At 40.0% G+C, this 288,358-nt stretch overlaps 11 protein-coding genes across 26 annotated transcripts; 8 read left to right on the top strand and 3 right to left on the bottom strand.

Annotated features, from left to right (window-relative positions):
- The first annotated feature begins 4,978 nt into the window (after window positions 1–4,978).
- Window positions 4,979–8,370, top strand: LOC147305677 (trypsin-3). The gene is made up of 6 exons (XM_086277527.1): window positions 4,979–5,033; window positions 5,346–5,417; window positions 5,836–5,992; window positions 6,137–6,275; window positions 6,352–6,603; window positions 6,889–8,370. Exons 2-6 carry the CDS (start codon window positions 5,360–5,362, stop codon window positions 7,039–7,041), a joined length of 759 nt encoding a protein of 252 aa, XP_086133653.1. The 5' UTR covers window positions 4,979–5,033; window positions 5,346–5,359; the 3' UTR covers window positions 7,042–8,370.
- Window positions 8,371–9,833: 1,463 nt separating this feature from the next.
- Window positions 9,834–14,279, top strand: pink1 (PTEN induced kinase 1). Its single transcript, XM_086278751.1, has 8 exons — window positions 9,834–10,300; window positions 10,822–11,097; window positions 11,223–11,326; window positions 11,426–11,608; window positions 11,798–11,961; window positions 12,072–12,199; window positions 12,467–12,697; window positions 12,912–14,279. The coding sequence occupies exons 1-8, from the start codon at window positions 9,950–9,952 to the stop codon at window positions 13,194–13,196; spliced, it is 1,722 nt and encodes a 573-aa protein (XP_086134877.1). The 5' UTR covers window positions 9,834–9,949; the 3' UTR covers window positions 13,197–14,279.
- Window positions 14,280–14,576: 297 nt separating this feature from the next.
- LOC147305675 (tubulin alpha-1B chain) lies at window positions 14,577–17,386 on the bottom strand. The gene is made up of 4 exons (XM_086278752.1): window positions 17,217–17,386; window positions 16,031–16,253; window positions 15,796–15,944; window positions 14,577–15,702 (listed from the first exon to the last, which is right to left on the bottom strand). Exons 1-4 carry the CDS (start codon window positions 17,217–17,219, stop codon window positions 14,722–14,724), a joined length of 1,356 nt encoding a protein of 451 aa, XP_086134878.1. The 5' UTR covers window positions 17,220–17,386; the 3' UTR covers window positions 14,577–14,721.
- A 943-nt stretch (window positions 17,387–18,329) lies between these two features.
- Window positions 18,330–22,226, top strand: agmat (agmatinase (putative)). The gene is made up of 7 exons (XM_086278753.1): window positions 18,330–18,675; window positions 19,088–19,290; window positions 19,512–19,560; window positions 19,968–20,163; window positions 20,531–20,710; window positions 20,860–20,944; window positions 21,055–22,226. The coding sequence occupies exons 1-7, from the start codon at window positions 18,371–18,373 to the stop codon at window positions 21,126–21,128; spliced, it is 1,092 nt and encodes a 363-aa protein (XP_086134879.1). The 5' UTR covers window positions 18,330–18,370; the 3' UTR covers window positions 21,129–22,226.
- Window positions 22,227–27,026: 4,800 nt separating this feature from the next.
- Window positions 27,027–123,574, top strand: hspg2 (heparan sulfate proteoglycan 2). Of its 6 annotated transcripts, XM_086278690.1 has the most exons (89): window positions 27,027–27,440; window positions 56,392–56,521; window positions 56,811–56,861; window positions 65,023–65,082; window positions 68,498–68,604; window positions 68,758–68,816; window positions 69,111–69,283; window positions 70,467–70,592; window positions 70,738–70,929; window positions 71,009–71,128; window positions 72,168–72,299; window positions 72,661–72,805; window positions 73,374–73,531; window positions 73,655–73,795; window positions 73,932–74,095; window positions 74,170–74,349; window positions 74,543–74,739; window positions 75,048–75,195; window positions 75,688–75,815; window positions 76,043–76,129; window positions 76,357–76,415; window positions 76,667–76,734; window positions 76,898–77,038; window positions 77,212–77,385; window positions 78,283–78,462; window positions 78,552–78,670; window positions 78,774–78,885; window positions 79,535–79,648; window positions 79,829–79,956; window positions 80,071–80,157; window positions 84,600–84,667; window positions 84,797–84,858; window positions 84,967–85,107; window positions 85,904–86,095; window positions 86,442–86,480; window positions 86,973–87,077; window positions 87,585–87,863; window positions 87,965–88,018; window positions 88,662–88,745; window positions 89,480–89,572; window positions 89,659–89,748; window positions 90,038–90,268; window positions 90,359–90,472; window positions 90,566–90,693; window positions 91,106–91,192; window positions 91,362–91,420; window positions 91,590–91,754; window positions 91,861–91,971; window positions 92,201–92,301; window positions 92,403–92,583; window positions 94,914–94,973; window positions 97,493–97,615; window positions 97,820–97,972; window positions 98,169–98,329; window positions 98,571–98,648; window positions 100,653–100,788; window positions 100,934–101,085; window positions 102,159–102,303; window positions 103,256–103,399; window positions 104,306–104,440; window positions 104,557–104,738; window positions 104,881–105,076; window positions 105,276–105,455; window positions 105,589–105,849; window positions 105,975–106,137; window positions 106,779–106,876; window positions 106,972–107,238; window positions 107,359–107,471; window positions 107,607–107,754; window positions 107,858–107,974; window positions 108,149–108,166; window positions 109,473–109,557; window positions 109,669–109,813; window positions 109,911–110,013; window positions 110,117–110,226; window positions 110,312–110,420; window positions 110,537–110,635; window positions 110,810–111,031; window positions 111,446–111,690; window positions 111,780–111,951; window positions 113,035–113,166; window positions 113,472–113,528; window positions 118,807–118,882; window positions 118,980–119,058; window positions 119,412–119,459; window positions 119,727–119,797; window positions 119,893–119,976; window positions 120,267–120,370; window positions 120,934–123,574. In XM_086278690.1, exons 1-89 carry the CDS (start codon window positions 27,372–27,374, stop codon window positions 121,104–121,106), a joined length of 11,277 nt encoding a protein of 3,758 aa, XP_086134816.1. In that variant the 5' UTR covers window positions 27,027–27,371; the 3' UTR covers window positions 121,107–123,574. The 6 variants fall into 6 exon arrangements, with proteins under 6 accessions (XP_086134816.1, XP_086134817.1, XP_086134818.1 ...); XM_086278691.1 differs by lacking the exon at window positions 119,412–119,459 and having other exon boundaries at window positions 27,028–27,440; XM_086278692.1 differs by lacking the exons at window positions 108,149–108,166; window positions 119,412–119,459 and having other exon boundaries at window positions 27,028–27,440.
- Window positions 123,575–129,761: 6,187 nt separating this feature from the next.
- tmem269 (transmembrane protein 269) lies at window positions 129,762–138,536 on the top strand. Of its 6 annotated transcripts, none has more exons than XM_086277000.1 (8): window positions 129,796–129,841; window positions 131,263–131,314; window positions 132,305–132,354; window positions 134,211–134,358; window positions 134,903–135,000; window positions 136,027–136,170; window positions 136,283–136,483; window positions 136,938–138,536. In XM_086277000.1, the coding sequence occupies exons 4-8, from the start codon at window positions 134,318–134,320 to the stop codon at window positions 137,045–137,047; spliced, it is 594 nt and encodes a 197-aa protein (XP_086133126.1). In that variant the 5' UTR covers window positions 129,796–129,841; window positions 131,263–131,314; window positions 132,305–132,354; window positions 134,211–134,317; the 3' UTR covers window positions 137,048–138,536. The 6 variants fall into 6 exon arrangements, with proteins under 6 accessions (XP_086133122.1, XP_086133126.1, XP_086133121.1 ...); XM_086276999.1 differs by having other exon boundaries at window positions 129,811–130,040; XM_086276998.1 differs by having other exon boundaries at window positions 129,811–130,040; window positions 132,305–132,396.
- On the bottom strand, window positions 137,196–145,400 carry LOC147305671 (tyrosine-protein kinase STYK1). Of its 2 annotated transcripts, none has more exons than XM_086276993.1 (10): window positions 145,225–145,400; window positions 144,981–145,064; window positions 144,535–144,678; window positions 144,214–144,387; window positions 143,946–144,127; window positions 143,769–143,852; window positions 143,349–143,566; window positions 143,148–143,188; window positions 142,913–143,009; window positions 137,196–142,409 (listed from the first exon to the last, which is right to left on the bottom strand). In XM_086276993.1, the coding sequence occupies exons 2-10, from the start codon at window positions 145,027–145,029 to the stop codon at window positions 142,238–142,240; spliced, it is 1,161 nt and encodes a 386-aa protein (XP_086133119.1). In that variant the 5' UTR covers window positions 145,030–145,064; window positions 145,225–145,400; the 3' UTR covers window positions 137,196–142,237. The 2 variants fall into 2 exon arrangements, with proteins under 2 accessions (XP_086133119.1, XP_086133117.1); XM_086276991.1 differs by having other exon boundaries at window positions 144,214–144,414; window positions 145,225–145,398.
- magi3a (membrane associated guanylate kinase, WW and PDZ domain containing 3a) lies at window positions 144,724–252,752 on the top strand. 2 transcript variants are annotated; one of them, XM_086276985.1, is made up of 22 exons: window positions 144,724–147,514; window positions 212,783–212,899; window positions 216,942–217,061; window positions 226,740–226,946; window positions 229,246–229,408; window positions 230,272–230,351; window positions 231,050–231,107; window positions 232,887–232,993; window positions 237,000–237,209; window positions 238,701–239,321; window positions 241,130–241,161; window positions 241,861–242,125; window positions 242,845–242,939; window positions 243,168–243,360; window positions 244,485–244,700; window positions 245,229–245,414; window positions 245,541–245,634; window positions 247,495–247,573; window positions 247,786–247,923; window positions 248,085–248,223; window positions 248,516–248,608; window positions 249,525–249,660. In XM_086276985.1, the coding sequence occupies exons 1-21, from the start codon at window positions 147,208–147,210 to the stop codon at window positions 248,566–248,568; spliced, it is 3,480 nt and encodes a 1,159-aa protein (XP_086133111.1). In that variant the 5' UTR covers window positions 144,724–147,207; the 3' UTR covers window positions 248,569–248,608; window positions 249,525–249,660. The 2 variants fall into 2 exon arrangements, with proteins under 2 accessions (XP_086133111.1, XP_086133110.1); XM_086276984.1 differs by lacking the exon at window positions 248,516–248,608 and having other exon boundaries at window positions 145,015–147,514; window positions 249,525–252,752.
- A 56-nt stretch (window positions 252,753–252,808) lies between these two features.
- On the top strand, window positions 252,809–262,249 carry rsbn1 (round spermatid basic protein 1). 2 transcript variants are annotated; one of them, XM_086276989.1, is made up of 7 exons: window positions 252,809–253,558; window positions 253,928–254,580; window positions 256,973–257,110; window positions 258,060–258,202; window positions 258,293–258,460; window positions 258,575–258,683; window positions 258,797–262,249. In XM_086276989.1, the coding sequence occupies exons 1-7, from the start codon at window positions 253,015–253,017 to the stop codon at window positions 259,331–259,333; spliced, it is 2,292 nt and encodes a 763-aa protein (XP_086133115.1). In that variant the 5' UTR covers window positions 252,809–253,014; the 3' UTR covers window positions 259,334–262,249. The 2 variants fall into 2 exon arrangements, with proteins under 2 accessions (XP_086133115.1, XP_086133116.1); XM_086276990.1 differs by having other exon boundaries at window positions 252,813–253,558; window positions 253,946–254,580; window positions 258,797–262,248.
- ptpn22 (protein tyrosine phosphatase non-receptor type 22) lies at window positions 262,232–276,804 on the bottom strand. 3 transcript variants are annotated; one of them, XM_086276986.1, is made up of 28 exons: window positions 276,462–276,804; window positions 276,029–276,115; window positions 275,078–275,192; window positions 273,723–273,831; window positions 273,291–273,367; window positions 272,812–272,907; window positions 272,562–272,600; window positions 272,319–272,390; window positions 271,295–271,354; window positions 271,009–271,151; window positions 269,237–269,303; window positions 269,059–269,136; window positions 268,793–268,879; window positions 267,868–268,375; window positions 267,706–267,792; window positions 267,535–267,609; window positions 267,260–267,331; window positions 266,983–267,131; window positions 265,039–265,066; window positions 264,790–264,873; window positions 264,587–264,655; window positions 264,336–264,469; window positions 264,174–264,201; window positions 263,651–263,737; window positions 263,339–263,442; window positions 263,215–263,245; window positions 263,050–263,130; window positions 262,232–262,968 (listed from the first exon to the last, which is right to left on the bottom strand). In XM_086276986.1, the coding sequence occupies exons 3-28, from the start codon at window positions 275,177–275,179 to the stop codon at window positions 262,907–262,909; spliced, it is 2,529 nt and encodes an 842-aa protein (XP_086133112.1). In that variant the 5' UTR covers window positions 275,180–275,192; window positions 276,029–276,115; window positions 276,462–276,804; the 3' UTR covers window positions 262,232–262,906. The 3 variants fall into 3 exon arrangements, with proteins under 3 accessions (XP_086133112.1, XP_086133114.1, XP_086133113.1); XM_086276988.1 differs by having other exon boundaries at window positions 263,651–263,713; XM_086276987.1 differs by lacking the exons at window positions 276,029–276,115; window positions 276,462–276,804 and having other exon boundaries at window positions 275,078–275,474.
- On the top strand, window positions 276,506–280,872 carry LOC147305667 (uncharacterized). The gene is made up of 5 exons (XM_086276994.1): window positions 276,506–276,713; window positions 277,530–277,850; window positions 277,978–278,295; window positions 279,231–279,384; window positions 279,513–280,872. The coding sequence occupies exons 1-5, from the start codon at window positions 276,680–276,682 to the stop codon at window positions 279,679–279,681; spliced, it is 996 nt and encodes a 331-aa protein (XP_086133120.1). The 5' UTR covers window positions 276,506–276,679; the 3' UTR covers window positions 279,682–280,872.
- The last annotated feature ends 7,486 nt before the right edge of the window (window positions 280,873–288,358 follow it).

Raw genomic sequence — 288,358 nt, 5'->3', positions numbered from 1 at the left:
TCAGTATGCGTCTTTACCATTCATGAGAGTCTCCCTGCACTGATATCTCCTGAAAGGATTAATGAGGCTTTTGACCGAAGTTGAGCAGCATAAGCTTTCGTGTCAGACCAGGTCAAATAAGCACTGCTGCTCAACATCTATCCTCAGGCTGGGTGTCATTAAAAATGGAGCACAGCTAAGCCTTGTCTCATCACAGTCACCATCCCTCTGTGGAGTTCCTGACCTTAGCTGGCTAATAGCCCTCTCTGTTGCCCTCATTGCTGCTGATAGCTAAAGCCGTGCTCTTGGTACATCTGTCCTCCCTTGAGTGCTGACAAAGGTGCTTTTTTTCTGCATGACCCACTCCTCAGTTCACATGCTGCTGCCATGTTCATGGTTGCCACTTCCAGCTCTTACAATCATCTGACTGACATTGAACTAAAATGTTACTTACCACAAGACTCTAATAAACAAATTTCCTCCTATTTTAAATCTATTCACTTACTATAAAATATGTCAGCTGACTTGAATTAAAGACTTTCCTTATTTACATTAGACTGGAGCTGTTATACTTTTCCTTATTTTCTGTTACAGTGGTGGATGCTCATGTTAAACATGGCCAACATTTCAAATAATGAGAAGCGATGAAATGCAAGTAATCCTCATGAATTAAAACCTCAACTTTCAGACAGCTCTAAAGAGCCATTTTCAATCAATTATTTTATTTTTCTGTCTCTTTATGATGTCATGAGAGAGAGGATATCCTTATTATGGTCATGTCAGACATACAGCTCTGGCAGATTTAAGTCTGCTGTTTTGTTTGCAAGGGGCAGCAAATCAGAAGAAGGTTGACTTAAAGGGTAGGAAGTGAATGAAGGTTCTTCATCAAGGCCAAATATAAAATAAATAGGAGTTATCTTCACCTGTTAGTTATGCAAATCAATCTCAAGTCCAAGGACAAAAAATAAATTAACAATAAATGTAACTATATCTATGAGACATTTAAAAGTTATTTAAATGTTTCATGCTCGCTAATGCTTTGTTAGCATGTGCTATTTGTTTTTAGTTAACTGTCATGTAACACTTTACAAAGGTTTATTGATGTAATTATGATTAGAGCTGTGTCATTGTGTTACCACTGTTCATAAATAACTTATAAACCCTTTATAGAGAATAGCAGACCACTACATGTTTTAATACACTGCTCATAGATGTTATAATCTGATGTAAATCCTTTTTATATCAACAGTGTTTATTATATTACATCTATTTTATTGTATTATTTAAACTTGATATATGTTTTTGTTTCCATATGTCAGCAGTTATGAACAAATAAAGGGTTTGAACGTGACTTTCTTATAATTGCTGACATGTTTCACTGATAACTGAGGTGTATAATTTCACTGACATATATTGTTTTCAGTAGTCAGACAGGTTGGCACTGAAGCCTTATCAGTGTCAGTATCAGCATCATCATTTCTTGGTACCAGTAACTCAGTACTGGGTAGGGATGGGTATCGTTTAGGTTTTATCCGATACCGGTGCCAAACCGGTACTTTTGAAACGGTGCCGGTGCTTAAACGGTGCTCAAACCGGTGCTTAAAGAATGGAGAACACAAAATTGGTCCAAAAACCTCTCATGTTCAGCTGTTTTTTTGTAAAAAGATAACAATGTTAACCTTTTCTGCAGCTATGGGGCATATATGGTATCACTCTTGGCTGGAAGCAGTGCTTAAACAATGGAAAAAACACAAACTTTGTCCAAAAACCTCTCATGTTTAACTGTTTTCCACTTTTTCTTTGGTCATTTTAGCCTTTTTGGCCAGGGTGAAGGGAGCATCTGCCATCAAACAAGAAGACAGCTGCATGTAACTACGACGGTGTTTGCTAGTTCACCTTACATGCATTAATGTAGTAACATGGTTAGCCTACTCAACGTAAATTACACACGGACAACATTAAGCTACTCACGCAGAGAAGAACGGCTGCTGCTGCATCATCATCCGTCATCTTTTCTGCTACACTGGCAGGGCAAGGGGCCAGGACTCTACTCTTCGGGTTTTTGGGGGATGTTGCTAACTCCGGGTCCGATAACAGGCAACCCACCTGCAGTAGATGTGCTCGGTGTGAGGTCTCGCAGCAAGCTATCAAATACAGTGTTTTTTTCGGCTTTTAAAAAAAACGCTATGCGTCGCCAGGTGTTTCATCGGATTTGAGGTGTTACCTCCTTTGCACAGTATCACCTTAAAGCACTTGTTGCAGGCTGCTGAGTTTGCATCTTTTGCTGTGAAGTACAGCCAGACTTTTGACCGCTTCGCCTTGGGCATTTTTAATCTGTAGCTCTGCTCTAAAAGAACGTACGTACCTGGACCCGCCTACTATCCTCAGAAACGTAAAATGATTGGCTAGAATTCAAAGTGTATGACATCTCAGGAAAAAAAAGCACCGAAATAAAGCACCGAAATGTGCGCTGCTTTTCGGTCTGGTTACTACCGTTTATGTCAGAACCGGTGCCATCATGGCACCGGATACCGGTACCCATCCCTAGTACTGGCATCTTGATTCAACCTTATGTAATCTATCTTTACTTAGAAATGTGTTTAGCTCAATAGCTGTAAATTCTACTAGTAAACATCTACTTTAAACCACACACATATATTAACATATTTAACCTGCAATGAATAAAAAATACAAATACAAACACAATATTAACTTTTTAATTGCTCTACATAGACTTTAGACTTTAGAGCTTTTATTGTCATTGTGCAATTTCTTGCACAGCGAAATTGGGTAGCTGGACCACAAAGGTGCAAAAGTAAAGAAAAACAATATATGTATACATATATGTGAGTAAACTATATACTGTACACTGTATGTGTAGAAACATTGAAACATTGTGGGGCTGTATACAAGGGCAGTTATATAATATAAATAAATAAATCAGGGTGGAGGGGCTATGGTCATTTAGGGTGGGGATGGTAATTCAATTGAGACCAAAATATTGTGCAAAGACCAAAGACCAAAAATATTGCACAGAACAAGGAAAGAAATCATATTTTACTGCAATTTACAGATCCAAAGAGACATCCAAAAATCAGCTACATTGGCATTTATTATAGATCTTAAAAGGCAAGAAGCCAGGACTAGGTGGCCTCAGCTATTCATCAATACATTTTGAATTTTGCACAAAGGTTAAGCTCCTAGAAACTAGTTTCGAAATCTAGATTGCACTGAACTTGAGTCTTAAGTAAAGTGGTGCAGTGAGGTGAACTACAGTGTTTGGACAGTTACACATTTTGTGTTCTTTAGGCATGGCTTTGTTTATTTTATTAGTATTAATCCAAGAAAATGAAATAATGAATAAGACTTTCACACGAAATATAGTCCTTTTAATCAGATCCTTGACTACTAAACTATTTGCTGTGTTTATGCACAAAAAAGTTCAAGGACTTAGGTTTCTTTTGGGGTACCAGTAGCTATTTAGCTGTTTAGGTGGCGTCTATAGGAGTAAAGAGGTAACAATGCATGTATTGAAGATAATAAACAGTCTCACAAAGTGAGAGTGCTATGAAAGGTTGTTGTTCAACCACATTATTATTATAACATGCAGTACTCCAGTTAAAGACATAAATCACTGACATATTAAAGTTGTGTGTAACAGAACCTGAAGGTGAGGTACAACAGAGAGCCTGAGTATAGTCTAAGCCCCATTGCAATGAAAAGAACACAATGTACACTCTATGTTTTGAGGGTCAAAAGTTTCATCCAACGCTATAACTGGGCTGAAATATTGTTAGTGACGTTGAGTGCAGAGGGTTTTTTGCAGCATGCTTACACACACATGATGATGGTTTGAATATTCTCTGGGTCAAGAAGTCTGAAGAAGATGTCCTTAACTGGGCCTTAGAATCGGTTGAAGAATAATGGATAATATAGATAATCAAGACTACGCAGGGAGTGTGTTGTGTGTCTGTCTAGCCATGATCATCTTGGTGTGAGGCAGATTATCACATTGCATTCCAGCGAAGTAAACTTGTAATTTCAACTGCTGAAGTAAATTAAATCTTTCTAAAGGACAGATATTTCTCCTGAATTCCTTCTGAAAAATTTGAACACGACAAAGTCTCCATGTGGTTATAATTAATATTCTGTTCATCCATTCTTTTTTCGCTTATCCTTAGGCTTGGGGAGGGAGTTTGATAGGAGTTTGGAGCCTATCCCAGCTACCGTAAGGCAAGAGGCAGGGTACATCCTGGACATCACCAGCCATTCAGAGGGCTAATACAGAGAGACAGACAGCCATTCCCATTCACATTCACACCTATGGATATCTTAGTCTAAGTGTCTTTGGACTATGGGAGGAAGTCGAAGACTTCATGGAAAATAATACCAACCATTGTTTGTATTTTATCTCTATTAGTCTGCAATAATACAAACACCATAAAGCCAGAGTTTAGCAATGTACTCTTAGCCAGTAAACTGTTTATCATTGTCTGTGATGGCCAGTTATTTCATTTAAATCTCAACTAATACATTTGAAATTTTTAGATGTTTAAATAAGATTCTGATTTTTTTTAGATTTTCATAAAATGAATCATAGAAACCGGAAGTGCTTCTGTCTTTTGTGTTTTTTTAGTTTTGAAATGAAGTTAATCTTGCCAGTGTGACTTTTCTAACTTTATTATTTTATATCCTACATAATCGTGGAAACTATTGCAATCTAATTTCATCTCATTAAAAACATTATCAACATTTAATAGAGAAATAACTGTTGAAGATATTGTTGATCCTGTAGAGGCGTTGCCAACCTAAAAACTGCAAGTATAAAACTTGAGCTTAGAAATGGGCATAATACAAGAGAACACCCTAGCTTTGTCAGGTTGTAGGTCAGTTTCATTGTAGGAGCGTGAGATGGTTACAGAACACAACAAGATGAAAAGATAATTTAAACAAAAGATCTTGACAAGGATATAGTTACACTATAAAAAGAAAGAGGAGAGCATTGGTCTCATCATTTGGAGATACTCTGAAGCTTCCTGTGTCTAGACTTTCAGGTAAGCAAATTTTTATTTTAACCCTTTTTAGTGAAATTGTAATTAATGTTCAACTGTCTAAAAATAATTCACAGTCTCACTATATTTTAAAAATAAAAGCTCATTGTTCAAAAGAATTGAATTAAATGGTCATTTAGTGCTTTTGAAGATATTGTTGATCCTGTAATTGTTGCGATACAGTTTTTAAACAAAGCAAAATAACCAAATTAAGCAAAACTAAGCAAATAATTTATAGTTCATTAGCACGAGCAATTAAAATGACAGTAATTTATGTATATAGAAGCTGCTAGCTGTCGTTGTTCTGTGTTACAGGTATCAATTACAATATGGCTGCTGTGGCAATCACTACTGTGCTGCTTCTTTTGTCTTTTTCAGTAAATTCACGTGAGTTATATCTTTGAATTTTTCATTCCAAGACACTTAGCAAAGGATATGAAATTCTAGTCTCAATGTTTAGATCTAAAGACTAATACACAAAGACTTTAAAACAGCTGACAAAAACAGACATGTTAGTCGATCAGGAGAAATTTTCTGTGACGTGGCTGTAATACTGCTGTCTGACTCAGTTTATGAAGCCAGACAATACTGTAGAAATGAATACAGAACTGGAATATTATAAGGAGCTTGGAACGAAAACAACTAGACTTCTTTAAGTTAAGAAACTTACTAGAATATTCTGCTTTTTGCTTTTTTTTTTTTTTGTTAAGGCACATTACCCTGACAATCTATCTTTTTTGTTGTAAACCAAAAGAACGTAAAATATAGAGACAAATTGTCTGATTCGCTCTGTCTTTCGTCACAGAGAAAGAGAATACAGGAAGGATCATCGGGGGTCAAGAGGTCGAACCATACTCTATCAAATACCAGGCATCCCTTCAGACTGAGGTCGGGGATCACTATTGTGGAGCCACGCTAGTTCACCCAGAGTGGGTGGTATCTGCTGCCCACTGCTGGAGACCGTAAGTACTGACACCATACAGCAAGATTGCAGCTTTACTAATAAACATTAATGAAAATGTTTAATAATTATTGATGGAAAAAGGTCTGTTTTGAAAGAACATATGTGAAATTCTCATTTCGTTTTGTCTCTTTCTGTTTAACAGGAGTAATTTTATGAGGGTTGTGCTATGTGAGCACAGCCTGATCAAAACAGAGGGATTTGAACAGATCTTCAATGTCTCAAAGATATATGTACACAATTATAATTTCAGGACATATGAGAATGACATCATGCTTATTAAGGTAAGTAGGACTTGTACTTAGCTACAAAAAATGTGATCTCACAATGGTACCACCCTAACTTTGGTTTGTGTTACAGCTTAGCAGACCAGCACAGCTGAATGCTTATGTTCAGCCAGTTCTGATACCTGATGAAGGTACCCCTCCCTTTAGTGGCACCTGCATAGTGAGTGGCTGGGGAGTGACACAGGTTTACAGTTACACCCTCTCCCCTGTGCTACGTGCTGTGGATGTAAGAGAAATACCTTACTGCACTTGGTATTACTGGGGCAGGATCAAACCAGGTATGCTTTGTGCTGGATCTCCATACGGGGGAAAGGACTCTTGCCAGGTATACATTCATGGAAAACATGATTTATTTTGTGTTTGTGGTATGCTTAATTACTACTTAGCAACTGCATTTTGTAGAGTAATACTATTTTTAAATGAATATTTCCTCTTAAATTTATAGGCAAAATGACACCTGTTATATATGCTATAAAATATATTTTAACCAGTGATGATTTACATATAATTTCAGTGTCATTTTAATAATATTTAACATTTTCCATTTAAGGGTGAATGTGAAATGCTCTATTATCAAAAAACAATCCTGATTTGTTGTGGTACTCCACAGGGCGACTCCGGGGGCCCCCTTGTCTGCAATGGCTACTTTGAGGGCATTGTCTCCTGGGGTATTGGCTGTGCAAATCAGTACTACCCTGGTGTCTACACCAGAGTCAGGAGCTATATTCAGTGGATTAACTGGGTTATTGACAACACAGCATGAGCGATTTTTTTCAAAAACAGTTAAATGAACATAATTTTCAGATGGGCCTGAAATGAATAAATATTAACGTTAGGAATTTCTAAAATGTTCCTGGAAATATGTCAATATTGCACCTATAATTAATTGATTGTCACTCTTTTTTCTGATAGGGAATAATAAAAGAAAGACTTGTTGTTATGATATCCTTTTTATTTTTTGTTGGTACTATAGCAGTATAATTAGTAACTGTGTTAATCATTCAAAGTGAATAGTACTATTGAAAAATCACCAATGTTGTTGTTTTCACATGAATCAATTTTCCTATTATGCCTGTTACTACAAGCAAAACCGCTTATATTTTATTTAAGCTTCATTGTAAATATGACAGTTTCAATTAGTGCAGCTTTAAGAACAATTTTACCAGTGCACTGGGTCTATAAACTGACAAGTGATACTTGCTACTACTACTAGTATGGAATAAAAGGTTAACCCATCCACAGTGACAGTGAAGATGCTGATTGTCTGTATCATGCTTCTATCAGTCTCTTGTGTTCAAAGTCCAAAACGTCCAAAAGTTGCTTAGAATATAAAAATCAACAAAGTGCTCAATTTTTCTTCACAAAGAAGAGCTGACCTTTATATGTTCATAAAACACATAGCAAATGGTTACATAATGCAGCTAGACAAACAAACAAATATTTTAGTAATCTGTCAAAAACCTGTTTAAAACTCAAAATTATCGACTTCACTGAACTCGGGTCTTGTTTTAAACATAAAGAACTCCTTAGGAAAGTGTTTACTCGTGTTATAGAGCAACTTAGGGCAGCTGTGGCATTAACCTCACACTGGGTGCCTAATCAAGTTGTTGGGTACTGTATCTAAACAACTAAATATAGAAGCTATCCTGCTGCACACTGAATAATTACAGCTTCTCTCTGGTGCTGGTTTCTGTTGTTAAGCTAAACCTAAACATTCATGCTCACATTCATACCTACGCCAGTTAACCTAACAAAGTTATAACATATCCTAAAAAGCTCTGATTAAAAATAATGGCATGCTGGGAAGTATATTACTGGGAAATTCATGTGAACCTGTTGAGGTTAACTATAATTTAACAGTGAAACATTATGACTACGAATAAGTTGAAAATAGTGCAGTAAGTGTGTATGATACATCCTGGTCCAGTGGAAATGATTGTTAAATGAAGACTTTTATAAATCAGTGTCCTTGTTTGGCACAGTGACCCCATCTAGTTAGTTGGTTATGCATGTGCTAAACTAACAACAAACAACGAACGAACAAACAATGATCTACACAAAATGAAAATAAGGTTTAAAAAAGTGCCTTTAACCTTGGTGGGTTTTCAAACTTTTTAAGAGTATACACACAGTATCTGACCTCTACTGTGTGTGTCTGTGTGTGTGTGTGTGTGTGTGTGTGTGTGTGTGTGTGTGTGTGTGTGTGTGTGATAATTACATTTACCAAAAAGGATTAGGTGGTCATTTGAACTTGTAATATTATATGGTTAATTTTTTATTCATACTTTGGAAGAAAACAAAACGTATTGCTGAAGAAAAGAAAGCACACCCCTGTCAGGGGCATTCTCTCTGCTTTTTTTTGTTGTTGTTTACAGTAAGGTGACTGGATCCTACCCAATGGAACTTCAGAGATAAACTATACATGCTACAGGTTTGGCATTGATCATGTGATCAAGCAAATGCTACCATTTGTCCAATTTTTTATAAGCATTAATGGAAGCTAAATTTGTTTTTATAGTCTTATGCTACAGATTTTGTACACTTGTGTGGTTCCTCTGTAGTTGCATAACTGTTAAGTTTAAATTAATAATTTTAGTAGTGATGAATTAATGATTAAAATATCTCTTATTTGAGCCACACATTTCTTGTGAGATCATACATTTCATCTCCAAAAGTTGATTCTGTTCATCTGGACGTAGCGTGGGAGAAACATTTCGTGACTCATCCAAGTGATGAACAGAATCAACTTTTGGAGATTTACTTACCTGGATGATTGAGCATGCATCAAGACAACATACATTTTAAATAAAAGATGGATATAGTCACCTTGATGTTTAGAGAAGTCAGGTTGTGAAGCTTCAGGCTGAGCATTTTCACCAGTTTATATCAGGACTGTGAAACTGAGGGACACTGCACACCCACTGGCCAACATGTCAGTGACATGGTAAAGCTTCACCCGCCTTTTGACCAGAATTCACTAAATTAACATGTTGTATCCAACATACAACAAAACTATGAACTGACAACACTTACAACAGCAAACCTAATTAGCAGGCTTCATTTATAAACTGTACAGGTGTAATGCACAGATACAGATATTCACTAATTAGTGCAAAGTAACAGATTCTTGGGTGGTCTGTACCACATAGGCAAGCCATAATTTTTGTCAGTTTTCTAATAAAATAAGTATCCACATGGGTAGTTGGATGACTTTTTAAAAGAAAAAAAAGAAAAGAAACAAACAGAAAAGAAAAGAAAAAAAATCTACATCACCTTGAGTAGTTAAGGAGGGAGAAACTACTCAAACATTTTTGTGTCAGGCCTTAAACAACCTTTTAAATGCCATTGGGGACTGGGTTGTTATACATTTTTTTAAAAATATATAGTGTGCTCGGCAGCCCAGCATAAATTGAACCTCTAGTGATCCTGTATTTGTGACATGATTAAATGTATTTGTGTTTATACCCTGATATGTCCCCTGATCGTTAAACGCCACCCTCCGGTAAACGAAAAGAAGACAGTCTAAAGGTTTGCGCATGCTCAGCAGCAGCAGTTATTGTTTTGTTTACATAACGCTGTCCTCTTGTGGGGCCTTTCGAGAGCTAGGCGTAGAGAGCTAGGCAGAAGTAAAACTTCGTTGTAGCAGCTTAAGTTACCTGTCCGGGTAAATTATGTCTGTGAAACACGCTATTAGCCGGGGACTCGAGTTGGGCCGGTCGGTCTTTCAGCTCGGTCTCCTGAAATCCGGTGGCCGACTCGCAGCAAAGCTCCGAGCTGACCGTTTCCGTGCAGGCCCGTCGGTCCGCACCGCTCAGCCTCAGGCTTTCCTGCCGTCTCGGTACCGCTATTACCGCACTTCTCTGAAAGGCCTGGCAGCTCAGCTTCAGTCCGCCGGCTTCAGGAGGTTTGCTGGCGGGTCCCCGCGTAACAGAGCTGTATTTTTGGCTTTCGGTCTCGGTGTGGGGCTTATCGAACAGTTGGAGGATGATAGAAAGAGTGCTTCAACATGCCAGGAGATCCAGGTATGGTATCTAAAAGTAGGTCACAGTAGGGTACCTAAGCGACATTTAAGTCGTTAAGTGTAGTAGCTTCTGACAAAGTGGTTTGTTAGTAGTCGTTTTTCTTTTAGTCTTTATTTTCATGGTTATTTGCCGTATTGGGTTTTTTTTTCACTGAAAGTTTGTTTATTTGTATCTTCACCAATTCTGCATATTGTTTTTACATTTATGAATGTTTTGTTGATACGGTAATGCATAGACCCAAGATTTGTGTACGTTCTTTAATTTTCATGCTGTTTGCACTGAGGCCTGAATGGATAACCTGGTTGCAATCTTGCATTAATTTACTTTTTATTATTTTAATATGTCTCTAGCTGCGTCTATAACAAGTGTAGGTACATTTGGGGGCTTTAAAAAGTTGTTGTATACAGTCTGATTGTTTTTCCTTTTTTTTCTTGACTAAATTTGTTTATAGCACGTGATTGATATGAACATATCTTTGTGTAGCTTATTATTATTATTATTGTTATTGCTTTCCCCTGCAGGCTGTTTTTAGAAAGAAGAAATTCCAGAGTCCATTTAAGCCATTCACCTCTGGATATAAACTGGAGGATTACATTCTAGGGAACCAGATTGGGAAAGGCTCCAACGCAGCTGTGTATGAGGCTGCAGCTCAGTTTGCTCCTCCAAAGCAAAGTGCCAGAAAATGCTCCCTGGTGCAGATAAAAGAAGGTGAAGTGGAAGCTGAGGCACCTCGATCTCTGACATGCTGCTCACTAAGGAACTTCCCTTTTGCTATTAAGATGATGTGGAACTTTGGGGTGGGTAGTATACTAATGGTTTGATAATGATTTCACATCTGTTTTAGGTTTTAATCCTCTGTATGAAAACAAACGAAAAAGAGCCACACATCAGTACCGACGGGTATTTTGCTATTTGTTTGCAGGCTGGGTCATCAAGTGAGGCCATCTTAAAGTCTATGTCTCAGGAGCTGGTCCCTGCAGGTCCTCATGCCTTAAAGCAGGAAAAAGAAGAAATTACTCTGGATGGGTAAGTATTATAACCTCAGTTCTTTTTATTCCTGCCTCAGAGTGGTGACCTAAGGATAGGAAACGTACTAATGAATGGCTGTGATTTCTCTACATGCAGACATTTCGGAGTCCTGCCCAAAAGAGTGTCAGCACACCCTAATGTAATCCGAGTGTACCGGGCTTTTACTGCAGATGTTCCATTGCTACCAGGTGCTCAGGAGGAATATCCAGATGTTTTGCCACCCAGGCTTAACCCTACAGGCCTGGGCAACAATCGCACTCTTTTCCTGGTCATGAAGAAGTAAGACCTACCTTCCTACCTACCTCAGTCCAACCCAGTATGTGTGCTAGAAACATTGTGTATAAAAAAATAAAAAAAAGTCACTGTCTTTGTTTTCAGAGATTTTTATTATTTTGTTGGGGTTTTTTTTTATAGTGTACGTGTCAGGTCATTTTTATTCAGTAACTTCACAGATTTTTTGTGTCATAGCTATCCATGCACACTGAGGCAGTACCTGGAAATGTCCACACCAAGCCGCAGGCAGGGCACTCTGATGGTGCTGCAGCTCCTTGAGGGGATTGACCATTTGTGCAGAGAGGGTGTCGCTCACAGGGATCTAAAATCAGACAACGTGCTGTTGGAATTCGACTCAGGTCCGAACAAAATTCTGTCAATAACAGAACAGTTTAAAGCCAAATGTAAACTATGCCAGCTTGAGGTCTGTTTGGGTCACCGGTGTTATATTGATTTGTCCTTTATGCAGATGGTTGCCCCCGTTTAGTGATTTCTGACTTTGGATGCTGTCTGGCCCAGAGCGATTCTAGTCTGCAGCTGCCCTTCAACAGCATTTGGGTCAGCAAAGGAGGGAATGCTTCACTTATGGCTCCAGAGGTAAGATTAAAAATGTCTTTATTGTAACTGAGTAGCCACAGTTGCTGCGCCGTCTCTTATTGGTGACTATTAAGACTGAATTTTGTGACTTTTGCCTCCACTCTGGTTATAACCGGAGGTGACACTTGGATACCATTCAAGTAACCTAATTGTATCTTTGTGTTTTGAAATGAATCATTAAGATAAATAAGAATTCATATAAATAGATAATTTGCAGTTAACCAGATATTTAATCACTTTAATTTCTCATAATTTTTCTGCCATCAGGTGGCCACTGCAGTTCCAGGATGTGGTGTGGTGCTTGACTACAGCAAGGCAGATGCCTGGGCCGTGGGCGCCATTTCCTACGAGATATTTGGACAGCAAAATCCATTCTATCGAGCAGTGGGACTGGAGAGCAGGAATTACCAGGAGAAGCAGCTTCCTCCTCTACCCTCCAGTGTTCCAGCTGATGTGCAGTTCGTGATACGCTTACTTCTCAGGAGGAACCCAAACAAGGTAAAGAAGGGGCTGTGTTTAGTTTAATATTTAAGTTTTCAGTAAAAGAGAGCTAAAGCAATATAGTTTCATTTATTAAACCGAAACATTGAACTAAAAAAAATCACAATTCTCTCAACACTAAGGGGAATTGTGAAGTTAACATTTTCTGTAGATTTACCTGAGAGGCATCTCTACCATTCCACTACTGAAACATGTTCTTCATACCCTGCAGCGCCCCACTGCCCGTGTGGCAGCTAACATGCTACATCTGAGCCTCTGGGGTCGGAAGGCTCTGGCTAACCAGGACAGTGTGGGCATGAGGAAGCTGGCTGATTGGTTGCTCTGCCAGTCTGCTGTGGTTCTCCTTAAGGGCTGTCAGGGGCCCAGTGGGAACAAAGTGGAGGCGGAGCTTCAGAGGAGTTTCCTGGCTAACTTAGAGCTGGAGGACCTGCGCACTGCTGTAGGCTTCCTCCTCTATGGGCGAGAGCAGAGCCAGGCCTGCGTGCTGTCTGTCTAGATTAACTCAAACACGTAGCTGAGAATCACTGATATGGATAAACTGGGGCTTAAAATTGCTTTCAATACTCAGACTTCTGTATGTGTGGTATTTATTGTTTTAGCTGTAACATCTAATGGCTGTGGGTATTGTTTGATTATTTATCATGAATTGCCAAGTGGTGTAATTCTCCCTTTTCAAGAACCCGACCCTCAAACCTGTGTCCTCTAATGCTGCTAATGTTACTTATCTGCATTTCTCACATACTTGTGAATATGTTTCACTTGCCATCATCACTGTATCAGCAGGAATTCAAGCACTTCAAACATTCAAGTGTTATTGGTACCCATCATACAAAAATGCAGTTTGTCTTACACGTGCAATGCATTGTGGATTACTGAGACGGCTGCTGGGGAGTGATTGTGTTTAATTTTTCCCAACATTTGAGTTGCTTCGCAGCAAGAAATTCTATTATGTGAGTGGATATTTTGTTTTCCAAATTATGATACACTTTTTCAAATCAGCCTGTGGGGGAAAAAACAAAGAAAAACTCACATTCATGCAGTTATTTTTGCAACTATGAAAATTTTTTGTACCAGTAAATGTGGAGGTCAATACAGATCAAGTTAGACTCTACTGTGTAGGGTAAGACCAAGTGAAAGGTTCACAAGTAGGACATAAAGTTGCCCCTTGAAGATCTGGTTGTCAGTGGATATGTGTGTTGCAGTCAGTTGTACACTGATATTTCACAGCTAAGGAACATAGACCTGTCCTAAATGCTAGAACATATGAATCACATTGATCCTGATGTGTCATGCATGAGTAATTAATTAATCTTAAGGATCTGACTTTGTTCCACATTGCTGCTGTTTGCACTTTATGCTCATGTTATGCACCTGTTCAGAGCTGAGGTTTTCAGCTAATATAATATACAGATTTCATAATAATTGAAATATTGGGACTTAATCCTTCATATTAGGATAATCTACTGTCAAAAAGAATGAAAGGGATGCATGTATATGGCTTCCTACAAAAGATTATAAGACGGATTTTAGATGTATGTCGTTTTTTTTGCAGTGTTTCAGAATAAAAGTGTTAAAGAGCCCTGAAGTGGTTGTTCAAGTTCTTTCCTTTGTCTTTAGATATTTTCAAAATAAATAACTCGTATTGGTGATATAGTAATATCCATACATTTTTTTTTAAAATTTTGATGATGAATATTATTAGCACTGTTTGTGAAATAACAAGTTGCGGCCTGATCTTAAATGTCTTTTTCTTGGAGTTCCAAAGCAGATTTCACCTGGATTTTTCCATGTGATCTTGGACAAACTAAAATTGTTTCTCTAAAAATCCCTCACAACTTAAAGGTGTTGTTATGCAAAAAAAGGTTTGATACAAGACTTCATTTTTCAGAAACTTTATTTAAGACAGAGCCATATTAGCATTTTAATAATTTATACTCTGAACAAAGTCAAACGGGTAATAAATAGACTGGAATGTATTTAGGAACACACTGAAGTTTCCTGTATAATCCCTCATGACCCTTTCAGTACTCCTCTCCTTCCTCTTCTCCTTCACCCTCAATAGAATCAACTCCCACCTCCTCATAATCCTTCTCCAGAGCTGCCATGTCCTCTCTGGCCTCGGAGAACTCTCCCTCCTCCATACCCTCACCCACGTACCAGTGAACAAAGGCACGCTTAGCGTACATCAGATCGAACTTGTGGTCGAGCCGAGCCCAGGCCTCTGCAATAGCAGTTGTGTTGCTCAGCATGCACACAGCCCTCTGGACCTTGGCCAGATCTCCACCAGGAACCACAGTGGGGGGCTGGTAGTTGATGCCAACCTTGAAACCAGTGGGGCACCAGTCCACAAACTGGATGGAGCGCTTAGTTTTGATGGTGGCAATGGCAGCATTGACATCTTTGGGTACCACATCACCACGGTACAAAAGGCAACAGGCCATGTACTTGCCGTGACGAGGGTCACATTTCACCATCTGATTGGCTGGCTCAAAGCAGGCGTTTGTGATCTCAGCCACTGAGAGCTGCTCGTGGTAAGCCTTCTCGGCAGAGATGACTGGAGCATAGGTGGCCAGGGGGAAGTGGATACGGGGGTATGGCACCAAGTTGGTCTGGAACTCTGTCAGATCAACATTGAGGGCACCATCAAAGCGGAGGGAAGCAGTGATGGAGGACACAATCTGACTGATCAGCCTGTTCAGGTTGGTGTAAGTAGGACGCTCGATATCGAGGTTCCTACGACAGATATCGTAGATGGCCTCGTTATCTACCATGAAGGCACAGTCAGAGTGCTCTAGGGTGGTGTGGGTGGTCAGGATGGAGTTGTAGGGCTCCACCACAGCGGTGGACACCTGGGGAGCTGGGTAAATGGAGAACTCTAGCTTGGACTTCTTGCCGTAGTCGACAGACAGACGCTCCATCAGCAGGGAGGTGAAACCAGAGCCGGTGCCACCGCCGAAGCTGTGGAACACCAGGAAGCCCTGAAGACCAGTGCACTGATCAGCCTGAGGAGAGAGAGGGAGAGACAGCAACCAGATAAGAGATATACCCATCAGTTAGGTCATTTATGCAGGATTCTTCTGCTCTGATTTACCCACCAGTTTACGAATCCTGTCCAGAACCAAGTCAATGATTTCTTTGCCAATGGTGTAGTGTCCACGGGCGTAGTTGTTAGCAGCATCCTCCTTGCCAGTGATCAGCTGCTCAGGGTGGAACAACTGGCGGTAGGTCCCAGTGCGCACCTCATCTACAAAAAACCACCATTAAGAAATTATGTAAGGGTTTTAACAAATTAAAGAGGCAACAGCGATAAGTTTATTTCTAGAAGTTTACCGATGACAGTGGGCTCTAAGTCGACAAAAACAGCTCTGGGAACGTGCTTTCCAGCTCCAGTCTCACTGAAGAAGGTGTTGAAAGAATCGTCTCCACCACCAATGGCTTTGTCACTGGGCATCTGACCGTCTGGCTGGATCCCATGTTCCAGGCAGTAAAGCTCCCAGCAGGCATTGCCAATTTGGACACCAGCTTGACCAACGTGGATGGAAATACACTCACGCTAGTGTAAGGGGAAAAAAGATTTGGATTAAAAACAAAGACGAGTCTTCCACTTGCTGAAGATAACCAGTTTTCAGAACAGTTTTTGCTAATTAAAAAAAGGAGGGATAAAACACATTAATCGGGCTCACAAATGAAACAATCACTGTATTTTAAATTGCCTTTAACACAACTGCTTAAATTACATTTTCCCTACCTTGCACAAGAAACCGTTAATAATACATTTTCTATATTCTATTATAACATTTGGATTGAGTCTCAGTCTGCCATTTATTTTACAGAAGCCCATGCATTTTGTGCTGCGACATAAAACTGCCTACTGCAGGATTACTGTAGACAGAGAGGATTATCTAGGTCAGACATGTTGCAGTGTGCTGGCTCTTTAAAAAGACACATTCAGATCATCCACTGGGGTTATATGTAACACAATTTGTGCTGTATTTGATTTTATGGTATATTTTTAAGCATATATGATATTAGGGATGGCTTAGTTTTATATAACACACAAACACAATATGGTGTATTATGTCACTGACATAATTATTTTTTAGAAAAGAGGACACTGCATTTATGTAACATACATTTACATACACGTTGTGTTAAATGGCTGGAGATCATGTTCAGAAATTGATAAGGGAGCCAATGGAAGGCAAGTGGACAAGGCTAGTGGTGAAGACTAAGATGATTTACAGGAGTTGTGTAGGATAAGGATCAGGCTCTTCCATATGAATGTAATTTATCATTTAAGTACGAACTTAACGAACTGACGACATCTCACACTATTTCTATTCGCAATTATGTATGATCACAGTAAGCTGCGGAATACTGCATGGCAACAAGCACGGTTGCAGTAATTTGGAAAGAAACAGATCTGAAAAAACGACCTAGTTTAATTTCCACATATGTTAGACTTAAACAGTAACAAATAAGCAAGTCAAATGTTAGAAATTAAGGTCTCGCTTACCATGATTGCTTGTCGGTATTATGCAATGTAATGAAACAAGCCAAAGGAGTGTCTGCGACTGAGGTGCTCGGTGTCTGAGGCTGCTGTGATGACGATCTTCGCTCTGCCTCTTCAGGAGGACAGGTGAAGTGCACAAACTGAAAATCCTTCTCCGTCTGGCGCAGTAATTGTTTCCCATTCAGAACCTCCAATGTGCGATAAGAGGCTTTCGGGAGCTAATTCCTCCTCCGCTAAGGCGTGAGTCGGTAGGATTATGCAGGACAATATAATACAGGACTGTGCAAAAAAGAGAGCAGAATTTCATAAAATCTGGTAGGAGGCAAGACCCTCGGATGTCCTTTTTCTAATAAATAAATAAATAAAAAGGGGTATTCGCTTTGCTTGTGTAAATCAATGCAATTAGCCAGAAACCTGTTATCTTGAGTAAAGCCACGGCATCACAATGGAAGCTATATTGTTTGGAGATCCGAGAGAATAAAATAAAAAAAGGCTTAATTCAGGAAAATGACAAATACTTCAGCCGTTGAACTCCACTTATGTGGTCGTGTACATTGACCAAATGGCTTGGCTGACGTGTCCAGGAGCAAAAGTAACTTTGAAATTACAAATTTGGCTTCCTTTTAAATTTCAATCTTATCACAGCTGTAATATTGCATTTTTCCCTATATATTTTCTTCTACATTCTACTTTAATGAAGTCATTAGCAAAAATCATAGAACTCGCATTCTGTCGATCGAGAGTATTATAACTACTTTATATGTATTCTTCATAGTTTTGTTTATCAATCATTCATAACGCTGGTCCTCTTCCTGATAGACGGTCACAGCTGGTTTCTCCCTCGATTACTCATTTGCAGACTCGTGCTGCCTTCAGGGCTCCGAATCATGCTGTGACTTATAAGACCTATAAGAAAAGTAATGAATTAATCAGTCGCCTAACAAAGATGTGCATTACTTAACCTGCATAATAAGAATCAATTTGTGCATCCAATATGTGCAAATTAATAAGTTAAATAAATACTGTTCAACTATACTTTTTCATTACGCTGCTCGACGCAAAACAAAATATTACGAGCATACAATAAAGCACTAAAGTAGCAGAAGTCCTTTAAAGGCCTGCTGACACAACTTAACTTTACGCTCAAGTTAGCAGGCATGTCGTCGCTTCGGAGAAACTTGCATTTGAGTCGTACCATTACCGCTGCAGCAGCGGACTTTTTCGCCTTGCAGCCACGACAGACTTTGGCTCTTTGCAGCGACAGACGAGGCCTTTGCATAAATCCGAACAGACAATGCTCAGGGAAACGCTACAATGTACCACCGAGCGCCGAGTTTGTTGCCAGGGTGGCCGGGATCCCCACCATGGCCAAATTACCTTACCAGGACACCGCAGAAGGGCTTGATGCAGCGTTTGTTGGCGTCCCAATTGATACCGGGACCTCGAACCGACCTGGCGCAAGGTAGTGTTTTTCTCTGCAGCTAATATTTAAACGTATGGGCCTGCTGCTCCGTAGACTGTCATTGGATGCATGCATAACAAAGCTGATGTTTTCAGGCGTTTAAAGATAGATTTAAGTTTCACTTTTGTAATTAAAGTGACTAAATTAATCTTATCCTCATGTTGTGCAAAACTTCACAGACCATCTTGTACACAATTGACACATATATAGGCAACAGAAATCCTCAGCTGCAGGGAATGTACAAAAGCTGAAACGTCCAAATTCATTTTGACCACCAAATACCTTACTGTGTACAGTAAACACTATTTTCATGCCATCAAGGTTAAAAATTGTCACAATAAAAAAAAAAAAAGCAAAATCCAAGCAGCAGCCATTGTGCTTGAACAATCATAGCTGTCATCCTGGTTCACAGGTTTGGCCCACGACAGATCAGAGTTGAGTCGGCCATGCTGAGGGCTTACAACAGTGGCACCAGGGCAGCACCTTATGAGTCCCTCGTGGTTGCTGATATTGGGGATGTGAACGTTAATGTGTATGACCTGAAAGACACTTGCAAACGCATCAGGGAGGCCTACAGAAAGATCCTGGCCACTGGCTGCATCCCGCTAACTATGGGTGAGAAGAAAACTGATCTCTAGAGGTGAAGAAAACGCTCTAAAAGTGCCCTTGCTCACATTTTATTCAGACAGTTGCACAGATAGTCAAGGATAGCTCAGTAAATATTTAACAAAGCACAGTGTTGTAATACATGTTCAATTATTAGCCATTTAGATAGCTCTATAAACCAAAGAGAAGATTTGATCAAAGGTTGGATTTTAAGGAAGTTTTGTCTGCAGGTGGCGATCACACTATTGCTTACCCAATCCTGCAAGCCGTTGCTGAGAAGTAAGTGTGCTTTATTCCTAGGAACTACATGTGATGCAAATTATTTGAAGTTGAGACTGCTGATACAGTGCTACTTTTTTACACACTTTAGGATACAATAAACATTGTTTTGATCTGTGTTGAACTGTCTTAACACGGCTATTAAGCATTTTTCCCTCAAACTTCCAAAACTGTACAGCCTACAAATCCAAAAATGCATGATTCAGGTGTCGCTTGAGTTATGCATTCTTGTATTCACTGACTTTACAATCTGAGAATGCAATAAAATGAAAGAATACTGTTTTGTGTGAATTGGGTTTACTGAGAATGCAGGAAGAGTCCTCAGTTAATATATATAGCTGCCACTGATAAACTTCCTCTTTAACCATTTTATACCCCATGCCCTTGTTCCTGTGATAATTTGTTAGGCATGGCCCAGTGGGTTTGATCCATGTGGATGCTCATGCTGACACCAGTGATGTGGTATTGGGGGAGAAAATAGGCCACGGGACTCCATTCAGACGATGTGTGGAGGAAGGATTACTGGACTGCAAGAGAGTGGTCCAGATTGGCCTTCGGGGTTCAGGCTATTCTGCCGACTCATATGAATGGAGTCGGGCACAGGTACTCTGCTAGGTTACTGTTTCATGTGTGTAAAGCATGCTTATGTAGCATATATTTTTTGGCGTTGGATAAATAAACCTTTACTTGCTTGTTCCCCATAGGGAAATGCCTCAGATAAATTCAACATAATGGTTTTGGCATTTTGTCTGGAGAGTAAATGCTGTATAACTGGATTAATATAAAGTTGCAAGAATCTATGCTAATAATTGGTATATTTTATATCTTTATTGTGCTTGTTTTTTGACAACAAGATGCAAATGCTTTCATCTAGAACAAGGGCATTTTATGGCGCTGACTCGGAGATGCCATATGTCTCAAAATAATTTTCTCATAACAAGGCTACTATGTGTTTTTTCTACTCCTCTAGGGCTTCCGTGTTGTGCAAGTGGAAGAGTGTTGGTTCAAATCTCTTGCACCTTTAATGGATGAGGTCAGGAATCAGATGGGCAAAGGTCCAGTATACCTCAGTTTTGACATTGATGCTCTTGACCCTGGCTTTGCTCCTGGAACAGGCACACCTGAGATAGCAGGGCTCACTCCCATACAGGTAATCAAAGTGCTAAAGACACCTCAAAGTTTACTATACTAGTTACTAGCTATATATAAACAAAACTACATACACCAAGCAAGGAAATGTTGTATTTTCTGCTGCATTATTAATTCATTTTTTCAATCAATCGTCACGATTGGATTTAGGGAGTTGAGATTATTCGGGGATGCCATGGTCTGAACCTTGTTGGATGTGATCTAGTGGAGGTGTCACCACCCTACGACACCACAGGTGCTTTTTTTAACATTTAAATTCTTTTGAAATTCCAATTTTCTTTCTAATGTATTTTTTCCCTCTTGTCCTCTTATTCATTTCATTTTTTTCTTTCATTCTGTCAACAGGAAACACTGCATTGACTGGGGCCAACCTCCTCTTTGAAATGTTATGTGTTCTCCCAAAAATTAAGTACTATTGATAAATACTGAGCGCATAGAAGAGAATAAAATGTGTAGTTTTGGAAAAACTCGGACAATCAAATTTTGGTACAGTCATGCTTTGCACTCTTGAATGACACTAAAATATCTGAGGGTAATTACTGTCTTATAAATTACGAACAAAATGATGAGTATGCCGCAGTGGACACAAGTTTTGATTCTGTAAGTATTGGCTTCATTAGGAAATCCTGCACTCATTCAACAGTGCAGTGCTGCAGATGAGTTTTAAGACCATGACAACTTAAGTGTAGTGCTGTTTGGGTGTACAGAAATGTGAAATTCAGTATTCACCAATGTGCATTTAAGGCAAGAAAGACAAACCGGTCAGTGATTTAAACTAACTGCTGCTTTTAGTAAATACGTAAGGAAATATTATTTTTGAAGTGTCTTTATTTACCTTGACTGCTGAAAACAAGTTTCTTCCTTCTGATATCACAATCCAGTCATAGTGCCTGGCACTCTTGCATTGTTTATGCTGTTGTACAAACTCAGTATATACTGCGCAGGAGCATTTCATTTCTTAAAAGGCTTTTATTTCAACCTTTCAGAAAAATGTTACATGTCTATGGTTTCAAAATTCACGATATGAAAACTGGTTACTAATTCATGTTTTTTCTAATGCTTGAAATGTGTGTTCTCCAGGTGTTAACACAAATATCATCCTGGCACACTTTGGGCCCTGTAGTGCCAACTGAGCATTGTTTAAATGGCCCAGCATACCTGACTATTGTTGCTGTCCATCATTTTATCACCAGTGTGCACATCTTCTGATGACTGCTGCAAGAAGGATGGCTCAAAATGCCACAAAACTCAAATCATTCTAATCTAGTTCCTTGAACAGAACGCGACCTTCACGAAGTCTATTGTAACTATTGAAAATGACCACTTTAAAAATGTCAAAGTCTGGCTTAGATGCAAAATATGAAAGAAGGAGGGATGACTCAAGGCTTGCACAGTACTGTATTTTATTAGCATTATATAACAGCAGCTATTATAAGAGAGAATTGTACTTTTTCTGAAATGTAGGCCTTGGACACCTTTATATAACTCAAAAAAATACAATATTTTTTTTCAACCAACCTTCTTTTTCCTCTTCTTTTACCCGTCTTCATTTCCTATCTTTTCCCTTTCTTGAAGGGCAGCATAGTGTCACAGGGATTAATACTGCTGTCTCATCAGTCTCCCGGGTGTTTCTGTGTGTAGTTGTCTCCCCCATGCTTGCATGGGTTTATACTTTTCTCCAACCTCTCTGGATGGGTTGTGATTATGGGTTATTCTTCAAGCACTGCTAACTTTAATCTCAGTCTGGCAACACATTATTGGCCATATTTTCTTGACAAAAATGATAGAACAGACACAGTGCCTATAAAATCAGCCAAACTGTATAATTTCATTTAAAAAAATGGTAACATATTCCAGTGGTTGTTGACCTGAAGAGTGTGTGTGTGTGTGTGTGTGTGTGTGTGTGTGTGTATATATATATATATATAGATATATATATATATACAGTGGGGCAAAAAAGTATTTAGTCAGCCACCGATTGTGCAAGTTCCCCCACTTAAAATGATGACAGAGGTCAGTAATTTGCACCAGAGGTACACTTCAACTGTGAGAGACAGAATGTGAAAAAAAAATCCATGAATCCACATGGTAGGATTTGTAAAGAATTTATTCGTAAATTAGGGTGGAAAATAAGTATTTGGTCACCTCAAACATGGAAAATCTCTGGCTCTCACAGACCTGTAACGTCTTCTGTAAGAAGCTTTTCTGTCCCCCACTCGTTACCTGTATGAATGGCACCTGTTTGAACTCATCATCTGTATAAAAGACACCTGTCCACAGCCTCAAACAGTCAGACTCCAAACTCCGCCATGGCCAAGACCAAAGAGCTTTCGAAGGACACCAGGAAAAGTATTGTAGACCTGCACCAGACTGGGAAGAGTGAATCTACAATAGGCAAGCAGCTTGGTGTGAAAAAATCAACTATGGGAGCAATCATCAGAAAATGGAAGACATACAAGACCACTGATAATCTCCCTCGATCTGGGGCTCCACGCAAGATCTCATCCCGTGGGGTCAAAATGATCATGAGAACTGTGAGCAAAGATCCCAGAACCACACGGGGGGACCTGGTGAATGACCTGCAGAGAGCTGGGACCAAAGTAACAAAGGTCACCATCAGTAACACACTACAACGGCAGGGAATCAAATCCCGCAGTGCCAGACGTGTTCCGCTGCTGAAGCTTTGCCAGAGTTTGCCAGAGAGCACATGGATGATACAGCAGAGGATTGGGAGAATGTCATGTGGTCAAATGAAACCAAAGTAGAACTTTTTGGTGTAAACTCAACTCGTCGTGTTTGGAGGACGAAGAATACTGAGTTGCATCCCAAGAACACCCTACCTACTGTGAAGCATGGGGGTGGAAACATCATGCTATGGGGCTGTTTTTCTGCCAAGGGGACAGGACGACTGATCCGTGTTAAGGACAGAATGAATGGGGCCATGTATCGTGAGATTTTGAGCCAAAACCTCCTTCCATCAGTGAGAACTGTGAAGATGAAACGAGGCTGGGTCTTCCAACATGACAATGATCCAAAACACACCGCCCGGGCAACAAAGGAGTGGCTCCGTAAGAAGCATTTGAAAGTCCTGGAGTGGCCTAGCCAGTCTCCAGACCTCAACCCCATAGAAAATCTGTGGCGGGAGTTGAAAGTCCGTGTTGCTCGGCGACAGCCCCAAAACATCACTGCTCTCAAGAAGATCTGCATGGAGGAATGGGCCAAAATACCAGCTACTGTGTGTGCAAACCTGGTAAAGACCTATAGTAAACGTTTGACCTCTGTTATTGCCAACAAAGGTTATGTTACAAAGTATTGCGTTGTATTTTTGTTATTGACCAAATACTTATTTTCCACCCTGATTTATGAATAAATTCTTTACAAATCCTACCATGTGGATTCATGGATTTTTTTTTTTCACATTCTGCCTCTCACAGTTGAAGTGTACCTCTGGTGCAAATTACTGACCTCTGTCATCATTTTAAGTGGGGGAACTTGCACAATCGGTGGCTGACTAAATACTTTTTTGCCCCACTGTGTATATATATATATATATATATATATGCGCAATTTTATTTGTATAGCACCTTTCTAGACAGAATCACAAAGTGCTGCACATAAGATAACAAATAATAAAAGGGTAAAACAGACAATATAAAAATATCTATCTATCTACAGACTGTAATTTTGTAGGATTATCAGAGTTGCAATATATGTTTTTACTTATTGCTTGTTTACGTCTTTTAATATTTTGTCATTTTTAAAATGAACTTGAGTTCTCTTAGCAAAATATTTACTATATAAAGTCTTGATGTCTTTGTGACATGTAGCTTTATACATGCGGATAATCAACTTGTAATCTGCAAAGTGACTCTGGAGTTACTCTCATTTCCCATCTTTCTAATTTACCAACAGCACTTTTTTAACAAAACGCTGCTTGGGACTTATCTGGTGCAATCGAAGCAGAGGGCAGGGAAAGATATGACATACATATTATGATGAAATGAAAAAGATTGGGACGAGCATCCTATGTGTGCTCCAACTTCTTTCAGCATAACTTCATTTGCATCAGGCTCCAAGGGGCGTTGACCCTTGCTGAGAGAGGAATCATTTCATTTTTTCTGGCTGGTCTGTTGGTTTTTGGCAGCTGTAATCTGCAGCTGAACAGTCCAGCTTCACTGTATCACAGTTACAGTAATATCACAATACATAGTAACAAACAACACTGCTAAGCTACAGGTTTTAAAGGGTCGGACACAAAAAAAAAAAGAGAGACTTGATCTTAACTTCTGAATAGTTTTCAATCCATTGTTTATTTACTTCTCCAACTACAAAATAAAACTCTCAAAGGCATGAAATTACATACAATGTATATATACTCCTGGCATTATGCTTCATAAACATGCTGCTGAAACAGTACTTTATTGAACACCAACACACGTTCGGAATTCACAGAGGACTCGTTTGGCGTTTCCAACACGGCCACAAAACAGACAACTAAACAGTTTGTTGAAAGTTAAGTTGACTTTGAGGCCTATAATAATGGGTTAAGACATTTTTTACTTAACTTTTTCACATGATTTTTCCAGAACTTTTCTGCTGACTGCAAGCAAGGGAGTAGTCCCTAAATCACACCACTGTGGTCAGTGAGATGCCTCTTATAAACATTCATAGTCAGACCAGTCAGACCCAGAAATAAGCTCCCTCTTGTATCCAAGAGGCTAGAGGGGTCTATAGAGCACTGGTACAAATTCCTGCTCTTGGAATAACTGCAGCAGTTTAGGTGTTATTTATCCTCTATGCTGTAGCATTTAGTTTATGTAATGGTGGTGTTTATGGTATTACAGTATAATAAAAGAGTTCACTGAGTAAAAGTTTGGAAGTTTATCATAACTTTCAGCAGTGTTTCCAACACTTTTGGTATGCGACCTCTGACAACATAAAACAACTTAAATCCCTTGTCCCTCCTTGCATGTGTCTCAAACGTGTGATTAGGCGCGGCTGGCTCTACTGTGAGGTCTCTGGTGTATTTACCCTTCCACACCTTGTTTTGTTTTCTTTTGACATCTTTTTGATATTCCAAGATGAGACACAGAATTGATTTTTTAGAAGACTGCTTTTGTACAGTAAATGATTCGACTGGATAGGAGCTCAGAGGTGTCAAATTCGCTAGATGCCAACCAAACATGATGAGCCCATTTTGTTCATCTACTTTTAGTCTATTTTCATGAGCAAACTGGAGCAGCCCATAACTGTCTCTATTCAGGGTTTAGCTTTTAATTGGCAACAGCTGCCCTCTCAAACCTCAGAGTGATAAAGTATCACTCTTTTAAATGGTTGGATGCAGACATCCAGTCCTTCAAACAGCTACTGACTTCAGTCCTGACAAACAAGCTTATATTTGGGACGTGTCTCCAGCGACACAGCACACAGCAACGCAAGGCAGTTAAATGGTTGTGGGGGTATCTCTGCACTGGGAAGTCGGTGTGCTGCACTTTAGAACTCCAGTAGAGGGCAACAAAAGCCCAAATATATTGCCAAGAACTGAAGCGACATATTTTCATAAACTCTGCAGCAACACTTTTATTTTCAAACCAATTGAACCAGTCCTGACTGCAAACAGATGGGCACTCTTCATTGCTTTTACTGTTGTCAGTAAATATTGAGTGAGTGGAATTTGTTACAGGAATGCGTCTCCTAAATATATATATATATATATATTTATGAAGCACTAGCATGTCCCCCAGTAGGTAAAGACAAATAACAGATCCCTTTAGGTTAGGTGTTGTTCCTGAAACTTGTTACTTATTTCTGGATAATTCAGATGTGTAGCTAGTTTAAAAATAAACAAAAAGTAACTCATATGTGTTATAATAAAATAATAATTAACTACGCTGTTACACTTGTCCTCATTTAAACACGAATCAGATGGTCAGTAAACAGTTTTAATGTACTTTAGAATTTCATTTTTTAAATTACATTTTAACTGAATTTTCCAACAATTGATCAAATCAGTCCTACAATTACCCATTCAAAATTCCACTTCAGTATCAAAGCCTGTCACTGAGCCACTGTGCCGAATTCGTTCTTTTGGAAATCAAGTAATTTCTGCACTCTTACAGATTACCCGGAATACTTTTGGATTTTTACTTGCAGGATACTAAAGTATTGGAACAGTGGTGCTTTGCTACTTTTGTTCGAGTAAAGACTTAAAAACGTCCTTCACCACCACCACACACTTTATTCTCGGCGACGTCTCCCCACAGTGGTATTAGTTGTACTCTCTTTGAGCACTCCATGAATTCCATTCCGCCTTTTACTTTTCGGCAGCGCACTCTCCGCACAGGACTTCCCATTGACTTTGCAAGGCTGCATTCAACCCACCACAAGTCCCAAGTTTCGGAGTGCAAGGGAGAAGAAGCCCCATAGTGTCGATCTTTTTTATTTGCGTAATCTTTTTGAAAAGAAAAAGAGAGAAAAACACGAGAAGGGATCCGTTTTACCTGTTGATGAAGTCCCACCGGGCGTGGGACGAAGCGGAGCAGTCGGGTTTCTAGAAGAAAAGTCTGAAATAGGTGCACCGTTCCAGTGGCCAGGAGGCGTGAAGGACCCTCGTATTCCCCCCTTTCCCCCAGCATTTACAGCCTGTGCTGGGTCGGTGGAAAATGGGCACTCTGACCACTTCGATCTGTGGACTTATCCTCTCTTTCATACTCACATCGCAGCTTTTTACTGTAAGTGAGCTCAAACTTTCTCTTTACGCTTTCATTTTACTTTTAAACTCCCCACTGGCGACTTTATTTATCAGTTGCTTACATAACTCAAATATACAAACAATTTATTCCACTCCCCAAAATCAAGTTAAGGTTAAGAAGCAGTGTCTTTGTATCCTATTAAAAGGTCATATGTTGATAGTAGTGTTGATTGTGGGTAAATGTGTGGCGACGGGTTGCTCACATGCAGGTGGGCTGTATAACTGAATCCAGTCAGCATGAACTGTAAAGATGCTTTTAGAAGTAATATGACAAACTAGAGGCTCCGAGCCGGGCTAAGTTTGTCCATAGAAACAAGCTATTCATAGTCTCCCTGGAGTACTCAACTCCTAAACCTTCTTAAACTTTGTGAGGCTCCATTTTGCGTGGCCTAGGCTTTCTGTTATAACTAAGATATGCAATGTTTGACAATGATTAAAAAAACCGGAAATAACAGAATTCTGTGGTAGTTGGTAGTTTGTGTCTTCTCACATTTAGGCTGAGTGTTTTATTCTGTCCTGGAGAGCCTGGAATTCTTGAGAATAAAAGATGCAGGTCGCTTGAGGGTGATGGCTTGAGTTTTCAGTAATGTTATTCAAAAGGAAAAAGAAATGCATTCACCTCAACATTACCATTGACGTGTATTCAAGAGCGACTGCAGGTACAAAAATGTGCTGTACTGAGAATTTCTTACCTATGTCTGTTTTCACTTAAGGCAGCAGCCAGCAGTTATCTTTATTGAATATTTGTTCATTTATTTACTCGATCCAGTTTTTAGGATGTAAAACTGGCTTGGTATTGCTCATTATGTCCAATTGAGAGCAAACAACAAATGAATGGAACAAATATGAAGTTGAAATATTTTTGCTTGGTAACTAACTAACAAATGAGTGTACAGTCCACACAGTGTTGAATATATTTGTTTGATTAATTACTGATATTGCAGCCTAAGATATTGTTTGTCTTCTTGCCTCTGTGTCTGCGCTGTGAATCATATAGAGGATGACCGTTACCGGGCGGCTGAGAATAGACTGCCCCCACCCTTTGCAAATCCCGTCTGGTGTCTCACCTTTATGCCCTCCAATAAACAGAGCTGTCACGATTGAAATATCTGTGACATCTCTGTGTTGATTTGATCTAAACCAAATCCTTTTTGAATGATGGGACATAGTTGCACAGGTCAGCAGACATAAATCTTTCACATGCTGGACTTGGTGTGTGAGCAGTGGTACGCTTGACGTTTGAAAAGCTGTAGTGTTGAAGTTTTCATGACTTTAAGATATATTTTACATCCGGTGATGCCATGCTATTGAGCACTGAGCTTTTCGTTTGGAGTGGCAGAACATGTATCGCGTGTGTCTTCGGTGTCACCATAAGTTATGTATGTTCAATATCATCGATCTATAGAAGTCAGCTCCAGAGGGCTATTATCACCTGTTGTGTTCTGTCACTGAAAGGTAACATGAGATGGCCTCTACACTTTTACCACAGCCTTGGCTGACTGTTAGGCCAACAACACCAGTATAATTGAATTATCTGTAACTGCAAACAGCATCTGTTTCTGGTATTATGCTTTTGAACTCCAGCAGGCGAACTGTCTCTTGATTCAATTAAGCACACGCGCGTACTGATGTTACTACGAGATCCTCTTTCCTTCGTGCTGGAATGTCAGCTTCATGCGCAACAGCTCAAGACAATCAAAGTCAATAAAAACTCAGTGGGTGAGAGTTATCCATTAAATAAATAAAAAAGAGTACCCATATCCCACTGTGAACAAGCAGCAGTAAAAGTGTGAAGAATTGTGCGAACCAAACATCGACACAGCTTCATATTTAATAAGAAACAAATGATGACTGTTTTTTTTCATTATGTCTTTCTTAAGCATATGTAAGCTTGGGAGGTCACTTGGCTTTCTGGGGGTATGACATCAGACTAACCGTGACATTACCACTGACAATTTTGGTACAGAAATTTCTCCCAGTATAGACTGTCATAAGTGTTCCTTGACTTCATTCGGGGCGGCGGGGGAAGGGCAGCTTGGATCGCTATGACTACATAGTCTGAAGTGTGTGTGTGTCATTGGTCTGAATTGTTGTCTTTTTCTGCTGAGTGTAACTCGACCCCTTCATCCCCCTACTAAATATTATGCAGTGACAGTTTGATTCGATGGTGTAGTCAGTTTGTGCCATGCAGACTTGGTGAAGTGGTCGGCCGTCTGTGTGGTGCTTTGTCATTTCAGATCCAGCTACCTGGTGTTTAATTCCCATTCAGAATCAATGAGGACTCTGGGGAGTTGAAAAGCACAGCAGTGCAAACACCAACTCCACTCCATAGTTTGAACAGTAGGGAAAGCCTGCCCCCTGGACACATTCACATAATTGCTTGAAGACTAGGTTTGGTAAACACTGCATTGTTGAATTATAGTCCCAGGAGAGAGGCCATCTTGGTTGATGGGACAATACTGCACTAAATTGGCCCACCCCACCCTCAAGCACATTGGCACATATGGAGAGCAGGCCAGGAAGCTGGCATTTGTTGACTCTGCAGCGAAGTGTGACTTGGAACGGTATAGAGATCAAGAGGCGAGGACTCCGAACCTGGCTCTGTTTCACAGTTCAGCAGAGTTCCTCATTATTTATTCATAGCCTACATTAGCCACTGCTACCTGAACTTTTCACGTGTTTGTCATCACAATCAGTCATGCTGCTTTGCTATAACCTTTTCATTGGCCTGACACGTCCTTTGCTGCTTTTCCACCTCACAGAGAAGATTTGCTTCTCTGTAAGGGTTTTCATCGAGTCTATAGATAATTACAGGTTGAACAGACATGCATCACAGCCTTTACATTTACAATTACTCTGAAATATTTCATGAACTATGATTTTGCTATCAGGACCCTTTGGCTTTGTAACTTGTTTAATGAGCTCAGTCTTGCAGAATCAGTGAATTCCTTAAAATCCCTTCCTAACACTCATTCCTGTAGACCTGCTTTTATGTAATGAAATTACATCTGATGTGTCTGTAGTCCCAGCCTGCTTCAAAATGGCCACCATCGTCCCTGTACCCAAATCCTCCACCATCTCCTCATTGAACGACTGGCGACCTGTAGCCCTGACCCCCATCGTAAGCAAATGCTTCGAGAAGCTGGTCAGGGACTTCATCTGCTCTGCACTACCTGACTCACTGGACCCTCTACAGTTTGCATACCGCCACAACAGGTCCACTGATGATGCCATAGCCCTGACACTACACACTGCCCTGTCACACCTGGAGAAGAGAGACACGTATGTGAGGATGCTGTTTGTAGATTACAGCTCAGCATTCAATACCATCGTTCCCTCGAAGCTGGACAGGAAACTGCAGGATCTAGGACTGAGCAGCTCCCTCTGCAGCTGGATCCTTAGCTTCCTGTCTGACAGACGCCAGGTGGTCAGACTGGGCAGCATCACCTCATCCCCCATCACACTGAACACTGGTGCTCCACAGGGGTGTGTACTGAGCCCTCTCCTGTACTCACTCTACACCTACGACTGCACGGCCACTAACAGCTCCAACATCATTGTGAAGTTTGCGGACGACACTACAGTGGTGGGTCTTATCACCAACGGTGATGAGACGGCTTACAGGGAGGAGGTCAGCGCCCTGACCCACTGGTGTCAAGACAACCATCTCACCCTCAACGTCGCAAAGACAAAGGAGTTGATAGTGGACTTCCGGAGGTGCAGAGAAGTACACACCCCCATCACCATCAACGGCGCTGCTGTGGAGAGAGTGAGCAGCTTCCGGTTCCTTGGAGTACATCTGGCTGAGGATCTTACGTGGTCAGTACACACAAACAAAACAGTGAAGAAGGTGCAGCAGCGCCTCTTCTTTCTCAGGAGACTGAAAAGATTCGGCATGAGCCCCCGCATCCTCAGGACCTTCTATCACTGTGCCATTGAGAGCATCCTCACTGGATGCATCACCACCTGGTATGGCAACAGCACCGCCTACAACTGCAAAGCTCTCCAGCGAGTAGTGCGGTGCTCTGAACGGATAATTGGAGGTGAGCTTCCCTCCCTCCAAGACATCTACAGGAAGCGCTGCCTGAGGAAAGCGGGGAGGATCATCAAGGACTCCAGTCACCCCAGCCATAAACTGTTCAGACTGCTTCCATCAGGAAGGAGGTTCTGCAGCATCCGGTCCCGTACCAGCAGACTGAGAGACAGCTTTTTCCATCAGGCCATCAGACTGCTGAACACGTCATAGACACCTCAGCTTCACTACTGGAACTTCAACATTATGCACTCCACACTGTATATAAATGCCACTTGTTTTGCACATATTCAACTCTGTATATTTTATATATTTTATTATTATTATTATTTTTTTAATTTTTTAATTTTTTTTATTTATTTTTTTATTTTTTAATTTATTTATTTATTTATTTATTTTTTACTATTTAATTTGTAAAAATGTGTATACACACACACACACACACACACACACACACACACACACACACACACACACACACACACGTAGGAAAATATTTAGTATACACATCCAGAAATGCATACACTATTATATATTGTACATATATTTATTAGTTTCAGGTTGGCCATTCTTGTATTTTGCTCGTTTGTGTTGTTGTGTTTGCACATCTCTGTTGCTTGTGGGGCTCGCACACAAGAATTTCACTCGCATGTGCTGTGCCAGTGTGCCTGCACATGTGATGTGACAATAAAAGTGATTTGATTTGATTTGACTATCTGGTCTAAAGCTTGCAGCATTTTAGTTTTTCATTGACTTTTTACCAATTTAAAATCACCCTGTTTGCAATGCTTTTTAAAGTTTCTCCCATGGCTTTAATGTTCACCTCTCTGTTTAGCATTTCCCTTTGAGGGAGCTTTTTCCTATTGGCATCTACAGATGACAACAACCTAAAATATGCTGAAAATTTTGGCATACTCTTTTATCAATCTACAGGTTAATCTCACCGCACATCTGAAGTTAGCCACTTTGTTTGGGATTTTTTTTAAACCTTTGGTTTGCAGTAAATGTAGGTTATTATTATCGTGTTATTCCTAGAATCTGGTTTGTGTATTTTATTAAAAATGTTAGTATCAAGTATATTTTGTGTTCTGAAATACAAATTTATGCTGCAAAAGTTGCTTCAAACCCTTAGGTTGATAAAATTTACAAGGGTGTTTTATTCCACCCTATCCTCTGGGCACAACTTCACACAGACACTTACTAATGTCTTTTCATGATACTCTGTGGTTCTTGGCTGTAGAGTGCTGTGCTTTCATGCCCAATGTCGCTTCATGTCGGACAGAAGAGCCAAATCCAAACACAGCTGCACCTCAGCTGGTACAGCAGCAACGTTGTGCATGTGCTGACATGAGACTCTGGTACTTTGACTACTGCTTGTTGTAGCTAGAGTCATCTCTTTACATTCAGACTTGTTCTGCGTTTCCTCCTCTGAAGAAGTCATGCGGATGGCTTTGGTTCAAATCTCCAAATCACACGTATATATCATAGTCAGACTGATGCAAAGCTTCTATCTGGGAAAGTGCAAATCTACATTTAAATCTGATTTTAATTTAAAAAACAAAACAAAAACTTTCCACACGTGAGTGTTAAAAGGTGTCATAAGTTATCATTCCTTTCTCTTATTATCACATTTGGTTTTTTTGTGTTCTTTTTTGCTCAACACACCATTGAACACTTATAAATAGGCCCAAGTTTAGATAGACTAATTACTCCCTAAAGTATATTTGAGCAACCAAGATTCCTGACACTATTGCTTCACACTCACACTGAAGTCTGTGATTTGACCCGATTTTCACTGTAACAAGTACTTAAAGGATTCCTTGACCAGAATCTTTAAAAGGCGTGATCACTCTACATTTGATATTGTACATATCTCTCTTCACTCCTGAGTTATAGAGCCACAGGTGCAATAAAACCGGCAGAGTTCATGGTGAGGTCAGCACTGTGACCACAAGCAATAAAGATTAGTAATGGCCAAAAAGTAATTCAGGGCAGCGAATTACATGTCTGATTTTCCCCCCTGCTATCCTAACACCATTCATAGTCTGTACAAAAAGAAGTGCATCAAAATATGATAGATATTGCCATTTCAACTTTTAAGAAAGAGATCGATTGGTTCGGTTCGGGGAATACTTAATACCAGGGGATATTGTGCTCCAGTTTTTGTGGAATTAATTCATTTTTGCGACACAAGCAAGTTTTTAAAATTGCCGTTCTTTACTGCCAGTGATTACTCCTGTGGAAATACTGAGCCTTAAATCTAACATGCAAAACAAAAGGTTTGGAATAGACTGGTAACAAGTCTGTGCAATTCCCCCATCTCAAACAGTCGTCTTCAGTCTTTTCACTGGCTTTTCTGTGGGCTGGACCTAAGCTTGCACTTATTACAGATTCATTGAAATGCTAACTTTACTGCATTGCACTCTCCCTTTGAAGGTGGTCCATAGCCTGTGCCCTATTGAATCTGCCATTGTCTTTTCAGAGGGAGTGATGGGAAATCACTTCCACTTTTTGGTTAAAGGGGCTCCATTGTCTTGTTTGTTCCCTCCCAACATATAGAAGTACTCTGATGGGACCCCGTGCCCTTTTTATCAATTGCATGTTGGTGTGTAGGAAACAGAGCATTTTTTCTTTGGTAATTAACAAAGGTAAGAGATCGTTATCAACCTTTTACCCCTTTTTCTTTAAAAGCCCGGTTTGTAGCTGACATCCAGTTAAATGGTTATAAAAGTCCAACCCTGTGGTGTCTTATCAACTCTGAGTTCTCATTCTCTGAGAGCTAACCTGCAGAACCTTGGCTTCACTTCCTCTTACTCAGCAGCAAGTCTCTACATGTGAAACAAAAAGGCTTCCCCATTTGCAAGACTTTATTGTAAGAAGATGCAAATTCACCACCTAAGCTGCTGTTAAACCCTTAATATTCGCAGAGGGAGGTCGGCAAGTGGAATTCGGCTTTGGGGGTTTGAATGACTCACTGAAAGGTAAATAATGGGCAAACATTGGCTTCCCCTTTCTGCCAAGTTTCATTTAATTCAAGTGTGTTTTTGATGGCAGTAACTCAACCCTGCTGTCTTTTACCAGGCTAATTAGGATACAGGCGGTGAAAATAAGCTTCCGCCAAAGGGTTGCTGGACTCTCCCCTAGAGCTAGCCAGATAGTCACTTGAGGTGGTTTGGTATCTGATTAGGATGCTTCCTGGGTGTCTACCGGGAGGAGGCCCCTTGACAAATGCACGACACAGTGGAGAGATTACATCTCTCAACAGGTTTGTGAACCCCTCAGTGGTCCTCCGGAAGGCCTGGAGGAAGTGGTTACAGAGAAGGCCTCTCTGGGCATGGTGGGATGGGTGGATGGATCCACAACAAATATTTTTAGAAGGAAATAATTATCTTATTAAAACACATCACATGCAAAGCAAGAACATTGCTGGTCCTGTGTTGCTTTTATTTTATGAGCAATAACTGATGAAGATAAACTTTTGAGTCATAATTAAAGGTCTAGCCTCAGTCTTTCAGTATGACATCAGGTGTTCCAATTTATCTAAGACATTTATATCTGTCATTATTGCATGAAATATTAAAAGTCAGCTGTTTTTGACATCAGTTATACAGAGATTAGTGATTGAATAAACACAGGGGATTATTTCAACCACAAACTTGCGACTAAATCATATGCCTGCAAAAACAAGCCGATTCAGATATCTCTGGGTAAAACTGATACCTTTTGCATGCAGCACTTCTCTTCAAGCCACTGCTGCTAAAGTTTGATTATAACTGATAATGGATTTTTTGGACAGATACCAGGTTTCAAGGAACAAAAAATCAGTTGCTGGATTTTTTAAATAGATGTACATATGCAAACTATTTATTGTAATTATATTTATGTTTCTTTAACTTTCTAGCAATATTTTATTGTCTTGACAATGCATGGTTCAGCACCTCCAACTATGATCGGCAGTGATCCTCTGCTGTGTGTGCTGCAGAAAATGCTGAAAATTGTAAGCAATGGAAAATCTATGTGACAATACGATGTCTAAATGATATTTTTTCTGCAATATTTTCTATATTTTCTAACACTATGACAACATTACATCTGGTTTTACAGAAGAATTGAGTTCTGGTGTACTAGGCCTCAGCTGTGCCCCACAATAAATCTACAGAGACAGGAGAGGACCAGTTTGGTGTGTGTTATCACGTCAGCTGTTATCCCACAAGACATAACAACTCTTTTGCCTGATACAAACACATGCTCACACAAGGAGAAACTCTTGTTCTCAGGGGAGCTTTCTTACTTTTTTTTTTTTTTACTGCATGTCCTTTATTCTTTCTGCTCACTCACTTATAGCATGCATTGTTCAAATCTCCAAATCCTTTCACCTTGCAGTGGCGAATGAACATTTACAGTAAATCAGATTTGCTATAAAGAAGTAATTTCTATCCTCCTATTGCACACCTTTTACTGCAAGAACAAGGAAGGCAATTTGGACAGGACAATTTGGTCCATAATGAGATATTTTCAGAGCTTTCTGAAAACAAATGGGTCTGTAGTTAAGTGGTTTCCAGCACTCCATTGTTTTAGTGCAATGGCTTGTGATGGTCTGAAAGTTTTGTCCCTTGCTGAGTCATCATCCTGTTTCGGAAATAAAACCATGAATTGTCTACAGAACAAGAGGACCCCGCTTCCTCTGAAGCAAAGTTTACCCAGGCTGTCGTGTGCACAGATGTACCTCTGTGTGTGTGTGTGTGTGTGTGTTAGTTACCATATAAATCCGCTTTTTTAATTTATAGCTAAAAATCCCCACAATTTGAAGTCTTTGACATTGTCCTGGATTTCTGCATCTCCAGCGTCTCTCCTCTTTGAACCTTTTTATCATGCATTGAAGACACAGAGGCACATTTCACAAGTTTTTATTTCTTGCACAATGAAACTGACTTCACTTGTAGTGTCTCTTGGCTGGTCACAGCTTCTAGTTGCAAAGCTGTACTGAAGGTCTTATTAGTTTTTATAACTTGGCACATAACAGGCGGGAACTAAGGATTAATGAATTCCCCTGGATCTAATTACAACCAGCACAAGCACTTGTTGTTTTTATTCCTTCTCTCTCAGCTTGTATATGATTTTTGAATTTCCATCACAGCATGTTTTAACTGAGTAGCACTGCTTGGGTGAAAATATTTTCCTTTCAGGTTTGCAGCTTTTGAAGATGTGTTATCCCCACTGTAAGCCAAACTCTGCTGTAATGGAAAAAGACATTGATAGACATGCTTACATATGCACATACACTATTCTTAATGAAACGTGAAAATCGCTCACAGAGACTATGACCTGATCTCAGGTTAAATAAATGTAAAAGCTATATATATTTCTACAAATTTCTACAGACCAGAGTTGAGAAAATAATACATCCTAACCGCATATTTATTGTTTATTATAACCACATTTATTATACAGTGGTCCCTCATTTATCACAGGAAATAACCCGCGATGGGTGAACTCCAGGAAGTGGCAAACTTTATTTTTCACAACTATTATAACTGTTTTAAGGCTCACACGTTTCTCTCTTGTTTAAACACCCTCAACGTTCAAACCTTTGTGGAAAAATATGTCCAGTATTATAGAATGAAACCAAAGCTCAAACCCTGTTTTCAGGTCCAGAACATGGGAATAGAGCAGCTGTGAGAGAATTCAACATTAATGAATCAATGGTATGGAAGTAGAGGAAGCAAGAAGAATGAGTTGAGTAAAGGCTGACTGTTTTGTTTCGCTTAATGTGCCTTATAATCCAAAAAATATGGTAACTTCCACCTTCTTTTAGCATGTCCAGAAATCCAACTTTTTGTGCGATGGTTAACATCTTCCTCTGCCTTTTGGGTGCTACCGCAGGTGCCTTTGACGGTGCAAAACATTTCATCGACATTGTTGTGTTTGTTGGGGAGAAAACTTACAAGCATACAGTACAGAACTTCAGAGTCACACTGCTAGCAATCGAAGATTTATGTAAATTTAAGAAGCTGAACACGTTCTGTGCTGTACAGGGGACACGGCACGGAGGAGATTGACTATGGTCTACAGCCAATCATGATGCAGAACACAATGCGCTGTAAAGAAGAAAAAAAAAGGCATGCAAAATTGCACACAGAAAAATCCGTGAAACAGCGAGGCCGTGAAAGGTGAACTGCATTATAGTGAGGGACCACTGTAATTGCAAATATAATAATAATAATGAATATCAAAAGTACTGTAAGAATGAAAACTTTAATGCATTTAATAGAATCAGTTAAGGTTTTTGAAGACCTGTTTTAATCCCCGAGATGTGCATTTTCATTGTCACCATCTTGGTTTGTAAATCCAGATGTGATGAGAGATCTGACTGTGAAACCACTGCCAATGAGCATATCCCCAAGTGGCTAAAAGCTATATAAAGGAATTTAACACTTGGTAGCTATTGTAGGTAACAGGACAATTAACCAGACATGTGGCTGAACTGATAATAAATAACCAAATGGTCCCCGTTCCAACAAGCGATGTTAACATAATGAGACATGATCGTTAGTGTAATAGCCTTACATTATACACTCATCTGTATGTAAATACATGTAGCAGTGAAAATCATAGTATTGATAGCAAATAATGTCAGACCTTTAGGTGGCGGAGAGTTTCACTAGATTAAAATCACAGCTTCTTGCTGGAAGCTATCACCACTGAGCCCTCTAATTATTTTGAAGTACATTTCTCTTGAAGTTGTTCCAGATCACCCTCTAAAAGAAGCTGAGAAAAACCTTTTAGATTTTATCTTTTTTCTTGTGGTGTATTGCCAACTAACATCCCCCCCTCCCCGACACACACACGCCCAAATATGAGAAAGTCTGCTTAACAACCATGCTGACTAAAGTAGCTAAGCATCTATCATGTGCCCTGAGGCTCGACAGTGTGTACCTGGCAGGCTTATTCAAACTGGAGGTTGGCCTTGTAACACAGTTGGTAGGGCAAGGAAATGTTTGTGGTTTTAAGCCAAAGTGGTTGTATATAATCTTCTCTCCACCAAACCATCTGTTGAGTCCGTGGGAGGAGAGCACATCTAAATAAATAGTCAGCTTAAAAAGTTTGTTTATTTACTTCGGACTGTTACAGCCCCTCAGTCAGAGATGGCATAGTCAGAGGATATGCAGAAAAAAACACATTAAAAAACCCAGCCCACTGTTAATTTCTGACATAGTGGATGAATGAGTCAGCCCATGTTCAGTTAAGACCAGCAAGTAGCTGGTGACCACCGACTGTGCCTTTGCAATACCGCACCAATAAAGACTGAGTTGCAGGAAGGGCAGCTGTTGAGTGTCACTTAAAGAAAAAAATCTGTGCACATAATTTGATTTTACACTTATAGGTCAATTTTAGATATTTTTCTTGATCTCTTTTCATGAACCCAAGAGGTAAACGTATTGGATTTTTTAATCTAAATTAAAAATCTCGGTTGCCCTTGATGTTCTTTCTATAAACATCAGATATGGTAAAGGCCTCACTTTTTTGTTCTTCGTCATGCAGGCAGCATCTCAAGCCAAGTCAGGCAATTATTCCTTTAAGGGGGGTAATTAAATGGTTCTTCCCCTGAACTAAGGGCTTGAGTGATTTATGTGGACTATGAACACACTGAGGATGTTCTTTAAACTGTGTCATGATGAAGAGCCTCCGTCTTTCCCACCAGGCTCCACCTGCTGAGGCTCTGTCAGTCTTGCCTGCGGGCACATGGCTAACCTCAGTCTGTTGATTCAACTGTGCTTTCCCAGTGCAGGGATAATGGAAAACAAAATTTGAGAGTGATAACAGTAGAACGAGAGTGGAGTTGTTATTTTGTTCCTATTTGTTTACTGGAATGAACTGACCAGGCAGGCGAGGATTAGGTGCCCAATGTCCTCTGGATGCAGTGGCTCAGCATTGTTGTTGCACCCGTTGTAATATTCTTGTAATATCTCATACCCAAGTGATCTATAGATTAAATCTACATAACAATTGTCATTTAACCATTAAAAAAGTCCTGATGTAGAACTCTGCTGTCTGACTGTCAGGTCAATGATCCAGTAACGTTACAAAAAAGTTGTATATTTCATTGCACACTACTTTTGTTAGCACAAAGCGTTGGTACTAATGTTTAAACCTGCTCGGCACTTTAAATGCGCTGCATGAATCATAGGTTTTACCACTCAAAAATGTAATGTCAGGCATTAGCCATGCTCAGTCTCTAGGACATTTTAAAAAGGACCAGAAAAAAATCGTCATTTACATCCAAAGTCTTTTTAGACGCAAGTGACATCCATCTGGGTTGGTATTTTGATCTTTGTGAATACTTTTAATTGCAGTAGCAGGAATCAGGAATCATCAGTTACCATCCATCCATCTTCTTCCACTTATCCGGGGCAGGGTCGTGGGGACAGCAGCCCACGGGGGACACCAAGGTGTTCCCAGGCCAACCGAGCGATATAATCTATCCAGCGTGTCCTGGGTCTGCCCTGGGGCCCTACTCCCAGTGGGACATGCCCGGAACACCTCACCCAGGAGGTGCCACGAGGCATCCTTGTCAGATGCTCGAACCACCTCTGGCTCTACTCTGAGCCCCTCTCAGATGGCCGAATTTCTCACCCTATCTCTAAGGGAGTTCTTTCGGTCACTACCCACAGCTCGTGACCATAGGTGAGGGTAGGGACATCGATCGACTGCTAAATTGAGAGTTTCGCTTTTACACTTAGCTCTCTCTTCACCAATCCAGACATCACTGCAGCCGCAGCACCAATCCGTCTGTCGATCTCCCGCTGCCTTCTCCCGTCACTCGTGAACAAGATTTAAACTCTTCCACTTGGGGCAAGAACTCGTCCCTGACCCGGATTGGGCACTCCACCCTTTTCCTTTTCATCAGTTACATTTATAAAAAAGCCTCAAAAGTTGACTTTTCTCCAAAAGAAGAATTAAGAAGTTAAACTTAGTGATTAATACGTTTTTCTCATCCCACCAGAACACTGACAACATGCCACTTAGGTTAATAATTCATGAATCCTGTAATAATCTAATAAAGGCGCACAGGTACTTATAGATGAAAGAGTTGTGAACTCGTGCATTTGTGCAAAAAAAAAAAAAGACTTCATGTCTCAACTATGAGGAGCAACAAATTTATTATAAATTTGATTATATACTTTTTGTTATTTTTTCAAGGATAGCAGGCATTGTCGGTTATTGCCCATCTTGCTGTTGTTCTGCCTCCTGGGTAGGAATTAAGCAGATGATAGAGTGATGTGACTAAAAATGCAAGCAAAAGAAATATTTGTATTATTAGATTCTTATTCATGCAAAGATTGTGTTGTTGCTCGTTTTATGAAGAAGTATAGCTTTATTGTAAACTGTCACAAAGGTCACAGGGAGTGATGTAATCACCCCGGTGAAAGCTGGGTCTTAAATGATCCTTATTCTGCTCTTTTTTTCCCCTTGAAAGGTCAGCCGGCTTGTGCTGACCTGTCCATTATGACAGTGATGAGTCACACACAGAACAGGCTGCAGTTCACTGGCTTCTCTCAAATACCTGACGGGTTCACTTTGCTGATTAACCACCACTGCTCCCTGTGTTTTCATAAGAACACACAGGGCCCCTTGCCTATAATTACCTTTTATTATAGTAGGAAATAGATCCCTCACATCTGCTTCCAATGAATGGGCAGGTTAGACCTTCTGCTTTCTTGTATTATTGCTTCAAGTCCTGGCAAACAGATGTCTTTGTAGGTGTGAGCATGCAGTCAAATAAGGGCCTGTTGTTGAATTATGAGGACTGGTGAAATTCATCCATCAACCATTAAAAAGTACTCCCAGACTTTGTTTACAGTTGTCACATGTTGGCCTTCAGGTTTGTTGTCTGGTTGGAAGATGGCCAAAAACACCTTTAAGTCTTTGATATATATGTAAACTTTCTGCAGCACTGATTTAAAACATCACGCTCTGAGATGGAGAAAAATCACAAACAGGTACAGGTGTTGTGAAAGGTAGATGGATCGACATGGCCATCATTAGGATTGTAGCCCATTTGATATATTCCTCCATGCACAGTGAACAATGAGTTGTTGTGGGAAAGCGGGGTGATGTTATATTTTAGTCCTAGTTAATAATACATGAAGAGCACAAAAGTATTACTTAATATTTTGTCACTAATGTAGAAACATACGTTTGCTGCTTGTTTGTTGCTCCACTTAGTGCACATTTGTCGAACTCCAGGCCTCGAGGGCCGGTGTCGCGCAGGTTTTAGACGTGTCCAGCTGATTTAATGGCTAAATTATCTCCGCAACATCTCCTCTTGAAGTTCTCCAGAGGCCTGGTAAAATAATTAATCATTTGCTTAATTACCAGGGTGAGATCTAAAACCTGCAGGACACCGGCCCTCGAGACCTGGAGTTCGACACCCCTGACTTAGTGAATCAAAAATGGAATTATTACTCATTATTACTCAACATTCCATGTTGCACATTAGCAATATGCAATGAATAGTCTGTCTTCATAGCTGACTAAGTTTTTTGCTGTTTTGCTGACTAATGTAATTTGTTCTGAGTGAAAGAGTAAAAAAGATACAAATATAACTTAGAGCTAACATCAGCGTAAAATTTGCACTGATTTGTGATATCACCGTAAGTGAACGACTGGTCAGTGCAGTGGTATTAAAACCGATATTGCCTAATGTTACATTTTTTAGCAACCACCATTGGTGATATTGGTGATCTGTGGGTTTTACCTTAACATCACTGTTTAAACTGAACACACAGACTGTTTATGTTTCTATACTATGGGGATATTTGCTGTTCCCGGTGAAAGTGACGTGCTAAATTTTCCAGCACACAGTACGAACTTGCTGTTGCTGTTTTTGTCTGTTTACACTGTAGTTACTGCTGTATTTAGATATTGTCCTGCTGCGAACACGCAGGCACTTTATTTTTGGATCTATTTTGTGGAGGAAGGGTAGGTGAAGTAAAGGAAGTGTTTAATTTAGCTCAGGGATTTTATCTGGATCTCTAAGCGTAAGATCCGGCAGGCGTGGTTCTTTCTGGGGGAATTCCTTCCTCTAAGTTCATCAGGGAAAATGGGATAGCAGTAAGACTTTATCACACTCAGTATCTTTACAATTATATGTTTTTACTTGTTTACTTTTTTCTGATCTCTGTGCATTTGGTTTGGCAGATGTGTTTGAGATTCTGACATTTAGTGACTAATTTTATTAATTTGTTTGTGTTTCAGAGTGACTCATTTACTTGTATTTATCAGTTTGTGTATCATGACAGCTCAACCCACATCAGTACCTGCTTTTTCGTTTTTGCGTCTAGACAGAGTCTAGACAGGAACATTCCCAGTCTAGGTGCATTAATATACTAAATCTTTCATTGCTGATACAGTCAGTAACAAAATACAGAGTGTCATAGCTTTTAAGCATGACTCATGCTGAAAGGTTTTACCTGAGGTTAAATAGGATAGGTAGTCTGAGAAAAAACATTAAAGGCAATAACAGAATACAGTAATAATTACTTTATATTGCCATCGCCACCAATGTAAAACCATAAAAGCAATGGATAAAATGAAGAATATGTATAACTTTTGTTTTTGTGAATGCAAATGTTGCAAGAAAACTCAACAAGATCTCAAGAGGCTCTAGTTGAGGCCCTTGTTGACCTTGGACAAAAGTAATGAATGGACTACTGTTTATCTCCTGTCCAACAGCTTTTCCCCAGCCTTCATTCATAACCATATCTTCATCCTGCACTCTCTGTTTGCTTAGCCAAAGTCTGCACTGAGACTTACTAAGGTTTGAGCTGGCATGGATTTCCATACTTGTTGCTAAAGCATTGAAACACTAAGGAACTTCTTTTGCAAGTGCTCAACTTTTAGTTAGTTTGAGCCAGTATCTTTTTACTTAGTTAATTCACACCATTAACATGGGAACTCTCAAATCAGAATAGAATTAGAAAACATGTTTATGGGCTTTTAAAGATCTAGAAGACTTCAAAAAGATAATAAAATACTACAAAAAGGAGACATAAGACCATCACAAGTGTTTAACCCGAGCAAGCCAAGTAAACTAATCCTATGTATATGGTTGGATCTTTCTTTCTGGCCAAAACAGAAGCTCTTTACACCTGGACAAATCTAAGGAGTCTCTGGGATTCCCCTGATTCTTCTTCTTGAACCATCCTTCAGGAGATAAGCTGGTTTTTTTGGCAAGTGCCCTGCCCCTTGATCCTTTGTCAAGGAGTGACAGAGAGAATTTGAATCCAGAGAATAAAACTGTGATTGAAAATAGTGAAGGCCAGTCGGGCTGAAGGCATTTTATGCTGTGTGTAGTGGGTAGCTGATTCCCTTTCTCAGGCCATTTGGAATAACTGGCTTTAGGAATGTTCACATTTCTCTGCTTTAGGCTGTGGTTAAAGAAGTGAAGATTAAGATTTGCCTCTGTCCTTGGGTTGTGGGAAATAAATGACTTCCTTCATCAGACAAAGAAGACAACCTGTGGGAAAGTCCCTTGTTAGACTGAAGCTTAAGGGCCACATCTCTGCTAGGCAAGCTGTGGGTGGATTTGCCTTAAAGCATTCATGCCTATTTTTGGTCATTTTGCACACTGTCAAAACAAAAAAAAAAAAAACTAAATCACTTTGTTCTATGCAGAGAAAAAAAGGAAAGTGGACCAGAGCTGCTGTCTCTTGCCTTCTAACTGAATCACTGTCAGAAGCTTACCAATTTAAAGACATCTTCAGTTAATTTTCATGCAGATGTGGGTGTGCACTATGCTGAGCAATAGTTGGCTGTGCCTTCTACCTCTCACAGGATTCTCTCAAATTTATTGGTTGCTTTCCAGGTTTAACCTCAGATGGGAGCGTAAGGGGCTTGCCAACTGCTGCAGCAGACTGCCTACTGTAGTACCCAACCTCTCTGATGATTGATCTGGAAACTGCATGTGTAGAGTTTTACATAAGCAAGAGTCTTACACAAAAGCTTCTTTAAAGTTGCTGGCCAAAAAAAAAGTCAGGAAAGTAAGCACAACTTAAATATCCTGAACACTTCTGTAATAGCTAGCTCTGCATAATATGCAGTGACTAGCAATTTTTTCCACTTCTAATCATTATTTTTTTATGCAATTAACATCTAAAACATTAATGAAAGTGATGGAAACAACAAGAAACAGCTCAGCGATCTGAAGATGCCCCTTAGACCCTGTTCTTTAGAGGCCCTGCAGGGCCTTTGGAGGGGGGTGTAATAACACCTGCAGCTACGCAGCTCCTGAGGTATTTTTATCCCCCCCGGAATTCCACTTCTGTTCTCCGCCTAGACCTCCCGTCTAAGCTCATGGGAATTCACTCAGTGATGATCCTTGACATAGATTTAAACACCTACCTCATCGTTTTTCATTCACTCTTGCTGACATAGCTCATTGATATATGAAGCCACACACTTCCAGCTTTGAGAATTACTAGCTGCATTAACAAACTGATGTTTTTTTTGTCAGGTTGATGTTAGTCATGAGCAGCTGCTCTTTCAAAAACTAGTGAAACTGAATTTTTAACCTTTACCACATCTCCCAATGGATGAGAGCTGTGTGCTCTTCACACTGGTGTTTTGAACCAGATCCAAACAAACAAGAGCAGATGACTTGGAAAATATGCTGACATTTGGAACAGAAATGACAGCAACATAAATGACTTTGGTGCTGTGGTACTGGTTGATAGCACTGTTCTATCAAAACATACTTTATGCAAATGGCTGAGAGGATTCATAGTAGAGGTATTTGTGATGACTGTCTACCTGAGTTAATGTTCAGTCACAGGTTTTTTTTCATGTGAATAAAGTTAATTAATTAATCTGCTACAGAGTTTAGCCTTAACCTAGGCACAGTTGGGCCACCTTTACTTAAATATCCCTCTAATTTTACAGCAGGTCTTTACATTTAGTAAAGTCTTCTTTTTCACTGTTTTCACACAAGTGCATGTTGATATAGACATTAAACCTTTCATCTCACCCATCATGCACACCAAATGAAGTAGGGATTTCATGCATAATCAGACAGCAGGAGTACTCCCCAAGCAATATTAGAAAAAATGTAACTACGGTAACAGTGAATAATGTTTATGCCTGAAGACAAAGATGAGTTCATCTGTCGCCGAAGTGTCAGATGATCTCGATTGCAAATTGCCCATTACTAATGGTTCATAGTGTTAATATGTTTCAAATTTCTTCTTAATTGCTGGCTGCAGGTACCAAGACCATGATACTCCCATCAATATTTATTTTATAATAATTTTAACAACTAGAGAACCCCTTTCGTGCTTGTTGTGTGGGCTGTGATGAAAGCTAACCTTTTCTTATTGCTCATGGATATTTTGCGCTGTTCGGCAAGTAAGGCCAGATCAGATTTTTCCTACCATGCTCCTTGTCTACTCCCACTTTTGGTCTTTCCGTGGAGCGAAGGTTTGCCAAAACAGCTGCCAGGTAATTTCCAAGTTAGAATGGAGGGGCGGGCTCTTGAAAGGCAAGGTTAACCTCTGAATTTCTCCTCTCTTTGCACCCTTTGATGATTTTTGTCAACATCAGACAGCAGTGTCTTGTTTGCTCTGCAGCACAGAACATCTGGAGGGGAGCACAGCTCTCTTTCATGCTTCAGCCCTATTATGTTTATATTAATGGCATAAACAGCTGTGGAAGAATATTTTGTTCTCACAGCCCATCACTTCAGTAGACCTAATATAGGCCTTGGCAAAGCTAACAGAACTGTACTGTTAGTACTGTTGTGGGGAGAAAAAAAGAATAGGAACGGGACTTTGATGTGCAGATGGTGTCCAACAAAGACAGGTTTTATTGTGATGTTCTGAGCTCAAAGTGTATCTTGGGTCTCTGAACAAGGACTGTTCAAAACTCACAGTATGAGATGCTTAACATGTTGCAACTGTCTTTCATTCCAGAAACTTCACAATGGTTCCCTGCAAAGCCCAGTTAATTATGAGATTGCCAAAGAGCATGACCTTGGGAACTGGTGGAAAGTGGCTTTACTGACATGAAACTATTCCCTAAGGCCCGGACACCTGGAGGTCATTCCCTTCCTGGCAAAAGCCTATTCTGCTCACAAATTCAAGACTCTGTTATTGTCAAGATGCAGATGTTTACTTTCTGCACCTCACTGAGAAGCTGTGGATGTGTTGCAGCTCTAAAGATTAAATTTCAGTTGTAGAAATGGTTGCATGAAGTGCCTTTCCTACACGGTACAATGTAGTGTACCACAGTGTTGTGGAGAAAAGTGTACTGGGCAAGCTGACAGACTGATCTAGCTTTGGCCTGTGATTATGTGGGACATTGTAAGTGTGGCCAAGTCAACAGGTGGTGTCAGATTAGTTGGTCCTGAGGTGAGAATGAGCAAGAGAGGAAGCGAGGAGGGCAACTCTACTGCATTCAGCGTAGGGAAGCCAGTGCTTAATTTCAGAGCCATCAAACAGGTGTAGGCACTTCCTTTCTAAAGCTTAGCTAGAAAGCAAACCTTTAAATCAACTAATTATAATCTATGTTTAAAAAAGACATCTTATAAGTCATGTTAGCACCTTGGTTCTTGGCTTAGTAATGCCAATGCTTTCCTCTAAATTAAAATATCTTAAAAACCTTTCACTGGATTTCTGGGGGATTTTGTACAGGCATTTGTACAGGCATTCACCCACACACAAATTAGAAAACACACAGATACATAAATCAACAATCTTTTTCTAGTGTGAGTAAGAGAGAGAAACAGAGAGTGTTAAAATGCCTGTGTCTTTGTCACAAATCGATGAGGCTGGGAAGCCACAATAATGCCCCTCATCTTGACGACAACCAAACGCCCATCCCAGCAAGAGAAGGAGGGCCAAAGAGTGAGAGTCCCAGAGGACCAGAGGCAACAGTCAGTCGACCCCACTAGAGGCCAGCCACCCTGATATTTGTCTAGAACAGTGTCCCAGGCACCCAAAAACCACCCAAACCCCAGCATTGCCATGCAGGGCCAGCACCTGCCACCACAAGCACCCCAGGCCCCACATCCCAAGACCGTTAGACAACACCTGCTTCAGTCCTCCACTGCCACTAACCGAGGTAGACACACATACACTCCAAAACCACAACCTCAGCTCTCCAGTCCCTAGAAGGCCACCAGACACCTGTAGTCCCAGAGACCACCCTTATCCATCTGCAAGGCAAACAGGGAAAAGAGACTACAGTCATCCACTAAGTAATGGAATTGATAAGTGGGGACCAGTGAGGGACAAATTCATCCAGTTGGTATTTTGAAGAGGCAGACATTCTCTAAAAACTAATGTGATCAAGAAGTACATTTCTATATTGACTGATACATAAGCTGTTTTTTGATTTCCAGTTCATGAGAATAGTTTTCTTGGCGATGGATAAGGAAGTAAGGAGTATATGTGATGCATTTGCTTCCATATGTCACCTAAGATGCACAGCTTGGGTGAGGTTGGGATACTGCAACTAAACCGTGCGGATAGCTCTTCGCATATCCTCTGCCAGAATCTCTGGACAGACCTGCAGGACCATAGAGTACATATAGTTCTCAGCAGAGTTGTCTTTGCAATAGGTGCATATTAGTATGTAAGGCCCATTTGGAACAGCCTTTGTCCTGTATGGTGTGTTCTGTAGAGAATTTTGTATTGTATAAGTTCTAAGTTGGGGCTTTTAGTCATTTTGAAGGTGTTTAAGCCTATTTGTGTCCAGAAGTTTTGATGTAGACCAATGGAAAGATCTCGTTCCCACTTCACAGTTAGGATGGAAAGTAATTCATCAGTTTTAAACAATATCTTACACATTTTTGATAACCATTTGGGGTACAGATATTTAAAATTTTGTTACTCAAGTTGGCGTTTGTAGATTCAGTTGACTGGGATTGAATAGTTCCTGTATGATGGACTTCAGTTTCAGACATCCAAGGAATTCGCCATTGCTAATTCTGGACCATAGCGATACACAGATCCTGTCACAAACAAGGATGCAGTGGACTCAAGAGCAGACTCAATTGCTCGAACTATGTACAATTTATTGAAAGGAAAAGGAACAAGACTGGGTCTAACAGAAATCATTCGCAGGAACTGAGGGAGGCCCGAGGGCGGAGAAACGGACGTAGAACACAGGGAGAACACGGGCGGGAACTTCTGCAAACACAGGAGAAGGGTTTTACTGAATGGGAAACAATTAAAGGGCAGAGGTGAGTGGTACTAGTGGAGAGTCTTGGGCTTACTTGAAAACACCGGCTATTAGGCGGGGAAGGGGTTGCCGTGGGGGGCGTTCCAGGGATGGTTGAGAGTGTGGGGAGGCTGGTCCAGGTTCCAAGGTGTCCAGGGAGGTTGAAGTACGGGCTGGAGGGCAGGCTGAGGAGAAGATGAGTGTGTGGTCCTCGGGTTCTGGGCAGATGGGAGAACAGGACGGAAACAGAACCAGCACTGCTGGTGAGTACGACGGGTGATGAATCTGGAGAATACAGGAGACGGAGGACACATTAACCCACGATCCAGGCACACAGAGTCTGAGCATAGAGGAGGCCAGGTTTACCACGGGTGGTAGCAGGACGAACTGGCGAGGAGTAGCAGGCAGTGCTGGCTTAAAAACCCTCTAGATGGAGCCCCGGAAATTGGAAGCAGGTGATGAGCTGGCCAACTCCACCCTAGGGGACGGACAACAGGAACCTGGACCATACCCGACCAGACACTCCCACAGCATATGACAGATCCATATTTTGAATACATTAATTAAGTTTTATAAACTTTGCCTTCTAGATCTGTAATAGTGTTGCTAACAGTGAAGTTTATTTTTCTGCTAATTAATTTGGCTACGCCTCTTTGTTTTGAGTTGTAACAGGCTGAGAACGTGTGAGGGAACTGTGGAGAAGTGAGTGTGTGTACAAGATGTTTTGAACATGTGAGTCTCCTGTAGAAAGACAATGTCTGCCTGTAAGCCATTTAATCGGTTAGTAATTTTAAGCCTCTTTTCCCTGGAACCGATTCCACATACATTCCATGAGACAAACCTCGGGGTGGTCATGTTTAAACTAACTAGTGGAGTGTTGAATGTTTGCTAAACACTCATCAATAAAATACTGCAAACTGTCCAAGTCTTCTTCGCTGTCCTCCAGAGTGTTGCAGTCGATTGAAATATGCCTGTAATTCTTATTTTTATTACCTTTAAAGCTGTCAAAGAGTAAATTGGCAGAGAAAGTTAGTGACAGAAATGTTTGCAGTTAGTGGCACATTATGTCCAGTGCTGCTGAGATTTTTGTTTCATCCTGCGATATCACAGCATAGATTTCTTCACTTACCTTCCCTTAGATTAGCTCCTTTACTTCATTAAAGTTACCATATCCACTGCTCACCTTTGAGTTAATAATAGTGGAATGGCTGTTTTGAAAACTATCGGCTACATTGTAAGGTAAATACTGTGCAAGGATATCAATAGTTTTTATATTGCATATGTACTGAGGCTCAATCTGATATTTGTCCTGAGCTTTTGCTGTGTTTTAGAGTCATCTAGATGTTCAGGCAACTCAGATCTCTGATCTCTCCTAGTTCCCCAGTGGGAAGAAAAGCAGACTTCTTAAGTGACACAGCAGTGCTTTCAAAGGGGCTCTTTCTGTTATAAATAAACAGGCCAGGGCTGGCCAAGCTAGAGCTGCTCTTCCCCTCTGAGCTGCTACAGGTCTCAACACCTCGCCTGTCAGCTGTCGTCTGGGGGAACTGGCCCCTTTTTCCCCTCCTCCCTGTAGGACACTCTCAGAAATGTTACCGGAAACACATGCACTATTTTCAGACCATGCACTGCTGCAGTGTTTATGTTGTGACATGCAGCTCAGGTGGGCAAGGACTTGATGGTGTTTTTGTATTTGCCTTTTTAAGTATTCTACTACTGCTTGTGTTCTGCCCATGAGCATATAAACATTCATTGGCACATTTTTCTCACAATAAGCACACCAGGAGCTAAACCTCCAATCCAGTAAAGTCAGCTTTCTCGCTTACCGCACTGGCCTATTAAAACAGATTAGTTTAATTCCTGGCATAACTAATGGGCTGATAACTGTTAGGCAGTGTATGCATGCATTCCTTTATACCTGCACCATACCAATGCGGGGGGGGGGGGGGGGGTTGCTGAGCTTTTGTTCATTAATTTTGGAGTTACTCAGGACTGACCATTGAAAAAAGGAGTGGCTGTCATTCTAGGTGGTCTGTTAATGTAGCATCCTGCTGGGGTGATCATTGAAATTACTGTGTTTCTTTAGGTGTCAGTTAGGTTTTCACGCCTAGGATTATTTGGGGGGAATGTGGTCATGCTATATTATCCCAGCCACATTGGGAATGCAATATAGGTTTTGAAATCACTTACATCTACCTAAGAAAATTTGAGAAAATCAGTGTTTATGCAGTTTTTTGATGATTTGATATAAAGTCTTATGAGTATGTTTCTTCTAAACTCTCAACAATACAACATAAATAAAGAGTAAAAGTAGCAAGGCTCCAAGTCTTGTCGTTTTGCTGTCACTGAGGCTGACAAAAAGACCATTAGAGATAGGATTTCATTTAGCATTAGGCTGGGGTATCTTGTTTCACGGCTGGTTTGCAATCTCTGCTCCATGTCTGGTCATGGTGTCGCCAGGCTGACCTTTTAGCCCGAAATACAGTATGTTATCCAATTTGCGAGTGATATTGTTTTGAACCAATTCAGATTCACACAAAAAGAAAAACATTTTAACCCATGTTGAACATCTAACGATGTAGTGGAATCAGTTAGCATCAGTCACATTTAAAGCACTTGAGCAGACCAAAATAACAGGTATGAAAGGTGTAAAAGTAAGGAATATTTGTAAGCATGTATTCAGTGATGACTCCTCCATTTTAATTCCATGGGAACAACAAAGGAAAAGCTCATCACCTTTTCCAGTTGCCTACAGTGCAGATATCCTTTCTCATCCTGTTTAGCTGCACCATGTACACAAGTCTATACAGGCTGGATGCTTATTCTGACATGCCTCCCTAAACAGTGAGGGTTGGTTTAAAGGGAAAGGCGTGTGTGTGAGGCTGTGTGGCAAATGCTAGCCCGAGGCCATAGTTGCTTGCCACATGGAATGTTTGGCCCTCCTATAAAGGGATGGACATTAGATAAAAGCAACAGACTGCTGCAGAAGCAACTGATTAATAATTTTTCTTACATATTATGCTGCTTGTGCTAACATCACTGTTAAAATTTACTCACTCGGACCCTAGTGGATGTAAAAAGCATAACTAGTGTCCAAGCGTTTGTCGTCCCCCCCCCCCCCCCCCCCCCCCCCCCCCCCCCCCACTTTGGGAAGCTCTGCCTTAACTGGTCTTGAGCAATAGTTATCTAGGTTTTCTGAAGGTTTTTCCTTTTTTTTCATTTTCATTTTTAGTCCAGTCTTTGTACCAATCCATTTTCAGATGATTTTTATTTAGCCACTTAATGCTAATCTATGACTCATTCAAGCTACCAGAATATAACTGAAGCAGAAGATGGTCAAGCAGACACTCCGAAAAAGTGTTCAGAAATGTGGACATATGCTATTCTGGGCCCCTTCCTTCTCACTGCTATTCATCTCTTCTGAAGAAATCTGGTGTGTTTGTTCCACCCACAGCATTAGTCACTGAACACTTTAAAAAGCCAATCTGTGAATAATGTCAAAGGGCTCCTTAAACTTCCTTCCTGTCCAGTCACATTAGATTAAACCATGTAGAAATACCAATGTATTGCTGAGTGCAGAAGGGCCACATTGTGCAAGTGCTTTATCCAGTAGGGGCTCAAGCAGAGGTTTACTGTCGGAACTGGTAGTTTGTCAAATCACAGACCACTCCTACGCAGGTTAAATGTAGAAATTTGTATCATACAAACATAAAAATCCTGCACTAGTAACACAGATTTGTAGTCAAAGGTGTGCAAAGGAACAGTGCTCTTGGGCTTATCTCTTTTCCTCTTTTCCTTTCATCACTCTTTCACAACACTCAGCCAAGCATGTTGTAAAACCTCCCTCATATCTATGTTTTGAGATGAGTAGATTTAGCATCTTAATATTTTTTAACTGTAGCATGAGAATCATGTATTTTCTTTTATTTTCTCAGTAGCTTTTTTCATGTTGTTTTCTTTGTATGCACATACAACATATTTTTACCTGCTGTAGTAGACCTGATCTAGCGTAGGCCTGCTTGTTCACAACACCTATTCCTCAGATAACAATGGGTCAACTAAAGGGAGTTCAACGACTCAGCCTGCATTGGTGCCCGGTTGTGCTTGGTTGGCCCTTTTTCAACCTACCCTATCTAAAAGAAGTCAGTATGTGTCAAGCTTTCATCTACTTGAAGCTTTCTACGGTTTACATTCCAATCCTGCTTAGTACATGCTGCTACTTCAAGCCCAAGCAGATATTAGAGAGGGTAAAAGGAAGAGAAGGTGTGGTGGGTAAAGGGAGATGGAGGGTCAAGTAGGCTGAGAATTCATCTTGTGAAGGTTTTCTGCTTGCATAAAAGGTCACAACTTGGCGTTTGGATCAAATTGATTGGAATGAGCAATGCTGCCTTTTTTCCAGCTTTCATTTCTCTGTTTTTGCATATCCCAAGCTCTCATGGGAACAAAGGCTGATAGGTTGTGTGAGCTCAAGAGGTGATTTAAATGCTAAACCTGTGCTGCTGCTATCAACAAACAGTGTCAGCTGCTATCAATAAACATTTTAATGAGAGAGCATCACTTGCGGGAGACTCGTGTCTGTCATGAGCAAATCCAATTTCTTTCTCTTTTTTTTACTGTAAAACACTGGCTGTGCCTTTAAGACATTTCCTACAGATTGTCCTGCAGCTGCATCAGTGGGTTTATTAACAGAGTGGGCGAACTGAATCCCTGAAGAAATCTTCTCACGCTTCCTCTGACAGGCTTTGGATATCACTGAGATGTAACCAGGACGGGAATGCTGACGTGTGGGTGTATGATAGTGTGTGTCTGTTCATGCAAGGCCGTATTTGACCGTGTTTGTTTGCACGTGGTACCAAATGCCAGTGTTTGTGAGTTTTTTACTTATCTGCATTAGAATCAGTTTGCAGTGCTGTTTTGCCTTCCACAGTTTCACGCTTGTTATAATTTGGCATGCAGGCAGCACAATACCACTAAGTGCCAATCAGTTTTCATCAAAGGGCAGACGAGGAGGTTAATATGGGAACGTTAATGTGAAACTCATCAGCACAGAATGATGAAAATGCAAAAAAAAAATGCAAAAAACCAAAAATTGTGATGAAATGCTTGAATGATGAATAAAAGGGCTTGTAGTGCAAATATTAGCATTGGGGAGGCATTACTTGTTGAGAACCAGAGGTGATAGCAGGCCTCCAGCTGCAAGACTCAACGACAGCTGACAGTATTTCAGTCTTGAAAGGTTCTTGGCTCACTTTTTGTGTAGTGCGATCAATCGTTTTTCAAAAGGTTTTGCTTCTCACTCATTGCCGTCATCATCAGTTGTTCATGCTAAACAGCTGAAGGTCTTTATTGTCCCATGTCACCTGCCACTCATTATTCATGGCTTCCATCATTTCCCTTTGCTACTACCATTTGGTTTTGTAAGGTCAATGCTGCATATTTTTAAGTAATTTATAAGTAAATATTATATGTGAAAGGTGTCCATGTGTGTTTTTGTGTGTATCTAGGCCACTTCCTGTGCGTTTATGTCGACGCCTACTTTTTTTTTTTTTTAAAGCCTAACCTGATTACCATGTCTTATTGGAAATTGAAACAAATTAATAGAGCAATGTGTTTACACAGCAAGGTACTAGAGTCAGGAGAGCTTCTGAGGTGTTTGTCCTCTGGGTGGGGTGGGGTTTCAAGAATTACAGTCCGTCAAGAGCTTTATCTCCAGGGAGAGATAACTCTAACACCACAGACATGTCTCAACCTCAAGACTCAGACTAAAGGTCAGATTAGCTTTTGAACTAGAATGGAGTGAGAGGGCGCATTCACATGGAGTTCTCAGCTCTGCCTAAGATGAGGTCGGCTGACATTCTCAAACAAGTGTGGCTCAGCATGTTAGCTTTAGATCAGGTGTGAATATGCAGCCATCTGTAAGTTTGTTCAGGGTTTTTTTTTTTTTTTTTTCACCCAAAATGGCATCCAGCATGTCCAGATCATACACCATCCCAAGGGAGTGGGAAGCGGGAGATGATCACACCAATGGTTGGCTGGTCGGCATCACTGAAAAGAATTTGGTTAGTCAGCAGTTTGCTTTTGAAAATGGCCCGGGATTGTTGTTGTAAGGGTGTTCAGTCAGGGGAGAGAGGATTTAGGGGGGTTAGATCTAGTTATTTATTAGCTGGATCCATTCAAATGGGAAAACTACCATGACAGAGTTGGGTGGAAATAGGAACTGGCGTGCCATGCCTACTGGAAATGCCAGAGGTGGCATCCTGCCAGAGTCGTATCTAAACTTATAGCCAGCGTCTGGGCAGTCTGCATGCTGAGATGCTGAGAGCAGAGATAATAAACCCACACTGTGCTCCAGTCAGGCCGCCATAGTAAACTTTATCAAGATGATCAGGATATGGGAATGGCTGGAAAAGCTTTGCGTCTTCTCAGTGAGGTGTCTGATGTGTCTGTCACGTGTCCTGCAGGAGGACGTTATTCTGGCTACATGCTTATTTGATTTTCTATGTGTTGTCATGCAATAAAGAGAATATTGCAAAAGAATTTGCACTTCCTGAGGCTGGTAGTCTGTAGTTTAATAATTGAGGAAAAGGTCACGTGGAATTATTCTGATGTGGACTGGGTATTCAAATCTCCCTTGAGGTGAATGTACTAACACTTTATCAAGTTCCATATTTAATAAATCTTTAGATTATGAGCAATACAGCAGGAGAACAGGCACAGTGTGAAGCAATACATTTATCCTAACATACCTCACTAACATGGCAAATTGTGGTAAACAGGATAAAAAGCCACTTTTCCTTTTTGAGCTGACATTTTATGACTTTTTGATGTTTCAATTCAATTCCATTTTATTTATATAGCCAAATCACAACAATAGTTGCCTCAAGGCACCTTACATTGTAAGGTAAAGAGCCTACAATAAAAGCAAGCACTTTGGCAACAGTTGAAAGGAAAAACTCCCATTTAACAGGAACAAACCTCCGGCGTAATCAAGCTCAGGGAGATGTGGCCATCTGCTGCGACCGGGAGATGGCAAAGAAAAAGTACTCATGTGCATCATGGGAAGCCCTCAGCAGCTTAGACCTATCGCAGAATAACTAAGGAAGGATTCAGGGTCACCTGATCCAGCCCTTACCAAACACTTTATCAAAAAGAAAGGTTTTGGTTAGAGGTGCTGGAGGGCATATTTCCTGATTCCAGGGTACAGAGTCAGTTTTGAAGGACTAGTTGTGGTATGTGGCATATATTTTTAGCCTGGAGAACAGAGTGTAAAGGATACTTTAACAGATTAGTGTCATTCTGATCTGAACTTCAGCTGTTTTTTCTGGCTTTCGGAAATACGTTTTATTTGTGTGTGTGCCTGTGTACTTACGCAGGTATTCCTGTGCTTGTCATTGGATTTGGAGTCAGCTGTGAATTTCGTCGCATTAACATTTACATGAGGAAAAAACATAAACGCCATGTTTTGAATTTAAGCGAGTGGACTGAAAAAAATAGAACTTAGATGTCGTGAACTTTTATTTGCATGCTGAGATAATAAAAGATTAAAGTAAACAGATCACAATGCCCCATTTCCCATTCCAGCTTTTGTTTTCGCTGCACAATTCCAGAGCTCATGTATAGCACTGGGTGTAACCCTTTTCCCAAGAGACTTTAACCCTTATTAATCACTCTGTGTTTACTGCAGGTGACACAGGCCTCCAAGGTATGGGGAGAGGTTCCTCTGCCAGAAGATTTGGAGGCAGAAAAAACTGTCCAGGGATCTCAGAGTTTACTGGATGATGATGAGGACTTTGCAGCTGATGAAGCGTCAGGAGGTGGGTTTGGTAAAAGCTGAATAACCACAAAACAACAGCTGCTCTTAATTCACACCACTTATGCTTTCAATATAAATTCTTAAGATTGTTAACCCACGCCAAAACAGAAAATCGGTAAATATTTGTTCAGAGATTTGTCTTATAGTGACTTGCGAGATTCCGACTGTTTAAGGGGAATATAGATCTCCAGGAGATTTGGTGCACTACTTTAAATATAATTGAATAAAGCATGTTTTCTTCACCTCAAATTGGCACATTGACCTATACTTCTGTTTCTCTCATTCCAAAGACCAGCCCAGTGGAGAGGAATATGGAAGCACACCGTGGCCTGATAGCACAAGTAAGTGAAGAGACAATCTTGTGGCTCTAACAATCCACTCTGACAGATTTTGTTTACATGCAGTGGATCACTCAGCCCTCTAAAGCTCCCCCATCTGCAACTCTGACGTGCACCAGTAGCACCGTGTGCACGCGCGTGTGTCATTGCGTGCATTTGTGCATGCACACTTGTGCATAATGTCTGTCGGTGCCTGAGTGATGATACCTCCACATCCTGCTACATCCTCTCCTCCCTCTTCGCCAGCTTGCCAGACTCTGGTCATAACACAGGGCCTTGGCTTTATCTGTGAGACATAAACATCTCCTCTTTCATCCTTTTAACCATTGGCGAAGGTGACAGCACAATAAGATAAATAAACGCCCAATGAACAATAAAAACTGCGGGAAAGCACCTCTACCCCATTATTTTTATTCAGACTTGTATTCTGTTCAAGGAACACACTATATCACCGAACATAGTTTCAGAAAATAATAATGCAGGAACCATAATAAACTTTGCATGATGGTCTGACTCTTTAATCATACCTAAAGTTTACGTGTGCCGCTGTTCTTGGTCCGTGTTTTATAGTTTTTACAATCCATGGGTTGCTTTTCATTGCAGACAGCAAAATAAGTAAGAATTACTGTTACCTGACCTTTTCACTGAACATGTGTGCATGCTACTCAGGGTTAGCCACAAAGGATGCCTTAAGAGTATTACCTAGTAGCATACTATATTTAACTGCTGAGCTGTGATGTTGTAGCTAAATTAATGCTCGACGTCAAAGGATAACTGGAATCGCATCGTAGATATCCATTGCTCAGGTTTTGATTTATAGTTCACCATGAAACTTCACTGATCGATGGCATCCTATATGTGCTTTAATTTTATTTCCCATAATTATAGTGTTAACACTCTATTTTGTGACAGCAATGAGTTAGGTCCAAGCATTGCCCAAAGTTGCCATTTCTCACTTTAGATTAGTAAGTACTCTCGTTTAGTAATGACTGCTGACTGCTTGTCTGCATGTGCAAACATGACACTCCCTGAATCCACTAGGAAATTGCATGCAATCGGAAATCACAGGTACAAGGGAGCTAATAGGTTAAAGTTCTTTTAATTTTAGTTCTCACATGACACTCAATTAGCTGAAGTCTTTAGATCTACATACACTATATGTAAAAGATAGAAATTTGCTGCCATAACTTCAGCCATTTTGATCTGGGTTAGTAGTATGGCTGTGGCCCTAAAGCATACCATAACTTATCATCCTGTTTGACTGTAATGAGGACCAGAATTTATGAAAAGAACATTAAATTGTATTCAGTAATACCATAGATTCAAAAGTAGATTCCATATGAAGAGCCAGTGAACTAAAAGGTCATGTCCAAAAGACTCTGACACATAATAGATTATGTTTTGCAACAATTCGTGGAGCTAATTACATCAGGGCACAATAATTGTTTTGGTAGCAAGCTAGCATAAGAGCATCATATGGTTCACTCACAGAAATAGCAATTCTGCCTGGCCTCACAGAATCTAGGCCAGTTAAAGGTGCCAGAGGATATTTTGACACGGCTAGCATTAATGTGTGTGGTGTTGACATCATGTGATAGCAGCAGATTAGTCTAGCAACGCTTAACTGACTGTTGAATCACTTTTTGACTCAACCTTCAGTATTTGTTTAGTGTTGACTGATTGAGACATAGTTAAAGGGAATGCATTTTTACCCCATAAACACAGTTTGCCGCTTGTTTCAGCCTAAGTTGTACTCCAGCCTTCTGCAGCACACTGAGCTGCTCTTATAATGAGAATGGCAGAAAGATTTGTGTGAGAAAAAATATCTAAAAGTCATAAAAGACAAAGCAAATCAGTGTTCTGTTCACAGTACAGGATGAGAAAATATATTTCCATTTGTGTGTGTTAACATTTTGAGCGTGAATGAGTCAAGAACAGTCCCAAGTACTCTGGTTCCATAAACTTCCTTGCTTTTGTTTTCACATAGAGGTCAATTTTTTTTTAATGTAGCTGTTGAAAAGAAAGTTGAGATTATTTGGTGCTTTCTTAATTATATTGCCTTATCTCAAAGGTGCCTGGACACATTTGCATTCTCCCCAGTATGACCATGGTGGTAAGATTAGTGTAGTCAGACTAGCGCCATATATAGATCTGAGTAAATCTGCCTTGGGAAGGAAATTCTGTTTCCTGTGCTGAATCCTGAATACTTTGCTGAGTGTCTCTGTCCTGTTGGCTGTCCAGACAATTCACCCAAGCCTGTGCCTTCCTTCCCCCTCCACTTCTGTAAATGGCGAGACGCTGGTGGTACAGATGCCCCCATTATGCTTTGTATCCTGTTGTGTGACTGTTTGCTGATGGTGGTTAAGGAATTTCCAATTCCCTTTGTCTCAGACATGTAAAATGAATCCCTGCAAAACATCTGGAATTGAAACTGCTCTTAAATAAGAGCTATTGTGAACCGTCTTCTGTGTATTGTTGCTCTTTGTCTCCCTCTTAATCATAGTCTGCAATCTTTTCCAGAGATATGGAAACTGTGTCCCATGTCCTCCTAACCTTTCATCGTGACCTCTAAACTCAGAGTCCCAAAGAGATTTCTTTGGGACTCTGAGGAGGTAAATCCAGCTTATCTGCTCTGTGAGAGCCTTTCCTTGTTTCACTGGCTCCATTACAGACATTCCCAGTGTTCTAAGGATATTGGCCACTTTGTTTAGGACATAAGGAAACAAAGGTTACCAGGCCACTCGCTTGTAATAGTGTAGTAATTGGCGAAAGGCCGCTGGGGTTACGCTCTGCACAGTGTTTATTTTGGGTAAAAAGCTTGAGAATTATTATTTTTAAATATACTTAGACCAGGGTGAAAAAACATGGCAGACCACTTCTTTTTCTATATAAATAAATAAAGGTAATTAACCATTACTAAAAATAAGGTTTATGCCCCAGCTTAACAGTACTAGTAATCAGCAAAATATATTTTCATTATTTTCTAGTGGTTAATTCACTATGTTGTTGTAAATATGTATGTAAGTTGTTGTTATCCAAGAAAAAATAGTAAAGCACATTGTTTGGAGCACCTCGGAGGTTATCACTGTTGCCTGAGTTCCACTCCACCTGTGTGGAGTTTGCATGTTCTCTTATGTCTCTGTGGGCCAGGTACTCTGACTTCCTCCCACGGTCCAAAGACATGCAGTTAGTGGGGTTGAGTTTATTGGTAATTCTACTAAATTTCCCATATGTGTGAATATGAGCACAAATGGTCGGCCTCTCTTTGTTAGCCCTGTAACACACTGGCAACCTGTCCAGGGTGCACCCTGCCTCTCGCCCTATAAAAGCTGGGATAGGCTCCATCCCTCCCCCACGACCCTGATAAGGATAAGTGGAAGAGAATGCAAGGATGGACTATTAGTTTTTGATTAAAATGCAGAATAACAAATAATATTTGTTTTTAGTAGTTGAATATTATGCTTGATTAATTTCTGACTTCTCAGAGAAGTCCAGCTACAACCCCCCTCCACCTCAGCTCCTTTTTTAAAAAACTTTATCAGTGTCTGTTGTCTCTTGTTCCTGTTTTGTACTATGCTGCAGTCTTATTCTCCACACCTCCACAACTTTCCATGTATGCGCATGAAAAGGAAGGGAGGTGCGCTCTTTCCACCTTGTGCTTTCCACAGATGCAAGTGGAAGGCATTTGGTGTAGATCCCAGTGCAGTCCCATAGTAGACCAACTTCAACCGTAATATGTCCCATTAAGTACATTTCTCATTGCAATGGTTCAGGAACATGTCAGTATTATAGTGTATTGTATTTGTCCAAGTAGCCTCCTTTTAAAGAAGTCTTGAGATGTACTCAGAAATTATATAATATTTTTTTTTATCTTTTGCTGTGCAAAAAAAAGAAAAAAAAAAAGGAAAAGACAACAACATATTAAAAATAGAAGAGATAAGCAATACATGTCAAAGTCACTCTGTCAACAATCCTACTAGCTGTCATTCTTTTTCTTTGTGTTTTGTTAGTGCAAGTGGTGAAAAGATATGTCAGTGTAAACATGATAAACAGCATCTCAGCCCTGAGAAACTCAGATGGCTTCTAGCTATTGTCGTGCTGAGATTGCTATACATCAATATCTAATGCTGCTGTCTAAACTAGCTCTCTCATCCATTGTTTAAATAAGCTAGACAAGGACTCACCTGTCATTGGTGTTCGATCTACATGCTGTGATTTGTGTGTGTGTGCATGTGTGTGTGTGTATACTGTTGACACTGATGTGAGTAGAGGGAGACTCACAGACAGGGTACTGCATTCCTGTGTAGCCTCACCTGGCTTTGCTTCTAATCATTTACTAGTGAGCGCTTACTGAAAAAAACACGACATAGGTTTGGATTCCTCCGTTATCTGTCAAATTGAGCAGATGTTGCACCATTAGTGGACAATACATCAGGGTAATGTAGCTTGTCTTGTCAGTTTGGCCTGAGCAGTGCCAGGCCACCCACTCAGTTTCATGCTTTTTCATGGTCAGCTGGTATGTGTGTCTCAGTGGCACTGCCTGTGTGTGTGTTTGCAAGAGTGTGTCAGATACACGGAGCCTCTTGGGCACTTACACAGAGGGACAAACGCTGGCAGCTGCAGTTATTTTGCTGAGATCTTTGTTGTTGTACTGCTGGAGCCCTACAAGGAGGTCACGCACTTGAAACAGAATGTTGTGGACAGGACAGTTGTAGGAGCAAACGAACGTTGGTGCTGCAGTTTTAAACGACACGTTTGGACTAACCTTTGTCTTACCTACTCGTCTCAATCAGTGACAAAAGCTTCTATCCATTCATAAGCAGCAGATTGTCACTCTGACTGTGTGCAATTCATTTTGGGTGGGCATAGTTCTGAAAGACTCCTGCTGAATGATCTTAGTCACTAACTTGAGCTCTATTACTGCACCTAGCCCTGTGATCCTACACTCTGTTGTACCAATAACAAATGAGTTGCCTTGGAGAGCTGGCTTGTGCCACTCCTCTTTAGGAAAGAGATTTTTAGGGTTTCGTTCAAAGAGAGCTTATCTGCCTGCTGGAGTGATTTTCTTTTTCCTCTCTCCAGGAAGGACTTGTACTTTATATCTCTGTGCATTTTGATGAGCTTAAAAATAAGCTACGATACGTCATAAGTGAGTAACTTACACTTGTGCTAGCAAAATGTTTAATTGTGCTGCAGACCAAATACTGAATTAAAGTGGTTATTGGCTGGGTATTCAATTGTCCTGTGGTTTTCCCAGATATGAGTTCATTTGGATAAAGCTCCACAGTTGATTAGTGGCTTCCTGGTTGCACCCTAGAGAGTATCTATATTAAATAATACCACTCCCGGGACTAATTAAGTTCTTAACTAGTTCTTCTTCTGTTGCTGACAATTCATATACATCCACTGGCCCCCCAAAACAGAGGGAAATCACATAAACTGGTGTAACAAAAGTCAGTGGAGGCCAAAATAATGTATTCTGGCTGGATTCAATCAAAGTTAAAATTTTAAACCACAAGATAATGCAGCTTGACATGAGACACACTCTACTGAGTGTATTACCCCATGTGCCTGCCTGGGGCATCAGTGAGCTGCTGGACAGTCTGTGGCACTATTTACACAATGCCCCAGAGGTTCTCATTTGGATTCAAAAATATTTGCTTGATCCAGGCATTGCCTGCACACTCTGGTCACATGACGCTGTGCCAGGAGGAACATGGGGCCCAGAAATTCTGACAATGATTCTGAGGATTTCATTCTTGTACCTAGCAGAAGTTTGACCCTCCAAGGATATTCCTTGCCAGACCATTACTGACCCACTGCCAAACCAGTCATGCAAGATGATGTTGCTGATATCCCCAGACTCTTTTTTTACCTGTCACATGTGCTCAGTGTGAACCTGTTCTCATCTTTGAAATGAACAGAGTTACAGTGGAAGACCTACCATTCTTCTGTTAGGGTTAGGGTCCCGATCGTCAGTCAAGCTTTGTGGTGCTGGTTCTGATTCTCTCCATGAGCAGTTTGGTCAGAAACATGCAGATCAGTAGCTTGCTTAAGGTCATTTTCTAGGGTCCTGACGGTGCTCCTGCTGCCCCTGACCCAAAGAAGCCGATACTGTCCATCTGCTGCATTGATGCCATTCTATGCCCCTGTCCATTGCACTTTGTGTATCCATCTTCAAGCATCTCCTCCACACTCTTAAGACTGTGTCTCAGTGGTGTTAAGGACACTAACAAAAGGATAAAGTATACAAAAATCAGTCTAGACGGATAAGGAGAGAGCAATGGTCTGTGGCCACCACGTACAAAACCATTCCCTTTTTAGGGATTGCCTTGCCCATGACCCTGAATTGGATAAGCGGAAGAAAATGGATGTAGTTGTCTTGTTGTTTCCTCTCCATTGCACCTGTTGTCACATTCATTTGCCTCAGAGCGAGTGAAATGGATTCACAATTGTTTATGCTTCGTAACTGGACACATTGATGTCCCTGAAGTGTAACCGACTTCAAGTTATACTATGAAGATTGAGTGTTGTCTTAATTACTGTATTTTGAGCAATATACTTACTTTATGTTTCTCCTGTTGGGTAAAAGATCCATTTAGTTTGTTGTATTTTCAAATATCTCTCTATCCAGCCTCTTACACAGTGAGCACTGTCTCAGTAAGTGACCTCAGCCCGATCAACCCACAACAGAGCAGAGAGTATTAACAAATCTGTTACCTCCTCCTCTCTGGCTTCCACTCTTTTTCTGTTTCTGACAGTGATCACAGCAGATCAGCAGACTTTGAAGTAGCAAATGCTTCATTAGCCTTAATTAGTTTGGGTCACTATTCTTGTGGGAAACCTCATGTCATTTGGGTAGGGCATGTTTTCTCTCAATTGTTTCCTGGCTGGGCATTTTAGACTTGAAGAAATGCTCTTAACTCTTAACACAGTTTTTTTCTTTTTGTAAACTCTGCCTTCTTCTAAAATATATGCCACAACTGCAGTAACGTGTGTCAGAACCCTCATGGTTTTTGCATGTGCAGCTGTACAACAGTTGGATCCAGTATACTCACTCAATTATGAAGGAGATCTTGTTTACTACTGTTTGTTGAAGTTTATGGAGTGGACTCATATTTATCTGGAGAGGAGCATAAAAAATCTCTCTTGTTAGTATAAAGTGCTTGTGTGGAGCATTTTAATACATTTTAAGGGTGCTTTTGTTTACAAGATAGTGAATAGATCCTGTAAATGGTTTGTAAATCAACCTTTGTACTTGGATCTCTTTCTTGAAACAACCAAAAGGCCTCCTCACTTGACATTTCATAGCACGCCCCAAGCAGAATGAATGAGTCACCACGAAAAAGAACGTGGTCATTGTTGCCCATGCCAGTGGAGAGAACTTAGGGTAAAACCAGTTAAAACTCTTTTAATGGTGCTCAGTTCTTCCATTTAAAAAGGAAAACAGGAAACAGCTCCTCCCTGCATTACTGCAGTGCCAGGGTGGATGTATGTGTCAGACAGCTGAGATGTGAAGAGCAGGATGTGGAAGTGTGCGCTTTGTTTGTAAAGTATTCTCTTTGTGTTGAAAGACTGAGGAAGAGGTTTGTCTAAAGTTATGGCCCCTCACCTTTTCTCCTCGTCACTGTCATGTAAAGAGATTTCCTTATGTGTTTCCTGGCAGACACTGGTTAATAAAACCACACGCCTCCTGCAGCCTCTGTCCCATGAAGCAGTATCCACAACATTTAGATGGTAATGATTAGTGGGACTGTTGATCACAGCAAATCGATGGTGACATTTCCAGCTTCTCATGAAACTATGTTGGGATTTTTTTGATTTTTTGTTCTGCTACCACTGTAATATGTCTGTTTCACATAATCGTAGTGGCTCTTCTTGATTTCCTGTTTCTGTTACTACAACTTTTTCTCTTTTCAATTCTCCTACTTATTATCTCTCTCTGTTTTCTCTCTCCCTGCATTTGTTTCCCTGTCTAACTTTCCTGAAACTTTAACCTCTCTGCACCTGCCTGGCTAACTTCATTTGTTTCCCTTGTTCTTGTGTTGCTTTCCTTGGTTGACCTTTGACCTCTGGCTCATGTTTGTGCCGTGTTGACCTCCCCGTCACGTCTTTTCCCACTATTGCTTGCTCTCTGCTGCTTGCACTTCATTTCTTGCTATAGCACATTGGTTGGATTCTTCATATCTGAGGAACATACAGAACCCAAGTGAGCACGACCAAAGTAAGTCCTGACGCACCTCTTTCTTAACACTTTGTTTTTCTCTTGTTTCTTGTCTTTGGCACACTCTGCTTTCACCTGTTCCATTCAGTTATGCACGGTCTTTTCCAAACACACTCTCAGATAACATTCCAAGGAAGACTCAGCTGGGGCATGTAGTGTCTGAGTCCAGCTGGTTTGTTTTTCCAAATGTCTTACAGGCGTTTCCCAATGATTTCCGATTCTATGGAAAATTATGTGCTTTTTCCATCATGTAACAGAGTGACAACATTTCCATTTCTTGCTAAAAATGTCTTTGAAATGACGTTACCATGACACTTGCAAAATGTACTCCATGCTTTCATTTTAAAATTGCTCTTTGAAATATCAGCCTCATGTTGGTGGTTCAACTCCAATGCAACAAACCAGGTCTTATACTAAGTAGCTATAACACAAGTATGAAAATGAGCCTTTTTTATATATAGTGGTGGTTTTGATCTCTACATTGCAAGCTGTGGATGAGCAGGATGGGGAGAGCTTAATAATGAAGCCAGAATTAAGTCCCTAGATTTCCCCACAGGGCAATAAATGGACTTGGAAACAGAGGTTTTGGCTTGTTACCAGCGAAGGGGTTAAGTAGGAGCGGTCGTGTCTACGGGAGTTAAGATGAGAAAGAGACAGCTGGCAAATGGAAATATAGGCAGAAAAACTAGGGAGGAGATTGAGATGAGAGAGAGCAAAATCCCATGTAGGGGAGTTACTAAAGATCTTTGTTGGCGTTATTAGAGCATTGTGGTTTGGGCCTTGTTCTTATAGAATCTGGCTCTCCCCCACATGTTTTGGAAATGGCTTGACTGGTGCTGGGCGCAGCCTCGGGGGTTGAAGGTCAAACCCAGCGTGGCTGGGGTTTAAAGGCCAGGCTGGGCTCATTGCTCAATCAACTCTTTGTCTTCTGCGTAGCCCTCTGAGTGTTAGAGGGGCCCATTGCACAAAGCTGCCACAGTTCTACTGAACAGCTTTAATCGCCAAATAAGTTTATGAATTAAAAGTATGGAATGTTACTTTTCCACACTTTTTTTCTCTCTCCCACTCGTCACATCTGTTCTCACAGTTTCATCACCTTTGATGGTGGTGGCGCTTGGCAAAGGGGATTTCCCCCTTGCTGAAAGCAGCAAGTTGCCCACAGGAGCTCTTGGAGTGAAAGAGGCCCTCGTTAGCAGTATGGCACAACTCGGTGCTCTAATCAAAGGATCTCAGGCAGTCCCATTATTCTGTTTTTTGCGGCAAGCTCAGAGAGAAATGGGGCTTCAAGCCACTGTTGACCTGGCAGCAAGTACCCACTCAAGTGATTAGATTATATATGGGTCAAAAGAGGCGCTTTGATGAGCAACTTTGATGTTGCTTGTTTTCTGAGACCATATTCAGGCCTAACAATTGGTCCTATAAATCTAATAGTAGCAGTCTGAAAAGCGAGCACACCAGGTTGTGCTAAAGCCTGCAGTGCTGTTCTTACTTGTTCCCCTTACTGTTTTCTTAGGCAATGCTCAGTTTACTTTGACATAAAAGGTGCTTTTCTCGCCAGGAGTTGGACGTCTTGTTGTAACACCGATGTGTAGAAGGAAAATGGGACTTAGCGGCATAAAGTGAGGAAAGCTCTTAAACACAGTGACCGCACAGCCTTTATGTGAGACACGAAATCTATAACTTTTAATTAGGTAGCTGCTGTTAAGCATGATGTACATCTGCTGCCAGTGTGAATGTCTAGTGATGTGCAATTATCCAAAGAACAAGGAAAGGGTGAAGAAAATTATATACACCAAGACTGGGTATAGCGGCTGCACACAGTAGGTGTGTATGTGAGCAGATTTATTGTTTTATGCATATTTGGGCATGTATGTTTCTAACTAGAGGCTGAGCAGATGCCTACTTAGAACATGACTCTTTGCTTTTGGCACGGCAAATAGCATCTCACTGCAAGAAACAGTACAAATATTGACTTCCTCCCTAAATCCACACTACTAGCCTAAAATCAGAGGTTGGCAAGCCCATCCTAACAAAGTGTTGGCAGGAGTGTGAGAATGGGGCACCCCGCAGGCGCAGGCTATTTTAAGTTTCATGGCTAAGCCTGTGACATTGTAATCATAATATTATAGCGAATATTTCCCTCAAAACGAGTCGCACATTATAGTTGTTTTGTACAAGAGGGTATATCAACAATTTGAGAATGTTTCAAAAGCCTTTAATGCAGCTAATTTCCCCGTTAAATTACAGTGAAGTACTGGCAGAAGCTATTATTTTACAGTGTGGCTCCTATAATCTACCACAAGTGAAGAACAATTGCTTTGCTGGATGCTTCTACAGAATTTTGTTGTTATCTATCCGGATGCCATTATTGTTTTTGTTTCTCCTGTAATCATCACAAGCTATTGTTGTAAAATATATGAATATACTGTGAATCATTTTCTGAAAACATTGCACATGGTTTGCAGGATCTCAGTCTGCATGCTCTCACCTTTTAACATGAAGCTTTCTTAAGCTATGTGAAAACCCCTAAAGTCCTTGCACGGTATCACCATCTGTTATGTTCTCAACCCTGTAAAACCTCATTTAAATAAATGTCTACTTGCTTGCGTTGCATAAAAACTCGATTTAACTGCAGCTTCTGTTTGCCACACATTTGAATGCAAAGTGTTCTGTTTTTAGCTGCTGAACTACATGAACAAGGAGTCTAAGTAGGCCATTGATGTAATCCTCTGACCCCTTACACTGCTCTCCAGCCTTCCTGCCTCATGCATGTATGACTTGAGGAGGGAATGTTGAGGCCTTCTTCTAGAGTCATTCACAGAGGATCCTCTTCTTCTTCCTCCACAGCTGCTGGCACAGTATTGATGGTGACTTTACTCCTACTGACCTTCCAAGTCTGTGATATCATCAGCATTCAGTCAGGAGATCTGAAGCAAACTTTTGGCCCTGTTATATTGAATGTCACGAGTATTATGTGTATTTGTAACTCATTTCTATCATGTGTCTCTATTTAAATATGCTTAAAAATGTTAGATTATTTATGTTCCATGTCTGTGACCCACAGAATAGTTGATAGTACAATTTAATGGTTATTTTTCAGTATGTGGAGGAGTGTGACTGTGTCAGTGTGTGTCGGTTGTTGGCCACAGACACAGTCACAGTTGAGATATAAAAATAGATGCTGTAATTTGTATGTGGCTTTCACTTAAGCCGCAGTCGTGCTTTTCAGTTTTTACCTCCTGAAACATTTAACCAGAGGTTTTCCTGAGGAAAGGAAGTTCCAAACAGTATCCCACATCACAGTGACCGTGACTACAGTGACTTGAATGCAGCTTATAACATGCACACCTGACAATAGTTGGATATTAATGTGCAGTTTAACTAACAGATAATTCTCCCCACTTTGTGTTTCTAGTTTATTACAGAGCTTCTGTCAACTTCACCTCCCTGGTCTACGGTCCCGAATACGAAGAAATCTTCTCTCGTGAATTTATCGAGCTTTCTGAAGCAGTGGTGGACACGGTATGTCCTGTTCTCATAAACTGTGCTAAATAGCGCTCTTGTACAGTATCATAAGACTGTTACTACCTTATATGGTGAAAGACATTTTATTTATGACTTTGCTAATTTAAGAATGTGTGACTGTGTGTCTAAAAATTTATTTTTCCTCCACAGCTCGAGTCAGAGTACAACAAGATTCCAGGTGTCCAGACAGTCAGTGTGATCCTTGTTAAGTAAGAACATACACAATATTATTTAAATATTTATTTGTGACACTTAAAGTAGCTTTATTTTGTTGTTTGGATATTTTTTTACCTTGCCAGGTGATATTTCTTCTTGTTTTTCCGTATTACCCAAGGCCAGTAGGCCAGCAGCATTGTAGACATTCAGTCAGTAATACAGGAGCAATAAGTAAGTCCTTTCTAGGACAGCCAAAGAGGACGCTTTTAACAAGCTTTATTGTTTAACATATGCGGTGCATGCCACACAGTCTGTAGGCTCAGCTGGCCTTCTTTTGGTCTTTGCAGAAAGGAGATAAGAGAGGATGGCGTTGATGTATTTGTGGAAATAGATGTGGGATCTGAATACAACGCCAATGAGGAACAGATCCGCAGCGTGCTGTACAACGTGGTGAAGGATGGAGCAATTGCTTCCTACAGCACTTCGGTCCAGGGCTTTCAGTTCAGACGGCTTGGAGTAGGTAAGACCTCAAGAAGTACTGAAACAGGTGCCATTGTTACCCAAGAGTTTGCTGTATACTTACAGCAGATGAAGATTTACCAGCGGGGTAGGCAGTTACCTTAACATTTCCCTCTGGTTTATAGCTGAACCTTTGCCTTCAGCGGAGCATGTAGCAGACCCAGGTTTGTATTTTGCCATGCCTGTTGCATGGTGAGTTAGAAACTGTAGTGCATTTAGAAAGAACAGTTGAGCATTTGTGTCTTTAATTTGATGTGTACAAGTCCCGTTGTCTGAGGAATGTTTTGCATGGAAGCACAGAAGTGTGAAGCAGACTTTGAGTCTACTTCTGAGTTTAGTCTTTGAAGTCCAGTAGTGCCCAATGAGTATAAAGTATATTTGCATGGCATGAGTGTGATTAGGAATGCAGCTTTTTAAATTTTTTTGCCATCAATTCCACAAAACTCTCTATACAGACATGGCAACTAATAGAGTTAAATGGTGACTTTATCTTTTATTTGTTTATTCAGGTGACAGCATTGTCATTCATCTGTCTGTCTCGTTTTGCTGTCTTTGTGTGTCTGTGTGTCGAATCTATTCTTACAAAGTATTTGTAGCCTGTGTTCACTGTAGTGTAGTGTTTGTTCAATCCAGTCTTTATTTGTGCGTTATTAAGCCTTTCTTGTCCAGTCTTGTATTTATTTCTTATTGTGTATCAAATATGTCTGTTCTATTTTTTTGTATCCATCTAGCCATGTCTAATCTACTCTTTGTCATTTAGTTTGTGTCAATCTCTTTTTTTTGTGTTCTTCAGTCTAGTCTGTCCAGTGTTGTCTTGCCCGCCTAATGTAATCTGTCTAATGTGTTATTGTATAGCTGCCATGTTGGTTTGAACCTATGGTATATTTTATGGTTACCAGAACACAAACACTAATGAAAATCTTGTAATGTTCTTGAAAAGCTCCCTAATTATCACAAGCTTTCAGATTTTGGTAATATTTTCAACACTTCTGAGTTGTTCTTTCTGCAGTAGAGTTCCAGGAGAAGTTTTTAAAAAAAAAATAAATGAAATATTTAAAAAAAAATTGTTAATTGTGTTTTAATATGACGTTAGGTAGTTTTTTGGCTGTACCATAGTCAACGCTTGCATGTCTGTGATCCTTCAACATCCCCCTCCCCCTGCTTCCCCTCTGCATCTCTAACAGTAACCCCCAGTGTGAGACCCTGCATGCCAGATGAGCACAGGTGTGGTGATGGGACATGTATCCTAATGGAATACCTGTGTGACAACCGACAAGACTGCAGAGACATGAGTGATGAGCTCAATTGTGGTGAGTGGCCTCATTGTGACTGGTTGGCAGTTTAACATGATCAGTTATATGCTGGAGTAATGGCTGTTTGATGTGTGGGACAGTAATTAGCACCTGTGTACATCTTTGCATAGGCCTAATGAAAGAGTTGTGTCATACTCAATAGGGCCGATTATTCCGATCATCACAACCCCTGCCACCACAGTCGATACAACCCAGAAGGTAGTGCGTCCCCCCGGCCAACCTGGACCCTGCAGAGTGGATCAGGCTACATGTCAGACTGGAGAGTGTATACCTCGTGACTATATCTGTGACGGTCAGCGGGACTGCCCAGATGGAAGCGACGAGTTTAGATGTGGTGAGTAACGCAGCCCTGTACATGCGAACAGTCCCAGAGAGCAACATGATCCCTAATCAGCCTCTTGCCTTTTTTGCAGGTACTCCATCTCCCTGTGAACCCAACGAGTTCAAGTGTAAAAATGGTCGCTGTGCACTCAAACTTTGGCGCTGCGACGGAGACAATGACTGTGAGGATAACTCAGATGAAACCGACTGCCGTAAGTCTCCGTTTCTTTTGTGAGACAGTAAAAATCTGTCTTAAAGGAATAAGTAAAGCTCCCTTACCTCTCTGATGTCCGTCTCTTAAATTTAAACAACAATATTAAATCTAATTTTGGATTTGTTAAGTCATCTTATTATTTCAAATAATTGTGTGGGTGGCATGATAGTGCAGTGGTTAGCGCTGTCTCCTCAGTGCGAAGGTTCTGGGTGCAAATTCCACCTGGGGTGTTTTGTGTGACATTTGTATTTTCATGAGCTATTTCCAGACACTCAGTCTTCTTCGCACAGTCCAAAGACATGCATGGGGTTAGGTTAATTGGTTATTTTAAACTAGCTGTAGGTGTGAACGATTTTCTGTCTCTATGGTTTAGCCCTCGGACAGATTGGTGGCCTCTCCAGTGTGTACCCTGCTGTTTGCCCTATGACAGCTGGGATAGGCTCCACCCCCCACCGCCATATCCCAGAACTGGTTAAGCAAAGGAAAATACTTGCGTGTGAATATGAGCACACTTATTTAAAAAGAAGGAACAAATCATAGGCCTCCGAAACTTTCCACAAATGTATGTATTGCCACTGAGAATAAGTCGCTTTACTGTGAATGTGACCTTGATGAAGAAAAAGAGTCCATCAGCGTTTTTTTGTGTGTACATATTAATTAAGGATAGGAGGATAGATCCATGATAGGTGTCCTTCTTTATCATTCTTTATGTTGAGTGAGGCCAATTAACACCTTCAGGTTCATATATTAAATCCAGAAATAGTGGTATTCATCTTCTTATTTGACTCTGCAAAAAAGCACCTTTCCCATCCATCCATCCAGCCATCTCAGGGTAAGGAGCCTATCCCTGCTACCATAGGGCAAGAGGTGGGGTAGCACCTTTCCCATAATGCTAAAAATGATTGGTTTCAGTTTAGGTTATTGGTTGCTGGTGCTAAGCAATTGCTATGAGCCTTTCTGACCTTGATTCAAAGCTGCTGTTTATGTTGTGAAGGGATATAAATTTGCTATTACTTTTCATCTTGTCATCACTGCAGCCTCCAAGGGCCCCGATGACAGGTGTGCTCCTGAGCAGTTTGAATGCCTGAGTGATAACAAATGTATCCCAGCTAGTTACCAGTGTGATGAAGAGCCAGACTGTGAAGACCGCTCCGATGAGTATGGCTGCAGTAAGTCTCACTCCAGTGCCTGTCCACATCTGCCTGTTAATAGACTCATTCTCATACACATTCAACTGCTTTCTTTCATATTTTCATGCAAATCACTTCTCTGACACTACTCTGTATATTGCCTCCTTTGTACACTTTGCCTAATTTTCTGTGAAACAGGCTTTTTTCACATGTATTCAGTGAAACACAGGGCTTTTGTGAGCCCTCCATCCCTGAACTAAAAGAAAATTGTCTGTCCATAGCAGAGAATTTGACTTCCTCGGCCTTTATGAGCTTCACTCGCCAAATTCCAGTGACATGCCAGCTGTTTTGTAAATGTGCATTTATTTTTTGGTTTTTTGTCCTTTTTGACTCCTCACAGCCCCTCCTGCTGTAACAAGCCCCCCAGAAGAGTCAGTTCAGGTTGCACGGGGAGCCACAGTAACATTCACCTGTCAAGCTGTTGGAGTGCCAACACCCATTATCACCTGGAGACTCAACTGGGGACACATTCCTACCAGCAACAGGTGGGTTTGATAGGAAATTCACCACCTCTGTGCTTTTTGTTCATCAGGTCTATAATCAAACCTAATTTAGTGTACACATTCAGAAACTCTTAACCTCTGATAATTCAAAGTTTGGAGAAAACACAGTCAAAATGGCCTAAAATATCTATGAATTGGAGTTTGTTAATGTTATTTTTTAGTCAATCTGTTTCCAATCTGATATCTGATAAAAGCTAGAAGTCATCTGCAGTAGTCGCTGAAGATTTGAAAATCTCTGTGAAGGTATTTTCCTCTGTGATACAGTTTCAGGTGAGGAGGCTGTTGACAGTGTAGCTGATCGTCTCAGCTTTGACTCTTCATCTTTAGGCCCATGATTGTAATTACCCGAATATTTGTGGTGTACTCCAGCTCCAGATGTTGCCGTTTCGAAATGTTCACTCTAGGCGTAGACGACTGCATGTGTGGTTTGGGCAATTACATTTAAAATTGATGGGTTTTTGTGTAACAATGTTTTCTAAGACTGTAACAGTGAGATGTAAAGGAAAGCTTTTTATCTTATTCCAATGGTGTTTTATTTCTCTATTCTCAGGATTACCGTGACCAGTGATAATGGCCGTGGGACCCTCATTATTCGTGATGTGAAGGAGTCAGATCAGGGGGCGTACACATGCGAGGCCATTAATGCTAAAGGCTTGGTGTTTGGCATCCCAGATGGAGTGTTAACTCTTATTTCAAATCCAAACCAAGGTACGGACACATCCCTTGGGCCCAGCGTCAACGTGACTACAGTTTTAACAACAAACATTAAGTTATGTACCTTGGAAACTGTAGGATAACTGTAGATAAGTTATATCCACTTGTTCTTTCCAGGCAACTGTCCTGATGGTCACTTTAGCGTGAATGGCCGCTGTTTGTCCTGCTTCTGCGGTGGAATCTCTAAAAATTGCAAGAGCACTGGACGTTATCGCAACCATATCAGTCTGCGGTTCACAGAGGAGGAAAACTTCAAAGGCAAAAAAAGCTTTTAATCCATATGCGTATGGTTTAAGCTGACAGAACAGATAAACTGTCAGCTGAAATACCTTTCAAACTTTTATTCCTAACATTAAGAGCTAACATAAAATAAATCTGAACTTGTCAATTCCAGGAGTGAACGTTACCTACCCATCGAGGCCTGGTACTCCTCCTCTTTCCTCCACTCAGCTCCTTATTAACCCGGAGATGGAAGAGTTCCAGCTTGTCGACCTCTCACGTCGTTTCCTTAACCTCGACTCCTTCTGGACCTTGCCTCGCCAGTTCCTGGGCAATAAAGTAAGGAGAAAATAATTCACAAGTCTCATTTTAATTGACACGCTTATTCGTGTTAATCATTCCATTTGTTTTAGATCGATTCCTATGGAGGATCATTGAAGTTTAAGGTGCGGTACACACTAGCACGCGGATTGTCCGAGTCTGTGGAGAAGCCAGATGTGACGCTGGTTGGAAATGGGCGCAGGCTTGTGTACCGCAGAGGCAATGGCACCCCTCCCAATGTGGTCAACCAAAAGGAGATCAGATTCACTGAAGTAAGGGCTCTGGTTCATATTCTGCACAATCCTGTGGTAACTTTGTAATGATGTAATGATTATATGTGTTTTTGAAAATGTAGAAAGATTTTATAGGTCATGACGGAGTAATAATCTAATAATGATCAAAAGTAAGATGAATTAAGCACTTCCACATGCATTATGTTAGTTAACCTAATTGTTACATTTTTAGGACAACTGGCAGCACTCCAGTGGTCGTTCTGTGACCCGAGATGAGCTGATGATGACCTTGGCCAACCTGGAAAGCATCAGCATCCGCACCAACTATGATAACCACATGGTCAGTGTGGCACTCAGTGACATTGTCATGGATACCACGACTGTGGAGTTCAGCATTTTGGGTCATGCTAAGGACGTTGAAGAATGCAGGTGCGTTAAGTGAGAAGGAGGAAACGCCCAGTCTGTTGGGTTTCTCCAGTGTGTACACATGTAGTGTAAAGAGCACAATACAGTAATAAATGGATTATTTCATCGCAAGGGCTAATTTTATATTTATACTTTGGTGATTATTTATAATAGTTTCATCTCAGTCTCCTTTGTGTCTAATGCAACAAGAACAACAAAAAGTCTGTTTTTCAGTCAGCTGTTTTCTATTTACCGCAAAGTGTTGTAATTTGCCTCATCATAGTTTCATTATGAAAGCAATGCTTGATCATTTGTATTTTAATCTTTCCCAGATGTCCTCCTGGATACACAGGCCTGTCTTGTGAGATGTGCTCTGCTGGTTTCGAGCGTGTTCCTGGTGGCTTGTATCTGGGAACCTGTGCTGGTTGTAATTGTAATGGACATGCTACTGCCTGTGATCCAATCAGCGGACAATGTCTGGTAAAAAACCCCAAAACAAAAAAAAAATGAGTCAGACAATTGTGTCTGCATTAGAGGATGATTTGTTTAGCCCAGGTTAAAAAACAAAAGCAGGACAAAATAGGTTGTTTAGTCCTTTTTAAAGGCTTATAGAGCCTCACTACCAGCACATATGCAAGTAACACCTTTTGATTCAAACAGGAAAATAGTCAGAAGTTGGTTTCATGGTGGATGCATAATGGAGCAAAAAGGCTAAGAAACAGTTCCAGCATATTATTCACTGCAAAACCCAAACTTGCTAGTTATGATATAAAAAACACCCCACATTTCCCCATGATTCCAGTCTTGCATGCATGCTTGGGTCCAGGTTTATTGGTAGAGTCATTAACAATGGTATCACTCTTCTCATTGAATTCTCAACAATAGAAAAACCCAAAATATTCTCGAAAATGTTAAATATACTTTGAGTGACATCTGTGTGAGTGAATTGACTGTGTGTTCTCCTAACCACAGAGCTGCCAGCACAACACAGAGGGCCCTCAGTGTGACAAGTGTCGTTCTGGCTACTTTGGCGACCCAAGCCGAGGCCGCCCTGATGACTGCAAGCCCTGCCCTTGCCCGTACACTGAGACATCACGACGGTAAGGTCACAGACAAATGCTCAAACACATCTACAGTACAATATGGAAGACTAATGCATGCGGAAACAGTCTTCAAACAAGGTTTCATTGGTAAATAAACTGAGCTTTCTCACTACTCAAACTGAGCTCATTCAGATACGAGAATACTGTTTTATGCATTTCACATGCTACTCATTAAACTGCAGCTCCTAGATTTTGATTCATTATTCTTTCTGCGGACCTTGTAGGTTCTCTGACACCTGCTTCCTGAACATTGACCAACAGCCAACATGTGACGCATGCAGGCCCGGCTATACAGGAAGACGCTGTGAAAAGTGAGGAAACGTATATCATTACCTGTACCTTATCGCTGAGCGTAATTAAGAACCTGTACGGATATGAATTAAGCTGTATGACTCACTTGGGGCTGTTTGCGACAATGACTGTTGTATTGTATGGTGCAATATTATACAGGTGGTTTCTCAAATATGCCAAATGTATTTAAAATTAAAATTAACTACACTTTGATATCTACTATATCTCTGTCTGGTTTTTTTTCCAGGTGTGCTCCTGGTTATCAGGGTAACCCTCTTCTGCCTAATGGAAAATGTGTCCCTGTCTGTGAGTACACTTACATTAAAGAAATCCAAATACCTTTACATTATTGTTTGGCTTGTTGAACTAGTCAGTTATCCAGCCATATGATCACAAGAAGATCTAAATCTTGTGCAATGATTCCCATCAGTTTTTCCCTCCTGGGGTTACAGTAGATTGTAGTGTGTGGTCATGGCTTAGGTGTGCAGGGTGGCTGGAACCCTCCCAGGTGGACTTTCTTCTCCATATGTGATCTTTCCACTGCTCTGTCCCTGCAGCAAACCCATCTACCAAGTGTGATATGAGAGGAATTGTCAGCTCCAGCAGCGGGCCATGCAGCTGTAAGGTATGGCTGCAGTATGGTAAACATTTAAATCGTCAGTTGTTATAAATCTGCAAGGCTGAGTTTTTCTGCTGCCATTTTTTATCAAAGGATTGAAGGGCTTGACAGGCACATGGGCCACATATGTGACTGTGTTTGTTTATTTGCTTCTTTGCCTACGTTGCAGAACAATGTGGCAGGCGCTCTGTGTGACGAGTGCAAGCCTGGGTTCTTCCACCTATCAGGGTCCAACGCTGAAGGCTGTCTACAGTGTTTCTGTATGGGCGTCACCAAACAGTGTTCCAGCTCCACTTGGAATAGAGAACAGGTGGGCTGCCAAGCTCTGAATGGAAAAAGAAGGAGCACATATATTTGGCACCATGATGTCACTCAGTGTTTGCTCACTAATGCTGTATCAGCAAATCTTTTCAGGTTCTAGATTGTTTCTAGTTATAAGCAATGTGCAAACGCTTCAGTCAGACTTGTTTCTGCATCTCTCAGGTGCGGGGCGGCGTAAACGGGCAACTCTTCTCCCTCTCCAATAGCGCCAACACTAATACCATCACTGAAGGCATCTCACAAAGGGGCTCCTCTGAAGTTGTCTACCGTTTCTTCTCGAGTCTCCCTAATGACATCTACTACTGGGTCCTGCCTGAGAACTTCAGGGGAGATAAGGTGAGGAAAACTAACAAAACAACAACCAAGTGAGTAGCAGGCAGGGAACAAGGAAAAAATCATGCATGTTTAAGGTGATTTCTGTTTTCTGATTTCTATGTTGTCAAGTAAGAAGGCTGCCTTTATCCATGCATTGAGGCTCTTTTGGACCTTCGAGTCAAAGCCAGTCAAGGATGTCTTGTGACTCCCCTCACAGTATCGGAGGGGTTAAATACCTTTCCACTATTCAGTTTGTTGAAATGCTCACCTTTTCAAAGCAGATGGCCATACTTCATTAATCTGTTTCTGCTGGGAGTTTCTTTCTGTTTAAAACTGATGATGTCTCTCAGCTGTCTCCAAACACTTGCTCAAAGGAAATTTGTGCTTCTCTCTGTATTGTCCATCCATCCATTCGCTTCCGCTTATCCTTTTCAGGGTCGCGGGGGGCGCTGGAGCCTATCCCAGCTGTCATAGGGCGAGAGGCGGGGTACACCCTGGACAGGTCGCCAGTCTGTCACAGGGCTAACACACAGGGATAGACAACCATTTGCACTCACATTCATTCACACATTCACACCTAGTGACAATTTGGATTATCCAATTAACCTATCCCCACAAGCTGCATGTCTTTGGACGGTGGGAGGAAGCCGGAGTACCCGGAGAGAACCCACGCGAACACGGGGAGAACATGCAAACTCCACACAGAAAGACCCCGGCCTGATGTTGGAATTTGAACTCAGGACCTTCTTGCTGTGCGGCAACGGTGCTAACCACCGTGCCACCGTGCTGCCTCTGTATTGTAATGTCTTGATATTACTATGTAAAGTGCTCTTAGATGACCTATGTTATGATTTGGCACTACACGAATAAAACTAATTTGATTCGAATGAGCATTTGTTTTCAACATGTTGCTACCAGGTGACAGCTTATGGCGGAGAGCTTCGCTACACAGTGAGCTTTGAACCATTTCAGCGCTCTCTTGTGATTGATGGTCAGCCAGATGTGGTTCTCCAAGGCAATGGAATCTTCCTGGAACACTACGCTCAAACCAGACCGCTCCCACGTCTCCCACAAATTGTCACTGTGACCTTCCGAGAGGTGTGTTTCAGTGTTTTTTGGGAGTTTAGCTAAACCTAAATCCTCATCAACATTTCACTTTCGCTTAATTGTTTTTCTCTGGCTGACAGTCTGAATGGCGTCGTGCTGACGGACAGCCGTGTACTCGTGAGCACCTACTGATGGCGCTGGCAGACGTTGCTGTCTTCATGATCAGAGCCAGCTATGCCGACAATTTGGCTGAGAGCAGGTATGCTGGGAGGTTCCTCAAAGAGTGTGGAAAAGTTTCACAAATCACATATTAATCCGAGCGGATCACACTGCTTCACATGTCTTTTTTATGCGTGATTTAGTGTCTCAGATATCCAGATGGACATTGCTGTTCCTCACTCAACTGGGTATGAACGTGCTCTGGAGGTGGAAGAGTGCGCCTGCCCTCAAGGATACAGAGGACCATCTTGCCAGGTACACATGAGGAGAGTAGTCTAGATTATTCTAGATGAGATGACAAAAACTTAATAGCTGCAACTAATGATTATTGATTTATGATTCTATTCATTGTTATTAGTTGTACAGAAAGAGGCATTTTTGCTTTGGAGTTTTTAAAGTAATGGAAAATGAAAAAAATCTGCACTAATGTCTCTTTATAAATAAATCAATAATTATTTATACATGTAGTTTTGCACAGGAAATATTTTCCCTCAAGTGAACTACAGCTGCCAGTTAAATCAGTTTAATGTATCAAAGCAAGAATAACAGGATGTTAAACATTGATGGTTGTTCATCTGAGGCTAGCTTAGCTTCAAGCTTCTGTAGTCCGTTCTATGTGAAACTGCAAACTCCATCTTCTGATAATTCAAACTGCTGTTTTGAATTGGTACGAGCAACTTTGCAACCTTCGATTTTACTGAAGTTATTCTGACAAAGGAAAGAAAGCAAAGGCACCACAGATGTGTCTAAGCTTGCTAGAAATAAAGTCTCTTAATTTTTTCCATAATACTGCTTGGCGATAATTGCAGTCTGTCTCGCTCCGGCAGTGGAACAAAGACATTTTCCTGTTTGTCATCACTTGTCTCTCACCTGAGGTGCTTTTCCATTTTTTTCCATTCTGCAGGAATGTGACGAAGGGTATACGCGGACTACCTCTGGGCTTTACCTGGGCACATGTGGGAGGTGTGATTGTAACGGTCACGCCAGCAGCTGTGACCCGGAGACCGGCAGGTGTCTGGTAGGTTCTGTGCTACTCTTCCCCTCTCTGTAGCCTTTGTCAGTGCTGAGCCGTCTTTGATCTCTGACACGGAATGTGCAAATTATTTCTTGGCAAATCCCAACATGTGGCTACCTAAGTGCCATATCTTCAACTGTTCCATGGATCACACCCCTTTTTTATGTGTTTCCTGACCTAAAGCAATGTCTCCATAACACTGCTGGCTCAAGATGTGAGCGCTGTCAAAATGGTTTCTATGGAGACCCTGTCACGGGTGGTGCTCAGGCCTGTAAGCCCTGCTCCTGCCCTGGAATCTCTTCTAATAACCAGTAAGTTTATGTCAGAAATCATTTTCAGTTTACTTTTTTGTTCTTTTTCATGCTAAAGTAAACTGTGTGCAGGGCAGGATCATTCTCAATCGTCATCTCTGTTTTTTCAAACAGATTCTCCACGACCTGCTATCTGGATTCTGACGGCCAGCCGACCTGTGACAACTGTCCTCTTGGATTCACTGGCCGACGCTGTGAAAGGTACGTTGCTCCTCTTCTATTTCTCATCTCTCTATTTTTCTCTTTGTCTTCCTCTCAGGGTTGTCTAAGCACTGCTCAGTGTTTGGGGTTACCTGGCTGGCCGGCAGAAAGGTTTCCAGGGGCTGGCAGTAGCACAGACTGATTTCATTCACAGGAGAGGGATATAAGCATGTCTGTGGTTCAAATTTCCCTTTTTTTCATGGTTTTTGTAGCTGAAGTATATCAAAGGAGGGATGGGATCTCTAATATATCTTTAAGGTTTTGTACTGTGTCCTCACAGAGCTGCTGGTGGTTCTCAGTGTTGTATTGTGGGTGTTTTGATTTGCAGATTGTGAAGTTATTTCTGCTGCTACTAGTAGTTTTCTTCGTCCCACATGCGACACAGACCACTAAGGTTATTTCTCCTGTGGCACAATGCTGTGTCTTTGTTGTTGGCTAAGTTCCCTTCGTTAGTAACGAGGATGCCATCAGTCAGATTAGATTTTTTTTTTTTTTATAGAAAAGAAATATGCTGAAGGAGAACTAACAGTTTGGAAATAGACTTTTTTCCCTCTGTATATCTTACTTTTGCTTTCTTCTCCTTTTACATTATCTCCAGAAGCCTTTTTCAAAGGTTGCCTTCTGCTTCACCTTTTTGCTTGGCTGATAGAAACACATTGTAGGTGCTGGCTAATGTGATTTCTGCACAGATCAGTTGTTTTGGTCATAAATGTAGATGTGGCATTTATGTGGACTGTCTGGCTAATGAATCTTTGCCACCCCAATGGCAAAGATGAAAAGGTGACTTGGGTACACAGCGCATCTTGTCATTTACTATGATATGAAGTCCCTGCCTGTATCCCTGCCTGATTTTGCTATTTTGATATTAAGAGAAGAGATGCCATCTGCAGACAGTTGTGGGGACCCATTCCTGGAGAAGCACACAGAGGGCTCCCTGCCTATGGGATGTGGATCTGAAACAATATTCAATTTCAACTGGGATAAAGAATTAGAACTAAACGGCAGTGGAGATGATGACAGTGAAAATCCTAGGCCTGTTACTACTATTATCCCTACTAGGGCTTTATTGTCTACTGCATCACAGCATCACAGAACTCAATCAACAAAAATAATTGGGGTGGGCGTTGTTTCAGTCACCCCCAAAAAGTTAGTGTCCAGACTCCCACCACGCTTCACTCCAAGCCCAGAGCGCAGACAGTCAAGCTTCCAGCAACTTCTCCGGCTTCACCTGAACTCCTTTAACCGACGACTGACCATGCTGGAAAGCAACACGCTTGATATGAAGGACAGCATTCATAGTATGGAGAAACAGCAGAGTCTTCTCAGCTCCCAGCTGAAAGACATTATCAGTCTGCAGACAGCCTCAGAGAAGAACAAGAAAGTTAGCGAGCTGGAAAAGAGCTACACAGAAATGGAGGCTCGTCTGAGCAGACTAGAGGGGCGGTTAGAGATCCTAATAGATGGTTTCACAGCCCTGGCTCAGGAGATGAACAAGATGAAACGTACAAGACACATTTCCCGTTCACTCCAAGAAAAAAGGGTTCTGCCTTCACTCACAACTGTCATTGCGGTCCCATTGCACTCAACACCTCAGCCTCAGGTCAGAGTTATACCTACTAAAATGTCTCTCACTAGTAAAGCCACTGTTCCCAAAAGCATACCGACTCCAGGTCTCCTCTCAAACAAACACAAATCTGCTCCTAAGACAGATAGAAAAGTCCAATCAGTGAAAAACACAACAAACCTCCAATCAGTCAATAGGTCATTCAAAAATCAGTCTTCAGCAAGATCAACAGTCAGGTTGAAGACCAGCCAAAGTAAACCTAACACTAACTCAGAGTCTACACCTCAAACTGTAGTGAAGCCTCAAACAAAAAAGCCGGAGGGCAGGAGGGCTGCTGTGACACCAAAACATAATTCACAGCCAAGGCAAACAAAACTAAAGGAAGTTAAAGAAGAGGCAACAATCACAAAATTTCAAGTGGACCCACCACCTCACAACTCAAAGCCTGCTAAAATCCCTCAGCTGCAAAAACAGTCTGATCGGGCCAATAAAAAGGATCCAGCTCTACTTAACATAAACAATGGCCGTAAAAAGACAGTGATAGCAGATGCAACAAAGAAGGCTCCGGAGAGTGTGAAAACTTCAGAAGATGATTCAAAGAAATTGCCAAAGCCTCACAAAGGTAGCTCTAACCCAGATAAGAAAAAGACTGAGCACAAGTTTGCTCATAAGTTGCCCTCTCACAAAACGAAAAATTCAACCAAGGTCACAGTGACAGCCACAAAGACTGTTAAGGCTACTACAGCCAAGAAACCTAAAACAACAGTAAGAAGGACAACTCTTGCTCAAATCAACGCTACCTCTCCAAAGAAGAAGTCGAACATAACGATAAAAAGGACATCAAGTCCCACTAAATCCAAGGCTGTTGCTAGGAAGAAAAACACTAAAAAACACCAACATAAAAAGAAAAAATATTTTGAATCTGGAGTTTTGGACCTGCTGAGGCTTCTAAATGGAGATTCTAAATCTGCTAAGCAGAGCAGGAATCAAGAAGGTTCTCTACATATTGTCTTGGGAAAGCTGGCCATTCCCATCAAAATTATCCCTGATGACTAGAAAATATGTTGTTGTTGTATAATTTTTTTTCAGTTATTTTTTTTTTATTTCTCTGATCTTGGTCCTATTTATATATACTACAATCATATCAATGGAATATAATGAAGGCACAAATATTACAGTACTTACAGTATTTTACAGTGACTTTTAATTTATTAAAGGTATACTATGCGTTTACAGTATAGACTAATACAAAAGTGTTTGGGGGGGATGTTTTCCTCTGCAGAAACCCAACCATTTTTTGTCATTTCTTCTCTCCCCTCTTATTCTGCTGTGTTTGCTACATTTCTAAGCTGCAACTTTTATCCCAAACCAAAAACAAATTGCAGGTTAGTCACAGTGGATATCTTTAAAAATGTTCTGTCCTCTGCTCTCTGTGTGTGTTTGACGGCTGAGCTGTGCTGCTCACACAGAGCAGAGACCACAGGGGACAGCTTGAAGCAAAATTCCTCTCCCTCTTACTTGTCGAGTCATAAAGAGGGGCCGATTTTAAAGGGACAATGCTTTGTTTTTGCTTTGTTCTTTTTGGTTTTTTTGCAAACAGTAACCAACAAGTCCTGCATTTGATACCTTTAGTGTATTATTCCTTTAGTCTTTAATGCAGATGCTTACATATTTTTAAGTGTATTATGTGGCAAAGTACTGTCAGAACTATTGCACACAATTCCGCTATGAAGAGATTGCTTAGCATGTGAACCTTTCATATGTGTACTTTGTTCACTTCATTATGGGCATGCTACCTCAAATTTGACCCCTAAATGTTCCTCTGCAGTCCAAGGCTTTGGACATAAAAAAAAAGAATCCAAGGGCAAAATTTTAATATTGTCATGTAAAAAAATGAGTGTTGCTTTCTGCTTTTGGAGATTGTGCTTTGCATTTTATATTTTTATAATTTCCATATGATGTTCTTTCAGTATGACAATTTCGATGTACTGTATGTTGATTTTTGTTATTATGATGTCTGTAAAACAAGATTAAGTTAACTCCTTTTGGAAAGTTCTTGAAGTCCCAGTAGACAGTTTGAATAGTGTTTCTGAAAACAAGTTTATAGCATGGAAGTCTGCTTTCTTGGCTGTTGACCTATGGACCTGCCAGAGGATAGGTGAGGTAAGACTGACAGCAGTCGTCCCTGCACAAATCGGGTTTGGATGAGCTGGGTGACAGTGCCAATGTATGCTTGAGCTGATGGTGCTTTGCTTTTCTTTGTCGCACTATCAAAAATGATCACTTTCTTCTGCCTTAGCATCTTCTCTTTTATCTATTCCTAGTAGCTACTATTCCTACCTCTGCTTTCTTTGTTGTCACATGAGTTTAGATTAATAATTGTTTTCATCTTGATCATTTTTTTCTGGTTTTCTATCAATTGTAGTGTTTCTGTTCATTTGAAAAAGAGATTTCTCATTTTCAGCTGTACAACACTCCTGTGAGAGATGGGATCAACATCTGAGACATGTTGAAAGTTTTATCAGAGGCTGTGCTTCATCCATCTCCAGTGCAGGCAGTGTTTAAAACCTGTTAGTATACAGCGGAAAAGCTGGGTGATTTGGTTCATGTTGATGTAATGCTAGCTGTCTGTGTAGATGCGTATACTTGCTGAATGGAGTAACAGAATGGTACATGTGTTTCTTGTCTGAGTCACTCAGTCCTTTGTTTCTTGCTGAGGTCAGTTTTGGGTCAAGAAGATGCCTTAAAGGACATTATTCATCAAATTTATCTCTTCTAGCAGGCTTCCCAGCTTCCTGCCCCATTGTTCTTCAGGTTAATACTTTTTGCATCCTTCTTGACTGGAAATATTTACTTTAACTATCTATTTTTATTTCAGATGTGCTCCAGGATACACTGGTAATCCAATGCTTGGACAGAGCTGTAAAGTTGGCAATGGACGTGATGGTAAATTCAGTATTTTGATCTAGAAAAATAACAAATCTGTGCCTTATTTTTATAAGGAAAATACAAGTTGCAAAGATACTATTCAATACAGAACTTACTGTAATCTTCTACCTTTCTGCCGTGTGACAGAGTGCTATAACTGTGACCAAAGAGGGCATGAAAGCTGCAATAGTGGTGTGTGCAACTGCAAGGTGATCAGACACCGTCACTTCATGTTTGCATTAATTCCTTAGGTATTTTCACCTTCTGAATATTATAGCATGGGCTGCTTGTATCTTTTTCCTCTGATGCTGGTGTAGATGAACGTTGAAGGCCAGTATTGCTCCACCTGTAAGACTGGGGCCTTCCATCTGAGCCAAGAAAACAAAGATGGCTGCCTGTCCTGCTTCTGTATGGGTGTCACTCAGCAGTGCTCCAGCTCAACCTACTACAGAGATCTGGTAAGACTTTAAATAATAGTAAAAATACAAAAACAGATAGGGTCAAGGCCCAGCAAAGACTCCAATATGGCCTACTGGGCAGCGTTAGAAAATGTGATGGAGGGCATAAATCTTGGACTTTTAACTGTATTATCATAAGTTTTACAGTGTTTCCTGCTGATAAAGACCTCCGTTGTAGTCATTCATACTACACCAAAGTAATTAAGTAACAAATAAACAATTGAGTGACAGAAAGGTTCCTGTTTTTTTTTCATTATTGCAACTTCCCCCATTTTGCTTTCTTCATTGGTACCTTTTTTAATGTATCTTTTGTAGTGGGTCTCTATTAAACCCTGCACTTTCATTATTCATGTGCAAGAAGACCTTCAAGTCTCATGCAGTCTGTATCAAGCCTGTTAGTCTGCTTCTCCCTTCCTTTTAGCAAAGTTTTTTTTTCTGATTTTCTGCCTCTTGGAAATGAAAGATTTCAGCACATGGTGGAAGGGTGTTCTGTGCTCACAGCCAGAATATGAGAATATGACATCACCATATTAGGGGTATCAACTTTCGCTGATCTGAAAGTGTAAAAATGTGTTTGAAGTGGAGCGTTTAAAACCGTCTGAACTCTGAGCATTTGGATCAAAGAGATTACTTATCTGTGGGAATGTTTAATAGGAGCGTCTTTTATCACTTTAAAACTTTGCGATTAAAAAATGAGGAAATGCAAAATATTTTTCTTTTAAGCACCTTATTTATTAATGTTTTTTAAGTGGTACTGCATTATTTAGTGGCTTGTATACTTAAATTTGCTTTGTAGGTGTCCTCAGTCTTTTCTCCAGGGAACTTCCAGGGATTCGCTCTGGTCAACCGTCAGCGCACCAGTCGCATTTCCACTGGTTTCACTGTAGAGATTTCCAATGAAGGCACTCAGCTGTCCTACAGTAACTTTGACTACCTGGGACAGGAGCCTCACTACTGGCAGCTTCCAGGAGTTTACCAGGGTGATAAGGTCAGTATTAAAAAGAATATACCACAGATACAACAGTTAAAACACCCCCATGCTGCATATAAACATGCTCAGCAGCACACATCAGAAACAACTAGACCATCCTACTCAACTATTTTCTCCCTTTTGCTGCTTTTTCTTACTTCAAGCTTCAGCCAGTCCTTTTAGAGTGAACTTGTTTATCAATCTTTGCGTGATTTCTTTTCCTTCATTCCTGCAGTGGTTTCATCTTTTAAATCTGAACAGCATTTATATTGGCAAAATAATTTGTATAGATTTGATGGCCCCAGTGACGACTCACATACTGTAGCTTGTTCTTTGTGTTTGTCTCCCTCTCCACGCTCTATAGAAAAATTCTCATTTTGCTCGTGTGAAACGAAAAGATCAGGTATAAAGTTGTTGTATGTTGTGATTGCTATTAGATCATATAAAATCTGGTGATTTTTTTCTGAAGTGCAGTGTTATCTGGCATGTTTCAAGTAACTGTACTGCATTTGAAATACGCTGGTTGATGTACAATAATAATAATTATCATGTTATGCATATATCGTGAATATGCACTGAAAAGTTCTGTGATCATTTATCTATACTGGCACAGTTATTTATTAGATGCATGCCATTTTTACAGCTGTGCATGCATTTTGCAGCTGAAGGTGGCAAACAAAGGCCCCTTAGAGTTACCCACTTTTATCAAAGTCCATATTCCACATCGCTTTCTGCTTCACATGATATAAGCCTTGTGGATTGATCATTAATGGTCCATTAAAGAGCTTCATAAACTTTAACTTTTACTGGAATAACACTGCCATAACACTTGCAAATACCATCAGCTCAGTGGTGAGCAAAGTGATCAAAGAGCTTACTTTATCCACATCAATAGAGTGATTCATATTTGCCAGAGGAGCAGCTAAGGAAGGATGCTTCCATCTGGAACCTAATGGCCACTCAACGTAAAGACACCCACAGAACCAAAAGAGCTAGTCAGGTATTTGGTGTGACCTGCACTGTAGATCGGAGAATGTAAAACTCGTTTGTCTAACAAGAATAAGTGATGCACAGTGTTTTTGTGGACATCTATAGAAGTAACAACATCATCTTGGTTATTAGATGTAGCAGCATGAACACTTGGGTTTGGTGAAGTGGGACTGAGCAGAAGCACATCGTCAGATATGAGCGTGTGTGCATGTGAGTGAGTTATAGAGAACTCTGGCATGAATAGCAAAATCTTAGTTTCTTACGTGAAAGAACTTTTTAAGTGTTTTGTTGGTGTGACTACATTGTTTGAATGGAAATAATAGAATGAGCCTATCATGGGCAGCATCTACAGTAACTATATAAAAACTGATTGCATGTATAACCTGGTGTTTCTAAATAAACTTTGTCACTTTTATTGATGGTCAAGCAAGGTTTCCATGGTAGGTCCCCCTTCTCTTGGAGTGGGTATATATCAGGTTACCTATTACCTGTCTCTGGTACACCACTTTCCCCTCAGGGTGCTGTCAGAGAGCTGGATGATGAAGTCTGGGCACTTCTCTCTAATTTCTCCAATGGGCAAGCTGGTTCTCCTCCATTTTTTCCCTCCTATAAATCCTCCTCCTTTCCTCCGTACTCTTCTCCCTATACTTCCCGAGTCTCGACTTCCTCTTCGTCTTCCTCTCATTCTCGCTGGTCTTTGCGTAACCCGAGTCCCCCACCCTCCCCATCTGGTATCGCTTCAGTTAGACCAACTCGACCCCAACCTTACTCCCCAGGACATGCTCCTCATCTCCAGGTACACTCTGTCAGAGATTGCAAGAGGTTTCGTTTATTTTTCGCAACCCTTATGTTGATGTCTTGCATTTCTTTTTGGGGCCTGGTTCTCCCGTGAATCAGCAGAGCAAGAACACAGTGAGCAAGACTTATAGTACGACTGGTGGGACCAGCAAGGTAGATAGTGGAATGACTGAGTGACTAACTTCATGTACATTATAATCTTAAACCTTTAAAGTTAATTAACAACTTTCTTTTTTTATTTGTTGAGGGTTGTTTTTTTCCAGATATTTAAAATAAAACTTAATTATAATTTGCGACATTAATGCTGAATATAATGCATGTAGTTCATAAACACTAGAGAATGGGTAGTTGACTTAATTCTAGTGATTAATTGGAATGGAGGTATTTTTTGTTGTTAAGCAAATCACTCCCACTCATTGCTGTCACAGTGTGCACTGTAATTCTCCACTTAACACTGGTTTTTATAATGGCCTGTCATTATGCTGTTGTCTGGTTTAGATCCCCATCTAATTGAGGCACTTGTTAAGCTGTCATTGCCGTATTACTGACTGTGCAAGTTGCTGTTTTAGTTGTCAGGCAAGGCAGAGTGCAAGTGCTCTGCTGTTATCGATTGGCAGCAATGAAACTCCTACGTGAAAACATCTACTTCAAAGTGTTTAGTTACATGTTATGTTTGTCCCCGATACTTCCCAGGCATACTTTCTGGAATTCTTGCTTGCTTGCTTGTGATTTCATCTTGCTGCTTAACTCTCGCTCGCTTCCTGTGGCTTATTCTCCTTCCTCCTTTGCCTCTCAGTACTTTCTGGTCTACAAAGGTTTCAACTTGCACCAGGATGATCTGCTCTACTGGCAGCTTCCAGGGCAGTTCACAGGGGATAAGGTAATTGTGAAAACGTGGCTCGCTCCTGGTCATCCCCTTAGAGGTCACATAAAATATTGCACTCCTATTATCCTCAAGCATTCCTACATACCTGTCCACAAAACCTATGCCCATAGTTTTCCAGTTGTCCCCCACCCTTTCCCTTCAGTGTAGCTTCTTGATTTCCTGTCCTACATTCCTCCTATGTATTAAAATGTGAGGGCTTTTTGCCATGTTATGATTGGAGTTTTAACTGCTTGGCTTTTTGTAAAGTGAGATGTAATGCAAAGGTCAGAGATCATGTTATTAGATTTTCTCTTAATTAAGTGATGAAGTGATGAAAACATGCGTGGCAGTATACGTCTCACATGAGACAAAAGCAGCAGATGCAGCAATGTCATGACTTTCATTCTTTGCTATGGCCTCCGGCTTCAAAAGCATACATAAAGCAAGTTGATGGTATCTTTCTTTGTTAATGGCCTTGGAAAAAATAACCTTCACAATCACAGAAGCCATTAGACATCCTTCCCATGGATAAAATTCAGGGAATGCACTTTTACATGTATTTACAACTCTGCAAAATGTAAAGATGCTCACATGTTGGAAAAAAATCAGTTTACACCTTTATATCCTCCTATCAAAGGACTTGTTGTCAGTAAAAACTCACTTTCAGAAGCCACCAATGTGTTTCACATTTCTCTTTTATCTTGAGAACTGCAACACTCATTAACCTGACATTAAATTTCACGCTTTAGGTGGGGTCCTATGGTGGAAAACTTAAATATACCATTTCCTATGTGGCTGGTCCGAGAGGAACGCTCCTTGATGATGCTGACGTTCAGATTATTGTGAGTATCTCTGGGAAGTTTGCTGTTTTCTACCATTGTTATATGCATTAGGAGGATTTGCTCACCTGCTTGTGTTTTTCCTTCAGGGTAATGACATCACCTTGGTAGCCCGTCAGCCTTGGCAGCGGAGGCAACAGGGCAGAGAGATGAATACATTTGAGATCGTCTTCAGAGAGGTGAGTGGTTCATAGCGTTAAGTTATTTTATAAGCCAATTTAATTACAAGTTAGATTTTTCCAATTTAAATATATTTTTAATTTTTACTATAGGCCTGTGTTATATATATATAGATAGAGATAAAAACTACAGAAAATTTTAGGCTTGTTGAAGTGAAACCATCCACGACTGAGCCTGTCCTTTGTTTTCTTATCTTCCTGAAGCTGAACATGCTAAAACTCACTTTTCTTCAAATCTATTCATAATGCACACCAATTGCTTTAGCCTATTTTTTTTCCTCCCTACTAGGAAAATTGGCGTCGACCTGATGGCATGATTGCCACTAGAGAGCACCTGATGATGGTTCTGGCTGATCTCGATGACATCCTGATTCGAGCATCCTACTCCACAGAGATGCGCTCCTCCAGCATCTCTGACATCAGCATGGAAGTTGCTGTGCCCAACTACAGCGGCTTGGCACAGGCCCTCGAGGTGGAGCAGTGCCGATGCCCACCTGGATACCAGGGACTCTCCTGCCAGGTCAATATTTTTTTCAATAAATTTCTCAGATTTTTCTTTCTTTTTCCTTTTTACCTGATTGTGCCTAAATCAAGTATGTGTCATTTTTAGGACTGTGCTCCTGGCTATACCCGCACCGGTGGTGGCTTGTACCTGGGTCACTGTGAGCTCTGTGAATGCAATGGTCACTCTGACTCCTGTCACCCGGAGACCGGCATCTGTACAGTACGAAGCACCAGATCAGCTAATGATTGGTATTTTTCTTTGAATTAAAGCTTCCTGACAAGATCTCTAAACAGAGTATTTGCCTTCTTCCAGAGCTGCCTACATAACACGCAGGGTGAGCTCTGTGAGCAGTGTGCTCCTGGTTTCTTTGGTGACCCCACTGTTGGCACTCCAGAAGACTGCCAGCCATGTGCCTGCCCTCACACTGACCCAGACAACCAGTAAGTTCTGGCACGTATATTAAGACGTTACATTCCAGCTCTATTTATAGCTCAGGACAACTGTCCAGTGCAATTAACCCTGTCTTGTAGATTTTGGAGTATTGGTGAAACATTACCCTGTTTACTACAGCCTTATATCAAATCCTGCGTATTTCATTATCCTGATGAAAGTGTCTGATTTTGCACTTACATTTCACTTTACCATAACATAATTTTGCTGTTTCATGGCAATGAAATACCAAATCTGTTGAAAATAATAATTTTGAAAAACAATTGTAAAAAGGCAAAGTCTTAAAGACTACTATAACTTCCATAAAGGACCCTAAGTCTAGTCAAAATTACAAGTAAACACCAATTACTTGTTAACTGAGTTTCTAGACCAACACTTTTACTTTGTGTGTAACTTATGCAGGTTCTCCCCTACCTGTGAGAGCCTTGGAAATGGAGGTTACCAGTGTACTGCCTGTCAGCCTGGCTACACTGGCCAGTACTGTGAACGGTAAGATAACTGCTACTCTCAGAGAGAATACCTCATGTGTTTATTTCAGAAAAACCTTAATAAGATGAAATGCATCATTTATGAAAATACACCTACTGGAATTTCTGTAAAAGTGCTTTTGCTTTCCATGGACTGTTGTGAGACGGGGTTTTTTTTCTGTGCCTGTTAGTTGTGCTCCTGGATATGTTGGAAACCCACAGGCAAGAGAGAAGTGTCGTCCAAATGATGGTAACGTTTCCATGCTTCCAATAAAATAAATGAAAGCCTTGTGCTGTAACTGTGCATGAAATCTATAGGAAACATAATAATTCAGAAATTTATGAAATTTTTGACTGTTCTTACAAAATTCTTCTCAGAGTGAATTCCTGAGTGTTTATATTGACCGTTGCACCTCCAGTTGCAGCCCCACTCGTAGTCAGAATTTATCCAGAGAGAGTCCTAGTGCCACAGGGAAACCCTGTCACTCTGCGGTGTCAGGTGTCTGGATCACCTCCGCACTATTTCTTCTGGTCGAGAGAAGATGGACAGCCAATCTCCGGCAGTGCTGAGAGACATAGACAAGGTACAAGATTCAACCCTTTCACCCTAAATGTAAATTAAACTGACATGATCGTATCTTGTATAGTAGAATGATGATATATATGCAAATGCGAAATTTGTGTGTGCAGGAGCCGAGCTGTACTTCACCAGCGTCCAGCCAAAGGATGCCGGTGTTTACATCTGCACCTGCCAAGACCAGCGCAGCACTAACAGGAGCCACGCTGAAATTGTTGTCACAAGTGTGTATGGGTATCACTGTCACATTAAGAGAAAGATGTTTTTCCTGATGCTGCCTGTTAAAGAACACCAAATATATGTCAGCTGTGGTTCAATAAACACTGATTTTTATGATGAAAAAAAAGGATTTGGGCTTTGTGGTAAATTTAAATTGGTGTCTTGTGTTGCATTCTGAAATCCACTTGAAGTATTTTTAAACAGTCAATGTAATCTAACTCTCCCTGTCACCAGGTGTCCCTTCCAAACCTATCCAGGTAATCGTTGAAGAGCCCAAATCCCAGACTATAAGGGTCGGGTCTACTGTCCAATTCATCTGTACTGCACAGAGCAAGGTAACGCTGGCTCATCCTTTATTTATGAGACACTGAGACAGTGTTTTGGAGACGCATACCCTGTGAGATTCATATATGTTTATCTGCTAACTTACGTACAGTCACCAGCCTACACTCTGGTCTGGACTCGAAGCGGCAATGGGAAACTTCCCAACCGTGCCATGGACTTTAACGGCATCCTAACAATTCAGAATGTCCAGCCTGAGGATGCAGGTGTCTACATTTGCACAGGTTCCAACATGTTTGGCATGGACGAGGGCAGAGCCATCCTCTACGTGCCAGGTTCGTGATCCTTGGCACCGCATTCCATTACCCATCACGCCTTGCTGCCATACCAGCTGTGACTACCATACTTTCTCATCCTCACACATTACCCCAGTCCGTCGTCTTACAGTAGTGCATGCTTTTCGTTTCACGCCGTGTGATGTAAACATTCAGCTCAGGGTTAACAGCTTCCTAAGCGCTTGCAGTTCTAACTCCCAGTGCTTTCGCCCTCTGCTCTCAGTTACCACATATATGACATGTCTGACCTCATGCTGCCAATCAATCAGCTCTCTTCTCTGCTTTTTTTTAACTTACAGTCTTTTGTGTCTCTTAATGTGGTTTCCTGGAATATATATGAAGAAATACAGCTTGTGGGTTTGGTAATAACTGAAACTGTAGAACATAAGATATAACACACAATATACATGGGCAAGCATACAGATTAACTAATGGGCACTCAAAGGTCATATCTCTTTTGGAGATGTGATTTGTGGACAATGCTTTCTGCCAACACTCTGATGAAGCTACTGCTGATTTTTATCTTCTTGTTTGTTTGTTTTTTGGTTTATTTTTTCATAATTAATCGGTGGTGGTCTGGTTGCTTCCTGATTACTCATAGATTTTCTTGTTGGTGCCGCCAAACATTTTGCTAGCAGGGTGCTGGATTCTGGTGTGCTCCTATGCTCCTCCCTGGCTTAAGTGTAGTGTGTGTAGCGTAGTGCATAAGACGAGGGGAAATGCGGATGCCACGATGTGTGCTTAGTGACTCTGTGACTGACATTCAACTAGGACTTCACTGTAAAGGATGAATAGGAAGAAGTCCTACTACTCTTGAGTATTTGTGTTACCCAACTTTTAAAGTGTCCCTTCATGAAACTACTGGCTGCTTTGTTACTCCACTTACCATCCTGATGATGAACGTTGTTGAACAAAATGGTGCTACTAGTCACACAGTTGGTTAAATCTATGTTTAAATTTACTGTTGAACTGTGCTGTACTGTTGTAATAGTAATGTTTCATTCCTTTAGTGTTAGTCCACCTTTGTATTGATTGCTACTTCTAATTTTTTGTTGGTTAAAAACTTCAATATCTGACTTTTTCATCTGACCTGCAGAAGAAAAAGAAAAAAGCATGTATTAAATCAACTACAATTGTATATTGTGTTTTTTATTTACACTTTGTCAATGTTGTTGGTGCTTTTGATTCTGTGATTGACTGAAATTTGTTAGCCTAGAATGTTTTCATGAAATCAAATATATAAGAAATGTAGATTTTGGGTGGCTTTTTAAAGGAACCTTTAAAAAAGGCAACGTGGACACAGTTACATGGCAAGATGTTTGTTTACATTCACACAATTTTAAGTATTTTTACTAAAAAAAAATACTTTTAAATTTCACAGGTTAAACTTTAAATGTTGTCTTTTGGCTTTATTTCAGTCGACTGAGTAGATTTCTTTATTTTTCATTCTTATTAATTCAAAGGCTACATGTCAGCATGTATACACAAATGTGCTTTTAAATATATTTTTTAATTTACTCTCCTTTTTTTTACTTTCTTTTTAAAACACACCAAAATTATGTAATGTACACTACAATGTATTTATATTAACTGTGAAATATGTTTAAAAGAAAAATAGTTATTAAAAGTATCACATATAGAACAAAGAGATTTTTTTTTACAGCCTCACTCATTTACATCTATAATATATTTTAGATTCAGGGTGACCACAAGCTGTATGTTGGCTTTTAGCACCTGAAATTTCTGTATTTAAAACAGCTTCTTGCTACTAACCTGCATGTGGCTACTTTGTATATCTTAATTTTGTGTTGCTGAACAGTTCTCATAGTGATGCTCTTTGAGTCTGTGTATCTGTGTGTTTGTATGTTTCATGATTCTTTTGTCTGTTACACATGTGGTGGTCAGACTTTAAAGTCTAAGTGGGTTTTCCTCATTGTTAGATAAGCATAAAACTGATAAATTTCAAAGCATCATTTCGGAAACTATCTTGACTCACACAATATGTATTAGGTAAGTATTAATTTGAATGCATGAAGCTATTTAATGGCACCACGAGTGACAAATTCTTAAACAATTTAAAAAAACCACAAGCTGAAATGGAAAAACAAATGTCAAAGTGGTGCCATTTGAATTCAATCCCATGATTTTTTAACATGTTTACATCGTGTGTGATGATGTTTGCAATCGAGTGGGAAAAACTACGGCGACTCACATGCAAGGACGGATGTAAGTGTCTCTGAGGAGATGCGAGGTAAACCACCGTTACTTCAGAAAGCTGACCTGTCAGTTTACCTGTTCCCTTCATCCCTTCCTCCCTCCCTCATATCCAGAGGCCTCACAGACTCAGATGTTTTACACATCCTATGAAATGTTTGAAGGACGCAGACATAGTAAGTCCGCATGAGCATGATTTCTTCTACAGGGTTCCCTAGAAGGACCCTCCTCTCTCTGTCTCCTTTACATGCATGCTCTAATCTTCCACAGCATGGATGCGCTAGTGATTTGGTAACATCCATGTACAACCACCCAAGCAACAGCTGCAGACGCTGCATAAATAATAGCCTGGAGCATACATGCTCTCTTATGTGGTGTTCAAAAAGTATCAAAAAAGTCGAATTTAGAGCTAAAAATGTGTTTTTTGTGTCCTTCTTAGAATTAAGGCTTATAAGATTGTACATGAGTGTTACTGGTTCCTACTTGACTTTTTTGGTTCATTTGGATCCATCACTGCTGGGAAAAGTGCATGTTCATTCCAATGGGCATCTCTTTGTGAATGTAGAGTCTACTTTCCATCATTTAGAAAAAGACTTTTAAAAATCTATTTTTTTCAGTCACTGGAGTCCTTTCAGTTACTTTATCGTCCTAGTTACAGATGACCAAAAAAGATGAAATATAACGTGGACAAAGTAATTAAGTATGTTTTGTTAAAATAATAATTGTCCAGCTAATTTTCTGGTTGTGTACTTGCATGTTTTATATGACAGAATGTCATATAGGAAATGTCACTTCATCCTTACCTTCTTTTCCTCTTCACTTTCCTCTATCGTTTCAGGAATCATGCTAAACTTTTTTTATACTGTCATCTGGGCTTCAAACATCATACTGTGCTTAATACATCTCATCACAACCCCATTGCATCATAGCTAAATGTGCATAGCAGACTGGAGTCCACACTTCCATTTGTGTGAAGAGATACTCAGATGGAAGTGTACTTCAAGTAACACCGTGAGTGTTTAGGCTAAACTATACTGCAGTGGCTTCATACAATCAAACACTGTATGAAGAAAATATTTGTTTCTTAAAGCAGTATCTTAATTCTAGTGTGATTATAGATAGTTGTTTTCTGCAGTGGCCACAGGTGAATTAGCTCAACGAGTAACAGAATGGATTTCCATATAATATCTGTGGTGCCCAGAGAATAACTCTTATTCCCATGACTATTTTCCAGACTCACTCAGTGCTCAGTTTATGTTTTTTTGAATAAAATTCCTCAACAACTTCTTTATGGATTGCCATGAAATATGCAGCACTACACATATTCACATCCTTTCACAACTGTTTGTAAACACCAGTAAACCTTTCACATAGCACCATCATCAGGCCGAGAGTGTCAGGTATTTTTTATAGCCCTAAAACTTGTTAAATAAAAACATCCAATCTTTTTGAGCTCTTCTTAAAATGTGATAATTAGCAAATTATTCAATATATTTCCTAAACACATGCAGGTTAACATGTTTCTTGGCATTTAGTTAAAAAATAGTACAAACTAATGGAACTACTGATATTGCTAGTCTTTTTGAATAGCAAATGAAATACCTTTACTGTAATACAGTATAACCAGAGTAAAAAAAGATGAGAAGAATTATATCTCAAAAACTGGGCAGATAAAACCAAAGCTAACTGCTAAGACAGATCCCATGTTAATAATGTGAGAAGTAGTTTTTTGGTGGGTTTTCTTCCTTTTTTGGTATTTTAAGTGTTATTGCATGTTGCACTGATTCTACCATAGACATTTACATCCATCCATCCGTTTTGTTCCACTTATCCAATCCAGGTATGTGTGGGTGGGGGGCAACCATGTCTGCCCTGTGACAGACACGTCACCAGTCTGTCAGTGGGCCAACACACAGAGACAGACAACCATTCACATTCACGCCTTCAGACAATTTAGAATCACCAGTTAGCCAAACCTCATGTCTTTGGACTGTGGGAGGAATCCAGAGAGAACCCAGGCAAGCATGAGGAGAATATGCAAACTTCACATAGAAAGGTCACACGGAGGATTCATACCCACGGCCTTCTTGCTGTGACGTGACATTTACAAAACATAACAAATACAAATAATAAAATACATCTATAGTCATAATCAAATCAGTTCATAGATGCTAAGCCAGTGTTCAGACTGTCATGCCTGCCTCATGTCCCACAGTGAACGCCCTGGAGTGTTCGTGTCACTGGGGTCAGAGAGTCAAAGATTAGCCAAGGCTTCAAAAATCCCAGTTTTCAGCCTACAGTACATAGCCTCCTCCCATCCGACTGAAAGAGCCCTTTCTTTTGGTCTGCTACCCTGGGATCGAATACACAGTCCAGAAGCTAGCCAAACTGGCGTAGACAGCAATATACCCAGAGGCCCTGCCAAGGACTGCATGCCACATCTCATCTGTTTTGTCTGCACTGGGGATTTAGGCTGCCAAGTGGGTTGAGGCACAGGCCATCACTTTCTCTCTAAGTCTGATCACTCCCTTACATGTAAAAACATTTCCACAGTTTGTAATAAAATAACCTGATGGTCAAGCAGAGGCTGTAGTCTCCTGACAAAAATTCATGATTCATTTAGAAGGTCTGTTTCTCCATGTTAGGTCTGGCGAGATTTTAGAGCTGTGCTTGACTGAATTGTGTCCTTCTGTAGCTGCAGAGGGGGCCCGGCCTCTGGCCACTGTAACTCCCTCAGTGCTGAACGTCTATCAAGGCCAGAGGGCAGAGTTCCACTGCACAGTAACTGGAAACCCAACCCCTGCCATCGAATGGATTGGTATGATAAGTTGGATTTCATTCTTAATCTATTTAATGCAGGGTTTATTGAGCTATTTCTAGTTATTTAAGTAGAAAGACCAGATTCCGCTATGTTGTGTTTGTCTCTAGGAAATCTAGTCCAGCAAAAGAAATCTACAAAACTTACCCCCACTGCTTTGATTTTGTCATTAGTGACATTAGTGTAATTGTGTGATCCCTACAGGAGGTCCAGGTAACCGAATGAGTCAGAGAGCAGTGATACGAGGTGGCATACTGACCTTCACCTCAGTGGACGCGGCTGATGAGGGAGACTACACCTGCAAGGCCCTAAACACGCATGGCGAGCACACAGCGCGGGTTTCTCTCCTTGTCCAAAGTATGCACTGTGTTTAAGTGTGTATGCCTTTTTATTTCATGTTTCCACAGAAACATTTTGAGGACTCACAACTATCTGGGGACAAAATACAATGTTCGGGTTTAGGAATAGAGTGGTTTTCTAAGTTAACAGATGATTCCAGTTTCCTGTGATCACAATATGTGTCTTTGAATGTCATGTTGCATTCTTTGGTTAGACTCTAACCCTAGCGGTCTAGGCAACCTACCTCAAGTCCAAGTCAGTCCTCAAAATACAGAAGTCCAAGAAGGTGACACATTGAGGTTGTACTGCAGAGCATCGGGATCACCCACCCCGAAGCTCACCTGGCTGAAAAATGGAGGACAAATCCCCCCTCAGGTGAGCTATATCCATCTTTCCAATGCCTGAAAGAACAGCATTTAATTAAAAACGGTAATCGCATTTATATTCCTTTCTGTATTATCTCTATCTAAAACCTCAAGGTAAGTCCAGTGCCGATGGTAATCAGAGTGTTTATGGCTGTTTCAGCATTTTGACCTCTTAACTTTATTTTTCCCTCCCTTCTGTTTGTCTCCTCCTCTTCTTTTTTTTGTCCTACCCTGTTCTGACATTTGCTCAGGCTATTCCCTCTCACGGTTTCCATCAGTTTAAAAGCAACAGTCTCGATGTGTTACAGAGACGTATTGAGGACCTGCAGGTCTGTCCATCTGTCCACCGTCTGTCTGTTTTGTCTCATAGTTCACATCCATTGTCCTCTACTGACCTTGTCTTCACACATTGTCGACTAAGTGCATGATCAAACGTGTCCTTGATTCACACTTTGTAAACTATGTTAATTTGTCACAGCTGCTCACTAAGTCATTGTGGCATTGGTGCCAAATACATTAAAACCAACTAGCTTGGCCCGGTTGACTTCTTAGTGTACTCGCATGCAGTACCTGTTTTTAAATTATGTTGTAATAATAAAGGCATTCCATGGTGTCCTGTTTTTGTGCTGTCCATATCATACCATCCCTCAAATGTTTGGGTTCTCAGCACCCAGTTGACCCCATCATTCCATTGAGTGTATTAACAGCACTAAGCATACAGTAGGTACTGTAGGTATTTCAGACATATTTTTCTCTATGCCAGGCGTAGCCCTCTGCCCCCCTGCCCAGAGGGTTTTGTGTTAGTCTGGATTCTGACCGGCCCTCCTCGGCTTGACAAGGGCTTCGGGGCCTGTTTAGTTCTGCCTCAGAGAGCCACTGCGTTGTGTCAGCCTTTCCCAGGGGGAGCCGGGCTCTGCCGTGCGACCACGCAGAAATTCTGTATGCTCTAGCAAACAGCTTGCTTTGAAAACTTGTCAATGGGTTCAGACACACATTGAGCCACAGCCCGCCTCAGCCACTGCTCGGTTTAGCCTCCCTCACGGTTGAATGGTCCGAAGCTAAGCAGCTTTGTCCATGGATGCCCTGACACCCCCCGGATACAGTAATCCCTCCCCAGACCAACCCCTTTCTGTTTCTCCTCCCATCTAAGGTGTTTCCAAACTTAATACAAGCTCATTTTCAGCTTTGCTGGGCATCTGACTGCCATGTGGAGTAGAGTACAAACAAGTCAAGTTGCTAGCTGAAAAGTCTCAGGAGCTCATAAATATGTGGTGAAATTGTTTTAAGATATTTGATGGTGGATATAAAGTTTAGACCTGTTTTAAAATGCTAACTGTCACAACCTGTCTTCTCTAAATGTTGTAATTTTTTCATTATTTTGGTGATCAACAACTGTAAGCTGTAGTAAATTTACAGTACTGTGCAAAAAGTTTTGAGTCACCCCAAATTTCTTTATATTTTGCTAGGAAAGTTGAAAATAGGTACAGTGATTTATTGAAATGTGCAAATGTAAATCGAGGTACATTATGTAAGGCAAAAACAGAGTTTGTTCAATTTTAAACCAGCTTGAAAGTCAATAATTGGGAATTGGGACTGAACAATAATACTTGTTCAGTCTGTGCTTATGATTCAACACAAGAAATATTGCTCTTAAGCAACATTTCTTTGTAAATTCTTGAAGCGGTTTGAAGCATCTGTTCCTAAACAGATACTGTTTATTTGCTCTAGATACTTTTTTAGGCCTGGTAAGTGGTATGTGGCTTAAAAAACAAAAATCCTTCCTTTGCAAATGGTCTAAAAGGATTTAAAAAACAGCCAATGTTCAAAGAATTTTGAAAGACCTTCATAAGAGAAAATGGAGAAGAGACCACCTAAAAAATCAAGAAGGCTGCTGGAAGCTTGGGAACAAAATATAAAGAAAAGTCCTCAAGATGAGTGCACAGTGCTGTAATTATCACTGATCATGGACTATTAACAAATCATAACATCGTAGTAAAGCTGGCACTACTTTTTACACTTCCATGTACGATGGACAGTGTCACCAAATTCATAAACAACTGTACAAACTAGAGTAATAACAGCTCTTGTCTCGTCTTTAAGACCTATGCTATAGCGCTTTTGTGTTGCTTTTAGCTAGTAATGTGACTCAATCAGCAATGTTATATTTGTGCTGTTTCAAGGGACACAGGTAAGTAATGTGCTCTGTCAGTTTATGATTTATCTTTGTCAAATATGAGGCAAATATAAGTCAAATAACGCTTGTTTTGTATTGTTTCACAAAAGAATGGTAATGTAGTTTCTAAGTTTGTCTCATTTTTGTATGTCCTCTCCAGGCTCGTAATGACCGCACCGACATCGGTACTCTGTTCATCCCTAATATCAAGGTGGCCGACTCGGGTACTTATATGTGTGTCGGCAGCAACAGCATTGGCTCAAATAGTGCTCCCATTAAAGTCAGTGTGCACAAAGGTAAGACAGCATGGTAGTCAAACTAAAGTCATCAGTGGCTCAGACACAACTTTCAATTTTAATTTCATTTTATTGTGTTTTACTATAAATACTCTGACAGATAAAAACACTGTTCAGCTTAACTATTTATGTTTGTGCCTTGCAGCTGATCATAGCTATAATGTGGTGAGCATCCAACCATCCATAGCTGATGTCCAAGTAGGCCACAATCTGGAGCTCAATTGTTTTGCGCCAGGAAATCCTCCTCCCCCTGTCATCTGGACTAAAGCTAGTGGACACCTCTCTGCCAATCACCAGGTAATCACACATTGTGCGTCATTGTTCCTCCATTTGATAAGAGATATCTTATATGCTAGCAAGGGAAAATAATCTATATAACCTTTATCTTTTCCAGACTGCACATAAATTTGGTTCTTTGACTTAGACTCACTCAACATGCATACAGTACATACTATACAATCACAAGGATCGCGGTTCTTGCCAAAGTCCAGTGTATGCACAACCTACTTTTGTGCCTATCCATTATATCAGTTTTGTCAGCATTTTTATGTCAGATATAGTAATAGTAATATATAATCCTTAGTAATGCATGCACAGTTAGCATGTATTTCAGACAAAAGAACTTTTTAAAAACAGTAAATAGTAAGAAAAACTTTTAAGATTTGGAACGAGACATTACTGCTGACTTTTTTTAATGCTTTAACCACCAGAAAGTTATGCCATCTAGTTCAAGAAAAGGCTGACATTTCCAAAAATGATATCTCCAAAACTAAGCATGTCACACAAAATAATCTAGATGGACACATCTGTCAAAACAGCTGCGAACCACCAAGAAATAGACTTTTCAGGCCTTGTGGTATCTGGCAACAAGATATGAACTGCAAATCCTTTAACTCCCCTAAGTTTCAATGTGATGACAGACTTGTTGTTCCACAGCAGCTCACAGATGCTCAGTTTGAGTTTCATCTGGGGAAATTAGCTGTAGGGTTCATCCTTCCCACAGTGCATCCTGGTGGCATTGCTTCCCCTGGTAAATGTTAGCTGTTCACACGATTTCAAAGAGAAGGGAATCAGCTGGCTTCCTTCAATTGCTTAAAATGTAGTTCAGTCCCTGGTCTGTGAATTTGCAGCCCTATATACAACAGCATACTTTATGTTAGTAACTATCATTAAATTTCCCGTAACTTGTGTGAATATATTCCTCAGCTTAACGTGTAATGTTGAGACATAATAATCAATTATATTGGCTTCATTAGTGAGTGGTTATAATGTTTTGCTCATTAGTGTATTGATTTTTTTTCCAGTAGTAAATGTAAGGTGGTAATTTCATCTTGCATGTTCAGTTGAAGCAACTCGATTCCTTTGTGCAGGTTGTGGGCAGTCAGCTACGAATCCTGTCAGCTACTGCAGACGACTCAGGAGAGTATATCTGTCGAGTACAAGGAAACCCCGGCAGCTCTGGATCTCGTGTCCATCAGGCCTCTGTCTCTGTGTCTGTTACTTCGTCTTCTTCACGTAAGTTTGTGTGGCACTGAGAGCCTTCCCTGAAAAAGATATCATACGGGAGCACATGTTCTAAAACCTGTATGGATCTTTCAGCATTGATGGTGCCTTTCCAGATGTGCAAGCTGCCCATTCTATAGGCACTAATGCACCTCCATAATATGAGACATTCAGAATTCAGAATTGTACGTTGAGGAACATTATTCTGAAATTGCTCAAATAATTTTTCTGCTGACTGGCATCCCTCTTTATTTCAGAGAATCTATGAAAAGATGTTCTTTTTAGACCCACTCATGTTAGTGACCTGTTGCTAATTAACCAAATTAGTTGCAAAATTTTCTTCCAGCTGTTTATTTTTTATTTTTTGGTAACACTTAATTTTCCAGTCTTCTTTGCTCAGTCTTTTTTTTTTTTTGATTTTCCGTTGCCATTATATTCAAATGATCTAATATTTTTTTGTGAAATAGTAAAATGACTCAGTTTAAATATTTGATTGTTTCCAATGTTCTGTTATAAAGACTGACTGACAGACTCAAGTAATCTAAGAGCCCATTGGGTTTTTTCACATTGTTTAAGCTCACTGTGTTCACCATGCTTGAGATTGACAGTACCAGGGATTTTTATTTGCCAGCATCCGTCAGCAGCTGGGCGAAACAGGGCATTACATGGGAAGGTGTTGTTCTCACTGCTTCACTTCATGAATTAACTTTCCATTTTCAGTTTCCAGTGTTGCCCAGTGTGACCTCAGATTGAATTATTTTCCCTGCAACTATCCCATGATCTCATCCTCATTCACTTCTTCCTTGACTTCAGTGATGTTTGAGTTACTTTCCCAGCTGCCAGTGTAACCCATCACCATGATGAATCTGTTGCTTCATGTTTTTGTGACTAGTATATCAGTTAAATGAATGAGATTGTTCAAAGAGATTTTGTCCAGAGTCAAAACCACTGCTTTCTGCTGCAGGCCAGCAGAGCCCAATCATTGCCATTGAACCCCACAGCGCTGCAGTGCGTGTAGGGGAGTCAGCCAGCTTCAAATGCAATGTGTACAGTGGAGCCCAGCCTGTTAGACTGGAGTGGAAACTGGCCAGTAACAAGCCATTGCCAGGTAATTACTGTGCTCAAACCGCCTTTAAAGAACAAAACCTTCTTAATAACTACTGATTTTATGACATAATTATTTACAATCAGTTACAGCTGCAGTTCACCCTCCATAATATATTCTATGTTTAATCACTAATTTTAAACTTCATTCAGGGAGCTTTTGAGAAAGCGTCCTTTTTATTGTAATAACAAATTGATACTTGCTTATAAATATGATCAATAAATATTCATATTTTCTAGAGTGAAAGCTTTTACAGTGAAACCAAGGGTTTACGTGGGGGGCTAGAAAAACATATTTGAATGTTTTTGAGAGTTTTCTGAGATTTAAGGATAAAAACCAGGGTGTTTTCACACATTTACTATAGTTCTGAACTTTTCTAAATGTTACCACATGTCCACCACGGTTAAATTGGACAATAAAAAATCTTTAACCTGAAAGTTCACAAGTTTGTGAACTTTGAACTTTCAGGTGTCCATATTATGTCAGATTGCTCAAAGGTGGGACATTGAATTCAAAGCTTCTGTGTACTTCGTCCTCCATGCTCTCGTCAAGCAGCTTCTTAGCCTAAATCACACAGAGCATTTCTAGTATTAAAAATATGACTAATACAAAGTATTTTCTGATAAACAAACGTAGAAAATGTTCAGACAGCACCCCAACCTGAAAGAGAAATTCTAAATGAGTTTTCATTAGCACTCTCCTTTCCCGTGAAGTTTTACTTCTTTCAAACCCCACACCGCCAAAAAGGTTCACACTTTTGTCTGTCTTAAAGAAGTAATTAGATACCTCTTTGTACCAGTGAATAAGAGATTACTACTGCTGATTTTGTAGACTGAGTACAATTTTTTTAAATGTCTTCTTCAGTTTTTAAAGCTAATTTAATGTTTCATTTGCCACTGTGTTCTGCAGACAATGTCAAAGTCAGCTCTGATGGTTCTGTTATTACCATTACCAATGCACGCACCATCAACCATGGTGCTTATCGCTGTGTGGCAAGCAACCCATTCGGCATCACGCACACCATAGTGTCTTTGATTGTTAAGGGTAAGCTGCATGCATGTCATTCAGCACTTTATTCAAACTGGTTTGCACGATGGTTCCCTCTAGTGGCTGCTTAAATATCAGCACTCCATACCAATATTGTGCGTATGTACCTTCAGAGGCTCCTGTGGCCACGGTAACCCCTGTCGGGCCTGTACAGATTAGGGTGGGTGAGCCCATTAACCTGGAATGCCAAGCTTCAGGAGAGCCCCGCCCCTTGGTTTCATGGCACAGGCTTGACAACAACCGCAAGGTAGTGCTGAGCAGTCCTGTGCTCGTGGAGTCCAACGCAGTCATGCAGGTACTGATATTCTTAGACCACTGTCAAAATTTTCAAACCAATCCAGATTTCTACCTGTTTTCCTAGTTAAAGACCCAGCTTCCAAGTCAGTGCTTGTCTGTTTATTTTAATATTATCTCTTTTAATTATGTCCTTTTTTCAGATACTAGCAGCACGTCCAGAAGACAGTGGCACATATGTGTGTGCAGCTCGAAACAATGAAGGTACTACTGAGACCAGGGTGGAAGTAATTGTCGAGGGAGGATCCCAGTTGCCTACAGTGCCCAGGGCCTTTGTTCCTGAACCGCTTATGATTGTAGTGGAGGGTCAAACTGCAACACTGCGCTGTGAGGCCCACGGTAATGTATTTTGAATTCATCTGAAACCTTTTTATAAATACACTTTGACAGTTTTTATGTTGTAGTACTATAAAAAGGTAAAACCTGTAAAATCAGCTTCATTTTAAGTGAATACTGCAAGAAGTAAACAGTTTGAAAGTGTCCATTTCAAGCCGAGCTGAAAAGAATATATTTATTTCCCTGCTTTGTCTTTTGGTAGGTTTCCCTGCCCCAGAAATCAGGTGGACCAAGCTGCGGTCCCCTCTGCCTTGGCGACACACGCTTGTGAACAACAGCTTGGTGTTGCAAAACGTTGGCAGACAAGACTCTGGAGAGTACATCTGCAGTGCCACCAACAACATGGGCACCACTAAAGTCACCATTACGTTAGATGTAGAGAGTGAGTGTCTGTATTTCCATTGTTGTTTCTGTAGTCACTTTTCAGAGTCTGTCTGGGTATGCGTGTACTATGGATTTAAAGTAGTTTTGCAGTCTATAGTTAATCTACTGAGTTTTTCCTCTCTTGTCTCTAGCTCCTCCGTATGCCACCTCTGTGCCTAATGATGTGGCTGTGCGGGTTGGGGAGGTGATCAGGTTGCAATGCCTGGCCCATGGAACTCCTCCTTTGACCTATACTTGGACCAAGCTGGATGGAAACCTCTCGCCAAGGGCTGAGGTTAGGGAAGGGGACCTCCAGATAAACCTAGCTACCTCTGAGGATGCTGGAAGCTACAAGTGTGTGGCCAGCAACAAAGTGGGCAACAGTGAAGTGATTGCAAAAGTCACAGTCAGATGTGAGTTAGGCCAGTAGTCTAAAATAAATACCACTCATATTTCTTCTTGTGAAAATTTCTTCTTGTAACCGTTATGTGCTGTGTCACAGCAAAACTTAGATGACAGTCTTCTTTCCTTTTTGTAGCTCCGTTGGCAGTGCGTGTAGCACCACAGGTTGAAGTAAAAGCCCAGGGCAGTGCTGTGGAGTTCACCTGTTCAGCAGCAGGTGGTGTAGAAACCAAGATTGAGTGGCTAAAGGAAGGAGGAGCCCTGCCACCAAACAGCCACATCAAGGATGGAGTGCTCAGGTAATTCGTTTTGGATTCATGAAAATGGAAAAGAAGTCATAATTAAAAACGTGTCAGTATGTGGATGTTTGTGTGTCCTGAAAGTTTAGTCTTCTCATCTTAGTCTTCCCAAAACAAATTAAACATAATAAACTCAAAAGATCTACCTAAAGGTGAGGTGATATTGTGTACTTTGGATTTTTTACAAGTCAACAAATGTGCATCAATTCAGTCATCACATGAATCAATCTCTTAATGCATTTTGAGTTTTCTATATTGTCTCTGTTAAGGTAAATTTGTTCCTACTGAACATTTTTAAAACAAGTTACAATTATGTGATTTTAATTTTAAAGGGCAGATTATGAAAACTGCATATCAAGGAAAAAATATGATGAATTTATGGGGACTATGTTCAGACGTGGATTTGGTGTGCTTGTGTTTATTTCAGGCAGGAGGTTAGTACAGAAGGAATGAGCTAAAAGTAAACTGCAGAGCCTTTGTTCACTGTGATAAATACACTCTCCTACACGACGGTGTAGTTTGTTGATATGTTTGTAATGTTTTTTTTCTACAACAACTGAGAAGCAAAAGTAAAATAATCAAGTCCCTTAAATGTTCTATAATATGTGTTCAAACTTTTTTCCAATCACCTTTTCCTGCAGGATTGAGAACCTAGAGCAAAGCAATGAAGGTGTTTATATCTGCCGAGCTAGCAGCGTGTATGGTCAAGCACAGGACACTGCTCGTTTGACAATCCAAGGTCTGTTACGTCCTTTGTGTATACGCTAATCTATACACTGCTTTATCCAAACCAGTTCCAACCTTATTCATCTTTGTTATTTATTTTTTCCACAGCCTTGCCAAAGGTCATGATCAATGTGCGTACCTCAGTGCAGACAGTTATGATTGGGAACTCTGTGGAGTTTGAATGCCAGGCTGTTGGTGACCCAGAGCCCACAGTAAAGTGGAGCAAAGTCGGTGGGTCTCTGCCACCTCACATTGTAGTGAAGGGTGGCATGCTGAAGATTGAACAGGTGACAGAGGCCGATGCTGGCCAGTACCGCTGCACAGCCACCAATGATGTGGGCTCAGTACAGTCTCAAGTGGTCCTGAATGTCCAGTGTGAGTTCATAATGGGACATTTTTCCCTTTCATCACATAGGCAGATGCTTGCACTTTCAAACATATTAATGACTTAAGCTCCCACTCATCATCATTTCAATTCCTAACTTGTTTGCACAGCCCTTCCTCAAATTGCTGCTCTGCCAAAAACGAAGGAGGTGGCGGTTGGGTCAGATGCAGTCTTGCCTTGTGTGGCCTCAGGATATCCTGTTCCTGATATCAAATGGTCTAAGGTAGCCTAGCAGACATTGTTAAGATAGATTATTGCGGCTAAAGTCTCTCTTTGGTAAAACCTTATTTAAAAAATATGTGCATAGTGTGTTTTATGTACAAATCTTTTTATTTATTTTTTTTGTTTGTTTATGTAGCTTGATAGGGAGCTTCCTGCTAAGTGTTTCCAAGAAGCCAACGTGCTGACAGTTCCTCGGGTCACCCATGAGGATTCTGGCACATACGTCTGTACAGCCTCAAACAAGCAGGGCAAAGTGGAGTCCTTTACTACACTTGAAGTCCATGGTTAGTGTGGGGAGTTGAGATATTAGTAAATAGCTGTGAGTATGAACCAAAGAAAAGCCTGCGTTAACTATAATGTGATTCTTTTTCTTGTTTTTCCTTCCAGAGAGAGTGATGCCATATTTTGCCCAGGAACCTTCGTCGTACCTCACCCTGCCAACTATCAAAAATGCTTATAAAGCTTTCAATATTAAGGTCAACTTTAGACCTGATAACGTTGATGGTAAGGATGTACATACTTAAATCTGCTTTAATTGCATAGTGTATATTTTGCATTACTTTTTTGTTAAATCTTGCGCATTGTTGTGTAGTATATTTTTCATATCTCCTCATGTGTAATTTCACTGCGTCTCCTGTCCCTTCCATCTCTCTCACATCTCACCCGTGTGGTGGGAAGGTCTCATATTGTACGCTGGTGAGTCTCAGTGCTTGAGAATCTCAGGAACTCAAGGCTGATGTTGGCAGTATTGCTTTTTGGCTGCATCAGATTTTCCCATAATGCATCCAGCTCAGAGCTGATTTTGGGGCTGTGAAACAGATTCGACATGGTGCATGGCCAATGTTTTTGTACTGAGTTTTCATTCGTGATTCCAAGAACACATTTGGTAATATTAGATGTGATCAGTATTAAAAAAGCTTACAAGTCTGCTTTCGCATCCTAGTCTTGTTCATCCGCTTCAAAGCTATGTACAAATCAGCTGTGCTTCAAATGATTGTATGTATAAGGAAGAACAATATTACAAATGCACATTTGAAGCTAAAGTCAAGCTGCTTTTGCAAGTACAGTAGTTATACTCTCTCTTTTGAATGAATGGGGCATGAAATAATTCAGCATTGATGGAAATCTATCTGGCTCTAATTTTCATCATTGCCAGTTTTATCTTTTGCAACTTATATGTGACATTACAGATTTTTGCTCCACCCATCAGGTAGCAAATTGTAGCAAAAAAAACAAAGCAAAAAAACCCAAAATGAAATAAACTGCAAGAACAATTTGACCATGCTATTAAAATCTTTTGCTTTCATATATTTAGAGGATCAAATATGGTAAAGTTTTTACATAACAGGAATTAATAAAAATGATCAGGTCTTTACAAGATCTTAAAACTATGTAAGTGCAGCCTCAGATTAATGACAAATGAATAACAATTAATTACATGTTTTACAGTATCCTTATTTTTTTTTAACATGTTGATCATCCATTTTCGGTAAAGATAAAGGTAGACATGCAAGATTGCATGTTCGCATTTCACCATGAGCCTCATATAAGCATGTATATTTTCAGCATATAGAGAAAGAAAACAGAAGAATATGCTATTATGATGTGACTGGTTCCATTTTGCAGCCTAGTGATAGGAGGACCGTTTGTAACATGGCTTTGGTTGGCTTTATACTCGTGTCGCCCTAGCATGCTGCTTTACCATCCAGCTTTCACTGGATTGATTCTTTCACTTCCTGTGTGAATGATACTGCAACCAATATCCATCCTAACAAGTCACTTACATATCGTGTAAATACTCTGAAAGCAGTGCCGTTAAATGAAGGCACAGCTGAAAAGAGAAATTATGCACCACTGAGACAAGGATATTCTTGAAATAACATCATGTGTTTAAATAAATCTAGTAGATTTATTTGACTTATTAAGATGGATAAGGATTAAGATGTGGGGAAAATTATCTAGAATCAACTTTGTACTAGTGTTGTGTCTTCTTGCTGTGCAGGTATGATTCTCTACAATGGCCAGAGAAGGACTACAGGAGCTGACTTTATCTCTCTGGGGCTTGTGGGTGGCCGCTTGGAATTCCGGTCAGTTGAAATCAGTTTACATTTGTTATCATATATACTATTGCTATAATTTAAAAATGGACAGGTGACCTTAAGAAGATGTATGGATTTTTAAAATCTCTGTTATCTTAGGTTTGATGTGGGCTCTGGCATGGCCACCATACGTGACCCGCACCCTATTAAACTGGGAGAGTTTCACACAGTTGAGCTGCATCGCAACCTCACCCAAGGATATATTATTGTAGATGGAGGAGAGCCCATCAATGGCAGCTCACAGGTACTGTCGTTTCAGTGACAGCTGAGCAAGACAGCTGATCCGCTATTTGCACTTCATTTTTAATGCAAGTTAATGTGGTCTTTTTTCTGTTAATAAGGGCAAGTTCCAGGGTCTGGATCTCAATGAGGAGCTTTATGTGGGTGGTTATCCCAACTACACACTCCTCACCAAAACTGCTGGAATTAAGACTGGTTTTGTGGGTAAGATATCCCATGCTTTACTAAATAACAGAACTACATTGTGGAGAAAGGTTCTGTATATATGTGTGATGATTTGCCCTTACTGAGTGTTGGTACCATGCAGGCTGTATTCGTCAGCTATTCATCCAGGGTGAGGAAATCATCTTTAAAGACCTTGACCGCAGCTCTACTGGTGTGACAAACTGTCCTACCTGTGAAGATAAACCATGTCAGGTCAGTTAAATCTATCCACATCTTTCTTTGTTTGCTGTTTTATTTTATTATAACTAGTAAAACAAATTGTAATATCCTGAATTAGAATGGAGGGATGTGTGAGGATTCAGAGGCTAGTTTGTATAAGTGCAGCTGTCCCAGAGGATTTACAGGCAGCAACTGTCAGCACCACTCTTCTCTCCACTGTCACTCGGGTAGGTGTGAATCACTAATTGACCCCACATTTGAATCAAAGTATCTGAATATTCCTAATGGAATTATTATAAACGAATAAAAGTGTTGCACTCATCATTTTTCACACCTTTTTCAGAGGCCTGTGGACCAGATGCTACTTGCATCAACCGCCTGAATGGCCTTGGCTACGACTGCCGCTGCCATCTTGGCAAATTTGGGGATAAATGCATGGATGGTAAGTTGAAATATACCTTTGTCTTTTATAAAAACAGAAAAATCTAGCTGTTATGACATATTTTTACAATGGTCATGATGAAAATGTAAGGTACATAGTGATATGCAGATATAATTATTTATAACACTGCTATAAGAAATTAAGTTTTATTTTTTTTTATTAATTTCCTCCTAGGGGAACTGGTTACCACGCCACTGTTTGATGGTGAGGAGTCATACATCGCCTATCCTCCTCTGACCAACATCCATGATGACCTGCGTGTTGAGCTGGAGTTCAAGCCAGTGCAGAGAGATGGCCTGATCTTCTTCTGTGGTGGGAAAAAAATGAAGGTGGAGGATTTCGTCGCCATTTCCATGGTGAAGGGACATGTAGAGTTTAGATATGAACTGGGCACAGGTAAAGAGAAATCATATTTATTTTTTATTTCAAAATAAGCAACTGTACAATTTAGGTAGTGATACAGTCCCGATTAAAAGTTTAAGTCTACTTGAAAAATGGCAAAAAATCGTATTTTGCATGGTTGGATCTTCACAAGGTTCCAAGTAGAGCTTCAATGTGCAACAAGAAGAAATGGGAGTGAGAACAAAAAAATTTTGAGCATGCAATTTCTTGAAAACAACACATAAACTGAAACTGTTTTACAGTTGATTAAAAGTTTAGAAAAGTAGCTATAATATATAGATATTGATTGTAAATATCACTCCATGATATATAGAAGTTATAGAAATGTTAAATCAATAAAAGTGGCACTCTTTTCTTATTGTAATTAGTATAAAATTAAACTTAATAGTTTTTGTATTTGTCTTTCAGGCCAGGCGATACTTGTCAGTCCTGAGCCAGTCTCTCTGGGGCAGTGGCACAGAGTTGTGGCTGAGCGGAACAAGAGGGATGGCCACCTGAGGGTCGACCAAGGTCCAGTGGAGAGAAAGACATCTCCGGGCAAAGCCCAGGGCCTCAATATTCACACCCTCATGTACATAGGAGGAGTGTCCAACATGGACATCCTGCCTAAGCCTGCTAATGTCAGCGACATGTTTAAGGGCTGCATAGGAGAGGTGAGATCTCTGTGTACTAAAAATGAGATGTGGTTACACAATATATTTGAACACGTGGAAGCTTGAATTAGTTTGTATTACATGCTTAGGTTTCCATCAACAACAAGAAGGTGGATTTGTCCTACAGCTTCACAGAGAGTAGATCTATCAGTAAATGTGTGGACAGAAGCCCATGTGACCGGCGGCCCTGTCTGAATGGTGGTCACTGCATGTCTAGTGCTGAGTATGAGTACCAGTGCCTCTGTAAGGATGGATTTGAAGGTGAGTGCTTAAAAGAAGACATAGCAAATGTCACATGCAATGTTCCCTCTAAGCTGTGTTGCGCACAAAAAGAAATCTAACCTGAATTGAAATTAAAATAAATAGTGTTAGTCAGTAAGTGACTGGCTGCTCCAGTATGGGATTAGAACGATGTCACCTTATCCCATAGTCCAGCCAATAATGCGATTCACATTCGTATATACGCAGCTAATCAACGTCGTTGGCAGGCTATGACAGCATCCTTATGTGCCGACACCGGTATTTTAGCTAGCAAAGCGTGGCTGATGTGGAGTGAAGCCACGTTAATGACGTGTACAACCATTGGAGATGTGAAAGTGTGGACTATAGCACAATTGAAAAACTATAACAGTTTTTCAATTGTGTTGATAGGCCACGTAAAACCATAGTTATGATAAAAAAATATATGCCGTGTTTGTTTATTTCCTGAATACTATCGTTATTTATATTTACTGCAGGAAGAAACTGTAAAAATGGCGTTTTATAAGGAAAACGCTTGAAAGCGCTCTCCGCCTGTGAGCAACCCCCCCCCCCCCCCCCCCCCCCCCCAGCCTTTCCTATTGGTGGAAAAATGTACTATCAATCAAAAAATGATATGACAACATGGCATTTAGTTGTTTAGGGAGAGAGAAGTTTTAGGAGTTGCAGCGGTGTTTTGAGATGTGAGAGATTTGCGACGTTTAGCGCAAATCTTGTGAAGTTAGTGTGTAGTGTAGTCAATAGTTTTGTTGTGTGTGTCAGAACAATGAGGCGACTGCTAAATGTTACAGGTGTTACAGGAGTGATACATCTCCTGTTGTCAGGCCTGCAGGTATCAGGCTTGTGATGTTCCCCTTTATCTCATAGTGGACAGAAATCTTTTTTGGGAGTGGCACAAATAATTTGTGTGGCATCAAATTTGATGCAGAACAGAACACCTGATTGTTCTGTAAATAGTTTGAAATGTTTATTTTTAGGGAAAGAGCTGCAAAAAACTTTGTTTGCAAAACTCAGTTACTTTTTTGAAGAAGTAACCTGTTTGACCTGTGACCTTTCTTGACTCATGATTGATATGTGACCCTGCAGGTGAACGGTGCGAGATAGTGAAGGACGCGTGCCATAGCAATCTTCATTGCCAGAATGGAGGCATCTGCATCAACAGCCAGTGTGTGTGTACACCTGGGTACACAGGTCTCAACTGTGAGGAAGTATTATCAGGTGAAATACTGCATGTTGTCATTAAACCAGTCTAAACCAGGAGCAAAAAGCGACTCATATCTTCTCACGTTACACTGCTTAGTACACAAATGTATATCCTTTAGACAAAGCCACACATCATCAAAGCAAAAATGGTTGCACACACAGTCACAAACATACAGCACATGTGATTCAAATTTTCCAAAAAATAAAGCCCACTATACATCAAACAGTTTGCTCCCAGCATGCAGTGCTGGGAGGGTTAACCCTAAATGATTACACGTGTCTTACTCCTGCACTCTCACCGCTATATCCTGCACACACAGGCCAGGTCGTCAGCTTCCCAGAGGCCCTGAGGAATTTGGAGTCTAGCGAGGCGAATGGTACAGTATCTAAATATTCAGTCTGCCTGACGCGACCGTGACTAACAGGGCCCTGTCTGAGTTTGAGGGGCCCCATGTCCCTTCAAAGCTCCACCTGAACTGTCTTTTACCTAACATACATACCCACAAAAACACAATCCAAGCGTCTTTATTCTCACCAACAACTGAGGCTATCATTCCCATTGAAAGTTGGGAGAGGGGAATTCTGCATTTAAACTAAGGGGTAATAGGGTGGTAGCCTGCATTTGGGAGCTAAACTAATATATGCACTCTGCATTGGAGTTGCACCATTTTCATTCTGGAAGTGATAGAAATGTGGAATTCCCCTTGTTTTTCTTTTCCTCTTTCACTCTCATTATGCCTGTGCCTGTAAGATGGATACTTACAAATACAATCTTGTTTCTGTAAACTAAAAACCTGCCTGTTTGTACAACCACACCAAAAAAAAAAAAACCTAAAGCAAAACACTTGTTTCCTCTTTGAAACTAAGTCAGGTCATTGAGTCTGCTCCATGTCAGAATATTTGTGGTCTCACTAACAACTTAAAGTGTCTGCTGAAAGTACAATGTGATCATTGTTTGGTTCAGTCAGAATGTATTTCAAGCATATTATGTACTCAGTGGCATATGTGCATGGTGCCATGGCTGTGAAGATTTTTGTCCGTAAGAGCAAGAAACGGTCAATAATTGACTCATGTGATGGCCAGTGTTGACACAAGTCTGCATCTTGAAGTTTTGTTGTTCTACACTTTAAAAAAGCAGTATTTGCATATGCATCATTATCTTCTCATCTTTGAGAACATAATGAAATTTAAGCAGTGGCATTTCATTGCATAGGTGTGTTAAAGTGTGACTTTTAGAAAGGTCTAGAAAGGCTTAGAGGTTCTCCGGCATCCCTTTTTCAACCCTACGAGTTCCCCTTGCATTGACATGCTGAAAGACCACAAAACCCTGTGGTCTTTCAGCACCCTTCAAACTTGAAATGCAAGAGATCAGAGAAAATCAACTGCAGTTTTCAAAACTCGGTTGAATTTTCTCAGCAAGTATTCGTCCACACATCAGCCAGCCCATCCTTCAGCTCAGATGAGCTTGAAATAGTTGAAGGGAGCTTTTTGGGAAACCACTACAAGGTAGAGGATTTCCTCGGAGAAGGGGGCTTTGGTATTGTAGCCAAATGCCGTGATACTAAAACCAACCAAGCTGTGGCTATTAAAGTGAACAAGAACCGCACTGATATTCTGGAACAGGCAAAAAAGGAAATTTTCATCCTGGAGCAGCTGCAAAGGTTGGATCCAGATGCCGCCAACATTGTTCAATGGAACGGCTTTTTCCTTGACAGAGAGCGAGTTTGCCTGAAATTTGAACTCCTACGTAGATCAATGCCTGTGGGACTACATAGGGGACCCGAATAACCGGCGTCTCCCCATAAGCGAAGTCAGGCCAATTTTAGGTCAACTCACAAATGCTCTGTCCCACCTGGGTTCTTTGGGAATAGTGCACGCTGACCTCAAACCTGGCAACATCATGGTTGTAAAACGCTATGAGTCTCCAGTCAAAGTCAGACTTATAGACTTTGGCCTCGCATGTCCTGCGTCTGCAGTGATGCCTGGTGACCGTGTGGGGACGGTTGGTTATAGTGCACCTGAGGTTATGCTTGGCCTTCCTTATAACGAAGCATGTGACATGTGGTCTCTGGGGCTGGTGGCTGTTGAGCTTGTTACAGGGGTGCCACTCTACCCTGGAAAAAAATATTATGATGTTTTGAAATTCATCATAGAGACTCAGGGTCAGCCACCAGATCATGTTCTCGATTCTGGCGTGTATACTGAAGACTATTTCACAAAAGACAACTACAACTACAACCAACAGCGCTGGACATTTAAGACCGCCCAACAATTTAAATACGAGACAGGATATGAATCTTTGGAGACAAGATACATAAAACTGACACGTCTGGATGACCTCGAACAAATAATGATGTTTAGACGAGGACCAGAAGATGGCCAACGCTTATTTGTCAGACTAATTAAAGAGATGTTGGCCTTGGATCCACACCAGCGGATAACACCCTCTCAGGTTCTACGGCATCCCTTTTTCAACCCTGGCCTCTCCAACAGGTTCCCAAGTATCAACATTGAAAGACCATACAGAGTCAACTCTCCAGCATGGCATCTTCCACCCTGGACAAAAGTGATAAAAACACAAACTGGGGTTGGAAAAGGATATTAACAGCAAATTACACTGGAAATATTAATTAAGCTGCTCCAATAATTATCACTTTGGCTTTTTTTTTTTTTTTAATTTTCACTCCCCCCACCCCAAACAGTCACGGCAGATGACTGTCCCTTCCTGAGCCTGGTTCTGTCGAAGGTTTCTTCCTTTTTAAAGGGAGTTTTTCCTTCCCACTGTCACTAAATGCTTGCTCATAGGGAATCTTCTGATTGCTGGGGTGGCCAAAACTCTGGGGGAACTAGCAATTCTTGTGAAAATTAAAAAAAAAAAAGCCTACCAATATTCAAAGCAGAGCAGCGGACACCTTACCATCACATCAGTCCTTTAATCCGACCTAAAACACCATGTTTACAGAAATAAATTCCATACAAATTGGAACTAAATTGTTGTTTTTGATTGTTTATAAATATATATACCCTTCAGCCTCCTAGTAGACATACCTGTGTTATAAATGTGAAACTCCTCTGATTTTCAGAAAAGTTGACCTCTGACCTTGAAGTCAAGGTCACTGAGCTTTAAGCTTCACAGAGATTTTCAGTAGATGCAACCATGGTATTGATTTGAAAAATCGACACAATCACAAACTTGGATGTCCACCGCACCTCGCCATATACCAAAGATTAAGAGGTGTTTTTTTCTAGGTTTTTATAAAGATTACAAAACACAAATAACAAAAATGCCAACGCTATTGTCATTTTTGACAATGCTATTTTGATGTTGTCTAATGTAGCGCAAAAAAACAAAACAAACCCAAAACTTAATAAATAAAGTAAATAAGGTATATACTACATAGTATACAAAATTTTAGTGGTCCACAATGGGGTCAATGAACAGAATGAAGGAAGTAAGTCTTTTATATGACAATGGTGTGAAAAAGCGTTTTCCTATTTATTTGTATGTTTGTCACACTTAAACATTTCAGATCATCAAACATTTTTTTTCTTTTTTATGTAAAAAGAAAAATCCTTTAACTGTCCAGTTTTCTTGATGTTATGATGCTTCTACCACTGGTTTGTCATTAATAAATCAGACTTTGGCTGCTGCAGCAGAAAAAGACAAAGAGAAAATGTAATCACACAAATCAGAGGTGCAGATTTACACTTTACCTGAAACAGAGCAAAAGTGCTTTTTAAATAGGTTAATGAATATTAAGTAATATAGGCTAGATGTCTGGACATTACTAGTTTCGTTTGGGCCTTCTGGGCCATTAGTCCTCTGGCTTATTGCCAGTTACCAGCCAAATAGCTTGTGTATTTTATTATCTTAGTGTGTTAAAGATTCTAGTTCTTATTCTGGTCAAACTGTGCTTCATTATTTGTTTACAGCACAGCTACAGTTCCAGGTGACTTCAAGTATACTACATGTCAATGGCCAGCAGTCTGTATTCAGTTTGAATATTGCTGTAAATGTACCTGGATCTGTTTCTATTGGGTTGTGAATTTAGTCTCACTGTTACATCCAACTTTTAGAGTGGGATAAAGACAAAAAGAAACAAGAGAGAATGGATTTGTAGTTAGAAATCCAAAGTTGCTTCTGTTTTGCCCACACACATTGATGATGATTTCACATCACTAAGCAGGTTATCAAATGTGGACAGAATGTTAGCAGAAGCTTATAATTCTCATAAGATTCTGTTTTTGTGTCATTCAATACAATGTGTTTATGTGTGACATTCTGATATGAATCATAGTATCTTAAGGAATTCCAAAAATGGCTGCCAGGACAGCTGCCACCACACTGATGTGACACACTACAAATCAACTCTTTGATGCTCTGTGCTGAGTCTGCACAATAACCTGCACTTAAACATTCATTTAATATCACGTACACATATACACATACTGTCCCTCAAGAAGACACTGAGAAAAAATAAAGAATAACATTGAGACTAACTTTGCCATAAGTCATAGGTCTCAAACTCTGGCCCGCGGGCCAAATTTGGCCCGCAGCCTAATTACATTTGGCCCGCGAAGCCATACCAAATTACTATTAGAGCTGGCCTACTGGTATTATACAGCTAATATATATATTGTTTGGTATTAAGCTTTGCTTGTTCCATATTCAGTTTTCCAGCAAAACTTATTTGAGTCCATAAGAAAAGATTCATTCTTATATCTGGAGGAAGATTTTTTTTTCAATAAATATTAATGTTAGCCCGCGACTTTGTTCCAGTTTTGAATTTTGGCCCACTGTGTATTTGAGTTTGACACCCCTGCTGTAGAGCATCCCTCCATGGATATGCCGCCCAAGACCATCACTGTGCACCGGGTGAACCTGCTCTCATCTGTGAAAAGCACAGGGCGCGGTGATGGACCTGCCAATTCTTGTATTCTTTGGCAAATGCCAATCGGGCAGTGGTCCCAAAAGTGGATGTCGGGCACTCAGACCATCCTCATAAAGTCTGTTTCTCATTGTTTGATTCACATCGGTGTCCTGCTGGAGGTCATTTTAGGGCACTCTGGCAGTGCTCAGCCTGTTCCTACACAAAGGAGCAGATACCAGTCCTGGTGATGGTTTAGGGACTTTCTACGGCACTGTCAAGCTCTCCTAGAATAACTGTATGTCTCCTAAAGTCTCCTGCATGCTCATGAGACTGTGTTTGGAGATGCAACAAACCTAGCAATGACATGTACTGTGCCATCCTAGATGAGTGGGGCTACATGTGCAACATCTGTACAGTCGAGGTATCGCGCTAAATGAAAACTAAAAAAATAAAATTTAAATCAAGAGGCAAAAAATGTCAGTGAGAAAAAAAATTCCCTGTTTTTGGGTTTGTCTCATTGTTGAGTAGCTGCTGTATCTACCAGACAAATAAGACAGTTTTTTAAAAAAAAGCCTGTGGTTACACTATGGTTACATAGTGTTTTTTTCTGTCGAAGAATGGGACTGTAGAAATTGTCTAGAAATGTTGCATCTAATCAAGTCTGTTTTACCAGGAATTCTCTGTACTTTTACCACTAGAGGGCACCATAAGTTCAAGTGAAGGTGAACCAGCTTTACTGTGACTTGAATCTGTTTTTATGCTTATTTTATTGTATTTATTGCAGATTCACCCTATCAGTATGCAGCTCATTTCAACAATAATGGATACATTGCACTTCCTAAATCCATTTTCCCAAGAAGGTAAATAATTTGTTTTCACATTTAGTGAATTTATATGAATTAATATAATGATGAAGTGAAATTATTATTGTGGTGCTGTTGTTTTTTACTGTTTAAGTGCCCACGATTCACCAGAAACAATTGAAATGGAGATCAACACCAGCTCCTCTGATGGCCTGATCCTATGGCAGGGAGTGGTGAGTCCTGGTTCTGCCTAGTTCTGTGCCTTATATTCATATTTCTCCTCCATGTTTTCATTCCCAACCTAACTTTGCTACTGCACTCGAGCACTCTTAATCATCACTGTGACTGTAAAAAAAAGAAAAGAAAAGAATTGCTGCCATTTTCATAGCATTTCATGTCATTTATAGACTTCAGTGCGGTCGGTAATACATAACTGATGCATTACTACATCTTTCATCATTACACTATCAAATCTTCTGCTGAAGCTATGTCATTTTCAGGCATGCTGACTGTAAGCCTGGCACCCTCTGACACCACTAAATAAATGCATGTTGCTTCTCTAACTCACCCCCTCAATTTTCCTCAGGAGACCAATGGTGCACGCATTTTGCGAAAGGTGCATGCTATTAAAAAGGTATCCACTTTTTTTTTCCCATCTGTGCCAAATGAATTGTATCTTTGTTTGTAAGGTACTATATCATCAGTCCTCTTTTGACATTGTTAGTTTGCATGGAACATTTTGTGTCACTGCCAGGAATGATCTCACTACACTGGTTCATGTTTGCTGTTATAGCGCTTGTTCTGCAATATGACCACAGGTCAGCTGGTCCGTGTTCAGCAATTCATACACAGTCACACAACAAGCTGTGACCTTGTTGTGACCTAACATATTTAATTCCAGGAACCTGGAGAACATGGCAAACGCAAGGACTTTATTAGCCTCGGCCTACAGAATGGACGCCTTGTTTTCAGGTAGGTCTGTTCTGAAATTCTCTAAATCTTCTGACATGCAGATTAGGAAAAAATGTTTACAACTCATAATTATGGTCATGATTTGTATTATCTAGCTACCAACTGGGAAGTGGAGAGGCACAAATCTTTTCCGACAGGTCAATCAATGACGGCAGATGGCATAAGATCACAGCAGTCAGGTATGATTGCATTTCATTATCCTGCAGTCATTTGCTTTTACATTCTAGATGTATTTAATAAAATAAAGCACTATGAGTTGTGGTTGTCTTCTTTCATCAATAGCTACTTAATTTTCTGTCTCAGTAGAATACATCTATTATTTATATCAAATGAACGTATACTTTTTGTACTATAACTTGTAACTTCTGTAACTTTGTCAGATTATCTGTTGTTGAAAAGGTTGATTATTAACCTGTGGAGTTCCATAATTTCTTGAATTAACTTGTGTTGTGTGGCTCTTTTCTCACAGAACTGGAAAAGATGGCTATATCCAGGTTGATGGAGGAGCCAAGCTACATGGACAATCTAAAGGCAAAAGCCTCATGGTCAACACCAAAGGCAGTATATATCTTGGTGCGTAGAATGGCAGGATTGAGTCCACAAAGTGACAAAATATAGATGGATTATTTGAAAAAACAGGACTAAAATACTGCACAATTGAATACATTCATTCACAAATATAAGTTAAATAATACATGAATAGTGATGAATTAATAATAAATAATAATCCATTCTTCCATTTTCTTAACCGCTTGTCCAGTGCACAGTCACAGGGGGGCTGGCACTTATCCCAGCTGTCATTGTTCAAAGACAGTCAGATAAATAATGAGTTGTAACACAAGTCAGAGGATTTTCTGGCTACTTAGTTTCCCTGAAAAAAATTGAGCTTTTCAGAGGCATTATTGTGTCAAAGTAGTTCACATATTTTTCCTGGCATGCAAACAATTTTCACACAATTCTTTAGCCTTCATAGCATTATCGTTACCTTTTAATTTTTCTTGGTTACAATGGAAATAGTTTCTCACTGTGTTTATCTATCATCTAGCTTTATTCCAGTATGTCAGTTTCAGACATGCTTTTCTTCAATATTTGCAAATCAATAAAGTTACCTATGTGGGTGTGATTCCATGCAACAGGTGGAGCCCCGGGTATGACTGCCATGACAGGAGGGAAGTTTTCATCAGGAATGAAGGGCTGTGTGAGGAACCTGGCACTGATGAATGCTCGGCCAGGACAGCAGCCAGCCCAGGCCATTGACCTGCAAGCCCACGCGGCCCATGGCATCAACGTGCAGCCATGCTCTTCATAGACTGCTGCACACACGTACACAAACACACATAGAGACTTTGAAGAAACATCACACACACACACACACACACACACACACACACACACACACACACACACACACAAAAAGACTTACACAAATAGAGCCTGACACATACTTGGTGCTTTGCTGCTACCAAAAAAAAAAGATTACACAACAAGATGCATTTATCTGTGTGCAGTAAAACCAAAAAAAAGACAGAAAAATTCAGACAATATTAACACGTCTTCTCTTCCTCGGTGTTGTATTCTTGATGAAGGACTATTAACACAGGAAAACCAGTACAGTTTACATACTTCCAGCAGTAGAATTAGCCATGAGAAAAGTAAAACATATTAGGCCTTCTACGATGGGTCAGATCCTAAGGAGGTGGAGATGTTTTTACAGCACTGAATTTTTATTTATATACATATGATTATATATATTATATTTGTGGGGGGAAACATGCAAACTAACCATAACTGCTCTTCATCTTTCCTAGAATTGTTTCTGGGTTCTAGTACTCTGTGTCCTGGGCTTTTTAAAGGCCTAACTGTATTAATACCTGAAGACTTTTAGGCCTTCTTTCTTCACTTCTGTAGAGGAACCTTTTCATTGCGAGCATGCTTACAGTCTTTCCTGAACCGTTGGGAGAGGAGTGCACATGGTCACAGTCACTTGCAGCTTCAGCACACAACTCAGGACGTCAAATACAAAGGATTAAAAGCTAAGGATATAAGTACCGCTGCTTCAGCTTGGCTTATTGTTGATTCACTAGTAATTTGCAGTGCTTTTTGTCTTCTGTCTATATATTTTTTTTATTTTTAAAGAAAGAAATCTTGGTGCTAAGGTGAGACATTACAATACAGCACATAGTCAAATAGTTAATATGTCACATGTAGAGGTTTTATTTAGTAATTTGGCATAGATCAGCATACAGTCATTACTTTTGTTGATGTGCATGGCATTTTTGGATTGATTTAATGGCGGTATGGCATTGTTTGTTGCCTCAACAGCCTTATTTGATTGAGTAGATCTCAAAGAAGGAGTTTAAGTGAACTGAAAATGTGTCATTTTTTATGTATGGTTATTGAAGATATTGTTTTATGTGTTAAACTATCTGCCAGTCAGGTAGATATCTGTGTCAACTAAGAATGAGTGTATATGTGAAGTAAATTTGTTTGTTATGTATGTTTTAGACCTTTCCGTTTTTTCACAGAACACTCCACATTCAGCCGCAGTAAGGGTCAGATGTGTGCATTTGGGTTTGTGTGTGTGTGCATGTGTCATTATCCATATCCTCAGGAGGATCAATGCAGAACTGCCTCAAGGTTTTACACAGGTTTGGTAGCTTTAGAGACACCTCACTAAGCTATGAAACTCTGAAGGCTCTGTGGTTCTATGGGATGTTTTCTCTCCAAAGAGAGATTCATCCGCAGCACATAGTTGGATTAGTGTTTGGCCATGTGTGAATGCAGTGGAAGCCTCCTGCAGGTGCTGTGATCAATAGTGTAGCTCTAATAAAATAAAGCATGCTCGCAAGCCTTTAGTTGACCACACCACACAATGGCACAATCACTTTGGGATTCACAAACCCTTTTCTTGTTTTTTTTGTAAGCTCAAAATATTTGTATTAATATCCTAAAATGAGCAGCATCCTTTCACATAGAGTTGCACCGTTTTAATTTATTTTGTGTTTTTCTTTTTTTCCCTGCTTTTTTATTGCTTTCTAGGCTCGATTCTACTGTTTTAGAACAATTACAGAAGCTTGCTACTTTCTTTTCTTTGGTTATTGTGTATTGCCTCCCACACCCTGTTGTTTTTCTCCTGATGTTCGATTTCAATAGGGCCCACCTGGAAACTTCTTCAAAAATGACCCCAACAAGGTTCCATTAAAGGTTAACATGTGATATTTGACTGGAGCTTCCTGGTCAAATGGATGAAAAGTGGTCTTATTATTCACTAATTGAAAAAAGTCTTAGGCTCCAAATGTATGAGTGCACAGAATGATGTCATCATGAACAAGCGGGATGAAGAAAGCTAACGCTGTGGTCCAGGTTAGGACATTAAAGCAGATAATGATGGTGTGTGTGCCCCTTGGTGGGTGCCTTATGTGTATCTGCTCTTAAACTGGATTTTCACACATACACTGTACACTGTCACCAAATGCGGTTAGTGAGAAACTGATAGCTGCTTTTGGTTTATTTTACTCCACTACAAATAAAGAAAGGTGCACTTTTGGTTTTGGATTTTAACTTGCTGTTTTTATTTTTATTTTTTCATTGATCATTTTACTCCTTCACTTCTGAGCAGCAGACAAAAGCAAATTCTTACTGTATCAGATAAATGAATGAAAGTGTACCAGCTGAAAAATGTCTATGTCAAAATGACTTGACTGTTTCATTTCCAATGTTGAAAGATGCTCTTCTTGCCCTTGGTGTTTCTTAATTAAAAACAAAATTCATGTGCTATTTGTACGTTGTGAGACTTGTTTTTTGCTGTAATTCACATTACTGTTCAGAAATAATCCATTGTATCGTACAGATATACCTTTAACATGATCTCTGAGAGGTTGATTTAAACACCTTATTAAAAATTCCAGATCCATCCAAGTCCATCCAATTCCATGATAACCTGTCCCATTGGTTCAGTTCTGAACCAAATAGATAACTAGACAATAGTCTAGTTATCTATTTGTTAAGTGACAGTGTAAAAAAGTAAATAATAATAGGATGTGTTCCTCCAGTAATAGACTGATAACTTCTGGAGGGCGTACCCTACCCATTATGTGGTTGGATACTCTCCAGCCCCTAGTTATGGCACTAATTATGCCTAAACATTCAATAACATATTCAATAACATGAATTACAGTGATAATACAGGAGAATATCCTAAATACATTTAAGCAGACACCAGTTGCTGATTAAGACATAACATTTCTCTTCCTTAAAGACCTTTCACAGTTAAAGTAATCATGAAGTTGCAGTTTCTTAAAAAGAAGGCTATCAAATTTATGAAATGTCCCAAATTATTGGTGGGCTGTGTGTCTTTGTTTCACCAGTGAGTCTAGAACTAATCCACAATAGAAGACAAAGGCTGTCAAAAATGCAGGTAGCATTTAGCACAAATTTCAAGAGTGGGAATAGACTACTGCTACTGCAACACTTGAATCATTGTTTCTTCTTACATGACTGCTTCTCTGTGTGGGCTTTTCTGTGTGCTGTGTCACAGTCTTGGAGACGGTTAGCAGGGAAACTGAGCAGCACCAGAATGGCCTCTTGAACGTGAGTGTAACAAAGACTGTGGGTGAGGCCCTTTCAAATGCATCACAAAACAGTTTAGTATCACAAATTACAAACAAGTTCAACAAATTGTTAGTTTAATGTTATTAATAAGCTGAACTTCATTTCAGGTCATAGCTCATAAATTAATTCTCATGCTGAGAAACGCTAGTTGGCTTAACTACCCCAGGTTTCAAACCTGCTGGTAGGATGTTTGACCAAAACTGATGGTAAAATGGAATTGAGCATAATAAGAATGTCTTTAAACTGTGGGAGGAAAGCATAACTGATAAATGATATAGGGACAGGAAAAATGAAAACTCCTAACACAGAAATGCTGGAAATAAAATTAAAATATTCCTTTACTTTTTGCAAGAATCTGCAGACAAATGAAACTACAAATCACATCACATGCTTCTTCAGCCTGCACAGTCTTTTTTGATGAGGTTGTCACCAAACATGGGCTGTCAGATCACCTACTGACCTGAGATGGCAGGACTTGAGGAGCGTGTACGTCAGTCCAGAAGTTCAGACTATACCAAACATTGATTGTCCTTTAGCCAACTATTGTCAAAATCCTTCTCTTAAGTAACTTAAAATAAAATAGTTATTAAAATGTCTCGAGTGGGAGGGTGAATAGACATATCTTAAACTGGTTGTGCAGTGATTAAGATTATGTGTTCGAGTTTTCTGAGAGCTATGGTTTCCTTAGAAGAGAAAACTGGAGTGCTCACACATACACACGGAGAGAATTTGTGTTGCAAAGCAGTGAGGTTGAAGCAACAACAGTGTGTACTTGTCAACTATAAATGCATCTTTAAAACAAATTTAAAAAAAAACAAGTACAGGTGGATATTTGGGTTTATATTCAACAACAACGCAAGAAAATCAGGATAATTTCTAGAAAGAAAACTGAAGTGAAATTATTGAAAAACAAACACACACATACACACATACATTATAGAAGGCTTAGTAGAGTAAGCTATTTGATCTGTGAGTAATAAAATGTTCTAAATAATTCCAGTCTATAGTCTTTTCTGTAGTTATGATACCACCTGTGGGTTTCTGTTGTGTAAATGCAGAGTAAAGGAACTTCTGAGGATTAGAAAATGGGGTTAATAGCTCCAGTTGTTTGTTTTTACTTTCGTATTAAGTGATATACGTGTTTTGTTTTGTTTTTAATTAAAAATGTGTCAGAGAGTGGCTATTTGTCCAGGGTGTAACAAATGCATGATGGGACAGCTGTCTGCTCCCAGTGGCCCAAAACGTGAAGCGTGTACATGGATAATGGATGGATAGATATCTTCTGTGTTTGCTGCGATGGAACTGCTAATATATCTGTTTCTAGTCTTTTTATTTGTTCTGCATTTAATTCCACTTCACTAAAAGCAACAAAGCGTAACAGCATGTACATATGGTACAAACAAACAAACACTAAAAACATCATCAGCATCAAAACTCCATCCAATATCTTAACTTATTACACTCTTATGAACATGTTTGTGGTGCCCTTAACTTAAACTGTGTTCTTGCTTAAATGTAGTTTTATTTGTATAAACTCAGAGAAAGAACACAGCTGATGAACAGTAATAAACTATGAGATGAGGGTGATGAAAGCAATTCAACCAGTGAAATGGAAACAACTACACAACTAGTAAAAATCTGGAAGAATCTTGTTCATGTTTCACTTATCATGGTTTTTTTAGCTTAGCTTTAGCTTCATAATCTCATATCTGTCAAGAAAACCAGTGAAGAAAATTTGAATAAGACTGTAATATACACGCGTCCCTCTATGATGTAAAAATCTGTTTGAGTCATATCCCAAAAGCTGTTTATTTTTGCAAGACATAGTGATTTGATATGGACAATCTTCCTGCTTGTAGATGTTATATCACAGTCACATCTGCTCCCAGCCTGTGGCCATTTAGGCCACAGGAGTCATGTCTGTGGTATCTCTGAACACATGAAGGCTGACATTTTTCAAATGTGAGTTGTGAGACAAACAACATCAATGCCAGATGTTTATAGATCAAACTGTCTAAAGTGTTTCTGCAGTGACATGAAAACATAAAACAGATTATTCAGTGAATATGAAGCAAAGGGAGTAACAAGCAAACTGTAGACTCTCAATATGTATATTATTAGTTCCAATAATAAACTCAAAAAAATAAGGAATACAATTCAGATCAGACCTATTTTAATAATTTTGCCTCCTTTCACCACCACAATGAACTGACTGTGACTGAAGAGCAGACTTTGAGCTTTAATAGAAGGGCTTTTACAAGTATGGCATTAACTGTTGAGGAATTAAAGCCCCTTTTTTTATACATTTGCAGAGGATCAAAAGTCATTGGACAGTTGACTGACAAGCAGTTTTATGGCCAGGTGCAAATGAAGGAGGCTGAAAAACCTAAATAAACCCATCAGAGTGACAGAAAAAAAGTTTAGGCATGGACAAATAATCTAGCTCATTCTTAAAAGGAAGGAACACACAGAATTTGCTGAAGTTTTTCCTGAAATAATAAAAATCTATTCACAATGTCAAGTCAAGAACATTCTTGAGGAGGTTGGACTCAACAATCAAGCTGTAATATTATTTCCCCATGTTTGACAGATAATGTGTCAGTTACTTTAAGTTATTCTTTGTCTTCATCTGTCCAAAACTTTTTTGCATTTTTGTATAAGTTGTTTTCTTAAAAACAACAAAATCCATGTAGTTGAGTGTAAAAAGTGGTTTGCACCTTACTGTGAATGAATTGTATTTACATGCATACTGACATCTCTTGAATGAAGAGTTTTACCATGATGAGCATATCTCCTCAAGAATGTGACTTGGCTAGATGTTGTGATTAGGTTATATTAATTATGGAAAACAAATCTGAAAACAAGGCATTTCTTCTTATTAAGAATGAACTAGGTTTCTGATTTGACCGCTCCTATTTTTTCTATAATTTTGTTTATTTTGCTTTTTTTAACCCCTCTTATGCCTGACCATGAAAGTGCTCGCCAGTCAATTGTCCAACTACTCTGGAGCCTCTAATTAAAATTAAAAAAAAAAAAAGCTGTAAGACCTGAACAGTTCAAATCAAATCACTTTTATTGTCACATTACTGGTACAGTACATGTGAGTGAAATTGTTGTCTGCAAGCTTCACAAGCAACATACAACTAACCTAAAAAACAATACAAAATATAAGAATAAGAAATTTGAGAAATATAGGAATAAGTATATGAGCAGAACAATACAGAAATACAGAAGTCAGCAGATGAATATTGTGCAAAATGGCATTTATGCACAATATGGAGTGCATAAGTGCCGAAGTTTTGATAAGTACAGTGAAGTGTCTATGAAGAGTTAGTGTTAATGCACTTAATGCAATATTACTGTAACAGCCCTTGCATTAAAGCTCAAACTTTGGTACTTCAACCACATCTTAACGGTTCTATTTATTAAAATCCACTGGTGAACAGAGGCAAAATGATTAAAAAAAGAATAGACTATTGTCCAAAAACTTATTCTTTTTACAATAAATCTAATAACAATATGGTAAATCACTCCTTCTTCCAGTGGAAGCTTATATTATAAAATTGAATATTTTATAATATATCTATACAAAATGAAAATTTACAACTTGTACGTCACTGCCTTTGGTATATTTTCACTGAGTGATCTGTCTCATGTTTTCATGTCACTGCAGACACACTATGGAAAGTTTGATCTATAAACAGTTGGTAGTGATATTGTGTGTCTCACAAGTCATGTGCACCTAACTGTAAGTACATTTCCAAATGTAGACTCTGCCCCCTAACATGTATGCAAGCATGTGGTTAATGGAAGAAAACCAAGGAAAAGCTGTGGTTACTGTAAGCGTCAGCTCATTCATTTAGACGCATTCCTTTTTAAAGGGTGAGGATTTGTTGATAGAACAAAACAAAAATCTCTCGAGTTGTGTTTTTTACAGTCACAGTATTCATTGAACGTTATATTGGTAACAGCAACAGAGGGTATGTGTAACAACGCACGGCTCATGTGTTCTCTGTTTGTAGGGGTTGTAAAATAAATTTGAACATCATGTCCAACCCAAACATTAAATCCCAACCATTTGTCTATTTACACTTGTATTACACACACACACACACACACACAGTAGTGAATGCTTCATTAATCTGTGCTTAAGTGAGTTTGTTAAGTAAACTGAATTCATGTACATGGACTTCTTGAGAAAAGGTAGAGCTTGTACATTTAGAGTCACTTGTTAACATTTTGCCACTTAACTTATGTCACTCTATAATGACTATATCATGTGTTGCAGTAATACACTATAACAAACCTGAGAATAATAATTTAAAAAAACACGAACACACAAGCAAACAAAAACCTATTTTATTTATTTTATTACTTATTCAGTTTAGGGTTAAGTAAATAGTGAGCTTTGGGTTTTCAAAAGCCACCTGTAAGACCAACAATGATTTTTGACTTTAGAGTTTTCTTTGCCAGTGAAAAGAAGAAAAAATGCTAAGCGGAGGCAGTTAGCAAAGACAAAAAGTCAGACAGCACACCACTTTCTAAATCCTAATATGACTCAGTGTTAAGATAAGATAACCTTTATTAGTCCCACACGTGGGAAATTTGTTTTGTCACAGCAGGAAGTGGACAGTGCAAAAGTTATGAGGCAAAAATTAGAATACAATAAGAATAAATACAGTACACAACTGTACAGAATAGAATAAAATAAAATACTATATACAGTAGAATAAAATAAAATAAATATACAATAAGATAAAAATAGAATACAAATACAAATACTATATACAACTGAGTAAAAATACAACGATGACAGAAAGGATTATTGCACTTAGTATTATCTGTTAAGATTTTTGACTTGTGGTGATTTCATAAGCACATAAATGGATGTGTGCATTAGTTTAATTGATTTTAAACAAAAAATTAATTCCATGTAAAGAAAAATAGAAATTCTCCATTCATTGTGTTTCATAATTTATTTTTCATTGTGACAGCTTAATGCCTCAGAAATGTTAAGTAATTGGGGCTTAAGAGGTTAATATGCAAACGTGTTGCAAACAGAAAAGCAGCCACTTAAAGTCATCAAACAAACAAAAATATTTAGATAATAAACAGTGTTGCATATTTGCTTCAATGATCCACAGCTTTGCGTCACTGAAATATTGATAGCCTTGTAATCACTGAGGTTTCCATATTGTTACATATTAACTTGTGTTCGCACGTCGTATTAGCATGCAAATAAATAAATAAATAATACATGTGTTTTTTCCTCAATGTCACTTCCACTTCAGCGGTAACCGTCAACAGAGTTGAGCAACATTATTTCAGAAAAATCCAGAAACAACAGGGGCGTCACTTCCGGTGGAATGTTCCAACGGATTTATCCTTGGACTTTAAAGGGACCCGCTGAAAAAGTGGCTGGGAAGTTGACAGGTAACCGGTTGTGTGATGACTGTGAAATTGAGGCCGTGGCAGCATTAAACTCAGGCGTTAAATTCATTTTCAAATTGATCTGCTGAAAAACAGAACAAAAATACATAACGAGGAAAAATAAGATTATAGGATCCCAGTGCGTGCGTTTCTCCATCCTTTGATTTGTATACACTAAGTAATCAGTGGAGCTCCTTCGAAGGTAAGATGTGACGCATTTTATATGAAATTTAGATGAAACAAGTACATTTTATACCAAGATTTTAGGCTCGCTGGGCTTTTGTCCAGCTGGTTGTGACGCAGTTGCACATCTTGCTTAAACCTCGATGCTGGGGGTGGGGACTCAAACACCTCTACACATTTAAGATCGGTGTGTATTTTATTCTCAAGTCGTCGGGGATGTGTTTGTTCTGAAGGATGGAGCTGTCTGACCCTGCAGAATCTGTCCGATTCTTAGGATAGAGCGCTGCGCATTAAGGTTTCCGCTGACCAGATGTGAAGGTCCTGTTAGGCTACGTTCACACTGCAGGCGAAAGCGCATCAAATCCGATTTTTTGACCCTATGCGACCCATATCCGATCATGCTATGACAGTGTGAACGGCGCAAATCCGATATTTTCAAATCCGATCTGGGTCACTTTCGTATGTGGTACTGAATCCGATACATATCCGATGTTTTAGAAAGCGACTGCTGTTTGAACGGTCATGTCGCATTAAATCCGCCTTTTACGTCACCGACACAAGACTGAAGCCAATTATCCGCGCCAGAGAAGCGCCCGAGAAGACATCGCGAACGCTTCCTGGCCATCCAGTGTAGATGTCAGTAAACATTTTATTTGTACTGTATAATCTGCAGATTCTGACAGAAATCTACAGCTATCCTTTGAAGCACCGCTCCTCTCTTAAACGGCAATAAGGATCATTATTAGGTTATTTACATTATTATGTAAATAACAAAATAACTTAAAGCAAAAATTGGGAAACGTGAAGACCGAAGTCTTTATATTAAGGGCCATCAGTCAAACAATACTGTTGCTCTGGGTCTAAACAGAGCGCGTTGTGTGTGACATCTTCTTTTGCGCATGCGGGCCGCTTTGAGCGTTCACACTAGAGAGCGTTTGCTGTCGCATTTTATTTGTAGTGTGAACGAGCAGACAAAAAAATCGGATTTGATCAAAAAATCGGAATTGAGCATTAAGACCTGCAGTGTGAACGTAGCCTTAGAACGAACAGACAGAAGGATTTAAGAAAGGGATATTGCATGGCTGTCATTTGTTTAGGATCTTTGGGATGTTTATGAAGATCGTTTCTAATCTCAATTCTCAAATAGTCCCAGTAGATCTGCAATTATAAATAAGGATGTATATATCCGGAACAGTACTGTATGTGTAATAAAAATACTCTTATTTTAATTTGTCTTTCAGTTGTTGCACTTTGAGCCAGACATGATCATGGTCCACCTGACGTCCTCCTCTGGTAGGTTCCCTTTCTCACTCTCTTCTCTTAATCTGGATTACCGTACACCTCAGCATGGGTGTCAGGGATGGAAGCTGAGGTGTACTGGCATCAAATTGGGCTGGAAAACAAATATGATGATGTTTGGACAGAAGTTTTATAAACATACACAGCACGACCAACACATTTTATAGGAGAAATTTCTTCTCGTGTTACAACTTCAGTATTATTATTGTTCATTATTGTATACTGACTATAATTTGTACATATACTAATTATAATGCTTACTTCAGCACCACACCATATTCAGTATGCCCAGTTAACCTTCGTTAACAGCTGTGCATCATTTATGCATTAATTGTAAATTCATCACCATATATTTTTTACTATATGTCAACATTTCAGAACACATTCAATCTAAAAAGTATATAGTTTAAATTGTCCAGTGCATTCACTTAAGATTATCGACCTTTGTGAATCGTGAGCTCTGAGTTTTCCTTGTTTTCCATTTGGTCTTTTTAGTTGTTACCAGGAAACATAGGGTATTACATAACAAAGGTCTTCCCGTCATGCTTTGCACTCATTAGGGGCAACCCAGAAATAGAGACCTGTTTGAAATTGACAGTGCATCTCTGGCTCTGGCTTTCTCCTCTTTTTATTAGTGACCAAGAGAGTGAATTGAGTGGTTAGATTAAAACTTGCCAGTAAAATCTTTTAGCTAGTTTAAGCTGCATGCGTGGTTCTCTAATGATGCTTAGGGTGACAAAAGTTAACCAACTGGATTATATGGGAAGCTTGGCAATTCCATGATTTCCCGATTTAATGCAGAATCTTATCTGCATTAACTGTTGTGCTTTGTTTTTCCTGTAAAAAAAGATTTAGATAGTAATTTAAATACCAAATTGCAATCTAGGCTAAAGTTCTGAATGAAAAGTAAAAAAGCATGCTGTCAAGTTAAAGTGCAAGTGATTGTTGGCTTTCTGTTGTGTCTCATACGCTGTTTTCTTTCAGATGAAGAGTCTCTTGAATTCGCCTGGCTTTGGAATCACAGGAAGTTCAGGGTGAAAAACACTTGAAGGGTTAAATATATTGAAGCTTTGCAGGTCATTATCTGTGCATATTGTCTTGGACAGCACTGTGACTTGTTTTAAAAATATATATAAAAAAAAAAAAAAAAAGCTCACAAAAGAGGAGGCAGATAGAAAAGAATTTATTTTTTTTTTTTAATTTGTGGGGCCAGTTTTTGTTTTTTGAGGGGGAGTTTTTGGGCTGGAGAGAAGCTGTGTCAGCAGTCATTCCACGTTGCTGACTGCAATAGTGAATGTAGTCTTAATACTGCAAGCTTGTTTTTCATAAAATGCAGTTTATTTCCAATTGTTGAACTGCAGGGGCTTATATTATCAATATTAATAGTGTATACATTGCTTTGAAACAGTATTTGAAACATCCTTCTGTCTTATATTTTTGTTTGTATTTTCTTTGAATGCTGTCTGAGCTTTAAATTTTAAATCCTGAATAAACAGGGAATGCTAATTTAAACTTGTTTATATTTGATAAAAAAAAGTTATTTAATTTCAAAATAAATCAGCTTTTTTTTTTTTTTTTTACAAACTTTGACATTGTTTAATGGTTGCAGCTGAACTAAACAGTCCCAGACCTGAAAACTATAAACACTGTTAAACTTGTTCCTTATTTTAACAGACCATATTTAAAGCCCTTATAAAATGGCTTAAAGGTCTGAGTACTGACTTGCTGTATCAAGCAAAATACAGGAAAAGATAAAGAACCATGTAATTGAATTACAACAATGAGAAACGTTATGTATAAATAGTGAATTTATACAGCATTTATATACTGCTTTCCTAGTCATCCAAACTGATAGAATCTGGTTATAAACTATTAATATTGACAATATAATGAAAAAACAAACCAACTAGGAAACTAGGTGGGTTGCAGGTTAATTTTAATGACAGAGTCCCCATTAAAGCCTGGGCTGCTGTGTTATTAATATTAATGTTAATTTAAGCTGTGTGAATGCTGCTGCCATGTCCTTGTGTAAGGTCAGTTTGTTTTGACCAGAGTTAACAGGCTAATTGATCTCTTGTTTGGTATGTGTCAACGCAGTAGGTCCAACTCACTCTCACTGTAGCCAAGGCTGTATGTAGTAGTCCCCTAAGTATCCATACTTGTTCCCCACACCAGTATTTGTGTGTGTTTGATCCATGATACGAGTTCACATTTGAGTTTTAACACTTACATTCATCCTGTTCAGATTTTGTATGCTATTGACTTATTTATTTTTCAAATACTATCTTTGATCTTAGAGGTTATTGCATGTGATTTTGGACAGCGTTTTGCTACAGTTAAACATGTGTAATATGTTTGATTCATTAGTATAAATGATAATATAACAAGCAGATAATGAGGCAGTCCTTAATGTTGCATGCGGTAGGCTGCACACACCTGACTTAATGTACAGTAACAAATGCATTGTAGTGATCTGAAAAGGGATGAATGTATCGTAAGGTTGGTCTCCAGCCAATAATCATGCATCTTGGTAAGTGCCATTTCTTTTACATAAGAGGAGGGAGTAATATTTTCCTTTAAAAAACAAAATTAAAAGACCTGCATTATGATTCCCATGAAAATTCTTTTCTTTCAAGTAATAGATGGTATACTTAAGGTTTAAGATTACATTTCAGAATTGTTACATTTTTTTCTTCTTGTGCTCGAACTAAAGTTTGTCTAAATCCCAAAATATGATTAGTAAACTATACCAATTCAGACACTTGCATCAACATGCCATCTGGTGTGGTCTTCTGTCAGTAGGGCTTTAGCTTTTGTTTTTCTAAAACCTCAGCAGAGATTATTGACCTAACACAGAAAAATACTAACTGCTGTTATCGTTTGGTCTCAGGTTTCTTTCAGTGCACCAAAAAACTCTTTCTGAGCGATCGGGCCACAGAACTTCAGATCAAGGAGTTTGCGCGTAAAAATGCAGCTAATGCACTGTCAGTTGCCAACATGGTCATGGGCATGGCCTCGATTCTCAGCAGCCTTAATGGGTGAGTAAATAAAGGAGTAATGGGTTTTACTTGTCAGCTGCTGGATGGGCGGAGTTTGTAAGGAGGAATCATTATGTGAATGAGTGTGGAAATGAATGATGTTGTGCATCAATAACCAAACTTTAGTCATTAAACACAACGCAATAAAATCAATCAAAATTTCACAAAACCCAGGAATAAATCAGAAAACACAACAGAAAAAATAAAAGTAGTATTTCAGAAGCTGAGCTATAATTTAGCAAACATATAAGTGTTTTCAATTATTGTTATTATTATTATTATTATTGTGGTTTTATTGTTTGTGTTTTCAAACAACAATGTTATTAACATCCTGTGTTTAGCCCATCAAGGAAAATCATAATATTTATAACAGATTACGAGCCGCTCTAGGTTTAGTTTAAAGGCACAGTTTGCTTTCCCAAAAATGGCAATTTTCTGTATATAAAAAAAGAGACTTTTCTAACATTGTCAGAACTTTTGAACTTGCAGACATTTAACCCTTTTTACTTAATTGTTCAACCTAACAATGACTGGCTTTGTTCAGGCACCATCACGCTGCGTGTTGGCTCGTTCTGATTGGCTACCTCCTGGATTTGGCAGATGGAGCAGTTGCCAGGCAACTCAATGCATGCTCTGCACTGGGTAAGTGGAGTGTTGTGGTCAATAGCACTTACCAAAGATACACTTCCACTGTGGTGTTGGCAGGGCTTGCTGCACAATCTTTTTGTCTGAGCTTTTTTAATTTGGCCACACAAAGAGATCCAGTAAAGGGAACCTTTGCAATTGAAAACTCTTCTTATGTTTCCAACAGAAGAGTCATGAATAATTTATGCAATGTTATTTGAGATTCATCAAGTTAACTTCTTTCAAGTTATTTCTGTGCTCTAGACAAGACAAGATGAATGCATATTTAAATACTTGCATATTTACGCTTTAAGGACTATATTTGTGGCTTGTTTACAAAAGAGCCCAATGCCTCATAGTAAAAGGGAAAGTATAAATAGCTTTGACATTGCTTCCAGTCTGCAAATTCCTAATTTCTGAGATCCCAAAATAGTTTTCAGTTGCATCACAATACATTGTTGGCTGCACATTGCACATTGCAGGGGGCTTTGTGTCTCAACAAGCCTTTTCTGCATGACTTTGCAGGTGGGTGTTGTTGTGCCCCCCACGTATTTTGTCAAATGAACAATAACTTTCTGATTAAGCAGCCTAATTCCACGGGATCATGGCCCAATTGTCTATTTTATCCTGTTGCTTTGGGTTCTAGGCATATCTGAAATTGCTAAAATTGTTGACCCTGGACTGTGGAATTCCACCTCGTTCATCTGTGCCGTGGCCTGAATCACCTCATCCTCATCCGCTGAAAACATGCTATGTGCTCCTGAGGGATAAAGAGATAAGGCAGTGGAGAATGTTGTTTATAGAATGCCTGCCTGTTGGGCTGACACTGACATTTCCACTTGAGAAATTTTTGCACATTCACCGCACGGCTGTCACATGACATGGCACTGGCAAAGATCAGTGCTGAAGAGACATAATACATCTACTGTGGCTTTCACGATTAATGTGCTATGCTAATAGAAGCAGTGTGACACAAGCCTTTCTAAAGCTTATTAGTACAGCTATCAGCAGCAAACATGCCAAACCTTCCTTTTTCATGTTCAGGTGCAAAGCTAGATGATTTTGCTGATTTCACGACCTTTGGGATTGCGACGTCATTGCTCCTGAGAACATCTGATCTGCTCGACAACATCCTGTGCATGTGTTACGTCCTTTCTGTCTTTGTCCGCCTCTGTTTCTTCTCCAGTGGTAAGTTTAAAAAAATGTAGTCTTATTTAACACTGTCATTTTCAATTTAGTCTTTAATTTCAATCATCACTTTGCAAAGTAAGGACATAGTTTGTGTTGTTTTTCCTCATAGGCATCCCTTTCATGTATCGTGGCCTGCCCTGTATTTACTCGTCGGCCATCTTGGCAAGTGCCTCTTTGCTGTCGGGGGGAAACATGGCATTGCTCCGAGTCATTGCAGTTGCCATGATCCTCTTCATGATCAGCCAGAACTTTTACCCTCATGACAGAGTGCTGGAGTCGCAGGCCTGGAAGAAAGTAGTCTACGCTGGAGGTAAAGTAATTTTTAAGAATCTGAAAATCTTAACCGGAACTGCCAAAACCTATAAATGTTTTTACTGTTATTTACTTATTTATTCTTAATGAGGTTTGAGCCTCTTACTGCATGTGTTTATGAATTCTAAACTTAACCACAAGGAAACATTTATTTAACTTATCCCAGTCCAAATGTAAATTTAAATCGCTTTGTGCCAAAATTTGAATTTAAATTCATTGAAGCTGCTTTTTGGAAAAAATGTCCTGGCTGTTCCACATTCAAATGTTTTTGTGCTGTGATAAAGATGGAATGCTGGCTAATCAGTCCATTCTGCAGATCAAAGCATCTAGTAAACACCTCGATATTAATAAGAAGTGTTGGGGGAAAAAAACATTATTGAAGCCCAGATAATGAGTGCAACACCTTCATTTCGTGCAGACATTCAGTTTCTTTTTTGTGTTTTTATTCTCAGGAATCATCATGTTGTTCTGCTCTTCCTTCCCTCCTGCGTGTATGTACTACCTGCTGTGGTCTGTCTCCTACATTTTGTTCCCAACATCCCTATGGAGCAGTAAAGTGTAAAAGGGATGCTGGCACGCTTAAAAACACTCCCAAACAGGTTTACCTCAGCCCGTCCAGGTGAACCAAGGCTTACAGATTACTGCTGCGTCTTACTGCTGTGGAGGATTCAAGCTAATTCATGCATCACATGCATGCACTCTGCTTAATGTTTTTATTTTGTTTTGTTTTTTTTAGATGACACCTCTGAGGGAACCTAAAATCAGTAAGAATGATTAGCAAGGCATTTTATGTTACTGGTGAGGATTAACCTTCATCCTGTCATCTATTAAACCCCCTTCTTCAGTATTAATCCAATCTTGGTCAGTATTGGGAGCACATGGCAGCAAGCACATCTACAGTATGATTCTAAATATTATTTTAAAAAATATATATATTTCCAATATTTTCTTACTTCTAACTTGTTGTGGTTTATCTCAAATGACTTAATAATATTTATTTCATAGTGTTGAGTGTAGTTAAAGAAATGGCTACTGAAATAGTAACAATTATGTAGGTATGTGCTCTAATCCATGAATCAAAAGTAATATCTCATTGAGATTCAGAATTTCATGCCCTCTCTGCATCTATACTTTAAAACAAAGTCATTTTAATTCATCCAGTAGACCCATTTTGATTGAAATTATATTTTTTAACGTTTGTTTTTTGGATTGAGATCATTACCGTTTACGGAGAGGTCTTAAATCCAGTGATAAAGGAAAATATAATTATTTAATATGATTGTAGTGTCCTTCACAATTTTGATTTGCTGTTTGAATATATGTTTTAAATAACTTACTGACCAGTACTCTTGTAAGTTAGGGGCTTTTATTTAAGCTTCAAGACTATATGATGCAATAGATTCCCTTATTTCATCAATGTGTGATTATTTTTTTATTGGGTTATTATATGCATTTGCCTCTGTTTTAAGAGGCATTATGGTTTAAATAGTAAGTAAATCCACACTGGACTGTAATGATGTGATGAATTAGTGATGTCACAACAGGTGTCTTTAGAACATCTTATGTGGCATAAGGAGTCAAGTTGAAATACTAAATCCCCAGCAGTTTTCTGCCTCATGTAGTGTGAATTTACCCTTAGAGAGGCTTCCAAACCTTTCCTGCCATCTAGTGGGTAAAATTACTGCACGTTCTGCTTCAACTTAAAGATAAGATAATGTCAGAGTCAGTGCTGAGTTTGATCGCAAGCATAGTGCAGCAGACATTAAACCCGAAGAGGCTGGTGGAGGAAATAATGTGTGTGATGATATTGGCCAGTATATATCTGATCTGAGACAAATCACTTGTTTTGTAGATCTTATTTAGTAAGAACGCATTTTTGAAATCTCTCATTGTGTTTCACAGTGGGTGTTAGTGCCTCTCTGCATTGTGAGTAACAAATGATTATGATTGTTAGGTTTTTCTCTGCATGTATTATTGTAAGGTCTACCTTACAATATAAAGGTGACTGTTGTTGTGATTTGTATAAATAAAATTGAATTGAAATGAGAAGATTATATAGTTTTGTACCAATTTGTTCAGAAGCCCGATGAAATGTGAGCACAGAGTAACAGTTGAATGTGTCTGTTTTCAGGCCTAAAGATAGCAGGGCAGGCAACAAATCATAATTTACACAAATTATGATTTGTTGCCCGCCCTTTAAAAAACCATCATCCTTGAGCTCACACTCAGAGGTGTATGAAATCACTCGCAGTTTAGGTTCAGTGATTTTAGTTACTTTAATCAGTCTTCTGTAAGCCACAGCTTTTTGGAACTTAAGTTATCCCTATTATTCTGCCTTAAAGAGCTATTTGAAGCAATGATAATCAAGTGGAGCACAATTTTACAACACAAGATCTTTGTTAAGAAATAAAAAAACAAAAACAAATGTAAGACCACCCCTCCTCCGAACGACCAGGTCCTGTGTCTCACTACAGCTGAGGTGAGGAAAACTCTACGCAGAGTCAATCCACGTAAAGCTGCTGGACCAGACAACATCCCAGGCAGAGTGCTCAGAGAATGTGCTGATCAGCTGGCAAATGTTCTCACCGACATCTTCAACATCTCTCTGAGCAGTGCCGTTGTCCCCACGTGCTTCAAGGCCACCACCATCGTCCCCGTGCCCAAGAAGTCTTCTGTGTCCTGTCTCAATGACTACCGCCCTATCGCACTTACACCCACCATCATGAAGTGCTTCGAACGGCTCGTCATGAGGCACATCAAGACCCTGCTGCCCCCCTCACTGGACCCAATGCAATTTGCATACCGCCATAACCGCTCAACAGACGACGCCATCTCCACTGCACTCCATCTTGCCCTGACACACTTGGACAAGAAGGACTCACATGTCCGAATGCTGTACATAGATTTCAGCTCAGCATTTAACACGATCATCCCCCAACAACTGATCGGAAAGCTGAGCCTGTTAGGCCTGAACACCTCCCTCTGCAACTGGATCCTGGACTTTCTGACCGGAAGGCCTCAGTCAGTACGGATCGGGAACTGCACCTCCAGCACCACCACACTGAGCACTGGGGCCCCACAAGGCTGTGTGCTCAGTCCTCTGCTGTTCACACTGCTGACTCATGACTGTGTAGCAACACACAGTTCAAATCACATCATTAAATTCGCTGATGACACGACCGTGGTGGGTCTCATTAGCAAGAACGACGAGTCAGCGTACAGAGAGGAAGTGCAGAGACTAACGGACTGGTGTAAGGACAACAACCTGTCTCTGAATGTTGACAAGACAAAAGAGATGGTTGTTGACTTTAGGAGGACACGAGGCGACCACTCACCGCTGAGCATCAACGGCTCCTCTGTGGAGATCGTTGACAGCACCAAATTCCTGGGCGTACATCTGGAGAAGGACCTCGGCTGGTCCCTCAACACCAGCTCCCTGCACAAGAAAGCCCAACAGCGTCTCTTCTTTCTGAGAAGACTGAGAAAGGCCCGGCTTCCACCACCGATCCTGACCACCTTCTATAGAGGAACTATTGAGAGCATCCTGAGCGGTTGCATCACTGTCTGGTTTGGGAGCTGTGCCATATCAGACCGCAAGACCCTACAGCGGATAGTGGGAACAGCAGAGAAGATCATCGGGGTCTCTCTACCCTCTATTGAGGACATCTACACCACACGCTGCATTCGCAAAGCCACCAGCATTGTGGCTGATCGGACACACCCCTCTCACACACTCTTTACACTCCTGCCATCTGGAAAAAGGTACCGAAGCATTCGGGCACGCACATCCAGACTGTGCAACAGCTTTTTTCCACAAGCCATCCGTCTCCTCAGCAAAAAGGGACTGACTGATAAACACGCACACACACACATACACTAACATTATCACTCAGCTTAACTCAAATACCTCAAAACATTGAGACTGGACTGACTAACCAACACAAAGCGCAAACACACTGACCTACACCACCAAACCATCGCACACACCAACCTGTAAATGCTCTTTTGCACAATATTATTACTAGATATATTATATATTATTATTTTTTTTGCACTAACTTGTCTTGTAGCACCTTGGTTCCTGGAGGAACGTTGTTTCGCCTCACTGTGTATTTTTAAACTGTATATGGTTGAAGTGACAATAAAGTTGAACTTGAACTTGAACTAATGTCTTCTGATTCAGTTATGATTTAAAATCACTGTAGTTCATTCTCGACATGGTTTACGATAACCAGTGTTACGATTAAAATCGACAGTGAACTGAGCGCAGATGTACTTGTCATTCATTGGTGGATTCAGCTTTTCTGTTTGGGTGTTTCTGGTTTTGAAACTGTAAAGTCACAGTAATTAATGTCTGCATGCCAAGAGCATTATAGATACAAAAACTGTACTTTGCCCAAAGATAGTGGAAAAGTTCTCAAGTATTACTAAAATCTGTGCTTTTAGATCTGTACAATTTGACCACAAGGCTGTATTAATAAAAAAAATAATACTTGGAATTATTGTCTTGATTCATTATATTTTTACTGAACTGGAAATGTTAGAACTCCTGTAGTCACTTTTACCATGTCGGATTGCTATCAACGTCTCAACTAAACCCATACACGGTTATTAATAAATTGTGATTGATCTCTAATGTGAATGTTACTGACATATTTACCATACACTCACTGGACAATTTACCCTTTTGCCTTCAGAGTTCTTAATGACATAGATTCAGCAAGGTGCCGGAAACATTCCTCAGAGATTCTGGTCAATATTGATATGATGGCATCACACAGTTGCTGCAGATTTTCTGGCTGCACATGTATGATGCTAGTCTTCTGGGCCATCACGTCCCCAAAGGTGTTCTACTGGTTTTAGAGTTAGTGGCCACTGGGGGCCACTAGAATACAGAGAACTCATTGTCAAGTTCAAAAACAACATTTTTGAGATGACTTGAAGTTTTCAGCATTGCAGGCATTAGGAGACAAGCACAATGTAGTCATAGAGGGATTGACATGGTTAGCAACAATACTCAGGTGGCCTTTAAATGATGCTCAGCTGGTACTAAGGAGCCAAAAGTGTTTCAAGAAAATACGCCCGACACCATTACATCACCAGCAGGCTATCGAGGTGATACAAGACAGGATGGATCCACACTTTAGAGGGTTTTTTTTTTACTAACTTCTGACCCTACCATTTAAATTTTGTAGCAAAATCTGACACTTATCAAACAGGCAACAGTTTTCCATCTTTTGTTGTACACTTTTGGAGAGACTGTGTGAAATGTAGCCTCAGTTTCCTGAGCTGACAGGAGTGGCACCTGGTGTGATCTTCTGCTGCTACAGCTCATTCACTCCAGGGTTTGGTGTATTGTGCCTTCACAGCATACCTTGGCTGTGCTAGTTTATTTGAGTTACTGCTGTTTTCTTATCATCTCAAAGCAACCTGTCCTCTGGCCTTTGTCATCAGTAAGGCATTTTCACCCCCACTGGGTATCTTTATTTTTCTAGTAAAATAGTAAAATCCTAGTAAAACACTCAAACCAGCTCATCTGGCAATCATATCATGTTTAAAGTCAAAATGTGATAGTTTCTTCTGATTCTTCTTCTGGTCTGAATTTCAGAAAGACTTTTCACTATTTCTTATATACCTACATTTAATGAGTTGCTACCATGTGATTAGCTGATTCAATAACTGCATCAACCAGCACCTGTTGTTTTGCCCCCAACAACAAGTATACCCGAGAAAGTGGCGGATGAGCGTAGGTCTATTCGATCAGTCCTGCCATTCTCTTATATTCAGTTATGTCAATGACCTCAGAAATACAAATCGGTGTTGTATCAGCAATGTGCAGCGAGGACTCAAACAGCTTGATGATGGCTGAAAATGCTGGTCGCTCTTTGAAGCTCCACATCCAACAGTACTTCATCAGGTCATACCTAAATACATATGGAGACATTTAGAATTCATCTGCGTTTCATCTGTTTCACAAGCAAATCAGTATCACTGTCATGGCTGCTTATCATATGAAGCTAACCAATCACAATCCTGGATAGCCTGTCACAAAGACTTTTAAAGTTAGAGGTAAACACTGAGCAAACACTGAGTGAATTAGTGAGCTTTAGAGGTGCTGGTTCTTAGACAAGCCTGATAGCTTCTTGCAGCAGTTTTATATTAAACATGAAAAGACGAGTGTCAATCTTGTCATCTGAATTATTATCAAATCTGCAAACTGCATCTTTAACTCATCCTCATTGCAGGGACTTTAAATCTTAATGCAGTTTTTGTGAGTTTGAACTGACTTTGACTTTGACTATACTGTACTTAATGCATGTATATATATATATATATATATATATATATATATATATACACACACACTCCATACAGATTTGTTCATACGTCCCTGTCTATTGCTTGCTTTTAGGTGAATTACACGTACAAAAGTCCACCGCAGTTCTTTGGTCTCTTCATTCGATAAGACGCCTGCAGCTTTGGAAGCACTGTTGAAGGCTTCAGCTCAGGGTATGGAGGGGATCCTGAGGTATGGGAAAAAAGCATTTTTTATTAGCTCTGTAATGTTGTTAATGGTTTGATTGTAGTAATTAGTAGATTTGGATTAAGATAAGATAGAAATGTACTATAAAACTTTGGCAGATAAGATGACAGTACTTTACCTAAAGTGATCAGTTCATATAGTAGGATTCCAAATGACCACCTGGTGTGCGGGGAGAACAAAACAAAACACTGTGACTCATAGAAACATGATTTTTAAAGCATGTAATGCACATACAAGAGCAAAGACAAAAAATGTGAATAATAAAAAATATATATCGTGTGTCTTTGTTTTGTTTCCTTAGCCATAACTCTGCCCTTACACGTCGCTTCTGTCGATACTGAGCAGCATCATAATCCGCTCTGGAGCCTGCCATTTCAATGGCACCTTTGCTGCCCTTTGTCTAATTGCTGAATCCATTTTGCGTCCTTCAAATGCCACGCCCAGGCCAGATACTCGAGCCGAGAGGCCTGGGCCAATTAAGATGTTTCTGGCAGCAACATCACCATGCACCAGCCTGTGCTCTGACATCAGGTAATCCTGGAGGAGGATCCAATTACAGCTAAACATGTCAATCTTTTTGTTGCAACAGTTATTCAAGATTCAAGATAAACAACACTTTCCAGCATCTTGGGGGGAAGAAATGGCAGAATGTCATCTGCTGTAGGGCGTGACATCTAAAATGAACTCGTTTTATTCCAGTTGTGTGTTGGGAATAATTGGTCTAAAAAAAGTGACTCACCAGGCCAGCTGCAATCTGTTTTGCCACCAGAAACACTGACCTCTCAGAGAAGTTTTGCGAGGGATCTGCAGTGCTTAAATTGTTCTGGAGTTAAAAATAAGTCCTTGTCATTGCAATACATTGAATAATTGAAGATTGCCTTTGCCACTGAATAGGTAGAAGGTTTGGATCACTTACATTTCTAAGTGTCCAGAGGAAGTGAAGGAGATTCCCTGGGTTGTAGGCATCTAAAACCAGGTACATGGGTAGACGTTTGGTGTGACAGTGCAGCATCTGCACCACATTTTCATGTTTACACACTGAAGCACAGAAGAGGAGCCACTCAACAAATTCTTTAGCTTCAGGCTTGCCAGAGGCATCTGTATGGGATTAAATTAATAGAATAAAAACTGGACAAGCTTAACTCCAGTGATGACCCTTGCTTTATATCAGATTTATACAGTACCTCGAAGGCACTTAACCACCACGACAGAAGAGGCTCCACCTTTCTTCTTCAGCAGACCTTTACAAATGGGGCCATAGCAACCAGTCTGCCAAAACTCTAGTCCCTCAAGAACACACTCTTCTGGGATTTCCCAGGGATCTAAAGCTGCCGGGACCTTTGGAGGACCTACAGAAGCTGTAGACAGGGATACAATCTGCTGGCCTGATACAAGGGCAAATATAAGTAAATAAGCACTTGGCATTACTATGAGACACTCAAACAGAAATATGTTAGATTTCACGCTGTTTTAATGAATTGACATATAGTTATTGCAGCTCCTACCATTTTTAAAATGAGGTGAAGTCCTGTGTCGTCGTTCTTTATTTTTACATAGAGTATAAAAAATGAGAGCCACCACTAACACCGTGCTCAGAGCCAACAGGGAAGGGATTATAATGAGGGCAAGTGTGCCTGATGACTCTTCATCTACAAAACAAGTTAAAGAAGCAGGTTCAGAACATTTCAAAGTACATGCTGTTGCTTTCACCATTTCACAATTACTTTTTCACACAGGGGCAGGTCGTTTGTCATAGCTTTTTCCCCCTTGAGAAATTACACCATCATCTAAAAACTGCATTTTGTATTTACCCCGGTAATCTTTGTCTTTGTGACAAACATGCAACAAACTAAGAAATCAGGAAGGGGTCAAATGCTCTAGCTGTCGTGTATACAAGGCAAATGAACTTCCAGCTAATAGCAATGCAATCATTATCATGTTTAAAACTTACAGGATGGACAGAGAGAGGTGTCATTGCTACATTTTGTGTCCACGTCCATTAGGAGCAGGTCGCATTTCTCAAATGTGGGAGAATCTGCAGACCGTATCAACAAAAGCAATTCAAGGGTTGCCAGTCGAGAATTTTATTCCGGTGTTGAGTAAAACTAATTAACTTTGAAGTCATTTGAAAATGAAAAAAACAAAACAAAAAACGAGCAACGCACAGTCTAAATGTTAAAAATTAGTCTTCCTACCTGACACCAGAGGCTCTATTGTGCGGGTGAACAAACATTTACAGACCTTATAATATAAAAATTAACAGCAGTGGGGAAAAAAGAGAAAAGAAATCATAATAACACAGCTGTTATCAGCGGCTTTTCAGAATACAGGCTCGGCACTGTGAGGGCGCTGACCGGAGAGTGGCGCTGGAAAGTTGACTGACTGTTAATTATTAGCAAAGCAACAGAAACGATAACATTAACAGGAGTCATGCTCACACTTAATGCAACCAAAACAGGTTAGTCACAAAACTGTGATGAACACACACACACATCTCACAAGAAATGTGTCTCTGCTTCATCAGACAAAATATGAAAGACAAAGTAGATAACAGGTACGGGCGTTAAGAAAAAGGGGTAAACCAGGTAAAAAAAAAATTTAATTAGTGAGCTTAAATAAAATGTATATTTAAATGCGCTAACGCCGATGTTTATTTACTATATTCATATATAATTAATCGCATCGGATGTGTAAGATTAGTTAAAATCTAATAGTTTTACAAGTGAATGTTGCCAGCTGGCGCTTTGGATGACATGCCAGCCTCAGTCTGTTGGCAACCACAAGAGGGCAGACTTGCACAAAAAATCAACAACCACTACTACAATTAACCGACACACAACCTTCCTAGTTCCAGATCTCCAAACGCATTTCACGGACCTAAAGCAACCATGTAAAATTCAGGAATCACTCAGAAGCTGTTGCACTTTGCAATAGGAATACAAAGAAATTTGGAGAAAAAAATCCAAACCGCAGACCAAAGGTCATACACAGAGATAGGTTACCCATCTCTGGCTATCTGCAAGCATGTTCTACGTGAAAATACGCGTCCCCAAGGGGGAACTCCGCCTTGCAACGGACTGAAAACACTCACAGAACTCCCACCCTTTGCCATTCACCATTGGCGTAATATACGCGCTTTGGGAACGCCTCCCACATCTCCGATTGGACAGAACTGCCTGCCGTCATAAAAGCAACACGGAAAACGATTAAAAAAAGTTATGGAGCGAAGCCTAATCGGATCACGTCTGTTGCATGCTGCTGCATAGTTTTCAGAATAAAAAAAATCAGCTGTGCTTCTGGAAAAAACAGGAGAGAGCGCATAGCGCGCGACGAGGCGCAACGAGCAGAGTTTCGGTGTTTTGAAAGGATCAGATAACCGATAACCGCTGAGTTCGGGGGAGGACCAGGTGTGTTTTCCCGTTTCTAAGGACTGCCTTGTTGATGTCACCATGGAGGAGTGCTGGCGAGTAGGACAGGTGCGCAGGGTGAAGTTGCCTCAGTGGGTTCGCATGAGGAACTGTCAGTGACAGAGGACTTTTTCAGCAGCTGATGAACCTCGTATAAACCCATTTTTTTTTCACGTTTTCCTGTATTTTATTTTATTTTATTTTTTAAATAAACTATTTCCGTCAGTGTTGTCAAATGTGCTGGCGTTTCCTGAAGTCCAGAGTGGGATATATGCTATTTTCCCCACGCTTTTCTGACAGGCACTGGTGCGCGCAAACTGCTGGACTCGCCGGTTCCGTCCTGCTCTGTAACACATATCGGGGTGTAACAGTGCGGGGGAGGCTACTGTTGGTTATTAACCGCACATTGCTGTGAACTGGGGTGTGGGATCGAGACGCCCCAGCATCAGAATCAGCACTTTCCGCTTCAATGCGACACTGACGCAGCTGGTCTCACATTCCAGTCGCGGACAGGTGATGCTCGGATAAGTCAATGGAAGGATATTTGATTCTCAGGAGCAGCTGAGCAAAAAACAACAAGCAAACAAACAAACAAAAAACCAAGAGTTGTTTTCCTCGAGATGGAATACACCACAAGGCAGCAGCATCATTAACTTCTCTAATCGGCAATGATTTTTCCGTGCGTCATTGCGTCTTAGGTTTTGAAGCGGTTGTTGCTTTGAAGGACAATCGTTCTTGGACTTCCCTATAGGTTTTCAACATCTACCAACAATGTCCAAGACACTGAAAAAGAAGAAGCACTGGTCAAGTAAAGTGCAGGAGTGCACCGTCTCGTGGGGAGGTTCCGGGGAGCTGGTCACTGTAGCGGAGGTGCGAGGTGGCGCTGAGCTGGGAGAGTTCCCCTATCTTGGACACATAGTGTCGGAGGCGTTGGTGTGTCACGCCGGGAGGCTTCCCAGCATTGGGGACGTTCTGCTGGAGGTTAATGGCACTCCCGTGAGCGGACTCACAAACCGAGACACGCTGGCTGTCATCCGCCACTTTCGGGAGCCAGTCCGCCTGAAGACTGTGAAACCAGGTGTGTGTCCAATGTTATTTTAAATCACTATGACATCCTTACATACGAAAATAAACCTGACACGTGTTTTTTAAAATAATTCCCCCCTGAAAATGAGAACCTGAAAATAAGAACTGTGGACTGGTGTGACTGAGATGAGGAGGTAGCCTGTGTTAAAGTGTGTGCGTGTGTGCGTTTGGTTTATATTTGGAAGCAGACTTGCAGGTCAGCCTTGTATTTTCAGTTGGCCTAAGCATATCTAAATTGTCAATCAGCATACTTCACATTCTTTCATTCATTCATGTGGTGACTCATATTTACACAACCCCTTTACTGGAGTAAAATCCTGCCAGACAGCATTTGTAAAGGGCATGCTGTGTTTCACCATGCTTCCTCATCTTCTCCACATCTGCATGGTTCAAAGATAAGACACGAACCCCCATTAAGGTCACAGGCCTCTGCATGAACTCGCATAATACACATAATCTTCATTTTATCACTGCACAAGTGTCACATCTACACTTGTGAGCTTGTGTGTTCCACATTAAGAGACTCATAATTCAATGCATGAAGGTAAATATACACTGTTATTCAAATATTTGATATATTATGTTCAGTAGATCTGCTCATAGTGCACTTATTGGCTCTGTCTTTGTTGTTATCTTACTTACTAGCGGTAGTTTATAATTCTTCCTGTCCTGCACATACATGCTTAATCAATGCCACTGTATTATATGTGTAAAAACATACCGGATACAAACTAGCCAACTGAAGGAGTGTAAATGGAGGCATAATAGTGGCAAGGGATTTGTTAATGGTTACCTTGCCCTGTTAGACTATGTCATTTCGCTTGCATTATAAAGGTGAGAATGAGTCTAATTGGATCAATTACACACATGCACCTACTTTAGTTGCCAGAATGCTGCACACACACTTGACTATATTTACTTTGTAGTTGGTTTCTATTACAATACATAAGTATCAATTCTAATATTCTTGGATGTACTGGTGAGATATATATATATATATATATATATATATATATATATATATATATATATATATATATATATATATATATATATATATATATATATATTGCATTAGGTCAGTTCTCAACACCTACACTGTTGCAAACATTTCTTATTGACCTTGTGTTACGTAATGCATTTTAAGTGATGTTCAAGCTGCACTTGCTCATAGGCTGCTTACCATCAGTTCCTCTGTTCCCCATGGGACCTCACTGTGTGTTTAGATCTGTCCCCTCATCCATGATTAATTCATGCATCATCCATTATTGATGGCCGCTGCCTGCCAGGATGACTAGTGGCTGATGACCAGATCATATGTTAGCCGACTGGCATTCTTGTAAACTTGCATTCTCACGAGATTGCAAAGTTAGGAGAGGAGACATGCAAGTACAGAGCTGTGGATCTTGTGGTTGTTTAGGTTAGGTTTTGTCCCCTTCAGTGAAAAAAATGTTATAGTACATTATTGCATGTTTACCTTGTGCTTGCAGAGCAAACAGTAAAAGAAGTTAGAAAAGGAATAATTTTTCAGGTGTCTACCTGATGGAAATTTTCCATCTTTTCTTGTTGCCTAGTTTGTCTTCACCTTATCTTCACCCCACAGCCGATTATGGCTTATCGCTACACTTTGCTATTTCCCATCACCTCTCATATTTTACCATATCTAATCTTTTATGTTCATTCTCACTTTTGCCTTGATACTTTTTTCCTAATCTTCTTGCATCTATGCGCTCCTCTTCCTACTACTAATTTAACAATCTTGCATTGCCCTTCTACTGGATCATATTAAATGGTAAATGGCCTGTATTTATATAGCGCTTTACTAGTCCCTAAGGACCCCAAAGCCCTTCACACATCCAGTCATCCACCCATTCACACACTGGTGATGGCAAGCCACATTGTAGCCACAGCCACCCTGGGGCGCACTGACAGAGGCGAGGCTGCCGGACACTGACCACCACCAGTAGGCAACGGGTGAAGTGTCTTGCCCAAGGACACAACGACCGAGACTGTCCAAGCCGGGGCTCGAACAGGCAACCTTCCAATTACAAGACGAAGTCCCAACTCCAAATATTAATGTTACCTTTCTGCCACGACAGTTTTGCAGCTTTAAAATCAAATAACATTTTTGTTTTTTCATCAAAGCTGAGAGTTGTTGATGTTTCGCCTCTGCCATCAAGACAGAAAACAGAAGTTTGTCTCTAGTGGTCCTCTGGCTCCTGCCCAGCCAATGCACTCAATATGCAGCTCCCATCCTGAGAGCTGAGCAAGGCAGTAACCTTGAGGGGACGATTGAGAGTAGAAAGGTAGTGACGGCCGTTACCTGTCGCAGTTTAGAGACCTGTGAGTGGGCAGGTCATTGATTAATGCTGTAAACAGACATAGATCTGCTTGTTTTTGCCTCATGGAGCTTAATGGATGGGCCATTTACCTCCCAGGTCCTGAAGCACCTTAGTTACAAATCAGGTCTGTAACTGAAGTTGTTAAAAAAAATAAATAAAAAAAAAAGGCTCTTGGAAAATTTTCTGTCTCTCTTTTTTTTTTTTAAAGTCTCACAGATGGATAATGATGATGATAAGACCAATGTTCACTTTTTACAGTGTCATGAAATTCTGTCTAAGGAAAGCACGTGGAAACCTTTCTGGAGGCGAGATTTAGATTGTCACATTTCAAAGTGCTAATTGTTTTCTCAGTTAACACATTTCTCTTTTAGACTTAGAAAGTCTTGTGATAAATGTGGTGTTAAAATGTACCCGCATATAAGTAATGCAAGTATAACATTACAATAAAGCGGGGGATGATTCTGCTGGACCTTTTACTTAAGGTGTTAATAAAAGTGACATTTTCTTTAAAGGAAACAGAAATGAAGTCTTTTATTTTTCTTAATTTTGAATATTTTTCCTTGTTCATACAACAGATGAATTAAGCTTCAGCTAGGTATCTTGAGATGCCACATGAGCCTTTTTATTGCAGAGAAGCGTTTTTTAAAAATTTCTTCATGTAAATCAAAAACACCGGCGATCTAGTCTGTTTGTTTGTCTGTGTGGGTGTGTGTGTCGGGGTGGGTGTGTGTGGGTTGGGAGGAAGGAAGTATTCAAAATATGTAATTCAGTGCAAACACACTCCACTTAATAATACAGGAGTGGTGATGTCAAATGAGCTTCCTCACGCTTGCCTATCCAAAGCACCTCGGGTATCTTGCTTGAGGATTTGAACAATAAAGTCCTTTTTAATGCATGTAACCCCCATTTTAACTAATGAGCCAAAAAAGAATCCTGAAGACATTGCCATGAGCAATCCTGTAACAATAAACTTCAATAATAAAGTAGGAGATAATTTCAGTGGATTTTATTCCACCTGTTAGGCCTTTTTCCTTGGATCTTCTTACGCTGTCATATATCACTAACCTGTGATGCTCGGTGCTTTCCAGGAGTGAGTTAATATGATGAAATGCTTTACTTTCCATTCTTAATTTGCTTTGACGACTACCTGAAAATGTGCTTTCATGCGTGTAGTTGATGCTATGGCTGTTGCTGAGCAAATGTCGAATTCAGCACCTTTACTAAGTGCACCTTATGTTTAGCGCTGCAACCAATAATTATGTTCATGACTGAATTCTGTTATTTTCCTGAATGAGTCAAGGTGTTATTTTTCGGCCTATGATTATTTCCATAAACTAACTGTGATGTCTTGAAATGTGCCGTTTGATCAAAGGGACAGTTCGAAATATTCGAAAGATATTCAGTTTTCTGTTATGACACAGAAAAGAACCAAATCCTCAAATCTTAGAAGCTCATAATGTTTGGTGTTTTGTCTGTTAAAGTTATTATTAGTGTAATTCCAGCTGTTTCCATCTATTTAATGGCTTTGTAGATTGTCTTACAGGAAGACAGTCTTGACTATTTTAAATGTTCCTGATTTTGGAATCCATTGCCGAATCACTGGAGGTTTTCTAGTTGTCTTTTTTTTTTCATTACATTGTTGAAAACTGGATTTCTTTACCAACGTTAGCCTCACTTGGTAATTTGCTCCTTTTTCATGTCTAAAGTAGAGACTCTCACTTTCTTTTCTTTTTTGTCTCACCGGTGTAACATCGAGTTTCACATCTCACACGTGTGCCATCAGGAGTACAGCGGAGCATTAAGCGCACAGTTTGTGTTAATGTGATTCCCTCACAGGTTCAGTCAGAGCTTCGACTAAGCTGCTCTAACCCAGCTGAGACGAGCTGTCAGCGTGTGTCTGGTTCTGTGGCTCCTTCTCCCCATGGTAAATGTAACTTCGGTTCCAGTTGCTGCTTTTTTTCCCTGCGCGTCTACTGTGAAGCCCAGGTTTGTCCTAGAATTTACCTTGGAAAGAAGGTGAAAGTTTTTGCATACCCAGATACTTTGAAGTGTATTAGATTTCTCTTTACAATCTGAGTGCCATAAAACACAGTCAGTGTTACAAGTGCAAAAGGAGCTTTATTGGTACCCTTAGTTTCTGCGGTCTCTACTTCATTGGGTTTTTTCTATGCCTGTTAAAGTGTACGCATCTTTACATTTAAGTCACATCCATCCATCATGGCCTCCTACTGGCTGGAATCCCAGCTCATTCCCCAGTCCAAACTTCTGCACCTTTTGCCTTTACACCAATCAGTGACATGGGATGATGGTTTGCTCAACTCCCCAGATGACAGCACTTGCCATGGATGAAGAACATGTCTTCCTCTTCTTTTCTTCCCTCCATCCCTTAGTAGCAAAGCCCCTTCAGTTATTAGTGAAGCCCTCTCCTTCAGTAGCTCCTCCTAAGCACAACTCTGCACTATCTCACAGTCTCCTTGTTCACTTTTGCCTACATCATCTTGCATTCCTCTCCTCCTCTGTTCAATGTTAAGGGGAAAAAAATGACAGAACAGGGACAGTGTAGGTTTGCATAGTAGGACTTATTTAAATTCTTTGATTTCTGCATAATTTTAAAATTTTGTAATCTTCAACAGATGTCAGAACTCCCCCCCCCCCCCGAGAAGTTTAGCAAACTGGGATTCAACTTCATTCTACGTTGCCAGTCCTGTTCGTAGAGCCGCATTGCAGTAATGAACTGGCCAGCAACAAAGATAGCATCTTCATATGAGCCATACCTTTCATTGGCAGGCGCCACAACTTGGCAGGCATGTTCAAAGGCAGTGGAGATGAGTGTGTGTGCTGATTCACCAAGACTGCCTCTTTCTACTCACTGAGTGGTCATGCTGCGATGTCAGCAGCAGCAGTGTCTCCAGGTTACTGCTGGTGGAAACCGGCAGAGAAGAAACATACACAGAAAAACTTGCACGTTTTTTCCTTTAAGACTCGTTGCCTCCTTTACTCAACTTGACTATTCCTTGGGGTTTTTGCAACAGTGATGCATCTCTACCTTTTTAGCCCCATTTCCTATTAGATGATGTCAGGATCTAAACTGTCCATGTATTTGTTAAGACAACCTGTTTTGCTGCACTACATGAATGAAGCTTTGACATTTTTTAACACTTATTTGCACCGAGAAAGTCAAATCATCCAAGATATTTTTCACTGTGAATGTACGATTCTGTCTGGGGTTTTTTGTGTCCTCTGAGAAAGATATAGAGATATAGAGAAGGCATCTACTAATGAAATATAGTTAAGCCAAAAATTGTGAGACATTAAAAGCAGTTACAGACTGCACCAAAGCATTCATTCATTTTTACAAAACATTAAGCTTGTGTGTTTTTATTAATTCATTAATGAGTGACTTCTTGCATAGCTTTGGTGAAGCAGTTTGTGTGGTAACAGCTAACTGTTTCTCTCTCATCACCAGTTAACAATATCATTGTTTTGCCACGCTGAGCACTGCTACCAGCTTAACGATAAGAAGTGTTTGTGCCTCCTGTATCGGAAAATAACAGCAGGAGGTAGCAGGGCTGGAGTGAGCTGCTGCCACACAGCACACATGAAGACGATGTGCTTTTAGCAGAAATGCAGCGCCATCTGACTCTCATGTGTTCAAGGACAGACTGGCCATAGACCAATTAACTTAAGAAAAGGTCCCTTTTATCCAACTGTAAGCTGCAACCAAGGACGTTGTTTAAAAGCAGAAATAGAACCAGGCTGTTATGAATCAATATGCAGGTGCTGATGTGGATTGAGGAATATAGGGAGGTAAATCATTTGATAGTTGATTGAACCAAGTTTCCTCCAGATGCACAATCACCGCTGTCTGTGGAGAGCCTATTTGGGGACTTTGTTTCTGGCTGGGTCCGTACGAACCATCCCCGCGGTGTTACAGCAGAGGCAATAATGCGAACAGAGTGAAGAGGCAGCTGGCATGTCGCTCATTGGAAATTTCCCTGAGAAGGATTTTCTTTTGAAGGAGCTATTGGATTTAAACAGGGGAGGGGAAAAAATGATGAACAGGTGTTGAGAAAAGAAAATGGGGTCAAAGATGGAGGCGTGCAGACAATAGGAGGGAGCATGAAAGTAAGACTGAGCGAGAATAGCAGGAGAAGAAATGGAGGATTTGACAGGGAGGAACAGGTCGAATAAGATGAGAAAGAGCAATAATCATCTCGGGACTGAAAACGATTATGTTACCATTAATCACAATAATGGTATTGATCCCTGTTTTGACTGTCTGAAATGATTCTGCCTGCTGTTCATCTAGGCAGCTCGTACTATTTTAAACACGCTGCACGGTCAGGATTTCCAATTATGTCTGCAAGTAACCAGTTTATGTGCGCTGAATGCATATACGTCTGGAAGCGTGCATTATAATGAAAAATTAAGGCACCTTTGAATTGGTGTCCACCTTTGGTCGCTTTTTCAAACCAAATGCAATCATAGAGAAAGACTGCTGCCAGAGTCTCTCCTCCGCAATTTTTCTCCTATTTATTGGTACATCTTTTCAGTGATACTGAAGGAAAGCATGGTAGCAGTAATGGGATCTTTCTTTACACTTTGGATAATAAATCAGTTGAGAAGACTCAGTCTCAGAGCTGGTTGGCTGTAGTACTTTAGATTTTGGCCATGCGCCCACATTGGTGGGCCTTTGTCAATACTCATTCTGCAAGCACAGCCCACTTAGCTGTTTAGTTGTGGTACTCCACCTCAAAGAATCAATTTTCAGCCCATTCTGCTTGTGCCCATGACAACATCTCATATCAAACGGATATAAAGCCCACCGCCCTTTTCACACACCTTCAAACTAACTCCCTACTCAGCCAGCTGCTCTCAGGACTGCAGTACGGCTGATGTTTGTGCCAAACCTCTGCATGACAACTGGGGGAGTCAGTTTTTCATGTCTTATCATGAGGCTTCCTCATTTCTTCTTCTGTTCTTTTTTTGGGGGGTGTTGTTTTTTTTTTTTTTAAATCATCCTTTTGAAGAATAAAAAAACCCAGCTACCATGTGTTTCTCTTAGAACACGGATAAGCTTTATTAATAGATAAATTAAACATGCATTAGTAGTTAGGCTTACTCATCTTTGAGGAGTCTTTAGCTGCTTTCAAACTAAACAGTTCAAAAAGGCCCAGACATTTGTGCATTCACGGATCTGAAAAGAATTTAAAACAATTTTAAGAGCCACAAATTGTTTGCAGGAAAGAGAACCGAAAAATGAATTTTCTCTAACTGTTACTAGAATTATGAAGAAACTTCTTGCGTTATCTAAAGATGCTTTTGCTCTGCAGTGGGAGAGGTGGCTGTTTTCTCATCCTCTTATGTTAATAATGCATCGTATGCTCTCCTTTCGCTATCCCTGGTGAGATTTCATGTTCTGTGGAGATGAAGTTCCCAGACTGTCCCCATTAGAATTCATAGGTGTTGGGATCTCAGGCCAGCCAATTTAGCTTGCATTGCATCGTAGCTGCCTTAACAGGTTATTGATCGGGGCCAATCTCTTCCCTGTTAAGGCAGCTAACGCATCCGTGGCCAATGCGTCTGCCCAAGGCTCTGATCTTTATGAAAAGTTGAGGACACCAGAAGGACGCTGTGCTCAGTATATTTAACTTGCAGCACTATCATGATGTTTTGCCTTTGCACAGAGTACTTGCGAGCTAACAGTGATCGGTGATTACATCCGCTTTGACAGTGTGCCTTCTCACTATTTATTCTGCTCATGAGGACGTTCTCTTATTTCCTTCTAATAAGCAAATGTAGCTCACGAATCACAGAGTCATTCTTGTCCATGAACCAAGAAGAGGACCTACACTCTCTGTGCTTGAGAGGTTTTTTTTTTTTGGTTTTTTTTTTAAAACTCAAGCACAAACACGCCGACAAATCCACCCCCCTTCCTAACGATACACACATTCGCTCTCTTTGGCAGCTGTGTGCCGTCACTGTTCTTCAACCAAATAGACTCAAGGGATCACATGCACATAACTCATTGTTTAAAGTAAGCAGAAGTACGTGTCTCTCTGCAATCCTGACATTGTAGTGATGGTTACAGTCACTCAAGACAATAGTTAGTCAGTTGTTTTTTGTTTTGTTTTTTTAAGTGTTGCTCAAGCTCTCAAAGAGAGCTTGCTTAAAAAAAGTCCAGTTTTTCCAGTTAAGAAGATAGTTCTGCTATAGTTTGTAAATTAGCACATGCTCACTTTAGGGCATCACTAGTTCGGTATATTTCCCACCATGCACTTGCAACTTTAATCTGCCACTGTCCAAATAACCTCTGGGTATTTGTATTTCCTGTCCTTGTTATCACCTTCTGTAGTATTTAGTTTTCACTGTGTTCCCTGGCATATTACATTTGTTGAGATTACAGACACTGGCTTTGGCTCTGTTAGCTGTCAGTTTTCCAGGGTAAGTTTAAGCAGCTGCTCGGTCAGTGCTATTTGTTCAGTCATCCCATCCAGTCACAGGAAAGTATTTTACTCCAGCAGAACATGTCTCAAAACAAACAAGACTCCTGAGCGATGTTGAGTTACTACAGCTTTATTCCACAATTAATCCAAAGTAATTGAAACATTCCTTGATCTGTTCAATTTCTTTCAGTCATTTTCGTCAATTTGTGTCCTGGAGGAGGAGTTGATTGATTCTTGGCAAATGTTGATCATGTGCAGATATTCTGAATTTGTTGGGCACAGTGAGAAGTGCTGCAAAGTTCCACCAGTGTATTGTTACCAACAGGTGCTTGTTCTGGCAAACATTTTGCAAAGCTTCTGTGGCACTTTTACTTCAAGACGACAGTTTCTTCCTTTACTTAAATCTCAGCTCCTTTGCTTATGTTTTTTCTGTTTATGACTGATACAACACTAGATTTTGCTTCTCTCCTTGGATGACCTACATTTAACCAATTTGAGTTGCACAGAGGAGGACTTAATCTTCTTTTACTACTATAGCGTATCAGCATCAAGGATCAGTCGAGGCTCATAATTTGAATGCCAGTCATCATATTTCTAGTGTTTGTTCCATAAATGAAGTGCTTTCAAGGCACTGCAGCCATGAAGTGTCATAACTCATTGTGATGCGAGTCAAGTTATCACACTAAAAAAGCTCAGAAAATCACACTCAAGTGGATGTAGTCATTGCATGCATTGTCTCTGGTGAATCCATTCACTAAAAAGGAGCATCCGGTCCCGTACCAGCAGACTGAGAGACAGCTTTTTCCATCAGGCCATCAGACTGCTGAACACGTCATAGACACCTCAGCTTCACTACTGGAACTTCAACATTATGCACTCCACACTGTATATAAATGCCACTTGTTTTGCACATATTCAACTCTGTATATTTTATATATTTTATTATTATTATTATTATTATTTTATTTTATTTTTTTACTATTTAATTTGTAAAAATGTGTATACACACACACACACACACACACACACACACACACACACACACACACACACACACACACACGTAGGAAAATATTTAGTATACACATCCAGAAATGCATACACTATTATATATTGTACATATATTTATTAGTTTCAGGTTGGCCATTCTTGTATTTTGCTCGTTTGTGTTGTTGTGTTTGCACATCTCTGTTGCTTGTGGGGCTCGCACACAAGAATTTCACTCGCATGTGCTGTGCCAGTGTGCCTGCACATGTGATGTGACAATAAAAAAGTGATTTGATTTGAGTGATTTGTGATTTGAATGTAGCCCAACTGCTGTCACTGTGATGTGGATTCACAATTTGTATTTTCTTTCTCATGTTTATAAAAAGTCAGTTCTGGGAAAAGAAAACTGCAATGATTTGATATGAGCAGACTTTTTGGACATAATCTTAAGTAACTGTATACCACAGCCTAATAATGGAACGCATGAATCTCATGCTGACAGAGTTGCTAAGTGAGCAAAATGGGTTCTTGGCTGAAGAAAAAAGTGAAAACATGAGCAAAGAACTTGTTCTTAAAGGGTCCGAAATTTGGCTCTGGAAAAAGAAGTTGCTGTAAGCTAGTCTGGGGCCAGTGGTCACTCTCGTCTGGCTTTCATGATATCAGACTTCCTTTGGATTGGTCCAAGGCCTAGCAGAGCTGTTATGTAGTGGCATCGCTGCTGTCTCTGTGCCCAGACTGCCTGAAAGCCCATGTGTCAAGGGGCTCCTTAGGATCTGGCAGAGAAGCACAGCTCACACTGATTCAACACTTCTGTTGACAGGCTGTACAGCCAGGTGGAGAAGTAAACACACATGCATACACTGGCAGGGGTAGTCAACACATACACATACTAAAAGTACACGCACAGATGCACAAATGATAGATGAAGTTCAGATTCTTCTTAAAAGACACCCATCCGTTTGTTGAACTCCATGACCCCAACCCCCTCCACCCCCCAACAGCAGAGTAGCATGAAATGGCTCCAGCCTTTGGAGTGAAGAGCAATTGTTCCTGTTGTCTTAAAAGCAGGTCTCCTTTTTTCAGCTTTGTGATCACAATGTGCTGAATCACATGAGATGTGTGATTTACGCTAATCTCGAATCTTTGAGCTTAATTTGCAAATATTACTATTCGCTGTGAAATGGAGGAGGGGTTACCTCGCTCAGGATAAAACATGGTTTAAAAAAAATTCACAACAAAGAGTGATATAGTACAGAAAGAACCCTCAAAGCACAACCCTCTTGGTTGTGCTTTGAGCTTTAGTTATACTGTAAAGATATCATCGTATAATCGACCTTATATGATTCAGTAATTGCCTTTCCTTCATTAGCTTAGCACAGCATATTTCTTGCCTCATTATATCTGGTCATTAATTCATTACCATCATTGATTTGTTGTGTTTTTTACAACATGCCTCTTTTCCTGAGGAGGCCATTTACCATGTCCTCAAAGTTAAGTATGCTAACTTACAGCTCCATGCAAAAAATGTGAAATCACCTCTAATGTCTTTCAAATATGTACAGGAAATATTTGCAAGCATACAGGAAAATACGTTATTTACTTCAAAAAATAGAGTTTGTACAATTTTAATATTTAACAAAAATGTGACCACTATTCTTCAACACAGAACTGTGAACTCCGGGTCTTCAGAAATAGTTCTTCACTGCGTCAGTAGTGTCAAGGTCAGGGCTCTGGGGAGGCCAATCTTTGACCAGTAGTGTTCCAATGTTTTTCTATCCAGGTATGCTTTTACTACATTGGCAGTGTGTTTGGGATCATTGTCACGCTCATAAATGAGGCTGTTTTCATCCCCAACACCACAGGTTGAAACCATGACAGAACCACCACCGTGTTTCGCAGATGGCTGTAGACACTCACTGCTATCTCTCATGTGGTCTCCTCTGTGCATACTCGCCACAATTTGAACTAGAAATTTAAAACTCGAGCTTTCAGCTAGTAACTCTTGATGAATAAGATGTGCAAAAATATTATTTTATCTCAAACTGTTATTTTTGGATTAAAAAAAAATAGATTCAACTAAATAAATGTGTTTGTGTGACAGACGGTAGGAACAAAGTGCTTAAAGATACAATTTTAAATTATTTATTTTCTATGTTACAACACTGGTTCATCCCTGGTGCTTTTTTATGCTTGAATGATTCATAGTACAGTGTAAGTGGCTTAATAAACAAAATCCTCTAAAAACGGTCAGATTAATGGCTGGGTACAATGTCTGGATTTAAAATGAACAAAAAAGATAATATCCAAAGAAGAATGTTGAAAAACCTCCAGAAAGCACAGAGAATTATTCCCCAAGACCACTTTAAAAATGACAAAATCTGGTTCCTTGGAAGCAAAACATAAAATAAAACAAATAAATGAGGATTGACTCAAGATTTTAGCACAGCACCATAACCAACAAATATGCATTCAGTAAAAAAATGTCACAAAATACAGATGTCAGCATATGAAAACCAAACAAAACTCAAAGAACTCTCAGAAATATGGCAACATGTGTTACTTGAATGGCTGCTGGAACGATTAGGGCGCAGTTTGAGTTCTTTCACATACAAAGACTCACACGGGGTTTATGTGACTTTAATACTGCTGTGGCTTTTTTAGTGATGTAGTTGATGACTTACTTACCCTTATTGTGAGTTACACATGCACTGAATGTCAGCTCGTAGATGTGAAGGATTCCTCTGTGACCATGAGACCACACACTGACTTACAGGAAGTTTACATCACTCATGCTCTCATGTAGCTGCTCATGGTGGATGATCATGCAGTGGTTCACCACAGCCTTTAAACTCCAACACACGAGTGTTGAAGACTGCAGTTGTTTTCCCATGTTTGCTAATGTTGTCAAGGCATATTAGTCACTGGAGGCAGTTTTTCTATATGCCAAGCAATCTTTTTTGTTATTATTTTTCACTTTGAGTTTGTTATTCATTTATTTGTGATGTATTTAAAGCTATGTATTTATGATGTGGCATTGAAGGTAAAAGCAGTTTGCCTTTCAAAAGCTCCTTATTGATTTGTTCAAGGACTCTTAAACATTTTAGCTCTGAGTCAGCGTCTTGATAAGTTGCACAATGTTGTCTAAAAATCAAAAATATGTGTTTGTTGTCTTGCATTTTTCTGCTTAACCTTCTTGAATATGGTAAAAATAATTCAGCATTTATGAAGAAGATGAAGTTAGTACTACTATAATTGGTAAGCTTAAGCAAGCTTTATATCCTATGCAGGTTTATTTCACAGAAAAAGGGAATATAGACAAAGAGGGAAATCCAACAAGCCTATAGAAGAGCTACAGTTTGTAAGAACCAGTTAAAGCGAATGACTCAAACCATGAAAAATCATCAGTATTATCCTTAAATGGTGTAGTTAGAACAGTTGAACCTCAGTCTATGCAGGTCCTTGATACCTGTGTTTTCTCTTCCATCTCAGCCCTTCTGTTCTCTTAGTGCTCTGTTTGTTCCAGCCATCTGTTTATTTACACTGATTTATTGTCTGTTTTTATCTCCGTGCTACAGCGAGTGCCGCTGCCACGATATGCAAATATATGAGCAGCTTTGTCTGCAGCAAATAACAGCATGATCCCAAGTTTGAACTGATGATCAGGAGTTATAACAAGGCTTAGAAAACAGCATGATGGTCTTTAAATGACATTGCTGTGGATGGAAAAAAGCTTTTAAAGGGTTGAGTTAGAAGTTTATGGTTTATAGATTGTTATTTACCTGCTGCACCCGCAATAATCCTCAGCCCTTTATCTACCTTAGAAAGAGAAACACATTTGGCACTAGTCCCCTGTAGGTTTGCTGCTGAGCAGCTTGACAAATTAAACTGAATGAGAGTGAATCACCACAAACGCATAGGACAAAATAGTTAGACACATACATGTACCCTAACGATTCCCCAAAAGCCTGCTGTTACTCAGCTAATGATCCTGCTCGGTCCCCAAGTCATTTCTATTACTGGGATATGCTTTATTCATCCATCATTGGCTGCTTGGTGATGCAGGGTGGCAGGGTGCATAAGTGGCCCCGCACTTCCTTTCTCTCAGCCCTCTGTCAAAATCACCTCCACCCCCATCCTCCCTTTTATCTCCTCTGTCCTTCTGTTTTCCTCTTGCTCATCTATGGATGGTTTATGTGGGAGACTGGCTAAAGTAGAGCAGGCTTTATTCTCTCCTTCTGTGTGGGTTATAGTACTTGCCTCAAAAGGGACAGGGTTTGCTGATGTGAAGGGGAGCAATTCCCCAAACGGAGTGCACATAAATGTTCACTGAACACACATGACTCAATTTTTGGTTTTCGGTGTGAAATTAACCAAAGGTTTGTCCCGGATTTGGAAGCAGCAACTCTCAACGTGAAAGCCGGTACACAAAGTCATTTGGCTAATAGATAGCAGGTTCAAGTTCACTTTGCTGTGCTTCAGTTTACCCTGTCGGTTTCACGTAAAACCATCAGTGCCTTCCCTTTGTCTCTAGAGGGAGCCTTGCCAGTTATCCATGAATGTAAAACTAGCCACACTTGTTTGTTGGTTTCGGGGGAGTTGCTAAGCAGTATTGTATTTCAAACTGAAGCCTGTTTTTCCACATTGAAGAATGATGATGTGTGTCATTGCTGAGAGTCACGCTGCCAGTTTAGCAGAAGCTAAAGTTGGAGATAATCATCTTAACCTGAATTTTTGCTGTCCTTTACAACCACGGTTATATAACCACCATTATAAAGGATGAAGGTTTGAAGTTGTGGTGTCTCACTGTGAACCCGTATCACATACACGAGCTAACATCCAAGCCTTGGAAATGGGGATAGAGTATTTTCTTTCTCTCTTTAAAGATTTAAAGCGAGAGGTTCACCATAAAGGGTTTAGAGTGACACAGAGACCGACATTCTCCTTTTAACTGTGTCCATCTGAGGACAGGTGAACCAAGTTGTCTCAGATTTGTGCCATCGTGTAATTGCGGTGTAACACTATGCTTGATCTGGGTTTTGTTTTTTTTTTGTTTTTTTGTTTTTTTAGTGGAATCTCAAAGAAGAAACAAAGAAAGGTGTTGTTGGCCACATTTGAGTACGTGTTTAAGAATAAGGGAACAGGAGGAAGAGGTTTGCCCAGTCTCTCTGGGAAAAAGCTCTGACTTCCTTTCTGCACTGCAACGGTATGCGTGTACGCACATACATGCTTGCCGCAGTGTGAAATAATATTCTGTCAAACATACAAGCCTAAAGCTCTGTTGTGTGTTTGTGATTAGTTGTCAGGCTTGCGTTTTCTTTCTGCATCTCTTTGATCTGCTTCATCTCCAGTATTCTCTGCTGTTTTTTTTGGCTCTGTTTCTTTATTAATTCTGCACCAAGGTGTGTCATGTAGTCTATTTTGAGCCTTCCCTGCCAATCCTGTGGAATCAAAGGCCATTTGATCCTATGTTAATAATATATTTTCTTCGTGATAGGCCTCTTAGTTTCTCTGCTTGAGTTATGTTGAATCATCAGTGCTGGCAAGTCACTCATAAACAAAGCTGCGAAGGCAATAGAAAAAAATGTACGCGAGATGCAGTATGATATTAATTCTGCTCTAAGACAGTAATGTTTGCCTTTGTGTTTGGTTGGTAGGAACATGGATGAGGACTGTGGAAGTGCATGAGAAATGAATGCTTTTTGGTGGAAAGGGGTGCCTCGGGAAACTCTGTAATGAGGAAGAAAAGGCATTTGACATTTTCTGTCGCAGGCTACAGGCTGTTTCACTTCAGAACAGAAGAAGAATAATGGGGGGGGGGGGAGCGAAAGGAGGAAACGGTGAGGAGGTTTAGAATAAGAGATCAGGAAGAAAGAGTACAGGAAAGAAAAAGAGAAGGATTAGGAGGGGGAGAAGTCTAGAGCTAAGTCCTACGCCCCATCTGGAAGGAGATCAGCCATGCTGTCTGGTAGTTGGGGGGGAGGTTTATATTAAGCCATATGCAGCTCCACTGAATTACAGCAAATTGCAGATAATGGCTAGTCAGAAATGTCACAACAATCATGTGTTGATTAGCGCCACTTCAGATACTCAGGAGTGTCTGTCTCTTCTTGGGCCATTAAGCTGGAGAGCAATAGTTAGTGGACTCTGAACTTCAGCGTACTGTACTGGTGTATAGTTTGCACACATAAACAGGTTGTTAGTAATACATTCGCATTAAGTGGCTCCATTTTTAACGTGGGAATTAAAAATTAGTTTCCTGCAGCGTAGCGTGGTAGCCTTTGATGGCTTTTTCTTTATCAAATTATCTATTTTTTTTTTTGTGTGTGTGTATCTGTGTCTATAGCATGCATTAGTATGCATGTTTCTGTGTATAAGTGGGTGGGTGCATTCCAATGTTTGTGTTTCTGTCACTTATCAAAGTCCAGATGTTGAGTTAATTCCAACCAGTCCTCTGTAGATTACTTCATTACACCCTGCTTGTTTCTCTCTGCCATTCATCTCTTGGTGTATTTTTTTTTGAGAATCACTAGGAGAAGATATTAAATTAAGTTGCTTTTAAAATAAATAGTTGACTGAGGCATTTGAGTCATGAATGCATATTTACCTTTGGACTACTTGGACTTACTTGCACTCATGTTTTGGAGTGTGAAAGCATGGTCTGTGTAAATATTCCAATACAAATCTAAACTGAAACCAAGCTCAAGTGTTTGCTTATTGGTGACAGCTCACAGCTACAGTGTTATTTTAACATTTCAAACATTCCATCCACTTCCAACTCTTAAGGCAGAAACAGGAAGAAGACACCTGTTATGCTCTATGAAACAGTTTTTTTTTTCCCTAAGCCACGCTCACTATTTCAAACAATTTTCTTTGAGGAAATTCTCTTAATAACTTAGACTTGAAGTCCGGGCATTGGTTGTTGGACAGCCATACTCACATTTGGTATGGATGTCAATAATGTGGGATTAGTAGAGACCAGCACAGCATGAGTTGCATGTGATTGTAAAGCACATCTTATATTTAATGTTTCTGCCAATCACAAGAGATTACCTCTAGCCGTTGAGCATGAGTTAGTCATGCGATGGTTTAAGTCACATACCGTACGCTGGTCTGACGGTCACATGCTAGACATCGGGCTAGACTTGCTGCCAATGTGTGGTGAAAAAACAGTGGCAGTACTCTCAAACATCACTGCACAGTAGCATTAATAGAACGAGAGTCTGTTTGAAAACCATCCAAGTTATACAAAATCCCACCGATGCAATGAACCTGTTTGTTTGATGTGGCTATGCTTTGAAATGACTCATAAGAGAATTTGTCTCATGAGCTGTTTTTGCCAGAAATGCTGAAGTAAATAGTTGAAAAGAACTTTTCAGTGCAATTTTTAGAGAGAAAGCTGGGCAGAGAGCAGCAGGCTTATTAATCAAATCTGCCCTGCATGGAAGGCATCAGTGTGACAGACCTTTCATCCTTACAAATATCCTCGTGTCTTTGGCTACGTCCACACTAGCCCGGATAGACTTGAAAATGGCGTTTTCGTCTGAAAACGCTCCGCGTCCACACTAGCGTTTTCAGTCGTTTTCACATTGTTGTGCGTTCACATTGAAACGGCTGGAAACGCTTACGTTCCAGTACTGCGCATGCGTGAAACGCAAGAAGATTTGGCCTGCCTCATTTCTGTTTGCCGTTTATTTACTTTTCGGCTCTTTGAAGCGTCGCGGCAAAATGTCGACTAACGATGAGGTGGAGTTGTTGCTGCGAGTAACACAAAAGTACAAAGTTGCAAAAAGCGAGTGAGAATTAAAGATTTTGAAGAAAAGTTATCTGAAGCATGTACAAACTGATATTAATCTTTAATAGGGCTGTCAAAATTGAGCGCAAACAAAACAACTGCTGTGTAATGCCCTCCACTATCTTTTTTTTTAAATTGGTCACATGACTGCATCATATGACTAACATGCGTCATCTTTTTCAAAAGTCTCCGTTTTCGCTGTCAGCACTGCGACGCATAAGCACCGTCTTCAAATGTATGCGTTTTCGAGAGCGTTTTTTAAAACGCTTTGTTTTTCTTCAGGAAAAACGCCGTCTCAGTGTGGACGGGAGGCGTTTTCAAACGAAAATGCGTTAGTGTGGACGTAGCCTTAGACAGTATTGGGTACTGGCCACAGAACAATGAGATTCTTGCACGTTTGGTGATTCTTAACTCCGCTCTGCTCTGTTGACTATGCAACCCAAGAGGAGTGACTCACATGTAGTGACAACCAGTCTCCATCACTGCCTTTGGGCCAAGAACTCTTCACTCAGTCAAAGTTGCACAGTTTGTTATGCTCAGGGGTGATATTGCACAACCTAAGGAAATATCGCTCTTGAGAAAAGGAGGGAACTAAGGGTGGGCTCGTGGAGTCTATTGTTCTCTTGATCCATGTTCAGACTTCAGGGAGGGAGGAAGCACTTTGGAGCAAACGATGTGTGTTTTTGTGTGTGTGTGTCTGTGGAGGGCTAGCTCAGTTAGGTGAAGTTTAGGGTTGTGACTGGTGCTGTGCGTGCCTGGCCAAGGCTCGTCTTGGGGGTCAGGAAGAACAACAGAGAAGTGTTATGCTGCACGCTGCTGAAACCCAGCTGGGGCAGTACTTAACCCACATGCACATACACGCCATCGAGACAAGCATACTGCTTTGTAGTTCAGTGAGCACAGTGCCAAGTCATTGTTAAGTGAACTATGGATTAACGTATGTATGTGTATTGGAGGAAAGGGCGTACACATGTGCTAGTTTGTTGTGACTATTTGTTAGGAGCAGCCGCTCCTGTAAGCAGATTTATCCATGTGTTTCACGTATGAAGCCTTTGTGTGAACCGAAGCATGAATTGTGCGTGCATTCTGTCTTTGTGTCTCTCGTGCTTCATTTGGCCCCTTAGATTTTACCTAATAAATCCCAGTGGCAGTTTACTGATGTAGAACAATTAAATGAAGGAGTCTGGCATATTTTCGCTGTAGTCTTACAATAACAGGTGTGTGTCCAGCTCTGTGTACAAGTGTGCTGATTAGATCTGGCCTCTATCACGCACGCTCGGAGGCAGCTGTAGTGAGACAAAGAATTGTCTCTGGATTCTCGCAGATCTGCCAGACCATTTCTGCTCCAAGGCCTGCTGATTTCAAGGCTTTTTTCCACGCATGCCTCAGTGCTGCCTCACTCCCTGTTTGACGTGCTTCTCTGAACATGGGTTAAAAGTGAATGTGGAGCTGTGAATCTGAAATTGGTATCCTCACAGGGCTTTATCTGCAATGCTCAGAACTTGTATAAGAAAATTTTTTGATTTGTCACACTAAACTGTGCCATTTCTAAGTTTGTGTGTCTTACTGTGTACTTTGTCCACTGGCTAGTCGTTGCCTGTTTGGATATATAGAATTTGCAGCAATGTGTTCTGTTCTCTTGCGGTATTGATCAGTGCTCTTAATTACTGACTGCAGTCCTCTGCTGTGCTTAAAAAAAAACCCAATGTTTACACCAAAAATATAACCCAACACTGACCCTAGTGCAATCATATCATCCTGTGATGTAACACAGCTGAGGGCATACATAGTAATCATAATGTTCTCATTTTACTAAAGATCAGCTTTTCCTTTGCCCTGCAGTCTTATTTTGCACTTCTTCTATTCAGTTCCTCACATTCTTCTTACTCTTCTTAGTTAAAATATTCAGAAACACTGAATATTTTAGAATCATAAAAGCTCCCGTCTTCCATCAAGCTTCTGTCAGTGTGTGTACGCAACCACTCTGATATCTTTATCTACCTCTGCCCAGAGCTTCCCAAAGCTGTCAGCCCCCCAGCTCAGCCGTCCTCTTCTTTGTCCTCCTACCGCACAGTGAGATAGAAACAAACAAGTCTGAAGGCTTCACTTGAGCTTCTTTTCAAAACTTGTATAAAGTTTGAATACTAATTTAATGACACTTTGGTCATGTTATACTTTGTGGAATCTGAACTCTGAGAGAAATGATCAGCGAGAGAGGCAGTGGACATTCCTGTAAGTGCATGCCTCTGAACAATAGTACTTCGTGTTTGTCTGATCTACACTGTGCACTCCAGGTAAAACTGAACAAAAGTCAACTGCTCGACACCATTTAATCACAAAAACAGGGAATGCTTATTTTCCAATTATTTTTTATTTAAATCTTTTGTATTGGTCAAAGGTCCTGTATTTGCTAAGTAGCCACTATAAGTCTTTTTGACTTTAATTATTTAAAAGTTGAAATATTCCATCAGTCTTCACTGTGAGCCCTTAAAATATTCAAAGATTTAAGTGCTGTAGGGAATGTGCAGCAGTAGGTCATTGATTGGGAACAAGAAGCAACTTCTCCTTACTGCTGATTTGTTATAATTCATGCAAATGAGGTGGAGGGAAAACACAGCTAAACTGATTTCATTCTTCATTTTGTTGGATAGGGCACATCTACATCTACAATGCTAACAGAATATGAGTTACAGCAGAAATGTGTTTTACATTAGAAAGTATAACTTTATCATTTAGAACACTACAGTCTGAATACTGTAAGTATGGAGGGAAAACACAATGTAAACAGTTTTTAAATTAGTTTTTGCATTTGTGTTCTACACAATAAAGAGTTCATAAACTGTTTGTTTCACATTTAAAGTGTTAGCTACAAAGGCAGTTTTGATTTTTAGTGCTTTTTGAGTTTATTGCAATGGCCAAGAATGTCTTTGCAAGCTTTAATCTTTTGCCAACAAAATAGAAACACAATTAAAAAAGAAACAACTCTTTTGCTAGAATAAGCACCTCTGCTAAGACGTTCGATTCAAAGTCTGAACCTCACTGAGCTAAATCAATTCCAAGACACAGTTATCAGACTTGCGAAAGCAGTGCAATAAAGTTTACATACCTCGTCCAGGAGCAACATATTTTCAGCATTTGTGAAAAGTGATAAACATAAAGAAACAGGTTTAAATATATATCCTACTACATCTACTGACCACTCTGCTCTGTTTTCTGTTTTTGTGATCCAAACAAAAAGCAGGCCTTCTGTATGGGATCAGATGTACTCATTTCACACAAGTATTACCAACACAACCAGTAATCTTCCACTCCTCATCCCCTGGTACAGTTTTGCAATCCTAAACTCTCGAGCGGTTCTCTTGGCAACGGGTTTTTGTGACCTTGTGAGGATTGGCATCAACTATTTGAATAATGCCATCTGCAGATGAAAGAAATCCGCAGGGGTGTCAAACATAAGGCCTAGGGGCCAGAATTGGCCCAGCAAAGGGTGCAATCTAGCCCACTGGAAGGTTTTGAAAAATGTGAAGGAGGGCTTAAGTTATTAGACTTTCAAGTTGAAGTTTTATTACTTCTTTTTTTTTTTCCTTTGACTAAAAAATTTCAGTTTTTTTTTTTGTTTGTTTTTTTAACAAGAAGTCTACATTTAAAAAAACATTTTCTGTTTTGTAACTAAAGGATAGTCAGTGAGCTACATCTGTTGGAAATTTTGAAAGATTCCTTTAGTTTACTGAAGCAGCATTTCTTTATCATGTAGAAGAACCGAGACATACTGTTGAAATTGCACATCTTTTTCCTACATTAAGATATCTCAAGGATTAGATGTGTAGTTAAACTTCTTTACACTGACAGAAAGGGTAGTTTCACTGGTCTAGGCCACTTAAGATCAAAGTGTGTTTGAGGCCTACGATGTAAAGTGTTTGGTCTATAGATACCATACCAGGGAAGCTTTGCTCAGCGCTAATGTGTTTTTAAAAAAATTCTATACTTCCTTTTTTTGCTTGAAATTGTTTCAGCTTAAAAAGATTAAAACTGCTTCAAGAGTCTTTAGATGCAGTCTGTGTATATTCAAGAAAACTGTAAGGCTACAAGGTGAGGAGTGAAGGAAAATCTCCATTACGTAGATATCCATCATCACCACCCTTCTCAGATGGGGCTATCAGGCTTGCATCTCCACCACATTAAGGTCACCATGCTCCAACCTTAAGATCTGAAGGTGTCAGGTCACAAACTGCAATCTGTGGTACAATCATCTGCTCTTTTCCCACCATGCAGTTTGGCTCAGAGGCAGCTTTTATTACCACAACAGCTTCTTGTTGCTCAGAAGAGTTTACCACACAAGCAGAAAAGGGAAAGGGTATGAAAAATGATCTAAGAGGATAGAAATAGAGGAAGGAAGAGAAGAAAAGAGGATAAAGTGGCAGATAGGATAAGAAAGAATATGAGATGCACTGAATAAGGGTGTGAGACTCTAGAGGAGAGTGCAGGCAGTAAAAAATGAGAGGGATTTGGGACTGACTGATACAGATCCTGATCTTATCAATTAGGATTCATTTTATTCCTTTTCGAATTTGTTTCTTTCTCTTCTATGCACTTGGAAACCACGGACAGCAGATGGGCAATCCATAAATTCTAATAAACTGGCAACATAGACATAATGCACAGAAACTACAGCGACATCCCTCTGCAGAATATGCAGATCAAATCACAGCCCTGCTGATGGGAAGGACCAGAGCATTTGTATGTCAGTGTGAGGAGATGGCGAGCACCCTCATCCCTATTTATCTTCTCCTTTCCTCGGTACCATGTTATTTATGAACAGTGCTATCTGTGGCAACACCATTGTGCCCTCCCTACTCCCCTCTGCCCTGCGTAGGGATGATGTATTCTGCTGCTGGTACATTAATGACGAAAAACAATCCATTGCACTTAGAAAGGGGCACTTTAAATCCCAACCTGAAACCTCCTAACCATAGTATATATTGATCTGTCTAGAGACCTTCAAGTTCTACATCACTAGGGAACACAGTATGTCTTGAAGACAGAGTACTGTGCTAGTGTTAGATGCTTAGCAAGCCTGATTACCTCTGATTCACTCTGTAGGATGCCAGCGACCTCTGACATAAAGCCAGAGTCATGAAGAAACCCTCTTACACCATTTGGAACAGATGGCGTTGGCCCCACAGACCCCTTATGTTAATATCACGGAGGTAGTCTGGGATCAAATGGGATCGGCGACACAGGAGACAAGTTGTTTCGTTAAGGGGGCAAATGTTTGAAAGGCACAGAAAGCTTTCAAGGTTTGATAAACCAAATATTATTGAGGTTTTTGTTCTTTTGTCAAGAAGAAACTTTTCATGGCGCATGTTGTAAAGCAACCTTATTTTAATGCCAAACACATTTGCATTGTACTATACACAAATCAATTAATCATTTCATGTAAAAATAAATGCTGGGGGGTTTATTCTTGCTTTTGTTTTTCCATTCCCCCCCCCCCCCCCCTTTGCCTTGTTGCTGTTTTCCACATCATCTGTCATCCACAAGCTCTAGCTGCGGGGGTGTGGGGTCTGCGCCAGTGTCACAAGGCGTAAGGGCATATGTCCTGCCCGTGATCCCTTTATGTAAGGGGCTTTATTTGGGAGGAAGCGCTTGGTTACGGTTGGGTCATAAGCTGAGGCTAATTGGCAGCAGGCATCCGGGACCCTTTAGGACAAAGAAAAGACTACACTAACAGAAAAGTTGGCATGACTAGATGTTGCCTGGATGGTTGAAATTTATGAGGTGGCTTAGGCACTGTGGCTACGGCACTGAGTGTATCACAGATGTGAGGAGTAGGGAGGTGGGGGTAGGGGGAACAGGGAAGAGGAGAAGGGAGAGGCACAGATGCAGAGTGTAGCTAACAAAGGTTGCCATGACACTGGTTGATAACACGACCAGCCTGTTGCTTTTGTGAGTGTGCACAGGCTAATGTTTTATTAAAGCATAAATGTAAACTGTTTCTCTAAAGCTACAAAGATATGGTTAAAGATGAAATCATTCTCATATCAAGTAGTAGTTTAGTTGATGTAGAGCTTTTGGGGGGTGAAATTGCATAGTCTGAAATGTTGGTGAATCACTGGTGTGGATGATACCTTTTAAATGTCAGCCTGTTAAAGAGAATTAATCATGTGGTTAGCTGATAAATGCTATTTCAGAAATCACTAAACCAGGAACAATGGTAAATGCAGTTTAAACATTTTGTCATTAAACATTTGGGAAGGATTACTTATCTCGCATAATGCCTCTGTCGTGCAGACACGTCAAGTCCCGACTGGCTAATAACTCCTGCTAGATTGATGTCTTCAGGCCTCAGCCGGTGAAGCGTGAGGACAAAAGATTTGTCAAACGTGTCTGCGTGTGGTTAAAAGAACAGTCGGAACCAAGTGACGAGTCGTGAAAAAAAATTCCACACTGGATTTCGTTTGGATTAGGCCAATTTTCTACAAGACATCAGTAATCCCTGGAGTCAGTAAGCCTTTTTCCAGGGTGCAGAGACACAATCTGGTCAACATCATAAACCATCTGTGACTCTGCATCATCAATGGTCTGCGCCAACATGATGCACACGCTGTCAGCGAGAACAGACGTGAATGGGGCAGACTTTACAACATACGCAGCTTGCTCTTTTTTTTTATGTTGTGCACGTATTTTGCTATTCAATTTCCTATTGCCCTTAGGGGTGAGTATGAGGGATGGAGGGATTAAGCGACCGGGCCGAGTAATTCCGTCCACACATTGGCTGGATTATGTTCAGACTTTGCTTCGAGGACGCTGTTCCATTCTAATTGCAATTGGCTGTTATATAATACCATTTGTGGAGTTGGGTTGACATTAAATCATATCACGATAAATCAAAATACTCTGTGGTATTAACTGTGACACATTCATGATGTAGATTCTTTGCTAATAGTTCTTTTTTTCTGCCTTATGTTCAGTTTGTGTGAGCAAGTTAACATGTATCTGTTAGTGTCGTCCAGATTTATCAAAGATAGGACAAATTTTCCTTCGTCCTATCCTCTTGTTTCTTCTGTTTTTCCAGGGAAGTCCTTTGCTTTTTCTGACAACAGAAATGAGACTGAGCATAGTTCCCTGCAGCTTCCTGCATCCTGGCCTTGTTTTCCAACTTGGATCAATACTATGTCATAATAATCCTCCTCCATTCCTTTCTCTTTCTTCCTGATGCAGCAGCACCACCTCCTCCATATATCTTTGTCTTGGGGCATCTGCATTTGCACCACAGAGCACAGCACACGAATGAGTCTCCTCTGACAAAGGCCACATCGATTCCTCCTGAGCCACGCGCAACTCTGGGGAGCATTGATCCAGGCGCTGTTGAAATAGTGTTACTTATTGAGACCTGATTACGTGCTAAATGGCGTTGTCCATAATGGGCTATTTGGACATACAATAGGAAACCGTCATGTAGAAATGCTGTACCATGCGGTGGCGCAACTAGGAGACAGTATGCTGCTAGTTGTTATACTGTAAAACAAGTTGATTTCTTATTTACTGAAGAATGCCACGCACTGACCTATCAAGCTAAATAATTGGTAGCACATAAAAATATAGAGGATGTCCTACAGTGTTTGACAAACTGCTCAGTTTCTTGTTTGGCATGACCTATTTCTATTGATCCACTAGCGAATTGCAAGGAGTACATCAGATTTTAGACTTGTTTCAGTCTTGATTCATGTCTCCTTTATTACAGCCTGCTCACAAACCCATTAAAATGGTAAATTTTAAAGCAAAATGAATTCATGATTTTAATTTGAGATTTGAATGTTAGGAGAAAAGAAGAAAAGAAATTTAGAGAGTTGCAAATGACCAACTGCATGTTTCAGGTATGCTAGTATGCTAGGCTTTTGCTCACCAGCAAATAGAATAAATCTGGATTTACATCGGTGTCTGTTTGCACAGCTCTGTGCCTACGCAGGAAGAAGGATTATAGGAATTCATCCAGAGCCTAAGCTGTAGAGATGCGCTTTCGTGCATTGGCCCAAACAGCAAGCCTGTGCACGATACCTAATGTGTAGGTCAAATGCTCGCTGGTTTTAAAATAGTCTCAAATAGGAAAGGGATCATCAATGGCATTCTCATTGAAGGGGGGAAAAAAAGCAATAAAAGCAGGAAAAGCTCAAACAGACAATTTAATTGTTTAACACTCCGTTTCTTTTCTGGTGCAATGATAAAGCTAAAGGATCAACGGTAGTACAAATAGGAACACGAGTAACCCTATTGTACATATTTTTGGGCTTCAACATGGTATGTTCAGCATAAGTAGTTTCTACCTTGCCAGGCACAGAAGAATTTCACTACTTTGCTGTTTTTGTGGTAGGGGTGCTTGTTTTGACTGCGACATCCAGATTTATACACGCCCTTATGGATAGCCTTTAAACTCTGCAAGAGTCCTGTAGCTCACCTAAGAACCATGCTGTGGCCCACTCTGCCGATAGCTTACATAATTCTCATACCTTTGACCTTCTCCCGTGAGCACTGAAAAGATGAGAAAGGACAGGAAAATGTTATGGTGGGTGTTTACTTCGAATTTGACTCTCGTCCCCTCGTCTTGGCCTTTCATCTTATCAGTCTCTTTATTGTTTCAGCTTTCTTCTCTTGCCATAGGCTCCTCCTTCTCTTTGACCTTTGACTTGTTCACGTCTCTTGTTATTGCCTCGCCTTCTCTGTCAGCTGTCGCCATCTCTAGCATTCCCTGAATTACATTGTTTACCTGTTTTAGCTGCTCCCTGCCTCCCTCGCCTCCTGGTCACCCTGACCCCTGTATGACTCTTGTGTTCCTGGCTGCTGGCAGATCTGTTGTTCAAGAGCTGTTTGATGAAAATACCAGATGAGGAGTTAATTGTTTCATTACAGACACGGTGTCTGGACCACCGTCAGTAATTTAAGAGCTAATGAGTATGGTGGGAGTTTGTGACTGCAAACAAATGATTGCAAATGCATATAACCCAACCTAAAAAAAAATATTTCTTCCAATGAAGATAATTATCAATAATCTCCAAAGCAGGAAACACCTTTAATATCACATCAAACTATGAACCTTTCTCAGAGAACCACTACTTTACTGTTGCCCAGACCACATTTCTGAAAGAGAAAACCCCATTTTAACCCGTTCTTTGTGTCCATGTGGATTAGTTATGGTGAAATCAAGTCTAAACGTGATCTTTATCTTCAGGACTGTTATTCTGAATAGTTTGTACATTCCTATTTCTGGAGAGTAAATGGTATTGGATCAAATGATAAAACTGAAAGACAGATATCCTGAACAATGTTTTCTCTTTTTTTCCTGTTTTTATTTTATGGATTTCTGGTCGTGCGAAAGTGTGTGCAAACCTTGTTTCCCCCTCTCAATTGTGTCAGCGAGAAATATTTGATCAAATATTCATTTCTCTTTGCTCAGATCTCATATTCAGGTTGTAGTTACAGGTTTCAAACATGAGAACTGAAGCCGCTCTGCATTTTTATCCGACAGATGCAGGTAACACTTCAGGGGATTCTCAGTGGGTTTTAGGGTGTATAAGATCCAAACTCAGATCATTTGAATTGCAGGTCTAAGGATAGTGGGTGTCATGTGCTGTACAGACTGTAAAACACCCTGGGACAAACGTGTAATTTTGCGACGTGCAAATAGAATTCACTTGAGATAAAATGAGCACAGTGAAGATTGGGATTTACTTGGATAATGTTTTCTAGGTTTTCCAGGTTTTTAAGGGGGAAAAAAAAATTAGTAAATCAAAATTAGGAATTGTGGTCTTGTCGCTAGTAGGTGTATGTAGAATACATTTGCACTCTCTATTTTTAACAAATAAGTATAAAAAAGTGCATAAAAAGAAGAAATTTAAATACAGCCTGTTTTCACCGTGTTTACATTCTTTTCAGTCAAGTATTTCACCTCATCACTCTGGGCAGATTTCCTGTGGGAGTTTGATGTAATCTCATTAGCGTTGTATGACTGTTGTCTTAGGGCAGGGATAGCTCAGTAGGTAAAGTGGTCGCCCCATGATTGGAACGTCAGTGGTTCGAATCCACTAAACGGCTACCCTGAGGTACCCCTGAGCAAGGTACCGTCCCTACACACTGCTCCCCGGGCGCCTGCTTAGTGGCTGCCCACTGCTTCACTGGGTGAATGGGTCAAATGCAGAGAAAAACAAGTAATTTCCCCACAGGGATCAATGAAGTATTATTGTTGTTGTTGTTTTCAGTTACTCAAAAGGGCCTAGATTTAGGTGCCTCATAGCTGCTCCATTTTCAGTCTTTTCCTTCCTGGCTTTGTAAGGAGCTGTTTTGCTTCTTTCACAGGAACTCGATTAGTTCTTGGTGAGGAGGGGCTGGATGCCGTCCCTACCCCCTTCCTCTGTGGCTGTTACTGATGATTTCATGCTCGCTTTATGATTGCCGCAACTTAAAGAGCATCAGACAAAGCTGTTGCTTTGAAAAAATGTCAAGACTTTACATCATCATCCAAAGTGGAACTGAATGTGCACTCTGACAAAACTGAGTTAAAGCTGAAAATCACTGACATTCCAAGGTGCATCCGTCTCATCATGTGATTTCAAATCCGTTTGTGCTGCAACATTAAAACGAATCAGGTCAGTGCCAGCAATGTGGACAAATAGCAAAGCGTGTAAGAAAGGCCATTGAAGCTCGGCTCTCCTTCACCTCAGACACTCGCACAATAGGAACTCATTCTGCTGCCTGCCTTCCTCTGTTTGCTCTGTCTTCCACAGGCCACTGCACCCAGCCCTAATCACTTTACAGCTGCTCATCTGAACCCTTCAGATCATCGGGCAGAACTAAACCTCTGCTGGTCCAAAAGGGATTTCCTCAATTTACTGTATTCTCTGTCACATAGCAAACGTAGTGAATTTGTATTCTGGCAAACATTTTTACTAGTATCCACTGTACTAAAAAAAAGGCAAGGGCCTACATTGGTTTGTTATCCGTTGATGGCACACTTTTAGCTTTTTTTTCTAATGCTCTCATCACCATCCACAGCCTCCACCAGCAGCCTTTGCTACCAATTACATTTCTTTCTGTCTCTAAACTGTAGTTTTGTCACTATTATGTAAACTCTAATGTGCAAGCTGTTTGTCGTTGGAGTAAAAAAAGTTGAGTCGGTTCGATATGTTGTCTGCATGACCCCGAGTTTTTCTTTTTTTTAAAATTTTGGTTCCCCCCCCCTTAGAGGTCTCACTGTTAACCAGTCAGTACATGAACTGTGTGGCTTTGGCGCATAGTCTAAATGTTCCCTTAGTCCATCAGGAGTATATCTCTCCAAGTCCCAGCAACCTCTATTATGCATCAAGTCTCCAGGATTTCATGTTCCCATTCTTGCCTCATCTCTGCAAAAGTATTAACATAATTGGGCTTATTTTACAAGACCTTTTCCAGCGCTGTCCTACACCCACCTTCCCCATTACCCACTCATGCCCTTTGTAGATTATAAGCATTCACCCCACATCCGAACCAGCTAAAGCATTAATTACAAGCTGTGTGCATATTGTTGTGTCTTATCTCACTCTCCCACAAGGACTCGTTAGACAGTTGAGACATTTTTGGGAAGGTCATTTCTCAAAGAGAAAAAACAAATGAGTGACATCCTGTGAAAGGATATAACATGAGATCTACAGCTGACACATTTACAAAAGTCATTGTGTCCCAATTACTGCAGCTCTTTGGTGCTTTGTGCAGCTCGCAGTGAACTTATGCAGAACGCAGAGGCAGTGTGGCTCAGTTTTTTCGACCTTGAGTCTTATTTGCTGTGCCTGACTGAGTGAGCGAGCAGAACATTTACACATCCGTCATGTGCATACCATACAAATCTGGTGCAAACTGGTGTCTGTGAATGCTCTAGTGTATGATTTGCACCATTTTCATATTAATCAAAACATTCAGTGACCTCCAATTGTTCATATATGTGGGTGATTGTTATCTCAGAAGAATTAACTTGCATCAGAATAGGAATTTTTTGTTATAGGATCAGTCGGAACAGCTTTGCATTGATTTGCCCTAACCCATCCCTCTAAGAGGACAAGTGGATCAAATCATGCTAGCTGATATCTAGTGGGAGAATGGTTTTGGTTATCAAATACAAGTATTTATGCAGCAGAGGTCTTTTCGCACGGAGACCATCACTGTGTAACGGGCAATCATGTAAGCAGCAGGTGCAGTCAAATAGCCACATTCTTCTGTGACCGCCATCTTCCGTGGCCGTCTGTAACCAGCGTCCTAATTTAAGCACATCTTAAAATTCAACCCATGGTCAGGAATTGTTTTTAAAATTACTCTCATGTCCCTCTAGCCCCTGTGCTGAATATAGATTACAAACCAGAAGAAGGCAAACAAGTGGCATGCTACAATATCGTCCGTGTTCGCTTGCAGTAGTACATCTTGTCTGTAGTTTAAAAAACAAACAAACTTGTTTGTATTTTTCCGCTTTTGCTTCTCTTGTCTCCAAACGTCCCGCATTTTTTTTATTTTTTTTTTTTATCAGATGCATCTGAGTCGGTACATTTATTATTGCCTATTTGTTATTCTTGTTACAGTATCAGTTGAAAGAAGGAAGCAAAAGCCTTGAAGGAAGCATTTACTGCCGTGTTAGTGTAGATAAACACATTTAGGGTTTTCTTTGTGAATTTCTTTCTTGATTCAAAGTGAAATATTTAATGTGGGGGAACTTTCTAAACCTTTCAATCTTTACGTACCTGATTTGGATCTCCTCTCGCCCTTGAGTGCTGGACCTGATTTGTATCAGGCAGTTTTCAGTCAGACTTTCCCTACCCTGCTTGCCGCTATTTGTTTTCACCTGGGTGCATAGGTAACTATGAGAACATTGTGCAGCAGTGGAGTTGCTGTGTATCCTTGACCACATCTTGTTTGCTTGTTTCTCCAGACCTCTCAGATTGCTAATAAATTAATTATTGATTGCTTTGCCACCGGAAGTACTGATAAAGAGGGAGAACTCGAATGTAAATGCAGTGGCATACACCCACGTCTGCCTTCCTTCGAATGTGATTACTTTACCTTTGCCCTGAAAGTTTGACTCATAACTCTCAGGGCGGGTGAACCTCGCCATCATGTATTTCCACCTCAGAGAATTAGTCGATTTAATTTAGGCTTTGTAACCTTGAAAACGGCATTCATCTTTCTCCTCTATAGATTTTTTTTTTTTGACTTGACTTGACTTGACTGTTCTCCACCCTCTTTCCCCAAATTGTTTTTAGCCTCTCATTTTTCTCAATAACACCAGCAACACTGGTGGCAGCCAGGCACGGTGAAATACAGACTGCAATTGGATGAAGTGCAAGGCTCCCAGACAGACGTGAGCAGGGTGAAAGGATTGGGAGCCCCATGCCAGGCAATCTCCCTGATAATGGAATGTGGCCGTTCAACAACATTCATAAATATTCAGATGAGGCGAAATGAGGCTGCCCAAGAGATTGTGTGGTGCAAGCTGTCAGCGGCATGCGCAAGAAGAAACAACAGCAGCATTGCTGCGCTGGTGTGCTGCAGGGAAGGGGGCAGGATTTCTTTCTGCCATGTAGTCAGAGTGCGGGGGTGATATTGTTCGTTTTGTTGAGCTTTGTTTGATTTTAAATATGAACCATGTTGAGCATATCTCCTCTTTCTGACTGGGTAAAACAAACAACCCACTGACTCCGAGAAGTGATGTATGCGGGCAGATTGAGGCCTCGCTTCACCTCAACAATTGGCATACACTGCAGTTTCCCCTCAAAGTATGTGTTAGAGCCACAATTACCATGGTAGTGGCTAGCCACATTTGAACTGAAAAACTCCAACTCTGTGGGTCATGGATAAATCCTGGAATCCTAATAACTAAAAGATTGTCTGCAGGATAACAGCAGCTGGAAAAGAGTCATATTTATAGAAGTAGTCATACTGGCTCAGTGTTTGTGCTTCCATTTGTACACATTTCCAGGATTTTAGTTTGTTTGGATTCAGAAAACATTACTAATATCACAGAGCTCTCTGTTAAACACATGAAACGCATCTCCTTTGTTGATCCTCGTAGTTAGTTGTGATGCTCGGAACTTAACATGAGTTAAGTACAGCAGTATAACGTTCATTTAGAGTAGCTGTACACAATCAGAACACAAAACCATAATTCTGTACACACACAATAGTCTGTAACCTGGTGTTCTTGTTCTCCTGTCTGTGAGAGCTCTTTTGTTTTTTCTTGTTTCGTTTTGGGGCAGCTAGCTAGATGTAGACATTTGTGCTTCATCATGAAACGACTCAAAGCTCAAACAAAATGAGGAGACTGCAGAGATAATGGGTTCTGAAATGATCACAATCCATTAAAATCCAAACAAAATGGGAAATGGCTGGTCAGTCATGTGGTGAGTGTGCAAATACAAGTATGTGATGGAGGTTACTGAAAGAAAGAAAGTTAAACAATAACTAACAAAACCCAAATCAACGTCACAGGCAAAGGTTAGCATTAAGCCTTTTTTTTAAGGCAATTAACCTCAAACTCTACTTCCAAAGGAGTAACAGGCAGTGTCCAAAGTGTCTTTACAGCATTGAGCATTATCTGCTGTGCATCAAATCTCATTTGTTTTTAGTTTAGCCCCTCTTTACTTAATCTCTCTGTGCTTAGGACAAACTTATGTTTAGAAAACAGGAAAATAAAGGCGTAAAAAGCACTTTTAACTGTTAACAAAACACTGTTGACAAATGAAAATCATTTAGTTAAGCACATCATCGTGGGTACTTGGGGTCAGACTGATTACAGTATGTTATGCCTGATTATTGTAACAGGATCTCTGATGATAGGGATTAGAGGCAGTGAACCATTTGGCAAATGTTTTTAATGCTAGGAGCAGAGCTCTAGAACTTACTGTATTAGGTAAAGTCTTAAGTTTGGCATTGATTGCTAATAAATCTTGTAAAGATATTTATGGGTCCAGCAGGATGAATTTAGCTGGTAGTGCAAAGCAGTCTGGGGACTAGATATAACATCCATACTGTATAGAGGATATATTCAAAAGATTGATCTCCTGACTTTCTTTAGCAACAAAATAAAATAACAATTGTACTTTGTTCAATATTTTGGTATTGAAACTAATGACATGTTAGCAGTATAGGCTGTTTTTGATGCTAATCTGTAAAAATTAACATACTCACACACTAGGCTAAGCTCGATCCCACAGTAATAATTTAACCCGATTAGCATTGTCATTTTGAGCATCTTAGCAGCTTGATCTTAACAAAAAGATGAGCATGGCCATAATGAAGTTCTTTTTGAAACCATAAGCAAGCACCGAGGACACAGTCGTGCTGAACTGGTTGTTCCCATCTGAATGTATGAGCGTTGTCATTCTCAATTTTATGCTGTTTTCTTATTGAGAGAAGCGGTTGATGTATGTGATCAAGAAATAAAGGTAAACACAATCACTCTGCGTCCCTCGTCAATTGCTTAATGCAACACTTATTATCGGGTCAGCAACCAGAAAGCACTTTGAAAACCTCTAATTTGAAACAAAGCCTGATCAACAATGGTTAACCCTGAAACTGAATGTTAATGCATAATGTCTGCCAAGCCTTCTAATGCACATCTCTGGGACTTTTACTGAAAGCTCTTTAATGGAGCCAGTCTCATTCATTGAGACTGATGTAACATTTAAAATAATGAGGTGAATAAATCAGACCACCTTGTGCCATAAATCAACAAAAGCAGAGGAATGCGCGTGTTGTGAATTTGCCTTTTTATGCATCTGTTGACATTTTCTGTTCTCCTGGTTGCTAATGCCAGTAACTTGACTCACTAATTCTGTGATAGTCATAAGACGGGGAACGTAGAGTGGCCCCGAATAATACTAGATATTCAGTTGTCATCCAGACATAGAAGTGTGCAGATTTTCTAAACAAACCAAGAGCCTTTGTCGAAATAGTGGGGTAACAAATGTTGGACTGCATTATTATTACATTTGTGCAGTGTGTGTGTGGTTAAGTGAGTTGAGGAAAGGGGATATTATGGATGATATTTTTGTAGACCACTGTGGTGTGGCTGTTCCTCTGAACTTTTTTTTTACATGTTTAGTCAAACAGTCTCAACAGCTCTGCTGCGTCTAGAGTATCCTGCATTTCTTCCAAAACAAACCACGGGTTAATCTCTATTTTTTTAAAGCAGTTCGCAAAAATCTAGCCAATATTTTTTAAAAACCCCAACTCATTCCATTTTCTTGTTTTTTATAAAAAGCCCTACTTACTGTGGGACATGCGTCAGTATGGGCTGGCACCTATGCTGCTGCCCTCTGCAGCAGCATTTTGTTGTTAACTATCTGCTCAGCCTGCTGTAGGGAGAGCAAAGAATGAGGAGGAGGATATAAACGAGAGAGAATGAAGTGCCAAGTGAGTCAACATGCCACTCTGTCAAGGACGTTTGCTCCTTTGACAACGAGGACATCTTTGGTCACACTGCACTGTGTGTATGCGTATGTACGCAGGGCAGAAGCTGTCTGAGCCTTCGGGTCGTTCCTCTGTGTTTATTTTACTTCCTAACCACAATAACTGGCCAAATCTCCGGGTTTTAGACCGTCAGGGGGCATCAATTAGAAAATAGAGGGGAAAAACAAAAGAGCTCTTCGGCTGAGCGGTGACTTCCGTTGCATAATGATGGGTCACTAGTCACTCATTAGCTAATGGTGGCTATCAGACTAGGAATTAAAACCCACTTTTACACTTAATAAGCAAATGCACTTTTGACTGGGATAGTAGTGTGTTATCATATTTCAGCAAAATACATTCATATCTCACTATTTAATGATAATAATACTGTTTCACTCATTAAGAGGCATTTAAGCTGGAGAATGTTAATGGGACAGATGACAGTGATGTTACGGCTCATTTGCTGAACTTTGAGTTCCTTCGGTGATCAAACTAGGAGACTTTAAAGCTCCGGGCTATTTTTTGGCTCTGCTCATATTTTGCATTAACATGGATCTAGGGTGATCCAATCAGAAGTGCACCCAAGATGCATTGCAGACAACTGACTCTGAATTCAGATTATGTGCAAGTATATCTCGGGTCATACTGAAAAGCTGCCCATTCAACTGATGAGCCTGCCTCTAATGAACAACAGCTAATGCATGTAGAGTCCTGGACCCACCAGGTATGGTAGGACTCGCACTATTATTAGCCATTTTTCTTCTTAAAGATTGTTGATCAGTGGGGCAACTACAAATTAAGTCATCTGAGCTGAGTCACTCTCTCACCTATGTGTTAAATAGGTTGGGTTGCAGCACTTAATGGAGCTTGATGGGTGGTTCATGTAGTTTGCTATGCTTTATTGGTTGTATACTTGTTTGCAAGGTTATCCTGCACAGGACTGTGGCATTTGGTCTTTGCAAAAAAATGTAAGCTACATGTTTATTTGTGGGAAGTCATATCTGCTTTTAAGTGGGTACGCAAGAGGGACGGGGAGACGCATTCTAATTACAGGTGTGAACCAATGGACTTAGATCCTTCTCCTTGTGATCAGAGGACCTAAGATGCATGTTAATGCCAGGCATGAAGAGGGCTTCTGAATCGTGATTCTGCAATGTTATGACGTCTCAAGATAGCAGTAATGAGAATTTTTTATAATGCAGATACAGACTTTGAGTGATGTTTGGAATAGAAGTGCACAAAGGGAAAGAGGGGATAAAGGTTTAAAAAAATAACCTCTTTCAATGCAATGGACAGGAACAAGATAACCGGAGAATTAAAAAAATCTGGGGACAGAGAGAAGGGTAAAAGGAAGAAAGGCACATCATAGAGATGGTGAGAGCTCTCAGTGCTGCCACAGTGCAAGCTGAATGACAGCATATCAGATAGCAGCTGAATTGTGGCGCCCTTGTGTAACTCCTCTGCCACGGCTGTCACAGCATGGCTGGGGTAAAAGACATTTTTCCTGTGACTACAAGGCTTAAATTCTTGTGTATAAATAATATACTCTGTTGTAGAGTTATCGATTAGAGCTGGGTTATATCACCAAAAATCAATTTCAGATTTATCTGGGTAATAATTAATTTAACAAATATTTTTATAGTTATCATTGCACACAAAATCAGTCATCAAATCCAACATTTTGGAATTACAATCATGTAATTGGATAACAGTTGCCTGTTTGATTTGTTGTATTGTTATTAATTTATTGCAGTGTTCGGTCATGGCCATCAAGGGGAGCACTTTTTATTCTGTTTACTGTAGGAAACACAGACATTTTTCAATAAACATTTACTGCAGCGCACGCAATCGGTTGAATGTTACCTCATTTGTAGGAATGAACAACATTGTGCATATACTGAATAATGTAACCACTGTGACCTAGATGTTGTCGAGTTGCATTGCACAGGTCTTTGTTTCTTCTCTCTTTACATCTATTAGTCACTGACGTACCGTGCAGGCAGTGAATGTTTTGTTTTGACTCTTTAGCCGTCAGCGTGGATCTTTACGTTCAACACTTTGTCTTTCTCTATCTGTGCTCATTATCTCTCGTGCCCTGCTCGCCCTTTCTTTCTCTACCACAAATGCCTGATCCACTATTGACAGGGTTGAGAAAACAGTCTAGTGGTGTGTATAATTCCAAAATGGTTTCCATAATTAAATAGCGACTTGACACTAATTAGTTCTAGCTGTTGATAATACAGCCAGCCTAAATCATTTTACAGTGCCCTCTATTTAATTAAACAAATGGACTGATAAATAAGGAGCTTGTTTGCTTTCCGCCCAGCTCTACATTTGATAACCAACTAACTTTTCTCAGTCTTTTAGCTAATGGCTGGCTAACCAAGAGACTTGACCCATCAAATAGAGTGCTTTAAAAACCGCTTAGAGACATTTCTTTGACCAAGTTACTGAATGTAAGGTTAGGATGTTTAAGCTTTTTTAGATGTAGCTGAATGGTTGGAAATTTGGATCATCCAGTTAGCCATTCCACAATCTTTGGTCCAATCTTAATATCTCAATAACTACAAAAAAATTGTTACATATTCAGAGGATGTGTAAAACTAAACACTCTCCCATCTGTGTTGACAGATGTTGGCGTGCTGAGTACATTCTACAAGCTTTAGCTTATTTTTTGATGTCAAGAGGTTACCATTTTTTTTGATAAGCATGTTACAATAATGTTATTACTAGAAATTTCCCAAACGTTCAAAAATGACTTATTCTCTTATTCCCTTCTATTTAAGGATTCATCTCATGGACAGCTCTGAGGTTCACCTGACTCTTAACCTACAATGTGAGACCTTTAAACTAGTGGTCTCTAGAGACACTCCTTCTAGAATCCCATTTCATGTGCTGTACACATCCGTTTTCAGTTGATCATTAAGACTGCAGCACTGCACTGATGCAGTCAACTGGTTTAGTTAGGAAAAACAACCTCCTCGTGTGGCACGGAAGGATTCCTGCCTTCTCTCAGTTAATAAATCAGAGTAAACTTTTCCACCTTCCTGTAGCATAAAATGAAGTAATTTGTGCTTTTTCTTGTTTTATAATTCGACAAGTGCAGCACAGCATGCAAAATACTCTTTCTGTGAAGCTCAGAAAAACCAGTAGGGTCCCCCAGGAATCCGCAGGTACCATTAGACCCTGCTGTATGCCACTACTTAGGCTGCACCCACAGCCCTCTCTGTCTGAAAAGTCCTTGGAGTCGCTTTTCCCTACTTTGAAGCCTTTTGCAAGCTGTCAGCTTCAGAGGGCAACAGATTTGCAACAACAGCAAACAGTACGCTTACAATGATTTTTAAACCCTTTACAGTGCCTTGCATCAAAGGTACCATAGACTTCTATGTGATGGATAGTCCTACACAGGTGTTGGAAGCACTCTGAAATGTGGGACCAAATGTCCCACCTACATGACGAGTGTTGTGAGTCGTTTGTGGAATATGTGCTGCTCACACAGTACCTTTTTGTAGTTCCGAGCTCCACAACAAACCACAGAACTAAAGAAACTCTCCCAAGCGTAATCAGAAAAGCCTTTGCAACTGTGAACTTATTGTATCTTAAAGGGGGAAAAAGCTGTGACTAAGCTCAATAGTTCTCATGCAAAGCATTATAAGCTAATCTTAGATAATTGCTCTCTTTGGTGGCTATTGAGCGAAGTCCAAACAGAACAAATTTTATCCCATTAGTCTGGAAAATCAGGTGTGATTAATGATATGAGGTAATGATTGCTGTTCATCAGCACCTTATTACGATACTGTAATGGCATTAGTTTAAATGTAGATGCAAATACATAAATTTAATTTATTGCTCAATCCAGACAAGACAAAATACAGACCCAGCAAAACATTTATAAGGGAATGTTAACTGTTACATTGTGCTGCATGATTTATGTCTTGAACTCACTGATATGGGCACAAAGTGCTCTTTTTACATCTTGTTCGGTGTCTCAGATCATACTCTCAACACTGGGCTTGATAGGGCACATTCTCAGTATCTTTAATGCAGCTGAGTAAGCGAACACTCTGACTTGCAACAGCTCTATTCCTCTTTTTCTTCTCACGTGGGTGCTTTATTTATTTTTCACCCTAAATATTTGGAAAGGGTGAAGAGTTTTGGAATGTGGAGGCCCTTCCCTGGTGCAGACCAGTTTAGGTTGCAGGCTGTAGCAGCACAGAAACATATACTTCATATCCCTGAGGTCACTATTGATGCGTACAGCTTGATGAGAGAGGTCAAGGATTGCTGTGGTAGATTTGTAATGAAATATTGCATCCTAGGATCATCCCAACTGGGGTTTATGTACATATTAGCTATACAAGTACCCCCTGCTGTACATCTACTGTCATAAATATATCTTACTTAGATAATAAGTAAGATAAGTAGATAATATACTTAGACAAGACATTTTATATGTCTCAGTCCTCAAGATAGTTGTTGCCTAAGAACAACGGCATTCATCAGCTTGAATTTTAGTTGATTGCGATTGCTAAATATCCAAACCTCTCAACCTGCAAAAGTCTACTTGGAATCTGTAGAAAAGTCAAAAATTTTGCTTAATAAATTGTTTTCTACTTATACAGTCATTTACATGCTTATGGAATTTTAGTTGCAAGTGACACGTACCTTAAGAGATAACCAGATGTTGCAGAAGTAGCAGCCTTACTGGAGGTGGGTGTTCTGATACCGAAAAGATTTACTGCGTTTTCGGTTTCACTTTAAACTTAAAACCTCTACTGATGTGAAAAAGCTGCTGTTGAATTATAAACAGAGTTATTTGGCACTCACAACAGAATGGAAACTCTGAACGGACGAGTGGTTCTGTTGATCTTGTCAGCTCTCAGGAGTATGACTTTACAGTACAATGCAATGCGCCTGCATCTTTTGCATATCGAGACCTCAAGGGCCAGAGTTATTGGCCTGTGGATGTTTCATCATAGGATAAACATGGGATTGGCTTGGTTACCTCAGTCTTGAAAGCGATAGCATTCTGACATAGGTGACTTTCAGACAATATTTCAGTCCTTCCAGAGTTTTATTAAGACATACACATGACAGCAATGGAAACCCCCCAGTCTATGTGGAGTATTTATATGTGCAATATTTAACAGAGAAACAAGAATAGAGTACACAAGGAGTATGAAGTCATACTTTTCTTACAATGACATGGTGAATGAATGTGACTGTGTGCCAACTGTTTCTCTTACTTTGTTGCTCTCTATAGCACACTTTTCTCCAAAACACTCATGTTTTTCATAAGCTGTTAAACTCAGGTGGACAAGACAGATGTGCAAAAAAAAGGCACTGCTGCATACAACAACAGCTCGTGTATGTGTTTATAATACTGCGAATGCTCAAACATGAAGCCAAAAACAACAAATTAATCAAAAGGAGTACATGTCTGAAAGTGGCCTCAGACTTTGCACTGCTACAAGTAAAACCGTAGTAAAATTTGTCAAATTGTTCCGCTAGTGTTTATATAATTATAAATCATGCAAAATTCTCAAATGTTATACAATACATTGCCAACTAGTAAGATTTCCAGCTTAAACCTGGGTTCATTTCTGCACGATCTCGATAAAAATTGCCCAGATGGCTTTGATTTGAGGACTGGACTTCTAAAATGAGGACTGAAGGGACAATCAAAGGACCTGGAGGTGATATGACAAAGGATGAAGAGAAGTACAACAGCCCGTTTTGATATTGAGCATTCTAAATACTGCTATGGAGAACCCAGAAGAAGACATAAGTGCGATGCACATGGGCAGGTTGTTGCACACCGTAGATATAAATGCCTCTCATTATCTCTCCACCACACGTACATCTGTGTTTTATTGATGATTCTGCAGCCATGATAGTGCTGTTATGGGCTCCCTATTGTGTGAGGAGATGGTTTTAAAATTGGATGCAAAACTGAAATCTATTTAAGGAAAATACCTTGAAAGGAGATGCCTCGTGAGCTTGTGATGGGCACCTTTCATCTTTTAACAATGCTGTTTTTAATACATTAATGTCACTGGAGATTGGAGAAAAGCTTACTCGTAAAAAAAAACGTAGGCAAACACACACACTTTTGCAAATATCCATTTCATGAAGCAACTGCGGTTGGCATCTCTTTTTCCTTATCTCCCCTTACACCCAATAATGGCACTTGTGAGCTAAACTGTTAAACATCATCCTTTCTGTTTGCCTTTGTAAGCCAAAAAGAACAGATGGACCAGTCTTGATAGGATTTTCTTCACATCCACTTCAAAAGGCTGCTGCAGACCCTGCTGAGCTGAGATGTGTGCCTCGTATGGCCTAGCCACTCTGAGAGGTTGTCAGTATGCTGAGTCACTGGAAAAAGTGCGCTGACAGGCATTTAACAGCACAGTGTAACCCTGAGGGAAAGGAGGACAAAAGTTACGAGGCCACTCAATAATAGTTCTTATGGAGAAATGTGGGGACAACCCGGAGAAACATGGGTGGCCAGCAAAGAAGAAAGGCTGATGAAAATAAACATCTGATCAATGAGTGCAGGTTTGTTTACTTGTAAGGGGCTGTTAAAACTATAATAAACAGATAATACAGTAAAATGGGTAGTTTTAAACCCCATAAAAGAAATCTAGCCACAAGCGACTTGTCATTAAGGTTACCCACAAATAATTGGGTACATGTTAGTTGATGAGATGAGTCTTAATCTACCAAATTAATTGGTCAGTTACAAAAAAGAAATCTTTTGAACTCTTTGAGATGTTAATAATTCACATTCATTATTATTCCCACGGCTCGTCTGTGCAGTTATGAGATGTTTAAATGCTGGGCAATAAAACCGAAATGACCAATTATTCTGAGAGAGTAAAGAACAACCCTAAGGAGGTGACATGCAACCTCAACCTCACAGGCATCTAGCTGCGAGCGTGTATTTAATGTAACATAGTGCAACAGTGTTGTTCATAACATTCCTTAAACCATTTTTTTCTCATGCTTTCAAAAAAATACACATTTGAATAATTAAATTAACATCATAAATGCGGAACAGCTAGTAGACTAATGCGCTGGCTTGAATAAACGGCTAGTAGTTGAACATTAAAATCTGTGGTTTGTCAACGGGAAAGTTGATGACCCGCTAGATTATACGGGCACCACCGTACCTTTTGGATAGAAGAGCCAAGAAATCAAAAATAATGAGGATGACACTAAAAGGCCTCTCTATTCATGGCAATTTAGTTTGTCTCGGTTGTCATTCAGTCTCTTTTTGTTTCATCGTGCATTATTATCATTTTGGAAACAGGTTCGGCTTCAGAGGCTTGTCTTTCCTGTTCGGTCCCTGTGACGTTATCACATAATGGAACAAATTTTAATTAAAGAAATTAGTGAATTAGTCATACTCAAATGGAACCCACTTCTCGTAAGATTCACCATACCCTCTAATTAGTATGGAATATTCATGTAATCTAAACACCGTGTGTGACTAATGCATCTCCAACTGGTTTTTGAGCTTAAATAGGTAAATTCATTTAAACTCCTCCATCATGGCTGTTGAATTTAATCAGAATTTAAGCAGCTGCCAGCAGCCATTTCTCTTACTATACCTCATCTCTGCGAGAAACCCGTAAGATTAAGTTTGCTTCACTGTCAAAAAGGTTTATCCTTGGTTTGGATTCCACAGAGACAAACAGTTCCTCATACTTTGTGATCGGAAAGATCTGTCAGCGCTTTTTCTTCTCTGTCTCTCTCCGTCTCTTTCTTCTTCTTCTTTCTTGCTCTCCCTCTCTTGCGGTCTATCTCTATCTCCAGTCTCTATTGAGGGGTTCAGGCTTCTATTTATTCCTGGTGGTTCATTTGAGCTTAATCACATTGCACCAACTAGCAGCCACCTGGGGACAGGCAGAATTAATGTGTGTGAGGGACAGCCAGCAGATGGATAGGGGACCAGTGGCCCCAGTAGGAGTGTGCAGAGAATGCCTGCTGGTTAGAAAAGAAAAAAAAAATCTTTCCCTCTACAATCTGACTTACGAAGAGTAATGACAAGCAGGAGCTGTCTGCGGGCTGACTGATTGTTCCGAGCTGTCCACACCACAGAGCAAGTCTACAGAAACCCTTGAGGTTCAGAGAAAGGTAGCATCTAATATCTGTCTCACTAGTGGGACCTGGAAAAAAAACACACTTCATAATGAAACATGACAGATTTTAGGATTAAGACTTTTTGGTTACAAATGGGGTGACTTCACAGAGGATAAAGAAGTAGATGTGGTAACGTGTATTCTTTTTGATTTTGAGTGCTGAAAACATTAGTAATATCAAGATCACTTGTCTTGAGCAAGAGACTGAAAACAATTTAACCACTGTATGACAGATAACAGACCCTCTCTCTTCTGCTTCACTACCCCATCTACACTCATGAAGCGCAGAGTTTTTATAGCAGAGAATCCCAGTAATGGGTTTTGCCAGTGTGCAGGTGACAGCTGTTGCCGGAGGCATTATGTTTTGGTCTTGTTCATATATACATCAAGCTGACGTTCGGCCATCCCATTCTAACAGACGTATTTGCTGCTGAATGTCTTGAAGGAATTTCTTAAAATATGACAAAGCGTTAACTGTAAAGCTCTTGGTGATTGAAACTCAAGGTGCCATGTTTTCAGCCAAAAATATTTATCTGACAAAGATCAAGTTCCCTTTTCCAAAAGGAGCGTGCAAACAAAATGAGTACGTGTCAATACAAAATATTGCAGATGTGATGTCACCGCTTGTATTTCTAAAAGTGAGGTTTCTGGAAGTAACAGCAGGAGAGAGTCACTGTAGACAGTGACTGTGGAGCAGTTCAACAGCAGTATGCTATTTTGATGCATTAAGCAAAGTCGAAAATAGGACAAGTATTTCTTGTGGCTCTTCTCACCCAAGTTTTTCCAGATATTAGGAAAGAGTTACAGTTTCCACAAACTTCCACAAAGTTGTGCCTTCTCAAGGTGACTGTCTTTGATTCAGTTTGTTGCCATAACAATGCAATATTACTCAGAGGTACCCTGAATTGCTTTTGATCGAGTGGATATTTTTCAGGGCACCTTTAATACTGTACATGCACATTCCAATTTATGTGTAATTGATGTCAGCCTGCCAGTTTACTGTAACGAATGTGTACCTACGCACAGGGCACATTTATTAAACGGTCTCCATCTAAGTATAATACTTAGCAAATACTAACACTTGGACTATTGTTATTCTTGGAGTGCAATGTTGCATATGTGTTTCTGTATCAGTGGTATTTTAAGTATCAGCTTTGGACAGGGTGGTGTTTTTATATTATTGCAGGCTGATATACATTTCCCATCGGATTTTCTTGTTATAGAATTTAAATTAAATTGTGTTTAGATGCATTTTGTCAAATCATGTTTGACATTATTTTATTTTTGTTTTGTTTTTTTCCATGTGGCTCCTCATCTATGAACAATCGACTGTGACGCTGACAGGTAAGAAAAATAAGTTTTTTTGTTTGTGACCTTTTACAGTTCTTATGCCTGCTGCTGCCTAATTTGCACTATTAATTTGCAGTAAAAAAAAATAGAGTACATTTCTTTTATATAGACTAGTTTGTCTACCGTTCTCCTGTTAAGAGATCGTTGTTATATTAAACCATATGGCACTCGTGCATTGTGCATTTCTTGCTTTTCTGTTACATTATTAACCAAAACTTGGCTGAAAATGAACAGTAGAGTTTTCATCTTTTTCATAGTACAGACAAAAGCTGCTTGAACTCAATTATAGCATACTAATTATTTTCTCCACTATCTTTTTCCCCTCTTAAAAGCCAGTGAATGCTTTTTCTAAGTAGGTTACTCAGCATGTCCACCTCTTAGAGCTAGATTGTCATGCTGCAAATGGTTATTTGTATCTTGTAATGTCCTGTTGGTTCCTATATGGAAACACTCAGAATACTCGCAAACTGTCACTGGCCTGTTTTCCTAAGAGGAAAATTTACCAAAATCTCCAGGGGCACCTTCAGTCTCCTGTTTAAGAGACTGCTTGAAGGGTGTTATCTTTTGCTATATGTGACCTGCCCTCAAATTATCCCCTGCAAAGTATGACACACTGAAAACTCTAACAACCTGGGGATGTTAAGCCTGGAATTTAAGGTCTTTTACAGTTGTTCTCATCCAGATAGTTATTATGGCATTGGAGTGTCATTGCGCAAGCTTTCTAGGGCAGTTAGATGTTATCTTGGCCTCTTTATAAGCATGTGGGTTGTCTGATTGACCTCAAGTGCATCAACAGACTCTCCACTGTGTATTATTTACATCCACTCCTGCATCAATCATTCTACGATATACAGCCAGGAGAAATGAGTCCATATGGTTGTATATTACGTCAAGAACTTGGTCAGTCTGCGGTACGAATGAATCGCAGGAGTCATATTGACAGTTTGATGTCTTATGGAGTTTCTGTAGCTCAGAGAAATTGTTGCTTACAGTTACATCATCAATGTAGCATTAAGAGTACATCTAAACTCTAAGGATTTGGGCTACTACTGTATAAATTATTTTTCTTGTTGGAGATCTTCATTGCACGCAGTTTTTGTACTGTATGGACACAACATCCACATCTGTGGTTGTGTATGTGGTAAAAATGGGCACAGTAACTGGATAAACTCTTTCATACGTTCCAAAGATTTCTGGTTCATTGTCTGTTGTTTTGTCTTCTTTAAAACAATTCTCCCTGTTTTCGTTTATTTAAAAAATATATCTTAAAACTCAGCTGACTCAGCTAATTAATGATAACATTATTTCAGACAGACCACAAAGTTGAGCTAAAGCACAATTCCAGTAGGTCCACGCCAGCTGATGGCTCAGCTGATATACTATAACAATCCAACTGGCAACTCTCATACAAGGTGCAGTATTTATTTTATTGTCTGAACATCTGCAGAAACCCTTTTCAATGCCAACTCCAGCCCGGAGCCTTCTTTTCATGCTGTGTCTGACTTCATCAGTGTCTGTTTGTTGTTACTGGTCAGTGTTGAGGTTGTCACTCAAAAGGAAGTATTACATATTTATCTTTACTCTTTAAAAAGTAATTTGCTACATTACTCATTAACTGTAAGAAGGAAATACTTACACTACACTACTTGTAATATAACTTTTTGCGTCGTTCCACATTATGGCATGAGATGCACTGTCATATAATTACCAGTTAGCAATATAAACCTTAGGCTACATGCTGACACACTGCCACAAATCCCTATTCAGTTGAGGACACAGGATGTTTCTTTTAGTGTTTAAATATTAACTCAAACCTGAGAGAAAAATGTTGTGGCTACGGTGACTCTGCTGTAGAAACAGGAAAAGGTAGAAATGGAAGCTGCAGTGCCACTTCACTGTTTGTTGGCTGCTTGTCTGTCCTCATCTTTCATTCAGCTTTAACACCATTCTGAATTGGAGTTCTTTTTAATTAGCTTTATGTTAGTGTCTTCTTCATCAAAGTATCGGTGGATGTTTCTGGCACTCACACAGTTTGCACTTTGCTGTTACATTCTTCTCCTTTTGTGCAATAAAAATGAAAGTTAATATTATAGCTCTGCTTTTCAAGCCTTTTGGATTATTTTCTCTATTCTCGCTCCACAGGAGCTAAACACAGGCATGTTTGAAAAGTTTTGACCACTAAGCTGAAAGAGGCTGATGGGGTATTGTCGTCAGCGGGCAGGCGGGCGGGGTGGACACACGAATTTGTGAATGCACCAACTCAAGAACAAGACTATGCAGGATCTTCAAACTGATACCATAACTGCATCTACTTAAAATCTCAGCAAAGTTCCAATCTCAGTGACTTTGACCTCAAGATCAAGGTCAGAGGTCAGGTTTTCAGAAGATTTTGTGAACGCGATAGCTCAAGAAGGAAGTCACCTAGGATTTTTAAATTCATACCACAGGTGCATGTACATAAATCTTGAACAAGTTTGAATCTCAATGGTCTAGACATCAAGGTCAAGTGTTCTGAAATTGTCCTAGTATTTTCAAGTCTTTGCCATATTGTACCTAATAGGAGGTAGCACTGGCCATCATTTGTGCATCCTTCATGAGAAACTGGCATAAAGCAAATAACAGCATTACTCTTTGGTTATTATTGCTGTTATTAATACTCTAATTTTATATATATATACATATGTAAATATATGAAAAATGTAATGTACTTACAGTACCGTGTTACGTTTAAATATGTCATATCCAACCCTGCGGCTGAGGGCAGAGCAGAGGTGTATGAAAAAATATAAATTGAGTGAAGTACAGATTAATAGGTCATGTCCACTTTACCTGCTTTGATCCTGATGTGGGTTGTATCAGTGTCACTCTGTTAAAGCTTAGCTGTGACATTTTAATAGTCATTATTAATGCTCCTGCTAAGTCTACATGTGCCCTGTGAAAAAAGGTCTAAGGTCTGAAAAAAGATGTTTGTACAGTTTGTACAGCCCCTGACCCTTAGTTTGCACCTACTATAGTTTGTTTCTTGCCTTTGGCTTTTTTAAAATGTCGTAATTTACTTTTAATCTTAGGTATTCTGTCTCTGACAGTAATGTGACTACACCCAAAGCAAGAACTTTCTTATTGGGTTAAAGAGCCAAGTTACACTCACATTAAAGCAGTTTAAAAAGTACGTTTTATTCCGCCGTTGAAAAGAAATCACTACATACTGTACATTAATGCCACTGTTTTGCACAATATCCAACTACAAACCTCTGTATATTTTATATATTTTATTTTATTGTTTACTCTATTTAATTTGTAAAATATGTACACACACACACACACACACACACACACACACACACACACACACACACACACACACACACACATACGTAGAGAAACATATTTAGTATACACATCCAGTAATGCATATACTATTATATATTGTACATATATTTATTAGTCTCTGTTGCTTGTGAAGCTCGCACACAAGAATTTCACCCACATGTACTGTACCAGTGTACCTGCACATGTGATGTGACAATAAAAGTGATTTGATTTGATTTGAAAGTAGGCGTAATTCCACATATGAATCTTATAATTCTGCCTACGTCAAACTGCCAAAGCTACAGTCTGTCATTGTTGCTGATTGAGTCGTATTCCAGAAATGTGTTTGCACTGGGGATTTAGGAAAACACAAAATTTATTCACCTTAAAACAAATGTTATTCTTATTTTTGAACATACACTCCCTGTTCAGGATAGAATTAAAAAAGAAGGCCCGTCCCACAACAGCAGAACAATATATTCCCAGCTGAATGAAGAACTGTGTGTGACAACGCTTTTACTTCTTGACAAAACAACCTGTGCAGTATACCCACACAGTTCCAGGACTGAAATCCCCAGAAGGTATCAGTATGATTGATGCTTTTCTCTCTACTGATTGCTTTACTTTCTTTCGTCTCACAAACAGCTGTGAGACCTGAATTACGCCTGGTAATGAAACCACTGAAAACCAATCTGGCACGAATCTGACGTCACAACTCTGATGTACTTGAAGGCTGTTTCTTACAAGTGACTGAGGACTTACTTTTTCTCAATTAAATGGACAGCCAGCTCTGACATCTGTATTTTGATTTGCTCCTTTCTTTTTTTTTTTTTTCCTTTGTCTTTGCTCTATCAGACAGCTTTGCAGTATACTGAATCTCTTGCTCTGTGCACAGCATCCAATATTTATATGGAGCTTGAAGGCAGATAGCATGCCAAACAGCTAAATGCCATGTGGGTTTTGATGAATCTATGCAGTGTTGGTAGGCAGGATTTTACAGATAATGATATCATAGCACTGAACGTGTAAATATTCAATATGTGTTTTTTATTTTATTTTATTTTTTCTTCTTTATTATTATTCTCATCCTAAAGCAAGCTGGACCTAATACCGACTTGCTGAATTAAATAGATCCATTTTCTTTCTTGTCTTACTGTGTCGATTTCTTTCATGCAAAAACTTGAAACCACTTTTGTCATTTTTAATAACACTGCCCCAATATCATAAATCTGAGCCTATGTTTATTTGAAAACATTCTCAGTGTGACTGTGCCAGGGGCAGGAGGCGAGGACAAATATAAGTGGCATCAATCACTGGCTGTTTCATCTCCTGGCATGGCCCCAGACAAACAACATTTAGAGAATAGCAATGCTGCTCCCTCAGTTGTTAGTGTTTACAACCTGTGTCTGTTTTTCCTTTTAAAGCAATCTTTTTATCTCCTCTGTGCTTTATCAGTCTGAGGGATCCTTTTCTTTGCAGTTTTTTATTTGACCCAGGGATCATAAAAGGAAACTGCAATCCAACTTATCAATAAGACAACTTCATGTCAGTGTGTGTCTTATAGCTCTGGGGCCTTGCTTTGATAGGTTTTCTTGACTTTCAGTCTGAAGTATAAGTTTTATTTATTCCTCTTCAAAAGTTTATTTTCTATACAACATTCTAGTATGAGGATAATTTATATTTTGATAGCAATACAATATGTGACAATATGTTGTACACAGATGGAACAGTGAGTATTACTGTCATCTGATGGTGACAGACTGTCAGGAGGTCTTTGGTTTCAGTCTGCAGACCAGCTGGCGAGACCAACCTTTTTGTGTGAGGTTTATTCTCCCTGTACGTGCATGGTTTTTGTCTGAGTATTCGGGTTTCCTCTGGGTCAGGTGGTGATTCTAAGGTGTGAATGAAAGCATAAATGTGATGAACCGGCAACCTGTCCAGGTGGTACCCCTTCTCTTGCTCTTGGGATAAGCACAAGCCCAAATCAGTTGAATGGATGGATGAATTAATGTTATAAATATGCATTAGCTTATTACGGGGTTGTAATAACATTATGGGCATGTTAATGTTACAGTTCAGCTTACAGAGCGGCTGGTCTGTCTAGCTTTTTTTGTGCCCCTCTTTAAGAGAGCACTTCTAGCTCTCTAAAATGGGATAGCCTTGCAACAAGGGAACTCATTAATCTCCCTCTGTATTTCCATCGTTAGCACTAGGAGAGTAGAGTGCTTCCCCACTTAATTTGGCTTTTGTCCAAACTGTAAAACCCATGTGTTAGGAGTAATATGAAAATCCAGTTAGCCATATTTTCTCTAGGAGCAGTCTGTGATGTCTCTGTCTTAAGATCTTTCAGTGAGATTAGCAGTATTTCATCCATATCTTGGCTGGTGACTGACAGATATGCTTTCCTTTCCCTTCCAGCTTTTTGTCTTGGACAAATCAGCTACATTAACATCTGGCCTTGTTAACAGTTTTGCCTCTCCTGTTTCCAGATTCTTCTCCTGGCTTTCCATGTATTGAATAACATCTTTACATACAGCTTTATCACATCACAGACATTTTTTTTCTAGGTTTTTAGTTGCTTAATTTAACCCTTTAATTGTCGCTGCTGTGTTATTTATTTGTTGTTTTCCCTAAAACCAATTAAATCTTACTAATTAAGACTAAATAAAACAGTAGTCCTAAAGGCTTTGAATCCTGACACCTGCTAAATGAAGTCTATATAATTACTGCGTTTGAAGAAACCGGAGCTGAAGTATGCTTAATTTTCAGTTATGTCATTTTATGAATGAGACAGTCCACACTCTCATGCTGTACTCTAGAATAGGAGAAGTCAAGGGGTCAAAAGCCTTTCCATAATAAGTGAAGTGAACCATAAATTGAAGAGAGCTTCAAGCCTTGTAAAATTCATAGTGGATTAATTGCACTGTCAGTGCACGTATGGGACTGTTTCATTGCATTTGATCTAAAGATGGTGAACAAAGTCAAAGCAGCCCTGAGAACTAGAGACAATTAGTTAAAAGTCGTTAGCACAACAATGAGTGATGCTTCAGTCTGAGCAGGGCTGCGTGATGAGAACTGCTCTGTAATGGTGTTTCCTTCACCGCCTCTGCTGGCTAATTGACAGTGTATTTATTCCTCTGAATTAGCGCCTGGTTTCAGCTTTTCCTCCCTCCCTATTAAGAAGATTGGCTGTGAGCGTTTAACTTTGTCTGTCCATTTATGAGTGAAATTGTTTGAAAAGAGGAAAAAAATACATAATTGGGCTGGCTTAGTGGTGCCTTGATTAAGTGGCAGAATGTCTTTGAAGTGACAAAGTTTGATTTTTGCACACATGCAGGCGTTTCCCAAGTGGGACTTCTGGGTCAGAGAAGGCCAAAATATTGTGTGATGTAGTCTATTCCAACAGAGCCAATTTAGCTTGTAATTGACCTCTGTGTTCTCCCTCCTATGTATATTGATTGGGGGGGGGGGGAAGGGGGGTGGGTCCTAGTGAAGTTATAGACTTTTAGCCTTACCTTTGGTGTCTTAAAATTTAGGGAACTTTTCTAATAATTATTTTTTTCTCAGAAATAAATCCACCTCCCCTCCTCCTCTTCCTCCCAATCCCTTGCTTGCTACAGAATGTTAACCACAACAAGCTAGCATGAGGTTTGGAGTGGAACAGATGTCATTATGCATGCTTCTGTAGATTAGCTAATCACAGACACCACCTGGGTGTGCTGATTGCCATTAATCCACTATTATAATTGAAAATTATGGTTTGTGCTGCAAAAGTCTCTTCATCGGCCCTAATAGACCGCGCACCTTTGCTTCCTGGCAAACTTGTCAGTCACACTGAAAGCAACGTGAACCCCTGAGGTGAAGAGCTAATATATTTATATGTGTATAAAAGTATGTAAATAGAATGTTTGCACCATATGAGAGTGGTCAGGTTTTACAGACTGTTTGATGAGGATACGCAATTTAAATCATTTTTGTTGTCCCATTTGGATTCCTCAAATCTGACATGAGTGCTGGCTTCCTATAGGGCTTCATAATGATTCACTTAATCTACTATCCCAGACAGCTGGCAGTAGCCTCTTGTGAGTTGCCCTCTAATGGAAAACCCAGCATCAACTGAACGATGTCCTGCCACAGAGCCTGGTCCTCATCCTGCTGCCAACTCTTTGCTTGTTCCTCCGTTTATAATCCTGTTCAGAAATATTCTCAGGGAAAGCGGATTACCATACAGAGGGGTATGAATCTCCCTCCAGTTGTATCACGCTGCTAATTAAATTTATCATTGTCTTCAGAAATGGTTGCTATCCTCATTCTCCTCACTCTCTGGGATGCGTGCTCCAATAAAGGCGCTTCCTGTTTTAGTTATTATGCCTAATGGATTTCTCTCAGTCTGGGATTGTTGTCCGTAATCGGCTGTTCTGTTACATGTGAAGAGCTCACAAACAAAAATGGCGGTATTGCATCTACTCCTCCGCCCTCCACCCACCCATGAAATGAGTGACACTCCACCTTTAAGCTGCATTTCACTTCTCCAGTGTTACATTGTTAAGTGTTTGTCTTTAAATGGAAACCAAAAAGTTAGAGTAAAATGTTAAATAAGAGATGTGACAAACAATATGCTGCAGCGTGTGGTCTTATTTTTTTCTCTCAGAGATGGTTTTTAAAGATTTAATTACCAAAAATCATCTTTTGTGCTTTTTGTTTTTCGAGCAGATGGATAATAACTGCTATTTTCCACTTAGAGAGCTCTTAAGACGAAATCCCTTAGTTAAGAAATAAGTTCCCTAACTTAAGCTCCCCTGTGCTCTGGGCTCAAAGACTGAAGACTGGAAAAAATCAAAGGTAAAGAAAAGTAAGGCTGGTGGTATCCACACTAAAGTGGATTTCCTGCCTTCACTCTGCACCGTCACACGGTTTCTCTCTCTCTCTGCCCCTTCACTGCTGCCAGCACCAAACTTGTTTTTCATAGCACTTGAAACACAAGAGCAGAGTTGTTTTGTTTCAGCGTAAGACATGCTTCTCCACGGTAAGAGATGGCGAAGCTTTCAGCTGTCAAAAGAAACATTGAGGAGTGTGTGAGGAGAGCACAAAAGAAGCAAGGAATGCTTGTCTCCAAATTCATCACAGCACATTTCCAACTCAGGCTGTGCAAGGGCACATTGAAGATGGACACAGGAGTATACCTTTTACATATGGACCTGCAAACATAAACATTTTTTAACCGTCACCATGACTGTGTTCGTCCTAAACTCCTCCCTTCCACATTCTTGACCTTAGGTTAACCATGTGTAATGTTCGCGTTGCACATCTTCGGTCGGATGCTTCAGAAGATCGTCTGTGAAAAAAATAAGCCAGATAATTATGATTGAGAGTCAGTGGGAGTGTGTTGGTGTGTTGTGGTTGGGGTCGTCGTGTCCTCCAGCATTTAACATTTAGCTGAAATAACACAGGGGGTGTGTGGTCCATGTTGGCCCGCTGTATCAGTTAGATTTTTGACTCACCCTTCACCCCATAGGTCATTATTGAAATCACGCCATACTTTGTAAGGTTTAGCTCTCAGAGGGATGATCTAGCCTTAGTTTGTGTGTTACTGCAAACTGGTACAACTGAGAACAAAGCTGTGTGTTAGCTGGAAAACTCACATGGAAAGAATCATCTAACAAATTCCCACCTCCCCCCACTGGAATGTTCTGGCAAGCTATCTCTGTGACATAATATTAATAACAGAGACCAACTGTATATATCAACTGGGAGATGACTCGCCTCCATTAAATCAGTTCTGACTGGATCAGTCCCTGAGCTACACAACATCATGACTCATTCACTCAGGCTGGGTGTCATTATTGCCATGCTCTCCACATGCACTGTTTGCCTGACAGAAAGCACCTTCAAGATTCTAATAAAGTGGCTCAGGGCTCTGCTTGTGATATTTGGTGGTGGATCTGACAAACACGTATGTTTTCTTTTCGGTATATGGTCTTAGCCTCTTTCTGTCCCACTGCAAAGCGCCCTATAGGGAGCGCTTTGAATACATATTTTCAGAGAATTTGTTCATGTGCGTTCCCTCTGTCTGACACTTACCTACAGATGCATAGACACACATATCCATACAGTGTGCACATGCAAGTTGCCTGGAGCTAAACCAGTGTCTAGGAAAAGGGTGGTGAGCCTATAAAGTTGGTATATGTAGAAGTTTATATAATGGCATGTATTACAGTTCAGGTCAGTCACGCCAAACGTTTATGACATTACATAAGATTACATTATGACTCTTTTTTTTTTTTTTGGCTATTGGACCCACAAATTTATGGTGGGTAACCTTTTAAATCTCAAATGATGGTCAGGCTTCTAGCCTTATTTCTCTTCATCTGTCTTGAAGACTAACTGTGCACACAATTGTTTGGCCGTTAACATGAAGGTCATCCCAGGCCTGTTTATATAGACCTTTATAGACAAACGAGTATCTGAAATTGGTCACAAAAACCTGTGAAACGCAGATCCAGATGTTAATGAGGTCATTCATGGTTCTATCCCAGAGCAGTTATTTTTGCATGTGTATGATCACGCCGTGCTCTACTGGTGCACAACAGGAACAGTCTCAGAACCTTTTGATCCCACCTCTTACACTGTGATCTCCCCACATACTTTGCAGTGTTTATAGAGACAGTGTTGGCAGACTCAGCCAACCTCTACTTCTGTCGGTTGTGTGACAACATTGTGGACACAGATGTTGATTTTGATATGCTCTAGTTCGCCCCACCCTACCACGTCCATCATGCCTAATCCATCAGTCTGTCGGTCATGTGGAGGAATTATTTATTAAACATAATCAATGTCTGCTATGTGGAAGTGAAAGAATACAAATCAGAGACGGCCTCAAGAATGGCATGAGATAAATATTTAGTTGACATTCAGCAGCTGTAGGGAGGTTTTGCCTCTCTGATTCTCTTCATATCTGCTCGCTGGCATCTGGCTGCTATAACCTTTTCATCTGCTTTGTGTGACTGATGTGGCTGCCCTCTCCTCCCAGGGCATACACCAGGTTTATTGAGCAGCCCCTCGTGTGTCTTCAAAGAGTTACAAACATTTAGTCTATGAATTATCTGTATCTAGTGGCCAAGCGATGTTTGTAGGCATGACTACACTTAAGTTACACCTACACTTGTATATATGAGCTATAAAAAAACAACAACCTTGCACCATCATTCTAATTATCCTCCACACACACATCGTATGCACACCTCAAACGCACGTATGAGTGACGGAAGATGAGCGGTGGGCTAAGATTACTGAAGTTCAACTTGCTGACTCATTTCAGTGATAGGTGAGTGTCCTGTTCTGCAGCCAGGCTGCTACACATGATAAATGACAGTAATGTAGGAGAGTGGTTTCTCTTCATGCACACCCTCCCAGCATAGCCTCCTGGAGATGGACGACAAGGATCAGGTTGTGATTGTCTCCCAGAAATAGTGGATACATCATTCCCCGGACCTGGAATTGCTTTTTAGCCATAGCTACTCATGACAGCACATGCTGATGAAGAAGAGTGAAGGTGCAGTCAAGGACATAGTGATGTACATGAAGAGGTTACAGTAAACTGAGTCTGCATTTTCATGTGTCTAAGTAAAACATGTGGTTATAATCACTTATGACCAGACCAAAAGTTATTTTTAATTGTTGTTTTGAAGCTTTACGGCATGTCACATGATTGCCTCAATTGAGGAAGTTTACTTGGGATGCACTGATCAGCCAGCTAAGGGCCACTATCGACTGGTTTTGCTTTAGTCGTGACTAAATTGCTTGCTAAGTAGCAAATACTCTTATGAGTTGTTATTCTTCATTAAAAATCCTTCTCAAGAGCAGACAAAGGCACATCAAAATATTTAAAATAACTAAATCATAAGTACTCATTATGCAGAATCGGCTCTGAGGCTTCATAATTGCTTACTCAATGTTAATAAAAGTCTACAGACTTCAGAAGAGGTCAAAATTTCATGAAGCATAAAAAATAAAATGCATCTTTCCATTATAAAAGACCACCTAGTTCTTGGTACTCTCCCTTTTTAAATAGCTTTCATAATTATTGAGTAATTACTTACTGACTAATAAATGTAATTGATTCAGCACTAATCTATGCAGATACAGCTCTGGTGTGTGTGTCCGTGTCAGCAACATGCCATTTGAAGATGTGAGTCGAGACTCGAGACAGCATCTGGGTCAGCCAAGCAACAAGATGCACACATCAAATCAGCAACTGCTGCTCCTCGGGCGGTGCTTTCCAATACAAAACACCTTCTGCTTGGCTGTGCATATTATTAGCAGACATGCGAAACATCACTGCTGACTACCCAGGGCATTTTAGGCAAACGTTACGCACACACACCCACGCACATACACACTGTATGCAAACATACGAAATCACGCATCGCCAAATGTCCAGAGTTTAGGAACTTGGCAAATTCCTCTGTCATGACACATCCCTTGTAAATAATTCTTGTACCACATTCTCACGATCACACAAAATGTTAGGCGTCTGATACATTTCATTGCCACATGTTTAGAGTACTTGTCGAATTTTTTTTTCTTTGATGAAAATCAAAATCAGTGTGTGTGTGTCAGACAGAAAGAGAGAAAGGGAGAAAAGCCGGAGAGACTTTTTGTTTCCCTGGGGTTCTCCCTGATGCATCAGGGAGCATATTGTCAGTGACAGCCCAAGTTATTGAGGCTAAGAGCGCACCATTTTACTTGCTCTGTAGAACTATAATCCGTAGAGCTGCAGATGCTACTTTTGCCGCTTTGGTGCATTCTGAAGCAGAAACAGATTGCACGTGTTTTACAACTTTAGGAAATCTTGTGCATTGTCCTTTACCTGTCGTGGATTTTTTTGGTACGCCAGTTCCTCCTGTAATCGTAAATGTCTGTGGTTGGTGGAGCTTGATAATTGTTAGGGTGCAAATCACATGTATTTGCAACATCCACCACTCTTGTTGTTGTTGTTGTTGTTGTTGTTGTTGTTGTTGTTGTTTTGACCACCTAGATCTGTATGAGAATCCTTCCATCTGGTCCCTCTCATTCCCATTTTTCAATAGGAAGCTGACCGATCTCTCCTCTTGTCGCTTCTTCATTTCTCTCTGATCCACTGATGACAATGAAACCCTTTGTCTCCCTCTCCATGCGGCGAGATGTAGCGATGACTATCCCAGAGATGGGGCGAGAAAGATTGTTCTGGTCTTTGATCTCTTGTTTCTCATTAAACCCCTTTGGAAGCTATTATTTGTTAGAGTGCATGTGCGCACATGCATGCTCACGTGTAGTGCGAGGGAGCGCTTTTGTTTGTCTGTGGGTTGTGTGGGCCTATAATAGGCGTATGCGTGTGTCTGTGTGTGAATAGACAGACGGAGGTTTCAAACCGCAAAGATAGCAAACAGCAGAAGGCTTTTTGATGATGTAGCGTGCAGAAGGGAGCTACTTCTTTTCTGGCCTCCACATAGTAGATCAGCAAGATGAATAATGGGTCGAGGAAGAAATGTGTTTGAAGGCTCTCTTTTTAACACACACACACACACACACACACACACACACACACACACACACACACACACACACACACCTTCATTCCATAACTGTTGTGCATTGTATTTTTATCTAGAATTTTTATCTTATTTGAGTGCCTCAACGAGGACTTGACTCACTGTAAGAATTTTGAAGCTGTGCATTAAGAGTAAAAGTGCTGTGTAGAAATGAAGATGAAAACTATCAAAACAAACAAGTTTCTAAAGGACACCTTGTTTAAAAACCTGTTCTTTTCTTCCTTTTTCCATGCATTGTTTCTCTTGCTGTCATCTTTGTATGGGTCTGCTGCCTGGTAGTAATTTTGGAAAAGCACGCTTGAGTCCTCTGCTGTAGTGGACGATGGAGGTCTCTACAGCTTGTTAAAAGTTTGCCGTTGTTGACTTTTCTTCCCTGCTTTTTCTCTGAATCTTTGTGAAAGGAGGTCCTTACAGTGTGTTCCATAGGCTTTTGGCCATACACTGAACTTGGTGTAAGATTCACTCTACAGAGTGATAAAAAGCAGCCAACCTGAAGTAAAAAGTGCACTTACAGAAGCTTGGAAAGTAAAGCGTCTGGGCTTCTTTAAGTTTAAGATGCCAACTGTCTGCCATCTATAATCCAGTTTTGAGATCCCTTGATGCCCGCTCACATCCAGGGCCCTTTGACTTCAGTAAATCACATGATAGGGTGGGGCTAGGCTTCACAATGGGTTCACCTGAAACCTTGGCTGATTGTGACCCACACCTGTTTTCACACCTTGGCTCGCCTTCAAGTGTGATTAGGTAGAGGATCAATAGGGGATCCGTGACCCTCTTGGGAACACTCCCATGGGGCTTCAAATCTGGGACTCTCCACCAATTGCTCTTAGAAATGAAGAAGCTTCTCGGATGAGAGGTGAAACATCTTCAAGAAACTTAAAGTCCTTTCCTTTCCAAGCTCCTTAGACTATGATGACCTGGATGACTGAGAACCTTCACAGACATACTTACAAAAGCTGTACCTTTTAACATTGCAATTTAAGTGACATCTACTGATTAGCCTTAAAGTACCTTAGGTATCCCAAACTGATACTTACTCTCCTTTTTGATACTAAAATTCTGAAAACACAATGGTACCAATTTCTTTCTTCTGTACCATTAGGTACTGTAGGCAGTGTATGCAGTTCTTCAGGAACTGAGGGGGGCAGCACATCCTAGTTTGTCATTACTTGCTGAAGAAGAATGACACCCACAGACACTGCAAAAACTGTAGTGTATGAGGAAGATGACAATTAACTGCAGCTGCCACAATAATGCTGTCACTCACCTGACTCATAAAGGCAGCCCGAGGCAGGTGATGATTTATTCACTCAAGGTGTGCTTTTCAGCCAAAGGGAAGAAATTCTCCCAGTTTAGCAAAGCACCCAAAATATCAACATCCAAATCTGCTCATAGAATTAAAAGTAAATGAATTCACAGTTCAACATTCAACCATATCCTTCTTATGTTATTCTGAAATTTACGTTATCTGCAGTAATGTTAGTAGGTTACACGGCAGCGACTCTAACATTTCAGTATCTGTTCTGTAAACAAAATATAAGATTAGCATTTTAAATAAATGATCTGCAATCACTGTGCTGGTGATTTCACTTTTTTAACTTCTTAAACATGAATTCTTCAAGAAATACATAAATAAGGTTTAAGTTCATGGGATAAATAATTTATTTTGGTGTTGAACTGGGTTTTGAGAATCCACTGGTTCTAGTACTAGTACATTATGTGTTGCACAATGGAAGAATTGTAGCATTTACTAATTAGCCCAGAACAGGAAGTAAAGCTAAGGCTGCTGGGACCTACGTTTGTTTTAAAGGGTTAAGGAAAATATGTGTTTTTATATAATATTGCCACTGTGTTAAAAAGTCATGGTTACACCAAAAACATCCTGTGGGAATCACAAATATCTGAAACAAATTTCATGGCTTTCTGCCATAGGTGTTTGGAAAAATCTTAAAAGTGATTAGGATACATCCTCTGGGAACCATGATTATCTGTACAAAAGTCTGAGCTGAAGAACATGGCAACATATATCACTGGATAACTTCAAAATAAGCTGTCAGTAAAACCATGAAACACCAATCATAGGTAGGATTAGGTGATATAACAATAGCTATTTCTGTGTGGACCAAACTAATATAACCTGTAATCAAAAGTTATATTGGTTCAGCAGCAAATGCATCTCTAATAGGATACAGGACAGCTGTTTGTTCCTGGATTTTGGTATGGATGACCTCCAATAGCTGATGCACATATAGGTAGTAGAGGTGGGTGTGTCAACTGAGTTGCAGTGGATCTGACAGACTGCAGGGCCAAGAAATCATTTTCTGAGAGAAGTGGCTGGAGATAAATACTGGGTGAAGGAGAGTTTAATGCCACAATCTGTCAGTCTGCTCCATATCACAGAAAGGGGATAGGACAGGAGAGAAGAGAAGAGAAGACCTGCTTCTGATGACTGTCAGGTGACTGTGACTGTTCTTAGCCTCCCTGCCTCAGCTAAGAATCAAAAGGCAACCAAAAAGGCTTGCCTGTAGCTTTGTATACATGTATGTATATGTGTATGTATATGTGTGTAAATCTATAGAGAGATAGAGATTGATAGATATAGATCTATAGATAGGTGTGTGTGTATGTGTGAAAGGACAATTTCAAGGTCACTTCTTACTGCCTGGAAAACAAATGCTTGTTACTTTTATTGCATGTGGTTAACTATTGACTGGGGAGGACAGGGTACTTTGAATTAATGTGAAGTCACCTCATTTGGCAAGAATTCATCACACTGTACTACACAGACTGACTGGCTCCACTGAAGTTTTGATATGGCATGCACACATGCTCTATGTATCAATATAATAGGTGTAGACTGTTAAATGAGCCAAGACTGCACTAAGCCAGTTTCATCTCAAACATGTAAGTAATGGATATTTAGTACAGTCAGCCAACAATTGCAAGTAAGCCACCCGAATCCAAGAATATATTTCTGAATGCCGAGTGCTTTGGGAGACCATCTGTGTCTACTGCCAAGTGCACTGATGATTATTACACTGACTATAATAAACCTATAACATTAAGTCCGCATTCAATCTGTAGCATGACCATTCCTTTCAATTACCTGCTAAAAGAGTTCATTGCATACTTCTGCCAAGGGTGCAGGGATAATGATGCTGTCCTTGTGGCACACCAAGCTCACATAATATCATGAAGAGTCCCTTCTCCAGCACCTCATTTCCTCCAATTCTCTTATCAATAGGAATTTGATACTTATCGCCGATAAATCCTGTCATTCAACATTCTGTAAAGTCTTGATTTTAAAAGGTGAAATACTGAAACATGTATCTTGTCTAAAAAAAGTCTCTGACCTGGCCATTAGTTACTTTACAGCCAAAACACCCACACTGTGCAGTCTGACCTTATGTTAAGATATGGTGCCACTAATTGGATTTCAAGAGAGATCTATCTAACCTGAAGGGAGAAGGGCTACTGGGGACATTGATTTCCTTCATCTAACATTTTTCATCCCAAAGTGTTCCTCCATCCACAATTAATCACTTGAGCTTTGCAGCACTAATTGACTTCACACAGACTCCCTTTTCTAGCCAATTAAAGTACAGCTCTCAGCTTAAACAGTGGCCACACGAGCGAAAGATTTGTTCTAAAACAAGAAACAATCCACACCTCTCCAACTTCAAAGAAGGGTGTTTAAGGAGAAATGCTGGTTTTATTCATGTCACATTGATTGGGCAGACATGACACTGAAAGATGAGCCCACTGGTGTAAAACCCACCATGTCTGTATGCCTGTTGCTCTCTAAAGGGAAACCAAAATGAGCCGTAAGTGTTTATTTCATTTTCCTTTACCTTTTTAGTATAAATATAGACAACCGTGTTTCCAAAAATCTGGTGATTCCTCTGTCTGCCTGTCATACAGAATGAGGCAGGACATTCTATTGTCCCAAGTTGCCAAATGAACCTAACAAGGTGGTAATTAGCAGATGGTAGGGGCTTTCTCACCATTTCTGGAGCTGCACTACTGTCAGAGAATTGCCTCATTAGACGCCCACTGACATCCCTGCTGGTGACATCTCTTCATTGCTTCCTCTCTCATTTTGGAAGAGCATTGTGTCTATGCAAGCATATTGTAATTTAACTGCCTGTTTACTGGATGCCTGGGTAAATATCTGTATTGCAAGTGTATTGTTTTGGCCCCGGTGAACCGAGAGCATGCTGGTGTGCCAAGTCGAGCTGCAGGGTTTTAGCAGAAGACAAACAAAGATGGATAGTTTTACCTGAGTGCTCGGTAGAAAGTTTGGAAGCTTATTTGTTTCTGTAGTTGAAGAGAGTTTTTTTTTTTTTGAGTCAACCTAACTTCTTTCTCATGATTATATCAGTCTGAACAACAGATTAACAGCTAATCTATTGCTCTGCTGATGATTAAAATACTACGTAAACTATTAGACTTGGTTCCACTTTGGTCACTAGAAGATGAAGCCTATCAAAGTGATAATCGATAGGCAGCACATGAAATTATTAGCCTATATCTTTTTTTCAATGGCATGTCTTAAACTGTTGGATGGATTGTCGTGAGACACTTTACCCCAGATGAAATTTCAGTTGATGGTGTTATTTCTTTCAAGACGAAATGCTTAAAAAACCCATTACTGTCATCCTCAACTGTGCTTTGCTGGTTGTGTGATTTGGTACATTTTAACACAGTTTTTCTAAGAAATTGAACATAGTCAGCATTATACCTGCTAAATTGTGTTAGCATTGTGATGAAGGATTATGTAGAAACAGTCTCAGTGCTGCTAGCATGCTTCTAGGCATTTGATTTTATTCTGTTTTGTTGTAATTATGTTTAAAAAAAAATCCGAAGCACCTCATATTTCTAAATAAAAGTACATTACAAAGGATTTGTTCTGCTTTAGCATTTCATTGTGCACTTTAAAGCAGGAAAGTTGTGTACCCATCTGCTAAGCCTGTCCTCCTGCTCCTCAATATGTGACCTGAAAACTAATGGCAGCTAAATACAAAAAGAAGGCTTGGCTTGTATTTGCCTTTATCCTTGCGGCAGAAGACAGGTGAAGAGGCACTATAGCGACAGGTAGATGCAGACATCCATTGAAAGCAGAGGATTGTTATTAGAGCAAATAAAAGGTTAAGTGGCTAGCAGTGGAATAGAGAAAAAGGAGAGATGCAGGGAGGCCTGATAGCAATTCAGAAAGTGATCTCAAACATAGGTGTGAAGAGCCCCGTGGGGATCTGCCAGGGCTGATGAATCTCCACAGAAAGGGCGGCACAGGCATGCATGGAGTGGTTGAACAATGATTAAAAGGGAAAATGAGACAAGCATGGTAGGTTTCCATGTGTGTTCCCATGCATCATCATTAATCCTCCGTGCAAACATCACCCACTTCGTGCACCTTGTCCGCCTTCACTCCCTTTGTTTTTAATAATTCTCCATCCTTGAACTGCAGTTCCCCTTTTCCCCAGCTGCTCCCCTACACTCCCCCTGTGTGAGAGTGCCTAATAGCCGGATGACAAGGCACAAAGGCTTCCATTGTGTCCCACATGCCTCGTACTACTACCCTGGCAGGCCAGTGATGTGCTGCCTAGTAACCTAGCAGGAAGCTGAGAGTCGCTGCACTCCCCCTTTCTCTCATTCTCTTTCTGTCTCTGGAGATATGATGTGGCAGGCTAACGCAAGCTGACAGGCGGGCCACAAAGGCTACCCTGTTAGAGGCTCTTGAGTAGGAGTTTGCTTTGGGCAGTGGAGGTAATTTGCATGTGTTTGTGTGTAAGTACGAGAGAGAAAAAGAGATTGATTTTTGTTGACCCTGCGTTGTATCTACACATAGTTGCGGGAATTCTGTGGTATCGGTTAGTACCCTCTGTTGTCCACACTGAAACCAGTTGATCTTCCAAGGCCTTGTGTGAAAATAGATTTGGGGTGGGTTTCCCAAGCTTGATAAAAGCCCTGGCGGAGGGGTAATCACTCCCATCTACACAAGCTTGACCCAGTGGGAGGGATGGGATGTATTTTCTTTATGTTTATTAGAATTTGGGGTTTTTCATTTCTCATAGCTTCTGGGAACATGGACCGCAGGCTTGTGGCTTTTGTGGGGTTTTGTTGTGTATTCAAAGCCAGGCAGCTTTTGTTTCATTGACCTAAATTCCTTACATTCATTGTGCCAATAAAAAGTCTATAGAGTTACATAATAGATAGCCATGCTTCTCCATGCCTTAGCACTTACTTGTACCACTGACATGCTGCAATTACGGTACCGTTTCAGCTTAAGCAAATTAGCAGGTACATGAAGGATGACTGGAAGCCCCAAAAATTCCAAAAACCTGCCTGTGCCTTCCTGCAGAGCACAGTGCCACAGTACTGAGTTGTGTTGAGCATCCAGTAAACAAGAAATTCAAAACGTTTTATTAAAAAATATTCTCACCACCACTTTTTAAGACAACATTATCCTGCTGATCTGCAGTCCTAGCATTACTTGTTTTATCCCCTTAGGGAATGAATAACAATGAATTTAATTTACAATATTTTGGAATTAGGTGGGTTTTTATTTTGTCTTATTCCCCAGCTGCCTCGGCTCTCCTTTAACACTTCCGAATGAAAATGTCATAAAAATATTGTTCAAGTTTTTCTTGAATAGGAAAAGCTCTTACAGAGTGTGGGATGTGTAGGATGCGCCACAAAAAAATCATTACTTTCACTATGGGAATATTTCTCTTTGCTATTATGAGAGTTGGATTTTTTTTTTCTACATTTTATTTTCTACATGTGTCTGTATGCGTATGTGTGTGTATTTTGTAAATTAGTGAATACATTTGAATGCAAAAAAAAGTTTTTAGTTGTTAATTAAAATAATGATGCAGAGTACTATTTCAAAATATTTATGAGCAGATGAGCCAACAAGAGAATCGCTCTTACAATTTGTAAAATTACATATTTACATATTCTGCTGGAAGACGTGACTGACTTAAGCTCCCCACAGTAGTTTAATGTCGATCTCATTTGGAGTCTGTCATTTTCTGCATGACTTGTGTTTGATTTGTCAACATTTCCTGATTTGGATAAGACATCTGCTGGATTTCACCACTTCTGTCAGAGACTCTGGCAGACATTGGCACATCTTGGCCTTGCGTTTCTGCATTTTGGGCAAAGAAAAAGGGACAGATGCATAATACAAGACTTGATTCTGATCAAAGTCAAAGTGTTTTTTGAGAAGAAGAAAAAACCCCAAAGCCAAACAAATGGCATGACAATTGATGTAGATATCACATCCTTGTGCCCACTCCCTTAGTCAGCAGCGTCAGGTTAATTGTGTACCCCCTGCTAAGCAGTGGTGGAGAGAATGAGCTTTGATGCCCGCAGTGGTAGTGAAGACGTATTCAAAGCACATCCTGCGTGTCCCTTCTTCAGAAAGAAACTTATATGCTCCACACACAGCTTGAGACCACACAGTGGAAGAGTCTAACTGTAGCAAAGAAGCACAAAGGATTTTGCTCTTGGTTTCTTTCTTCTCTCTTCATCTCTATGATATTCCATCACTCTAAGAAGAACTGTAAATCTTCTTCCTGCACTCTCTTTCTCAGACTTTCCTTCCTTTTCTTTTGCTTCTAAAAAACAGCCATCCTAATGTTCTGTTCCTGTTTTGTTTTTTTTTGTTTGGTTGTTTTTGTCGTGAGTGCATCTGAATTATTACTACAAAATTGTCCAATTAATGTTTAATCAGATCACTCCCCACACTTGGATTAAACTGCTGTTCCTACTAGGAAATAATAGTGCTAATGTTATGCTCTTGCCTTTTGCCATGCGTCTGGATTTTTAACGATAGAGCTTAATAAATATTTAATCATGTGACTAATAGGTTTCATTCCGATCGGGATTGGATAGAGATCATACTATGTACATTTACTTACAGTTGTGTGAAAAAGAAGGTTTTCCAAATGAGGACACAATAAAAAAAAAGTGTTCCTTAGCAGGTCTTGAATTACATAAATATGTATGTCTGATGGGTTACATTGATTGACTGAACCTACAGTGGTGGGGAAAAATGTATCTCAAGGGTCTAACTCATCGATGATAAAGGTGGGCATAGCTACAGTGACATCATCCATTGGTTTCTGATGTTCAGCGTTAAAGCCTTGAGATCTTGATTTAACAAACAAACAACAAAAACCCGTTTTTGACAAGGAGGGGTGTGTCTGACTGTGAAGTGCTTTGGCTGGCAGCTAATTGGTCACAAGCCGTTATGTAATGAGCATACCAAGGCCAATCCTCCTTTTTTAAAACATAGCACCTGTGCTATCGCCATCTGGTGGCCATCAGATAAAATTGGCTTATTGTTTGTGATCTGGAAGCTAGGTCCATCTTTTGCACAGTTTATTGCAAGTGTATCTGTAACCTGTGTATTATTCTCGAGCACGTTTCAAAAATAAAGTTTTTAACTAAAGCTTGGGTAAAAAAAAATTAATCTATTTTTATTTCTTTAAGGCTTATTCTTTACGTTAGCATGATAGCATGAAACATGACAGTGATCATTATTGGAAGCGTAAAACTTTCATAGACTTGCATGCTACTATGTGCTACTAATCACATAGTATCAGATGTAAATATTTACTGTCCCAACATGTGGTGTTTTTGATTTGGGCACTGTAGCAGGGGTTATTGATTAGAGCTTTCCAATATTGTTGGTTATAAAATAAAATTTCTGATTATCTTTTTTAATTGTCTTTAAATGTAAATAATCAAAATGGTGTTTTTAAAATGTGTGTAGTTTGGAGGCCGTCCAGTGTGAATTCATAACTCAAACTTTTCTTTTCTTTCCCTCCAGGTAAAGTGTTGAATACTGATTTGCGTCACTACCTCAGTCTGCAGTTTCAGAAGGGCTCCCTGGACCATAAGCTCCAGCAGGTGATTAGGGACAACCTGTACCTGCGTACCATTCCCTGTGAGTAGCTTCCTCAGCCTTGGGCCCTTCAGTCTTCTCTCTCTGTCTGGGTCTTCTTGTTGCCCTCTCACCTCTCCAGATGGAGCGTAGTCTCTTCCCATCTGTAGCACTACCTGTTATGCATTTTCCTCCAGGCCCTCCCTATTCTTTAATTCAAATAAACCCCTTTAACTTGTTTTCTGTTAATTTCTTCTACTTACACTTCAGTATTATAAACTGCAGATTTTCACTTCTTGATCTTACCAAAATTTGTAAAAGCACACAGTCCTATGAAAACCTGAATAGGCTTTTATATGGATGTCTACATAGGTAAAATGTATAAATATAGACTTCAGTGCTTGTGGAATAAAAAAGGGTGAAAAACTTTCAGTGTTTTTATGTTTAATAATGGAGTTTTGCCCTCGTGTATATGAAATATTTAATTAAGAGAGATGTTTGTCAGTTTCTGATTGTTGTCAGACCTTGGTTGTGTTCGATTTAAATTCAGGAAAGAGTAATTCTACATTTTCTTCCCTATTTACTTTCCACCCTCTGATTTTTTTTTCCCCCCTCAGTTTGAGTTTGCTCCACTGCTTCTTTTGGAATATTCTGTGTTAATACCCGAGTGATTTAAAAATGGACAACAAGGGCAACAGGCGTAAATGAACGAGCAGCTGCAGTTCTCTGGGATGCGCAGCTGAGTTAAAAAAAACAAAACAAAACATAAACAACAATGTTTTTGCCATTTATCACTGAGACAGCATTTATTACTTGTGCAACTCACAGTTAGCATTTGGAAAGCTTTCACTTCTGACATTTTGCTTGTGGGGGACATTATTCAAAAGACAGTTGGAGGTGCATTTAAGGAATATTGCTGTGTAGAAGTATCACTGATTAATTTGAGATGCATATTTATTTGTGTCTTACCGAATAATCATGCTTGCTGTCGTGGAAGTTTCACAGTAGTTTAAAGTTTAATCATTAGACCTCCTCTCCTAATTACAGTGTGATAAATAACATCTCAGTCTTTTCTATCTCAAATAAAATGCAAATGTTACATTTTCTCACATTATCACAATGATTATCACAGCTGAAAAGCCAGTGTTGTAGTTGTACCTGCTTGTGCACATTTGGGTCTACTTTAGTGAGTTATTGTGGAAGATAATAGAAACTGTGAACCACGCGTATCAACACTGCGGTTTGGCTTCAGTAGCTCAGCATATGTCCGCTGTCCAGTTTGCTCATTCAGGCCTGTGCCAGTGGCTTATCACAGTGCACTCAGCCAAAGTGACCCTGTGAGCAGCCTAAATAGCCATTACAGCATGATGCCATGCGCTCATTACAGCACTCCAAATAGCATTTCGGAGTGACAGAAGTATGACTTTGCTTTTCTGCTGCACACAGAGAAGCTTCATTAAGTGTCACTCTTGCCTCCCACAAACTGGGGCTCAAGCCAGTACCAGGGGTCTAGGTCACCCAAAAATCCTTAAAGCTTCACTAAATTCCAACACCCAACTCTACCGTCTACTATCGCTCTCTCCTTCCCTGGGTATTAATATCCATTGCAGCACAGCACTCAGGCCCACTAGTCTCGCTTCACGATAAAACACCAAGGAAGGATGGTGCAAAGGTAAAAATAAAGTGCCTCAGGTTTTCAGTCAATTGCAATTTCTATTTTGAGAAGTTTAAAAACAAAAAAAAAAACTAAGCATAGCTGTTGCACTGAACTCTTCACTTACTGTTTTCTACTTACTGTAAGTCTCAGACAACTGTGGATGATGTGTGCCAAAATGGACAAGCTAAATGCCCACTTTCGAGTGTTTATTGTGTCTTCACTGTAGCTATTGAGCCAGCAACTGTAACCAACACTCATATTTCCATGTCCCTTCATGTTAGCGTTCTGATTTATTGTGTGTTTATCGTATATTACAGTCAAACTCACACAGTCTGACTAAAAGTTTGAAGTTGGCACTATGCGATCAAGCATCTGTCAGTTTACAAATGGCAATCCACGTGCTTCTTTACTCATTCTTTTTTGTTTTGCTGCAATTAGCATCTTGTGGGCAAATGCTTGTTGTTTCTTCTGGTGCTCCACTGAGTGGGTGTTCAACCTGCAAAATACAGTTCACGACTAAGAAAATCCATGAAACACAGTTCATATCTAACACTGGAGAGCTGGATTTTGATGTGAAGTCAGAATAACCTCCACAGACCTACTGTATCAACTACATTTACTTTTTGTTTTTCTTCTGTTTTGCTCCTGTATTGTTTTCATACAGTTGTTTCATCTCTTAAAAAAATCAAACACATAAACTAAAAGTTAAAACAGGCTTGTATTTTCCGGTGAGAATTGGCAGCAAATTTCTTCTGGTGCTCTCTTCAAGGCTCCTTCTCCCAGTGCTCTTTTTTTCAGGTGGCAGTTTCAGCAGTCCTAGCAGTCTCTTTCCACTGTCTAACCACTGAATAACAAACTACACATACAGTTTTATTTTTGCTATCTCTTTCATGTTTTAAAACTGTAATGTTATTGTTTTCTCCTTTATTTTGTGTTATTTTGGGAGGTTTCTGCTACCTTTTGCAGTCATGTTGCACCAACTTCATATGAATACATTTACATGATTGTATAACAGGAAAACCGATCCAGTGTCTTGGAGTTTGTTGGTAAGGTAGCTGAATTAACAATAAATAGCTACATAATACATTTCCCTATTCCTTCTTCCAAAAATGAGCTCATATATCTTCTTCTTGTGATTTTTATTGGTCTCATCTGATTGCTCTGTTTGACAGAATAAAAGATTGCCTTTGCAAGAAACTAAGCAGTTTCAGATGCGATGGCTCACACTGCAGTCGGGATGGATGTTGACACAGAAAGAAAATGAAGAATGGGGATGGGTTCCTATTAAGCTCTGAGTTAAAATCCCTCGTGCCTGCAGTGCAGTCAGATAGCAGAGCGGTTTAGCTGAGGTATTTCAAAAGGCCTGATTACATCTAAGATGATGGTAAGAGCAGCTGGCGTGTTAAGGAGCATTAAATTATTTTCATAACAGTAAGTTTTCAGTGTCTTGCCAATGAGACCATCAACAAGGGAAAATGTGACACTTTTTAAATCACAGTTGCAGCATGGTACTACTTAATGGCTCTTTGCTGGAATTGAAAGTGCTTTAAGGTTGCCTGTTTCAGGGGGTAAAGGACTGTAAAACGAAGGAGAAGGAGAACCAAGGATGCATTTGGGGAAAAAAGGGAATTCTTCTTTCTCGATTATTGTTTTAGGCAAAGCAACTGCCACCGATCATAACCATTGACATTTGGAAATACACTGCAAGTATGCGTGATTTGCTTGTTGTTGTTGTTTTTTGTTTTTTTATTCTTTTTTTTTAGTGCAGGAAACAACTATTGTGGCTAATAAATCAACAGAAAGGGCTTTGAGGTGACAGTGCGTTATATTCATTTGAATCTATTCACAATATCAGTTTGTGGTTTGTTGATAATGAGGTCCCATAAAATGCGTTGCATAAACAAACAGTTTATTTAGGTAGCCGTAGGCTGGCATGTCAGAAGTGTACAGCACCAGGATGTACATTGGATTAGTTATTATTAATTTCGGAGAACTAATTTCCACACAGAGCAGACATGCAGATGGTGTTATTATTTAAAAAAATATGTGTAAGGTCAACAGAGAGCTTTCTAATTTTTCTCATTTATCGTGCTTAAAGTGGTGCTGTTCTACACAATCAGCGTCAAAGTATGTAATTAAAAATCTTGTTCATTGTCATCACTTGTACTTCTTCTGTATTGTGACAGCTGTGTTGCTCTGTGGAGGACATTTTTTTCCCTCTGCTTCATATTTGAATAATGAATTCATCGCTTTGCTGTCCCAGCTTTGTTGACTATTCATGATGCAGACACAGATTCTCCCCTGAGCATTGTATTTGGACTTGAATCACATCCCTGTGGGCATGTTGGATTGAGTGTCACTTCCAACCCCCACTCCCACCCTGGCGATGAATGGCACATTCCACTTGTTTGGAGTTCCTACTGTATTAAACTTTCTCATTGTTGGCAGGTACTACTCGGCAGCCTCGAGAAGGGGAGGTTCCGGGAGTGGACTACAATTTTATCAGTGTGGCGGAGTTTCGTGAACTGGAAGAAAGTGGACTGCTGCTGGAGAGTGGCACCTACGATGGTATGTTCTCATACACAAGGAACACAATATTATGGAGGGGCCTGGATAGATAGTTTACTTTTAAGTGGGAGAAATAGGGAGTTACAAAATATCAGACACACATCAGACCCTGACCTTGGTATCGAACTATAAAATGATTTTGTTCTTTTCGGACTTTTGTCTGGTTGTTGATTGTTGTGAATACCAGTTTTTCCTCTGAGCATAAAATACAGCCACTTTTAATCATTGTTATAAATAATGAGAAACAAATACTGTACTATTATAGGGGTAGATTTGAAGATTGAGTCATACAGACAGCCACAGCCACTGGCAGTCACTGTCAAACTTTTTGCCCCAGGCAACTGCTAGCAACTATTTTTCAAGATGTTGCTTGCCAGTGCGAAATTGGTTGCAAAGAGGTATGTGATGCCGCACCAAAAACCTCCATGTGATTGCCCTTTGGTTGCTAGCAGGTAACCATGGTTGCCAATAGTTTGCAAGATGCTGACTCCAAACACTCGCCAAGCCGTAGTAAAAATTTTAAAAAGTGTGATGGAAAACAGAAACTTAGACAGTTTGTCTTCAAAGTAAAAGTTACATCTTTTGAGGTGTGCTTGCTGCAGGTTGAAGAATAAATGTTGAGTGTTGGAAGACAAGCCATCGCCTTCCAGTAGCCAGTAGCAAATGACCAAAGCAATTACAAGGAAAATTTTGGTGCAGCAAGTTCTTTGTCACATATCAGTCTCTAGGCTTGTGTGACTAAGGCTAAAGATGGATTTAACTGTAGTGTGACCCCTGAATTGGTGCTAAAATCATGTCTACCATAATGAAATCCTGCAGATGTTCTGTTTTGCCATCGCACCATAAACAAACCACATCAAACAAGACAACTTTTCATTTAAGATCACTCTGCTCAGATTGTATTCTGGCTCAGTTGACATTCTTTTCATTGGCCTAAAGTAACTGAACCAAACTGGAAAACACTACAATTTCTGTAAACACTATAAACACTGAGGACAGACCAATGTCCCAGTCCATTCCAGTCGCCAGGGTCCTGGTTATTAGTTGTCTTGTGAATTTGCTGAGCTGTACTCAGTAAGGTCATCAGGTGAAATCAGCACATTGCCCGTGTCATCAAACTGCCATCCTAAAAATGAAAGAACTGGAGATAATATATCCCCAGATGGCTTTACCCCATTCACCTACTCATGATGTCGAAAATGTGTTTGCTATGTAAAAGCTCTTTCATCTGCCCTCTGTCCCACATCTGCTCCTGAGAGACTGGCCCTCCAACCCTGAGCCTATGAGCCAGTGCTCGGGATAAATAATGGATCCCCCCCTGTCCTTTTCTGCCTAATGTAACACTATCATGTGTGTATTGAATGGAATAGAAACACAACCTCACAGAGTTAATTATTAATGCCAAGCCTTTTGCTCAATAAACTTCCACACAGACCTACAAATAGACAGACATACTTTAAAGCAGGAAGTGAGAGGGTGAAATATTTGACCTCATAATGGCTGGCCTTGGTTAGTGAGTCATCTACTTCACATTGATTACTAGTGGCTCCAGGCTTTATATTGTAGATGGTAAAATTAACATGCACACCATGCACATTATCTGATAATGCATGTTTTCAGAGGTCCCGTAAAGCCCATAGCTCTTTAGGGTTTTTTGTTGATGATTTATTAAAGCACATGGATATTTTCTTTAATTGGATTAAGGGTATAGTACCCACATTATATATGATTTATGTTGTTTTGTGTGTCTTAGTGTGAAAACTGTTTCTTTTTTCCTTCTTGAACTGAACTTTGAATGTCAAAGGTTCAGGGAAAACAACAGTGAATCATCATTTATCACTACCTCTCCCTTTCATGACACGCTTAGTACTGTTTGTAGACAGTGCATTCCCTCTCTACTTTAATAGCATATAAAGATGTGGTCAAAAGCCAACAAGACACACATTAATGTCATATTAATTATGGGGCTCTTAATGATTTCCTTGAAGTGTTCTTTTTCCAGGATGGACTGATTAAACAGAATATATCTTTGGAGACTTTAAGGAAACAAGAATTGGGTGCACAAGTTTAAAATTATTTTGGAGTTTCTCAATGTACCAGTACTACTGGCAGCAAAACAGCCCCAGACCATGATGCTACCACCACTGTGCTTCACATTTGGTACAATTAATTTAAGTAAACTTCCAATTCTGCCAAGAAAAGTGTTCAAATATCCAGCTAGAATTATGCCAAAGGTTGCTGATGTCTACCAAAAGCAATTGGTTGGGCTATATCTTGCTACAGGACATTTAACCAAATATTAGTGAGGATGTATTTATACGTCTGACCCTGTGTGGATTGGAGAAATTCCCAAACAATTTAAAACCTGTGGATCCAGTTCTTGTTTTTCAGTCATTAAAGAATGTACCCTGGAAAAAAGAAAAGTTCCATGAAATGGTTAAAAACCCACAATCACCATTACCTCTGAGACTAATCCTTCAGACCTGTGAATAATAGTAGCATGCTGTAACCAAGACCGAAACTCACTCTTGCTGCTCTACTAAAGGGAGTATTTGGTGGAGGAAAAAAAGTCTTTCACAGACTTTCAACTCACTAAACAACAATAGGAAGTTATTTAAGAAGGCCATTAAGATGAAAATACTTAACTAAGCATAAAAGAGGAAAATTGTGTTTTCAACAATCTTGCTCTCCGCTTTCCAGGGAAGTATTAGCATAAAAGTTGACTCAGCTGTTGGGGAACTGAATGGAGAAACTAAAACTACACAAAAACATACAGATCGGTTTGCCAGTATTTCTTTTACAGAGAAAGTGTCAAAGTGTAACACTTATGTTGTAGCTGAAATTGATTTGGGTGCCTGTATGTATGTGATTTAGGGCATATCCGACTTTATGCCCCTCACTGTGCAAGGTAGAGAAAAGCCAGTGGTATGAATCATTCATGACAGATGCTGCAAGCAGAAATGGACCAGCAAAAGTCAATAAAACACTAGGCCTGCTACAGCTGATTTAATTGGATTTCATCTGGAAATTCCAGTGTTGTTTTAATTTTAATATCTTATTATTTCCTATGTTGTGTTCAACATTCATTTAATATGAATTCCTGATGCCACGGGATCCCATTATACTGTGAGCAATTATTAAAATCAGTGGGCTACCTAAATTTGTGGCTTGTATGGATCTGGCTATGCTTACATCCTCATCCGTGATTGTATTTAACAAGACTGCCATGGGAAACATAACCTTGATTACCTGTTAGAAGGTATAATCATAGGTCGGTGCAAAAATGGCTTGCTGGATGCACTGCAAATATAAAATACTACATAATGACATACTGAGGAAAAAGCACAGGACATGATTTACAGACAAGGCTGCACTAGGGTCTTTTTAGCTGACGGTTACAGTCTGAAGTTGCAGGCCCACCAGGGGATGGTTTGACAGGGGCTGAAAATGATGAAATCCCTTTGTTTGTGCAATGCCAAATTCATCCCCCATGACAATCACAGACTTTAGTGGAGAAGAAATGACTGTTTACGGCCTCCTTGTTTTGCTCAGCCACACTGCCTACAACCATTTTATAATAGGATATTTTTGGTGTTATAGGCTTTACGAAGTTCTGAGACAAAGCTACATAACTGTGGATTAGATTTGTAACAATGCAACAGGCCAGTTTTCACAGAAAAGGGGGGTATAAAGGTGCTGGACTGGCAACTGCTACGTTTGCCTATTCATGGGAACTGATTAAGAAGTAACTCATCTCTAAGGAGTACAAAAGAGATGGTATAGTACTCAATTAGATTTTTGCACATACAAAAAAGAAAAAGGAAACATAGAAAGGGAAGAAACGGCTGAAACTGAAATTGAGGAAAATAAAAGATATAGAAAAAAAACTAGTTAGGATTGACAAGCTCAATAATAAAAACAGGAATTTACAGTAAAGATATGAATGGTGTTTAATACATTTTGGGTTTCACAACACAGACTCAGGAAATGAACATAAACTAGAGAGGAAGTTCATTTATGAGAGGCAGGTCAACAGTAGATTGCTAAGCTGTACACACACACAAACACATGGAGACCGAGCAGGAGAAAGCAGAGTTGACAAGGTTGGCTTGTGAAGTGTGAGCATCCATGCCAAGCAGGGCCTACACCCAGTGCCAAGGCTGGAGCATAAGAGACGCTTTACCCACCTGAGGCACAAGCAATCAGTGATGAGGCCTGGGCAGGCTGGGCACTACCCAAGAGAGTGGAAGGCCATCCTCAATGATTAATGAGGGTCGGTGACTGCAGCCGGCAGGTTCAAAGAGTCAGAGGGATAAATGTGGTGAGGGTGGAGGGGGCGGTTGTGGTGAGAGCTGAACCAAAGCATAAATCCTTAAGAGGTTTTTCCCAAGCTTCCACAGTATAAGGGATGTCTCCAATTTCCTTTTGTCTTTGAAAACATCCCCACAAAACATTTGCTAGCAATTCCCATTACTAAGTGACCCTGACTTCATGAATTCTTGCTCTGTAGCATCAGAGCTCATAACAAAAGTTTCTCTGAAGGATAAAGTAGGATTTGGAGGAGTTAATTCTCCCTGCAAATATAACTGTGGTAACAGTTGTACTCACATTTTATTCAGTTACTCACAAGTTGGAGATGTGATACTGTATTCTGGCAGCTGCTGACTAAAACAGATGGCATGATATCTACACACACACACACAATCTGTATACACATTCTTTCCCATCAATAAACACATGAGGACTGTGGATACATTTCGTCTTGGGGTCTCTGGGGAACAGCAGCCAAGTTTAAAAACGTGTTCTTTCACACAAAACTGTTTCTTACGAGCAGCAAACATACCCTTGCATGTTTAGTATGAGTGTGTGGCTGTGTAATCTTCTGACAGTGCCAACCAAGTGTTAGCTGAGTTAAAATGAAAATGACTTTGCTTTACACTGTCCATCCACCACTCACCACCTATCTAACAGGTGCTTTAATGTAATAACACTATGCTGAACTTGTTAGTACTTTGAGAATGAAAATTCACAAGCTGTTGATGATGGATAGTAATACGTTGATCCACTGTGATTTTCTGTATTTGAGACAAACTTTCCCTCAAGTATGTTAAATATAGAAACCAAACTGAGATGCATATAAATCTCATCCAATGTTTGTGAGTGGGTGACTTACAGGAATTTGGAATTCCAAGATCAGGAGCTTGATCTAAATCTAAGCTATTAGGGAACAAAAAAGGGGTTCCTACCTAGATAAAATAGTAATTCTTACTCTAATTTCTTTCTGTATTTGCTGCTTCTTGTTACATTTTTTTGGTAGACCACAGCATATTAATTGGCTAAATGAGAGCCCACATCAACAGGTGTCTATTTCTGTCAATCACATATTGTCACGGGTAGCTGCTGGCATGGTGGCCTCAGGGATTTTTCCTTCTCCATTTTCTTCTGAGAGTGAACAGTCCATTCATCTTAGGGTAGTAATTAAGGTGCAAGATTCATGGTGAGCACTCTGACATCATCGAGGTTGCCAAAAGGTGATCGTATCCTATTAAAACCAGAACCTTTTGTCTTGATAAGGATGCATAAAGCATTTGTTAATTAGGCTGAAATATGTCAGCACCATGCACGGGTCAGATAAGTTTCTCCCTTTTTTCTTGCTTTCGTGAAAAGAATATGGCATAAATATTAGGGAAAGAAAAGCAGGAATGTCCATGTTGCTACTATTACATATGAGGATTGCACACTATGTTGAGATTTTGGAATTTCATTTATCAGTAGAGATGTTTATATATAAATATGTGGAAATGAAAAACAATGAACTCTTTCTCTTTCCCTTTTTGTTGAAATGATGCAGCTGCATTAATGTGAGTTCCTGGTGCAACAGATTGTTGGGTGCACTGGGTTGGCTAGACCAGTGGTTCCCAAGTGGGCACACTCATGAACCCTAGGGTTGGGAAAGGCAGTGTAAAACAACATAAATTATACTAACCAGCAGTGCAGGCAACCCACCACAAAAAACAAACAAACATAAAAATAAAAATTGATTTAAGGCTTTAACAAGACCAGAGAGCTCAAAAAGCTCATCCAGAGTAAGTCATCTGTCTGGAGAAGTTAGCTAAAGCTAATAAGCTCACACGTGAACGCCAAAAACTCCTGGCCTATTTCAAATTAGCAGTAGATCTGATCCAGAGCTGGCCAGACTGTTTGTTTGTTTATTGTTTTTAATAAGGCAATAGAGGCAAAGTACTTGCTAATGGTGTAGCAACACTCCTGCAAGGAAAGCCCACGTGTACAATCTGCAAATAGGCTGTGACAAATAGAATCAAAAGAAGGACTGAACTTTTTGTGTCACTCCACAATCTGCCACCTAGCAGATAAGAACTTTCTTAATCCTGAGGGATTTATTTTGTAGCTTTTAAAGATAAGACATGGTAATTTAATAATTTAAAATAGCTTCTATGTTTAAATATTAGCCTTCAACATAAAGAATAGAGGGTTTTCCTTGAACTGTATATTTTCTTAGCAAACTGTGTCAGCTGGCCTTTTAGTCAGTAGAGTCAATCAAAGATAAATAGAGTATTCAGAGCCACTGGATATCACACAACACCAACACCTCAGATGAAAGCAGAAAGGCACTGAACACATTTATTTACAAGGAGAAAAACTATGTATATGCAGAGAAAAAGATCCAGTCATCCTTGTAAAATGCAGCGAATGCCTGTGAAATGTTGCAGAAAGCTCACCTGCTGCTGGTGCTGCTTCTCCCTGCCACTTTCTCTTTTTAGGTTAGATGCAGTTAATGATTTTTTTTTACCTTCTTATAGATGTTTTATATTGATGTCACAGTTAAGAAATATTTATTGCACTTAATCATTTAGTGGTCTTCAAGTCAAATCTTTCTCTTCGCTTCACTTTCTGCCACACTGAAATGAACACACATACAGCAAAGCTAAGGAGGCGTGTGCACGATGAAACGGAGAGCAGAGCTCGCCAAACCTCTGAATCAAAAAATGCTTTTAAAATATATCAATTTAAAAGGTTTTTCAAACAAATACTGCACCATTTTATACACATACAAACCCAGCTGTGTTACTAGAATGAGTTGAGGTATAAAGAAGTGAAAAGAGATGCACTTTGACTTCATACTGTTACATTGTTTCATTTCACTTGTTCTGTGGACACTAATAATTTTAAATGGGTAAATTATTAATAGTTGTATCGTATTGTATTGTATTGAACTGATGGTACCTGGTGCATCCTACCACAATTTGAGAGAGAAAGACTCCTGAGTATCTCTTCGCTCCCACGTCTCTACACAGAACAGCTGAACCGACACAGTTCTGCCTTTCCATCATTTTGGCTCAGATATGCAACAGTAAATACAGCCTTTATTGTTCGTCTTTACTCTTGCTGTTATAATTTGCAGTTGTGCTTTTTGTGTATAGATAATCAATTGATCTTTTATTCTTTAGTTGTTTTTTTCACAGATATCTTTATTATTGATCTGTTAGAATCAGGAATTAGGATCTGTTTGACCCATCTGTTTGTAATAATGAAATATATTTGTTATTGTGTGGCTTGTCGTTAAAATAATAAAACATATATATTCTCTATAGAGTCATCACATAAAAAGGAAGACACAGATCACAGAACAGAATTAGATATATTATAATTATACATAGTACATAGTAGACAGCAGATGCCTGGGGATCTTGCAAAGTCACAGGATATAAATGTTAAATGATATTAGCGGTGCATTAGCAAGTTCTTAATGAGCTGGACTCTACAGTTTTTAAACTACAGTTTAAAAAAACATCTAGCCTGCAGTCTTTTCAGTTCACTTTGGGAGCTTATGGTTTTGTATCTGTGTGCTGGACGGAGGTAGTGATTCTAAACAAAAGCTGCTTTTCAGGTTGTGACTCATTAGTACACAGTAATTACAACGCAATCAATTTCAGTGTGCTTCCTTATTTTGGCCATCGTCTCTCCGCTCTTTGCACTGGGGTACTTAGAGAAGCTACGGGAACCTTTGTGTGAGCTTCAGAAACTGGAACGAAGAGAGCAAATTACCACTTCTAATTTACCTCCTCCAATTTTTATTCCACGATTAAGCTTGCTATTAATTACAAACCTAGTAACCAATTGATTCTGATAATAATGCTCTCTAATTTAAATGTGCATTAATCTATTTACCTGACTCAGTTATGATGAATTTCTCATCTCATCTCTAGGATGATTTTGTTTTTGTTTATTTAGTGTATCATAATTATAGCTGATTAAAAATGGTGTTTGGATGGTAACTCTTAATAACCTTATACTTTGCAGTCAGTGTAATAACGCATTTCAGTGTAAGGTACATTAATCTGAATGCTCTTTGTTTTCCTTTTAAGATGGCAAGCGATAATTTGATAAGGCTTTGAATATTTATTTATTATAAACGAGAGACATTAAACAATAGAAAGGATGATTGTTCCTCAATGTGGAACTTAATTCTATTTCCACCATATCTCTGTCAGTGAGAAAGTGGTCCTTCCCTTGTCTCTCTCCTCCCCGCAGACTCCTTGGTCACAGTGTCTTTCCACTCTCCGATGTGCCGTTTAACTGTTCAAAAACAACGCTCGGCTACTCAAACAAAGCACGGCACACTGCAATCCCACACAAAAATATGAGGACAATCAATACTTCCACCATACTTTCACAACTATTTTCTCACATCTTTTGGCCTCAATTGTTTTTCACAAAGAAAGAAGGTGGCGAGTAGTAAGTGGGTCACCCCGTTTTTTTTTTGTAGTTGAGAAAAGACACAGGCTTGCTCTGTGGTGTAAGACCGTTAACTGCCTTAGGCTCCAACATGACAGCAAAGGGAAGCTGATGGACTTAAAGGGACAATCAAGTGCCCGAGAACCTTGGCATAAGCGCTGTGGCCACAATTGCCTGTGAGTGAAATAGTAAATATAACATTATGTTTTTTAACACATAAACAAAATGAGTGAATCAAAACTTTTTTTCTTTGGCCACTTCAAAGATTAGAAGCCAGCAAATGATCTGTTGTTACAGTAATAGTCAGTGGTCCTGATTGAGCATATGGTATTGTGGGTCAGTACTGATTGTGATATTGGCATCTAGGAGAAAGGCTACAGACTTTTTCATAACCTGGAGATTTTCACAACATTTGAGGGTTACAACAGCAAATCCTTGGTCTCATTTTGTTCCAGAGTACAGGTCTGCCAGATAAAATTTGTAGGTAAAAAAAAAAGCAGTAATCTTTCACACTTTAAGTGATACAGTCTCTTTTTGGTCTGCTGCGAGCACAATGGTTTTGTGTGTACTTCTATCTCCTCTTTTCGCAGTACACTATAAAGCCAGAAAGAAACTCTTTTCATACCATAATAAACATTTCTGGCTGTCTGTGTGTATTTTGGTAAAATTGAAGTGTCTACATTTAAATATGAGATCTTCAAAGCAGAGGCTGCCTAGCAATTTCTAAGTCTGCTCTAAGGGTAAGGGTAAGAAACAGATTACAGGTTAGCTGAGTGGAAGGGTTGTATGTGAATATGTGTATAGATAAGTGGTTGGGGTTAGGGTTATATGATGAAATTAATCAAGAAAGCTTGCACATATTTTTTTTAAATGTATTAAAGAATATATTTCATTGTCACTCTCGCCCTCTCTTCTTCCCAGGCAACTATTATGGGACCCCTAAGCCCCCTGCGGAGCCGAGCCCTGTACAGCCAGACCTGGTGGACCAGGTTCTGTTTGATGAGGAATTTGACACGGAGGTCCAAAGAAAACGCACAACCTCTGTCAGTAAGATGGACAGAAAGGACAGCGCTGCTCCAGAGGAGGAAGAGGAAGAAGAGAGGCCTCCTTTGGTCAACGGACTGACCGGTGAGGGACACCGCTGTTTTTAATTTTTTCGTGGCTTTCACAAGTGTTAGTTAGCATTCTCTGCTAGCTGTATTACAGCTCCCTTCATTACTGGCTTTCTACACATTTAAACCCCAGCACTTTTTTGTTTGCTTGATTTATTTGTTTTTCCAGCAGTTCATTATATTGTTCTCAGAATGCAAAACAGCAGGACCTTTTTACTTTTCTCCTTATCATTCTTCTCTCCAAATAAACATTCTCAGGATTAGCTGCTCTGCATGCAAGGTCGGCACTAAATCACAGCACTGCAAAGTCAAAATGTAGCCAAAGTCTGTCTGAGATCAATAGAAGCAATCCCTCGGGTAGAAAGATAGTTTGTGCTCGTTTCATTCGCATACACGGATGCCACTGCATGACTCAGCTAAGAGCTAATAGTGAGGATGAAATTGTAGCAGTAGTGAAAGTCATTACCTCAAGACACTCTTTTATTTTAAACACTACAAAAAGTAGAGTCGTGTGTTGCATATGCAAATTGAAAAATGTATCTCGAGTGGCAACAGCAGCAAATGCTAAATTAAGAAAGGTTTCTTTTCTTCTCAATTCTGAGTGCTTGCAACATGTTTTTAAAAATGAAGACGAAAAAAAAAAGATCTGAAAAATAAATTGTGCGTAGCCGTAGTTCAGGCAGGCAGCAAAGTCAAGCTTGGCTGCAACCCTGCACCTACAACCCCACTGTGTCAGTGCCGGCCCACATGACCTGATGTCTCGGTTGACACGCTTCTATTCTATTTAACAAACAAATATCATACCCCTCCTCTTCCTTTCATGCTTTGTCTATATGCTCATGGGCATGGACCTTATGTGTAGAAGGACACATTAGGTCCCAGAGATATAATACACGGATTCGAATTCTAAAATAAATAAATAAATACATTTTCTTTTAAAAAGATCAGTTATTGTATTAGGTTGAATTTCTATATTTCAAAGTAAGAAATTGTCAGAGATATGCATTGTCATCTCTGGATGGCAGTGTAGACCTCAACCAAGAGAAGATACTAATTATAGACAAATATCACTATTAATTAATAATAATAACAATAATAATGGATTGCATTTATATAGCACTTTTCTAGGCACCCAAAGCACTTTGCAATTCCACTATTCATTCACACACTGGTGGAGGCAAACCACAGTTGTAGCCATAGCTGCCCTGGGGCAGACTGACAGAAGCGAGGCTGCCATATCGCGCCATCGGCCCCTTTGGCCAACACCAGTAGGCGGTACGGTGCAGTGTCTTGCCCAACGACATAATGGCCAGGATGGACAGAGCTGGGGATCAAACCAGCAACCTTCCGGTTACAAGACGGGCTTCCCAACCCCCTGAACCACGTCAGTTGTCTCACTGAAAATACATGAATTCTTCATATGGTTTTAGAGTGCCCACTTAAAGAGGTAGCAGCTGGCATATTTCTGGGCCTTGAATGTAGTTAAGTACTGATTGTACATTTCTTTCATGTAATTTCGGGGTTTTTAGCAATCTTGCCTGCACAAATTTGCAACAGCTCTTCTGTTTATATTTCTTTGAAAGGGCTGAAAGCAGCTGTACCCTAGAGCAAGTGTCTGTGTGTAGTCGTTTATTCAGACTTTATAAATGCAGAAACATCTTTCTGGTTCTATCATGAAAAAGGGCCCTGGTTTCAGTACAAAGAGCTCTTGACTTCTTCCAGTCAACAGTTGTCACTATTTTTCCCCTGCCATTCCTTTATTCCAGCCAAACAGAGTGAGCATTCAATGCCACGACAAAGCTAGGTCACACACAGCCAGATGAAACCTGCAGATAAGAGCCTCACCCAGACAGGCACACATACACATCAAGATTAGGCAAATACCCTCACGCACAAGCAACACTATGATGCTAATAGAGTTGCGATGTAGCGCTCCCGGCTGGGCTGAAGCATTGGTCAACTCTGCTCTTGCCTGGGAGGCAGTTCTCAGTACATCACTACTGACATGCAAATCCTATGGCAATTGCTGCTCTTCCGTCCTCTTTGCGTGTACTCTCTCTGTCTCTCTCGCTCGCTCTCTCTACCCCTTACACTCCTGTGGATGTAACAGTCCGGCTAGTGTACAGAGGAAGAGCAGCTCGAGCAGCAGCAGCAGCAGCAGTAGGGAGAAATGCAAGGAGCCCAGAGGAGCTCCAATGGCGCCACATTCTCACGTCCTGTCTCCTTCTCCTTCTATCATCTCCCACACCACTACTCCCAACCCATTCCTATTTCTGTCTCCATGCCCATGTCCCTCTCCCCATGCCTGGCCACAGAGCACAAGGACAAAGCAGAGTGGAGGAAGACAGTGCCCAGCTACAACCAGTCAGCCGGGGCCATGGACTTGCGTATATGGAACACAGAGGATGAAAGTCAGGAGCCCTTGCCTAAAAACTGGGAGATGGCCTACACAGAAACCGGCATGGTCTATTTCATTGAGTAAGTAGCCTTTCTACTGTGACTTCCCTGTCTTGTTTTTGTCCTATTACACTCCCATTACATCACCATTGTTCTAATCCCATTGCTTGTAGTCCCAGTTTCTTCTTCATCTCTTTGTTTCTGCCTTGTTAACCCAGTATGTTTAGAGTTCTGACTTTTTCTGCTTCCTATTCAGTGCAACTCTCTGTACTGAATTACCAGCAGGTGCTGAACATGGAAGTTGTCTGTAGACTCAGCCATTGCAGTGGAGTTGAGTCTCAATAAAGTTTTTCCTTTTATTTCCCCTGCGTTTGATGTTGGTTTTGTTGGCTGCCGCTAAAAGCAGCAGGCCCGCATTGTTTACCTGGCCCGTTAGTGTGGCAAACAGTCAATGCTGAGCCACTGAGAGAGCCAAGTAAAGCTGCCTGCTGCTAAATCAATAGCTCATTCTGCCAGTGAGAGAAACAACAGGGTAAATGGAGCTCGCCACCCCTGACCTGCTGTCTTAGTTCTGCTCTTTATGATCTCTGCAACTGCTCACTCTTTTATCTTTCTGTGTCATCCCTTTCCATCTTTCTGTAATCTGTGACTTTTTTTTTCTTTTCATCTCCCTTATGCCTCAAACGGTCCTCTGAGCTTTGTTAAAACTGTACTAATATTTTTAAAAGGTTATTTAATAAAGTATTTGATCCCAAAAGATTAAATACTAGTCATAATCCTGTTTTGGGAGAGCTCTGTTCGTTTGCTAGAGATGGAAAAACACTCCCCGGGTGAAGTGGCTCCCAAGAGATCTAAGCGCTAATTGCTCAACTCTAATGGCATCTTAAGTATTTGAAAAATAATTTAAACTGTGCTTAAAGCCCTGTATCTTTTTCATATTACAGTCATAACAGCAAGACCACCACCTGGCTGGACCCACGTCTTGCCAAGAAAGCCAAGCCACCTGAGAAATGCGACGAAGGAGGTGAGGCAATAGGAGCTAGCTCTGTGATAAGTAACAATCGCGCAGGCACTTACAGCCATCGAGTCCGCTCACATGCTACCTACACTTTTCCCAAGTCCTTGTTGTATTGAAGGGTTTGTGTGTATGAACTGCATCCCTGCCTCTCTGAAGGGGGCGCTGGCTAACAGACGGATACTGAACAGCTGAGCGCTCCTGGTCACAGTCATGCTGGTGACACAGCACAAACCCCCAGTCCTCAGTCCGCCCGTCTCCTCCTAATGGTTTCGTGGACACATGCAGAGAGCTCATCAGTGCAGCATCTCTCAAAAGGCAATTTTCTATGGCTCCTCTTGCGTAAAGATCTCCTCTGCGCTGCGTGTGTTTGTCACACAGCAGCAGAAACCCGAGATGCTGAACACATACACACCACTGGAAAGAAGGGCTGTTATTTTTTCCTGGGAGGCTTTCTAACAACACACGGTGTCCCCCCCTCCCCTCCCGCCCGTCTTCCCCTTCCTCCTCCATAGTGTGTATCAAGTCTTAAACACATAGTGACAAATAACCTCCTGTTCTGTAGGTGTAGCTAAGCATGCTGTGATGGTGCCAGTCAAAACACCACACTTCATTGAGTGTGTCCAATTGTCCATGTAGTGCCTCAGCAGTATCTTAAGTGATTTGAGTCAGCCTTTTCCCTGTCTGTTTTTTTCCCTTTCATCCAGAGTTGCCCTATGGCTGGGAGAAGATTGAGGATCCACAATTTGGCACATACTACGTAGAGTAAGTAAAATTCTCTCTTCCTTTTATACCTGGAGATCCATAGAAATCTACACCTGTTGATAAGCATGCATGGTGATATTGAGTCTCTTAGTCTCTTTCCTGAAGAGACATCATTCTCGACCTTTATAGGTTTTCTGAAGCTGTTTCTGCATATTTGACTTCTCTAAAATGCCCATTTAGAATGGTTTCTATTTCAAGATATTTTTGTATATTCTGCAACATAAAGCCATATCACTTAATACCAAGCATATACATGTTGAGCTGCTGGATCTCAGGGGAACCTGTGGGACACGTGATAATAGTACATTATGCAATTGTGCAAACAGTAGTTTCCCACAATTCTGCTGAAAGCACCCTTGTGGGAACTAACAAGTGAGCTACAGCTTTGTCTGTGTATCTGAAAAAGAAAATACAGTGGAGACAACAGACAATGAAGATTTAGAGGTCCCTGAGATGGAAACGAGGGTGAGATTCAATTCTGATCGAGAGTGTAAACAAGAGCACAGTGTTTCATTTTAGTGCCATTACTGTGAACAAAGAGGAAGAGACCCGCAGGCAGGGGGGAAATATACGCGCCTGTTTATGCAAGAGGGTCATTGAGAGGCTCTCTCTCTCTCTCCCTTCTGTCTCTGTGTTTTTTTTGTCTGGCAAATTTTATTGTGAATGAACGACCAAATGCAACGACGTGACGCAAAGTCTCACTGTGTCTACAAAACATGAGGTGTGGCAATCAAGGATTGAGAAAGTGAGACAGAGCAAAAGAGGAAATGACAGAAATGAAGGAAATAGAATGTTTATCTCTTCAGACATAATGGCGAGGGTATCTCTGTGCATGAGTCATACGCAGTAAGAGTGCAGAGTACCCATGCACACACACACACGCGCGCGCACACACGTATACAGTCAGTGTCTCAGGATGTGGCTGATTCACTGTGCAGCATCAATGCATTTTCTCTTCCTAAGGTGCTGTAATGGTGATTTACAACCGTTAAAGCTTATTATGCAGATGAGCTACCTCTCTCCATTACCATCTAACCGTGGAAGGACATTTCCCTTGGTAACAGGAAATGTTTAAGCACACAGGTGTGACTGCAAATCATTAATTGTTTTTAGATTAAGTTTCGTGTTAAGTCCCCCAAGTATAGCTGCTGATCCTGGATTGGCAAAGCCTGGTTATATTAGGAAACTTCTGGAACGATACCACCTCAGTGCCTGTAATGTGAAAAAGGGCACATTTTTATTTCTGTCATTTTGCTGTTCATTAAGTCTTTTTATTCTCGCATTATGAGGCATTGAGCAGATGTTTATCCCAGCTATACAATATGGGCCCATAGCATGAAAGATTGCTACTGATTTCCTCCATGTAAATTCTCTCAGAATTCATTGGGCATGACAGTTAATTTATTTTTAATTAATGAGGTTTAGATATTCTCTCAAACCATTTAAATGTGCAGCAGTTCTGGCAAAGACAGGTTAAAGATTTTCGTAATGTATTTAGAACAGCTCACATATTATAAAGACAGCCTGTCTGCCTAGCACATGTTATGTCACAAACAGCCCTCGTATTCAAATCGCAGGTTTGCATGGCAGGCAAAGAACAGTATCTGCTCTTTGGACAAGCACTATTCAGCGATACCAAACGGTGAACCATCAGTTGGCAGCTCGGACTGTCAACTGACATGAGAAACTCAGTAATAGATCAACAGTATTTTCAATGCACATTCTAGCTTTATCTAACATTCTGATTTTTGCTCATTTAATATTATATTCCCTGTACAGCCACATCAACCAGAAGACCCAGTTTGAAAATCCAGTAATGGAAGCTAAGAGAAAACCAAGTGTGGACACGCCCATTGCAGCACCTCCACAAGCTGCTACGCCCTCAGGTAACTGCACCTACAACGCTCGAGCCGCAGGCATATTAAAGTGGTTCATACACAAGGAAGGCTTGAGAACAAATTGTCAAATTTTGTCCGTTTTGTACAGAAAACTGTCAGTGTGGAGGAAAATGGGTACTTTCTTTGAAAATCCAGTCATTAGAAGTTGAAGTTTCAGCAACATTTGTAATGAAGAACAACTTTACTGCTTGACCACTGCATTTCAGCCTGTAGCCTTCATCAAGATCAACATTAAAATCCAGTCATTACCATTACTAAACACACGCTTGAAGAGTTTTATAGTAGACACATAGGTCTAAATTGCATTCTGAGATTTGAATTAGCAAAAGTTGCATTTACCTCAAAACTCAGGTCTTGTCTTTGTCGGTATTATAATACTTTAAATGTATCCAGTTATTTTGGGGATTAATTACAACCAACGTGCTTCTATAAAAGCTTTAGTCAAACATGTCCAATTTGGGCTCATGACAAATGTCTAAATCAGCCCTAAGATCAAAATTTGTTAGTTGAATCCAGAAATGGCTAAAATAGATTTTGACCCCTAAATATTGGCAAAAATGGCCCAATTGGGGGTAGGTGCTAATTTTCTGATGGTCACACTCCCCAAACTCGTCACCCTGGGTTGATTAAATTGGACTCATATGAATTCAAATTGTTGACAAATTTACAATAAAATACATGTTAGTAGGTGCTAAACATATGCAGTCATGTCTGAAAAGGGCAGCATATTCTTTCCCAATGCCCTGTTGAAGACATTGTGATCTGCAGAATTTCCACCACTGAAATACATATAACCTTTGCATGTCCTTCATTGGTGCCCTAGCTTGTTCAGAAACTAAACAAGTGTGATGTCCATAGAGAGATGAACTAATATGTGATTATTTAACGTTTCATATAACGGCTTCCTTATCTAGACTTGATGAAATATTATGTAATGAAGCAGCCAGATGAAAAGCCAATGTTGAAATTTAAATTTGCGTGTATAAGTAATGGACATACATATAAAAGTTTTTACTACTCAACTATTTCAGTTGTCAGATTTGGATTCAGCTTTCATGTCAGATTCCATATGAAGAAGCAAGAAAACCTCTAAAAAGTTATTGACCTGATGGCTGTCTTACAGGAAATTCAATCATGAATCTTTAATTAAACAAAATGTTTTGTACTAGTGTGTCTTTGACTTATGGTAGTGGCGCTACAATCGATAGCTCAGGCAGTGGTAGTTTAACTCAGTAACTTCTCCACAGGGCGATTTTCCTTCATAAGATGCAATGCAGTCGACAGTATTATTAAGATGTCAGCTTTATAGTTCTAGCTTTTTGTTCAGCAAAGATATTTATATAGATTTGTGCATATATATATATATATATATATATATATATATATATATATATTCAAAATACTGGGACACTTTTCATCTCCTTCATGTTAAGAAGTCTGTCTGGAAGATGTTCTAACAGTTGACAGGCTTCTGATAAACAGCCCATAGCCTCTGAAGCAATGATATTCAATTTGAATAATGGAACAGTGCTTCACTGGGCGGCAGAATTCATTTTGACAAGTAGATATGATATAGGGCGGGTTCTGAGGTCTCTTTGAAATCCTTTTGCCACAGTCACTCATGGTAGTTGAAAGCCCTCTTTAGAACAGAGGGAGGGAGTTAAATAAGAGAGACAGAGAAGGAGAGAGAGGTGACTGCCGTTGAAAGTGACTTACGATCATAAATTGCATTTCCACTGGGTCATCTACTCATCATTTACCACCTGTGGGGAATGCTCCTGCTTGATGATCTAATCACCCTCTTCTCAGTAAATATAAAGGTCTGAGAGACAGAAGACTAGGTTGTTGTAAAATGTGCAAGAATTATAATGCTCTTCTGCGTGTGAACACAAAAGGCATGGCCTCATTTGTATTCAAACTAGCCTCTGTATTTCAGACACCCTTTGGACACAACTGTCTGCCTCAGTCGGTTGCACGCAGACCCCACCTCCCACAGCTGAGCCTTTCTGCAGTTTGTGGATGATATTGCTGCGTACCGCCGCCTCCAGCTTCGACTGCCTCCCCTGTGCTTGTTCTCCAAATTCCCACCCTTGTTAATGAGAATTAATGGCTAGTGGTCTTGTGCAAGTGTATGGACGTGCGTGAGGTGGCTTCTAAACACTGTTTTGACAAGGCTGGCTAACCTGACCTCCCAGACAATGCCGCAGAGCACAAGAGCAAAGCACCGCCCTATGTTCAGCCATAATTATCATGCTGAGAATCCTGTCAGACATTTCATATAATCGCTTCACCCTAAGGAAACTTGACTGTCCCTTTGTGGCCTACAGCTTAATCAAGACCATGTAAACATGGCTTTGGTGTGTAGCTCCCTTTTCATCCCACTTGTGATTGTCTCTCTCCACTACTGTTATGCCAGTATTGCCTTCGAGGTGATTGTGCGAGAAAGACTGTTTCAGTATGTCGGAGCTATCTGACAGGGATTAGTTCCATCATAAATCATACTTATTACACACTTGTGCCCCAAGTTGTTCAGGAGAATTTCATGTTTTTGTACCTGCTTGCAAATCCTTGCTCAACATAGACTGACATTTGTTAGAATATCCCTTGTACTTGTCCGGCACTGACGCAGCAGTGTCATCTAAGTCATACTTGGCATAATCTTTTTTGTCTTTTCAGAGCGGTCACGTTCCTCTGCCAATTGCCATGCAATTATGCAAATCACAATCCCATGACACATTGAGAGTGGTGTAGGAGACAGGGGAAGGGGGGACTTCTATCTGTGCTCTCCCTAATGAGATTGATGTCCCAGCATCTATCAGTGTGGGAACTGCCAGAGTAGAAGCCCAGCACGCAGGGACAGAGCACATAACTCACAATCTCATAGGCACACACCACAGAGAAGGGCAAGCTCGGATTTAGTTAAAATTTCTCTCTTTCTGTCAAGGCTAACTCTATTTCTTGCTGTCTCTTTCTGTCTCATCACTCTTATCTTGCTCTCTTTTGCACAAATGCACACCTACACACACACACGCGCGCGCACACACTGTCTAATATAATTCTGTTCCTGTCTTCTATAAAAGCGCCCCATTTACACATCCTGCAGGCAACACAAAGGAAATTTGCAATGAAAAGTTTACCTGGAAAATGTCAGGTGCGTTTCAGGATGGATTTATCACTGCAGTGAAAAGAATTGGTTGTTTGCGGGGAGACTTGGGCAAACTTTAGGCATTTTGCAATAACTAGGTGTTTATTGGCTTTGTAAACAGAGCAGTGGTTTTGCAAGTTGTGTGTCTCTGTTTGTGTGTGCGCGTGTGATTTGTTGGAGTTTGCGCTCAAACTGTGAGTTCTTAGTGTTCATGTAATTACTAGCAGTAAGTGATGTGCTGTCAGACATGTTGTCACTGTGCGAGTATTGTTATGATGGTGACAGATGGCAATTTATGAGCAAGCGTTTCAATGTCTCTTCCTATACTGGGCTCATTTTCGCATACACGTACAATTCCGTCTCACAAACTTTTGAACTACAGAGGCTTGCTGCATTCATGTGTAACTGACGCCACTGTGACTTCATTTACAGTTTAAAAGATGAAAAGACATCCAATTACTTTTAAACTGAAACAGTTTCCAGCAGGTAAACAGAAGCAATTAAGTGAATTTTGACACTTTTTTGCCTTCTGTAAAACACCAGGCAAAATTTTAAATGAACTAATCACATTGGAATCTGTTTATTTTGATGTGTTTAAACTAATATTCTTTAGAAATCAGGCCTTTTCCCAGCTGAAATGTAAATATGTTAGTTTTCAGTTGTTCATTTAGCCACTTCTGAAGCTTTTGCTGTCTGTACATGTGTTCTGTCCGAACATTTTTGTGTGTGGAATTGAAAGCATGGTGTAAAGAATGTGTTCACACCCCAAACATTTAGTGCAATAATTTTACTGAGCGTACTTGTGATATTAGATCATTAATGATTACCTTCTGTCTACGTCTCCTTTAGGTTCCACAGCAGAGGAGCCTGGCAGGGGAATGTGGGGGTTTACTCGAGATCCAACTCAGTTGCAGGGCAACATACTTAAGACAGCACTTAGAAAAAGCCCCCAGGGCTTTGGATTCACCATTATTGGCGGAGACCGACCTGACGAGTTCCTCCAGGTCAAAAACGTCCTGCCAGATGGGCCTGCAGCACATGACAAGAAGATTGCCTCAGGTAACATTCCCCACAGACATAATGTTTTTTAAGTATCTGGTTCGCATGCTGTTTTAACAGTTGGAGACCACCCTGCTGTAATTTGTTTCCATGATGCAAGGTAATACAATTGTTTAAAAGCAAAGTCAACAAAATCCAGTGTCACATTCACGTGTACACGGGTAACTGTGCATGGCATTTATCTTTATTCACGCAGTAACACTTAAGCTGGGCATTAGCATACATTCTGTACATAATACAGCTTAATGTGCCCTTTGTGTACACACAAATAAACACATTCGGAGGCAAAAAACCGAACAGGCACTTCACTCTGAATATCACATTGCTTGATCAAGCAAAGACAAATGTTTATAGGCAGTGTTCAGTGGAGCAGCTCGAAAAATAGAGAAGTCATCAATAAACCCGTGTGTAGTTTATAGTAGAGGCTCACATTTTATACGCACTCGTATATTAAAACTGTAATTAGCCTGCATTCAGGCAGCGTGGCTGCAGGTTGACATGTGTGCTTATGTAAAAACAGGGGATGTATATGAGTCTGCCATGTAGTGTGTTTTGCAAGTGGCACAGTAAGTTCTTTATTGTTGCATGTTCTAGTTCTGTGATCACATGCATGGTGACTGTATTAATTTGAAGTATGTTACTGTGTAATGCTTTAAGATTCACATTACCGTAGTATTGATTGCCGAGCCATTGCGACTGCTGAGAATCAACTTAAGAGTGGAGCAAAGAGAATAATTATTTTCAGTGTTTCATTTCCCTTGAGAAGGAGGGTAATTGACTATAACAAAAGATGAATGTAATTAATTTCATTGGGTTTTAATTGCAAGCAGTAGACTGTAACATCTTCAAGTAGGTTTTTTTTTTTCATTTCTGAGTATTGGCCTACGGCATTTATTTATGCTAAAGGTTGAGTGTTTGAACTTTGTGAGAAAATATATTTCGCTTAGCTTTTTGAATATGTAGCTGTTGAACTAATTGTATGAGCGACATGTAGTTGGTCTGAACAAGCAACAAACTGGAATATGAAGCTCACTCACGAGAGTGAAAACGTAGCCTTTGTTTTTTCTTTGGTAAAGTATCGATTGTGTGGGTGGGCAATCCACCTCTGGGCATCTAGCCACCTAGCTAGTCAGCAATTCAGCTGCTTATCCAGACCTATATCTGGGGCAGGCCAGGGGTGATTAGAGTCTATCCTTTACAGTACATGGAGATAAAAGGAGGAAAAAGAAAACACGTCAATGACCTCGTTTTATTTTTCTCTCTCGCACACTCCCTCCTCCCCCGTTAACATGTTTGAATTTTTTAAGATATAGGAGTCTACTTATGTAATCCAATTGCATAATTGCGCTTATCCCCATGTCTTTTTATTGGTGTATTGTTGTAATAGTACTTTTCAAAATTTCCTTTGGCATGGTGATGAATACAGAAATTTAAATTTTGTCCAATTTTTTTCATGTCACAAACGTGTAAAAGCTTTTTGTTCTTCTTTAGGTGACGTAATTGTGGACATTAATGGGACATGCGTGCTGGGAAAGACTCATGCTGATGTCGTGCAGATGTTCCAGTCTATCCCAGTCAATCAGTATGTGGACATGGTCCTGTGTCGGGGCTACCCTCTGCCAGAGGACACCAGCAATAGTGAGGAGGCATCGAGCAACCTCAGTGCCTCTAAGGACACTTCTCCTTCCCCTTCGACACCACAAGACCTCAATTATGCTGTCAACGATGGAGCAACCCTTTCTCGGCAGACTGCGTCAGTGCCACCTATAACCAACGGAGGACGCCACCACCATCCTCATTCCCATCAACACTACCACCTTCCACATGCCCTTAATCAAGAAGGGCCTGACCCTACTCTATTACAGCCGGAGCTGGTGAGTGTGCCCTTGGTGAAAGGCCCGGGAGGTTTTGGCTTTGCTATAGCGGATTGCCCCCTGGGACAAAAGGTAAAGATGATCCTGGACGCCCAGTGGTGCCGCGGCTTGTTGAAGGGTGATGTTATCAAGGAGATCAACAGACAGAATGTCCAAACTTTGAGCCACTCGCAGGTGGTCGACATCCTCAAAGACCTGCCTGTGGGCAGTGAGGTCAACGTGCTGGTGCTTAGAGGAGGTGAGTCAGCAATGATGAAAGTTCACTTTGCTGCTATTGTACTATTGTACACTTCTGCTGCAGGTAAGCCTGCAACACTGACATTATAGAAGGATATCACAGGTGGTGAGTTTACAGTACGTATGTTGTGACATCGCTGATGTCTATATTAATCTGCTGTTTAGACAAAATACAGGCGTTAGTGCTATTTAGACCCACGTTTCTGAAGTTACTTTAATCCTCACTCACCTTTATGCCACCTGTTCTATTTCTTTACTTTCTTTTGGCCAAAAGAAAACACAGAGCGTAACAGTCTGGTGAACAGTCTGCTTCCATTTGTAAATAATTTCCTGCGAGAAAGTGAGACATTGTCAAAGATATTTCAACTGTAGAAGAGGTGAGATTTAATGTAATGCACAATGTTTTAATTTAAAAATAACAGCACGCATTGTGGTGTTCAGTAGGTGTTGCTTGAATACACAGACTCTCCCAATGTTAAATAAAGCAATTTCACGCTCTGGTCTACACCAGCTCTGCATCATCCACCATGCACTTTCCCAAACAGGGAGGAAGTCATGCTTAGTCACATGATGAGCTATGCTAGGAAGGTGCAAATAGATGGCAGTTTTGGTGATTCACTTGCTGCCTGGAGAGAAAGTGAGAGGGGAGGTAGGAGTGATGGAGCACAGTGAATAATGATTGCCCTTCTTCTTACTTCATGCTTTCACAGATTTGAAGGGCTTGTTCCTTTATGCCTTTACTGCAGTGCAGTAGCCTAGATTCAAGAGATCAGTGTTGCACCCACATATCAGATGTGCACAGCTGGGGTCTACGTTGAGCTCCAGGAGGTTGTAGTTTGTGTGTATGCTGCTGTGCCAGCCTGATATGCATTTTTTAATTGCAGTGCATATGGAGGATTTGTGTGTTAATGTTTAAAAAAAAGCAGATCATAGCTTTCCAGGACTAAAAGGAGTAGTGCCGCAGGGCTTCCCTCAGGTCACCCATGGACTGGGATTAGGGTAGGCTTTACTCCCAGCCGGGGGCTAGAACTACCTTCTAATGACAGCAGAGCAGTGAGAAATGAAACAGGAAATTATTTGGCCTTGCTCCCTATACTGGATTTAAATCTGGAAATGAGACAAAGTGCCCTTCCCCATGGGTTGTGTTCTGAACTCAGTATCTGAGATATGATATGATCAGAGATTGTGAAAATGGAGATATTGCCAGTGAATTTTTACATAATATTGGAAATGGGGGGGTGGGGGGTGGGGGAACTAAATGTTTTTTTATTAAATCGATGCCAGTAATTGTCTTTGTGATAAATTGATTTGATGAAAATTCAAATTTGAAAAGCTTCAGTGTTTATGCTGCTCTAGTAATGTAGCTAACAGCTGGCAGGTTTAAACCACAGAAATGCATGTTTTCCCATGGCTTAAGGTCATCTGTCTCTCATCCCATAAACCGTTCATGCAACTGGAGTCTACTGCCCCCTACTGGTTTACTTACACTCTGGTTCACATTCTGCTCTGTGACCATGACCATGTCAGAGAGAACAAAAACAAAAGCTAAATCTGAAACCTATGAGCAAGTTCACTGTGTGAGTCAGTGGAGAAGAAGGTGCAGATTCTGTATAAGAACCGAGAGAGGGTTTAGTCTTGACATTCAACCACTTCAGGCCAAAAGTTCAAATCTGTAGTAGAGTGAAGAAAATGCAAAATGCAACTCGTCCTTAAATAATTTAATCTGATGTAAGCAGATGTTGGCAGATGTTTGCTGTTGTGTTGTTAATGACGTCACTTTAATTCCCACTTCTGTCTCTCTGCTCACAGGTCAGACGTCTCCAGTGAAGTCACTGAAACCAGTAAGTTTTCTGTCAGTTCAAATCCATTTTGTATGATGAAAAAAATAGACTCTGCTGCTAAAACTGCTGATGAATTATTAAACCAGAAAACTTTTGTCTTGGTTACCCGCAAGCCCCAGCGTGTAAACGTGTGCGTGCTGTAGTAGCTGCTGTTAGAAGCATCATTCAGGGAGCCCACATTAGCCAGGCTGTTATTTCTGGAACTGCATGTGGGTAAATATGCTGGCTTCTGGCAAACGGCAACTTAGCATCCCTCTGTGTATGGGTGTTTAAGATGATATGCCATGTTCAACAGCTTGTTCCTCTGCTACTCCTCCATGATGCACTCTTAAAATAGAGAGTGTTGGGGCACCGACAGGCTTACTCATACTGTTTTATTTGTTCAATGCATAATTATTTAGATCTGTATGGATGTACTATTTTATTTTCTTTCATTTTATGCCGGTGGAGTAGTTTGTCACTCTGGACAAGCTTTAATGATTTTTTTCCCTCCATTAGCTACCTTCCTACTTTAGACATAAATCATTGCTATAGTACAGAATACCTTTTATTAAATAACCTGCAGACATAATACAATGATGCTGAACACATTGGCAAAAAATATGTAATATATAATCCATTAGTTTAATGGATGATTGCCTTATAATGAGCTCGTGCTTTACCATCTTGTATATCACATTGCTTGTCTCTATGTTGCAGTGCACAGGTCCCATGTCTCACGGAGTAGCCCAGCCTACTTCACACCAGGCACCTCATTCGGTGCCCCAACAAATGGTCCATCCGTTCCCTCAGCCCACGATGCAGCAGCAGAGGCAGGAGATGATCAGCAGCACAGAGACCCTAAGTCAGCCTGAGGCATCCCCCAATGCATCAACGTTCTCCTCCAGCACCCTGCGCTCAGCTTCACCCAAACCAGATGCATCTGAGCTCTACCTCAAGTCCAAGGCCATTCTAGACAGCAAGCGTAAGTACAAGAGTACTTATACTTACACAGTTTACAGTAGTAAACTTTACTACAGATGCAAAGATTTATTTAATTCATTCATGTTTTTTAACGTATTTTTTGGATTAGTGAAATTAACAAGTTACCGGTGTCAATGCTGATTCAAATTGCTACTTTGTGTTTCATTATTACACAAAGAAATCAAATCCTCAGATGTGCAATTCTAAAACCAGCTTACAGTCTTTTGCAAATGCTAACACACTTGTTACTGAATTTCGGGGACACAGAAGCCAAATACGACACAAAAAGACGCAAACATCTTACTCCTATGTCACAACGAAATACTGCAATCAAAATAATACAGTCAAAACATTTTTGAATCAAATCTGTGCACATGCACCACATGAATTACTTATAGACCACAAACACAGACAAAAAGATTCTGCCACCTCCTGTTAGCGTCTGACAACATCATCTCATTAACATCGCTAGCAGTGTCATCTCTGGCTCGGCAAGAGGGAAAATATTGCTCTAGAGTTTCCAAAAACAGCTGACCTAGTTTAGATTGCTTAATCTCAGATTGCCTTGTGGTCAGCATGCGTTTTTCTTATGTATAGGTGTGTTGTTGCCCATGTCAAGTATCTAGGTGTTTTCCTGATGGTCATGAGAGATTTCATTCTTGCAGTTAATGAATATTTTTCATCAGTTTTTACCAGTTATATTTTCTTTTCTCTGTGCAGCTCCCAATACAAAGGACCTGGATGTATTCATCAAAAGGAATCAGGAATCAGGCTTTGGCTTTAGAGTCCTTGGGGGCGAGGGACCAGATCAGCCAGTAAGTCGGAGGCCAGCATCCATTTAAAAGTACTGTTGGAGACCCTCAGTCATAAGATCAGCAGACTGACACCAAATTGAAGCTGAATTCTGTTGATTTAATATTAACTGAAAGTTTCTTTTCCCATCTCTGGGAATGGTATTATGAAAATACCAGCCAGTCTGTGTCATGAATCTCCCTCAGATCGGTATATTTAGCTATGTCTCTTACACCATCTTACTTCCGCAGGTATATATTGGTGCCATTGTGCCACTCGGTGCAGCTGAGAAGGACGGGCGCTTGCGGGCAGGGGATGAGCTACTTTGTATAGATGGCGTGCCAGTCAAGGGCAAATCCCACAAACAAGTGCTGGAGCTGATGACCAATGCTGCTCGTAATGGCCAAGTCATGCTTACAGTCCGCAGGAAACTAGCATACACAGGTTGGTCTGCTTCTGAATAATCAGCTCCGCATTCCTCTGAGGGCACAGAAAGCGTGGCTTCTTGCTCACTCCTTTGGCTTATATAGGTATGCTAGAGGAGAACCTTTGAGGGAAAGCTTTGATCTGGATTTTTTTTCCATTAATCCTTTAAATTCGTTGTGGTAGATTTTCTCTGACTGAAATGAAGTTTGTCAAAAATGGACTTTTTAAGATGCTACTCTATGCTGTAATTTTCCTGAAAGGAAAAAGATGGAATTTTAAGGACGGTTAATTTATTTTAATCATGGGAGGTGAATTCCAGGTTTCATCTTGAATCAAAATGGGCATAAAGTGGAAACAAGAAAAGAAGATTATTTGCTCTCTGTTTATCTGTCAAGGATGATTGCAGTTGTGTGAAAAGCACTGAAGATTAGATCAGATGGTAGAGTTAAATCTCAAAGGATGGAAAAAATGCTGACTCTTCTTTCTTTTTTCTTTTTTTCTTTTTTTTTAACTGCACATACCCTGCTGCATCCTGGCTGGTTTACCCCACCGATAGCCATTCCATGAATAGAACAAGCACTTTTTGAAATTACTACAGATTTGATGTATCACAACAACAGCTTGATCACATTGCAAAAAATTAAGCATCAATCATGTGAGGGTTTATGCTTTCAAAGCAGGGGGCTTAGAAAGCGATTCACTGATGCTGGCTTGCAAAACAGAGACTCAGCAAAACAAACATACAATGAAGAGAGATGGAGGTTGCTTAGCTTGTCTTATGAATAACAAATTGGAAAGGCCTTTTATCTCAACTGTAGAGCTGACGGTCTTTCATTTAATGTGGGTAAGACATGCTGCAGAAAGGCTTCTTTGATAAAGCCCCTGCTTCTGCATTATTTACAGAAGGATCTCTGCAAGAGCAAATCAGAAAGATTTTGTCAAGTAATTGTTATTGGTTTAAATTTATGTTAACTAAATCAGACTGCTCATACTTAACGTGTGTTGGTAGAATCATTCTGAAATGTTAATATATTGCATCTTTTTTAATCAGTCCTAGAAATGAAGTCCAAATTTGCTACAATGCTAAGCATTTGTGTTTTAATATTTTTGTACCGTTTTTTTTTTTTTTTTTTTTTTTAAAGATGGTGGAGGAGAAGATGACAACAACCAGCAGCCCCAGCAGGTTGCATCTGCTTTGGTCAACAGCTCTCCCAAGATGCCTCGTACTGAAGCACCAAGCATCATCCAGCCTGCTCAGCCTACCCGTCCTGAGCGCTTTGATGTTACTCTGCAGCGCAAAGACAACGAAGGCTTTGGCTTTGTCATCCTCACGTCAAAGAACAAGCCCCCACCTGGAGGTTAGGAATAAATAAAATCAATAAATCCTTAAAAATGAAATCCTATATTGTGTTTTTACTTTTTGGAACAACAAAATCTTTTAAACATCAAACACATTTCCAGCAAAATCTGTTACTTATTGACATTTAGTTATGCTAGTGGAGAACATGTAGGGAGGGAAGCGTTAAAGTCATTTTTGAAAGGATTGTCCTGAAATAATCGCAAACAATAAATTCCCTTTTCAGATAAGAAATGCTATTTTCATACTGTTAATATTCAAATACTTCCAAAGCTGATGGCACAAATTGTTAATCTTAGCTATTCTCTGTAAAGAGCTTATTGGGTATGTGCTCAACTAAGACTGAGTGTAACATAAGTCATAAACTGATATGTTAGCATGTGCGTAATGCTTTTACATGATGTGCAGGACATCACATAAAGGCATTATGTGTTCTTACTTAAAATTTGGTCTCTAAATGTTGGGCTCATAGAGTTGCATAAACATCCCACACTGCAGACTGTCATTTCTCTGATTTGCTCTCTTCCAGTTATACCTCACAAAATTGGTCGTATTATTGAAGGCAGCCCTACAGACCGTATAGGTCAAATGAAGGTGGGAGACCGTATTTCTGCTGTCAACGGCCGCTCCATCATGGAGCTTTCACACAACGATATTGTTCAACTCATCAAGGATGCTGGAAACATTGTCACTCTTACTGTTGTGCCTGAAGATGGTGAGTTGACACAGACCAAGTCACAGTGTTGCTGCGCTGTTCTTTTGTCATTGTTTGCTTTGTTTTTTAACTGCATTTTCCGGGAATAAGATCATGAGGAATCTTGGCACACTTTTACTTTTACAGACAGCGCTCCTCCGTCTGGAACAAATTCAGCCAAGCAGAGCCCTTCGGCACAACACAGAGCTGTAGGCCAACAGCCTTCCAGCTACCAAGACAGGTAAACGATTATACACGCATACTCCCACACAAGCTTGAGCATCCACACAGGCTTGCCAGTATTCCCCTTTGAAATACTAAGTCCACTGGAGACAATCTAATACAGGTTCTGCCACTTGAACCATAAATTAGCCCCAATCCTCTCAAAGCGCCTTCGGTTTTGTGCTGCAATGTGGCCCATTACTATCTCTTGTGCCTCACACACTCCTCGTTATCCAAAAAGACAGAAAATCCCCCTGTGGTCACCCTTTGGATAGTGAAGCAAAGGAAAAGAGACAGATTAATAGGGAGTCTTGCTTCCCCTTTGATCTTTCTTTTTAAACAAGGCCACCTGTATCAGACTTTTTAATCCCACTGCCACAGAAATTTGCCACCATCATTTCTTGCCCACGTCCGCTCACTGTCCATCAGCATGCATTCATATTCTCCACATTTAGCCCCCTGTCCAGTCCTCAGCCTCTTCCTCTCCGCTTAATCACCAACATGCCTTGGGTCACACTAGGCTCAGATATGAGCTGAAACTCTCAGCTTGGTGGCATAAAGTGTGCAAACTCTTCTGAAAGCTAGAGCTGGTAAGAATTCCTACGCTCTTTATATAGTGCGTCAGCACAGCGAAGTTCTCACAAAGGCATTGTAATGAGCTCTGCGAAGCATTAAAGTATGCCCCCTTATCTATCACTGAAATGTAAAAGCAACATGGTTCTTTGAAGAATTTACATTTCTCTGTGTGTTGCATAATGACGCCAACAAAAAGGCTCATGCTGCTGTAATGAAGGAGGAGTAAACGGTGCAATAGACTCAATACTTGAAATGTGCAATTCACTTGTATTTTTATTTTTATTCCTATTTATTCTATTTATCCCCTTCGTATATTTTATTTATATTGTCTCTGTATTTATATATATGTGTGTGTGTATAACTCTGTAACTTCTGTCGGTGCTGTGCTTTTTTGGAAATCGAATTTCCCAGAGGAACCCACCCGAGGGATTAATAAAGTTCTATCTTATCTTATCTTATCTTATCTTATCTTATCTTATCTTATCTAATGTGTGGATCTCACACTGGACACAGCAGAGAGGGAACAGAATTAGACTCCTTTTCTCCTTTTTTGTTTTTGCTCTCTGATTCTATATTTAAAATGGGATATGCATAAAAACATTGTTACTAATATTACATTTGAATAAGCTGGTGGTACAGGCATGTATGTACGAGAGCACCGAACACATGCATTTTATGGGTTTTCATTAGAATTCGATTTTTGAGGCCAATGTTGATATTTTAGTGTGTCCGTGTATATGTGATTTAAAATCCTGATATTCTGATATATTTTCGATCGATTCTTTTTTCCTTTCAGACACTTGAGGCATAAACAGATTCCCCTGATATTTGTTACGTTATTTATTTACTTGTTTATGCTCTGCCCAGTTTGCTTGGATCAGTTGTGTTTGTGGCATTTCAAGCATGTTGGTTGCCAGAGTGCCCTCTGATAGACTTGCGATGTCAACACTCATACGATGGTTAAAGGGTGTTTCTTCTTTTCTTTTTAGTATTCATTTATTGGCCTTTATAAATGCCAGTGGATTAGCAAACAGCTAATACTCGTCTAGTTTACCTGGGTTATACAAAGGGCTGTGTTTCCCTCACCTTTAAACTGCCACCATAGTTGCTTCTTATTATTTTTGGTAGGAATATTGCGCATAACATATCACAGTCTACCTCGTCAGAATAACTGTTTACTGACTCAAATTTTCATAATAAACGACGTCTATTTCATGTCTTTGAAATATTGTTTTCTAAATATAGTAAATATTTAGTGTCATATTATAGTAAATTACACTGTAATGCATCTTCTCTGGGGTAGGAATGGTGACTCCGAGGCTAAGAATCATCTTTCACCAAGAGATGGGACAGGAACTCTCATTCCATCGGGCCCTAAGCAGGTGAGGCCATTGATGTTTATATTTCCCCAGTTGTAGTATTTTATGGTTGTAATCTTGTCATTCTGCCCTGGTGTCAATTGATCCCCAGAAACTCTTGATCGTGATATATATCAACCAAGTAATAGATTTTCCAGATTCATTTCCACCTCAGGAATGATTTTGCATCAATTGCTTCAGTCTTAAAAGCTCACAATCTTTCTTGTGAACAACAGGGCTGCTTTGTGGTGGAGCTGGAACGCAGCCAGAGGGGCTTCGGCTTCAGCCTGAGAGGAGGGAAAGAGTATAACATGGGGCTGTTCATTCTTCGACTGGCCGAGGAGGGACCCGCTCTTAAAGATGGCAGGATACATGTATGTTTTCTTTCTCCACTTTATTGAAGTGCAATAGTTCCTAATCAAAGCTTTGAGTTTCTCACAGAGCACTGTACCTCGGGCAAAATGAGACATCCTGCCCCTAGCAGTGGAAAAGTTAATGTTAATAGATTTTTTTTTCTTTTATTATTATTTGTCAGGTTGGAGATCAAATAGTGGAGATCAATGGCGAGGCCACACAGGGCATTACACACACTCGGGCAATTGAGCTGATCCAAGCAGGAGGCAATAAAGTTCATCTACTTCTCCGACCTGGCCAGGGCTTGGTCCCGGATCACAGTGAGTTATTGCAGAGCACTGCGTGCATGTTGTCGCCGCTGCATATAGATCTACTTAATAGCTTATTAGTCATACATATAGAGAAGCTTTTGTATGGATATGCTAGATAGCAGGGTGCCGAGTTTCCTTTTTCTCATGCATGTGTTGCAAGCTTTCTTGACTTTTCTCTCTTCTCATTCTGTTTTACTACTGCTATTTGGATCTGCCTTTTGTGCTCTTTATCTGCCTTGCTTTCTCTGTTTTCTGCTCTAGCACGGCTGTCTATTTCTACTTTTATCTCTTCCTTCTATAGGTCTGAACTCTTCTTCCACCCTGTGCTTCTACATGAAACCAGAGCATCACTAAAGGCCTCACTGCTTTTCTTGGTCTGTCCCTAATAACATTGGTAATCCTTGTACTCCACCTACTTTTGTCTTAGAACTCTCCTTTCAGAGTGATTTAACTCCCAAATTAAAGTGTTATTCTCTATCCACTATGTCATCCCCCATGATCAGCCTGAATAGATCAGTTCGTTGTAGCTCAGTAATAACCTAATGTATTACAGTATAACCAGACTATCTAGAGGGCTGAACTAAAGCAGTGAGTCCTAGAAGAACAAACAGGCCTCCAGGAGCATTGGAAGGCTTCTGAGCCCCACAGGTTATTTTTTAAGGGTATTACAAAACAAGATGCCACTGAACACTCACTGCGTCCTTAGTTTGAGTGAAGATGGAGGCCTGGAGAGAAGTTCTTAACCAGATATTGATCAGTGAGTGGAAAAGTAGTAAAAGGATCTGTGTTTATTCACTGGCATCAATCTTTCAATCCAAAGACCAAATTATTTGAATGAGTTGTTGCTCTTAGAAATCCAAAAGCTCATTTCAGCACCTCTAAGTCCATCACGCTCACTTTTCTCTCTCTGTTTTTTTCTGCTGCATATATCTGCTCTCAACTACAGCTGTGCAGTTCTTATCAGCTCTGGGGAAAATTGAAACGTCAGTGCTGAGTGAACTCTAGCACCTTTTCATTGATAGCTACGTTGTCAGCTGATACACATCTCAAACAAGGCAAATATATTAGAGGGGGCTATTACAAAGGACTATTACAGAAAGTGTGGTAGACGGAAAAAATCTTTTTTCCAAAAACTGAGCATATCGCGCTTCTATTGTATGACTTATTTAATCATCTTTAATCTTTGTTGAATGTGCAAAAAATATCTCGTTATGATTTTTTTTTTAGCTTCTGCAGTTTCTTTGCTTTCACATAGCAGTTTTTTTGCTTAGCTCAAACTTTTTTCTTACTATCTGCTGCTTGCTTTGTAGGTTCAAAGGACAAAGTAACCATTCCAACCTCAAGCTTTCCCAGATTCTCTGTATCTGATGGGCAGTCATCTCCAGCTTCTCCATCCTCTGTCTCCCTCTCTACCTCTGAACTTTCCCCATCCTCACCCAAAATATCTGCCCCTGATGAGTTCCCTGGGGGTGACGGCATAGAACGTGGGTCCCCTGGTGCTGCGAGGGAGCATGGTAGGCAGGCTAACAAACCAAGAGGACAGCAGCTCTCTGACCCTAACCATAAGCGCACCACCAGCCCAAGCACCCAGACCAATAAAACAAGCAGGAGCGACTCCGCAAATGGTAGCCCCAAAAGAGCCACTGAAGGCCAAAGGGAGCACATAGATCGCTCCCAGAGCCCTCGAAAAACAGACCAAGGCCACAGCGGATCCCTGGAGGACATGAGCAAGGACAGAAAAGCCCAGGGACAGAGAGGCTCCAAGTGGGAACGTGACCCTGCCGTGCCTTTGAGCAACCTGGAGGAGCCTCACAGCCCCAGGCGCCCAGCTGGCCAAAAGCCCAATATTGCCTCTGGAGAAGAGAAGGACCTGAGGTACAAGCAGACTGATTCAGCTTACTGGCAGGAAAGAGGAGCTACAGAGAGTGGAGACAAAACCTGGGGAACCACTGACTACTACAGAAAGGCAAAGAGGGCTGAGCAAGAGGCACTGGTCCAAAAATCCAACTCCCAAGCATACAGGGAGAGGGTGGGGTCAGACGCTGATGGTGGCACACTGAGCCGAAAGACCGCAAGAGACAAACGGGACAAGGAACATCGAGATGGCAAGTACCATGGTTCAACTGAAGAAGTGAATAAAAAGGACCCACGAGGTTCAAACAGTAGCATCCCAGACCCCAGCTGTAATGGGAACACTTCCAGCAAGAAGGGTCCCATCACCCCGGGCCCGTGGAAAGTTCCCAGTTCTGCCAAGATCCAGTCCCGAGTGGACACCACATATGCAGATATCTGAAACCCTGCCAGGACTCTGCATATATAAAGAAAAAGCTGAGCCACAAACATGAATTCAGAATTGAAGGATTATTTTTTTTAGACATGTCTGACATAGCAGATCACTGTGCAACCAGCAACATAGCTTCTCATTGCTCCTGATTATTTTTTTTTTCTCCAACCACTTTGCCTACATCAGTTTGCATCAAGCTGCTGATATCTGATCCGACACACGTTGTACCTACATGAGAATTTGTACTGTATAATGATGTGTAAGCATGTGTGTAACAGATGGGTTCTGAGTGTGGTATTTGGAAGTAACAATGACGTCTATTTTGTGCCAATCAGAGACTCCGGTAATATAAAGAAGCTGCTCCTAATTGCACTCACTGTGAGACTGTTTGTGGGTTTTTTGGATAAACTGCTCTCCTCCCCACCACGATGAAGGATCCAGATTTTTTTTTGTTTGTTTGTTTTGGGGTTGTTTTTTTTTATTACATGTGTCACGTTTGAAGGTTTAAAGGCATACACATGCAATCACAGCTTTTCTTCCAGGTGAGACTAACTCACTGTTGCTGTCACAAATGGATGTTTTAAAAACTGAGACTTGTGATTTTCTCTGATCGCTGTCTTAAAAGCGAAACTGTCTTGTAAGTCCTTTATGGTTTGTTTTTTGAGACCGACTAGAGTGTGACTGCATTCATACATGCGAAGACATGAATTCCCTTAGCATATCAGAGAATGGAAAGACTACCCTGGAGCTTTATATGCATAAATCAGCAGACCAGATACTTGTGGTTATAGTTCTAATGTTTGTTATATGTGTGTTAATGAAAATAAAGCATAATGTAATTTATTGAAATTAAATGTACACAGAACAGTTAGTACACATAATTTCACTTTTCACGTAGAAGGTAGAAATGGAACGTGTAGATAAGCATCTCCATCTAAAAGAATATATTCAAAGACTGCAGTTTATGCATCTAATTTCATTCAAGCCTGATTCATAAAGTTGCTGACTGTTCACAGCTCTGTATTTTAGGTCCTCTGCCTGCGTGTACGTATACAAGCTGACTTGTAGGCCTGTGTATTTTAAATATCACTGTAGCATCGACTATACTGAAAATGAAACATATCTCATTTAACAAAGTGGTTACACATATATCGACTCATATTATACATGAATTGAATTAACAGAGGCTGACTGTAAGAAGTGAGACATCTGGCTTTTAACTTACTAAAAACATTAGAAGATATGTCTTTTTGTTAACCATAAATATAGGCACAAAAACAGATGGTTCCAACACAAATATCTATTTTTGATCATTATTTTTAGTACATGACCCCCATGATTTAAGTAGTATAGTATTAATATTATGCTCCATTATAGGCAAGATGCCTGAAGAATTCACCAAATAGTCACCCTTTGGTGATTGAACATATAGTGCATGAAATTGGCAGTACCATTTCTTTAGGAGTCTGGCTTGAAATTACAATCTAAGGTTTGTCAACTTTATTTTTTTAATAAATTCAGTGTAATAAAAAAGTTATTGGGATATGTTGCCCTGCTCTAAAATGACAATGTAGCATCGTTCCAGTGTTTCTCCTGTGGAGTAGAGACACCTAGTGGTTTATACACTGCTGTTCACAAGCAAATTATTGCTTGAACCCAACCCATAAGGATGTGAAGCAGTAATACATGCATCTGTGGGTCTGTAAGACCACTGCTTAATTTATTGTCCACTTTATTGTGACTATGATGCGATACTGTATTAATTACTGTTCATGCCATTACCATGTATGATACTGTGGCCTTGTATTGCTCCAACATATATACATATATATATAAATATATAAAAAAAACTTTTAGTTTTACATCATGGTAGTTGTAAATGTTTATAAATTGTACAGCACCTGTATAAATATTTGCCTTCATGCAGGAAAAAAATCCTCTAAATTGTTTCATTATTTTTTTAAGGGAAGGGAACTGAGAGGAAATGCTATAAAGTGGTTCAAAAGAAATAATAATAATCTGGTCATGGCATTTTGTTCATGCACTGATAAATAAAGGTTTACTGATTCAACATGTTTGTTTTGTCCTCTTTTTACGCCTCTAGTGGGTGTGCCACTGCATTATGATGACAACTTTAAAAAATATATATATTTTTACCTCAAATTGGAGTCGGTTACAGTGGTTTATCGTTGTGGCGTGTAATATTGCTACTTCACAGCTCTCACCCGCTGCAAACGCAAAAGCTCCGCCTCCAGTGGGTTAACCATTACGTCAGCTGAGCGGAGGTGAGTGCGTGCAAAGCCGCACGCATTCAGTACATTCCAAACTCCAACTCCCATGCAGCCATGCGCCGTCTTTAAACTACATTACCTACAGATCAATGCGTTGCGCGTGCGCAATGGACTCAAATCAGCGAAGGGAACTACAAATTAACGGCAAGAGGACTACATATTGTCGGGGACCTGCGCAGTAGGAACCCAGAGTCCTTTAAATTGTTGACTACTGTACGTGCAAAGATGGCAGCTCAGGTCGACTTGCTCCGTGCCAAAGTAGAAGACAAAATGGTAAGGGATCGTCTGGAGCGATTCATGAAAGAGAAGAAGAAGAAAAAGAAAAGGGACTTGTCACCGTTGGCCGACAAACGGGAGAGGTCTGAAAAAGAAGCGAAAAACGTGAAGCTCCATCACCACCATCATAATCACAAACATGCCGAGCACCGGATCCATCAGCCGCATCAGCTGCAGCAAAATCCCAAGCCCCACAACTTCAGCACGGACAAGCTCGTCCTGCACAGCCACCATCACAATCACAGCCTCACCAACGGCACGAAGAAGCCGATTTTTCCTCCGCCTCAGCCGCGAAAGGTGCCGGAGCAGCTACAGAAGAAGCAAACGGTGCCTTCACAGCCACCTGCGCTCTTCACTTTCACGCCTCTCAAAGTGGTCAAGGCCAAGCCCCAGGAATTCAAAGAAAAGCCCAGGGATAAGGATCTGAAACTAAAGCTGAAGAAGGAAAATGAAGAAGCAAATGTGAAACACGCCGAACTGAAGAAAAAGAAGGGTGAGCTTTGCTATTTTCATTTATTTATTTATTTACTTTCGTTTAAAGACTGTTGGCATTTGAAGATGGATGTTGGGGGGATCTGAATGACAAGTAATGGCATGTAATGTGTGAGTCTTTTGATTACAACAATTTGTAATGTTTGCTGTTAAGTAGTGCAATTTATAGAGTAGCTATACAACTGACCTAGTGTATATCCTTTGATAGTAAATAAGAAAAAAAGAAGCAATGAATACGTAAAACTTACAGAAAATATGTCCCCGAACCTCCCTTTAATCATCATTGCTAGTCTGCTGCATTATGGGTTGACTAAAGAACAGAGCTAAACACAGCTTTTTTTTATGCACATCCTTCTTTTCTAACTTTTAGCTGCTCATTTACTTGTAGAGCCAAGGCCTCACAATGAGAATGGCAAGTCTTTAACACTAGAAGAATATCTCCTTAAGAAAAAAAAGAAGAAGAATCATGAGGATGAGCAAGGTGTCAAGAAGGTTCGACACATGCACAACAAAGCCGTTCAGACTGTATGCTCAGGGGTTGGAAAAGATCCTTCTCTGCCTGGCAGCATTAAGCATGAAAGCAATCACCATCCCGGCAGAGATGCTGTCGACTACCCGGCCCACCTCCATGCTCTCAAACAGGTTCACGCCCCCTTCTTTTCCCACCAGGACCACTACATCCGCAGCTCCTGTCTCCAGACAGGAACACGATATGGACGCTTCATACACGAGGAAAGGCAACCCAATGGTGGGGGGTCTATCTTGCACGCCTATGCTGACGAGTTGGCCTGTCTTAGCCCGGCTGAGATGGAGTGCTTTGCCCAGGAATTTCTGAAGCTGGCTTTTGCCGAAAAGCCTAAAGGTGCAGCCTCATATGCCTTGTCAGTAGTACACAATGCAGCTGCATACCTACCGGACTTCTTGGACTACTTTGCCTTCAACTTCCCCAACACGCCGGTCAAAATGGAGATAATGGGCAAGAAAGACATTGAGACTACCACTATTGCCAACTTTCAGTCTCAGGTATGTGAAAAGGGCAAAGGGTTCTCTTGACCATAACACAAAAAATGTAAACAGAATCCCTCGTGACTTCCATAAACAAATACAGTACAGGACACTGCTTGGGGTGAGCAGAGTGGTTAGATGCTGATCAGCATGAATTTGTGTTTAAAATATTTTATTTTATTTTTAAAAAAAGGCTGAAAAGAGTAATTTCCATTATGAATGGAACTAACTAAATGTTAAATATATATTGCTTTTAATAGATGTTTTAGTGTAAAGATTCCTTGGTTTTAATCAACTAACAGTACAAAACTTCTTGTGCTATAATATCAGAGCATAAGTGGATTTATAGAGGGGGTAGTTTTGGGAAGAGCAAATTTAAACTTGCAGAATATGTTGGGTTTTGGGGTTTTTTTTGTTTTGTTTTGTTTTTAAGAACATTTTTGTGTCAGAGATGCAAAAACATAAATGTAGTAAATCAGGTTACAGCTGAGATTATCTGTCATGAACGAAAACTATCAGACTGAGTGTTTTTAAGTTGTAGATGGTGGAAATGGATAGCATCGCCCATAAGGGCAATGAGTTCCCTCACTCCACCAATGTTTATACATCAGGTGCAGATACTTTTTCTGGTGAGATGCGATACACTAAAACCGAAAACAAATTTTAGATAAAATCAATATTGTTGTGAGTCAGAGCAAGTCTTACAAAAGCCACGATCTTAAATGAGGTACAAAAATATTTGCCTCTCAGTAGCTGTCTGTGTTTAATGTATATTCTCATTAAGTTGATAAACTGCTGGTGGCTGGCTGCGTTTGTTCTCATAGGGCACTTACAGTCACAGTTGTTTCATGACGTTGCAAATAGGGGTGGGTTTTGATTATCGATTTATCGATTAAAATCGATTCTGGCTTGGATAATGTGATATCGATTCATTAAAATCCTGAATCGATTTTTAAATATAAATGTATTTTGCCCGAAATGCCAGAATCTCAAGTTAAACCTCACGAACTTTCTACAACCATCGGCGGGCGCTTTGTGTTTACGTCCTTTTTTTGCGCTGATTCTGAAGCTGCAGGTTTGATCTCTTTCCAAACAATATTAACTGAACCAGCAGCAAAAGAAGATCCAAACTACGCTTTACATAAACATTGTCCCGAATTTCCTCTTACTTTTGCTGTTTTGCTTCCACCACGATAAAATCCCACTTCATGAGCTCTCTCTCTCTCTTTCTCTCTCTCAGGAATAGTTTTCCATCTAAAAATCTCTGTTTTTTGCATTATTCGCTTACTTATTACCCACCAGTCTATGGTGTCGGCCACTGTTTTTTTTGTTTTGTTTTGTTTTGGGTTGTTTTACTTACTTCTGACAAGAAAGCCTCATTTCTGCCGTTCAATACTGAACAAATGTAAACTTTTTAAAATTATGCAAAATTGGAAAAGGCTTAGCTGTGTCTTTAATCAAACCTCTGTAACTTTGCTCTGCTTCACTTCGTTTTTGACTGCACAATATTTTTAAGGTCATCTGCTATAAAAACTCAGACCAGGAAACCGCCTTCATGTTTTTCTGTGTTTTATACTCAGTTACTTTGACACAAATCTGCTGTGATGCTTACACCTTTGATAAAGTCTCACAACTTTCTTTTTATAGATATAAAAATATTGATATGTACTGATAAGTGATCCGAATTATAATATTTCAGACTGTCTGAGGCAAAATTTCCCCGAATCGAATCAATTCGGGACCTTGTGAATCGGAATTGAATCGATTCTAGAAATCAGTGACGATACTTAGCCCTAGTTGCAAATTGATTCCTAACTGCAGAAAGATGAAACTGTGTCAGTACATCTGCAAATGTGTGATGCTGAAAAGGATACAGAGCTCAGCAGTTTGTCGTCTCACCACTGCATAAATGCACAAAATGTTTTTGTTGTTGTTTTTACTTACTACAGAATTTTACTAGGTCATTACATAAAACAGCAGTGTTTATGTTGCTGATCACGTCTGTGATTCATGAAGCGTTTGATCATTTTGCTACAATGACTGTAGTCTAGTATATTTTCTATGCATTTATGTGCTTCTACAAATAAAGGTGTGACTCACAGATTACGGTCTGTAGTGTCGGCTAGACACACACGGGCCAGAAGTCCATTAGAGTGACTTGTGTATGGATTTTCCCCCTCCTTTGAATATGCTACCAGGTGATGTGTGACTGAGTAAATCGAATCTGTTAGCCATAAAGTGTCACTGAAGCTTTGTCACAATCATTAATCTGTGATATGAGAGTGCCCATTCTTCTTCGGGTTTTGACATTTAACAGTCATTTGTTTTGTGTCTAAATGCAGTATACAAAGACAGTAAGTTAGACTGTAGCGCACACCCTGAAATATATGTAAAATTTCTGCTGTCCTAGGTGAATCGGACTTACTGTTCAGGGACTTATCGAGCAGGACCCATGAGGCAGATCAGCTTGGTTGGAGCTGTTGACGAGGAAGTTGGAGATTACTTCCCAGATTTCCTGGACATGCTGGAAGAGTCACCATTTCTCAAGGTCAGAGGAAATATTAGAGTCCTAATAGATGGAAGTTTGTAGTCTGCCTACATGGCTCACACAGCAGCACTTAGGTTTTGTAACAATTTTGTTTTGTGTACCATATGCTAAAGAAGTGGGACAAGAGTATGCATACATTGCTGCAGCACTCTACAACCTACTGCTTACTCTAACTTTATGGAACAAAGTACTGTGAAACTAGCTACTTGGTTCTGTAAGGCTGCAGTTGGACCCTTCTCATGCTGTATGTGCCCTAACCAGTAAACATTAGGTCACTCAGCATTAGCACTAAGTGATTATTTTAATGCTAACATAAGAAATCGGATGAATCCAGAGGTATACTAGAGCCTTATGTGTGCCATTATTCATCCAAATAAATTGAGAACAACATGCATTGTGTTGCATAACAAACAATAACTGATGTTGGCTCTAGTGAAAGCTTAATGGAGCACAGAAAATACAAATATAGAGTCCTGAATACTTCAGCAAATTATTGCCTGCAAAAAGCAAAATATTGCATATGAAAAATGGCAATTTTTTTCATTTGGCCTTATTTATGAAATCCTAAATGGTAGGGACTGTGTATTTAAAGTGATTCTAAAACTGAACCTGACTTTCCAATGATTATTTCAAATTGAATATGCTCGAAGCCTAAAGTACAGGAAGCAAAAACTTGTTGCAGTACTTACGTTCTGGGCCGTAGACTTGAAGATGTTGAATACAGTATGTTGCTGTCAGGAATGTTAAGAAGTACCAATACTCTGATTGATCTAGTGCTAACACATTCCTACTGGTTACAAGTTGTTACCACCATCCTCCAGCATTACCCAGCATATACAGGGCTCATCGGCAAATTGCATATGCTTAATAGGCTGTAATATGATGCATATCAAGGTAAACTTGATGCCTTGATGTTTCTTAATGTTTGTGTCTGTGTATATCATCACAGATGACCCTCCCATGGGGAACCCTCTCTAGTCTAAAACTGGACTGTCGCTCTCAGAGTGATGATGGGCCGATCATGTGGGTCCGACCAGGTGAACAGATGGTGCCCACTGCTGACATGCCTAAGTCTCCTTTCAAACGGCGCAGGTACAAGTTCATCTGTGGGTTTATCAGTGTATATAGGCAAAGTACTCATGATGTAACCTCTGGTTTTCTTGTTCTTGTGTGTTTCTTCAGGTCCATGAATGAGGTAAAAAATCTGCACTACCTACCGAGAACCAGTGAACCCAGGGAGGTTCTCTTTGAAGACCGGACTAAGGCCCATGCTGATCATATTGGGCAGAGTTTTGACTGGCAGAGCACTGCTGCTGTCGGTGTACTGAAAGCAGTGCATTTCGGAGAAGGGTGAGTATCTCTTAAATAAAGATGATGCGATAGCAGCACCTCATGCATCATGATATGTGAAGTGGGAAAGTAACTTTTCGATATACTTTGTTTCTTTTTTAAAATCTCTTACAGGAATAACCGACCACGTATAACCAAAGATGTAGTGTGTTTTGATGCTGGGGACTTCAATGAAGTTGTCCAGAGGCTGCAGCTGGATCTGTACGAACCTCCAGTAGCTCAGGTGAGACGTGCGGCTTTATAGCAATGTGTTTTGTTTTTTGTTTTTTATATTATAGCGGGGTTTTTTTGTTTGCTTTAAAATAAAACCGCTATGTGTCTTCGTTCTTTGTGCAGTGTGTTCAATGGGTGGATGATGCAAAGCTCAACCAGCTGAGGAGGGAAGGCATTCGCTATATCCGCGCCCAGCTGTGTGACGATGACATTTACTTTATCCCAAGGAACGTCATCCACCAATTCAAGACCGTGTCTGCAGTCTGCAGCCTCGCCTGGCACATCCGCCTCAAAGAGTACCATTCAGAAGACGTAACCGCAAAGGAGGAGCAGCAACCCAACGATCTCAGCCCCACCTCTGGTCGAGTGTCGTTTTCCTCCCCTGCGAGGCCTGATGCCTCCATAACCCCCTGTGCAAGACCACAGGGAGACAACATCCAGGGTGGGGTGGCTAAAACCGAAGAACCTGAGTTCCAGAGGCCAGCAACACCTTCCCAGGAAACCCAGCCAGCCCCTCCACAGCCTGCTAAATCTGCTCACCTCCCAACAACATACAGGGATCCCCACCATTTCTTAGCACCAGTCCGCCCTGGATGTACACCTTCAAAAGAGCCCAGCCTTCCGAAAGCTCATGGCCACACTGCAGACTTCCCTGAATGACCTTATGCCCCCATCTACCCCCACAACCTATATTTCCCCTGTAAAGGAATTTTGGACTTGGACTGACATTTTTGTCAATCAGGAAGCTTTTCGACTTAACTTATTGTTCATGCTTTTGTTTTTAATCTTCAAATGTTGTTTATGATGTAGTCACATGTTTTCCCGTAAGTCCAATTACATAATTTAATGGGATTGTATAATACAATTTCTTATTTTATATTGCTCTCATATTCACTGTAACGCTTCACTGTTTTATTCAGAAGCTGTGTATGATGTATAGAAACTATTATTTTTTAGACTGACATAATTTGTCACATGCACATGTTTTAATATATGTTGAATGTTTAGCTGGTTTAGCTTCCATATCATGGAAGAATTGAAGTCGCAAAATGCTTGTGGATCGATTTAGAAGCTTAAAAAATGTAAGTATAGAAGCATGATACTGATCTTTTTTTTTTATTTTTTTATTAGTTTCAGTGACCGATGCAAAGTGAACTAATGTTACCTTAAGAATACTGTGGCTTCTCATTGATAGACTGAGTTGTCAAAGTGCTGCCAGGCCTTTCTTATTTGATTTAAAAGCTTGGGAAGAATTTGACTTTTTACATTCATCATGCCTATGGAAATAATAATTAGCTATTACTTTTATTATTTTCAAATGCCGTCTTTTAAACTTGAGTATAATTTCCTTTAAACTAAGCAACATACAATATATTACAAGCACTTAAATCTTACTCGTCTGCTTCATAAGTTGAAGTTAAGGCAGTTCTTTATTTAAAAAACATTTTATACAGGGCCTTTTTCTTACTGTTAATACAGTTTTTTGATATTTATTTATTTTCTTAATATCGAGCTTAACATATAAACACAGGTTTATAACCAGTGATGAGTATTTAAGATTATGACCTAATTGTAAAAGCACTTCTAAGTGACTAAGGAATCACATCTATTGCGCTTAGCAATAACAATTTGACTCTTTTCTTCATGTGTGGAGTTTGTATTCAGAATTTGGAATGTAAATATTATATTGTTATTGCTGGGAATATGTTGCAGCTGTCTTTCAGTCTCAGTTTAATTAAAATTCCATTCACACTCTTATTGTTAGCTGATAATGTCATTATGCTGAAGAAGGCACTTTGTAATGAGTTTGACGTGGTTGCAACTAAGGCTACGTTCACACTGCAGGTCTTAATGCTCAATTCCGATTTTTTGATCAAATCCGATTTTTTTTTGTCTGCGTGTTCACACTACAAATAAAATGCGACAGCAAAGGCGCTCTAGTGTGAACGCTCAAAGCGGCCCGCATGCGCAAAAGAAGACTTCACACACAACGCGCTCTGTTTAGACCCAGACCAAACAGTATTGTTTGACAGATGGCCCTTAATATAAAGACTTCGGACTTTACGTTTCCCAATTTTTGCTTCAAGTTATTTTGTTATTTACATAATAATGTAAATAACCTAATAATGATCCTCATTGCTGTTTTAGAGAGGAGCGGTGCTTCAAAGGATAGCTGCAGATTTCTGTCAGAATCTGCAGATTATACAGTACAAATAAAATGTTCACGTTTCTCCAACGTTGTCTTCCCAACAGTTTCACTGACATCTACACGGGATGGCCAGGAAGCGTTCGCGATGTCTTATCGGGCGCTTCTCCGGCGCTGAGAATTGGCGTCTGTCTTGTGTTGGTGACGTAAAAGACGGATTTAATGCGACATGACCGTTCAAACAGCAGTCGCTTTCTAAAACATCAGATATGTATCGGATTCAGTACCACATACGAAAGTGACCCAGATCGGATTTGAAAATATCGGACTTGCACTGTCATAGCATGATCGGATATGGGTCGCATAGGGTCAGAAAAATCGGATTTGATGCGCTTTCGCCTGCAGTGTGAACGTAGCCTATGTGGCGTCAGAAAGTGTAAGCCCCGCCCCCCGCCTGCACAGGGTTGGTCCAAAAATACTGCTATCTGTCACAACATTAGAACTACTTGCCTCATAGTATGCAGCTCCTGGCACAGCACTGTCAGCAATCCCAAAGGGTCTGTGTCTGTGGTCTCTGGGGATCAGACTATTGCATCTCACAAATGCACAATTATATTCGAACCTGAAATTTTGAGGCCCAGTCGATGCCTTGGACATTTTAATCTGTTCAGCCACTCCTGAGCACTTTTTGTGCTGCTCAGGGAGGCCCATACAGCTTTTTTTGGAGTGGTACCATCCACATGAATACCAGAATTATTTCCTCAAAGTCCAACACAGTCTGTGTTATTTCTTTGGGTCTCTTTAATGCTGTGGCTAATAGGCATATAGCATCGTAGCTTTGATCACGTTTTAGAGTACGTCAGAGTCTCTGAAAAACCTTCATTCTGTTTTCTAAATTTTGTTCCTGTGTGAAGGAAGTGATGGTGTTTTGCTGCCTTTGCTATACCACTGACTACATCTTAGTGCCTTGTACTGTATGTAGTAAGCCTCATTTAAACCTGCAAGGTTTATTTGTTGAGTAGGATGGTAAAATGGGGAGAGGCTAAACAGCCATAGTGTACCATGTTTTTGTTATTTAAAAAAAAAAAAGTTGCTCACATGATCCTTTTACATTTGCATGATATCCAAAAGCAAATAATAATAGCATCATCGTTTTAGAAGATTAGGCCTTTCATATCCCAAACTAGGAGAAAAATGACTTCTTTTTTTGTCAGAAATGTGGCTTTCACGTGGTCTTAACTTAATAAATTGATGTAGAAAAAAAAACCACCCCATCACAGCCCTGTCATATCAGGGTTTTGTCATTTCATGTCGCGATGCTCTGTGTGCCAGAAACATGGTTTTCTGTTGTTTGTAATGTGATCTCGTCTTGTTAAACAAGAGGGAAAAAACACAATTAGAATGCATACTGTCAATATTTTTTAATAAATAATTTGTGTGTAACCAGTGTATGTAATATAGTTAAGCTTTACAGTTGCAACATATGCATATTAAATATGCATATTCAATGGTCCATTAACTGGACATGTCTTTTAAGGTGGTGTTAGTAGTTTTTAAAACATTTAAAAACTGCAGGTGGTCATGTCAAATATGGCAAACAGACATTGAGTATTGAGCTCTATTTCACAGAAAAAGTCAAGTAATGAACACAAAGTAGCATACCCGTTTCATGTTATGCTGAAAGCATAAAGGCACATATCAAAATATATTTCTTGCATGCCAGATTTGACAGCATTGCTTTGAGCTTTAATGCAAGAAGTGTTAAAACTTCTCACTGCTTACTTCTGCACACAAGTTATTCTAATGACTAGCATTCCTGAGTTTGAACTTTCAAGTCATTCATCTTAGTGGCTGTCCATGTTTTTCTTTTAAAGCTACTGTTTTTTAATTAAAATCCATTTTTGTTCATAAATCGTACGTAACATATTCAGAGCAGGTACCAAGACTCTCCTGTTGGGGGTGCTCTAGTGCTGGTGCTTGTTTGATCGCCACTTAGTCCTGAGGCAATGAGACTAATCTTCTAGCAATGCAATGTGTCACTGTGACCATCATAAAAAACGCTTCTACTTTTTATGTTTCCAGAGAAGTCAGACCCAAGTGTCAGGATATTTCCTGGGGCCTTTCGGCTTTCCAAAACGGTTTCCAAATCCTGCGGGTGATAAAAATGATGTTATAATGTATTATGTGATACTGAAATACATATGATTGGTTACAGTATATGTAGGCCTACCAAACTTGAACACTGAAAAAACACTGCATGGTTGAGATGATGCTCCAGGTTGAGTAGGAGGCATTGGAGGGGCAGTTTTTGCTAAGGATATGAGAATTTACAGATCTATTAGTTTAAGCTTTCTGATATCAGGACCATATCAAAGTTTTATCTTAGCATACTTACGTCTTTGTTTGTGTTTAAAAAATCTTAGACTCTAGGCAAAGGAAACAAAAACACAAATTAGAGCCGATATCCTTTCAAATATCCCTGAAACGTGCAACTATGTACTTGTATAGTTTACGTTTACCTTCGTTCTACTCATGGCCTTTTCGCTGTTTTTGTCTGATTTGTTTTCTGATTTCTCGTTGTTCAGGGAGGCTCTGCGGTTCACATCACAGTGTTCCGCTTGAGCTGATTAACACAGAAACAGAAAGAAAATGAAATAATTTGTGTTTGAAATTTCACCAAGCGCGACCTCTAACGCGATCTGCTTTTCACATCAAGAATAATCCCTATGTTGTGAAGTCTTATAGCAAAGCACTTGGTACACAGGTCTTCTAATAACAGCGTGTGTGAGAGAGGCTACTGTGTATTTTGTTTAATGCCTGAACCAACTCACCACTTCCTCCTTCAGCTACAAACACAGTAGGTGGAGCGATCGGCTGAACTACAGTTGGGGGCTCTGCAGTGGAAACACAATGATAAACTACACCCAGCACATAAAGAAGCATTTAGATTAATCATGAATAAAACAAGTAGCAATTTAAAAGTCAAGCTTTCATCACTTGTTTTATCATATCATGCCTCCCAGTGTACGCCAACATTTTCAAAGCAACAAACAAACTTTTGACACCATTTAAAATCATCAAACAGTATTTTTTATGTAACAGTAAGTAAAACAGTTTGGTCACTGGACTAAACCGATTAAAATCCAAACTTGTTATAGTCTATAGTTTCTGTTCCTAACTTTGAAACAGTCTTAATAAGAGCTCTGTGTATATGCAAAAGCCACTGCTCACTAGAAACCACAAAAAGCTTATGATTATGATCAAATATTGCTATTTATACCCTTTCAATGGAAAATCGCTTAATCTCACATCTAAAGAGGGGGGTATCATCAATCATTGAACTGAACAACCTACCTTGTCTTGAACTTTTAGGTCGAACACTCTGTGGGGAAGTGTTTAAAAACAAAAATGTTAAATGTCTTATGGAACTTATCATTTTAATCACTGTTTTGCTTGTTTGCTGTCTTATTTAGAACAGCGTGTTCTATTGCCTTGGAGCTATTTTACCACCATTACCTTGCTCCTGCTCATGACAGCATCGTGGAAATTCTTGGGCTGAGAAGTGCCATCCCACTCAGATGATATACCCACCCTTGTTGAGGGGTGCGCTATTTCTAACGGTTGTGGGAAAATGGCGGTTGGCTCATGAACTAAACAAACAAAAAAACAAATAAAAAAAAAACAAAAAACGCATAGACATCGAGTACTGCTGTTCAAATACACAGCTGTAGCTATCGCTGCTATTAAGCAGGTGATGGTATACTCACTTTCTTCCGTGGCGAGGATGAACGATTGTCGAGTTCTCTCTGGAAGGGGAGGTGTCGGACTGCGCTCGGCTGCACAATCAAATACAACCAACCGTAAACTTTTACATTTCTTATTAGGTAACAGTTACCTCATTCACTGTTTTGCATGCAAGTGTTTTACTCTAAAACAAGACTTGAAGGCAAACATCAAAGCTAGATCGTACCTTTGGCAGGCTGTGGGGGAGATAGCGGCTCCACAGACGGAGAGTAAGTACAGTTTGAAGAAAGGTCAGGATCATTTACTGGTCCTACAGTACAAAAAAGCAATGCTATATAAATCATCGCAATGCACATGTAGAAATATCCTGCTAATTGTGAGAATTTATGAAAATGTAAAATTTAATTTTTTTTATCATTGTAGAATTTTATATAGGTATAGTTTATTACGCTGTTAATAATAAATAAAATCTTACCTGTGAAGGTCATTTTCACTTTTAGACTCTACAAGAAAGAAAAGTGACCCACGGTTATCTATATCTACATCTCAGAAATATTTCCAAAACAGTATACATTAATTTCAGTTTTATTTTAGATCATGAAATCTAACATTAACTGTCGCTAAATGACTACGTTAATTATAATGACCTTTTAAATATTTTTTAACTCCTCTTTCTCTCCTTGCAAGCAAAAGTTTGTTCGCAGAACTAAAAGGAAGCAAAAGGGAAACTACGCAACCACTAACCATGTACAAACACAACAGGGATAATACTCAGCAAGGCATTTATTCTTACTACATCTAAACAGTTACCGCTATTGTTTTGTAAGGGAAATGGTTTTGAAAACGGTAGTGAATCAACAACGTGAGTTATCACAAACCTTGACGTGTGTCATTGTGACATTTCTGGGTGTGACATTGCACCCACATGTTCTGGGATGCACATAATTACTAATAACTACTGTAAATGAGTAAAATGAATAACACATACAAACTGATTCCAGACCCGATTCCAGAAAAGCAGTAAATGAAAACAGAAAACATTTTAAATGTTTAAACTGAGAAACCGTCCCACTTTGGGAAAAACTATTAGCTCATTTTGAATTTGATTGTAGCAACATGTATAAATAAACTGGTAACCAGCAACAAAAGGCAGGAAAAACAAGAGGTACTAAAAAAAAAAACACAGTAGACAATTGTACAAATAAGTCATCACTGTTGCTAAGATCACTTAGCAACAGTCAGTACCATGACTTGGAGGAAAAAGGAGCATCTTTTAGAGGCAGAATGAAAGATGGCAAGAGGCTCGCCAATCTGCAAACAACTGTATCTACAAGCACATTCATAATGTTGCTCAGTGTAAAATTGTATAAATATTTCATCACCAAGAGCGTGCAAGGGACAAGGCTGAAAATCAACATTGGATGCCCTCGGGTGGCACTGCATTGAAAACATGAATGGTTTTGTCACGGAAATCGCTGCATGGACTTAGGAACACAAAAATCAGTCTGTGAACACAGTTTACCACACCATGCACAAGTACTTGTTAAAACTCAATCATGCAAAGAATAAGATGCACACATGATCTAGAAAGGCCACCATCCTTTTAAACCAAAGCTCATTTAAAAGGCAATGTGGAAAACTGTAAATTTGAAATTCTTTCTGGAGAGCATGGATGCCGTTTCCTCTGAACTAAAGAGAAGTGGCACCACGTCGCTTGTTATCAGCACTCGGTTCAAAAGCCTGTGTGTCTGATGGTACAGGGGTGCATTATTGCCTATGTAATCGGCAGTTTGCACGTCTGCAAAGGCACCATCATGGCTGAAAGGTGCATGCAACCCCATCCCAACATTTTTGAGACATGTTGCTGCAATCAAATTCAAAATGAGCCAGTCTTTTTCTTCAAATGTTTGTCTTGATTTGTTTTCTGTTTTCTACTGTGAATAAATTATGTGATTCTGAGTTTTGCAGACCATTGCATTCTGTTCTTATTTGTACTTTACACAGTGTCCCAACCTTTTACAACTGTGTTTGTTGAAGCTGCAAAGCCTCGTGAGCGAGAAACCCAAAAACCAGTTATCAGTCTGGTGACTGAGAATAACCGCAGTCAAGAGTAAGAGCTATTATTTATTTTAAGCTCTGCATGTATTTCGAATAATATAAAAATTTGACAATGTCTATAAGTCTCAGGTTTGGTTAGAACGACCAGTTCCTTAATTTGCTGCAGCGCAACACTAGAGATAAGCGAGATAACCTCCTGCAACATGTTTTGTTTATAGATCACGATGACTAATACAAGAAAGCTGCTTAAGTAACCGGTAGATTGATTATATATTTAATGGACTGTTGATTCTTTCTTTTTCTATTTCTCAGCATTACTGACACATTTTGCAGGAATTCTGTCTAGAGAATTCTTTCTTACCTTACTCCTCTCAAAAGATTTCCTCTCATTCTGAAATGTAGTGGCTCCAAGATTTGAGTTGCCAAACCATTCTGAAGACATTCCTATTACATTCAGGTTCACCGCTGGTGCGACTGCTGGTATGACCTCTAATTTCTGCTCCACGGGAGCTGAAAAGCCAAAATAAGCAATTTCATTAATCAATTGTCTTTTTATGAAAACTGAAATACCTGAAAAAGCTTTTTCATTTTTTAAAATTACTGTTTCATCATTGAGATTTCTGAAATTATAAAGTTACCCTGATCAATAGCCAGCTCAAAAGATTCAGGGGTTCTTTCTGGAAGTGGGGGTGCAGGTGAGGGGGGACTGCCTGGAAGTAAGGAAAAGTATCATAGTGTATCAATAATAGCGCACTTGCTGAATAACATGATTGCAATATGAAGGATTTTGATCAAATAAGATCTTATTGCAAGTGCTCAGTAAACGGTTGATGCATTGGAAACTGTGTGTAATATGTTGCAGACATCTACATACTTAATAGTCTCATTTTATTTTCCAGTTACGTGTTCTTACCACTAATTTCTGTAAGTGCATCAACAGCAGCATCGTGTGGAATAACTAATAACCTTTCAAAAGGGTCAGATACCTCTGAAAGACAAAATTGCAACATGTTGCATCATTTAAGTAAGCATCCCTTAAGCTAACAGCTCATATTCCAGATGTATGTTCACTATGGGCCCTAACCTGTATCCACAGCCAGCATGTAGGATTCTGGGGTTCGTTCAGGTAGTGGAGGAGGGTCTTCTCCAGAAGTACAGACTTCACCGGTGTCTGCAAAAACAGAAAAATCAGCTGCTATTTGTTGCTCATCTTGAAACTAACACATGCACAGGCACTAGCACTGACCTGAAGCAGGTGAGTTGGCCTCCAGAGTGTGGTCATTCAAAAATAATGAGGGTGCACTGAAAAGAGGGCTAAATGTCCACTCTGTGGTCTCCTCAGCAGCACCCGTGTGTCCCCCATCTGATGACGGAGAACTCAAACCAGTGTCAAAGTAGGGGTCCTCCACCATTGAACAAATGGCTGCTGCTAGATCTGGTGAGGGCTGACGGATCAGTGACGGTGCACTATCACTCTCTGCAACCAATTCTTCTTCTGCTGAAGGAATTCTCTGATTTGCATGCACCATCCAGGGTACTTCATTCAGGTCCTGGGGAACTGACTCAGGAGAGGTCTGGAACAGAGGCCATTGTTGCTGGTCTTTGTGCATGTCCTTGGCGTTCAAGAAAAGTAGGTTTTCTGAAGAAGCCAAAGGACTGTTGTACTGTGGTAGGAAGGCCCGTTCCTCGTCAAGCAGATGCTGAAATTGTGGCAGAAAACCAGACTCCTCACCTGGGATTAAGATCTCAGAGACCTTTAAGAGGAGTATGAGTTGCATCAAGAATAGATTATTGATTATAATTTGCATGTAAATTCAGTATGCTTGTAAAATACGAATGTTCTCAGCTCCGTTTAATATTTTGCTTAACAGTAAATAAAAGAAGTGTACAGCAGCAGTTTCAACAGAGCACAGAGGTGTCACTGCCTTCTTAGTTAATTTTCAAATCTGCCAGTTTGATGATTTTCCGCTTTGATCATGTGACTAGATTCTATTTTAATGTTGCTGAAACCACAAGAAAGCCTGCCACATCTACTGTTTCTGTTTTACAGATTCAGATGGCTGTGCGTTTCGGTATGCGTTGATGAAGCACACAACCAAAACCATGTCGTCTCTGCTTCTAGCTAGTCTCTGTCTAAGCTCACTAACAATAATAAATCTCTGGTTACTTACCTCGTTTTGGAAAGTCTGTTCATCTACAGACTGCAAATATCTCTGAAATAGTAACTTGATGGTTCTGTAGACAAGGTCATATTGTTCCTGAGATTAAACAACAAGAATTTGTTCTGTTAGGTAGCATAACTTTGGGGCACGATTCACGAAACAAAACTGACATTAACTGGCATTACTGTTATATAAATTGCTTGAAATTTGTTTCTGTTGATTGGAAGACTTGTTAGATGTGATGGTTTGCATTATATTAAAAAAACATCAGGTACCTTGGTTTGAACTAAAGATGGCCTCTGGGTTCTCATGCTTTGAACTAAATTGTAGATGCTGAAATCTGAAGTGATCATCTATAAACGAGCACACAAAAGTAATGGAAAGGTTGGCAATTTTACAGTTAAACGCATCTGTCGTACAAAATGTACAGCAAGGCAGAGAAGAATAGCTAACCTGTTTCTTTAGGAGGTTCCAGGTATAATCAATGACACACAAGGCTCCTGTTCTACCACAGCCAGCACTGCAAATACACAACAGAAAAACGTCACATTTTTCAGACATTTGCAGTATAACTGCCCATATGCTTCTTCAACTATGCTATACTTGCCCTACATATATGTAGCATAGCTGAAGAAGGCATTAGGTACGATGGTACATCTAATGGCTAAACCACAACCACTGCAGCAATGTCTGTAACTATTCACAGCTTACGACTCCCCCCGTCAGCTGAATTAAGTACAAAACTCTTTCTCAGGACAAGAAAACCAATGAAAACTGGCGCAATAAAAAAATAAAACTTTAATGATAGTTTTAGCAACCATGTTGTGGTGACCTGTCACAGATGTGGGGTGGCTTCGTGATATGTAGGTTAGGTTATATCTGCTACAAACTCAACAGTACATGGCTGACTCATCATGAGGAGTGTCATGGTTTCACATGTTAATAGTTTCTGAACAGTTTAGTTAAGCATAAGCATATAAAAAATATAATATGTATTTATGTAAAAAAAAAAAACAATCAGTATGTGACAAAGTAACAGTATGTGACAAATCTATACTTGTTTGTGTTTCCTCAGAGGGAAAGTATGATGCAGAACTGGAAACAAAATGATACAAACTTTCTACACAACTGACAAGCTCACACAGGTGCAATCCCACATGCCCCAAGGTTTTCTATTTGGACTTATCTAAGTCACAAGCTCTTGCTTTAGCCATAGTGTAAGTGCTGGAAAATTTTAGGGGGAAATGTATACATATATACTTTACAACCCAGTGGGGTTTTGGCCAACCACCTACAAACATTTCCTGTTAAAAGAATAGCGTCTAACCTCGAAGCCATATTGCTGGGGACCTGTACACGTTGCCCACAAGCAGTACAAACTCGATCACAACCAAAAGCACAGTTCTCCTTTGATCTGCTTTTTTTCTTTAACATGTTAGAAAGGAGCGATGGCATTTCATACAGTGTGGTAGTTTCTGCTCGTGCGTGTACTGATCAGATAACAAAGCGATGTTCAGAAATATAAGTAAAGAATAAAAGAGTGACAACAACCTCAATTTCTATAATGGCTTCATGCTTTACTTTAAAAAAAAAAAAAAAAAAAATCGCACGCGAACTTTCAAACTATTTAAAACAAAAACAACGTACAAGAATAAAAGAGTCACGTTTTCATTTACCTGAAATATTTTTTCACGTGTAGTTTCATTTTTAGTTGAAATCAATTGAATTATTTCTTGAATCCAGTTAAAAGAAATACATTGAAATACTTGAGAGAAGACCAACACCATATTCTGATTTCTTTGCATTAAAAAGCAACGCAATCTAATTTACATTATATTTAGAAAATCAATCGCTACAAAAATTGACCCCAAGCTGGTGATTCAAGTTGTCCTGAGTGACAGGATGTGAAATTTAAGCATGTGAAACCAACAGTGACAAAAGCCTCCTTTCAGTTGGACCGGTGCACCTTTTACTTTAAAGGTTGAGCTGTGTACATTCTGATTCATTTCTGGTTTCGCTAAACAGCATCAAGAACATTTTTCTTAAGAACGATGAACAGAGCTTCCAACAATATAAGCATTACCTATTAAAAAATAAAGATCAGCTTTGCAGCTCATTTTTGAGCAAGACAATCCACTTCACTCATATGTTAACAGGATGTATATTTTGCCTTAACACCTAACTCCAGCCATGCAGTAAGTTCAAGTTCTATTCAAATGCCTGACCTGCAGTGGATGCAAATAGGGACGTCATCATGGGCTTGATAAGAGCGCATCTCATGCAACATGTCCAGAATGGGAGGGATGGAGTCCGGTACTCCGTGATCTGGCCAGTTGACATAGTGCAACTGTTTCAAGGTTCGGGAACTCTGAAAAAAATTCAAAGTATTGTACACATTTAGAATGCAAGCGTCTTTTTAGAGCACATTAAACTTCATAGTTATATTTTGGGGTTCAAACCCAACTGTCAAATACAACCACAAAAGTTAGGCAGGCTATAAACAGTGCTTACATTGTGATAGGTCAACCTTAGGGTCCTGGTCAGATAGTCTCCTTTGCTTTCTTCAGAGTCCTGCACAAAAAGTTTTTCTTTAACCTAAATTCTTGATCTTGCTGCTTACAAAATTATGGTAAAACAATGTAAGACTTAAAAAAAGTATAATTAGGTATAGTGTATGTGCATGGCATACAGTACTGGTCAGTTTACAGAGATTCATCATGGGTGTGAACGGTAATTTGGGGCTTATTTGGGATTTTCACTAATCTCCACAGGCTCAAATTTGTACATAAAAAGTCAAAAAATCCTTTAGCATAAAAAGAATTGGATTGACAGCACTGGTTGGATTGAACAATGCTCAGAACAATGCGAAGGTACAGTGAAAATCTATGGAGACCTGTAGATTTACACAAAATGGGAAAGTCTTTTTTAAAATTGTAACGAACCGAGTTTTACGTCGCCATGGACTGAGAGGCTGCTCACCAAGAAAAAAAGCCCTGCTCTAAAATTGACCCCTTAAATCTCAAGTGAAATTTACAGGTGCCCAAATAAACAAGCCAAAGGCCTTTGGCTTAGAAATTGTATGGTCAGACAAGACAAAGGTTAAGCCATTTGGCCACAATGACAAAAGCTGAGGGTTTTTAAATTTAATGATATCTAATTTGTGGAGTGTGGTTATAAGCTATGCTAAGAAACCAACCAATTTAAATCAACTCTACCAACTCTGTCAAGAAGAGTGGTCAAATATCCAACCAGAGTTATGCCAAGCTACAAAAAGCAAAGCAAATCTGGGTGAGGCGCGACTTGCTAAGGGACATTTAACCAAATATTAGTTGTATGTATTTGAGACCGTATGAATAATGTTGACCCTGTGTGGATTAGAGAAAATCCAATGTTGAGCAGCCAGTTTTTGTTTTGTAAAGTAGTTAAATATATTCAGTATAGCAAATACTATAGTATATATTCAGTATAAGTTTTTGCATCAGATCCATTAACCTATTCATCTTGAAAATATGAATAGAGAACAAAAAGTACTCACACAGTAAACTTTAAAAGGCTCACAAACGAACGGCTCCTCGTGTTTCTGTGGCCAGTAAACCTCACACTTTTTCTAAACAAAAAAAAATATCAATCATACAAGTGTAACAAAAGTACTTTCAATTTAAACAATACATCAAACGATAATAGTTAACAAACTGACACCAGGCTGGTGTATAAACATACAAATATAGAGAAAATTCTGTATGGTGAGAAAAAAAGTGGAAAGCAGAGAGAAGTTTACCTTTCCCATCTCAAACTCTCGACAGGCCATCACGACAACCTAGAATCATGAAGATGTGTAAAAAAAAAAAAATCATAGATCTAAAAATAAATAAATAAAACATTTTTAAAAGATATGTGAACTGGGATGGGGATCTGTATTTCAGCTACTGTGGCCAAAGTCACAGCTCTTTTAATCTTAATTTAATTTTCAACTGAAGAAATAAAGCAAGTTGTGCTATCTTAAATGCACCTTGTGGTGTAGACCTTACCTCTATCTTGTATTCCCAAAGCATCCTCAAGAAGTCCACTACTGTGTGGGGCAGAGGACCCTGAGTAGCAATGTAAGCCCTGGAGTTTGATACTCCCTGCACACAAAACACAGTAGTTACATTTGCACAAACCATATTTCAGTCGGGACCCCCGTGGCCAAAAGAAACCTGTTATCTCTAATGGAGCAACTATTTGGCAGCATATACCTCCCTAGCCTTCCACTCACAGATATTGGCAGAGAGAGCAGCAGCAAGACTCTGGCTCAGAATGTAGCAGAGATCAGTGCAACCACAGATAATGTTAAAAAGCTTCGAACAGCATAAAAAAGAGAAGCTGGGGTACAGTTGGTTTGTAAAGTGGCCAATCCACTGTGGCCAGGCTAAAGCAGCCTAAATAGTGCACTTACGTTGTTTGTCAATTAAATGTGTAGAAGCTGAGCCATCAGTGGATATAAGCTAAAAGGGACCTTGTTCTTTACCTTGAGGAAACTGGCGTTGATGTAGTCTGTGTCATTTTTTGATGTGACAAGAGTAAGCTTTACTCTGGTGTGGTCAACTACAAAAAGAAAAATATGTAGTTATGAATGTTGGAAAACCTAAAAAGATTCAGAGTGTGCTTTACGTTCTCACCTTGTGGCAAAAGAAATGAACAGAATTAGAATAAAATAAAGATGAAAATATAATAAAATATGTTAATGTTTGTAAGCTTTTCCTAGGATCTAGTCTACCTTGTCTAATTTAAATAAATATAAGAAACTTAAGTAGATATGTTGATGGAGCATTACATACTGTTTATATGGGTTTTTTTGGTCACTGGCACAACACTATAGGTAATCTAGAAGTATTCCTTTACAGTGTTAATGCAGAAAACTGTAAAACTGTTGTATTTTTATACATTTAAACAAGCTTACAGGGCAGAATGTCCTTGTATCGGTTCTTCTTGATGTTTTCCTGCTTTTCTGCTGTTTTGCTAGGATACGTCTTGTCCATTCGGTACTTTGTTGACTGACTTTTCAACCTCTGAAAAACACAAAAAGAAATGTAAATGCGTTGCATTCATAAAGACTTTTCATCATAGTTCCTAGACGCTATCTAAATGCCAAAGAGCTATTTTTGTCATGTTTTGCTGATGTGTCATACTGAAACAACCTCCAAGCTACGGGTATCATGTAAATGCGTCTAAATTATATTTAATTAGCCAAAACAGCAGATGGGTAATATGAGTTTCATGGTAGTGTTTCCTGTGCATTTACTGGAAAAGCTCTTTTTTCATAGTGCAGATGCTTTAAGGTCATTAGCAACTGATAGAGGAGAGTGAATAAAAAGTGGGCATGTAACCAGCAAATTACATGTGACCAATGGCACATTGTCACATGTGGTCAGTTTTTATGTGATTCAGCCTCAGACGAAGAATCTGTGACTCATTCGAGCTCAAACTGACATGATGGCTGACAAACTGAGAGGACCTCGATTCTAAATCACCTAAGCGGAAGCTCGGACTCTCAAGTTAAACTCATATTTGTGCTTGCAGGACTTGTTGAGACATTGGTCTTTTTGTTCTGAGGCCAGTTGAGGCAGATCTAAAAGAGTCTGCTAAAGGACTTGAAATACATCTGCACTTCTCTAACACTACAAAGTGCTTTTTGTCCTCAGAGGAAGTGATGCAATGGACTCTTTCCTCTGGAGTGGTTGGGGTGGCAGCAGTATGACAGCAGAGGGGCAGCATGTGAAGCACACAGTGCTGTCTTCAGGCACCGCCATGTCACTCATCACCATGGCAGCAGCCCACAGATGATGTCACCCTGGGGTTAACACTTCTCAGGCACAATTTAGTATGTTTGCGTGAGTGTGTTTCTCTGTGTGTGTGTGTGTGTGTGTGTGTGTGTGTGTGTGTGTGTGTGTGTGTGTGTGTGTGTGTGTGTGTGGTTGTTGTTGCTGCTAGTCGTCAGTCGTGTTACAGGACTTTTGCTTACACTTCTTCCTTGTTGTGCCTTTAGTGACAAGCATCAATACAAAGAGGAAGAATGAAAATGGCGTTGGAACCCTCCGAAAAATACCAGTGTGGTACTTCCCTCAGTGTGATGTCTTTTGTAAAAAACCTAAAAATCGGGAAGACTAAGAACTTTCAGTTTCGCCGTGCTGTCAATATAAAAATACACCTTTTTTTAGCGTGTGAATGTGAAAACCCATCGAGAAATACAGCATGTCTTCTGGGTTGAGAATTTTTAGCTGTACTTAAACAAGAGGAACATTACTGTTAACTCACCACAAACTCCCCAGCAATGCCGTTAGGTGTCTCCTCAGCCGCAGCCTCCTGTCTTTCCAGGTCATCCAGGAAGCTTCTCAGAATCCTGACCTGCTGGTCCATAGCTGGATCTTCACTGTGTGGGATAGGGCAGTTTTCATAGGCATTTCATGGCACAAAGGTCCTTGTCCACAGGTCATGGATAGGCTTGCTAAGCTTGGGGACAGGACTGAGGCTGTTACGTTGCTCCGCTACAGAGCACTTCTGTATTGTAGCTCTCACATGAAGGAACTGGTGTAAGGGAACTTCTAAACTGTCTTACAGAATGTAAGAGGAAGCTAACAGGTTCTGTGGTCAGATTAAAAATATTGCCGCGCCCCCTGTGGGTTTCTCTCACAGGGTCCTAAAGTCACCCGGGTGTTCTATTGCATAAATATGTAGCAAAGGGGATGGTAGGGGAAAACAAACATATATTTATGCACATAAACAGTCAAAACAGGTGATCTTAATCAAAAGCAGTCTAGTCAGTTGTACAATATTTTAAATACACAAGCCAAGTGGAGGAGAAACGCATGTAGGGATAGAGCCTAAGACAGAAGAAAGAGGGAGCGCAAGTGTCAAAGATAATCACCCTTAGTTGCTCAGCAGTAATCCACTCAGAGCTTTGGGAAGTCTTCATGTACCTACCTTACTGTACAGCAGACATTTTTGTAATTGAAGTGAGACAGGATGATAAAAAAAATCTTGTGAATCTCAGCTAGCACAAATTCATGAAATTTGTTTAGTGGTTAAGCAACAATACTTTTAAATTCACAATGTGTGCATAAAAAGAGTAGTGGGAGGAGCTATGTTTTCAGGAACCACGGGCAATAACTCACCCGTTAAAGACTTCCCTTTCTTAAATATACATAAAAGCTCAGCGTTGAAAAGAGTGTGGCTTAAAAAATACAAATGAAAAAATGCATTACTTACCAAAGTGCTCCCGGGCGTGGATGTTGCCTCTTTTGTCAGTCAACCTTCAACTAATGCTTTTGTCCGGGGTGGCATCATGAAGAAGTTCTGACAGGACATTGCTACATTTAGCAGGTGCTGAGCGCCACATCAGTCGAATAGTGACATCTAGTGGCTTTGTAATAAACTAACGGAGACATTCTGACACTCAACTGAATGTTACATTAGTCACCGGTTTACAGTATATATCGGGAAAATATAACTGGATAATATCAAAGCATCCAAGACAGACTAGCGAATAACAAAAGGTTAAAGGAAGATTTTTGCCATGTTTTTTCCAGTCATAAAGAATCAAGCATCTGCTGTGCAAATGTATTTCATGCTGCTCGTAATAATCAACAGCAGTGTCCGATAAACTATGATTAACTAGATTAAAGAAATGGGAATTTCTTACCAGGTAAAGTGAAGTGCAGCTCTTATGTGGGGAGGGTTCCCACTCTTTCACTTCTGTGTCACTAGTTAGTATTGCTGCATGTTACACTCGTGTTCAAGGCCTAGCATAGACGCAAAAGCATTTATGTAACCCACAACGCACCTACAGGAAGCTAAGATCACCACAGTCCACCTCTACAGTTTCCTGATTGTCGAGTTGATTCCAAACCTGACATCAGTATGAAGATATTTTACCTCGTTTTGCTTTTTCAAGGTGAGTGAGCTATAATTTAAACCTTCTATGAAAGAACTTACTAAGCTAAATCCTTTCAGCACCTTAATCATCATTGTTTATTCTCTCTCTCCCAGGCTCTATTTTTGTAATTTTTTCCACTTCCGTTCTTTGTGACTTTAAACTGTAAAATCACAGCTTATTCTAGCATCATAGATAAAAACTCTGATTTCATATCAATATTTTTCAGTCACAGTAAACTTACTATTTCATATATAAATCCGTCATAATTTTTTTGTTATGTGAAAAATAAATGCCTCTTCACTTTCATATCCTGAAATTCTTTAAGATTTAAAATTATAATTAAAACATACAAGCCTATAAAAATTCTTGAATGTACTCCTTATTGAAATATTTATTTACGAAGAAAAACATGTTTAAATTAACATGTTTTTTTCTTTAAACCTTAAATTCAATTAACACGTTAACTATTTTTTGGGAAACATTTTTCGTGAAAGGTGGAATAGAAACATATATATATATATATATATATATATATATATATATATATATATATATATTTACTTTACATACTGTTAAATGAAAGAAAAGTGTTGTAAATGCACACAGGATGTTTGACAACACCTACCCCCATCTCTCAAGTACTCATGAGGTGGTTTTTTTGCTTGTGTTTTTTTCTCGGGCTTTTAGTGACAATTATTCTAGCATTTGTGCTATGTGACAATCAAAATTTGAAGGTAAACTGCAAACTCATATTAATTCGAATTAAAAACTGAATAACATTTTTATGATTTACCAGACTACAAGGATTTTCTTTCTGTCTGCCTTGTATTTCAGCAAGTCTTCAGCTTGAATGTGATAAAGAGATCACAGCCCATGTTGGAGGTGAATTTATCCTTAAATGCAAGTATGACATAAATCATTTTCTGTACAGCAAAAAGTATTGGTGCAGAGGGCCCTCCAGAAGCAATTGTGAGATTGTGGCAGACTCAGAAAACAGTCGAAACACACACAGGTCCCAAGTGATAGATTTAAACAGAAGGGGGCTGTTTGTGAAAGTCACAAATCTCCGATTTGATGACGCTGGAGCGTACTGGGTTGGGATTGATAAGATATATGCTGACATTATGACCCAAGTCAAAGTGATTATCACTGAAGGTAAGAATAAAAGACGTTATGCAACTTAGAAAATAAACATTATTTTACAATAACAGTGAAATATGCTGCATCACAGCCTCTGTTTGGTGTTAAGCTGACTGGACTGACATTTCTTTTTTTGTGTCAGTTCCAGTGTCCAAGCCCCGACTTTGGCCCCTGAGCTCTCTGGTGGACAGGCCAACATGTTGGGGGAAGTCAGTTACCTTACGCTGTGGTTGTGCAAAGGGCACTGGTGTTCGTTATGCCTGGTATCAGCACATTGACAGAAAGGACTTCCTGCTCCATAAGTCTTCAGACTTGTATCTTCACTGTGGCGCAGTTCAAAAGGACTGTAGTTATTTCTGTATTGGCAGTAATGACATAAGCAGTGAGAAGAGTGAGCTCATCTCTGTGCAGGTTCTGATGCCTGCAAACAGCAGCTGTATCTATGTTGTTAATATTCAGGGTAAGAACAAATGTGATATTCCATTGTGCAAATATAAATGTGAGAACTGTCTTTACAGTGATTTACTGATTAATAAAATGCTTTTAGAACAAATGTAAAAAATGTAAAAAAACAAACAAAACAAAAAAAAAACATGCAGCATTTTTATAACAACTATTTATATTTACTGACAATATACAATGACTAAAACAACAAGTCAATTACTATATTTCATTTTAAAACATGGCAAGTGTTCTGTTGTAATGTTTGAGCATGGACGTGGTTCTGTTCCCATAGTGATAATTTATTTAGTTAGTTTGTTTTTTAATTTAGAATGAGATTTTTTCAACATTAAGACATTAATTTAAACGTAAAATATTTAGTTTAAGTTTAATAGCGTAGTTAGCGTAGCATAGATGATTTACACCATTCATAAATGTCCCATGAAAAAGATTACAATATTCATAGCCTCATATATTAGTGGCAAAAAATAGACTATTTGTGCATTTGTGACACTTTAAAGCCAAAAATTTATGATGAAATTAAAATGGCATTTAATAATTGTTTTTATGCAACTTGTGCATGCATGCGTGCATGTCTGCGTGTGTGTAGTATAGTAAACTATTGCTTGGAAGAAAGGATTAAAGACATCGTGTGTAAGTTTTGACTTCAGTGACTCCTAGAGGTTATAACAGATATGACCGTATGTACAAACCCTTTATGTACAAATTTTCCTTAGGGTCATTCTATTTTTTTATTAACAAAAATCAGGTCATTAGTATTATATTCTAAGCATAAAAACACAATAAACATAAAAGACAGAGTTTAAAGTTACCATGAAATATTCTAAACAACAACGTCTGTTTTCTTCTCTCTTGTTTTTACAATGCTGTAAAAGCTTCATCCTCAAGGTCTATAAAGCATTATCATTGTAATCTTTTCTTTTTCATTATCAGGTCAACCAATTTATGACTGTGCAGACAGAATGAGCACAACCACAGTCACACCACCAACTCTGACCTCCTGCCTAGTTATTATGAACATCAGTGATAACACAAGAAATCAATCTTTACAACTGAATGAAACCACTCAAGGCTTTTTTTTCATCAGGTTAGTCAATATGCTACTTTTTACTCTATGGAAGAATCACTAAAGGCTGAAAAGAGAATTTAAATTTGTTGAAATTTCACCATAAGATGCGGTCTGAAAACCTGCCCTACTCCCCTTTTCTTTTCTAGATCATTGACGGGACTGCCACTGTGGTACATATTACTGCGTTGGAGTTCTTTTCTGGCCTTGTTGATAATCATTTGCACAGCTGTTAAATGCACAAGAAGAAGATACAAAAAATATGCCAACCAGAAGAAAAATATTCATTGCAGGCGAATTTACCATGCGTGTCAGTGACCTGAATTTTACTGTGGTAGTTCTGTGGAAGTTAGAATGATGCCTCTGAGATAGCAGCTTTGTGGCTTAATTGTTGGCCAAAGTTCTTCGATCATGTGGGCCTGTTTGTGAAGAGGGTAGGGCATAACATGTCAGACTGCAGAATGACTCATGCAATACTGACCAAAGTGGTCTGTTATTTATTTGAAATACTAGAGTTTGGAAGAATCTACAAGACCATTGAAATAACAGTTTTAATTATGATTGCTGATTGCTTTATCAGATCAACTTTTCATATAGTAGTTACACAATTTTGTATACATTAGTTATACAAAATATTGACATTAAATCCAACAAAGCTTTTCAGAAGGCAGCTAATGATGATTATCACGATCAATGAAAATAAAAGGACTTATGGTATTGTCTTAGGTAGTGGAAATAAATGTAAACAAACTTCGGACATTTTACCTTCTATCTAAGGCCCTCTTCACTTCTATAAACTGATGGAGAGTATCAGGTATTTAACTTTTATTTACCTCTAAGTGGACATATCTCCTTTGCGGCATTCCTGACTCAGACCTAGTCATGTTAGTCGACTATACATATATATGGAGCGTCATAAGAGAGCCAATCAAGAGGATTGTTTTAATAATAATGATGATGACTAAGAATGTAGCCCAAGATTATTAAAAAGGTGTGTTTCAGGTCCCTGAATTTCCACATGAATTAGACTGATGATTATAAAAATATATAAATAAATTTGCAGTAAAACAGTCATTGACTACCATGTACCTTTGCTGTTTTTGTATTAGCGACATTAATTATACTTAAACCGTGGAGTCTGGAAGTTTTATATGATAAATGGTTTATTGCTGTTACAGGTTATGAAGAAATGCAAATACCTCACCCACTTATTGTGAAATCAGTATCACAACAATGTGTCAGTACTTGGGCGTTGTAGGGCATTAAAATATGTCATATCAGGTTGATTAAAATTCTAGTGCTGCTGGCTCAACACTAGAAACAGACTAAACTATAAGGTAGAATTCAGCAATATTACCCTTGAATTAGTGATGTATATGAACTGTAGCATACAGTTGTCCAAATATTTAGTTTACTGGGTCTTGACTGATACTATTTTGTTTCCATTCTCAGAGAAAGTGTCAGAAAATTCCAGGTTAATTACTACTCACGTTGTACTGTAGTTGATTTCGTTACACTTAATGTAAAAATAATAAAACTTTTCATTTCAGACATTATAAAATCTCTCTGTATTTTATATATTTCATATTTAGCAGTGATACTACTTGGGTATTTGATTTCTCTCTTAAAGATGTACCAATATACCTATATGCAATATAGGTATTTTGGTACATATACCTTGGTAATATACAATATATGTACCAATACACCTACCAATACCGGGGCCTCCTCTCAGTGGGACATGCCCTGGACACCTCGACAAGGAGGCATCCTGGTTGACAATTCTACTCTGAGCCCCTTCGAATGGCTGAACTTCTCCCCCTAAGATCATCCACCTTTCAGAGAAACCTCATTTCTGCCACTTGTATCTGTGACCATAGGTGAGTGTAAAGACATAGAAAGACCAGTCAATCAAGAGCTTCACCACCACAGACCAGTATACGTCCATATCACTGCAGCCGCAGCACTAATCCATCAGTCAATCTCCCGCTCCCCTCTCCTGCTGCTTCACACTCGGCTGTGAACCACTTCAGTGCAAGCTGGAGGCTACAAGCTGTATCCTTTATCCAAGGTTCAACTAACAGACTCTCTTCTTGCCAGCACCCCGGCATAGACTTTTCCGGGGAGGCTGAGGAGTGTGATTCCCCAATAGTTGGAGCACACCCTCCAGTGAACCCCTTCCCAAAGATAGGAACCACTACCCCGGTCTGCCAATCCAGAGTTACCACCCCTGATCTCCAAGCAAAATTGTAGATGCGTGTCAACCAAGACAACCCTAAAGCATGCAGAGCCTTCAGGAACTCAGGGCAAATAACATCCACCACAGGGGCCCTACCACCAAGGAGTTATTTAACTCCCTCAGTGACCTCACCCTCAGCGATGAACGAGTTGTCCTCCTCGTCCTGAGACTTTGCTTCCTCTATGGAAGAAGTGTCAGTGGGATTAAAGAGGTCATCAAAGTACTCCTTCAATAATCCAACAATATTGTGATGATATTCTGTTCCTAACCAAGCTGACTTTGGAGAAGAGGTTGTCACGATCCGCAGTGGCAGACCGAGTGGAGAGTGTGTGGAGGACTCAGGTGCAGACACAGGCGAAGACACGAAACTGAGTTCAAATGAAAAGCGAGCCTTTATTTTGGCTGATGACATGGGGGCCAAACAAGGTAGAAGCACTGTGACGAAACTAAACTATAACTAAGCTGGGAAACTGGTACTATGATGCCACAGAAAACTATGAATACAAACATGGTGGGTGAGAACACAGATGACGCGACACAGACTGCATGAAACACAGAGACTAAATACACATAAGGGATGATCAGGGGAAGTGGCCACACATGGGAGCACAGCTGACACACATGAACCTAAAGGCAGGACAGGAGAAGTGAAACTAAATATACTGACATTGAATACAGACTTTCAAAGTAAAACAGGAAACATGGAGATTAGACATGACATGAACTAAACATAACCACGCAGACATGACGCATGAACCAGGGAGACTGAGTACAGGGGGAGACATAGCTGGACTGGCCATCGGGCATACCGGGCATTGCCCGGTGGGCCGCTGGCGATTTTTTGTTTTTATGGGCCGATGGATTTCTTTTTTTTTTTTTTTTTAGGAAGGGTATATATAATGAAAGGTGTTGGATTGGCCAATTGGTCATGATCGACTCTGGGCTGGACCAATTACAGCCGAGGAGGCTGGATGCACCCTCCCCCTTGTTTAACAATCACGTGATTTTCGCGCATTGCATGCCGGGAACTCGTGGCAAAACAATCCAATCAAACAAATCAAATGCAAACATTTGCAGCACCGCAAAACGTTCATTCTCCGGTTCCAATACCTTCTTTTTTTTTCTTTGCCGCACAAAAAAGGAATGTACAAAACAAAAGGAGAACAATGCCGGTCCGAACAAAGACAGACTCGACGAAAAGACAAAGAAAAGATACGAGGAAAAAATCAAAGGAGTGAAAGAGTGGACAAAAGACGTCAGCGTGCTGCCCAACTTTCACCACGCTCAGATTTATAATTATACGCTTCTTGGAGTGAGTGCATACACTCATGAAGTTTAGTAACTTCAGGTCACTGCAACAAGCCCAGGTACAGTTTACCGACGGATGGGTACAGGACCTTGAAACGCACCGTGTAGAACGAAAGACTATTGTACATATCATAAGTTTACCAGTCTCACAAATCGTCTTCATAAATACACATTCATTAACAGTTTATTAATATAACCTTTGAGCTCAACGGTAATTAATTAGTAGTGGAAATAATTTCTGGTAGTGTAACAGTGTTTATGTGGTATTATTCCACTTGCCACAAATATCAGTGTAATGGGGAAACAGCGCCCCCCCCCTCTCGGTGTGGCTGGCTGCAGTAATCGCTGCCAGTCTGCCGTAGCCATACGAGAGGTGAGTTGTATTGTTCCGCACACAATATAGCTAAGTAGTACAGACACATAAAACATGTTTGATTAGCTGACGAGCACCGAGTGTAATAAGTGCTTAGTGGACACATGTCCAACACCAGTTTTATGTACTTTTCATTTGTTTATTAATGTGTGAAACTGTATGCTAAAGCGGAATGCTAATGAGATGTTCTGCCGTAGTGTGCTGTGCGGAGTGGTGTGTGGCGAGCCTGTGCACTGATAATACACCGTTGTTTCCATTCAGGTACATCGTTTGTTGTTGCTGTTATTTTATTGCATATTAGAAATTGTAATATTGCTGCAGTAATCGCTGCCAGTCTGCCGTAGCCATACGAGAGTGTGCTGTGCGGAGTGGTGTATGTGCTGTGCGGAGTGGTGTATGTGCTGTGCGGAGTGGTGTATGGCGAGCCTGTGCACTGATACAGAGCACCGTTGTTTCCATTCAGGAAATAAAGTGGCAACGATCGATCAGAGACTCCTTGTCTTTTTAAAAACACTACACAACGCAGAGTCGAGGAGTCTGTTTGGGCCGAACTGTTGCAGCGGGATGAAGCAGAAACCGGTTACAGTAGCATTACAGAAATGTAGCAGTGACAATAATATTGTATGTTGTAATCGCAATGGACAATTAGTGATACAAAACAACTGTTTTATCCTGTGAATAAAAGTATATGGTTTTGTCAGTGTACCATGGTTATAACAGAAGCGAAACGCAATATTGTGTCAGGACAATTCACTATTTATGCACAATAAACAAAGGAGCATAGCGCGACAATTTCTGTTCAGCGCCAGACTTGCTTGTAACCAAGGCTGGACTGGGACAAAAAATCGGCCCGGGCATTTTGACTAGAGACCGGCCCACCAGGATAAAGATTGAAAATGTGACGTCATTCAGGGATAAAACCGCAAAGGATTCTGGGAACTTGTGGCAAGAGGTACTAGCGCTCAGTTACACAGCGATAAAAAGAAACCCAAAAAATGGCAAGAAGCTGTTGTATTATTAACTGCAATAACCGGTCGCATGACTGCCACGGGAAGCCGACGGGTAAAGAGATCGGTTTTTTTTTTATCGGATTACGTCGTTGAAGTGAAATTTTTTAAGCCATGTTTCCGAAGTAAGAGCTGACGGATGGTCTGGATATACCAAATATAACATCTCAGAACACTCCAGCTCACAGGTTAGTCTGCTCCAAGCATTCCCACAAAGGTCAGAGTTTTTTAGTAGTTAATACGTCATTTTTCTTAACATAATTGGTGATATAGGTTACAAGCAAGTCTGGCGCTGAACAGAAATTGTCGCGCTATGCTCCTTTGTTTATTGTGCATAAATAGTGAATTGTCCTGACACAATATTGCGTTTCGCTTCTGTTATAACCATGGTACACTGACAAAACCATATACTTTTATTCACAGGATAAAACAGTTGTTTTGTATCACTAATTGTCCATTGCGATTACAACATACAATATTATTGTCACTGCTACATTTCTGTAATGCTACTGTAACCGGTTTCTGCTTCATCCCGCTGCAACAGTTCGGCCCAAACAGACTCCTCGACTCTGCGTTGTGTAGTGTTTTTAAAAAGACAAGGAGTCTCTGATCGATCGTTGCCACTTTATTTCCTGAATGGAAACAACGGTGCTCTGTATCAGTGCACAGGCTCGCCATACACCACTCCGCACAGCACATACACCACTCCGCACAGCACATACACCACTCCGCACAGCACACTCTCGTATGGCTACGGCAGACTGGCAGCGATTACTGCAGCAATATTACAATTTCTAATATGCAATAAAATAACAGCAACAACAAACGATGTACCTGAATGGAAACAACGGTGTATTATCAGTGCACAGGCTCGCCACACACCACTCCGCACAGCACACTACGGCAGAACATCTCATTAGCATTCCGCTTTAGCATACAGTTTCACACATTAATAAACAAATGAAAAGTACATAAAACTGGTGTTGGACATGTGTCCACTAAGCACTTATTACACTCGGTGCTCGTCAGCTAATCAAACATGTTTTATGTGTCTGTACTACTTAGCTATATTGTGTGCGGAACAATACAACTCACCTCTCGTATGGCTACGGCAGACTGGCAGCGATTACTGCAGCCAGCCACACCGAGAGGGGGGGGGCGCTGTTTCCCCATTACACTGATATTTGTGGCAAGTGGAATAATACCACATAAACACTGTTACACTACCAGAAATTATTTCCACTACTAATTAATTACCGTTGAGCTCAAAGGTTATATTAATAAACTGTTAATGAATGTGTATTTATGAAGACGATTTGTGAGACTGGTAAACTTATGATATGTACAATAGTCTTTCGTTCTACACGGTGCGTTTCAAGGTCCTGTACCCATCCGTCGGTAAACTGTACCTGGGCTTGTTGCAGTGACCTGAAGTTACTAAACTTCATGAGTGTATGCACTCACTCCAAGAAGCGTATAATTATAAATCTGAGCGTGGTGAAAGTTGGGCAGCACGCTGACGTCTTTTGTCCACTCTTTCACTCCTTTGATTTTTTCCTCGTATCTTTTCTTTGTCTTTTCGTCGAGTCTGTCTTTGTTCGGACCGGCATTGTTCTCCTTTTGTTTTGTACATTCCTTTTTTGTGCGGCAAAGAAAAAAAAAGAAGGTATTGGAACCGGAGAATGAACGTTTTGCGGTGCTGCAAATGTTTGCATTTGATTTGTTTGATTGGATTGTTTTGCCACGAGTTCCCGGCATGCAATGCGCGAAAATCACGTGATTGTTAAACAAGGGGGAGGGTGCATCCAGCCTCCTCGGCTGTAATTGGTCCAGCCCAGAGTCGATCATGACCAATTGGCCAATCCAACACCTTTCATTATATATACCCTTCCTAAAAAAAAAAAAAAAAGAAATCCATCGGCCCATAAAAACAAAAAATCGCCAGCGGCCCACCGGGCAATGCCCGGTATGCCCGATGGCCAGTCCAGCTATGCTTGTAACCTATATCACCAATTATGTTAAGAAAAATGACGTATTAACTACTAAAAAACTCTGACCTTTGTGGGAATGCTTGGAGCAGACTAACCTGTGAGCTGGAGTGTTCTGAGATGTTATATTTGGTATATCCAGACCATCCGTCAGCTCTTACTTCGGAAACATGGCTTAAAAAATTTCACTTCAACGACGTAATCCGATAAAAAAAAAACCGATCTCTTTACCCGTCGGCTTCCCGTGGCAGTCATGCGACCGGTTATTGCAGTTAATAATACAACAGCTTCTTGCCATTTTTTGGGTTTCTTTTTATCGCTGTGTAACTGAGCGCTAGTACCTCTTGCCACAAGTTCCCAGAATCCTTTGCGGTTTTATCCCTGAATGACGTCACATTTTCAATCTTTATCCTGGTGGGCCGGTCTCTAGTCAAAATGCCCGGGCCGATTTTTTGTCCCAGTCCAGCCTTGGGGGGAGATGACATAAACAACTAAGAAACAAAGGACTAAACAGCAATCTCAAAATAAACTAGATGAACTAATCTAGGGCACAAATGAATACAAAAGATACATAAAACTCAAACACTGGGTCGCTCGACCCAGGACCATGACAGATGTTGTTTGCACAATGGACAGATTGCCAGTCTATCAGAGAAAAACATACAGACAATAAACAGGGAAACCAACTCATGTACAAAAAGACACAAAAATGCTCTCCTTAGCACCAAAAAATCAGATTTAGATTGATTTGAAATATCTGACATTTTGGCCTAAAGTCCTAAATCAACAACTTTTATTCTTTGGGTATTTACAATATGCTATTAGTAACCAGCATTGCCGTTTTGGTCTGGTGGGATTGAAGAATAATTGATAAGGCCATCTCAAGAACTGCAGCTGGAAAGTAGGTATCGGCTAAATCTGGTACAACAAATCTCTTCTTTTCAGACATTAATGTTTTTTGTACATAGTCACAGACAAATAAATAAAACATCAATACAAAATACAGGGATCATCAACCATTTATCAAAACAAATGCAAATCTCTGTGGCATTCTGGACATCAACTTCTAGGCTAAACCCAGAAGCTCCTTGTAATTCATGTATATGCTGCTTCTGATCACCCTGCACAATCATCATCATAAAATCTGACGTGTCAAAGTGTCTGAAACATAAAAAGTGAATGTCTACAACAGCCAAAACTTTTGGCTGGGACTTCATTTGTTATTTGAACAGAACACTATAAAAGTGTCAAAGGTCCAGTAGATTTACTTTATAGTTATGAGTAAATCTTCCTAATCATAAAACTGTTTTATGTCAGAAACAGTAACTGCAATAGATTTCTAAGTTGCAAAAAATCCAAATGGTCATAGCGTATATGTTTTGTGAGACCAGTTTCCTCCGAAGTTTTAGTGAAGTCCAGTGTAAAGTTGTGTAAAGTTGTAAGCCAGACCATCTCCAAATGTAGGCTGGCTGATCCCTCCTATCCCAATAAATGGGTGTGAGTATAGCTGTATGCCTGCCATTAACACTGGAGCATGACCAATAAAAAGCTAGAGTGCATGTGAATCATTTAGAGCACATTGGTAAATAGTTTACCAATGTTAGTTCACCGTGTAGTCTATGATTCAGTGGGTGATTATATCAAAGTGAATGTCTATTGTGAGGTGAGCTCCCATTTGCACCTGCATCCTATACTCAGACCCACTCCATGTGTTTTCCAAAACACTAGTTATATCCTTAGACTTTCTGCATATGTGGTGTTTATGAAACATAAATTGCATATATTGTATATTTTATCGTTTTATGTTAGCTGGTATGTGATTATTTTAGACTTCATATCTCTGACACTGCAGAAATTATCTTATCATTACTTATTTTATCTTGATGTCTGTTGCAGTTCTAATAGACACAACTTTCAGTTTTCAGTGTCGACTTGCAATCTACTAGTTGTGGTTGCCGATTACACTTTCAGTTCAAGTAAAGAATCCCGTGACTGTGGAGAAGTTATACAATACACTTGTAAAAAAAAAATCATTTTGGTGTGGAATTGACAGTACACACCCCCTGATTTAAAGCGCACT

Source organism: Aulonocara sp. 'chitande type north' Nkhata Bay, linkage group LG20 (assembly GCF_057382095.1).
Source record: "Aulonocara sp. 'chitande type north' Nkhata Bay isolate Kocher_YH1m ecotype deep benthic linkage group LG20, A_spYH_male_GT1.1, whole genome shotgun sequence".
NCBI classification, from domain to species: domain Eukaryota; kingdom Metazoa; phylum Chordata; class Actinopteri; order Cichliformes; family Cichlidae; genus Aulonocara; species Aulonocara sp. 'chitande type north' Nkhata Bay.
Note: the sequence above shows the minus strand (reverse complement) of the source record. Positions and strands in the feature narration are given on the sequence as shown.

What these genes read in the sequence shown, in the direction of transcription:
- ptpn22 (XM_086276986.1), bottom strand. Translation starts at nt 275,179, where the DNA reads ATGGACCAGCAGGTCAGGATTCTGAGAAGCTTCCTGGATGACCTGGAA. An exon ending in TAAGGTTGACCTATCACAAT is followed by an intron (nt 271,152 to 271,294) that starts GTAAGCACTGTT and finishes AATTTTTTTCAG; the next exon opens with AGTTCCCGAACCTTGAAACA. An exon ending in TCCCCCACAGCCTGCCAAAG is followed by an intron (nt 264,656 to 264,789) that starts GTACGATCTAGC and finishes TTGATTGTGCAG; the next exon opens with CCGAGCGCAGTCCGACACCT.
- LOC147305671 (XM_086276991.1), bottom strand. Translation starts at nt 145,029, where the DNA reads ATGGACGTGGACACAAAATGTAGCAATGACACCTCTCTCTGTCCATCC. An exon ending in CACCTCTCTCTGTCCATCCT is followed by an intron (nt 144,679 to 144,980) that starts GTAAGTTTTAAA and finishes CTTGTTTTGTAG; the next exon opens with ATGAAGAGTCATCAGGCACA. An exon ending in TTCACCTCATTTTAAAAATG is followed by an intron (nt 144,415 to 144,534) that starts GTAGGAGCTGCA and finishes CCCTTGTATCAG; the next exon opens with GCCAGCAGATTGTATCCCTG.
- hspg2 (XM_086278690.1), top strand. Translation starts at nt 27,372, where the DNA reads ATGGGCACTCTGACCACTTCGATCTGTGGACTTATCCTCTCTTTCATA. An exon ending in CCACTTGGAATAGAGAACAG is followed by an intron (nt 77,039 to 77,211) that starts GTGGGCTGCCAA and finishes TGCATCTCTCAG; the next exon opens with GTGCGGGGCGGCGTAAACGG. An exon ending in CTGTGAGGAAGTATTATCAG is followed by an intron (nt 113,167 to 113,471) that starts GTGAAATACTGC and finishes CTGCACACACAG; the next exon opens with GCCAGGTCGTCAGCTTCCCA.
- LOC147305677 (XM_086277527.1), top strand. Translation starts at nt 5,360, where the DNA reads ATGGCTGCTGTGGCAATCACTACTGTGCTGCTTCTTTTGTCTTTTTCA. An exon ending in GTCTTTTTCAGTAAATTCAC is followed by an intron (nt 5,418 to 5,835) that starts GTGAGTTATATC and finishes CTTTCGTCACAG; the next exon opens with AGAAAGAGAATACAGGAAGG. An exon ending in GCTGCCCACTGCTGGAGACC is followed by an intron (nt 5,993 to 6,136) that starts GTAAGTACTGAC and finishes TCTGTTTAACAG; the next exon opens with GAGTAATTTTATGAGGGTTG.
- magi3a (XM_086276984.1), top strand. Translation starts at nt 147,208, where the DNA reads ATGTCCAAGACACTGAAAAAGAAGAAGCACTGGTCAAGTAAAGTGCAG. An exon ending in TTTGGTCAACGGACTGACCG is followed by an intron (nt 226,947 to 229,245) that starts GTGAGGGACACC and finishes GCCTGGCCACAG; the next exon opens with AGCACAAGGACAAAGCAGAG. An exon ending in GAACAAGCCCCCACCTGGAG is followed by an intron (nt 244,701 to 245,228) that starts GTTAGGAATAAA and finishes GCTCTCTTCCAG; the next exon opens with TTATACCTCACAAAATTGGT.
- rsbn1 (XM_086276989.1), top strand. Translation starts at nt 253,015, where the DNA reads ATGGCAGCTCAGGTCGACTTGCTCCGTGCCAAAGTAGAAGACAAAATG. An exon ending in GCAGTGCATTTCGGAGAAGG is followed by an intron (nt 258,461 to 258,574) that starts GTGAGTATCTCT and finishes AATCTCTTACAG; the next exon opens with GAATAACCGACCACGTATAA. An exon ending in ACGAACCTCCAGTAGCTCAG is followed by an intron (nt 258,684 to 258,796) that starts GTGAGACGTGCG and finishes TTCTTTGTGCAG; the next exon opens with TGTGTTCAATGGGTGGATGA.
- LOC147305667 (XM_086276994.1), top strand. Translation starts at nt 276,680, where the DNA reads ATGAAGATATTTTACCTCGTTTTGCTTTTTCAAG. An exon ending in CTATGTTGTTAATATTCAGG is followed by an intron (nt 278,296 to 279,230) that starts GTAAGAACAAAT and finishes TTTCATTATCAG; the next exon opens with GTCAACCAATTTATGACTGT. An exon ending in CAAGGCTTTTTTTTCATCAG is followed by an intron (nt 279,385 to 279,512) that starts GTTAGTCAATAT and finishes TTTCTTTTCTAG; the next exon opens with ATCATTGACGGGACTGCCAC.
- agmat (XM_086278753.1), top strand. Translation starts at nt 18,371, where the DNA reads ATGTCGTCGCTTCGGAGAAACTTGCATTTGAGTCGTACCATTACCGCT. An exon ending in TCGAACCGACCTGGCGCAAG is followed by an intron (nt 18,676 to 19,087) that starts GTAGTGTTTTTC and finishes CCTGGTTCACAG; the next exon opens with GTTTGGCCCACGACAGATCA. An exon ending in ACCACCCTACGACACCACAG is followed by an intron (nt 20,945 to 21,054) that starts GTGCTTTTTTTA and finishes TTCTGTCAACAG; the next exon opens with GAAACACTGCATTGACTGGG.
- LOC147305675 (XM_086278752.1), bottom strand. An exon ending in CTTAGAGCCCACTGTCATCG is followed by an intron (nt 15,945 to 16,030) that starts GTAAACTTCTAG and finishes GGTTTTTTGTAG; the next exon opens with ATGAGGTGCGCACTGGGACC. An exon ending in TGGACAGGATTCGTAAACTG is followed by an intron (nt 15,703 to 15,795) that starts GTGGGTAAATCA and finishes CTCTCTCCTCAG; the next exon opens with GCTGATCAGTGCACTGGTCT.
- tmem269 (XM_086276995.1), top strand. Translation starts at nt 131,284, where the DNA reads ATGATCATGGTCCACCTGACGTCCTCCTCTG. An exon ending in ATTCTCAGCAGCCTTAATGG is followed by an intron (nt 134,359 to 134,902) that starts GTGAGTAAATAA and finishes GGCTTTGTTCAG; the next exon opens with GCACCATCACGCTGCGTGTT. An exon ending in CCTCTGTTTCTTCTCCAGTG is followed by an intron (nt 136,171 to 136,282) that starts GTAAGTTTAAAA and finishes TTTTCCTCATAG; the next exon opens with GCATCCCTTTCATGTATCGT.
- pink1 (XM_086278751.1), top strand. Translation starts at nt 9,950, where the DNA reads ATGTCTGTGAAACACGCTATTAGCCGGGGACTCGAGTTGGGCCGGTCG. An exon ending in CAACATGCCAGGAGATCCAG is followed by an intron (nt 10,301 to 10,821) that starts GTATGGTATCTA and finishes TTTCCCCTGCAG; the next exon opens with GCTGTTTTTAGAAAGAAGAA. An exon ending in GCTGTTGGAATTCGACTCAG is followed by an intron (nt 11,962 to 12,071) that starts GTCCGAACAAAA and finishes TCCTTTATGCAG; the next exon opens with ATGGTTGCCCCCGTTTAGTG.